This window comes from Panthera uncia (genome assembly GCF_023721935.1).
Source record: "Panthera uncia isolate 11264 chromosome A1 unlocalized genomic scaffold, Puncia_PCG_1.0 HiC_scaffold_16, whole genome shotgun sequence".
In the NCBI taxonomy this organism is placed as follows: Eukaryota; Metazoa; Chordata; class Mammalia; order Carnivora; family Felidae; genus Panthera; species Panthera uncia.
The window spans coordinates 49,514,382-49,767,119 of NW_026057576.1; the positions used below are offsets into that span (position 1 = coordinate 49,514,382).

At 37.9% G+C, this 252,738-nt stretch overlaps 1 protein-coding gene and 1 long non-coding RNA gene across 5 annotated transcripts; both read left to right on the forward strand.

Moving 5' to 3' along the window:
• Positions 1-23,213: 23,213 nt before the first annotated feature.
• LOC125933883 (uncharacterized) lies at positions 23,214-47,930 on the forward strand. The gene is made up of 3 exons (XR_007461137.1): positions 23,214-23,294; positions 28,356-28,522; positions 47,771-47,930. It is a non-coding gene; the product is annotated as an uncharacterized LOC125933883 (long non-coding RNA).
• Positions 47,931-59,003: 11,073 nt separating this feature from the next.
• On the forward strand, positions 59,004-228,160 carry SCEL (sciellin). 4 transcript variants are annotated; one of them, XM_049647099.1, is made up of 33 exons: positions 59,004-59,256; positions 125,300-125,361; positions 126,054-126,171; positions 129,389-129,448; positions 133,688-133,756; positions 144,911-144,979; positions 145,585-145,623; positions 146,926-147,006; positions 148,841-148,906; positions 166,121-166,201; positions 168,349-168,414; positions 171,283-171,342; positions 175,106-175,150; positions 176,486-176,545; positions 176,848-176,907; positions 177,546-177,605; positions 180,192-180,251; positions 181,249-181,308; positions 182,263-182,322; positions 187,207-187,266; positions 187,894-187,953; positions 194,102-194,161; positions 196,262-196,324; positions 200,472-200,531; positions 200,675-200,734; positions 200,878-200,934; positions 208,854-208,916; positions 214,549-214,641; positions 216,473-216,544; positions 218,522-218,596; positions 222,776-222,884; positions 224,863-224,965; positions 226,409-228,160. In XM_049647099.1, exons 1-33 carry the CDS (start codon positions 59,207-59,209, stop codon positions 226,423-226,425), a joined length of 2,178 nt encoding a protein of 725 aa, XP_049503056.1. In that variant the 5' UTR covers positions 59,004-59,206; the 3' UTR covers positions 226,426-228,160. The 4 variants fall into 4 exon arrangements, with proteins under 4 accessions (XP_049503056.1, XP_049503057.1, XP_049503059.1 ...); XM_049647100.1 differs by having other exon boundaries at positions 196,265-196,324; XM_049647101.1 differs by lacking the exon at positions 59,004-59,256 and adding an exon at positions 109,493-110,247.
• Positions 228,161-252,738: the final 24,578 nt, after the last annotated feature.

The window sequence follows — 252,738 nt, forward strand, 5'->3', positions numbered from 1 at the left end:
TTATATTAATTACTACTAATTTTAAGTTTAATATATGTCAGATATAATGCTGAGTATATTAGATGCATTATGTTAATTTAATTTGGATTTATATAATCATTGTTTACTATATGCATATATCGATAATTTGTTAAAGCCATGGACTTGCTTAAGGAAAGATGCAAATATATATATATATATATATATATATATATATATATATATACATGAACACAAATGTTTGTATATAATTTTGGGGATCATAGATCCCTATTCCTGAATTCTCACCTTAAGGATCCCTTAGAATAGTGCTTATAGAATTCAGTTTCAATAACATTGTTTCCAAACTGTAACCTGCTTATTTTTATCAGTATTTGACAGCATAGAACTTCAAGAATACAATTCCAGTGACCCTATTAGTAAGTTATATTGTATGAGCAGGAAATTCCTATAACTGGCAAACACAATATTTGCCAAGAGTACCAACTGAGGAATAATTTATATCAGGGCAAGATTGGAAACAATATCCAATATCCAGTAATAGAGTATAGGTTAAACAGATTATGACACAACAAAATGTCATGAAACCATTTGTAAGTAATATGCACATCAATATTTAATGCCTATAGCATATCACTGGGTCAAAAGCAGACTTTAAATAGCATATATATTATGTTTTGAAAAACATATATATACTTCTGAAAAAATCTAGGAAAACTCTTCATTTGTTCTTAAAATATTCAAGTTAGCCTAAGAAAAGAGATCTCATTGATGGGCTGCACAAGAAATTTTAAAGGAAATCTCCTGGGAACCCAGAAGTCCAAGCCATTCATTATATAGCTGATGTCATAAAGTCTGGAGCTAGAGGCAGTTCTGGGTTTAAGAAGACTGGGTGATCAGAGCTCAGAACCTTCCCTCCACTATTCCCCTTGAACTTGACTCAGCCACACTGTGCCTCCCAGTTTCTTTCTGTTCCACTTTCAACTGGCATAGTCATTATATTTGTTCTTTGTAAATTTAATTTGCTCATAGCACAGTATGGTTTGATTTCAGATCCTATTGCTAACTGTTTTTAGTTTAGATTCTCAAGATAGAGCCTATTCCTTGGCTTATTTTATTAGACTACATTTGTTTCTGGACAACCTGTTGATTATTTCCTTTAGGGAGACATCTACCTGCAGCTAGGGTGATGGACTGGGGTGGTAAGTTTCATTTGGTAGAAGGGTGTGGATAGGGTAATTTTATTTAGAATGACCTAGGGATATAGGATATAGGCAGCATAAAGTAATTCTCTTAAGGAAAGATTAGGCACCAGAAAATTAATAGTGGCTATTTCTGGGTAGCAGGATTACAAGGAAAAAAATACATATATATATATAATTTTTGTGTTTCTCTAATTTCTAATTTTAAATAATGATTACATGTGATTTGGAAAATAAGGAAATAATATCCCTAGAATGTGATTTGTACTTTTTCCTCTGTAGTTTTGTAGGTTTGGTTTAATTCCATTTGTTAGGGAATTTCCAAATTCTGTGATAACATGTTGCTTTAGAAAAGATGAAATGTACTGGTGAAAAAAAAAAGAAAAATAAAAGAAAAAAAAAGAAAAAGAAAAAAGAAAGAAAATTAAACATGTGTTTGGTATTTTAACCAATCAGAGCCAGTACTGGGTACCATTTTGAGTTGTTTGGCTTTATGCTGGGGCTGGAGAGATACAGAGATATGTATTCTAAGACAAGGCCTCTGGCTTCAAGTGCCATTCAGTAAATATTAATTGAGTATTATAATGTACAATAGGGATTCAGAGGTGACAAGATACAGTCACTGCCTCCTCAAACAGCTAGCAATCCAGTTAATTATAGGAACAGGAAAAAAATTAATATTGCAAGACAATGTATGTGAAGAGTCCAATGACTGATGTGAGAGTTCAGAGGATTGAGAAATCATTTCACGTTAGGATGAATAAAAGAGACCTCAATAGAGATGTGAGACCTCATGAGAAAGGGAGATTCGGTCTTATTGGATGGGGAATGCTTGGGTAAATGAGGGTATGTTAGAGGGCATTATTGGGTTGCCAGAAGAGCTAGCCAAACATGTACAGGTAGGAGGACACAAGGCTTGTTTGGGAGATGTGAGTGTAGTGGACTTGTGTTGTAGACTGGTGGCAGATAAGATTGAGTTAGGCAGAAACAATATTTTACTAAATGCTTTTTATTTTTATTACTATTTTTTTTAATGTTTGTTTATTTTTGAGAGAGAGAGACAGAATGTGAGCAGGGGAGGGCAGAGAGAGGTGGAGACACAGAATTCGAAGTAGGCTCCAGGCTGAGCTATCATTATGGAGCCTGATGTGGGACTTGAACTCATGAACCATGAGATCATGACCTGAGCCAAAGTCGGATTCTTAACCGACTGAGCCACCCAGGCACCCCTACTAAATGTTTTTTAAATGTGCTTTCATAAAATGCTTTGGAGCTAGTTTGTTGTTTTGTTTTGAACTTTCAAGTGCATTAACTATGTAGACTATTTCAGAGCTTACTAGCTAGCCTATGTTTGATAAGGGGATAGTATATCTGTTGTCCTGCACCTGCCTCTCAGCCATCTCTCACCTGGAATCCTTAGTCTTAGAATCCGTTGTAATTAATGAGAGTCCAAAGGCCTTCTTAATAGAACACTGGCATTAGTATGTTGTCCTGATATTCTGATCTAGAAATCATGTTGTTATAAATGCTTGCTTGGACTTTCACTCCATTTTAGGCTCTGAATCTACTTTTGCCTTTCCTAGCTATTTCCCTGTTAACACTCTTTTCATCCTGCTGGATATCCTGATTCAGGTTGCAGGCCTTGACGTTGGGTGTTTTACCATGATATTGATTTTTTATTCCTAATTCCAAAATCTTTGTTCCAAATCCTAGTTTATCGTACTCAGTTATGAGAGCACAAGCAGGGGAGAGGAGCAGAGGGAGAGAGAGAATCTTAAGCAGACTCTATGCTCAGTCCAGAGCTCAGTGTGAAGCTCAATTCCATGACCCTGGGATCACGATCTGAGCTAAAATCAAGAGTTGGACGCTCAACCGACTAAGCCACCCAGGCACCCCTCAAAATAAATATTTTTAAAACAGCATATTAGGATTGTGTTTACACAACACTAAGTTATTCTGAGAAGATGGTCACTGGGTATGAGTGTGATAGTACAGAGAGAACACTGGTCCATTAATAAATTGAATGTCTTGGTCCATTTCCACCTATTCCAGCTGTAGGTACAGAGGATCTTTTCTGTAGCAGGCTCCTCTCCTGACCAGTCTCTGAATGCATCCTGTCCAAGGCCCTGGTATATCACTGGGCTCAAACATAGCTGATAGTAGGGCCTGGTATGAGTCTAAATCGAGTAGCAAGCCCCTATGAAGCACCCCTTCAACCATCATCCTGACTCCCAAACCCCTTATTGTGTTTGCCCATGGCTTATGACAAAGTCTGTGCCAGGATTTCCTTTTCTGTATTGTAATTTCACCCACAGGACGGATGTTATGCTTCTAACTCAGCCCTTTTGTCTAGGACCCCATATTCTTTTTAAACCTTGTCAACCCCATTCCTGGGTATTCTCTCTAGAACCCTGTTAACAGTAAAGGGATGACTTGGAACCACAAAACTTGTCCCAAGGTGGGCCACCTGAATATCTATATCAGATTGATTGACCTGATTAATTTTTTCAATTGTCTTTGAACTGTTTGAGGTGTTGCTGCCTGCTCAATTCTGAGGAGCATTTAATGAAATATGCATAAGAACACATCTAATAAATATAGTAGCCATTTATTAAATCCTTAATATGTGGCAGAACTAGTAAGATAAGTGTTTAAGGAGTTAGATATGCATTTCCTTCTTTTGGCATGTAATGCAGGAGTTGTTCTCAATCCAAAAGAATATGAGACTTAACTGACTCACAATGTATGTCTACAAACTCTGTTTTTCTGAAAAGTGGTTTTTAAATATCTGATGGCTGTATCTTTAAACCTTACAGTGAATATTACATTTTCAAAGGAGTACTGACTTTTTCTATGAATCGTATTGGACCATGGGACCACCTAGATCATACTATTCTAGAAAATATTTGATGCTTCATATAATTCACACTTTATGTTTACTGAACACCTGCTATTTACAAGGCTGTGCATTATAAAGGATATCAAAAGGAGTATTGAACATGTGAGGGATATAAAAATGAGTAAAGCATAGTCCTGGCCTTTCCGTGGAGGGATTATGACAATTACATGTAGACATGAGCACAAAGCAGGATAGCCAACACAGTCCTAAAAGGACCAGAAAAACAATTTTAATAATAATGGCATGATTTTAGTCCTTGGCTAAGATAAAGAATAATTATATACTCAAGATGCAAATTATGCCTGGCTTAATTATCTCTATCAATTTGAAGAAGCAGATGCTCAGATGTGCAGACAGATACTAATAACTCACTTGGGAGTACTTAATCTGTATCTTTTTATGGGTGTGGAAGAGATGTTCACTGATTTTGACTGATGTTACGTTCTTTAAGAACAGTATGGCAGACATTTCCTCAAACTGTATTCTACTATGTATGACCTTTGCCTGTACATTCTTCAGTAGCTAAAATGGCAGCCTAGTCCAGTGACAAAATCTACATCTTCATGTCAAGCTAATTTAAGGAACGTTTTATCACTTCACAGTGTGAAGGACATTAATAATTCAGTGGTTTGTATACATTTCCATTCATTCTCCTTGTGAAGATGTTTATGCTGCATAACAACGGTGCAGGGATGGAGGAGTTGGAAAACCTCTTTGCCACCCTATCCCCATGCCTCCACTCCTCCTAGAATATCTGGCTTCAGCAACAGTGGAATGAACGGTCAGTGGAGCTGAAGAAGTGGTAGTGTTTGTTAGTACTTTGTGCCTTCTGTAGCTCCTCATTGATGATATCCTTCATGCTAGCCCTGTCTGGGTTATTAAGTACTATGTTTTTTACAAGTCTCTTTTCTATAATTTGGTGCTAATAAGAATAGACTTAGTATAAAAACATTTTCTTCTGTATTGAAACAAAGATTTTTAAAAATGCAGACTCTGAGGGAAGATTCCAGAGACTTGGTCTCTTGAGAACTACCCATCTGTGAAAAAATTCTATTTCTGTTGAACTAGAGACCTGGCAATGGCAAAATGGACTGCCACTGTGAGCCATTTATTCTGTTTCACTGGACAGAATAAATTGTTTCCTAATTGAAGCTATGTCATGACATGAACTGTAAAATGTAGTAGCAATAATTTATTCTCAGCTTAAAGAAATGTCAGAAAATTGTCTGCTCTTTAAAAAAGCATTTTTTTGACCAGATTCTGAGATAAAACTGAAAAAAAGGAATACTGTCTGCAATACTATTTTACACTTACACTTTAACTTAAACTGCATATTTTGCAATATTTTGAGAGAACTAATTAAAAAGCATTTTGTATATGTGTAATTTTTAATAGTGTCATTTTTTATAAGTAACTCAGAATTTTTTTTAATGTTTATTTATTTTTGAGAGAGAGAGAGAGAGAAGGAGAGGCAGATAGAGGGGGACAGAAAATCTGAAGTGGGTTCCGTGCTGACAGCATCACGTGAGCTTGTTGTGGGGCTTGGGCTCACGAACTGCAAGATCATGACCTGAGCTGAAGTTGGCCACTCAACTGATTGAGCCACCCTGGTGCCCCATAATTCAGAGTTTCTTGAGCATAATTATGCTTACCGTTTCATGCCCTATGGACATAGACATTTGCTACCTTTGGATGAGGTCTGTAAGGCAGGAAACTTGCCTACAGACATTAAATATACATATATATGTGTATATGTGTATATATATATGTATACATGTGTGTGTATATATATGTGTATATATGTGTATATGTGTATATATATTTATACGTGTGTGCGTGTGTGTATATATATATATATATATATATATAATTGGCAGCATATATACACACACTCACTATTTCTATATTAAAAGCATCCACTAACACACCTGGGAATTTACTATAATAACAATTGTGAAATTTCAGAAATGATAGGTAAAAGGATTATTTCAAATGATGTTAAAGTACTTGGCAATCTAGTGAGATATCTATACCATACCTTGCACAAAAGTAAATTCCAAGTAGATTAAAGATCTAGACATTAAAAAAAGAGACCCACAACTAAATGCTGGAATAAAAGGAATGAAACAGGCTTATAATTGTAGGATGAGGAAGGACTTTCTCAGCATGATATTAAACCTACAAATTGCAGAAAAAAGGCAATATATTAAAGGTAAAAAAAATACCCTTTTATTTGAAAGGATAAAAATAAAGTTAAAAGACAAATGAGAAACTAGGAGAAAAATATATGCAACATATGTAAAGACAAAAGATTAATGTCCAGAATATTTTACTAATATTCTACTAATAAATAGAAAAAGAAAAAGACAACTAGCCAAATAGAAAATTGACAAAGATTACAAACAGGAAATTAATGAAAGAGGAAATATAAATGTCCAATAAACTCATGGAAAAATGATCCATTTCAGTAATTATTAAACAAATAAAAATTAAACAATAACTAGCTATATTATTAGCCCAATTGATGGGCAACATCTCAAAAGATTCATAACATCCACCCTTGGTAAGAAAAAATTGCCACTCTTGTACCAAGAGTGGTGAATGTGGGTATAGCTTTTTGTAAGGCAAACTGATACTGTTTTTCAAAATAAAAATGTGTGACCTTTGACCCATCAATTTCATGAGGAATTCCACTGGTAGGGGGTCTAGTCCAGAGAAATACTTAATTATATATATAAATATGTATGTCCAAGTTTGCTCATTGCAGTATTGTTTACTAACCAAAAACTGGGGGAGAACTGTCAATCAATAGGAAAATGGGTGAATCAACTGCAGAATATTCATGAAAGGAAATTTATATAGCAGCTAAAAAGAGAGTAGTAGATTCATATGTACTGACTTGGAAAAGTACTTATTACAAGTAAAATAAAAAGCACATTGCAAAACCATATTCATAGCCTGGCTCTATATTCATTTGGGGAGAAAAATCAATAATAATATATGTCCCTACAATCATAAGATGAAGCCTGGAAGAATATAAAATGATCTCTTGATGGTGGCTATGGAGTTGGGAGCTGAAGAGACAGGAGAGAAGGAAAGGAGTGGTCTCACTTGTTATTTCATATCCGTTAAAAAATAAGTGAGATTATGAGTGATTTTGGCTTTTTGGCTTTTTTATATTTAACATCTTTTCTATTATAGATATGTATTGCTTTTGTATTAAAAGAATAAATGTAACCTTGAAAAACTAATTCCTGAAAGATGAGTTGAAAAGATGAGAGACTGGAGACAGGAAGATCACTTAGGAGGCTTGAAATGACCGTGGGAAGGATGGTGCATACATGGCCTAGGCAGGAACAAAGAGATTGAGGAGTGGCTGACAGGGACCCTGACAAGTGGAGACAACTAATGTGAGGCTGTGCTCCCAAATCCCAGTACACAGCTCTTTCCCAGAGTCTTCCCAAAGGCCCCGTGAAAAGTACCATTATCCCATCACATAAGCCCTAGCAGATAACAAAACTCAGGTTGTCTGGTTCCTATGCAGGCAACCGTTTCAGTTCTGATTCCACAGTTAATGTGTTTCCACATGAGACCAGATGAAAGCAACATCATCTTTGTCAAGGGCCCCTTGGGCTGTTCTCTGCAGTTCAGCAACTTGAAGGTTATAGCACCATTACATCAGCCTCCTCCTTGGGGACTGGCAAGCAGCTCTCAGGCTGTCTCCACGGAAGCCAGCTTTCCTTCCTCTACTGTGCTTGATCCTGATCATTGCACGTAGTCTGCTTAGCCTGTACTAAAATCTTTTGCTTCCTGTTTACCAAGTCATGCTCATACCTGCAGTCTGCTCTGAATACAGCATTGTCATTGCCCTAAACAGTCATTGTGATCATTGCACATCTAACCTTTGAGCTCCTTCAGGCCTATGAGCTTACCCTTCAACATGCGTAACGCAGTGCTCAACACAGAATAAGCAATGTCACATGATGGAAACTGATTTCACACGGGGCACCTCTCTGAAGGGCCTGCTCACTTTTTGCTTGTTTACTAAGAAACAGATGTTGAAACATCTGCTTAAATATTGTGAAATCTTTTCACAGATTGGACATTTAGTTCCTGCAGCATAACTGGGAAAGATCATGTTTACCAAACTGGAGGTGAATTGTATATTGAAAGGGGAATTTGGTAGAATAACTTGTGTAACATTTCAATGAGAGCAAGTGTAATATTAACATAAGCTTTCATGTGTTTAATAGGAAATAGCTTTGGTTGTTTCTAGCTTTAAATCTCATTAGTACATTATTACCTTGAATCTTTATTCATTTTATGGATATATTATATAGAATTGCTACACATAGAAATTTTATGGAAAACAATTTTGAACAAAGTTTAAAAGGTACCTGAGAGCTGAATTGATACGTTAGAGAAGATACATAGAAAACTTTGTCCCTTTTTTCTTCTCCAGCAAAGCATTGTAAACCTTTCTAATTTTAAAATTATTGCGTGTTCACATAATATCTCCAAGGAGCTGCATATTAGCCTATGAACATGCAGCTGCAACAATCCTATTTTGCTTCTGTACTGCAAGAGAAGAACATTTGTTTTAAACAATTAAGATAATCCAGTTACCTCACAGACCCAGTGCCTTATTTTGAGTTTGAGTGATTTCTGTCTGATGTCACATAGAAGAAAATATAATTGTGCTTGTCTTTTAGCAGCAGATAATTTGTAGATTTTGCAGCTTAGTGGCTTGTCTTTAGAGGGAATTTTGAAATTGCACCTTGTGACTTGTACCATTTTGCATAATGAGATGATTGATACGATGTACTGGTAGCTTTTTCAAGCAAAAGCATGTGACTGGTTGAAAGTGGAAAATTCAGTTTGTCGTTTACCCTCCCTGATCTCAATCACTGGTTTCAACAGAAGTGTCCAGTTGCTTAGACATCATGTAGAATAGTTCAAGAATGAAGAAATTACTTCTAATTAAATCTCTCTGTTACCTTGCTGGGCTCAATTTTCTCCAGTTACCACACACACACACACACACACACACACACACCACTGAAATAATAAAATAGAAGCATTTTCATCCGTTTTAGAGAAAAATAAAAAGTAATCAGAGTATTATTAGAACTTTCTCTTTTTTAAGTATTGTGCTGTGCTGAGAGTGATGCTTAACTGGTAGCTTTGGGGTGACCTCCACAATGACAATGCTTTATTGCTCCTTTATACAGATGTCTAGTGACTTTGAGTCCTAGTCCAGCTCTTTAGCACTCATAGAGGAAATTCACTATTTTAATTTAATTTAGAAGCCTATTGATCTGCCCTTAGTTGGAAGCATAGACTAGCCATATTCAAGTTGCCTACCAAAGTTTTAACCTTGAACACCCTGCTACTCAATCATTTTCAAAACCTTCATTTAGAGGAACAAAATTAATAAATGTGAATATCTAATATTTAAAACCAAATCTAAAGGAATAATATTCCCGTATATATGAGTATCTAATATTCATAGGTATGTGATTGCTTGAAGGAGATGCCATTTATCTCTCAGATATTATAAGCCTAACCACTGGGGCAAGCCAGGCCATGAGAGAGCTATATTGCATAGTTTTGACTACTCCACACTTGGGTATTAGGACATCAGCCTACCCTTTGAGACCTAATGCATCTTAGTGTTTGGGCAGCTTAGACTTTATAAGTCTTGCATCCAGTAGCTTCCCTGAAGCAGATTCTAAGGAACTATGTTCAGGACTGATTGCCTATGTTCTTTTGCTGGATGTTCTCTAGCTTCTCTTGTAACTAGCATGCCAGGTCTAATGGACACCTGACCGTTACTAACTATGCCAGACTTGTCCTTCAGGTCAGTGATGAGATGAAGCGTAACAAGTCAGAAAAATAAATAAATAAAGGAACCAGGAAGGACGTTTTCTGATTTTGAGCTTAGTAGAGAATGTGGTTTTTCCTGAAAAACTGCATGCCTTGTAATATACCTTAAGGGAAATTACCCAGTATCTGATTTGGAGAGGGAGAAAAAAGTAAATGTTGATGGTCTATTGTGTCTTTGATAAAAATAATCTGCTAATTGCTTAAACTTTGCTTTTGTTTTGTTTTATCTCTAAAACTATTATCTTCATAGGTGAAACTCTGTTTAGTGGTCAGGGGACTTTTTGTTTTTGAAAGCCTTTTGGTACCATCCATGACCAAGTTGGTTTTATTTTAGACTTTTTTTTTTTTTTTTTTTAGTGAAACTAAAATAACTTTCCCTCTCCCTAATCCCCAGTAACTCAGTTCATTAACTATTAAATCTAATGAAAGTCATTCACAGTTGGTAGCAGAAAACTGTAGATGTTCTACTCATTTACTGGCTTTTTATAATCAAAGAGACTGAAGCATGTTGTTTCCAGTTGTGTATGCAAAAGGTAAATGGTGATGTTTTGCTTTGTTTGAACAGAGTGGTTCCTTCAGTTCCTTTTCTAAAGCTTTCTGTGAGAACAAGTTAGTTCTTCTGGGAATAAAGAATTGCCTGCAGCCATATGCACTCATCTGTTCTCTACAAATGTGTTTGGTCTTTTTCACACCCAACTTGTGGGTGCTAGGGGTACCCAGTGCGAGTGGACAGGTCAGGCAGGCCTCAGGTAAGAAAGAATTTATAATTAAATGTGTAATTATAATAAAGCTATTACAAAAAGTGTTTTTTTTTTTTTTTTACAAAACATCTTTCTCTGTCCTTGCTAATGGAAGTCTTCTGCTGGCTCTGTACTCTGAATTGCTCCTTTATAAGTGTTTTTTCTTGGTCTTTGTCACACATTGTCAAAATAGCTTGTTTGTGTGCTGTTTGCATCATAGCTGTAAGATCACATTCCTATGTAGTTCTTGAATTCTTTTGTCAAGAATGTCAACTAACAAGCATTCCTCCATTTTTGCTTTCTTATCTCTCTTATATTTCAACAACTCCTACTAGGAAAATACACCTGAATTCACAGAGCCCCTATTATACAGGCAGCGTCCTGGGTTTGTTGGGTTGGGATCGAAGGGAAATGCTCTTTTCTTTTTAATTTAATTTTAATTTCATTTTTCTTGTCCTTCAATATATATCTCTTGTGGCCATTTCATCTCTAGGTTTTATGGGACCAATATGTGAATGCTAATATTGAATTCTTTTCTAGTATTTTATTTTGACTAAAAATTGTAAAGCTCGTATGCAATTCACCATAATGGAGTTTTACCACGTGGTTAACGTAGCAGGTTTAGACAGAAGGCTTAAGCAGTGGAGACCTGAGTAGGGTAAACAAGCCCACAGTGACCAGTGGGCTGAATGCAAACAGGCTCTTTAGGCAACCCACCTCAAAATATCCATAAGCTCTAGCTGACCAATGGGCTACTTATAACTGGTCGCAGTTACCAAAAAAGGAAAATTCCATATGTTCTCATGCATCGTCACTTCCCCCCTTAACTATGTGTGATTTGCCTATTGTTACACAGGTGGTATTGAATTAAAATTGGGAAAAGTACTCCTATTTGCTACTCTATCCAATCATATAGAATATTGAATTTGTCTATTTACTCCTATAATGATAGTGACTGTTTAAAAAATGTCTGCTGGCATTTGATGTAAATGTTATATTTTGAGGGTTTCAAAATTATTCAGATGCATTTGTAAGTTGTTAATATTTTTAAGGCATGACAAAAATGCATGTGTGTCTATGTATGTGTATGTATGAAACATGGCATAATTAAAAAATTTTTTTTATATTTAGTTTTGAGAGAGAGAGAGAGAGCATGAGCAGGGGAGGGGCAGAGAGAGACGGAGACAGAGGATCCAAAGTAGGCTCTATCAAAGAGCCCAATGCGGGGCTCAAACTCACAAACTGCAAAATCAAGACCTGAGCTGAAGTTGGTGGCTTAACCGACTGAGCCACCCAGGGGCCCCAGCATAATTTTAATAGGTTTAACATTTCCGGAATCATAAATATATAAGATCAGCTACTAGAAGCTACTAATGTATATACTTAAATAACTATTGCCAAGGTCACACACTGTATTAGTTTGCTGGGGCTGTCATAACAAGACTAGGGAGCTTAAACAACACAAATTTATTTTTCTAATAATTCTGAAGGCTTCAAGTCTGAGATCAAGTTAGCGACAGAGTAAGTTTCTTCTCTGGCCTATTGTCTTGACTTGCAGATGGCCACTATCTCCTTGGGTCTTCACATGGCCCTTCCTCTGTGCATGTCTATGACCTAATCTCCTCCTCTTCTTTTTTAGTTTTTAATTTTTAAAAAATTCTAGTATACAATTAATGAACAGTGTTATATTAGTTTCAGGTATACAATATAGTGATCCAACAATTCTGTATATTACTCAGTGCTCATCATAATAAGTGTACTCTTAATTCCTATCACCTATTTTACCCATTGCCCCATCCACCTCCCCTCTGGGAATCATCAGTTTGTTCTCTGTAATTAAGAGTATTTGTTTGTTTGTTTATGTCCTTTTTCTTTGTTCATTTGTTTTGTTTGTTAAATTCCACATATGAATGAAATCATATGGTATTTATTTTTCTCTGACTGACTTATTTTGTTTAGCGTTATATCCTCTAGATCCATCCATATTGTTGCAAATGCAAGATTTCATTCTTTTTTATGGGCGAGTAATATTCCATTCATATATACATATCTTATATCTTCTTCATCCATTTTTTTATCAATGGATGCTTGGATTGCTTCCATATCTTGGCTATTATAAATAATGCTGCAATAAGCATAGGCGTGCATATATCCTTTCAAATTAGTGTTTTTGTATTTTTTGAGTAAACAGCCAGTGAAGGAATTACTAGATCATATGGTAATTCTATTTTTCATTTTTTGAGGAACCTCCCTACTGTTTTTCACAGTGGCCGAGCCAGTTTGCATTCCTATGAACAGTGCACAAACGTTCCTTTGCCCACACTTGTTGTTTCCTGTATTTTTTATTTTAGCCATTCTGACAGGTATGAGGTGATATCCAATTGTGGTTTTGATTTGCATTTTCCTGATGATTAATGATGCTGAACATCTTTGCTGTGTCTCTGGCTATCTGGATGTCTTCTGCCCATTTTTAACTGGATTATTTGGTATTTTTGATATTGAGTTGTATCAATTCTTCATATTCTCTGCATACTAACTCTTTATCAGATATGTCATTTGCAAATAAATTCTCCCATTCAGTAGATTGTCTTTTAGTTTTGTTGATTGTTTCTTTTGCTTTGCAGAAGCTTTTTATTTTGATGTAGTCCCAATAATTTATTTTTTCTTTTGTTTCCCTTGCCTCAGGAGACATATCTAGAAAAATGTTGTTATAGCCAATGTCAGAGAAATTACTGTCTGTGCTCTCTTCTAGGATTTTTATAGTTTCAGATCTCACATTTAGGTATTTAATCCATTTTGAGTTTTATTTCTGTAAGTGGTCTAGTTTCATTGTTCAGAATGTAGTTGTCCGGTTTTCCTAACACCATTTTTTGAAGAGTCTATGTTTTTCCCCATTGCATATTCTTGCCTTCTTTGATGAAGATTAGTTGAGCATATAATTGTGGGTTTGTTTCTGAGTTCTCTATTGTGTTCCGTTGATCTATAGGTCTATTTTTGTGCCAGTACCATACTGCTTTGATTACTACAGCTTTGTAGTATAGTTTGATATCAGGAATTTTGATACCTCCAGTTTTGTTCTTCTTTTTCTTTTTTAAGTTTATTTATTTCCTTTGAGAGAGAGAGTATGTGTGTGAAAGAGCAAGCTGTGGAGGGACAGAGAGAGAATCCCAAGCAGTCTCTGCACTGATAGCAGGAGCCCGATGCGGGGCTTAAACTCATGAACTGAGAAATCATGACCTGAGCCAAAATCAGGAGTTGGACGCTTAACCAACTGAGCCATCCAGGAGCCCTGTTCTTTTTCAAGATTGCTTTGGCTATCCAGGGTCTTTTGTGGTTCCGTATAAATTTTAGGATTATTTGTTCTAGTTCTGTGAAAAATGCTTTTGATATTTTGATAGGGATTGCATTAAATCTGTAGATTGCTTTGGGTAGTATGGGCATTTTAACAATATTGATTTTCCCAATCCATGAATATGGAATATCTTTCCATTTGTTTGTGTCATCTTTCATCAATGTTTTATAGTTTTCAGAGTACAGGTCTTTCATCTCCTTGGTTAAGTTATTCCTAGATTTGGTGCAATTGTAAATGGGATTATTTTCTCAATTTCTCTTTCTGTTGCTTCATTATTAGGATATAAAAATGCAACAGATTTCTGCACATTGATTTTGTATCCTGTGGCTTTACTGAATTCATTTATCAGTTCTAGTAGATTTTTGGTGGAGTCATTAGGGTTTTCTATATATAGTATCATGTCATATGCAACTAGTGAAAACTTTACTTCTTCCTTACCAATTTGGATGCCTTTAATTTCCTTTGTTGTCTGATTGCTGTGGCTAGGACTTCCAGTACCATGTTGAATAAAAGTGGTGATAATGGACATCCTTGTCTTGTTCCTGACCTTAGGGGGAAAAGCTCTCAGTTTTTCACCATTGAGATGATGTTTTTTTGTGGGTTTTTCATGTATAGCCTTTATTATGTGGAGGTTCCCTTTAAACCTATTTTGTTGAGGTTTTTTTATCATGAATGGATCTTGTACTTCGTCAAATGCCTTTTCGTCATCTATTGAAATGATCATATGGCTTTTTATCCATTCTCTTGTTGATATGATGTATCACATTGATTGATTTTCAAATACTGAATCACCCTTGCATGCCAAAAATAAATCCCACTTGATCGTAGTAAATGATTTTTTTAATGTGTTGTTGGATATGGTGTGCTAATATTTGTTGAGGATTTTTACATCTATGTTCATCAGAGATATCAACCTATAGTTCTCTTTTTTCATAGTGTCTTTAATTCTTTTTTAATGTCTTATTTTTTATTTTTGAGAGAGACAGAATGTGAATGGGGCAGGGACAGAGAGAGAGGGTGACACAAAATGCTCTGAGCTGTCAGCACAGAGCCCAATGTGGGGCTCAAACTCACGAACTGTGAGATCATGACCAGGGCCAAAGTCAGAGGCTTAACTGACTGAGCCACCCAGGCAACCCTGTAGTGTCTCTATCTGGTTTGGTATCAGGATAATGCTGGCATCATAGAATGAATTTGGAAGCTTTCCTTCTACCTCTTCTATTTTTTGGAACAGTGTGAGAAGATTGTATATTAACTATTCTTTAAATATTCAGTGGAATTCATCTGTGAAGGCATCTAGTCCTGGAGTTTTGTTTGTTAGGAGTTTTTTGATTACTGACTCAACTTCATTACTTGTAATCAGGTCTGTTCAAATTGTCTATTTCTTTCTTATTCAGATTTGGGAGGTTGTATGTTCCCAGAAATTTATCCATTTCTTCTAGGTTGTTTGGTTTGTTGGCCTATAATTTTTCATAATATTCTCTTATAATTCTTCATATTTCTGTGGTGTTGTTATTTGTCCTCTTTCATTTCTGATTTTTGTTTATTTGAGTCCTTTCTCTGTTTGTTTTTGTTTTTGTTTTTTTTCTTTGGGGCTAATGGTGTATCAATTTTGTTGATCTTTTTAAAGAACCAGCTCCTGGTTTTATTGTTCTGTTCCATTGCATTTTTACTTTCTATTTCATTCTACCCTAATCTTTATTATTTCCTTCCTTCTGCTGTCTTTGGGTTTTGTTTGTCTTTCTTTTTCTAGTTCCTTTAGGTGTAGGGTTAGGTTGTTTATTTGAGATTTTTCTTGCTTCTTGAGGTAGACCTGTATTGCTATAAACTTTCATTCTAGAACAGCTTTTGCTGCATCCCAGAGATTTTGGACCATTGTGTTTTCATTTTCATTTGTCTCCATATGTTTTTTGATTTTCTCTCTGATTTCTTGGTTTACCTGTTCATTATTTAGTAGCATGTTATTTAACCTCCATGTATTTGTATTTGTGTTCTTTCCAGATCTTTTTTCATGTGGTTGATTTCTAGTTTCATACCATTGTAGTAGGATTCATGATATGATTTTGATCTTTTAAAAAAATTTTGTTTAATGTTTGTTTGTTTTTAAAAAAGAGTGAGAGAGAGAGCGAGCATAAGCAGGGGAGAGGCAGAGGGAGAGGGAGATACAGAATCTGAAGCAGGATCCAAGCTCTGAGCTGTCAGCACAGAGCCTGATGTGGGGTTTGAACTCACAAATCATGAGATCATGACCTGAGTGGAAGTTGTATGCTTAACCGACTGAGCCATCCAGGCTGAGCTATACGTACACATATATATTTATACACACACACACACACACACACACACACACACACACACCACATCTTCTTTATCCATTTATCTGTTGATGGATATTTGTACTCTTTCCATACTTTGGCTATTGTTGATAGCACTGCTATAAACATTGGGGTGCATGTGCCTTTTCAAAATAACACACTTGTATCCTTTGGGTAAATACCTATGGTGCAATTGCTGGGTTGTAGGGTAGTTCTATTTTTATTTTTTTATTATTTTTATTTATTTTTTTAATTTTATTTTTAATTTTTTTAAAATTTATATCCAAATTAGCATATAGTGAAACAATGATTTCAGGAGTAAATTCCTTAATGCCCCTTACCCATTTAGCCCATCCCCCCTCCCACAACCCCTCCAGCAACCCTCACTTTGTTCTCCATATTTATGAGTCTCTTCTGTTTTGTCCCCCTCCCTGTTTTTATATTATTTTTGTTTCCCTTACCTTACGTTCTTTTGTTTTGTATCTTAAAGTCCTCATATGAGTGAAGTCCTATGATTTTTGTCTTTCTCTGACTGACTAATTTCCTGCAGCATAATACCCTCCAGTTCCATCCACGTAGTTGCAAATGGCAGGATTTAATTCTTTTTGATTGCCGAACAACACTCCGTTGTATATATGTACCACATCTTCTTTATCCATTCATCCATCAATGGACATTTGGGCTCTTTCCATACTTTGGCTATTGTTGAAAGTGCTGCTATAAACATGAGGGTGCACATGTCCCTTTGAAACAGCACACCTGTATCCCTTGGATAAATGCCTAGTAGTGCTATTGCTGGGTTGTAGGGTAGTTCTGTTTTTAGTTTTTGAGGAACCTCCATACTGTTTTCCAGAGTGGCTGCACCAGATTGCATTGCCACCAACAATGCAAAAGAGATCCTCTTTCTCCACATCCTCGCCAACATCTATTGTTGCCTGAGTTGTTAATGTTAGCCATTCTGACAGGTGTGAGGTGGTATCTCATTGTGGTTTTGATTTGTATTTTCCTGATGATGAGTGATGTTGAGCATTTTTTCATGTGTTGGTTAGCCATCTGGATGTCTTGGAAAAATGTCTATTCATGTCTTTTGCCCATTTCTTCACTGGATTATTTGTTTTTTGGGTGTTGAGTTTGATAAGTTCTTAATAGATTTGGGATACTAACCCTTTATCTGATATGTCATTTGCAAATATCTTCTCCTGTTCTGTCAGTTCCCTTTTAGTTTTGCTGATTGTTTCCTTTGCTGTGCAGAGGCTTTTTATTTTGATGAGGTCCCAGTAGTTGACTTTTGCTTTGGTTTCCCTTGCCTCTGGAGACACGTTGAGTAAGAAGTTGCTGTGGGCAAGATCAAAGAGGTTTTTGCCTGCTTTCTCCTCGAGGATTTTGATGGCTTCCTGTCTTATATTGAAGTCTTTCATCCATTTTGAGTTTATTTTTGTGTATGGTGTAAGAAAGTGGTCCAGGTTCATTCTTCTGCATGTTGCTGTCCAGTTTTCCCAGCACCACTTGCTGAAAAGACTGTCTTTATTCCATTGGATATTCTTTCCTGCTTTGTCAAAGATTAGTTGGCCATATGTTTGTGGGTCCATTTCTGGGTTCTCTATTCTGTTCCATTGATCTGAGTGTCTGTTCCATACTGCTTGATGATTACAGCTTTGTAGTATAGCTTGAAGTCTGGGATTGTGAGGCCTCCTGCTTTGGTTTTCTTTTTCAAGATTGCTTTGGCTATTTGGGGTCTTTTCTGGTTCCATACAAATTTTAGGATTATTTGTTCTAGCTCTGTGAAGAATGCTGGTGTTACTTTGATAGGGATTGCATTGAGTATGTAGATTTATTTTTTTTGAGGAACCTCCATATTGTTTTCCAGACTGGCTGCACCAGTTTGCATTCCCATCAACAGTGCAAAAGGGTTCCTCTTTCTCTGCATCCTCACCAACATCTGTTGTTGCCTGAGTTGTTAATTTTAGCCATTCTGACAGGTGTGAGGTGGTATCTCATTGTGGTTTTGATCTGTATTTCCGTGATGATGAGTGATGTTGAGCATTTTTTCATGTGTCTATTCGCCTTCTGGATGTCTTCTTTGGAAAAGTGTCTATTCATGTCTCTTGCCTATTTATTCACTGGATATTTTGTTTTTTGGATGTTGAGTTTGATAAGTTCTTTATAAATTTTGGATACTAACCCTTTATCTGATATGCCATTTGCATATATCTTCTCCCATTCCATCAGTTGTCTTTTAGTTTTGTTGATTGTTTTTTTTGCCATTCAGAAGTAAACAGGTCCCTTCGTATGATACTTCAATTCTATTCCTGGGAGACAAACTAAGCCAGCAGCTAATGAGTCTTCTGGTGGATCTGCCCATTTGAAAACACCAAATTTGCTGTAATGAATTTTGTAGTGCTCTTAGGAACTGCTATGCCTAGCATACAGACATTAATGCATCCTTTTTAAGACAAAAACAAGGAAACAAACAAAGAAACAAAACCAAAAAAATCACAATACCGTATTTTGAAAAGCTTATTGTTCTCAAAACAGAATCTGTTCCATAGAAGGAATATGACATATTTTAAATGTGAAGTAAACAAAACATGCTACATTACATAGGGTCCTAGTTGGAATATTCTAGAAGAAAGACTTACCTTAAAGCAGAAGTCTAAAAACTGGAGCCAAAATTTAATCCTCTTATGAAAGCAGACAGTGTTCACAGCAATCCTGTCATTGCCTTATCAACAAAGATGAAACTGCTCAAGTTGGTGGGAACCCACTTCGGCTGGTAGTTAAATAAACCTAATTTGGTCCCTCATTATTCTAGTGATACAGGTGGAAATATATGGACCTATATATGAAATATATGAATATGAAATAAATGGATATATACGGAAAAATTCCTGATAAGAATTAGGAATTCTTAGGAATGTCACTCATTAGAAGACAGTGTAATGAAACATCATGTAGAGTCTGATGGAAGAATGGATAGAAGCTCCCTTGAATTTCCAGGTGTAGAAAAGAATCAAGAAATTTCACTTTTAGGTTATTCATCTGTTTGCATAAATATTTGATGATTTTATGCCTTATACATTTCCCACTATTCTTTACCATTTCAGACAAATTGTGCTACTAGAGAATTTTTAAAATAATTTAGTTTTCAAATCCCAAGTAGTAGCACTAGTAGGGCAAAATGAATGTTTTTATGCAAAGTAGAATGGGGGAATGCTTAGTGATGACAGTTAAAATGCTGTTTTTTTTCCTAACATAGTACTGTTTCAATTGTAAAGTCATTGAATTCAATTATCTATTAACAACATGCGAATTTATTTAATGATAGTGTACAATTTTAGTAGGAGTTACTGGAAGTTTTCTAAGAATGTTGATTCATCTCAAATCACATTGTTTTACAGATGTAGTCTGTTGAGTTTTAACAAAAACCCCACAGCTAATTACAGGTAGGAAATAATTATATCACATGACTATTTTCATTGCTGGTGTTGGTTTTTGTCTTATATCCAGCAAAACTATGTGCTGCTTAGCAACACACTTTCTGTAGTCAAGGAAACATTGTCACACACTTAGAAGAAGAGATAGAAATGAATAATTGAAGGCTATCCTTGAGGTACTGAGAAGATACTTACAGGAGGAAGTAACTGTCCTCTAGTTTAATTAAATTCAAAGCAGTTTCTATCACAGCTTAAATGATTAAGGTCGGAAAAACATTTTTTTGACTTCACTGATGCCTAAATTTGGTTAGAGAGAGATTTTATAGATGGAGATGTCACCTTGAGTTTCAAGGCTCAAATGTGTGTGTGTGTGTGTGTGTGTGTGTGTGTGTGTGTGTGTGTAGGGTTAAAGTCAATTCTAAGATTCTATGCCAGAGAGATAGAGAAGCTTTCTAAAGAGGCTCTTAAGGGAGGTTAAGAGATTTGGAAAGAAGAGAAGCCTGAAGGGCAAAGTTTCTTATTCCCTTACCCATGTGTGTCAGTAATCACATAAAGGGACCCAACAAATATTTGTGGATCTGCCTGCTCTGTCGCAAGCCAGTGGAAGAACATATAAGACAACACTGAGTGTGTTTATTTTTGATTTAAAAATTTTAAAAATTGTTTATTTATTTTTGAGAGAGAGAGACAAAGTACAAGCAGAGGAGGGGCAGAGAGAGAGAGGGTGATACAGAATCTGAAGCAGGCTCCAGGCTCTGAGCTCTCAGCATAGAGCCCTACATGGGGCTTGAGCCCACAAACTGTGAGATCATAACCTGAGCTGAAGTCAAATGCTTGACTGAGCCACCTAGGTGCCTCTGTGTGTGTTCATTTAATCGTGGAGGAGCTTCAAGGAAAGCAACTCAGTTCACATTTTTAAATATTTATTTTGCAGTATTCACTTTAAAGGTGTTTGCTGTTGTTGTTGATCTCAGTTTTAAGTAGTTTTACTATGAAGTACTTGGGTATTTTGTTGTTCTTGTTCTGCTTGAAATTCATAGAATTTCTTACATGTGTGACATGTTGTCTTTTAACAGTTTTGATCATTTCTCAGCCAGTTTCTCTTCATTATTATTTCTGCATCATTCCCCTCCCTTTTCCCTTCTTCTCATCCTCCCTCCCCTTCTCCCCCCACTCCCCCATTCTCTTGGCATTTTTTCTGGGATGCTTATAAATATGTTAGATTTTTTTTATCGTGTCCTATATGTTTATACTCTACTGGTTTTTTTTAACATATTTTTTTCCTCCATGCTTCAGTGGATCCATTCTATTGCCCTTTCTTCCAGTTCCCAATCCTTTCATTTGTTGTGTCTAATTTGTGTTAATCTCATCTACTGAATTTAAAGTTTTTATTATTATACTATCCATTTATAGAGTGTTTATTTAAATTTAATTATTTCTTGAATATTCCAGTTGTCCGGTGAAATCATCCATCCTGCCATGTGTTTCCTTGGATATATTTATGGTAATTTCAAAAACTATATATAATAACCCTAACATCTGGATCACCTGGAGCTCTGCCTCTATTGTCTATTCTTTCTTTTATTTGCCAGGTATTTGGTCCTCTCCAGGCATGCCTTGGAGTTTTTGATTGAGCACAAGACATTGTGGTGAAAAATTGTAGAAATAATTTGACACTTTCACAGACACTATCTTCTTCTAAGGACGATTCTGCCCCCCCACCCCCCACCCCCACTTTTTCTAATTGGCAATTAGATTAAGGGAAGATCACCTCACTCCTACCTGGGATTTATCTGATTCAAAGACAGGTTTCAGTCCTTGGTAAGGTTTTGTCTATTTTTGGTTCATATTTTTTCTTATCTTATAGTGCTGGATTCTTAATTGAAAGTATAAGAGATTTGCTAGGGATCCCCCTCCTTGTAGGGCCCCAATTTTTCAGTAGTAACACTATTGAAATCCCAGGCAGCCTTTATACACTGCTTTCTGCTTGGTTTCTTAGTCTCTCCTCCTGTGTAGCTCAGAAATCATCAAATTCCTCTGGGGGAAAGTGCTACAGAATGTTGGGTTCATATCAGTGAACTTCCTTTCTCTCTGAGATTCTGGCACTTTAAATATTGACTGCCTTGATAGCTTCCTGATTTCTCCAAAGAAATTTTCTTTTTAAATTTTGTCTAAATTTAGAATTATTGTCATATTCAAGTTAGAATGCAGTAAGTTCTTTACTATTATTGAAATGACCTAATTTTCTTTTATCAGAACAATGAATTTTTCTCTTTATGTTCATGATACTTTTTAGGTTACCTTTTGAAAAAAGCAACTTAACTCAAACATCAGTCCTCCCAGGCTCATTTCTTGGCGCTTTTTGCCACTTTCTATTGCCATCATTTTGTTTCTACCCTAACATTGATTACTTCTTGTATTTTTTTAAGTTCATTTTAAGTTCATCTGCTTCTCTCCAGCCACTTTTTATTTTTCCTTTTAATTTGCTGCCAAATTTTAGTATCTATTGCTGTATAAGAAACCACCTTAAAAGATAGTGGATTAAAGCAATGATTTATTATTTCTCTTATAGGTTGGTTGGCAGTTTTTCTGCTCCATGTAGTGTCTATCAGCTGGGGTCACATGGCTGTAATTAGTTGGTGGTTGGGCTGGGTCTGGAACATCCAAAACGGTCTTACTCACATGTTTGGTGCCTCAGCTGTGGTGGGCTAAGGGGCTAGAGTACCTTGATTCTCTTCCATGTATGTCCATTTCTCCAGCAGTTTAGACTGTATTTCCTAAAGCTTGACAACTGGTTTCCAGACAGAAGTAGATGCTGTCATGTTTCCTAAATTCTGAGCCCAGAACTGTCACATTGTATATTACTTCTTCCACATCCTCCAGGTCAAAATAAGTCACAAGTCCAGGCCAGAACCAAGATGAGGGGAAATAGATTCCCCTTCCTGAAGGGAAAAGGGGCATGTACATAAGAGGAATTGTTGGTGGTCATCTTTAAAAGCAATCTACCATAGTGCATATTTGTATAAAAGCCTATTCCTTTTTCAGTACAATCTACTGATAGTACACTGCTTGTTTGGCTTCTGCCCCAGATTTTTTTCTACCAGCAGCTAAATTCAGTTACTTGCCATCAGTAGGCTCAGGCAAAGCATAAGCACTGGGCTCAGTATCAATTTAAAACAGAAAATTTTACTTGTACCTTTTCTCATTACTTGTCCCAGTTTTAATAATTATATTTGTCTCTTTCTATCTCTCTCCTTTTTGAGCCAAACCTACCCAAGCTCTATTCTTATTACCTCTTTTTATATTTCCTGAACCTCAGTGCTTTCTGGGACTGCAACATCTTGCCTTTCTTGGCCCTCTGCAGGTTATTTTTTTCTTGATTAGATTTCTCTTTGTATCTTCAGAACATTGGCATCTTCTCAGCATTCTCTTCCTAGTATTGTGGAAAATACCTGCCCTGCTTCCAATGGGAGACTCTCTGTTCCAGGTATTGCTCTTACTGTTTTTGATAGAATTAATCTTTATTTCCAAAATTAATTGATAACTCCAGATCTATTTTTATATTTTATTTATTTATTTATTTATTTATTTAGAGACAGAGTGTGAGTGAGGGAGAGAGGCAGAGGGAGAGAGAGAGAGAATCCCAAGCAGGCTCCATGCTCAGCTCAGAGCCCAACCTGGGGCTGGAAACCACGACCTTGGGATCATGACCTGAGATGGAATCAAGAGTTGGGCACTCGACCAACTGAGCCACCCAGGTGCCCTGATTGATTGATTTGTTTTTAAGTAGGCTCCATATCTACTGCAGAGCCCAATGTGGGGCTTGAACTCATGACCCTGAGATCAAGACCTGAGCTGAGATCAAGAGTCAGATGCTCAACCGACTGAGCCACTCAGGTGCCCCTATGATTTTTTTTTTTAAACAGCATAAAACATGAATTCCTGGGATACAATGGAGTCCATAGGTTATAAAGGGGCTATGTGTATAGAAAGTTTTACTAATTTTGATAAGTTGCCATTATATCTTTTGAAAGTGAAAATTTGTTCTTGAGTAGAAACAAATTTGGCCAGATTTTCTCAGTTTGGCTATAATATTATGCTACTAGCATATGTGTTTTAATTTGTCACAGTTTTCATAAAATAGAGTAGGTATAGACTTAAAACAAATCTATAATTTATTCCAATAATTAAAAAAAATAATATATTATTCTGTGAAATGCTTAAGATACTGTAAGTCTCACCTAATGTTTAAGTAGCTAAGCAGTTATAAGACCATATTATATAATGTGAAATAAAAAGTAAACATTCACCTGTAAACAATATCACTGAGCACATAAAATTTGTCATAATTTAAAACTTTTCTGGCTAATGAAAAAAGTTTAAAATTAAATAATGCATTTATATTGTACAGGTCTTTGGGAAAAAAGTGTGTCATGATTGTATTACTTTATTGGGTAAAGAAAACATAAATATGTATTTTTTGGGAAGTCAGGACCTCTTTGAAAGAGCTTTGAAACTTTGATAGGTTTTTAGAATAGAAAAATCCCTGTTGGAACAACAAAGCACTAAGGAGGGGTCTTGGCAGCACGTAGCTCTTTGATAGTTGGCTCCATTTTAGCCCCTGGAGTGAAGATGTGTTTTTCCAGAATCATATATTAGTTTGTTTGTCAACAATGCTTATCTCTGATAAAGACTAAGTGGAAATTGTCCTTTTAAGATTTATCATGCTTTTCAATGAAACAAAACTCCCATAGCCAAAATGTCACTGATATCTGAGATACCGAATTCTTGTACTCTCTGCTTTGTCTGATTTGCTAGTTGCTCTCTGAAACTTGACAGATTTGAACAATTAAGTCAAGGTGATGAATCACTTGTATTTCTGATTCCATTCCTATTCACTTAAGTGGATGAAAAGTTCATTGTGAAGATGAAAGATTATTTTCAGTAGACTTATGCAAATTATTACCAGTTATTGCTTTGTGTAGTCTCATTAAAAGTAAAACTGAACAAAAAATTGAACTAGGAATTTTCTGGGATAGTCTTCAATTATGTGGGTACTAGCTTTTCTAAAATGCACTCTTGAATTTTAGTTTTGACAATTTCCATCACCGTATCTATAGCGCCACATGCTTTCCCCAAGTTTCAAAACAAATTAAAAAAAATTACTTAACAAATACTATATGAAAACAATGTTTAACAATCTACCACTATTTAGCATAGGAGCTCCAATGGTTGAAGAAAACGGAAGTTTTAAAACAATGATGATTTTGTTAATGGCAAGTCATAATCATGGTCTCCAAAATTTGTTTTAAAATTTATACTTTAAACTGACACAAAATATACATTATCAATGAAGTTAAGTTTTTGGTTTCAACCTAAATTTTGGTTTTCTATTATAATTTTCTTATTGTACTTTTTTTTTTTTTTGGTGGGGGAAGATTGTTCTAGTATTTTCATTAGCTTCCTTTTCCCTTTCTGATAGAATTCACGTTTATCTTTCATTTTAGGAAATTTTTTTCCACACTACGTCTCATTCATGTTGTCTAATCCTGGCCACATCTATTATTATCCCTTCCATTCCATTCATGCCTCCTTCTTTTATTCACTCTGACCTTCTGGCCTAGAGCTCCTGTGGGTATCTGTGTTTGTAGCAGTTTTTTTTTTTTTTTTTTGTAATATTAAGCAGACCTTCTGCTGATTTATCAAAGATTTATTAGCATCTCTTCTGTGCCAATTAGTGTGTTAGATTTTGAAGATAATGATGGTCCCTTTGAGCTCTTTGAAGTTAGGGGTTATGTCTTGTTCATTCTCGTATCTCTCTTGCTTGACACACACCTGACTCATGGCTGACCTTCCATAAAACTGTTATTAAAAGTATCCTGGGGGCCTGGGTGGCTCAGTCAGTTTAAGTGTCTGACTTCAGCTCAGATCATGATCTCATGGTTCATGGGTTCAAGCCCCGTGTCGGTCTCTGTGCTGACAGCTCAGAGACTGGAGCCTGCTTTGGATCCTGTGTCTCCCTCTTTCTGCCCCTCCACCACTTTTGCTTTGTCTCTCTGTCTCTCTCTCTCAAAATAAATAAACTTTAAAAAAATTAAAAAAAAAAGTATCCTCTGGGGGTGCCTGGATAGCTTAGTCAGTTGAGCGTCCGACTTTAGCTCAGGTCATGATCTCACAGTCTGTGAGTTCAAGCCCCATGTCAGGCTCTGTGCTGACAGCTCAGAGCCTGGAGCCTGCTTTGGATCCTGTGTCTCCCTCTCTGTCTGCCCCTCCCCTGCTCATGATCTGCCTCTCTCTGTCTCAAAAATAAATAAAAACATTTTAAAAAATTTTAAAAAAGTATCCCCTTTTAAAGTCCATCTGCCTATGAAGTATCCAATCTGTATTGATTCTTTCCTCTTAGTTCCAATAATGTTTATTCAAATTTTGGGGATATTCCATGTACCAGTCAGTAAAATATTGTTCTTAGAGTTTCAAATGAAATTCGCTACTGTGGTAGCAAATTGCCTAAGTATAAAGAACACACACTGCACAAACATTGCTTCAGGTACTTGATTGCTATATTAAGCTTTTTTAAAAAAATTTTTTAATGTTTATTTTTGAGAGAGAGTGCGAGCAGGGGAAGGGCAGAGAGAGGGAGACACAGAATCTGAAGCAGGCTCTAGGCTCTGCGCTGTCAGCCCAGAGCCCGACGCGGGGCTCGAACTCACGAACTGGGAGATCATGACCTGAGCTGAAGCAGGACACCTAACAGACTGAGCCACCCAGGTGCCCCAAGTTGGATTTTAATGCAACATTTGGTTGAACTGCTGACTTTCTGGATAGGATGTCTGTTGTGGATATGTTAGGGAAAAATCTGTTATACGTTGGCCGACAGGACTGATAAGGGAATTTCAGTCCCTGCCTGAAGACTTCCCAGCTGGGTTCTTATTCCCACCCTGCTTGCCTCAGGTGGCAAATTACTACTAATGAGGAATGCAGAAGTAACAGAATATAATTGTCCCCTTTGTTGATGCTCTGGGCTCAGACCTCTGGAGAATGATCTCCTCTGAGCCCACCCGTATAAAATAAACCTCCTGCCTTCCATGATCTCTGAGTGCCGCTTGGTTCTTCTGCTGGGTGATCCAGACTAGTTTCTGTAACAGATAAAGCAATCTGTGCAGCACTAGCTTCATGAAGCTACACCTGAAACATACCTTTTGTTTTGTGACTCAGAGACCAAGTTTGAGAAATATAGAACGTAAAATGAAATTAGGTTGTGTATTTAAAAATCATACAGTATAATTATTTATATTCATATCACAAGAGAATACTATGTGGCAAGATATGTAACATCAAGACAATTGTGAAATTAATTTGATTATTTCTGAGTAAAATAATATTTTTAAACTTCAGAAATGCATTCCAGAAAAATACAATAAATATTTCCTGACCCTTCTTCTGTCAGTAATCAAAATGAAATTGAACTGGGATGACATGTTCACATTCAGTTATTCACTTCCTGACCTTACAAACTTAGCTTAATAGAGTTTCTTTTTGGTCACACTAGTTCCCAGAACTATGAAACTATCAAATTTGTACTTGAAAAGCCAATTTGTATATTGTATGGTGTTGGGTTACAGTCCTTCCGAAATCTCTAAAATCTCATTCTTTGTTTCACCCAACTTTCTTGTGAAGAGTGAGTATTCATGCTAACTTTAATAACCCTCATTTGTTTTTCTGGATAATGCATGATTTAATCTTCATGCTTTGCAGAACTTTGCCTTTTTCAAGATCAGACTTGCTCGATGCCATTCCTTCCTTCCATTGTTTTATTTGTGAGGAAATTACCCCTTTCAAGGGCAAAGGAGTTGATAAAAGATAACTCACAGAAAAGTTTGTATTAGGTTGTTTACCAAAAGAGGATATGAGAGGAGTCTACATCCACAGTAAGCCTTAAGAAACTGAGAAGAGAAAGGAAGGAAAGGGAAATCTAACAAGCTAAGAAACAAAGACTTGGAATTTGACATTAAAAATACATACCTTATCTATCCATTCCTGACATATTCATCATAATTTCTATCAAACTTCATGATCCATAGAACTTCATATGAACTCAAAATATTATTAATTTTGACTTCCATTGAAAATAAATTTTGTGGGGCGCCTGGGTGGCGCAGTCGGTTAAGCGTCCGACTTCAGCCAGGCCACGATCTCGCGGTCCGTGAGTTCGAGCCCCGCGTCAGGCTCTGGGCTGATGGCTCGGAGCCTGGAGCCTGTTTCCGATTCTGTGTCTCCCTCTCTCTCTGCCCCTCCCCCGTTCATGCTCTGTCTCTCTCTGTCCCAAAAATAAATTAAAAACGTTGAAAAAAAAAAAATTAAAAAAAAAAAAAAAAGAAAATAAATTTTGTCAACCACCTTCTTATTAAAATGTTTTAGAACTAAACCCATAACAATTACATCTACAAAAATGTCATTAGATTTTCTAAAAGAACACCAATCTACTTAGAAGTATGAGCTCAACTTTTTAATGCATGTGTTTACATAGTTGCTTTTTTTTCCCCTACAGGCAGCATGATGTACTGGAAAGAATATGAGATTCTGGGATTAGGAGAACTGGGCATGAGTCCCAGACTCTGCGCTACCAGCTGTATGACCTTGGGGAAGTCACTTCATCCATCTGAGTCTTGTTTTTCTTGCCTGTCAAATGAAAAATAAAAGACCCCAAACTTTCAGGTTGAGTATGTAGATCAAATGAGTAATATATGTGAAAATGCTTTGTTAGTTGTAAACCATCATACAAATGATACTTACTTTTATTTCAGATGAACTCAAATATTGCTCTAAATTGGTAAGACACAAACAAAACAAATGACTGTTAATGTACATAGTAGCCTTGGTTCTATCTAAAAAATTTTTCTTTAGAAAACTAGGCTTTTAATTAGCAAATTGTCAATGGCTCTAGACTCTTTCAAAAAAGAGTCATTATGTATTTGAATCATTCAATTAGGAAAAAAAATATAATCCTCCTTTAAGAGAACCTTCTTGACACTGAATCATTTACTCTAAGCTCAAGTTTGATCTTATCCTGACATTCTCCAAGCTTGTCCTTTGGAGAAGCCCCTTTAAGCTGTGGATTGTATAAGTGAGGAAGATGTATAAATGAGAGCACATGTACACAGGGAAAACTTACTCATGAGACAGTGGACACAGTGCCAAGGATCCACTCTACTTTTAGGGGTCCACAAAAATGGTTTACTTTATTTTGTAACTGGAAGAAAGAAATGAACTTTTAGGTCAAATAAATGTTTTAGTGTATAATATTAATACCTTCATCTTTATGCCAATGAGTCATAAATATAATTTTTTAAGTTTAATTATTTATTTTGAGAGAGAGAGAGAAAGCACACACTAACTGGGGAGGGGCAGGGTGAGAGAGGGAGGGAGAGAGAGGGAGGGAGAGAGAGAGAATCCCAAGCAGGCTCTGCACCGTCAGTGTGGAGCCCAATGCAGGGCTCAAACTCATGAACGGTGAGATCATGATCTGAGCCGAAATCAAGAGTCTGACGAACTGATTGAGACACCCAGGCACCCCCAGAAATAAAATTTTTGTATTCGTTGTAGCTCTGGATAACTTAAGATGAATTCTTTGAGGAATCCAGTTATCTACTGTTCAAGGCACACCAGGACACTGTTCCAACAGAGGTGATGTTGCCAGGAATCACAGATGTGGAGTGATTAGTTCTAATCTGCAAAATAGGGAAGGCTTTGCAGAGTTGATATTTAAATCAGTATTTTGGGGGATAAATATGCTTTCTATAGGTGAATGTGGAAAGGGCATTTCTGAGAGAAAAAGCAGCATGAACCAAAGGATGAGGCTGTGGAGAGAGAGCACTGGAACTTGGCATTAGTCAATAACTGACAATGGCCTATTCAATATAAAGTCATGAGGGGAAAGTCCACTACTTACATGGCCGAACCTTACTGAGCCAGTGTTTGTCCATTATTTTTCATTGAAATATTTTACAGCTAAACTCAAAAAATTACATGAACACCAAATGAGTAAGCAGTTGGTTGTTCAAAGAGCTAGTGAGCTTAGATAGAATTAATAAGGATATTGTGTCAATAACAAGGCAGTATCTTATGTAATAGTTGTTCTCTGACTGCAAGCAATAAAAATGTTTTCTGCTAATTCAGACAGAAAAGGAACAAAAGGAGAAAAGAAAAATGGAAGCCAGCCTTGCTAACAAAAATGATATTCTTTTCAAAGTCAGAGTGTTTTTCTTCTTCCCCACAGCTGAACCATGTAATAATCTCCACCTAGAAGTTCAGTTTAACCCGAGACCATTGGACCAATTCCATCCTTTGTCAGGACCTCTAGGTCAATACTCAGGTTATCCAGTACCAAATATGAAAACATCTGATTCGTCCTCAGTCTTTCTAGCAAACTTGTACCTTGCTACAAGACTGATAAGGATTATGTGGGTGAATTCTGGAAATTGTCCTCTCTCCTTTTACATTATAGCCTCTTTCCTGTTATCAATCTCTCTGTTCCTCATCAACCATGTCTCTGCTCCTTATCTCCAAAGACCTATGAGCAGAGCTGACATTCATGCTCTACACTGTGCATTGAAATGCTTATTTACACTGATAGCTGTTCTGATGTATTGAGGCATCCTTTCGTTGGGCCATGGCATCTGTTTTGACTAGTTGGTATCTGTATATACCAGTGGTTAGATGTGTTCCATGTAATTCCTGCCCATAATCAACATTTAATGTGATATCTGAAATCATCATTGGAAAATCAGTATGAAGATAATAAATGTAGGTCTTTTGTGTGGTAAAACATTAGTTTTCCTCTTACTTTAACGATCAGTCTGGAATTTTTTGTCCACTAGAAAATGTTATTTTCAGAATTGGACTCCTTCTATTATTTGATAGGTAACCATACATGATTCTAATCTGAACTGTTGACTGATGAGACTTTCAGTACATACATGCCAAATGTGCTCAGAGTCCAGATATTAGGGATGAAAGGATATATGGGTCACAGACTGTGTCTGCAAAGAACTCAATATGTGGGGCTTCTCTTCCGGATCTGCCACTTATTACTTTATTCATTGAGTTTTAAATTTGTTAAATTTAAAATTATGGTAGATTACTTATTGGCTTTTTGAAATGTAGGTATTAATTAGATTTAGAAGTATATTTGAGGGTATCACAATAAGCTTGAAAGGTAATTGGGTAGACCCTCAGAAAAAACCATCCAAGTAATCTCCTCAATGCTTATCCATCCATCCATCCATCCATCCATCCATCCATCCTTCTGATATCTTTTTGGATTCATTCATCTGCGAGGAAATGTGCTTGCAAATAGAAAGACTCCCAAGACGCTTACAGATTGGTGTAAAAATAAACATACAAATAATTATAATGCCACTATGGAGATAAATTCACAGCTGGAGATGCTCACACAAATTCCAGGGAGTATAGTGAAAACAGTCCTAGAATCTGGAGGATTGTAAATCTGGATTTGAATTCTGGCTCTACTCTTATTAAAGTTATGGCTTTGAGTGAATTATTTAAATCTCTATGTCCCAAGTCTCCTCATCTATTACATGTGCACAATGTCACTTACCTGATACATAATAGGTACTCATCATGTTAGTTACCTTCTCTGTCTTGCCCCCTCTTTCATTCATCCAAACTTTGGCTTCCTTATCTCAAAAATAAAAGGCTTTAATTTGATATCTGAAATCTTTAAGAATCTAAAGTTCAGTGATTTAGGAATAATCCCCTCATCTTGGAAGAGATGCATTCATTACTTATGGTCAAATATACTTTTGTATTATAAACATAGTACAACATTATGAAGAGCATTGATGAGTCTCAAACACACCAGGCTCTTTCTTACCTTCAGGACTTGGCACATCCTGTTCCTCTTACTTGAAGATGTCTTCCCCAGTGCTTTCCCTATGCTTACCTGGGTAACTCCTGCTCATCCTCCAGTTTACATACTATAAGTCACTTCCCCAAAGATAATTTCCACAGGTGATTTCCAAGGGGGCGGATCTGTGAATTGTCTTTGGACTCTACTCATCCTTTCAAAATAGCCACCATACTACAGCAATTAGAGATCTAAATGTAGATCTCTAATATAAGATCCACTTACATGCAAAAGACAAAATTAGAGATCTCTAACCTTCTAGTGTGTTTTCCTTTAAAAAGGAAGCGAGGATGACTCTTGTTTCTATAGACCCTTCTGGGAATAAGTTTATGGTTTATTGAAAGAGGGCTTATTTATATTTCATCCTCTCAATACAAAACATGGATATAATTATTGATGGCTACCATATACAAATCATTTATTACATGCAGGCACTGTTCCAGGCACCATGTATGTATTATTTCATTTACTTATATCAACTTTAAGAAATAGGTTTATGGGTAAAATAGGTTTACAAATGAAGAAACAGCAACTTAAGGAGTTTAAATAAACTGTGTTTCCTAAATGTCAAGGTACCATAGTTCATAAAAATAAAATGAGGAAAAACAAAAGAACACCCAAACCTCAAAACACTACACCAAAATGCTATTAATTTAACAGTAGCTTTTCAGGGAGAGAAGGAAATGTGCCTTACACAAATTCTAAGATGATCATCTTGTCATATACATTTAGATTGGAGAGTGGCAGAGGCTGGTTTGAACTCAGGAGTGTATAGTTTCAGAACTAATATATTTACCATTATCCTATGCCCTTCAGATTCAGGAAATCAGCCCTAAAGTACCACAATACTTGTGAAAGCCTCATGAGATAAATAAAAAATTTATTGGAAATTGTGAAAATAAGTCAGGGGAAAATGGAAATGCAAAACAAAACAAAACAACCACCTATTAAATTCAAACTCACCAATAATATTAGATTTACAAACTTTAAAATAAAAGTAGAAAATAGAGAATATTTATTATGTACCAGTCACTTTATATTGATCTCATTTAACACTCATAGCAATTATAAAATAAACATTATTATGACCCATATTTAACAAATGAGAAACTTGGGAATAGAATCTGCCCAGTTTGTATACTAAAAAATTGTGGAGTTTGTGTTAGACTTATCCCGGAAATTGTGAAATTGGTAGGAGATTCTACAATTTCCTGGATCACAGGGATGCAACAGTGTATTCTGAATAATTGAATAAAATTAGTCAAGGGAAATATTTGTTGTTGGAACAGGTTTTAACATGGGGGTACCTGGTTTGTTGTGTAAGTGAGATCCTTTTTCAACTATTTCTGCTGGATCTTAATTTTTTCAGTTTCAGGTTTGATAGTCATGGTAATTTTAGGAACATGTCCACACAAGAGGCTGAAAGTAACTGTGTATTGTAATCTTTGGTTACTTGTCTTCATGTACCTAGATTGAAAGATCCTTATGGTCGGGTGCTATGGTTTTTGTATCAGTGGCTGGCACAACCAAGGGGCTCAATAACGACTTGTTGAATGAATGAAGCATGAAGAAATTGAGCACTAGCAATTTTAGATCGAAACCAAGAAAAGGTGTATCATGAAAAATGTCTTTTTTCATTCTACCACAGCCAGCCTCTTCAGGGCCTTTTATAAATTAGAAAAAGTGCTCTCCCGAGGTGTATAAATTAGGACTTAGGACAAGGAACCCACTGGGTAGATGTGCTCTCCCTGACTTGACCTAGCCCTGCAAAGAGATTCTTCCAGAGAGCAGTGGAGTCCAACTAGGCAAACAGCTTAGATTTCCAAGCCCACTTGCTCCCTTAGTCAGGGTTTACCTCACCATTCCCTTGATTTGGGGGGTGTGGTGGGGGTAGGGCAAGTGTCTTTTTGTCTTTCTTAATCAAGAAAACACTAGTCTGCCTAGTTTGAAAAGATGTAAAATGATTGCATTCTATTGATTTATACCTTATTAAATCTCCATGTCAGTCTTTATTATTCAAAGAAAGTGCATTAGCTAGATTAGTTCCTTCTCTCCTTATACTATAATCTAGAAGCAATTTTTATAGGATACTTTCAGATTTTGTAAACCAATAATATTGAGCCCTGAAACTGTGTATTTTAGTATTGGAACATTTTTTGAATTTTCTACTGATTTGCTTGTGACATTTTTCATATTTTGTTTTAGGTGAGCCACTAGAAAAAAATAGCTAAAACCAGTGTCTAAAAACATGAAATTATTTTTTCTCTTTCTGATGTAATGTACACACACACACACACACACACACACACACACATACACACAGCTTTTTTTCTGTGCTAAGTGGGAATTTAGGGGCAACCTGATTCATAGCAAGAGACACAGGAATTCTGTTGGGATCAGTGACTCTCTGAACAGCTCTGATTAATTGCAAATGATCATTGTAGTAATAGTTTATTAAGAGGAGTTTATTAAAACTTAAATCTTAAAACTTCAATTCATGTCACTTAGGCACACACTTCAAAAATTAAGAAATTAAAGCCAACATTCCTTTCTTGACCAATGGAAAGGCCAATTAAAAACCTCTTTTGCTTTGATTACAGCTCTGATATAATGTGCCTTTTAAGAATATTTGTATTTATTTTTAATAAGGACCACAGAACTGTTTTCAATTTTGAACATACGGGGAGTAGAGAATGCTTCAATTCAGCCTGTGAATCCTCAGGTTAGAACAATGGTTTCCAGTCCAGTCCCCTAATGCACTTGGAAATGTAGTCTCTGTGGATGGATCTCAGTATCTGTTGTAGCTCCCATTAATCCTCATCTTTCTGTTTTTTAAGTAGCCTCCATGCCCAACTTGGGGCTTGAACTCAGGACCCTGAGATTGAGAGTCACACGCTCTACTGACAGAGCCAGCCAGGCACCCCCTTCATCTTTTCTTTTATATTCAAGTTTGCCATTGTATTAAGCTGAAGCAACAAAGTGGAAGGAATTCTTATGATGGAGAAAAGAACTTATACCTTCAGTAGCTCTAAGGGTGACTGACTCTTTTGTGTGAGCAGTGTCCCTGAATAGGAGCAGGCTCTGCTGTCTCCATCAGTAAACAGGTACGAGGACAGCTGTGTCAGGAGACCCCTTGTGAACACTAGGGAAATACATAACAAAGTGTTTGGAAGAAGGCTAAACTTAGTGGAGGACTGCTCATGCTTAGTAATATTTATTGACCCCTGCCTTATTAGAAACATTAATTTGTAGCACCTTTAAAATGATGTGGTTTCCTGATATCAAGCCATTTTCTTTTCTGGTTCACATTGGTTTTACTATTGCCTTTACTGGTAAGTAGATAGAACCCTGGGTTGACCTCCAGGTGTAGCAAGAATAGAGAACAGAGGATTTGGGTCATCTGGAAAACAGTATTGAGCGTTTAAAGGGTAAGGGCTCAGTTAGTTAGGCATCCAACTCTTGATTTTGACTCAGGTCATGATCTCACAGATTATGATCTCACAGGTTTGTGAGTTCCAGCCTCACATTGGGCTCTGCCTGCAGAGTTTGCTCAGGATTCTGTCTCCCTCTCTCTCTGCTCCTCCCCCACTCACACGTGAGTGCACTCTCCCCCTCAAAAATAGGTACATACATTTTTTTAAAAAAAGAAAGTTTAAAGGGTAAGGGCTTTAGAAATGTGATTTTGAATCACAGCTTTGTATCTAACTGGATGAGCTTGGGCAAGTCCTTTAACCTCTCAAAGGCTTTGCTATCTTCTTTTGCAATAGCCCCTACCTCCAATGGTTATTGTAAGGATTAAGTTAGATAATTCATGTAAAGTATTTAGCACAGTGACTGGCACATGCTTAGTGCTTGGTAAGTGACTGCTTTTTCTACTGTTGACATGTGATCCCGGAGAATCATTCTTTGTCTGAAATTCCCTTCATCTAGGTTGATTTATAAGTCCTAGGAATACCTCCAATAAAGTAAAACTTTGGAGATTTTTGCATTTGTGCAAAGCAGAATATATTGCCAGAATAATTGCCATCAAATTAGCCTTAATATACCCTAAATTATTTCCAATGAACTGGACTATATGTATATTATATATAAAAATAATAATGATAATTCTTATAAAATGATATTAATGTTTTCTTTTTGTTCAATGCAAATTTTATCTCTCAGGAACTTTATATATGTAATTTTAAGTACTTATAACAATGGCACAAATTAAAGCAAATCAAAACCACAATGAGATATTACCTTACACCTGTCAAAATGGCTAGAATCAAATAGACAAGAAATAACAAATGTTGGTGAAGATGTGAAGAAAAAGGAACCCTGTAGACTGTTGGTGAGAAAGCAAACTGGTGAAGCCACTGCAGAAAACAGTACAGATTCTTCAAAAGATTAAAAATAGAATTACCATATGATCCAGCAACTCCACTACTGGATATTTACCCAAAGAAACCAAAAATACTAATTAAAAAAAGATGTATGCATCCCTATATTTATTGCAGCATTATTTACAATAGCCAAGATACGGAAGCAATACAAGTGTTCATCAATTAATGAATGGATAAAGATGTGTGGTGTATATACATGACGGAATATTACTCATCCATAAAAAAGAATGAGATCTTGCCATTTGCAACAATATGGATGGACCTAGAGGGTATAATGCTAAGTGAAGTAAGTCAGAGAAAGACAAATACCATATGCTTTCACTCGTATGTGGAATTTAAGAAACAAAACAAAGAAAAAAGGCAAATGAAAAAACAGACCCTTAAATACAGAGAACAAACTGGTGGTTACCAGCGAGGAGGTAGTTGGGGGCATGAGTGAAATAGATAAAAGGGATTAAGAGTACACTTAGTCATGATGAACGCAGAGTAATGTATAGAGTTGTTGAATCAATGTATTGCGCAACTGAAACCCCCATGTAACACTGAATATTAATTATACCTCAATAGAAAATAAATATATATATATAATTTTAAGTACTTAAAACAATTAAGTATCAATTTTCATGTTTTATAGATAAAGCAGAATCTCAGAGTGATTAAGAAACATCTCAAAGACTGCACAACTAGTAAACAGAAGATCTGGGATTCAGAACCAGGTTGTTTTGCTTCAGAGCCTTTGTTCTTTCTGATATACCTGCTGATGTTCAGCGACCATGCCAAGTGGTCTATTAAATTTATCCTTCTAGTTCAATGCAGTGAAAATCAGCAGGTGGTTTTATCTCCTTAGTGAATATCAAATTTTTTGCTGCCAAATTCACAACCTCTGAGAGAATCCTGCATTCTCTTCTTTGCTAGAATCCAGAATCCCTTTAGTTGATTAAATTATTTCCATTGATGTGGATTTCAATTCAATCTAATAACAACAAGGCACTGTCTTGACAAAGGATGTGCTGTTGTTAGGGGTTTTTCTGAGGCAATTCTTTCATAACTTTTTCAGTCAGATGAAGCCGAGAATAGCGTTATTAACATCTGTCCAGTCCATGGCAGAGAAAAGTTCTAATCTAGGGAATAGTTTTACCTCTAGTGGATCTTTTCATGAGATTTACAAAATGATTTATAAAAACGAATCAATACAGTTTTAGGAGAAAAAATCAGTGTTAGAATGATCAAGGATGAATGAGACATAGACAGCTAGGAGGGAGAGACACGGCTATCACCTAAAAGTAAGGTTAAGGGTACCAGGAGAGAGAAGTGTGCACAGTTCAAATCATTGAACTGAATACTGAATGTTGGGTGTGTGCTTCCAAATGATGGAGAGGAATGGAGTGTGCAGAGAAGTTAAAACTCATATGACAAAGTAAAGTGTCACACAACTTGGAGATAGACCAGTAGAAATTGTCCAAGAGGAACACAAAACAGAAAATTAGCAAAATGGTAGACCCATATCCAACCATATCAGCAATTACCTTAAAAATTAATAAACTAAACCTGCCTTGTGTAATATGACTGCCACTACCACATGAGGCTATTGAAATTTAAATTAATGAAAATGAAATATAATTAAAAATTCAGTTTCTTAGTTACACCAGTCATATTTCAAGTGCTTAATAGCCATGTGTGGCTATCATATTGGATTGTGCTGATATGGAACATTTCCACCATCACAGAAAGTTCTACTAGACAATAATGGACACAGAGAAGGTCAAATGGATTAAAAAGAAAAGCCAGATCCAATTGTGTATTGTCTACAAGAGATCCACTTTAACTATAAGGATATAGAAAGATACACATACAACTGTCATATAAAAGAGACTACAGGACAAAGAGTATTATGAGAGATAAATAGGAATACTTCATAATTAGAAAAAATTCAATTCAACAAGAAACCCTAACAATTATAGATATTTATATGCCTGTATAGTTTTTTCCCCTGACACCAACGAATTCTCCAATTCTCTGACACCAAGTAGGTGTCCTACAGTTCAACTCGATTGAATTCTGAGACTACCTGGACTTAGTGCAGACCCCACAAATTAAGGTCTGAGTCCCACAGTTTGCACTCACTTCAGACACCTGCCACAAATGGGGTCCCCAGGAGACCTACAGAAGCTGCCATACTGACCACAGGGTCTGGGGTTCGCACAGCCTTCCCTCAGATTCAGTAATTCACTCAAATGAATCCCAGTACTCAGGAAAGCAGTTTACAATTAAGGGTTCATTACATAGGATACAACTCTAGCACAGACAAATGGAAGCAATGTCTAGGGCAAGGTATAGGGGGAAGGTATGCAAAACTTACATGCCTCTCTGGGCACACCACCCTCCTAGCCCCCTGATGAAGCCACCAACCTAGAAGTTCCCCAAACCCAGTCTTTTAGAGTTTTTAAATGACAATTTTATTATGTAAGCATTATTGATTAAATCATTGGCCGTTGCTGATCAATCTCAATCTCCAGGTTCCCTGTCTGTCTCTAATCACTTGGGTGGCTTTTCTGGCGACCAGCCCTGATCCCAAAGCTATCTAGGTCCCTCTCACGGGTCATCTCATAAGCATAAACAAGATAGGGAATTCCAGAGGTTTTAGGAGTTCTGTGCCAGGAACCAAAGACAAAGCCCAAATATTTATATTCCACTATACCACAATGACTCATTATAGAGCCTCCAAACACATGAAGCAAAATTAATAGAATCAAAGGGAGAAGTAGACGATTCCACAATCAGATCTGGAGATTTCAGTACTTCTCTCTCACTAATTGAGAAAGCAACTAGACAACTCAGTAAGAACATAGATGATGTGAACAATCAGAATGTAACTGATGTTTATAGAACCCTATACCCAGCAGCTGCAAAGTATGTATTCTTTAAAAATGTACATGATGATAATGCTAGGCTATAAAACAAGCCTCAATAAATCTGAGAGAATTAAAACCATACAAAGTACGTTTTCTAAACCTAACAAACTGGAAATAAAAAAACCTCAAATTTTGGAAACTGAACAACTTTTAGTAATCTGTGGATCAAGGAAAGAATAAGATAAATGGGAAAATATTTCAAACTAAATGATAACAAAATGACAACATATCACAATTTGTGGGATGTAGCACAAGCAGCACTTAGAAATTTAATCCTTAAAATGCTTATTTAAGGAAAGAAGAAAGGTCTAAAATCAATGATCTAAGGTTCCATCTTAAGAAAGTTGAAAATAAGGGGTGCCTGGGTGGCTTAGTTGGTTAAGTGACTGACTGTTCATTTTGGCTCAGGTCATGATCTCATGGTTCATGAGATCAAGTCCCACGTCGGGCTCTGTGCTGACAGCATGAAGCCTGCTTGGGATTGTCTGTCTCCCTCTCTCGCTGCCCCTCCCTTGCTCTCTTTCTCTCTCTCTCTCTCTCTCTTGCTCTCTCAAAATAAATAAATAAATAGACAAAAAAAAAAAGAAGTTTGAAAACAAAAAGCAAAGGAAGGTTAAAATAGAGGGAAAGAATAATAAAGACTACAAATCAGTGGAATTAAAGAAAAATGATAGAGAAATTTAGCAAAGCCACAACTCAGAGTGGAAGAAGCTGAGTGGTCTGGGGATGCCAATGGAAGGATGATTGGTCCAAGGGACAGAATGTCATCAGGTCTTTGTAAAAAAAACACCTGGTCACTGTTGTTCTACCATAGTGTTGTGAGGCATGTGTTATTTTTTAACAGCATTTTGAAATTGAAAATATGAGTATAATCTTATCTTGCTCAAAATAAAGGAAGTGTCTGCCACTTTTCTATGCCTCCAATTTCTTTCTTTGCCATTCAGCACTCTTGACAAGGCCTCTTCCTGATTTCTCACTATTACCTTTGCTGGGTCACAGCAATATGTAAATTAATGTAGATTCCATTCAAGACAGGGAGCCCTCAGGGCTGGATTTGGTCTTATTACAGGGTCTCCAAGAGAGTACTGTCTAGAAGAGAGGGATACATATTCTCATTTCCACTTAACATGCTGTTAAAACTTACAAATGCCATGTACATTTTTCATGGTATTTGCGAATTTACATTTGTAAGAGTGTAAGTTACAATTTGGTCTATGGAAAATGACAATTTGATCAATGAATGGTGTTAGTTTCTATTTGAATTTGGATTTTTTGTTTAGTTTCTTTTCTTAAGTGACATTCATAAGACTCAATAAAAGTTGAATAGGTTATTCATGCATAAGCAATTGCATTTTATTATGTCATTTCACCATAACATTATTTTGCTTCATCATGTCCTCCCTCCCTCCCTCCCTCCCTCCTTTCTTTTCTTTCTTTCTTTCTTTCTTTCTTTCTTTCTTTCTTTCTTTGTCTTTCTTTCTTTCTTTGTCTTTCTTTCTTTCCTTTCTTTTTCTTTCTTTGCAAGTCAAAACAAACACCCCCGCCCAAAGTGTTTAAAGGAGATTTGTGACCTCTACTAAAAACTAGAAAACATAGAACATTGTTATCCAGAAACTTGTGACATATATGGATTTGGCTATGCCACAGTACTGATATTATTCTCTGAAGCATAACTACAGTCAGTAAAACAGCCTCACCTAAAATGATTTTTGTTCAATCCTCAAATACCGGCATTATTTAAGGGCTCCACTTTGTAGAGGTGGGATGGAGAGAGCTGAAAGAATATGTCTGACTCAGACAGATGTGGTTCAAATACTAGTATTTCTGTAATCTTGACTGTGTCCCTTGAGGGGTTTGAATGTCAATATTTTTAATGCCTACTCCACAAGGTTACAGTGTGCTTTAGAGGAAATAATGTATGTAAAGTGCTGGCACATAGAGACTGTCTGTGTTCTCCCCTCCTTGACCTGTAATACAATAAGCTGTGAGTGACTAGTAGTGTTTGCATATTCAGAGAGCCGGTGTGGCAGATGGGAGAGAGCAAGGCTTTTGAAGCATAGAACAAGACTTACTCTCTTTTGCCATTCATTGGCCATCTGACTTTAGGCTAATTATTTAACCTCTTTGAGTTTCTATTTCGCAATGTGTAAAAAAAGGAAAAGAAGATTGTATCTGTAGACATGTAATGATTAAATGAGTTATGTAAACATTTAGCACAGTGCATGGCATAATTAATGCTCAATTAAGAGTAGCTTCAGTTATATCACTTTTGTACTCTTAAGACTTTCTGTTATTAAGGTTTTCTTTCAAAGTGCCTTCTATTTTCACTGTATTCTAATTATCAAAACCCTCAGGGGGTGCCTGGCTGGCTTAGTCAGTAGAGCATATGACTCTTGATCTCCGGGTCATGAGTTCAAGCCCCACACTGGGTGTAGAGTTTACTTAAAAGAAAAAAAAGAAAAGAAAAAACAACCTCAGGATTGCAGTCAGCAATGTTAGAGCTCAGATCAATTTCTGGTTCAAATAGTGTGTATTTAATTTTATCTCTGCCGCTGTTTATGAGGGCTAGAGAAGCCAATCTCACTGTCCCATATGCTGCAGAGCAAAAAGATGCTCCTGAGCTCAATGGAGGTTATTTTTCATAGCTCTAAGAATCTAATCTTTATGACTGATGACTGTTGTCTTAGGATACATAAAAGTCCCATCCAAGGTATTCATATCTCAGATTATTGATTTCTATTCAACTTGCCTACTTTTCAGTGCAACAGAGTATGTGATCAGGGAGGTAAAGAGCAATATTTATTTGATTAAAATTTCTTCAGCTTGATCTGCTTGTTGCTAGTGGCAACCAACAAAAGAATAGATCTAAAATGACAGGTCACAACCACATTGATAACAGTCTGTATTTTTATCTTTCCCCAGTTGTGATTTTAAAATAGTCTTTCTAGTGCTTGTAGTCATAAAAATGATTACTATGTAACCACCTTAGATATATTGACAAACTAAACAACCCTATTTCACTAATGAACCTCTTCCCAGGGCTTGGAGAGTCAGCCTCAGACCACATGGGCCATTGCTATACTAATGGCTATAAGGAAGATGATACTGTTTATATTACAGGAATTATTACCCAAAGTGAATTTCCCATTAATTGGTATGTCTTGGATCAGCATAACATTATATGTTGCAGCAGCATTTACAAGTTTGTATCTTTTTGAAAACAGTATCACTTTCTAAAAACAAAACAAAACAGCAACAAGAAAATCTGCATGCACTCTATTAAGCGTTTGGTGGTTCTGTTGTAGAATATACTGAAGTCTCCAAAGGAGACTAAAAATAATATCCTTGGGAGATCTGTTCATAATCCAATGAAATTCAATTAGACTCCTTTCCAAGGACAAAAGAACATCTTTGCAAGCAGGGAAGTATTAACTTTACAAAAGCATGATGCACCTTTGGGTGCCTTTGTTGGATCTTCCAAAATTGAACCTTGTATACAGGAAAAAAAAAAAAAAAAACTAGAGCAGTTTGCACTTCCTCCAATCATCCTGTTAATTTGCAAGCCAATGGAGATAATCTTGGAGCACAGGATTTGATCTCTGCATGCTATGATTCTCTCTGTCTGGCTCTTGGAGTGTCACATTCAAGTGGACAGGACTTCCAGAGGAGTGGCCATTATCAAATTTACAATAAGACTTCAGCTGATTGGAAGCCTTTTGGGTGAAAATCTTGTGTGCTAAGTTGCATTTCTTGAGACCACAGAAAGGTCTCCATGCACTCCACATTAAAGGGCAGGATACCCTGAGGAGGAACATTTTAGGCTGTTAACAGTTACAGCACAGTGGGGGAGTTGGGGAGCAGAGCATTTCCAAACAGCTGGGAATTAACAGAGCCCTTACTCCTGAGGAGGGGCAACCTTTAGAATAAGATTTGACACAGGAAGCATAATGCAGGGAGAGCCTCTCTGAGCTGAGCAAGGCAAGAGGGCAGAAGACGCCAAGAAGTGGTGTGAGAGAATCAAAAACATTTTGTTCACTTCATAAAATTTCCTTAGCCTGCACTCAAAATAATCCCAATTTTTAAAAATGTGCTTAAAAAAAGTTTGGTCTAGCCAAAGTCACGAGATACAAGTAACAGTCCCCCATTTGTCTTTCTTCTAAGTCTGTACAGTGTTGCAACACTGCTTATCTCCTTGCTTGAATTTGCCACAGGGAATGAAGATCTGACTTTCCTGGCTCTGAGCCCCAAGTTGGCTCTGAGTGAGTGTTGCTAGGGTGAAGGTTGGAGTACTGAAGAAGCGCTGACTAAGCTATTAATCTTAACTCTGCTTGCCTTCTCTGTGCTCACTCAAACTGGAATGGACTGGAGCCCTCCTTGTCTCTAGGGCTCACCAGGGGGTACTATTTATTAGATCAGAAAACAGCTTTTGCCTCTGGGAGGAAGAATTTGGCCCCAGCCCTGAGCAGCAGGGCTTCATGCACTCAATGAGCAGGTGTGTTTCCCTTGTGCTCTCCACTGCCCAGGCAGTGCCCTGTGCACATAATGAGACTCCTCCATCAAAGGCACATGAGAATATGCTCTCTAGCTTGGTTTTTCCCATCCATGATGTTCAAAAACATCCAATCATGTTTTTTATTCATTAATTTGAAATTCTTTCCATTTTATCTTTGTCCTTGGGAAACCCAAGCTCATTGTCTTGCCTGGATTTTCTCAACTTGTCTGCTTCATAACATTTCTCCTCTCAGTACTACATTTCTACAAAATGCCCCAAATTTTGAGTTTTTGTGAAACCCTAGTGTTTTTTTGTGAACTTGGTGAAGTAGATCCTTCCTTCCTTCCTTCCTCCCTTCCTTCCTTCCTTCCTTCCTTCCTTCCTTCCTTCCTTCCTTCCATTCCACATTATCTTCCTTCAGGTATGAATTGTGCAGTAATTCTTTCCATGTGAAAATTGCAATGGGATTACTGAATATTAGGACCAGAGTTCTGAGGCCTTAGTGACCTTGTATTAGGTTCTTGTTGCTGCTATAACCACAAATTTAGTGACTTAAAGCAATATAATTTTATTGTCTATATTTCTGGAGGTCAGAAGGCTGGAATGGCCTCATTGGGCTAAAATCAATGTGTCATCAGGGCTGAGTTCCTGTGTTCCTTTTAGAGACTCTAGGAGAGAACTGCTCCTTGTCTTTCCCCACGTCTACAGGCCACCTTGCACTCCTTCTGTGGTGGCTTCTCACTGTCAAAGCCAGCAGTGGCCAGTCAGGTCTTTCATGCTCTTTACTCTGACTTTATTTCCCTCATCAAAGCCCCTTCTCTGACTCTTTCACTCTTGCCTCCCTCTTTTCACCTAGAAGGACCTTGTGATTACATTGGGCCCACCCAGATAGGCCAGGATGATCTCCCCAGCTCCAGATCCTTGATTTAATCCTGTCTTAGAAATCACTTTTGCCATGTGAAACAATATATTCCCACATTCCAGGGATTAAGATGTGAATATATTGGGTGGGGTTGGGGGAATGTTATTCTGCTTATTATAGACCTACTGGGCTCTTAAAAAACCAGGTTGAAATGGTAGCTGCATCTAACCTAGACTCTGAATCTCCAAATCTTGGCCCAAATTCTTGCTGACCTTCTCTGCCCTAAGTCCAGTAGAACAGTACCTGATGTAATATTTTCACAGAAGAGTATATTGCATTATAGGCCAGAATGAATTCTTAATGTGTGCATGTAGGCAGGTAATACACATCTTAGCTAAAAATGAGCTAGACTCTGCAAAATGTCACCTTATATTTTGTCACTTTTACAAATAGTTTCACACACTGGCTCATTTTAGTAATGACATATGAATACTGTTTTGTGTGCTATAATATTTCCCAACTTTTGTCCTTCTGTTTTTGTGCTTCATTTTCTTTTTTCCCCAAAAAAGATTAGAGGAAAGGTCTGTTATATTTTCTTGGAAATATTATATATTGGAAATATATATATTGGAAATATTTATATTGGAAATATTTCTTGGAAATACGAAAGCATGGCCTGTAATGACAGCAATGATATAATTATTATTCTACTGAGGTGATTTATAAGATACAGTAAAGCGTCAATAAACATCATATAGTCTGCCAGTCCCTGTGTGTTCATAGAAATAAAACGTCACTCCTGTCCTTGAAGAATCCATAGTTTACTAGGAGAAAGAGATCATGCACAGAAGAGAGAATTAGCAGCCTGTGGGAGCAAGATTCGTACTAGAAAATTAAATAATGGTGATTCAAATTTTGTTAGTAGAGGACATTCAGACTTTAAACATTGTAAGCAAAGGTATTTCATTGGGAAATGGAGGTAAATGTCACTTCCTTAAGTTTGTATATGGAACAAAGGAGGTTAGCAATTACAATACACGTTGAAATAGTTGATTGGAGTTTGGGTTTTGTTAAGATATACAGTTTCTCCTTTTAATTTTATTTTATTGGAGAAATCAGGATAATATTTGTTATGCCCAGAATTCGTGATCCCCAAAGACCACCAGGGAGCCGAGTCCGATGCAAAAGCAAAAGAGCCTTTATTCGAGCTAGCTCGAGCTCAATCCCCTACCTGCACTGACTCAGCGGTGAGATACTGGGGAGAGAGAGAGAGTTTCAAAAGGACAAAGGTTTTATTGGGGCCTAGGGGCAGTTGGTGAGGTAATGGCTGTGGCCTCAGCCGATTGGCTGGGGAAGGGTCTGAGTCCTGTTAGGCAGGTCACCGGTTGTGTTTTGATCGGGAAGTTACTCAAGGGGAGGAGGAGTGGTCAATGTGGAGGACAGAGAACAAGATGGAGTCAGCTGGCGTAGGTCCACCCTTTCATATTTACCTTGCAGATTTATTTTAGTAATGTTCACACACATATGTAAAGTTTCTGCTGCTCAATAAATGCTCAGGAAACTAACTAGGATGTATGTTCATCCAGGGAAATGTCTGAGGTTTTCCTTTGTTTCCCTTTAGTGTGGATATTCAAGAAATGTTGCCAAATAAGAAACTGCTTAGATGCTAACACAAGAGCACATGCTGAAACTGCCTTTTAAAATGCAAGCCAGCTGGCTGCTCTAGACCAACTCTTAGGAAGAAAGCCTTCTTCATCTAATTCGTAAATGGGAAATGGGATTGCCAGGCCTCACTGGCTTGTTTATTTATTTATTTTTTGTTTGTTTAAACTATGCATTGTTGGATAACTGTGACAACATTAAGAAGAGGGTGCACGAGTAAAGTAAGGAGTGACCTTTCATGAAGCAGTGTTATAACCATCTCCATGGAAGAGCGTAGAGATGATTCCATGCAGGAAGCATGGAATGGTGTGGCCTCTGGCAAGCACAGTTGATAAGCGGGAAGTGTGTCTGTGTATACCAACCTGGCAGATGCGTGTATGTGTCTTACACGAATGTGTTCTATATATGGTTCTCTCTCTCTCCATATATGCAGGGGAGAGCATGAAACAATGTGGAAATGGGCAGCCATAAGTTTGTTCTTTGCATTTATAGGATCTGATTCTGCTTTTATTTTATTAATGTGTTTTTAATTTTTATCTTTGTTATTGCCTTTTGTTTTTAAATTTTATTTTTATTTTTTAAATTTTTTAATTTAAGTCCGAGTTAGTTAACATATAGTGTAACAATGGTTTCAGAAGTAGAATTTACATATAACACCCAGTGCTCATCTCAGCAAGTGCCCTCCTTAATGCCCATCCCCCACCAACACCCCTCCAGCAACCCTCCATTTGTTCTCTACCTTTAAGAGTCTCTTATGGTTTGCCTCCTTCTCTGTTTTCTCTTAGTTTTGTTTCCCTTCCCCTATGTTCATCTGTTTTGTTTCTTAAATTCCACATATGATTGAAGTCATATGGTATTTGTCTTTGTCTGACTGACTAATTTCACTTAACATAATACACTCTAGTTCCAGCCATGTTGCTGCAAACAGTAAGATTTCATTCTTTTTGATCACCAAGTAATATATATATATATACACACACACACACACATACACACACACACACAAATAAGGGAAACAAAAATAAAAACAGAGAGGGTGGCAAACCATAAGAGACTCTTAAATACAGAGAACAAACTGAGGGTTGCTTGAGGAGTGTTGGTTTATATATAAATATATATATATATGTGTATATATACACACACACACACACACACACACACATATATATATATATATATATATCAAAATATCACATCTTCTTTATCCATTCATCAGTCGATAGACATTTGGGCTCTTTCCATAACCTGGCTATTATTGATAGCGCTGCTATAAATATGTGTTTTGTTTTTTAGATTCCACCTGAGTGAAGTCATATGATATTTGTCTTTCTCAGGGGAGGAGGATAGGGGAAATGGGCAAAATGGGTGCAAACAAGTGGGCCTCCAGTTATGGAATAAATATGTCATGGGAATAAAAGACACAGCACAGAGAATACAGTCAATGGTATTGTAATAGCATTGTATGGGTAGAAGTGGTACCTACACTTGCGGTGAGCATGGCATAACATCTAGAGAAGTTGAATCGCTGTGCTGTACATCTGAAACTAACGTGACACTGTGTCAACTATACGCAAATAAAAAATTCAAAAATAGAAAAAAAGGAAAAGAAAACAAAAAATGTGAAAATAAGTGCTGATTTCTCCCTATCTATCTATGTATCTATGTGTCTATCTATGTATCAGCAGCATTTATTTTCACTCTTTATGCTCTCCCCTGTGTTGCAGGACTGGAAGCTCTGAGAACCCTGTTTTTGAGATGCCTCTGCTTTTGGCTTTCTGGGCACAATTTATGTTCTGTCAATGAAATGAACTCATGCAAGATCCCGAAGGTAATGTATAGGCTCAATGAAACCATGTATGAAAAAAAAGAACTTGTTTGCAATTATAGATAATAATTTTCCCAATTTATTGGTTTTTTAAGTTTAGAATTGTAAAGAGAGAACTTTCTCCCCTTTAAAGCAAGAAATCGCTGTTCAGCTTTCACTGCAATGATTGAATCCTTTATTCGACAAAAAGGGAAATGAATTTTTTTCCCTGTAGCTGACTTTTTATGTGACATTGTTGGAGAGACTGAGCACAAAATTTTTAAACAGATGACAAGGCTGTCACCTTTGAGTGGCACAAATTTAGTAGCAACAGTGGAGTTTTTATTATGATTTCTTTTTAATATGAAACCCCAAAGTTATTCCTCTATTCCTTCACGATGAAATCGCATTGAGTGGCAACCTTAAGACAGTGATTAGGAGGAAAGGCGAATGTGAGAAAGGCAGTATAATTTTCATCTAAGAAACAGCGCTAGATTTGTGGGAAGGTAATTGTATGTATTACTGAGCTGTGTGATGATCCTCCCATTTGAAAAGTTCATCTCCAAGAAGCATTCAGTCAGGAGAGCTATCAACAGATCTGGCCTTTGATAAACACATCCACTTTAATAGCAGTCTCTGAGATGAAAGGTTTGGATTCTTTCAAGGAAACACAAATTCATGGTACTCCGGCTCTGCAGCCTGAAAATATGAAATTAAAACACTAGTATGCTGCCTTGAAAACCATCAAATTATGCTAGAATCTTACTTTTAGACACAAAAGGAAGACATTCATAACACACAGCATGTTACTAATTCGTCTCTCTTTATTCCTAAAATGATTTAAAGCAACTGGCAAGGATAGGAAAGTACTGTTTCTTGGCCTGATGTAAAATGAGGGATTGCCCAAGATAATCTGTAAGGTGTCTTCCATATTATACCTTTTATGAGAAATTTTGGGGAGTTTGTCTTTCAAAACTTCATTATAATAGACCATAAGGCGAAGTCTTCATGATAAACCTCCTTATGTGGTGGTTAAGATAGACCTAAATTCATCCTAGAATCTACCTAGTAGTTGGACTGTTGTGATTCTGAAGCTTACATGTATTCACAGAGTTATACATTTAACTCCTTGGAAAATTAGGAGATGAGGATTTATTCTCTGTTCTTGTTACTAACTTAGTGAATTTGGCCAATGATTGCCACTTTTCAATGGCACAAATCTGATAACAACAGGAGAGTGTTTTCTTACAATCTGTGTATTACATAAGCTCTAAAACTGAGCTTCGTGATTTGGAGGGAAGGTAGTTAAGAGGACCGTTTACTTTTCATCTACTGAAACAATGCTTAACTTTTGAAAGGTAATTGTAGTATCACTGAAAAAAGTGGAGTTTCTTCCCTGACTAAATGGACTTCTCTTAAAGAAAGAGTGTTGGTTTTATCTTGTTGGGAAATTTTTCTAGCCCATATTTTATGTGTTTTAAAAAAAGAGCTTAGGTGGCATAATTCACAATGGCCAAAAGGCAGAAGTAACGCAAATGTCCATCAACAGATGAATGAAGGAACAAATGTGATCTATACAAACGTGGAATATTATTCAGCCTTAAAAAGGAAAGAAACTGTGACACATGCTACAACATGGGTGAACCTTGAGGACATTATGCTAAGTGAAATAAGCCGGTCACAAAAGGACAGACGTTGTATGATTTCACTTAGGCAAAGTACCTAGGATAGTCCGATTCATAGAGACAGAAAGTAGAATGGTGGTTGTCAAGGGCTGGAGGAGTGGCGATTGGGGAGCTGGTGTTTAATGAGTACAGAGTGTCAATTTAGGAAGATGAACAAGTTCTGCAGATGGACGGTGGTGAGGGTTACACAACAATGTGAACATCCTGAAGCTATAGCACTGTAAACTTAAACGTGGTTAAAGTAGAAATGTTATGTTATGTCTCTTTTATCCCAGTCAAAAAATTGTTTAAGAAAAAGAATTTTTTAAATGACTTCAACTGCATTTTCATGTTTACCCCTTGTCCTAATTTAAGAGGGGCGTAAGTCCTATTTCTCCAAAATTCTGTGTCTCTGCTGCTTTAAGCGTGAATAAAATGTCGCCAATGGCTTTTTGACTCATTTTAGGATGTCTCTTTTGGTAGCCATCAGCTCTGAGACAATCTTTGTGGCTCTGAATTCAGATAAAATTAGAATTATATTTAAGTTGCATCTTCCATGTGTTTTACAACTACAAATATGGACAGTAAATGAAGAAAAATAATGCTACCATATTGGAAAGTTGCCTTTTGGAAAATTATACATATGACAGTTTATATAAAAGATGTGATATTACCATGTCTACTTAGTGAACACATTTTAAAATGGACATTTTGGCATCAAGTAAAAGATGCTTATAAAGTATTTTCTTATTTTAACTGGGAACCCCAGTTATTGATGATATGCTTCTTGTTCCCCTATGAATATTTGACCAAATCTTAATGTTCTTTTACCTTTTTATGGTGCTTAAAGTAAGCTAATAATGCCTGAAAAGTTGTTTATTTTTCTATTTTGTTATAATAACTCTCATGAATACCTTTATTTGTCAAAGTTTCACGCCAATAGTACAAAAGTGAGAATGATTTTTCCATTTTTTAAAAGTAAAGTTATAATAATCTATAAAGTGTTTTTTTTTAATTTTTTTTAACATTATTTATTTTTGAGACAGAGAGAGACAGAGCATGAACAGGGGAGGGTCAGAGAGAGAGGGAGACACAGAATCTGAAACAGGCTCCAGGCTCTGAGCTGTCAGCCCAGAGCCCGACGCGGGGCTCGAACTCACAGACGGCGAGATCATGACCTGAGCCGATGTCGGCCGCCCAACCGACCAAGCCACCCAGGCGCCCCTCTATAAAGTGTTTTAAAATTCAATTTCTCATCTAAAAACTTGCATGATATTTGTTTTAGAATAGGACTTACCCCCACCCTAGGCTGGTGGTGAAAGATAAAAGAGGACACCAAGCACCTACACATATTTTTGACCAAATATAAGCACCTTAAATAGGACCTTTTTTTTTTTTAAAAAAAAAAAGGTTTTTTTTTTTAACATTTATTTATTTTTGAGAGACAGAGCACAACTGGGGGGAGGGGCAGAGAGAAAATGAGACACAGAATCTGAAGCAGGCTCCAGGCTCTGAGCTATCTGCACAGAGCCTGATGTGGGGCTTGAACTCACAGGGCTTGAACTCGTGGGGCTTGAACTCACAAACCATGAGATCATGACCTGAGCTGAAGTTGGACGCTTAACTGACTGAGCCATGCAGGTGCCCCCCTAAATAAGACCTTTTTAATGTTGAGTTTGTTATTAAGTTTTGATAGAAATTTTTCATAAATTCTTTTTTTAATGTTTTTTTTAGAGTTTATTTTTTGAGAGTGAGAGAAAGTGCAAGTGGGGAAGGGGCAGAGAGCAAAAGAATGAGAGAATCCCAAGCAGGCTCCACACTTTCAGCATGGAGCCTTGATGTGGGGCTCGTGAGATGATCTGAGCCGAAGTCAGACGCTTAATCAACTGAGCCACCCAGGCGCGCCTTTCATAAATTCTTAATTCTTTTATAGACAAACTAATTTAGAGTAAAATAACCTTTACAAAGAATAACCAATAACCTGTAATTTTGTACTGAATTTAAAGGTGAAAGCATTTGTAATGTAAGCACAAACACACTTGGAAGTTTCAGGAAAGTTATTAGCAGAGAAGTCCTGTTAAGTCATGAGTGGCAGCAGGGGCAAGGACAGGTGAGGCAGAACTTTTATCGTTAAATGCATCTTGGGCAGCAGTGACCCTGGCTTTGGACAAGATTCCTTATAATTATCTTTTTCTCCCAAATCTATTGCAAAATGTAGAGTTTCAAGTGCTCCCAGGAGATGGTTATGTCAGTGACAATGAATTTCATGGTGGAAAGTCTGTGTGATTGGAGTCCATTCGGAGTCAGTTATTTCCTCATGAATGGTTTGAATTTATTTTGGGTCAGTCTGAGTAAATGTCAAGTGCTTTTTCACATGGCGAAAGTGAGCTCTTCTGTGGGCACTTCCTATGAAACCCAGATATCATGGCAAAGATAGTTCCTCAGTCTTTCATGGGCAATTCCCCAAATCCAAACTCTTCTGAAAACTCAGACTTTGTTTTTACAACTTCATTGATGATATTATTGGAGATGACCTGATGTAGCTAGAGTTTTAACTAGTTCTACTTATTATAAATATTTGTACGTTGAACGGTGGAAATATTAATGTTTGATTACACATGCTGCCCTAGAGCCTGCCAGGAGTGTTCCATAATGTGATATGTGCACAAAAATCAGAGCATTTCTGAATTCCCAAACACCTCTGACTATAAGGGACTCAGAAAAGGGATTTAGGTCTATACTATATAAATATTTGTGTTACTACTACTATGTAATGATATTCTTTCATGAAACAAATATTTATTGTATGCATACTGTGACAGGCACTGTGCTGGGGTGGGATATACAATAACAAGGAAAACATGTATAATCCCTGCTGTCTAGTTGGGGAAACAATCACATGCACAGCTATATAATTATAGACATATCTTTGTCTATCTGTGTATCTGCATGTTATATATATTTATATATATCAGATATATATATATTATATATTATTGTATACAATATATCATGTACATATTAAATATGTGCTTTATATAATTATAGATATATATTATAGATAATCACATGTACAGGTATGTAATTACAAATTGTGTTAGATGGTATGAAAGAAAAGAACAGAGTTCAGGAAAAAATGGGGGAGGGTCTAATTTAGGTTGGTGGATCAGGGAGTATTTGAATGAAAACCTGAAGAGTTACAAGGAGTAGCAGGTGAAGGGGATGGGGAAAATAGCCCATCTAGAGGAAACAGGTTGTGCATAGGTACAGGGGTAGGAAAAATCTTGGCAAACAGGAAGGGTAGGAAAAGACCATATGCCTAGGACATGGCAAGGGATAAGAAACTAAGATGAGATGAAGATTTAGAAGCAGCAGAGGCTAGATTATTCTGAATGGGCCATGGAAAAGACAAATGTATTTCTATTTGCTGAGGAGTGATATAATCAAATTTAATTTTTAAATTATTCTAGGATATAATACAAATTCTAAGAATGAATTGGAATTGTGCAAATTGGAAGAAAAAAACATTTCAGGTGAGAGATGAAAAGAAGGAAAGAACAGAGTGAAGGAAATGGAGATGGAAAGAAAGAGATGGAATCAAAAGGTAATCTAGAGAGAAGACTGGCAGGACTTAGTAATGGATTGGCCACAGCAGTTGAGGGAGAGGCTTGCTATTTTCTGGATGGATGGAGGTGTCATTTGCCAAGAAGAAGAAGATTGGAATAGGAGTGTGTTGGTTGGGGCCGGGGTGAGGGGAGAGCAAGAGTTATGTTTTAGACACGTTAAGTTTGTGATGTCTGTATGATATCCAAGTGGACATGTCAAGTAGACATTTGGATACACAGATCTGGAGCTGAGATATAAATATGGAGGCTATTAATTTGAGAGTTGTAATACAGATAGATTTATAGCATAGGAACAGATGAGGATACTTAAAGAATGAAGACAGAGAAGTTCAAAAACTGACCTTCAGCCTTGTTGAGGAATTTCAACATTTAAAAGTCAGGTGGAAGAGGAAAAGGCAACAATGGGGAGTGAGAAGGAGTGGCCAGACTGGTAGGAGAGGAACCTGGTGACTGTGGCATCAAAAAATCCAAGGGCTCCTGGGTGGCTCAGTCAGTTGGGCATCCAACTCTTGATTTCGGCTTAGGTCATGATCCCAGGGTCACAGGATCGAGCCCCATGTCGGGCTCCATGCTGAGCTTGGAGCCTGCTTGATTCCCCCCCCCCCCCCCGTCTCTCTCTTTCTCTATCCCTCTGTCCCTCCCCCAACTAAAATAAAAAATAAAAAAAAATGTAAAAATACAGGAGAACGGGATTTAAGAAGCAAGTGCTCAAGAATGTTGAATGCTGTGAAGAAGTAGGAGAGAAGGGATCTGAATGGCTCTTCGTTTTTGACAAGTGAGTTGTGCCTTTTGTGAGAGCAGTTTCCATAACCAAATTGTGGTAGGTCAATTGGTGATAGGGTGGGGTGAGTTTTTGTTTGTCTGTTTGTTTTTGTTTTTGTTTTTCTCCAGAAGGTTAGTTTTGAGGGAGACACAGAGAAACAGAGACAGATAGAGATAGATGCAAGGGCAAAGGGATTATTCAAAAGATAGGAGGTATGAGCGCATGCCTGAATATTGATGGGGACTAATGAGGAGAGAGAAAAAAATGCTGAAGATGCCTTGGAAAGAAGGGATTGAAGGAGTTGAGGCCAATGTTTACTCTGTATCAGGGTACCATGATACACTGGATACAGGATACAGACACACTGTGATGTTACATACATTAGCCCACTTTAAGCCTTACAACAGCACTACGAAAAAATATCACAGTTATAACAAACACGTCATTAGAATCTAAATGACTAGAAGTCCAGTGAGAATGACTCCAGGTTACTCACATCTACTAGAAATATACTCAGAGTTCAGAGGAAAGTGCAGATGTTTCTATACTGCTCCCCTTACTTGTCTTCCAGTCACTGCCAACTTTGTTCTCAGCAGGAGCTCATGGAATTCCTTCTTCCCTTGGTCTTCTCCTCATTCCCACATCATTCTCTGCCCTCTCCTTCAGTGCTGACTGTATCATTGTACTACTTTGACCTACACTGATGAGTTCTCTTTGCATTGTATCCCCCATTCTTGGGAAGCATCCATAAAGTCCAACAGAAGCTAATCTCGATCAGTTCACATAGTGCATCTTGGACTTACTCACTTAATGAAATGACTGTTGTGTGCTAGGTACTGTACTATATGGTGGTAAACAAACAGACATGGGGTTTATGGTCTAATGTGTGTGCATGGATGAGGGAGTGCAAAGGCTTAGTGAGTGAACCAGCAAATTATTTTAAAAAGATAATTTCAGGGGTGCCTGGGTGTCTCAGTCTGTTAAGCGTCCGACTCTTAATTTCAGCTCAGATCATGATCTCAGGGTTGTGAAATCAGCCCTGCATGGGGCTTGATGGGGAGTGAAGAGCTTCTCAGTGCCCCTCCCCCACATGCATGTGCTCTCTCTTGCTCTCTCTCAAATAAATGAATAAATAAAGAAATAAATAAGCTTAAATAAAGAAATAAGCTTAAAAAAAAGATAATTTCAGTTTATGATGAATCTATGGAGAAAATAAACCAGAGCAATGTGGTAGAGAACTGAATATTTTCTTCAGATTGGGAGGTCAGGAAAGTTCTGAATATTGTGCTGCAAGACCCCTCTCCACTGAGGGTGAGGATGGACACAAAGAGAACCCACCTTGACCTCCAGGGGAGAATGAGAAGAATCACAGGAGTTAAGGGGAAGGGGTCAAGGTCCAGTGCCCTACTGCCATTTCACAGATAAAGATGCTGAGGGCAGAGTTATCTGGCCTGCTCAAGGCCCTTTGACTCAAAAGGGATAACATTACAATTCCAGCCTCTGTCTAGTTATTTCCTGAACAAAAGCACCAGTTCTAAGCCTACAGTATTCCCTGGGAAGCCTTGAACAGGCTGATTTACCTGGGTCTACAAGTGAGGCTATTACCAAAATAAGCATCTTTGGGCAAAATGATTTATGTGCAAAAGTATTGTGACTCTTTTGGAGACAATGGGCAATGTCAAATCAAGATTTTCCCTGCCACACCATGTCATCATTGTAAAATGTCATTTTTTTAGACAGGTCTTAAAATTCTGCCAAAGGCCACTTAGTCTTTCCCTTCTCTTCTAGGAAGGAATGTGCCTAAATTTTCCCAGAAAAATGGGTGTTCCCTTCAGAGAAATAGATTGCTCAACCTTGCTCAGTGGCAGCCAACTACAGAGAATCACAACAATTAAGGCAGGATTTGTTTTTTTTTCATATCCTACCAAAAGTATTGCATAGAAATCCAGGGCTCTACATGGTGGTCTGTGCTTCACCATTTCAGGAAGGGGTGCAGGAATTGCTATTGCTTGATTGGTGTGGCAGTCCCTTCAAGATTCCCACCAGATACCTGGAGAGTGCCATGAGGTATAACTGTGGAGCATGGCCTGGGAAAATATGGAGAGGTGCTTCTTCTGGTTAGTCTTTTATCTTGAATACAGTTTAGGAGACTAAATGGAAATTGCCTATATAAAGCCAAGAAACAGCCTATCTGTTTTAAAAGAGAGAAAAGGGAATGCAATGATAATTACATGGTTAGAAAATAAGATTTATGAGGAAAGATTAGAGAAGATGGGGAAGGGTGAATAGAAGGCTGAAGGCATCAGATCCAAGATTGGTGCTTGTTTCTATTTCCTCCCCATCGCTGGGCAGGACCTCAGATTCCCCTGAAAATCCTCTGGAGTACTTCAAGGAATCTCTCTAAGCTCTGCTTCCTACCTTCTTCTGGTGTCCTCTTCCCTTTCTCCCCCATTTCTTCATGCCTGGTTTATTTCTCCCTACGGAAGCCTGTAGTTAATTGTCTTATTGAGCTGTGTTGTTTTCTGGCTCTCTACCCTTTTCATAAGAACCATTTGCCACTCCCATCTAGTGGTTAACTAAAAGAAGACTGTGTTGGTTTCTGGCACATAATTTTGCTTACTAAATGTTTTTTGAATTAAATATTCACAGTATCATTGCTTTGGCTATCTTGTTAGTCTGGTGCTTCATGAGTGAATGACACAGAAAGAGAGAAAACAGAAAGTCTCTGTATTCACACCAATTCTCAGTAGCTTGATTTTCCCATTCCAGCTCACATCCATGAAGATCTTTCATCAATTTTCTCAGACTGGTGTATTAGTGGGGACAGGCCAACTGTTACAACACAGAATGCCAAAATTTTAAAGTTGAGAATTTGGATTGAAAATCCAAAATAAAAATTTGTCACTCATATTACAACCTTAGCCTGGCTGGCTGGCTTTACTGGGCAGGTGTCCTCCAAATAGCAATGTAGGCTTTAGATCCTTTTCTTTTCTTTCTTTTTTTTTCTTTAAATTTTTTCTTTAAATTCTAGTTAGTTAACATACAGTGTGATATTGTTTTCAGGAGTAGAATTTAGTGATTCATCACTTACATATAGCACCCAGTGCTCAACATGACAAGTGCCCTCTTTAATGTCCATCATGCATTTAGCCCATGCCCCACCCACCGACCCTCCATCCACCCTCAGTTTGTTCTCTATGGTTAAAAGTCTCTTATGGTTTGTTTCCCTCTTTCTTTTTCCCCCTTTCCATATGTTCATCTGTTTTTATTTCTTAAATTCCACATATGAGTGAAATCATATGGTATTTGTCTTTCTCTGACTGGCTTATTTTGCTTAACATGATACACTCTAGCTCCAACTACATCATTGCAAATGGCAAAGTTTCATTCCTTTTGATGGCTGAATAATATTCCATATATATATGGATTATTCCATATATATATATTCCATATATATAATATTCCATATATATATATATATATATATATATGTATACCATATCTTCTGTATCCATTCATCAGTCAGTGGACATTTGGGCTCTTTCCATTGTTTGGCTATTGTTGATGCTGCTGCTATAAACATCCAGGTGCATGTACCCCTTCCAATCTGTATTTTTGTATCATTTGGGTAAATACCTAGTAGTGCAATTGCTGGGTTGTTGGGTAGTTCTATTTTTAACTTTCTGAGGAACCTCCCTACTATTTTCCAGAGTGGCTGCACCAGTTTGCATTCCAACCAATAGTGCAAGAGGGTTCCCCTTTCTCCACATTCAGAGCCTTTTCTTGATCCTTAGACTTCTCCATTCAATAGGTGCAGTGGGAAAAAAGAGAGAAAGTGTATATGAGGCTTGGAAATAGTATATGACTATTCATATACTGTTCATTCTATTCATATCCCATTTACCAACACCAGTCATCCATCCAATTGGAAAAGTGGCCATACCTTGACACCAAGAAGTGTACTTGGAAAGAAAGGAAAAATCATTTGGTGAACAACTAACTCATTGCTGGCACAGATGCCATGAGGGAGTGTCTGCTTCTATTAATCAAATGACTAACTAAAATATTAAGTTAAAATATGGCTACCATAAAGGGTATATACAAAGTTCGCAAAGAATCTTACTATTGGGAAATCATTACATTTTGTCATACAGAGTTAAGGAAATGAAATCAAACGTATGAAATTATATTGAAGATTAAAAACATACATGGTTGATATGCCAGAATTGTGACACTGCCAATATATTAAATGTTTCCATGACAAAACAATTAGGAATATTATAGTATCCACTGAAGACAATTCAGTCACATTTTTGCCATTTTTGCAGGATATTTGACCCCTTCCCATTTCTCTCATTTTTCATATCTTCAAAAGAAGAAAATCCCCCTTGTTTTATCTGCTTACATGTGTTATCATGAAAGAATGAATGAACAAATGAAAAATTGAAAAAGAAAGGAGGGATGGGGGAGGAAAAATCATACTTAATACATGAACACACGCACACTTACTTTTACATTTTAATGCTGTTTTGTTAAACAGTTGAGCCCAATAAATTTTGAGATTTTTCTCCCAAGTGTGAAAAAAAATAAACATGCAGAATTTTATTTCAGTATTCGCTTTGGCATCAGGCTTAATTATTTTTCTTTTCTTTTAGTTATACCAGCTTAACCCTCTGCCTATCAGCATTAGCTCCTGGTGCAGGAGTACTATGGGCTTCTGGTGGAGCACATGTTAAAAATAATGAAAGAACAAACAATTTCACAAACACCAATACCTGGAGGAGGTTTGGGGAGAAGAGCAGAGCCTGGAGTGAATAAGTAGAAACAGCTCCAAACCAGATTAAAGAACAAAGAGCCCAACTTCTTCCCCAAACAGTCAACCTTTATACGAGTTTTGTGACTCATTCAAATGGCATCACTGGGTGTGAGGATGGAAGGGACAGGAAGGGCTCAGAGCAGAGCAACAAGGGGCCTACACTAGCAGTCTGGCAGATTTGATTTTGAAAATTCTGTTGATATTCAGGAAACTAGAGCTTAATGTCTTTCCACATAATCATTCTTTCCTCCCTCTTGTACAGAGCAACTCCAATGTGAGAAATGCTATGTGAGACACTACCCAGTCAATACATCCTTTTGAGGTATATCAGTTAAGCTTGTCCAGCAGTTCAAGAACCTCAAGGTTGACTATCCTTCACAAAGGAGGCTAACCAGCTCCCGTGTCTGGAAGGCATGGCCTGAGGCAGCACTGACACCTGGGAACAAAGTGGAGAGCCATCTCTGGAAGCCCTGGGCCTTGCCTCTGGATGGAAGATTCTATTGCCTTAAAAGGGAAGTGCCCAGGGAGATGTGTTGGGTGAGTCGCATCTCTTTTACCTTCTACCTTGCTATCTCTTTCATCCCGTCAACATTTATTGAATTACAGATGTGCAAGACAATCTGGACAATTGAGTGATGTGTGAGACACAACCCTGCTTTTTAGGAATGGACAGCAACTATAATATAAGACAGACAGGGCTATCTGAAAGATATAGTTAGGAACTGTACGGTACACCTCTCTCCTGGTGAGACTGGGGAGGTTTCAGAGAGGAACCTGTATATTTGAACTAGGCTTAAAAATGTCAAACTTGCAGGCACTTTAGGTCCGACCATTTACCTTTGTATATGCCTAATTTATTTTACAATCTGTCCTGAAATTTACCTAGTTATAGGCTAGGTGTGCAGTGGAGCCAGATATATAAATCTGGTGCTCAAAACCACTGCAGTGTATGAAGGCTGTTCAGAATCTTAGAAATCACTAATTCAAACTCCCCTGTCTCTCGTGGTAAGTAGAATCACTCCAGTGAACCCAAGTAGCCAAATATTTAAGGCATGCCTGATTCTATTGCCCCTGTGTGAATCTGGTTCATGAGATGGAAAGGCAAACCCAGGAACACATAAATTATTAGAGGGGAGATTTGAATAAAACGTGGTCAGAAGACCCATTATAAGATGTCTTATGTTAGGCTAAATGACTTGTTTTTCAGTGCATTCGTATGAAAAATAAGTATTACCTACAAAAATGTAAGCCAAATTGTTCAATAAATTAATCACAGCTATATTTCAGACAAATGGTCGGAGGTCTAAGTATCTGAGACCTACGTATCACACGTGCTCCCTTTTACTGTCAACAAGTTAGGATTAGTCTCTCACTCTGAAGGAACAAGGATGTAGTTATTTCCCTTTGTGTCGGCTCAAAGTACCTAGAGCCTTTTCCTCCAAGGAACCAGGGTGATGTTCAAGGAAATCCCCATACTGGTTGGCCCAGCTCTGCTTCAGGAAATCAAAATGTGTTGACCCTGACTTCTGTCTATATTCATTTCTCTTATGCCTCCAAGATTCTTTAGTTCCCTTTGACAATTGCAGACTGAATCTATAGCCACATTTCCATGGGTAATTCAGCAGTAGCTGATTTGGAAAGCTTCTTGAATGTGACATCACAGTATACACATTCTTCTACTTTAAAATGGCTAAGAGAAAAATTATAGAGTGGAAATAATGGAAAATATTAGATGCCAAGGACCTTAAAACACCTTTTAGCTTTAAGGTCTGGGAATCTACATAATGCATAGGATTAACTTTTCTTCGTGTTTTCCTCACTCCTATCCCAATTCTCTTTTTGGGAAGATTTTTAAAGAATAAGAGCTGAGTGCTTCAGTGTCTGTCACCATTTTATCTGCATTTTCACGAGGTTTTAGCAATCTTGTGAGTCATCTCTTCTTCACCTCCCACAAATAGCGTGGGTTAAGTAGAGCCATGGGAATTTTTTTTTTAAAGTAATAATTCCAGCATTGGAATCTAAAACAACATCACTTATATTAAAAACACACACACGGTGAATGACCTACCATGTAGCTTACCTGCGAGTGTTCCATTAGGCAGATGCCAGCGATTTGTGTTTTGGGTAGTAAGTATCCTTGATCTTCTGCTGTTTTGGAGGCAGTGTTTGACAGCAGAGTGTGTTGGAGAATTGACCTCATTACATCATATGTGCTGAATCACCATCCTACAACTCTTGTCCCCAAGGCATGGGGCAGAAGGCACTGCTTGTCATCACACTGTTATGGAAATGTGTGCCAGTAAAAATCTTGGCAGGCTTGTGCCACATTTTTACTGTTGTTTCTCATTAACGTTACATTAATGTGATCAAGAGGTATTTTGTTCTCTGTCTCTCTGCCTCTGTCTCTCTCTAAACAATCAACTGCGTTTAAAATCTTTTCTTTTGAAGCTACTGATCTGTGGGCTTGCCTTGCAACATCCCAGTGGTTTGACTGTCCTCTAGTGGCTGTTTTGAATCATAGGTTTCAAAGAGAGAGTTTGTCGTTTTGTTTCTTTATCGTGTCTCAAATAAAAACCTGTGTGCTGGGAATTGTCCTTTAAGGATGTGATGCTTTCGTGTTTGAAAAAACAAGAGAATAATGATGAATTTTAATCTCTATTTTGCTTCATCTTTGCTACAGTTTGAAAACCCCAAACCATTGAAATGTTAAGTAAATTAACCCACGTCTGTGCAGCCTCCATCAATGAATGCAATAGTTTAAGAATACTCGCTTTTGAAGAGCAAACTGCTTTTGTCTGTGCCACTCGATTTAAGGGAAAACTACTTCTGGAATCCTTTCCAAGCTCTTCATACTCAGAATAATTTCTACTGCCACTCTAATTATCAGCCAGGACGCTTATTTGTAATCACCAGCTTTCAATAATTTAAATAGGTAGTTTTTCAGCCAACTATTTTTATTCAAAATGTGACAAAGGCTAAAATTACATGTTGAATTTTATCCAGATGCTGTCTTCTTTTAGGACATGCCAACTGATGCAGAGCGATTGTTCATTTTCTTATAACATGTCAGAAGCACATCTTTATTTCATGAATCTAACTAGCAATCCAAAACACAGTCTGCAATTTATGTATCAGTTCATTAGCTTATCAGAACCAGCAGGCAGGGCATTTTAAGATTTAATTCAGTGTGCTGAATCATCAAACATAACCACACCCAAGCTGTGTTATCCTTCAGATTTTGGAGATGAGCTTTTTACTGTCTAACTAAATTTCAGCAGGGATCATTTGGGTGCTTACATTTTTCTCCAATAATAATAATGGCCACTTTGAATAAATTTGCCAATATGGCTATCACTACTTAATATTTCTATAAAGACCCTTAAAGTCTCTTGTTTAAATTTTTTAAATTCCTTTTTGTATACAAAATGGACCAACTTTTTGACCTCAAAAAGAACTGAATAAGACAGAATCCAGATTCCTTAAGAAAAAATTTCTGCTGTTTCAAACTTTTTTTTTTAGTCTAATAATTACCATCTTCCACGCCGGCAAGGGGGTTCACTCAGAAAAGTCCCAAAGCTGCAAAATTGCAAAATTGAGAAGCTAGGTTAAAGGTTTTTCTGTTTTGTGAAATTTGTTAGATTTTGCCAAGTCCCTGGTTTTGCACTGAAAAAGTTTCAGGGTAAGCTTGTTGTTCTCCTTTGTCAGGGTCTTTGTTCAAATAGTGTCCATGGAGTGGGTAATTTCTATCAACGAATATGGATACAAAGAGTTGCTTCAGTGCCGCTCAGTGTCCTTCTGTCAGTCCCTTGTAGGTCCCCTCTCCCGGTTCTCATTGTGAGTTTTCCAAGCTTTCAACCCTCTCTTCCAATCCACCCCACAACCCCCTGTACTCAGGGTCACCAGATGACCTTCGCTCTTACCTCACAGAGGAAGTAGACTCTATTTACAAGAAGTCCTTCAAGTACTTTTCATTCGATAAACATACCTACATTTGCAATCTCAGGGGCAAGGAGACTCCTCTGATTTTCCAAAACCAGTCCCTCTATCTCACTCCTGTTTCCTCAGAGCCCTTGCTCCACCCTTGTCTCTTTTCTTGCATACATCTACAGTCTCTCACTGATCACTGACTCAGTTTGCTCAGCATGTAAACCTGATGTGATCTCTCCCAGAGGATTGCTTTAGGATCCATCAGAGTCCAAGTGACAGCTCCCAGCTCCTTCCTGAACACAGAGGCCACAGGTGGCTCCTTTGACAGAGCACCCATGTTTTCAGTTATGTGGCCTTGACACACTGGCTTCAAGGGATTATATTATGGATAGGAGCTGTAGCCAAAGACAGCAGATGTAAGTGCTTTAGCCAAAGACAGCTCAGATTTGAGAGCCAAAACTACATGGTGTCTGAGTCCTGGTTGGATTCCTGTTTGCAAGCAATAGAAAATGATTCTGGCTAATTTAACCTTAACAGACTATTTACTGGAAGGATGTCTGTGGCTCAGATATCTAGAGGGACTCGGAGGACCTGGCTTAGAAAAGAGGTGGGAACCAAGGTGGTCTGCAGTGGGGAGCACAGCAAAAGCTATGCAAGAAGAGTAGAGTATTCAGCCTGCTGCCTCCACTCCTGCTCCTTTGTTGGGCTGGTCTCCAGCTGTCCCTATACTTGTGTGACTGGCCTAGGCTGAGTGACATGCTTGCTCCACAGCCAGGCTGGGCAGGGAGAGAGAGCACTGGCTCTTGGTTACTGTGTAGGATGTGGGTTCCATGCCCATTTCTATACAGTAGGAGATACCCTAGAGAGGAGATTCTTAGAGTGTTAACAGGAGTTGGATGCTACAGAGTCCAAACCAACAAATGATGATTGTAGATGGTTCTCTAACACAAGGAGGGGCTCTCATGGAGAACGTGAATGTGAGGCAAGAGGAGATCAGTGGAAAGCAGTAGGAATAGAGAAGCAATAACAGAGAGAAGCAAAGATGAGCTAGACTCAGAGCAGGCGAGACACGCAGTTGTGTCATGAAAATGGTAGAGTCACAAGAGGAGAAGAGATGGATTGATGTCCACCCTCAGGGGTAGTGAGACAAATAGTGATTTTAGGTGCTGGATTGCTGGGGATACTTGAGCTGGCTCAATTCTGAAAGAGTAGATAGATAGTGTTATCTAGTTCACAGGCTTTGGAGTCAGAGAATCATGGGGGTCCCTGAGATTCATATCCCAGTTCAACACTCACCCACTCACCTTGGACATATTTTTTAGCCACCGTATCCTCACTTTCCTAATTTGCAAAAACTGTACCTACATCATTTTGTTGATGTAACAATAAAATGACAATACATTTAGGTTCTTAGCATAGTTCTTGGCATATTATATGTTAACTGTTATTATTACTCTTATTATTTCATATCTCCCATGACTTTACAAATGTTATTCTATTTCTTTATCTTCATAGAAAAGACCAACTCACCTTTAAGATATAGCTCAGATGTTACCTTCTCTGCAAATACACTCATGAATATTCCCCCTGCCCTAGGTAGAACTGCTAATTCAAGGCAACACTTACTGAGTGACTACAATATGCATGGTGCAGCATTTTTCTAGGTGCTGGAGATAGCAAAGATGTCAAAGACATAGTTTGGTTCCTCAGTAGTCTACAGCTAGAGGGAAAAACAGGGACATAAACACACAATTTTAATATCTTCCAGTAAGTACCGTGATAGAGCTAGGACAGAAGAGCACCCCGCTTTCCATTTTCTCCCACTTAAACCATGCCTCTATTGCAGCAGCCATGCCATTGTGAGTATACTTTTTGAGCACACAAATATATATCTTTTACATCTTTTTATCTCTAGGACATATTAAGCACTCGGTATCTTTGTTAGATAAAGTATGATTCCATTATATCTTCACTGAAAAACTTATTAATTTTTGGAGATATCATTCCCACTATGTATTACTATCTGAATAAAGTTTTATTTTGAACTTCCCTAAGTTACTTCCTTACCAAAAGTTAAGGTTCAGTCACTGCTCAATGTTATCACCTCTAATCTGGTTGAAATTTGATTGAAGCGAGGGGGACTTGTCTGGAGAATACCAGGTTGAAGCTTGAGGGAGTCCCACACACATAAGATAAAGCCCCACGTATGGGGAAAGCTGAGGCATGAGAGGAAGTAGGGCTAGGGGCGCAGGTAGAGATGGAGCTGGACTGACCCTTGAGTGGTGCAATTGGAGTCCTAGGGGGAGAAGGGGGAGGGAGCAGAGAACACATAGAGGCATCCACCGTGTGTGAGGAGGAAAGAGAGGCCAGTGGGACTGGAGCAAAACAAGGCAGAGAGCAGAGGCCAGAGAGGGGATAGGGATGAGGGAGAAAGAGTCCAGTTATTCATTTGCTTGGGGATTATGTGAAACATTGGCATGCACAACGCATGCTCAGGCAGGGTTGAATGAATTTCCTAGTTGTAATGAGGAGGGATGTAGGAGAGTGTCAGAATAGTGGTCCCTGGGTGTCAGGCGGGAGAATAACTGCCATCCTCACAGCTCCAGGTGAGCCAGGGTGAGTAGGACAGGGAGGGGATGAGGACCCAAGAGGTAGGGCTCAATCCACGTTGTGGCATCTTTCTCTGATTTGAGCATTATGTTATACAAACCTGTGACCGAAATGCATGTGCCTTGCTCAGTCACCTACGGGATCATTCACCCACATTTTTTTTTTCTTTTTTGAGAGAGTGCAAGGGAGGGGCAGGGGTTGAGACAGGGAGACAGAGGATCTGAAGCGGGCTGTGTGCTGACAGCAGCAAGCCTGATGTGGGGCTTGAACTAATCAACCACGAGGTCATGACCTGAGCCAAAGTCGGGCACAGCCAACTGAGCCAACCAGGTTATTTTTAAATAACCATAATTTTTAAATGTTACTTTTTCTGCTTTTGATTTTTTAAGGTAAAATTTGTCAATGATGATTTTCTTCATTTCTGGGTCTTTTATGTTTGCAACTATGACTTGTGTTGATTAATGGCTAAACACTGTATGAAAATATAATAAAGCGTTATGGAAATTCTGAGCAACTAGATTATTTTTTGCTTTTGTCACTCAGAATTGGCAACTTTGCAATTTGTGTTTTATCTCTTTTGGATGATTGCCTTGATCAATCAAACCGAATAGAAATAAAGCCTACTTTAGGTGGGAGTGGGGCATGGGCAAGTAGACTTTGGCCAAGTAGAGCTGACGATCTTTCAGGGCTGGAAAGGAGCTTGTCCAATTTCTTCATTTTGCAATGTGGAAACTGAACTTAGAAAGGCCAAATGACTTGCCAGGGCCGTCCTGGGGGAACAGAAATAAGAACCCATGTTTCCTCTCCTTAGTCGAATCATAGAATCATTAATATTTGGTACAGAGAGTAGAAAAACTCTAAACACTGGGTAAGTGGAGGTGGAACTTTTTAAACATTTAAATCAGGTTTTATTGACCTATTATTCATATATAATCTCCATTTCAAAGGTCTAGGGTCTATTTTGAGAATCCATGAAGAATTTGGGGAAGATAGTGAAATGGTCAGATTTATACTTTAGGAGTTACTCTATCAAGACTTACTCCTCAGTACTGCAAATAAATTTTAAAAACTATATGTATTTAAAAAATATTTCTCACTACGTTTTTATTGACAAATTAATTTTATTGGTGTGATTTCTTTTTTTGGCTGTATAAGAAATATATTACCTTTTTGCTACTATCATATTATTTCCAGATACTGCCGTTTGTTTTTCCTTGAATTGATTTGGTTCAGTGGAAATTTGTATTTGAGTTGCTTATAGTGGTCAATATCTCTTTGGTATCCTTCATGCTTAGTGGAGTCTTAGAGCCCAGTATAATGCAGAATAAGACACCTGTGACTGTGCACTGATCAGTCAGTAGAGGCCCTCTAGAAACTCACTTCAAAGTCAGTGTGATGTACCCTGTACTCATGTATTCTTTGATTCACTGCTATAGGATGAAGCATTGCTATCTCTCACTTGGACTTATGAGATCTGGGATATTAGTTGATTTAGTGTGTGTGTGTGTGTGTGTGTGTGTGTGTGTGTGTGTGATTCTGTGGGGAAATAAAAATAGTATAAAACATGGTCACTAATCTCATTATCTCCTGATTGTGTCACCTTAGCCCCTGCCATTTCTTATAAAGCATGAGTGGTGGACATTTATCAATCTTGTTTTTGTCCACCCAAACATCAGAACCCGTATTCCATGTTTGGGAAATGTTCTCCCTTATGATGCCTTGCCAGAGTTCTCTGTAGGAGTGCTGATGACAGTGACTCCATCTTCGGCCCTCCATCTTGTTCATGATCACTCAGTGACTTCTCTTGGGGTTGTATGTTTTTCCCTTGGAGATACCTTAGAAATGCCTTGGACATACCTGGGAAATGCCTCCCAAGGTTGGGGTGAGGAGAGCCGGCTCTGGCCTCCCACAAGTCTGTTAGAGTAACATAGTCTTTCCCTTTCCTGATGCACAGGTGGCTCCATGAGGTCTGATTAAAGGTTAGCTGTCAGTTAGATGCATGCAAACCCTTTCATCTTACTACAGGGCACTCCCCTCAGCCTCCATCCCCTTGCTGTATAAAATCTGTAGACTAAGGTCTGGCCTTTGCTGAGAACAGCTGTGCACCAGCTGGATCATAGCCTGCCCCGATCCCCCATCAGTAAGTTATTCTGAATAAAACTCTGTGTAAACTGTATGGAGTCACACACTCCCTTTTCCAGTCTCAAAGTGCTCTTTCAGTTTGTGGGATACTTTACTGTCCCTCCCCTACCTTTGAACACTCACCTTTCCAGGCTTCTTCCAGTTCAGGCATGGATCTAGGCTCTGCCAATCAGATCCACCTGCTCTCCAGACCGTGAATCAGTAACTAGTGACACCAAGAAGCAAGGGTCATCCGGAGTATATTTGGACAACATTTGGGTTTGGGGACAGCATACACAACCACGTTTGGTTTCTGAGGGGAGCAGTGGTAGCAGCTCCCCAGGCAGCATCCAGGGTCTGGTCACTGAGGCTGCTTGCATGTGCTGTGGTGTCTGTGGCTGGCAGGAGTTTCAGGATGTCTTTACCTGACAAGTCCTGTGGTTTGCTTTTGGAATTTTTTTTCTGGCTATAAAATCCCTAAGTTTGCTTCTTTAGCCCTTCCAGAGAGTATGTGAACTATCTAGCATCTTTTAAGTATACATTTCCATTTCTGCTTTAATTAACTGGCACTGGTTTCTTTTATTTGCATCCAAAAGCCCTATTACTGAAAGCTGTATGAGAGATATTGGAGCCCATACACCTTCAAAAAAATCGAAGGTAACCTGGAATTTATCAGCAGTCCTTGGAGGGGGTAAGAGAAAGCAGAAATCAAGTTGCTATTAAGAAAATGGACCTGAGCAGCCATTGAAATTAGTGGGGAAAAAAACCAGCTAATCAAATTACCATCTGTTGTCCCCTTGAATGACAGTCCCACTGAAGCTGAAGGCTGGGTTTGTGAGGCAAAGTAATTGCTCCAAGAGGGCAGTTGAGGAGTGTGAGGAATTCAAGGTCTGTGGAGCATAGCAGTGGACAGTTTATCAGAAGAAAATGACAAACTCAAAGTCCTTAGCTCTCAGCTCAAGGCACCAACTGCAAACCAGTCACTTTCTAAGATAGAAATGTATAATCTCTTTCAGCCACAAGGCTGAGACGATTGGAACCTATACGCGAAGATTTATCCTCCAGGTTGTTCATACTAGTTTATAGCTTTCCTTAGTCTCTTATATAGAAATTTACATTTTAATTGATAGGATACTAAGTAGAGGTCTTAACATGGGGTGGAGATGTGTGAGAGGCATTGAGTTGCTCAGTGTTCAGACCATCAAACCACTGCACTGTGCCCTATGCCCTTACTCCCAGAGTAAGCGTGCCCCTGGTCCTATTACAAAGTCAACCCAATGGAATCACAAGATTTTATTAACATATTTGCAAAACTCTGGGTGATACAATGAGAGAATGAATTCTGAGGATTTTTGAACAAGGATTGAAGAATGTGATTTAGATCAAGAAGATTATGCCAGTACCTGTATATGTACCTATATGCAATTCTGTATTCAACTGGAGGTGATTTTAATTATTTCTTACAGTCTGCTGATGAACTTGTACTCAACAGTGGCCCATACATGTCTTATATAAGATAGAGGAAGAAATTAAAAGACTTAGAGATGTAGGGAACCAAGAGGGAATTTTTTGTGTTTAATCCATTCCCTTAACTCTTGACTGTGGCCCCAAGACCTCCCTGAGCCATGCATTGAGAAATTCATTGGTGAGGTGAATGCCTGTAAGAAATTCCTGAATGAATTTTTAGGAAATGCCTGTAGAGTCTCTTCTTTGTGGACCTAGAATCCAGTGAGAGGAGACACAGTTGAAGTGAACTCTCTGATTTACTGTGGTACTACTAGAATCCCAGAGTGGCAGAAGCCACCCAGCAGGACATTAACATTGGAGACAATTAGGGTCTGGGTGGGTGGTGGGGAGGAAGAGGTGAGTGGTGGGCAATCACAATGGTCTGACCCCTAGAGATTTTTGGTATTTGCTGATCAGTCATGAGTACTCTAGTACGGTCATGAGTACCTGTACTCTAGTACAGCCCACCAAGAAAACATTTGATTTGTAAAACAATACCAACATCAACCAAACCCTCAAACTCTAGGTATGTCAATCAAAGACCTAATTTGAACCACCACTGAAGAAAGTCTTGGCCTTTTGTCCAATTTCCAAACTTAAATTTTAAACATGAAAAGGAAGGTTAGGTACTCTTGAAAAAGAATTCTGTGATAGATATCACCAGTGTGCATTTCTTCTAGCCTTCTGCCAACGGACTTTCAGCTGTGGAGATGGCCCTGCATTAGGGGAGGGAAATGCTTGGATCTTTCAGGTATAACACAACAGTTGCTCTGAGCTAACACCACTTCCTGAGGATCCAGATCGCCACTGCGACCAGTCAGTCAGAGTGAGGGCCTATGAGCATCAGGTAATAAGTTAAAAAATTTGAACTGAATTTACCTGGAAGGAATGCAGGCTCATCTCTATTAATTTACTCAGTTCCTGATTTTATGATTGGAATTAAAACTTCCAGCAACCACAAAATTCCTTTGTTGACTTTCTGACACATGGAGTAAAGGTAATTATGATAAGAATTGCCTAGTAGAAGCCTCTAGGTGTCCTAGTGGTTTTTAAAATATCATTCATTCATTCATTCACTTATCCAGACAACTTTTATAAATTGCCTACTACATGTCAGAACCTATGCATGGTAATTTGTTAATAAACAAAACAAAAATTTCTGCCTTAGTGGGGTAAAAATCTTAGAGGAAGAAGACAAATGAATAAGTGAAGTATATGGTATGCCAGGTAGTGGTTAGTGCCACAGAGAAACTAAATTAGGGATGGAGTGAGGTAGAGGATTGCCTCATTTCTCAGAGCCAACTGGAATTACAAGGGGATGGGGGCCAATGTGAGGGTCCTGGGTTTCTTTGGTGGCCAGTGTAAACAGTTTGAAGGAATAATGAAGTAACATATGACACCAAATGGATAAAATAAGAAACAAAAAACCAATTTCATGGTAGAAGGAATAAAAAGTCACCAGCAGGGGCTGAAAAGGTACAGGGGTGTTCATTCCCTATCTGATCTCCATTTAATGTGCCTGTGTGGCAGGTGCAGGAAGAGGAGGATGGATGCTGGGGAAAGAAGTGTTTGTGTTTTAATATTAGAATTTAAGCTGAGCGTGCAACAGAGAATCCATCTCATTGGGGGTGATCAGTAGATACCACGTTATAGCTTTGAGTCCTCATTCTGACACTGTGAACCTTAGCACTGACAATTCTGGCATTAATTCTAAAGCGTTTAGCAGCTCAGCTCGTCTCCATGGAGTGGTGCTAGAGAGTCAAGGACTATACAGAGTTAGAATATTATCAGCCCTAACGAAGCTTGATTGATTGTTATATTGTTTGTTTCATAAATGGCTTCTTTTTCCACTCAGTTTTATCATCATTAATCAGTGGAATAGCCTGCTGGATGTTGGTGTCTAAACTGAAATTAAAATCTGTTTGTTCAGAATGGTTTCGTGGAAGCTTAGTATAACAAAAGAAGAATGATTTATGCAAAGGTTTATCTTTCAACCCACTTGTTTTCAGAATCCACCCATTTGATTGTATAAAGTGAATTAGCTTTTGTCCTTGAGCTGAGTATCTTTGGATTTGATGCCAAGCATTAAACTGCAAAGGGAAGATCTCCTCCTATCAAATGTTGTTCTTTGCTAACAGTGTTAAGAAAAATGATGTCAGTTCACTGCTCCTCAAAATATGGCTTGGTTGACCTGACTTATCCACATTAATTAAAAAAAATTTTCTCTAGAAGGGTTTTCTTCTGTCATAAAACACACATATTTATTGATGAAAATCTGGAAAATTCAGAAAAGTGGAAAGGAAAAGTATTAGCTTTCTGAGTTGTCTGCCAGTTTGCTTATGCTATGTAAACACTGTATATACTAATGCTCCTCTGTAATTTTATGAATATTCATTTATCCATACAACCCTTCAGACTGTTTTCTTTTGTACTTGGAAACGGTTACCAAATATCAGAAGAGAATATAGCAATTATATGGCAGTTACTCTCAGATAATATATTTATGAATTGCTTTCTTTTCTTTTTCTGTTGCTGGTGTTTTTAGTTTGCATTTTTTTTTTTTTTTTTAGCATCATGGTTCCTTGAATCCAGCCCATGTGGCACTTCCAGGTGAGACAGGACTGGGATGCTATTTGGACTATGTGCAGACACAGCATTGCCAGCATTCTAGGGCAAAATCAATCTGCTCAAATAACTGAAAGTTTATATTTTAACTAATATGTTTGCAATCACAAAAACCTTATGACACAACATGATTAGATAGTCTGGTGGGGGTGCAGAAAGCAGGGAGACATGAGCAAAGAATTTTTGGTTTCATAAGACATAAATATAAATGATTTATCTAAAAAAACTTGTATGGGACTTTGAATTTTATAGATATGATCTCATGTTCGAGCAGAGAGATAACAGGAACATTTGGTTATTCAGTCTATTTGTGTTTATTGAGTGCCTGCTGTGTACTAGCACAAAGGACTTCAAGAAAGGTACCGTGTGGGCGCCTGGGTGGCTCCGTTGGTTAAGTCTCCGACTTTGGCTCAGGTCATGATCTCATGGTTCATGGGTTCAAGCCCTGCGTTGGGCTCTGTGCTGACAGCTTAGAGCCTGGAGCCTGCTTCAGCTTCTGTCTCCCGCTCTCTGCCCCTCCCCTGCTTGTCCTCTGTTTCTCTCTCTCTTTCTCAAAAATAAATAAACATTAAAAAAAAGAGAAAGGCACAGCATGGCTGGAAAAAAATGAGCAAGGAGGCATTTGCTTTCAGGATGCTTGATTATTTGATTAAATGTCATAAATGATAATTCAGTAATGCACCTATTATGATCATAAAATTTTGTTATTGTTTTAAGTGTTTTAACTAAGGCATCAGCCAAAAATATACCAGATTGTTATAAGACCAGAGAATTTAATCACCTTGGCCTGGTTCTTGTATAATTATTCAACACCTGACTTCATTTAAATTTTCTGCTTTATCTTTTTCTTTCCTTTACATTCCAAAAGCGTGTGCTCATATGCCACGCTTACACGCACACACATACACACAGATTTTACTATCCAACTCCCACAGTGCCTTTTCCTCTTCTTCACTGAAGCAAGAAGTATTCTACCCACCTTGGTTCAAGCGTGTATTCAACAAACATATCCCTGTTTGTGCCTTATTTCTTCAGGAAAGTTTTCATGATTCATTACCAACAGCTTTGAGTTTATTCACCTTATTTTAACTCCAATCTACATCATACTGTCATTGTACTATTAAAATTATAAATATTTCTCTTGTGTGTGTATATCTCTACCTTCTCTTCCATATCAGATCGTAAATCTGTAAGAGTGCCAGTCGTTACCTCAAACAAGGAATATACAGTGATATCACTTCTACTGCCTTTGAGCACTGTATTTACGAAGTCCTAAAAGGAGTCATATTATTTTACTTAGGGATCTCTCATTTACAAGGAACAGATGCACTAAGGTGTCCTATGTAAGCACATAATCAGGGATTTCACGAGAATCTGAGAAGGGGAACTAAAGCACATAGCTGGGAACTGGATACCTCTTGGGTATCGTGCACTGTCTCTCCGTCTGTTGCTGAGTCTTTCTCTCTTGTGACTTGTTGTTTCTCTTGCCATGTGTGTTGTTGCTTGTTTTCTTCTCTTGTCTGTGCACTAAGCTGCCTTTATGTGACATCAAATTTGGCAGCAAAGCCACATGGCCTGGATTTCCATCTTGCTCTCCCACTTGTAGCTTGTGGTGAGTTTCTTAATTCCTTTGTGCTTCAGTATTCTCGTCAGTAAAAGGGTGGTGGTGGTGGCGAGTTGTTAATACCAGTAATTACTTTGTAGGGTAAATGCATTAAGAAAGTGAAACACATAATAAGTACCATATAAATGGTGGCTATTATTATTTATACATTTTATTTTTATTTCCTTGTAACTTCAGTTGATTGTGCACCATCATTGTTGTCGTGATATGTCCTACAAGATAGGTTGGTGCTCCTCTTAACTCAGTCCCATACTCCCAAGATAGCAATCTCTTTGGCTCAGCATCTTTTTAGACTGGGCCCCATTGGTATTGGTTCCTGGCAGGCCAGTGGGCAGGCTGTAAGTGCCTTGCTTTGGTACAATCTTATATATAGGTGTTGAGGGTGGAATTTCTTGCATTCTTATGGCTGCTATCTCTCACCAGGCTAGTCAATTTCCCAGCTTCTAGTGGAAGAGAGGGTAGGCAACAGACACCATAAAATATGTACTGGCCAAAGATGTAAGTGAATATGTTTTTGCAAATATTGATTGGATTTTTAATGAGTTTTTAAAAATTGTATTGTAATTTTCATTGATTTTATAACATCAAAGATATAATTCATAGATTCTTACTATTACTAAGATGAACCCTTTAAATCTGGCAAATACATGACAGTGTTATGGAAGGAGTACAGACCTTGAAGTCTGGATCTGGAGGAGTTCTGGTTTCTGCCCTTACCCACTGGTTAATCCTGTGCAATGCACTCTCTGAGCATCAGTTTCTTCATCTGCAATTAGGGACACAAAATCCATTTCACAGAATGTGAAGTATCAGTTATTATTATAAATATACTACTTTATAGGGAGTAGTTTCCCTGGATAGTGCCTTTACTGAAAAACTCAGCATCAGATTCAGAAATAAAGAGTACATGATGATCACAATAGATAAAAAAAGTCTTTTTAATATCTGTATTTGCCAGATTCAAAAGGCCAGCAGCATAGAGAAAAAAAATCAATGATGGAATGAAGATAACAATGAAGCATAAGTGATATTGAAGAAGAACAGCTCAATAGTAAGCTGGAAATAATAAAATTCTAGCAGTTTCCTCAGATCAAGGACTTAAGTCTTATAAAAGAGAAAAGAGAACCATTTGGAATATTTGACTATTGTGCTCAGGTATATTAGGGCTCACTCTTACTAACCTCATTTTAAAAATTGCAAAATTAACCTAATTTCTAATGTTCATATTATCAGTAGCTCAAGCATAGTTATACATAGGATTCTGATGGATGACCAGCTTATACCAACTGGTTGAGTGTCTAAAGTGTGATTTGAGGAATACACAAGGCTCTCTTCCCAAAGTACTCTCCCAATAGATTGCTGATTCTTCTTGAGAAGACACAACTCACTTTGAGCCAGACTGCCTGCGCTTGGATTCTACCTCCAAAATTTACTAGCTTAGTGATTCACACTCTCATCTTTAAAATGGGACAATAAAGGTATCTCATAGTTGCATACTCCATAGGGTCGAATGAGCTATATTTAAAGACTGTACAAGTATCAACTCCTATTATGTTAATGAGACAAGAGGAAAAGTCCAGAGAAAGGAATCCTGTCTTAATGAGAGATGTGTGTGTGTAAGTGTGTGTATAGGGAGCGGCCAAAGAATATCACAAAGAATAGTAGGGGTAAAAACAGAGTGAGTGCTAGAAAATAATATGAAGAGCCCACCCAGAAGGGCAGTGGGCATCAGTTATTAGTTTCCCTTTTTTCATAGCTTTGCAGAGAATCACCTAGCCAACTACTGATAAAAGCACCTTTACTACTCTGGCTTCCAGAGTAAGATTTGTATACATCTTCTCTCTCACCATATAGCCCATTAACCCTTTTGTTTGTCAGTGGGAGAGTTTTCTGGTTCCCTATTCAGTTATTTTTTTCCCTCCAGTTCCATTTATTTTAAAAAAGCTTTTTTTTTTTTTTTTTTTTTGTACTAAGCAATAGGAGTACAAAGTTTGTTCAAGGTAAATCTTATATCTATGTAAGAAAGTTTGGTGACTGTGAAGATTTCTCAAGAAATTTTGATGGCAGTAAACATGTTTATTCTGGGAATGTTAATATCACTGCTCTATTGGCTGTTGCATTAAGTGGAATGTTAAATGATCTGAGAACTGATAATCCTCATTCTTACCACTTTGGATGTTGATAGCCAATACGACCACTTAGCCTTGATGTGACTTTTGCAAAGATGATGGTTCTGTGAATTATTTAGAATTGCATTTGTTTGTGACTTTCAATAAAACTCAGCGACAACACTTGAATCAACAACATTCATTTCTCTCCCATTAATGCCTGGATATAGGCATTCCGTGGCTCTAATGGCAGACAGTTCTGCTTCTTGAGGTGCTCAAAGACCCTGTCTTGGTACTCTTCCATCCCATGGCCTCCATTTCTAAAGTCAAGCCAGCATATCTCTATCCAGACATTGGGAATGAAAGAAGGAAGAAGGGCTTGTTCCCACCATTTTAGAACCCTTCCTCGTGTTTTAGACAACACTCTACTCACATTCTGTTGGCCAGAACTTAGTCACAGGGTTGTGCCTAGCTGTAAAGGAAACTGAGAGCTGTACTCTTTATTTTGTACAGCCATGTGCTTGGGAAGAAGGAAGACTAGCTGTCTTGCAACAAATAGCAGCCTTTGCCATCCTGGGTCCGGGTAACTATTAATCAACCTGTAAAATGAGATACAATGCAAAATGCAATGGAATATTCATCTAGGTATTTCAAAGCCATCTCTGATAGCTCAGTTTCTTAAAATATAGTACTTAATTATCACAAAGGAGCTCACTTATTTCCAGAAGTGAATTAGAAGTTCAGTAAGAGACGATGTAATTTTAGTGATCTGCTTGGCTTCCTAAACCCATATTTATTAACTTCCCATAGCAGATTCCCACAGGGTCAGGTGCATGCTTGTTGGAAGAGTAATTCCATTCTGACCTGGAAGAAATTTTAAAAATTTACATTTATGGCTTGAAGAGTCACATCCCATGGATTTCCCTCTCAGACACTTTACTTGTTTCTAAACTTTTTTTTTAATAAAATAAGTCCTTGCATTGAACTTCATTAATAGGTCCTTCAGGACCAAGGTTCTTTTCATTCCTCCAAAGGACAAGTGCTCATGCTTTCTCTGAGGTCCTGCATCATCTGCCTCTGATGTCAACCACATCCAACTTTACACTCTGTAGAGTCCCCTGTTGCCTTGTCCCTGATGCTGAGACGCCCATTTGCTACCTACTGCTGAGCCATTATGCCACTCTGGGATTCTGGGCACTGCCTGGAGCTTTCTGGAGTGCTCATTCCACTAAGGTGTTTTTATTCTCTGGGTTTCTGCTTCCCTATCCAGTCAATTCCAGAATACTATCACCTCATATGCCTGATGATCAGATGAGAAGTTTGGATTAGCATGATGTTAAAAAAGAAAACACAACAAAAACCTGTTTAGTTATATACTTATCACTGTAGAGACACAGTCAAGGGTGGAATAGTTGGCAGAGGGAGGACCCTGCTAATGGTAGCTGCAGTTACAAATTAAACTTGAAGCTGATAGATGCACAGTGCAGAAGGATTCCTCACAGAAACAAACCAAAGAACCCCTGGAGAACAAACATGCAATCTGTCAAAGTTTATCATCATGTAAACCAAAATCAGGCACACTGAGATTGTTGGTAATCCCTTGGCAAACCATTATGCCTTCTTGGTTTGAAAATGACCTGTAAAAAAGATCCTCGAACTTGATCTTTGCAAATATTCAAAAGAAAAAGTACTCCTTTCTTTCAGAAAAGGAACTATCAGGGTGGTGGATAAGAGATTGGGCTTTGGATTCTGGCAGATCTCAGGAAACCCGAACTTCCTCTTGTCAGCTCTGTAACCTTGGGGAAACTGCACCATCTACTTAAACCTCAGTTTGCTCATCTTTAAAATGGGTATAATAACAGTACTTATAAGAATATTGTAAAGAGAAAGGAAATAATTTATTTAAATACTTAGTATACTATCTACACATTGTGTGCCCTTCATAAGTACCATTGTAAAAAGCAAGAAAGATACTAATGTAATGTAACTTCCTTGCTATCTTTTAAAATGAGCAGGTGGGGAATCACGCACAAACTAAACAAAAACAACGACAACATAGTATGATCCTCCATAGTACTTTAAATGACATGGAAAACTCGTGATTCTTTTTCTCCCCCAGTTTCATTGAGATGTAATTGACATATAGTACTGTATAGATTTAAGGTATAGAGCATAATGACTTGACCTATAAATACCACAATAAATTTAGTTAACATCCATCATCTTAAATACAAAAAAGGAAAAAGAATAAAATGTCTGTGATGAGAACAGTTAAAACAGTTCTTGTGATGAGAAGTTAAAAACTTTCTTTTTTTAATTAAAAAATTTATTTATTTATTTATTTATTTGACAGAGAGAGAGAAAGTGTGTAAGGGGGGAGAGAAGCAGAGGGAGAAGAGAAAGAGAATCTTAAGCAGGCTCTGTGCCGAGTATGGAGCTCGTTCCCATGACCCTGGGATCATGACCTGAGCTGAAATCAAGAGTCAGACACTCAGTCGACTGAGGCCCCCATGCATTCTATTATCTAATTTCTTAACTTTTATATGTATCACACGGCAGTGTAAACTATAGTCGTCATGGAGTTCATTATATCTCTCGTACTTATTTCTTCTATAACTAGAAGTTTGTCCATTTTGACCACCTTCCTCCAATCCCTATTATCCCCACCCTTTGCTTCTGGTAATTGTAAATCTGATCTCTTGGAAAAATCATGATTCTTAGCATGTTCTACCATTATGCTGTACTAAACTCCATTAATGTGATGTTTATATTCTAGTTTTATGAGTGATGAGAAGTTCAGGGAAAACAACAGCTTTAATAAGGAAACCAAAAGGGAGGTGTCCTAGAATCTTTGCATAATTATGACTCCACCTAAACCCCACTTCTAATCTCCTAAATCTCACTATAAGTCTGTCGTGATTGCTATGATTTCTGGTACAACTAGCTATTACCGCACCTATTTCAAGCTGGTAGAACCTGAAAAGGTCTTGCTTCATTTGACAAAGCAGAGAGATGCAGTTCTCACCTCATAAATCAAACAGGTATCAGGAAAAACTTCTCCACCTACAGAGCTGTCTGTGGATCAGTAGATCAGCATCACCTGGGAGCCTGTTAGAAATTCAGAATCTCAGGCCCCACCTTGAATCAGCTAACTCAGAATCTGCTTTATGACAAGATGCCCAGAGAAGCATTCAGGTGAAGAATATTTCACATCCTGTATTTCATTTAAAATTTAGCAATAGTTATTATACTGGAGTGATAGATTTGTTAAAAATTTCGTGTTCCTTAACTCTGTCTTCTCTTCCATCTATCTTTGTTCTTGGCATGAAAAAGGAACATGGGCCATCACTATTTAAATTACTGTATCCTGTATTTTGTTCCTCACTTTGGTTTAAATGTTCTTGAGCTAGAAGAGTGGTAAAGCTCATCAGTTTTTATTTCAGAGAGACAGAGATTTTTCCATCTCTACCAGTTACCTAGAGTAAGTCAGTTTTCTCATCTATAAAATGGGTATAATAGTAATGGTTCTTTTCCCACATAATTTTTTAGTGGCTCCCACAGCTTATAGGGTCAAGTAAGAGGCTCTGTATGATCAGCCCATTTTCTTGGGAACTCTGATTAGTTAGCTGAGACTAGACTGTAAGTGAGTCAAAATATTTAGAATTTATGCAATTTGAACTCTCCCGTTGATTTTATTTAGTTGTCAGTGGTGGTTTCTGTTTTCAAGATGAGGACACATTTTTATTTCCCATTGCTCAAGGCTTACTTAAATGCACCCAAATAAGACTGAATGCCCTATCTGTGCTCAGCACTATCCAGTGATGTGGACATAATACTGAGCAAGGTAGAAAGGCTGCTTCTTTCATGGGGCTTACGTTCTAGTAATAACTGTACAAACTATAAATATGTTTACCATACCTTATTACAACATTTACTTTCCCTTTTTGTTTCAGACAAATTTGTTTTAGGGTAAGGCTTGCTGCATTTCTCTATTATTTGAGTGTCACAAACACAAAACCTAAAGGTGAAAGACAAAAAAAATGCTGCCATTATTATCATCATCATCCCTACTATAATTATTTTAATTCTAATAACCTATAGTTTTAGAACTTAGAAATAAGTAAAAGACAGGTTTTCAGACTCATTATAACTATATGAAAAATTTAGAGCCACAAAACAGCATTTAAGTTTTAACCCCCCAGATTTTAGGGACCAAGAAGAGGCCAAGGACTAAATTTATTCTCATTCACCCTTGCAAATGAAGACCAAATGTATACCAGCACTCAAAATACATGTATTTTCATTTTACAAAGATAATTCAAATAAGTAAAATTGGCATTTATCACTTTGCTAGTCTAACAACAACTGGCTCTTAATAAACATACACACACACACACACACACACACACACACGTTGCATGTATATATTTAAAATTTTTTTAAATCAGGTATTACTTCACCAAATACTTTGAGTAAACTTACTAGGACACAGTGGTTGTTGGTTTTTTCCCCTCTTGGTAAGAATAATTCATAAGTTTGAAGAATGGTTTTATGTGGCCAGCTATGAGTTCAAGTTCAGACATTATCATTATCATTTCAATATCAAGGTAACTCATATGTAAAATATGATTACAAACAATCATGGGGTAGCACTTGGAAGACAAGGTTTCCTTCACCTGAAATTTTGCTCCATTTAAAGGTGGAAATGGACAGCAGATGGAGGGTTAAAGACTAGGAACTCCCAGAATGGCTTACTGATGCTTGTTATTATCAACAGCAAAAAACCCCGACATATTTTCTTTATGGAAAGATGGTGATGAAGTGTGTGCACTACATTGTAACACTTCTTTTTTCTTGTACTTCTGAAAGCCATGAACTTCCTATTGGTGTCCTTTAAAAGGAAGCTGAAGTCAGAAATGGGTTGTTATTTCCTATTCATAATAACAGTGAAAAATGTGCTCCTGCCTGTAATTGGGAAAGTAATTTCCTAAAAAGAATTTAAGTAGGCCTTGAATAATAGTCAAGTGTAACCCAAACCCTTCTTGAACATGACTCACTGCTTCACTATTGTTTTCAGCCTCTGCGGGAGATGATGTTTTTCTGAATTTCCAGCTATAGATTTGTTCCTGAGAAGTGGGATTGAAGTATTGTGAAAAAAGATCCAAACTGGTATATTTTGAAACTGGCTACCATTTGAAAGACTCTGTCCCTATAAAGAAATAGAATACATTAATAAAATGAAAAGAAAAGTGTTCATCATTTTTCTTTCTTATTTTGTTTCCCTCTAGTGCCTCGGTATTTTATATGGAGACATGTCCAACTCAAAGGCATTTGTTCATTTAAAAAAACTTGGGAAGTTCACTCTTATGATCTCTTAGAACCTGGGCACTATCTCCCCTTTCAGGACCACGTGTGGACCATAGCTCTGAATCCCTTCTCCCCCTTGAATCCACGAGCACCGCTGAACACCTCTTTTCTGGATAATACTCAGATTTCAAGGGACGAAACACATGATTATGTTTGTTTCCATGTCTTCTGCCTAGACCTGGTATTTTCGTAAATTTAATAATTCTACAAATGTAATGAAGTAAAGGTTTTAGGCTTGAGTTGGAACCACTTTTAGCTAGTAGGTTAATACAATCAAATCAGCTTATAGGCTTAATACAAACATTAGCTTTACTATGCTGTAACATCGTGATTTTTAAAAAGGGGGAATTGGATTAATATTTGGATTTCTGGTGTCAAGTACTCTGTTTTGAGCCAGAGACATCATCCTGGTCATATTTGTGATCATTCTTGAGCATCTGAGGCAATACGTGTCTGTCTTTCCCCTGGTCTTCAAAAAGAGAACAATAATCAAACCTTGCTACCATAGTAAGAGTTATTAGTTTGGGAGAGAATTACTACCATGTTGATGTTCTAAATGATGAAGAATATGGTTTTTGGTCATTCTGGGCTGGTGCTCTGGAAGTGTGATTCAGAGCCACTTAAAATTCCCTTCTGCAGGAGGCAGAGTATGTGTGGTCAGATGATATTTTAAAGGCTTTTCTAGGGCTTGATGACCTCACAGTTCAGACTGGACAACTTCCCACAATGACAGGTCTATTAATCAGGAAATGTAGGTGTGACAACCAGTCAGAGATGCCTTTGCCCTCTTCTCAAAGAAGAAGGTCCTGGACAGGCCAACTGAGAAGCACTTGGATGCACTGTGAGCTTGTCCAACCCTGACATTTTGTGACCTCAAATATATGGCCAGACGCCTCAACTTCACACTCCTTCCTTGCCTATTCACCATCAGATGATAATCAGGCGACACAATAAAAGCATCGCTTGGATTTCACTCAGTTCCCTGATGTGTTTTTAAAGCTCCAGAGAAAACTGTTGAGCTGCAAGGGACATCCTGGGTATTTTGAATTAGAAAAGGGAAGGTTGAGATGAAGTAAACCTGGATGAGAAGTTTTCTTTGGCATTATTTTAAAGACAGTTGGCAGTAATCTTCAAAGGAGGGTGTGTGTTTATCTTTTTTGGCATGCCTTTTGTTTTACTCATTCTGGAGCCCCACCTTTTATTTGGGGTAATATTTTATCTGATATCCCTGGCAGCTGAGCTGAGACTGCTCACAGTTCCAAATTATCTGGTCAATTTAGGGGAAAACTCCAGTAATTTGAATTTTTGGCATCAATTAGAAAAATAACGTCCAAACAATTGCTCTGCAGTTCGGAATGTTGGTTGTTATGTTGAGACAACTGTAAATCAATCTGAACACTGCAAAATTCTGGCAACTCATTTAAATGGAACTCAGCGAAGTGAGACTATAAAAATAAAATATCAGTGAACATTTTACTTCACTTAAAAATTTATTTTAGTTCTCTTACCCATTATCAGCAGCTTCACTTTTTAATGGAAATAACAAGTAAGAAAGACAACATTTTAGGATCTTCAACTATCACTTGACTATAGACCCAAATTTTAAGATGGAAAGGTTCAAGAAGAGTTAATTCTTTTTTTTAAAGATTTTATTTTTGGGGCTCCTAGGTGGCTCAGTCACTTATGCATCCAACTTTGATTCAGGTCATGATCTCTCAGTTTATGAGTTTGAGCCCCGCATTGGGCTCTGTGCTAACAGCTCAGAGCCTGGAGCCTGCTTCAGATTCTGTGTCTCCCTCTCTCTCTGTCCCTCCCCCACTCATGCTCTGTCTCTTTTTCTCTCAATAATAAATAAACATTAAAAAAAATTAAGATTTTGTTTTTAAGTAATCTCTGCACCTAACATGGGGATCAAGCTCACAACCCTGAGATCAAGAGTCGCATGCTCTACTGACCTAACCAGCCAGGCACCCCAAGAAGAGTTAATTCTTTTTTTTTTTTTTTTTTGAGAGAGAGAGAGTGTGGGGAGGGGCAGTGGGAGAGGGAGAGAGAGAATCTTAACAGGCTCCATGAACAACTCGGAGCTGAACTTGGGGTTTAAGCTCACAACCATGAGATCCTGACCTGAGCCCAAATCAAGAGTTGGATGCTTAACCAACTGAGCCACTCACATGCCCCAAGAAGAGTTGACTCTTAATGTGAAAATATAGTGGCCAAGTGCATGGGTTTTGGAAGTATACAACCTTGAGGCTGAAAACATGTTCCACTGGGAGAACTCTCTGAGGCAAAAATTAAGTCTTCTTCCTTAAATGCCATTCTGTCTTTCATATCTAGCAAATTACCTGATGCATAGTAAAAGCTCAAATATATTTGGTGACTACATGAGTGATAAGGGCTTTTTTTTCTATGCATGATAATTCTTTTGAGTTAGTGTTTTTATATAAAAAGACTCCTCTGCTCTTTTTTTTTTTTTCTTTCAACGTTTTTTTTTATTTATTTTTGGGACAGAGAGAGACAGAGCATGAACGGGGGAGGGGCAGAGAGAGAGGGAGACACAGAATCGGAAACAGGCTCCAGGCTCCGAGCCATCAGCCCAGAGCCTGACGCGGGGCTCGAACTCACGGACCGCGAGATCGTGACCTGGCTGAAGTCGGACGCTTAACTGACTGCGCCACCCAGGCGCCCCTCCTCTGCTCTTTTCTAAGATCAGTTGGGTTCTGCAGCATGTCATATGCTTGAGAAGGCAAAACATCACTCAGCAATCTCACATTCCTTGCTTCCTATTTCCTATTATGTTGCTCATTGTTAAGCATGCTAACAAAATTGTTTCTAAACCTACTTCCTTTTTTTTTAAACCTACTTCCTCATTGACTGGTTAAATGAGGTCAGAAATACATCTAATATTAAATGTTTTTTAACATTTATATTTTAAAATATTTAATAAATGAAGGACCCCCAGCATTTGGAGTCTATAAAGGGACAAGTCATCGAAACTAAGGAAAAAGGATTGCATTTCACTGTTAAAACCTTCAGTTGATTACCATCTTCTATATTCTATGACCTGAAGCCACCAGCTAATTTTGTCAGCACTTGAGTTTTATAACCACATAAAACTTTACGAACTTTATCCTCAAGGTCTCTCCATAATGGCAGGGTAATCCTGTGGAATATCAAATATATATATCTTGAATATCTCAAATGGCTGCTTATCAACTCATTTACCTTCATGAACCTTACATGAGCAATTACTATGGGACTGGCTCTGAGCCAAGCACTGGGGCATTTAAAAGCCAACATAGATATTTCATATCCAAAAATTATATGCTATAGTTTAGGATAGTGACATAAACACAAACAAAATATAGTCTGACACAGGTAATAATAGAATATGTACAAAATAATGGCAAATTTCACAACAGGATGGTATTCAGAGACTGATAATTGCCTAACCAATATTAATTTTCCCCTCTTTCTTATAAAAGCCCTCCAATTTGTACCAGGTGGCAAAATGCCCAGCAAAACACTCAATTTTCTATCCTCCCTTGCAGGAGATGTGGCCATGGAACTAAGTTTTGGCTAATGTAATGCAAGTGGAAGTTTGGGATTGGACTTTGGGGAAGTCTCCTTGGCTTGGGGACAAAAGGCTAGGGCTTGCGGGCTGGATTGTGGTTGTGATGGCTGGAGCTCCAGGAGTAATATTGGAGGATAATGTGACCTCAATGATGAAAACAATATATAAAGGATGATAAGAAAGGCAGAGAGGAGTCTAATCACTGATGACACAGCAGAACCCTGGACTGCCTCTCCTTCAATTTTGGGGTAGAAATACATTTCTGTCTTGTTTAAGCAGCTGCTATTTTCACTGTGTTACCAGAATCTAAATGCAATTCCAGATGATATGGAATGTTCAGGTTGTTTTGCTTTGTTTTGTTTTGTTTTAAGACAAAGGTGTTGGGGAAGGTAACAGAGAGAAAGTAATGCCTTGGCAGATTATGTTAAAGGATGAATATGAGTTGCCCAGGTCATAGGAGATGAGGATTCCAGTAGAAGAATATCCATTGTCACTACTTACTTCATTAGATACTGTTTTCCTTAATGTTTGTGTTGTTTGGTTTGAAAATGATTTCAAACTTACAAAAAATTTGCAAGCAGAAGAATGATACAAAGAGTACCTCTATACCCTTTACTCAGATTTCTATGGTGAACATTTTTTTTGTCTTATTTGCTTATATTTGCTGCCTCCCTCTGTTTATGTATCTTATATTGCCAATATTCAATTGTATACATCATGACCCTTTAACCCATTACCACTTTTCTCCTAAGTATTTTATTGTATGTTTCCTAAGAGTATTCTCTCTCATAATCATAGTTCACTCATCAACTTTAGTAAATTTAACATTGATGCAATAGTTTCATCCAAGCGATTGTCCTTATTCAATTGCCCCAGTAATGCTCTTTATAGCATTTCCCTTTCCAATTTAGAATCCAGTCCAGGGTCGGATATTGCATTTAGTTGTCTTGTGTCTTTAACCTGGAATGTAGTAAAACAAATTGCCTTGCATTTTTAAAAATTGTTTTAAGTTTATTTATTTGTTTTGAGACAGACAGAGAGAGCAAGTGAGGGAGGGGCAAAGAGAGAGGGAGACAGAGAGAATCCCAGCAGGCCCTGCACTGTCATTGCAGAGCAGGATGTGGGGCTCAAACTTAAGAACCATGAGATCATGACCCCAGGTGAAACCCAGAGTTGGATGCTCAACCGACTGAGCCATCCAGGTGCCCCATCTTGCATTCTTAATCAGGCACATTTCCACAGATGTTTCTTGTGTTTTATGCCAATAATATATGTTTTATTTATTTTTGAGAGAGCACAGGTGGGCGAAGGGTACAAAGAGAGGAACAGAGGATCTGCAGTATGTTCCCTGCTGACAGCAGCTGGCCTGATGTGGGGCTTGAACTCACAAACCACGAGATCATGACCTCAGCTGAAGTCGGTTGCTCAACTGACTGAGCCACCCAGGTGCCCCTATGCTAACAATATTCTTAAACACTATCATCTTCCCCTCTTTTTAATAGGATATTCATCATTGGTTTGATGTTTCCTCATGATTAGAGTCCGGTTATACATTCTCAAACACATGCTTCATAGGTGACGTGTGTCTTTCTCAAGGTATATCATCTGGAGACACACAGTGACCATCTGTTCCTCACTGGTGACATTAATATTAATTGCCCAGTGAACATGTTGCCTAGCTTCTCCCCTGTATAATTACTTTATTTTTTCACTTGAAACTAATTGGTGGTTTGTGATAAGGCACTTTAAGTCCATTCAAATCTTCTTGTTTTCAGCCAAATTTCTCTCTGGATTTAGCTGGCATCCATTGATGATTCTTGCCTGATCTAGTCTTTACTATAATGCTGCAAATGATTCAACTCCAGCATCCCCTCTGCATTAACCAGCCAGCCCTCAGCATTCTGCCTTAAAAGCATGAGACCTCCTTTCTAATTTATTTATCTTTTCAAAAACTTATTTATTTATTTATTTATTTATTTGTCAAGTTAGCTAACATACAGTGTATATAGAGTGTGCTCTTGGCTTTGGGAGTAGATTCCTATGATTCATCACTTACATAAAACACCCAGTGCTCATCCCCTCAAGTGTCCTCCTCAATGCCCATCACCCATTTTCCCCCACCCCCTTCCACCCTCACCCCCTTCCGCTCTCAGTTTGTTCTCTATATTTAAAAGTTTCTTATGGTTTGCCTCCCTCTCTGTTTGTAACTCTTTTTTTTTCTTCCCTTCCTTTGAGGTCTTCTGTTAAGTTTCTCAACTTCCACATATGAGTGAAAATATGATACCTGTCTTTCTCTGACTGGCTTATTGCACTTAGCATAATACCCTTCGGTCCCATCCATGTTACTGCAAATGACAAGATTTCATTCTTTTTCATTGCCAAGTAGTATTCCATTGTATATATGTACCATATCTTCTTTATCCATACATCAGTTGATGGACATTTGGGCTCTTTCCATAATTTGGCTTTTGTTGATGATTCTGCTATAAACTTTGGGAGGTACATGTGCCTCTGTGAATCAGCACTCCTGTATCCTTTGGATAAATTCCTAGTAGTGCTATTTCTGGATCATAGGGTAATTCTATCTTTAATTTTTTGAAGAACCTCTACACTGTTTTCCAGAGTTGCTGCACTGATTTGCATTCCCACCAACAATGCAAGAGAGTTCCCCTTTATCCACATCCTTGCCAACATCTGTGGTTTCCTGGGTTTTAATTTTAGCCACTCTGACCAGTGTGTGGTGGTATCTCAATGTAGCATGAAATGCTATGTAGTATGAAATGCTACGAAATGCAATGTAGGATGAAAGACCTAAATGTGAGACAGGAAACCATCAAAATCCTAGAAGAGAAAACAGGCAACAATCTCTTTGACCTCAGCCGCAGCAACTTCTTGCTTGACATGTCTCCAAAGGCAAGGGAAAGAAAAGCAAAAATGAACTATTAGGACTTAAGATAAAAAGCTTCTGCACAGCAAAAGAAACAATCAACAAAACTAAAAGGCAACCAACAGAATGGGAGAAAGTATTTGCAAATGACATATCGGATAAAGGGTTAGTATCCAAAATCTATAAAGAACTTACCAAACTCAACACCCAAAAAGCAAATAGTCCAGTGAAGAAGTGGGCAGAATACATGAATAGACATTTTTCCAAAAGAGACATACAAATGGCTCACAGACACATGAAAAGATGCTCAACATTGCTCATCATCAGAAAAATACAAAACAAAACTATATGGAGATACCATATCTTTTTTTATTCAGTAACATACTCATTAGCTCATATTTTTCAATGGTTTATGATTCATTACTGTAATTAATAGTTTGGTGTTTATATTATCCCCAGTTTGACTTGGCAATCGAAGGCCCTTTTCCAGTTGGTTCCGTGTCCTGGTTGCAAGCCCCCATTCCTTTTTTTTTTAAGCTCTTCTTCATTTTCTGACATAACAATATATTCCTGACTAATCTTGTACTATAGAGAATCTAGTGGGTGATTAGTGAATAGCACATTATATCTTTGAACCCTCAGCCTAACTCATAGCAAGCATTTATGCAGATACGTTTGATATAAATTTTAAAGCATTTAGCTCAGCATAGCTCCATGAAGTACAGCCTTGTTTCCTTTAGTTGGAATGGTATTAAAGGCCGAATTTTGGGATTAGGTATGTTTCTGGTTACTGAGGTGTCTTTGCTTCTTGGCCCTTTAAGTATGCAAAGTTAGGAAGTATGCATGTATATGTATACATATGCACATGTAAACATATAGATACATATGCACACACGTGTATACAAACACATGCATATACACTTTCTGATATATTTTAGAAATTAAGAATCCACATCAATACTTCCAATTCCAGTCCATTCCCGTGAGGTTCTATCTTGCCATTCACTGTTGTATATTTCTGTGTCCCTTCTTCGTTAGTGAGAACTCTGGCTCTCAACAACACATTTACTCATTGCTTAATCCTATAAAATATCTCAGTTGTTTCAGAATCACTTCACTCATTCCACTACAATAAGTAAATCTACTAAAAAGGACTTTAGAACTTGTTTGCAAATTCTCTATCCCCACTTCCCACCCCATAAATATTATTTTAATGGAAGAACAAATTTTAAAGTCACTGAGAGACTTTCATCTATTATTGACACAAGACTGTCGATTGAATGTGGAAATAGTGTTTGCTCTAAAGTTCAGTGGTTCCTGTACTTGGCACATTCATACTGTTAAGTGTAAATCCTAAATGACTAGGATATGTGTGTGTGTGTGCCCTGCACACGCTAATGATTGGTAAAGCACCAAGAGTATTTCTTTTAAAATTGCTTGTGTTTGCTTTACCCTTTTCTCTTTTACACCACTCCCTACAGAAAAATAGCAAGTTGCACCTTAAATTCATACTGCTAGATGAAAGAATTCTGTTTGAAAAAGACTACATATTATGTGTCACTTGGAAGAGGCAAATCTATAGAGGCAGCAAAAAGATTTGTGGTTGCCAGGGACTTGGTGGAGAGAGGGAGAGGGAATACGTGGAGTACAGGGGATTTTTAGGGTAGTGAAACTGTTCTTTCTGAAGTTTAATGGTAGAGATATGATTTTATTCTCTTGTCAAAATCCATAGAATGGTACAACACAAAGAATGTACCATTCACTATGCACTTTAACAATAAAGTTAATAATAATCTGTCAATGTTGGCTCATTACAGAACAAATGTGTATACACTGTCTGGAGCTTTCAAAGGACACCCATGTGTCATTGCTCTATGTTGTTAATGGCACCTATCCAAGGAACAGACAGACCATTGGCAAACTGGCTTATAGGGAGACTAGTTCAGGTGTAGAGGAATCTTCCCTGGGAGTGTAACAAAATGTTAATCAAAAGAAAAAAATATTGGCTCATCAATTGTAAAAAATGTACCATGCTCATGAGAGAGGTTAATAATAGAGGAAACTAGAAGGATGGGATGGTCAAGGGGATATATGGGGTCTTTGTACTTCTACCTAATTTTTTCATAAACCTAAACCCTCTCTAGTAAATAGTCTTTCAATTAAAAAAAATAACAAATTTCAAATGTAGAAAAAACTCAACTAAAGAAACAGAGAGCTTTTATTTATTTTTTATTTTTTAATATAATTTATTGTCAAATTGGTTTCCATACAACACCCAGTGTTCATCCCAACAAGTGCCCTCCTCCCTGCGCATCACCCATTTTCCCCTCTCCCCCACCTCCCATCTACCCTTAGTTTGTTCTCAGCCCTTAAGAGTCTCTTCTGGTTTGCCTCCCTCCCACAGAGAGCTTTTAAAACAAACCCAGCACAGTCATTAATTAATGCATCATCTAAGAAGCTGAACTAAATATTGCCAAAGGCTTTTTGTTATTGTTGTTTTTATCAATTTTTTCTGTTTTAATAAATAGAAGTTATAATACATTTGGAAATTTTTAAAAGTAGAAATAATTATATATTTTTTGACTTTCAATGATCTTTAAACCATTTTTAAAATAAACTCTCATAACTCTACTAAGGCAAATCCTATTGGAATTATCCAGTTCCCTTCTGCACTGTGCAATTACAATGCTATGAAGACTTTCTGGGCTGTTCTCAGTGATCAGCCCACTGAATCTGAGTTCAGATTAGCAGACTCCTGAATTGTGCTTTCACAGTGGTGACTACTCTTTCTTGAGCTTCCTGGTTCTCTAACTGTGGAGAAGCAGGCTTGTTCCTGGGCCTGACTTCTGGGGAGACACACAGTTTTATTTTCTTTCTGCAGCCATGGGAGACACTGCTCAGGGAGCACTGACAGATGGGTTATGTTTTGTATCAGGGCCCATAGTAGTCGGGCAAAGGATTCTCTTTCTCTGCATCTTCAGGACAGTGACCTTGATCACCTACATTAAGTATAAGTCCATTTGCTCTAAGATCCTCAGCAAAATTTTTGTGCCAGTTACTTTATACTTGGAAAATGGCTTCCTCATTCTGAGCACAGCTATGCAGCTGTGCCCCGGGACTGTGTATCCTTGTTGGTTAACTGCCTTGATGTTCTGCTCTGTTAGTTTCTCTTGGCTTTGAATGGAAGAGAGAGTAGCAGTCTAAAGCGGGTTGGCTTTGATGAAAAGTGTGGTTTTCAGATCGGTTCCAATGTCTCTCCCAGTCTTATGATTCATGTCATCTCTCTGGTACCCATTTTTGGTAACAGCAGCATAACCTTTTCATGCCAGCCATCTGATAGATTTCATGAATATAAAGGGATATTATTTAGCTATTAATAATACAAGTGTGTTGGCTATTGTCAATATAATAAATGACAAATGTGATAATCACCAGAAAGAAGCAAAATGCAGAGTTGATACATACATTGGTGGCAATAGTATGAAATTTAATTTTATAATCATGGGTCAGAAGAAAATTTGGTGAGAGCATTTGGAATCTAAAAATGTTTATCAATTTCCTTTTCCTTGTGTAATGATGCCAGAGTAGCTACACAGAATTCATTTTGCAGAATGTGTTAGTGTGTTTCAGGCTTTGCTGTACTCTCTGGTAAACCTGAAAATATGGAGGAGGGGTGACTGTTAGAAATTCTGACTTGGAGTGCCTGGGTGGCTCAGTCAGTTAAGTGTCCGACTCTTGATTTTGGCTCAGGTCATGATCTCGCGGTTCGTGAGTTCAAGCTTCATGTCAGGCTCTGTGCCGACAGTGTGGAGCCTGCTTGGGATACTGTGTCTCTATCTCTCTCTCTCTGTGTCCATCGCCTTCTCGCTCTCTCTCTCTCTCTCTCTCTCAAAAATAAATAAAACTTAAAAAAATTAAAAATAGGGGCGCCTGGGTGGCGCAGTCGGTTAAGCGTCCGACTTCAGCCAGGTCACGATCTCGCGGTCTGTGAGTTCGAGCCCCACGTCAGGCTCTGGGCTGATGGCTCGGAGCCTGGAGCCTGTTTCTGATTCTGTGTCTCCCTCTCTCTCTGCCCCTCCCCCGTTCATGCTCTGTCTCTCTCTGTCCCAAAAATAAATAAAAAACGTTGAAAAAAAATTTAAAAAAAAATTAAAAATAAAAAAGAAATTCAGGCTTGGAGACTGTATTGGTTAGCTAGGGCTGCCATAACAAAGTGACATGGATTGGGTGGCTTAATACATACAACTCTGTCATATATCAAAGTTAAATATTTGTGTGAATTTCCTTCTGTGGTTATTGTCCAATTAATCAGCTAATCAATGTATCTATCCCTATAGACCACCACATTAATTACTACAGCTTTACAACAAGTTTTTATAGCTGGTGAGACAAGTTTTGCATCCTACCACTGCCTTCTTATTCAGAAAGTTCTTGGGTGTTCTCTCTTGTCTATGTAAACTTTAGAATCAATTTATGCATTTCCATGAAGAGCTCTATTTGAAACCTCATTAGGTCTGTGGATTATTTTGGGAAAAATTACTGTCTTTATAATATTAAATCTTCCTATCTAAGAACACAAGATCTGTTTGCATTTTATTCAGATATTATTTAATGACTTTCTAGAAATCTTCATAATTTTCTGCATATCATAATTTTCTTGTATATTGCAATTTAGTAAGCATAGCTAATGAGGTGTTTCTTCTATTTTAATCTATATATTTTTGTGAGATATCTCTTTTTAAGTTCTTATAGCTATTAAAGCTAAATATTGAAATAAAATGATTTTAGAACCAGATGTTTGAATTATATGCTAATTGAAAAGAATTAATTACAAACTAATATTTTTATTCAGAAAAAATTTACTTATCAACTAAAATAATTAAAATATTATTTATGTTATTTCTTTTTTATTTCTATTATGTATATTATGCTTTATAAGGAATATGTGTCAGTCAAATTTCTGCTAAGGAAATAGAAAGACCTAGAGGATGAAGGCTAAACAAAGCTGCTGATGGCTTTCAGGAAATCAGGATTTGTAGGAGTTGTAGGAAATGGCTATGACTCAGCTACCTGTTCACCACTGAAATGAAATAATTCACAGGAAGAATACCAGAAGCTTCTGGAAACATCTTACTTACTGTTTGCCAAAGAACATGACATGGGTACCAGTGGCAAGGAACAATATTATGGTTTCTGCATCTCTCCCACTGTCCAAAGCTTGTGTGAGTCTTCTCATAGGCAGAATGTAACACAAAACCCATTGGCAGGGATTCTGAGAAATGTAGGTCCTACTCTTCTAGCCTTTGTGAATAAGATATCTTTCAAGGTGGATAGAGCTGGGTTACCTGTGCATGATCTGCACAACACAAAATATACAAAAGTGCAAATAAGAAGTCAATGTACTAGATAATGGTAGGCGATCAAAATGCTTTTATGCTAGTAAGGATATGTAATCCATTGTTTTTTAGATAGTACTTCCCTAGTGCCCAGCGACTCTAGGGACTCTCTCACTTATCCCGTTACTGTCTCTCTAATTCACAACGCTCCTCTGTGTCACCTGGCTTTTTGATTACTTTCTCCTTCACCATGCAACAGACTTTTAAGACACATCAATTTCCTTCTCCTCTGTCTTGTGCAGAACCTATGGTGTGTCGTCATTCTTTGGCTCTGACTAGTTTCCTCCCGAAGACCCACCTGGGTAATACAGGCCTTAGAAGGTACAGTTGAGTGGGCAATTCTCAAATGCTCGAATAGGGGCCGGGGAGAGAATCTATAAACTGCCATTCATGAATCAATTTTGCTCCAGCACACAAAAACAGAAATGATCACAGACAGTACAGGTCTCTGTCCCTGAGGTAACTCTGGTCTAGTCCCAAAGGGTCTTGATAACATCCCACAGACATTTTGTATGACTTCTTTCTCCCAGCAACCCCTTGTCTTTCAGTTTTTGTCTTTCTGGCCTCCAGGAACTGGCCGATTATTTCATCTACCCCTACCGTGGATAAGTCAGAGTCTTCCTTAGTGCAAAAAACAAAATAACAACAAATCGCCTTCATTGCCCCACCCACTCAATGCTGGCATTCATGAGGGTCATGCCTAGTTCACAAGTGATTCATTCACAGGGCCACCACAATTGACTCCCACTGAGAATCAACATGAGACTCAGCTCTCACCCAGTCTGACAGCTCAGCTCACCTCTGCAGTCTCCGGGATTCTCTCACTCACTGTAAGACTCCTCCCCTCCAGTAGAGAGGTAGTTTTACCCCTTGTAGGCCAGCAGAGTAACAGCACTTTTATCACCCAATATTGCATTCTGTCCAAAGTAAGCAGAATCACACATCAAAAATAGAAAGATAGTGATGTCAGATTGGGTCTAGCAGGAATCCTTGAGATAAAAATGTGGGGGCTGGAACCAAATTCCTCTCAAGCCTTTGACTTTTCCCATGACTGATATGGCCTGTGGAAACAAGGTTATGGTTAAAAGTCATTAATACCTCTCTGCACACACAGTGGCTGTTAGGATTGAAAAATAACCCCATGGAAAAATAACCCCATTGAGAAAGAACCCCATGCCTGTTCTCAGTCTGAGGCCTACTGTTTCCTGAGATATAAGGAGTACCAGAGTCCTCCTTCCTGGATTGTCAGGAGCTGTTTCACCTGTGCTCATGGAGGGAAGGAGGGCAGAAAAGAGAGAAGTAGAAATGGTTTTTATGCAAAATGTCCTGTATGAGTTCCACTCTTTTCTTGGTTCATTACAAGTAATATTAGCCAAGCTGTTTTGTTTTGTAATGATCTTTTTAATGTTTTTTTAATTTCTTTTATTTTTGAGAGAGAGAGAGAGAGCACGAAGAGAGGAGGGGCTGAGAGAGAAGGAGCAGAGGATCTGAAGCAGGCTCTGTGCTCACAGCAGATAGTCCAACATGGGGCTCGAACTCACGAAATGAGAGGTCATGGCCTGAGCGTAAGTGCTCAGTTGAGCCACCCAAGCACCCCTGATTTTGTTTTAATATGTTAAGGATACCAGTAACAGAAGAAGGCTGCAGGCATTTTAAAATAAATGTGGATTTTTAGATAAAAACACTGTAATATTGACTTCCTCTAAAGAAGCTGTAGATAATCTTATGCCCCTGGCCAAGGAACTTGCTCTTAATGCCACACATGAGGAAGTCACAGCTGCCAAATTCCTCTGCACAATCCCTAAAGAATGTCTTTGCTTTTAAGAGTGTATTTGTTCAGGCCTTGTCAGATGGGGCTGTGAAGGGTGGGTCAGCCCACAGGCTGGGCTACATACCTTCCCTGGGACACCCAAGAAGCTACCCAGCCACTCACAGGGCACTGGGAACTTTAGGTGCCACATTAGAATTTTTGTGTGTGGTTAGGCATTTGCCCAGAGGTATCTGAAGTGCTTCATGAGGGCTTCTTGACGGTAATTTTTTGTTGTTATTTTTTAATAACTTTATTTAACTTCAGTTGTGTCTCGCTGATATAACTTTTACCATTTCTTGATTTGCCACTGCTATCAAGGCAAATCACAGTTATGTGAGTTATGTTGGCTTTCTTTCCTTCTAATCTTTGCAGGCAATTCAGGAAGCCCCTGAAGGAGCCCCACACTGTTTCACTGCTGTGGACTCTGCTGAGTGAATGAAAGAGAGAGGAAGGTGTTTAATGTTGCTATTTTTTTTAATGTTTATTTATTTTTGAGAGACAGAGACAGAGCACGGGGTGGGGGAGGGGCAGGAAGAGAGGGAGACACAGAATCTGAAGCAGGCTCCAGGCTCTGAGCTGCTGGCACAGAGCCCGATGTGGGGCTCAAACTGACGAACTCTGAGATTATGACCTAAGCCGAAGTAGGACACCCCACCGACCGAGCCACCCAGGCACCCCTAATGCTCCTATTTTATGATGTGACCCATTGCTTTGCTATCCCAGTCTCGTCTTACTAGGTGCTGCCTTACCCAATGTGACTCCAGGTTTTTTTCCTTACTGTTAGAGCAATAAGGATCTGGGTGAAAGAGTAAAGGACCATAGACCTTATCAAGTAGCTTCATTAGAAGCCCACTAGGAATTATTCTTGCTGCAAGACAGAAGTTTGCTCCCATTTAATTTTTTCATTTAATTTTAACAGAGGCAAAATAGGGCTTGGTTGGGAAAGGAGAGGCAGAGAGGAAATATATGCTTACAGGTTTCAGTAATATGGGGACAGTGCAGTTTATATATGCCTTTTTTCTAGAGTCTGAGATTAAAGTAAAAGTGTGCAGACAACCTTACCTCTTAAGTAAAGGACAAGAAACAGTGGCTTACATTTATGCATAGGATACATGAAGAATAGTATTTGATTCTGTAACATGAACACATCAACTTAGAAAACTTTTTTTCCAGCTCATAGCTTACCATTTAGCCTGTGATGAGTTTTTGTTTTAATAGTGGAAGGTTGAGGTATGACACAACAAACCTTCATAAGGAAATACATTTATCCAGAAAAGAAGTGGGAACTGAATGTGTCCTCCTCGCTGCCTACATTTTCTATAACTACTTGTTTTACAGGACTTATGGAGAAACAAAGCAGGTGAAGTGGGCAGATGCTAATGCAGTGCAGAGTGAAGGGTGCTGGGAAGGCCCAACTTTTTAAGAGTCACACATTTCAGCTGTGAAACGGGAGTGAATTCCAGTCCAGTTTTTTGTGGGGGCCTTCCCTGGACTCCCAGAGGCTGTGGACTCTGGAGCTGCTCCAGAAGTCTAACAGAGGGAGGGAGCCTGAGGTTGACTTTCCTCATGTGGGCCTCCTCGGGTTGGTGTTGTGCAAGCAAAGATCAAACACTTAACATTTCCCAGCCTTTCTAGACGGGGTTGGCCATGGGTGTGTGAAGTCAGGGTCCACTCCCTGTTTCTGTGTTGCAGAACTATAGTTAGACTGGATAGGCAAGTCAGGTTATAGGACTGCTTCTGAGGGGAGAAAATCCTAACCATGGCAGCTTAGATCACATGTGACAGTGGGAAATCTAGCGTCGGCTTCCAAGCACAGGAAACATGCGCACTGGCATGAAAAGACTTCTCCCTGGAGGACAGGGAATAGTGTGCAATGGAAAGTGGAAGGTAGGGCCTGTTGCAGCAGCAGCAGCAGCAGGAAGAATGGAAGCAAGTAGCAGGAGGTTAAAAGTCCTGGCTCTTCTCTGTACCACCTGCCTGCTGTGAAACCCTAGGCATATTGCTTAACCTCTCTGAATCTCAGTTTCTTCATCTATGAAATGAAGATTATAATAGTACTTTAGAAAGACGTTGCGAGGATGATGTCAGATAAGGTTTAAGTGCTTTGAAGCTTATCTGAGAGAGTAGGTGGTCAAGGAATGTTCCATAATTTTGAACGGACTTTGGTCTTGCTTCTCTACACAAATGAAATTGTTGGCAGTTTGGCAAAGTCACCTGACCATTCAGAACCTCAGTATTCTTTTCTAGAAAATGAGGTTTACAGTAGATGTTTATGATCTTTTTTTTTTTCTCATTTAGTGTTCCCCCTCCACAGGGAGGAGGAAAAGGAAGAGGCATGGTTTTTTCAGTAGGATTCAGTTAGCATCGGCCAGCAGTTGGCTCAGTACTGCCAGCTCCCGTTCCTGCAGAACATTCTGTCCATGCTCATTCCTTGACCATATTGTCTATGGCTGCCTCCTGCTGCAACAGCAGAGTTGAGTTTTGGGATATGGCCCACAAATCCTAAAATAAAGTATTTACCATCCTACCCTTTAAGAAAAAGATTGCTGACCTCTGGCCATAGAACAAAGAACAAAAAGAAGGATTGATTCTGAGTTGCATCAATTATGTTAATAGTGAAAGGTGTTAGGGGCACCTGGGTGGCTCAGCTGGTTAAGCATCCAACTCTTGATTTCAGCTCCGGTCATGATCTCACCCTTCATGAAATAGAGCTCTGCGTGCTGTGCACTGACAGTGCAGAGCCTGCTTGTGATTCTCTCTCCCCTTCTCTCTCTGCCTCCCCCCACCCACACTTGTGCACATGCGCGTCCTCTCTCTCTAAATAAATAAACAAAATTTAAAAAAAATAATGAAAACTGCTATAACATTTGTATTATGCTTGATGCTTTCACAACAACCTTTGTCTATCTGTACCAGAGCTAAGGGGTGTCATATTTTGTTTGCTAACGACAAATTTATGAAAAATGATCTTGATGGTTTCTTGGAAATTTTTTCTGATTGGGAAGAAATAGTCTATAAGATCCACTTTTGTAACTGTCATATTTTAAACATTGACTTTGGAACCATGGGTCATTATTGTGCCTTTTATGTATAAATATGAATTTAATCAAGTCTTTGGGTTACATGTTAGCTTGCCTTGGGAATTTGATTAGTTTGTTAGTTTTAATTGTTTTCACCTTCTTTACTCTTCTTTTTTAGGTATTAGTAGTAGAACTGGCAAAAGTCAAGATTTGTTTTCATGGAAGACATTTGAATGTATAAACATAGACAAGTTTTTTCTGCCTAAAAGAACTGAATATTACATAGGGAAAATGGAAAATAAAAAGCAAACCAACAGTAGAAAAAAAAGAAACATTAAAAACATACAAAATTTAAAAAGAGCCTGAGATGCATGAAAAAAAAGCAAATTACCTTGTAGTATTCTCAATGGCCTCAAGTCTTCTCTCTCTCTCTCTGTCTCACACACACACACACACACTACTCCCAAATTACTGAGGCCAACTATTTTTTAATAATTTTAAATGACTAGGTGAGGAGAGGAATTGTTGCAAAATTAAAGCAAATAATAAGGCATATCAATTCCAAAATATTTGCAGATCCCTCTTTTCTAGGGACATCATTAAAGTTATTCCAAATTTTGTCTCAGTAAACAAGTATCCATTGGTTTACAATGATGTTTGGAAATTAAAAGTTTTCTAGAATTCTCTGCTCTCTTCTGGAGAATTTATCTTTTGATTGTATAAAGTAAAGGACATGGAAGACAATCCAAAGATGAGTTGTGACAAGAAACACAAGAGGAGGAGGACGTGGGTGGAAGGAGTAAAGTCCTGGGTGAAAGTGAGTGGGAGAGGCTGAAAGTCGGGAAGTGGGGGCTTTTCAGATAAAGTGTGTGGAGAGCGAGCAAGGACACAATTTGGGAAAACCAAGTGGCTTGAGAGATTGAGTCAGAAAGTGTAGGAGGTGAAGGAAAATAGCAACAGAAAAGTAAGCATCAATGAGGGGAATTGTTTGAACCCAGTTCTTTGGTCTAATCTTTTGAAGGCTGAGATATTGGGAAGGAAGACACAGAAGGAAGGGTCTGAGGATTTCATTGTTTTGTCAGGCGGCTTCTATTCCATTTTCCTATGTGTCACATGGTAATGCAATATATTCAGTTAAGAAATAGTCACTGAGAGGGATGTCTGGGTGCCTTAGTCAGTTAAGTGCTGGACCTTGGCTCGGGTCATGATCTGAGTGAGCTCGAGCCCTGCATTAGGCTCCGTGGTAACAGCTCAGAGCCTGGAGCCTGCTTTGGATTGTGTGTGTGTGTGTGTGTGTGTGTGTGTGCCCCTCCCCCACTCATGCTCTGTCTCTCTTTTTCTCAAAAATAAATAAGCATTTAAAAATATTGAAAAAAAAGAAATAGTCACTGAGAATTGGTTAAGTCAGGCCTGGTGTAGACATTATGAATTTGAGGGCAAGTAAGCTTGGGTTCATGCCCGCGAGATGCTTACATTCTAATAGGGAAGACAAACACAGGTAGACCAATTGATGTGTGTGTGTTCATGTGTGTGATGTATAAATCTAATATATATATGCTATATATGTATTAATCTAATATATGAGATATGTGTATCAATATAATGAATGCATCATGTATGTATGTAAATGTGAACATACAGAGGTATACACGTGTGTTTGCATAAGTAATATACTCAGTGTAAGTATGCTTTCCCCCAAATTCAGCTGAGAATTGATTTCACATGATCACTGCAACTTGTCACTCGAGCATCCAGTGACCATCTGAAAACATGTGTGTTAATATTGTTTGTATTACTCATCAGTAGGACGGGGAGAATGACAATTTAAAATTTTGCATGTATTTCTAGCATTTGTTCACAAGATTTTTAAATATAGAACTTTAGATGCAATTCTAAAGATGTCAACTATTTTTTTTTAATATATGAAATTTATTGTCAAATTGGTTTCCATACAACACCCAGTGCTCATCCCAACAGGTGCCCTCCTCAATACCCATCACCCACCCTCCCCTCCCTCCCACCCCCCATCAGCCCTCAGTTTGTTCTCAGTTTTTAAAAGTCTCTTCTGCTTTGGCTCTCTCCCACTCTAACCTCTTGATGCCAACTAAGATGTCTCTCCCAAGAGGTTAGATGTCTCTCCCACTCTAACCTCTTGATGTCAACTAAGTTACTCTTAAATAACTATACTATTTAAGAGTATAGATTTTAAATGTATTTACTAAATCAAATAATTGTTTGCATTTTGTACATTTTCTCTACTAAGTTAAATGTTTAGTTTTTTAAATTATAAAAATAGATGAAATTAGAAAGAATGCTGTGAAATTGTAAAAAGCAATAGGTGCTCTTGGCTGAATAATGTTTCCCCAAAGATGTCAACCTCCTAATCCCCAGAACCTGAGAATATGTTGCCTTGCATGGCAAAAGAGACTTGGCAGATATGATCAAATTAAAGATTTTGAGATGAGGAGATTATCCTGGATTATCTGGGTGGGCCCAATGTAATCACAGGTGTCCTGAGACTAAGGATCAGAGTCAGAAGTAGGAGATGTAATGACATGGCAAGAGGTTGGGATGAGGCAAGGAAGGAGTGAAACAGGCAGCATCTAGAATCTGAAAAAGGCAGAAATGTATTTTTTTCTATGAACCTCTAAAAAGAGCCCACCCTGACACCACATTGACTTTAGCCCAATGAACCCTGACTTAGACTTCTGATCTCCAGAACTGTTAGATAATAAATTATATTGCTTTAAGCCACTAACTTGGTGATAATTGGATACAGCAGCAATAGGAAGCTATATAATAGTGAATTATTAGAGGAGAGGGAAAATAGATTTGAAGAAAGGAATGAAACTCTACCATGGTGGATGGATGTGGGAACACTGAGGAAGAGAAGAAAGATTGGGACTGAGAAGACAGAAGCATCCAGCCAATCAAAAAGAAGAGAATGTGCATAGTAACAAGCCATCATCAAAGAGAAAGAATTGTGGAACACTCTGGTGAACACCAGAACATACACAGGCACTTCTCAGTCTAGTGTTTGTAACTAATCCTTTCTTGCTCAAAAGACCCAAGTTTCCTGCATGAGAAGCCTTTTATAAATCCATCAATAATATATCCATAAGTTCCAGGACTGACTCTTGAGAGGATCATCATACACCTTCCAAAAGCTATGTTTAGTCATAGACAACTAATTATACTTGCTCATTAAAGACTTTGGCCTTTGGGCACAGTGAATGTGTCTAGAAGAGTAGGATTAATCACACTTACAATCCTTGTTCTTCTCAGATACAGTTTATTGATTTATTTATATTTATTTATTTTATTTTAAAGAGAGACAGCATGTGTGAGAGGGGGAGAGGGGCAGAGGGAGAGAGATTGAATCTTAAGCAGGCTCCACGATCAGTGCAGAGTACAACACTGGGCTCGATTCCACGACCCTGGGATAATAACATAAGCCAAAATCAAGAGTCTGACGCTTAACCGACTGAGCCCCCCAGGGTCCCCTCAGATATATTTTATATGTAAATAAGCAAAATGCATTAACACTTTACTAATAGCTTATTTTTAGTAGCATCCTAAGTTCCAGGCCCCATTCTAAGTGCTTGTGACTGTGAACACAATTGATCATCACTATGACCCTATGTGGGAAGTATTATTTTATTATCCCTGTTTCACAGATGAGAAAACTGAGACAAGGGTAGCACAAGGTTACACAACTCGGCACTGGCAGAGGCCATCAGGCACCTGAGTGTTAACTACTAGCCACACAGCCTCCACTATGCTGGGTACAACTAGGTTACCAAATAACATAGTTAAGTACTACAATATAGCTACATGCAGAGTTCCCTTGGAACAGAGAGAAAGGGGTACCTGCTTGTGTTCAGGGAGTTATGTGTCTGCAGGGCCTTATAAAAGTAAATAAGACATTGCCAGGTGCACAAGAGGCAAGCATATTTCAGGCCACAGATATGCTGTGAGAGCAAATATTAAAGGCCAAAAGTACATAGTACATTTGGACAGAGGTGAGGATTTTGATGAGAGCTTAGAGTGCAGGGGGGTAAATGGTGGGAGATGAGCCTGGAATAGTCGAAAGTGGCTTCAATAAAGCATCCAGACCAACTTCTTGTTCATCTTATCTGCCCTGTCCAATGTGGTATATGAAATGTGGCTAGTGCAACTAAGGAGGTGAATTTTTGAATTTATTTAATTTTGATTAAATTAAAGTAACCATACATTGCTAGTGGCTACCGTATTGGACAACACAGTCCTACATAAACGTAAGGTGTTTGAATTTTATGGGACCTAGGAACTTAGGATATGTTTGAAGCTGGGGAATGATATGATTGCATGTGTTTTGGAAAAACATGTTAGGGGGTGATGTGTCTTTACTGGGGAGAAAGTAATAATTTGATGTGTGCCTCTGAGCAGTTACAAGAACTTTGAACCATGCAGTCCTATTGCTTTGGTTACATCTGATTGAGATGGATTAGGTGTCTGAGCAAAGCTATCCTCTGTGGCTCACCAAAAGCCCAAGAGATGGACTGGTGCAAGGGCTCTACGTGTAGAAACTCAGGTGACTCATCAACTCAAAGCACTTGTCTCTCTGAGGAGTTACACTCATACATGTAGAGACTCTGATAAACTGGTAACATGGTAGAAAGAAGGAAGAAGAGAATCAGAGGGAGGGGAACTGAGTCATGGTAGAGAGATTCATGGATTTGCTATTGGGTACCAAAATAACCTGTGTTGTTTTTGCAAAGTAACCACCAGGAAATGTTATATAATTTCTAAGAAGCCTTCTGACAATGTCTGTCTTCCTTTCAGTCTGCTGAGTCTTTGCACCAAACCTTCTCTGCTGTGAGGGTTAATTTCAACGAATATGGGATTAGGTTGAGTTATTCTACTACAATAAGAAATAAACATGCACAGTTTTCGTCTGAAACATGTTAATAGCATTACTTTGTAACCATGTGCCCTAATAGTTTCAGGATGGTTTGTACCACTTAGGCAGCATTGTGGGTTTTTTTTTAAGTTTATTTATTTATTTTGAGAGAGCGCGAGGGCAAGCAGGGGAGGGGCACAGAGAGAAAGGAAGAGAGAGAGAATCCCAAGTAGGCTCCACACTGTCAGCACAGAGCCCAAGAAATTCATGAACCGTGAGATCATGACCTGAGCTGAAGTCGAGTTCAATGCTTAACTGACTGAACTATCCAGGCACCCCTAGATAGCATTGTTTATTGATAACAGTAAAACTGACGATTTGTACCTGGTGAGACCCCAGAAGGCCTGGTCACCTAGCAGGAATATGCCTACATGACCAGCAGAGTATAAACAATTCTAGCTGAGACTCCATTTGGGTAATTCATTCATAGTCAGTGGTTCTCTGTATGGGAGAGAAAGCAGATTCTGCAAAGACACTTTCAGAGGGGGAATGGCTGGAGCTAGCAAGTAGCTTCTTGGACCGTTTACTGTGAAACAGCCTTTACCTGTAATGCCAATCTTTACTTCAATGTGGTTGCTACATTTGATCTTGTTCCTGAATTAAACTGTAGATTTCTGAGTGTCATTATTTGGGGGTACTGTGGCTCTTCCCTATTTAATTGCCACTGTTAGTGTGATCCTGTTGACTGAGGCTTCTGGAGCTTATCTCTGATATTTACAACCTGAAAGAGCCTGAGTGACTCAAGAGGGGACAGATCAGAACAGAGAAGAGGCCAGTTAGCAAGTGATTGAAATAGTGTTCCCTCATGATAATGAGGGTCCCAACTCTAGCACAGGTGGTGGGAGTCAAGTGGAAGGAAAAGGTTAGAGTGAAGCAGGAGGTAGGCTTGACAGTGATGGGTCAGTGACCATTTAATTGGATGTGAATGTGGAGAGAGCAAGAGAGGAGACAAGGATCATGGAGGTTCTAACCTTGGGCAAGAAGTTCAGTTATGGTAATTATTGTTTGAGCAATCTCTATAAAATACTGAGAAATCTTTTCCTGTTTTAAGAGAACGGTGAGTACTACAAGTGAGTTGAAGAACTGATACTATAGTCTTTAGTTCAGCCTATTATAATCTATAGTTCAGGCTGGGATGGAAAAATCCGATAACAAAATCAGACTTATGAAACAGATAAACTAGATTTTTGGCAAATGGTGAACACCCCTCTTGTATGCCCACTTGTTTACCATCATTATTCTTTCATTAAATCAATAATTAGTGAGTGCTATTATGAGTCAGGAAAGGTGCTACATGTTTAGGATACAGACAATGTAAACCCTGCTCTCTGGTCTCAAGGGGCTTGTGATGTAATACCATGAGGTACTGGAGAGACTGGAGTAAAGTGGAAGCACTGACTGTGAATCGAAAACAAAAATCAGACATGAGGATCATGAAATTATGAACTCACAATCTGAAAGTAAGGACTTTAATTATAAAAATTGATTTGCCAAAAAAAAATAATAACAGCAGATTTGCCATTCTAAGTTTTTCAGTGAAAGGAAGAGCAATTCTTTAACCCCTACAAAATTGTTTATTTCAGCCTTAAGCAGGAGACTTGCACTGTTTGCAGCGTAGCTCACTTTTGTCTATAGGAAACTAGGAAAATGTGGACAGACATATACCACCCTGAGGAACTATCACTGCTGCTGCAAAAATGCTGGTTTAGGTGGTGCTGGAACGAGGAGGAAAGTAGCAGAAGTTTCAAGCAGGCTTTGTCAACTTTGGCACTATTGAGGAGAATCTGGCTGCAAGTCCTACTTACCCAACTATATCTCTGCTCCTACTTCCCTCATTAATTGGACCAGCCATGCCTCACACTGCCTTACACTGCCAGGTCCTGAATTATAGTCATAAGCAGGAATCTGAAAGACCTTAAGAAGCAAATCTAGGAAGGCAGAGTGGGTGGATGGCTTTTTTCCCCTTCAACCATCTAATCAACGTTCACGCAAACTTCAAAACTCAGTATCAACATCAGCCCCCAGGTCCAGGTAGAGTTCTTCAGTTTCTCTACCATGTAACTATGCTCATAAAATTGCTGTGTATTGCTTTATCCTGATGTATTATAGCTATTTAACTTAATGTCTGTCTCCCCCAACATGGTGAATTCCTGGAGAGCAAGCACTGGATCTCATTAAGTTTCCTGTCCTTTGAATTGAAACAGTACTAAAGCATATTAAGTACTTAATATTTGTTAAATGAGCAAATTATTGAAGAAGACAAGTGAGAATAAGAGGGATAAATTGATAAATCCATTATAGAGGACAATTTGGTATTATTTACCTACCAACATTACACGTATAAATTCCTGGATCCAGCAGTTATGTCTATAAGAATTTATCCTAGATATATATAGGTACATGTACCAAATATTTATGTACAGTGTTACTCACTGTAGCATTGTTTGTTAGCAGAAGTTTAGACATGATGGAAATGTCCATTTATAGTGGATTGATAAAATAGATTATGACATACCCATACAATGGAAGGTCAATCAGCTAATGAAAAACACAGTGTGGAAAGATTTTCAGGATATAATGTTAAAGCAAAAAATAAATAAATTAATAAGATTCAGAACAGTGTAATATGCAAACATTTGTATAAAAAATGGAGGAAATATCTGTATCTTACATTTTCTCGTACATGTATAAATGTCTTTGGAATGACCCAGAAGAAACTAAATAATTGCCCATTCCTCTTTTTTGGAGATCAAGGTTTGGGGAGTGAGGGAGACTTTTCACTGTCTTTCTTTCTATACTTTTAATTTCTGAAAAATGTAAATATATGGCTGATTCAAAATACATTGTGTAGGGGTGCCTGGGTGGCTAGGTTGGTTAAGTGTCAGACTCTTGATTTCAGCTCAGGTCATGATCTCATGGTTTGTGAGTTTGAGCCTAGCATTGGGCTCCATGCTCTCTCTCTTCCTGTCTCTGCTCCTTCCCTACTCGCTCACTCTCTCTCAAAATGAATAAAATAAACTTAGAAAAAAAGAAAAAGAAAAATATATTTGCGTAAATATTTTTTTAAAAAGAAAACTGCCTATGATGGTTATAACAAGTTTATTCATAATTGCCAAAAGTTGGAAGCAAATAAGACATTTTTCATTAGGCAAATGGAAAAATAAACTGGTATATCCAGACAATGGAATAGCTAAAAAGCGATGAGCTGTCAAGCAATGAAAACACATGGAAGAACCTTAAATGCATATTGCAAAATGAAAGAAGCCAATATGAAAAGGCTACCTAGTATATTATTCCAACAAGATGACATTTTGGAAAAGCAAAACTATGTAGACAGTAATGTCAGTGATTGCCAGAGATTGGGGGTAGGGAGGAATGACTAGGCAGAGCACAGAGGATTTTTAGGGCAGTGAAACTATTATGCAGAATACCATAATAATGGATACATGTCATTGTCCATTCATCCAAATCCATAGAATGTACAGCACCAAGAATGATGTCCTAATGTAAATTATGGACTTTGAGTAATAATGATGTGTCTGTGTAGATTCATCCATTCAACAAATGTACCAGTCTGGTGTGAAATGTTAACAGAGGAGGCTGTACATGTGTAGGGGGAGGGGGTGTATGGGATTCTCTGTACCTGACTCTCAATTTTGCTAAGAATCAAAAGTTGCTATAAAAATAGTCTTAAACAAAGAACTATTCCTTAAATAAAGAAAAAAAAGAAAACTGATGAGTTAGATTTACACTATAATTAAAGGACCCTAGATTCTGAAGCCACTCAAGGCCATTCTCTGGTTTAACATTGCAATCTAACACATGTGGGCTATGAGGATATAAGTGTATATGTATTTATACATGCATATACATATATATATATATATACACACACACATATATATATATATGCACACACATACATTAACTATTAAAAGCCATTGTACTTTCCTGCCACCTATTAGTTAGTGCTCAGGCCTGCTATAAGTTTAGCCCACCCTCTGATCTAGCCATAGTTTGGATCAAGTACTCATATTCCTTTCTGGCACTTTGGAGAGACGGTGGAGGTTCCCACCCAAGAAGGTGGACTCTGCAGTCAGTGTGCCTAGATTGGAATTCCAGACACATCTAATTCCTAGCTGTGTTAGCCTCAGTCTTTTGCTTTGTTATCTCTATCATGGATATAACAGCAGTTCCTATAGTGTAGGGTTTTTGTGAAGATCAAATGAAATAATACATGTGAAGCACTTAGCAGTAATCGGCACATATTTAAACTATTGGTGTTGCTATTTTTATTGTTATTTTTATCATCAGCATTACAATCATCATTAACCATGCCTAATCTCTGCCTGTTTGTAGCATGAAGAGTCAGAAAGGACTCTCAGCTGAGTCCTCCTGGTTCTTCCTGACATTTGCTATAAACCTAAGGTTTGAAGACCTGGTTAAAAAAATTGTGACATCTTCATTGTGACCTGCCAGTTGGTAAAGAAATAGATCTCATCAGTCTCACTATACCAGGAAAGACATGGGCATAAGGGTTAAGTGATTTGCCCACAGTGAAGAGTGGATCTGTAAGGAAAGAGAACCCAGGCCCCTGTGCGTTCTTCACTGTGCTCTCCATTAGTCTGCATTATGCTGGCACCATCAAAGTGCATTAAGCAATGCACCAGCTCTTGAGGTGCTGACAGTAATTCATTAATTCTGACATCTGTCTACTCCCAGCCAAAGGGAAAATGGCTTTGCAAGTATCATCCTAATGATATATCTTTGTTTTAGCATGCACATAACATTTTTTTCCATCTGGGAGGAAGAAGGGGAACCCTGTATGTTTCAACCCTCAGAGACCCTAGGTAATAGATGAGAGAACTTTGAGATGCTGATTTGTCCTATTTGCATTTTTTGCATTTTCACATCACTTTTGGAATCTCTCTGGGGTGAGGAGGTATCTTAGTCTGTTCAGGCTGCTATAACCATATCCCAGACTGGGCAGCTTATAAGCAACAGAAATTTAACTTCCACTGTTCTGGAGTCTGGGGGGTCTGAGATCAAGATGCCAGCATGGTTGGCTCCTCTTCCTGGTTCATAGCCTGTGCCTTCTCACTGTGTCCTCACATGAAGGAAGAAGCTAGAGAGTTCTGAAGGGTCTCTTTTATAAGAACATTATTCCCATTCATGAGGGTTCCACCCTCATAACCTAAGCACCCCCCAAAGGCCCCGCCTCCAATCCTATCCTTTTTGGGAGTTAGGATTCCAACATCTGAATTTCAGGGGGACACAAACATTCAGACCATAGTACGAGGAGACAATCATTTAATAACAATTATTAAGTTAATGTATGAAAAGTACTTAGAAATTCAATGCCTGACACATTAACAGTGCTATATAAGTATTTACTATCCTCATTATTATATAGTAATAAGTAATAAGTGCTCATTTTGGCTGATTTATTCATTGGATAGAAGACATAGCAAAAACACTGTTCTATTTTAGGAGATATACTCAGCCAAAAAGGTTTGCTTTACAAACTTCATCGTATCCATCCAGGCAGTAACCACGAAGCAATTGGCATTAGCATCTGCAATAAAACATTGGCCATCCCCAGGGTAGGAGCTATGTTCTAAAGAGACCTCAAGAACTCAGACATGCACAGTGAGATAGGCATGATGAATCAAAGTTATTCCAAGCATGCTCAAGGCTTCCCAGTTCAAGGCCAGAGTGAAACCAAGGCCGAACCCATTTGGCCACCTCCACACCCAGACGCATTCTTGATTGACCTCTTCAAGCTTTGAGAGCCACGAGGAGGTATGCATTTTCCTCAAGTGTTTAGAATTAGCCCCTTTTTAAATCAAATATTTCGTTCTAAATGAAAAGACACTGGTGTGGCTTAGTGGTACGGGCTCCTGGTATATAAAATAAGAGGAACCATCAGTTACGTGTAGGAATAATTGCTTGGGAGTTCAAAAGCCTAGGATGTATCTTGAGCAGTATATTTTACTTCATTAAAATTTAAAAACTTATTTTTCTGTTCTATATTTTATGAGGACAAAAACATACACTTAAACATTCTATAATATAAGTTACTACCTGTCCCTACAAGCTGGCTCTGAAACTGTTTTAGCCCTTCATTTGGCAAAATGAATGCTGAATCATGCTGAATATAACTTCTGATTTATTTTGCTGAATATAACGTCTTTATAATGCTGCATATAACTCCTGATTTATTTTTTGAATTGAGCCAAACATGTTTTTACAATTTTCTAATCTATAGTATTAAATCCAACCTAAATTCAACCAACATTTATGGGCAGCACAGAAATTTAGAACATATTTCTTTCTTAAAGTTTATTTATTTATTTATTTATTTATTTATTTATTTATTTTGAGACAGAGAGAGAGAGAGAGAGAGAGAGAGAGAAAGTAGGGAAGGGACAGAGAGAGAATCCCAAGCAGGCTCTGTACTGTCAGCACAGAGCCTGATGTGGGGCTCAAATCCACAAATCATGTGATCATGACCTGAGCCAAAACCAGATGCTCAAAGGACTGAGCCACCCAGGCACCCCTATTTCTAAAATATTTTGGGTTTATAAAATTCCATAGAAGGACCGAATAGACATGTATATGGATGTTTACTTTTAAAGAACATTTTTCCATTTTCCATTTTCAAATTCGTCAGCCCAGAGAGAGGACACATCAGAAAAGTGATGTCCTAGTTTATAATGACTGCATACTACAATTGCCTGTACCTTCTAACCTGAACATTTTTCTACTCTTGTTACAGTCACTTCTGTGCTATAGCTCAGCTGGACTGTAATTTTTAGGAGCTGTCTTGAAAATGGGAGCATTCGGTTAATTGTTGAAATGATAGATGCATAAAGATGACCCTGGGAGTTCTAATGACTTGACGTCTCTCAGTAATGTTCTCCAAGTTTGCTAAGCTTCTTGCAAAGCCTCCCAGGCTATTATGGAAGACGCATTTCAGAAGCTGTGGTAGGAACCCCCACCTGGCATGACTTTTGTGCATTGTTGCTTCCCCGCCAGACGCAGGTGTTGACGCTGGAATCTACTTCTGCCCTCAGATGTGAAAGAACTTTCAAGCATCTTCATCACATTTTTATCTATGTCAAAATAATAAAAGGATCAGAATTCTTATATTTCAGAATTTATTTTTCCTCTGATGGTTTTACAAAATATCCCATGTGCAGAACTTGTGTTGTTTCTTTAAAAAAATTTTTTTTAATGTTTATTTATTTATGAAAGAGAGAGAGAGCGTGAGCAGGGGAGGGGCAGAGAGAGAGGGAGACACAGAATCTGAAGCAGGCTCTAGGCTCTGAACTGTCAGCACAGAGCCTGATGTGGGGCTCAAACTCAGGAACCATGAGATCATGACCCCAGCTGAAGTCAGACACCCACTGACTAAGCCACCCAGGAGCCCCGAACTTGTGTTGTTTCATATTTCCTGAGCTCAGAGTTTCAGAGGACTTTTCTATCCTAAAGAATGTTGGTTCCCACAGTGGACTTCCCATCTTGTGCATCTGTGCCCCAGCCTTCCAGCCACTATGGGTAGAGAGAGAAAACAATCCTTCCTACCTTAAATTTTTGTTTTATTTTGAAGAGAATCCAAAATAGGTTGGGTACCATGCCTCCTTGTCCTTGATAGAGTTGTGTGTATTGTTGATGTCAATTAAAAGGGCGATAACAGGAGCACATTCTTTTTGGCATAACGAGGCCATAACTTACACAAAGAATTCACCAAACAAAGACAGTAGGTCCATGAGTGAGCCTGTTTTAATTGAATTGGTATTTATACAAGGTGACACCCTCTTTCACACCACCCACCTCCTCCCTGGGTGACTCAGCCACTGAGGGAGAAGCCTCTGAACTGTTCATTAACACAGTCAAGTAGAGGTGGAAACAACATTCATTAAAACTCCAGGTACACATTAGTTTCAGCAAGATCCACCTGAGGAACTGAAGGCAGTTCAGATACAAAGTCCCGGTTTTCTGCCCAAGAGAGGTAAGTTGAATTATATTTGCAAACAGAAACATATCTGCTTTATGTGTATAACTTTCCCTGTTTTCTTTGCAATTGATTAAAATCAGAACTTACTGTATTAACTTTGTCGTTTCTCCAGTTAAATTTCTACAGCTTCCAAGGGGACTGCTCTGCTTGTCAACAGCTCTGCTGCTCAGTGTGATTTTATATGGCATTGCCTTTTAACTTCTCTGCAACTTAACACATTTCCGGGCAGCAGAGAAATGAGAACCTCTTTGAGTTTCTGTGTGGGAGCTGTCAGCTGGTGAATCCTGTCACCCATAAGGATAGTAAATTCTTCAAGGCAATTCTATTGTCTCAAGTGACTATAAAAACATTTTTTAAAGGGACCTCCCTGTTTTCACAGATGATGCTTTTACTGAAATGGTGAACTCCATTGTTTCATAGATGTTTTTCTTGCCTGCTAAAAACACTGCAATCACCGAGCTGTGGGGGAGAGATGCCAAGCCCATATCCCCTGTATCCTATCTTCCCCTAGTAAGAAAAATCACATTTCTTGCATGAGTGTACCATGGGATAAAGCAAGGTGGGTGAATTGGCAGGAGTGTGGCATCCTCCAGGGATTCCTGTGCAATTGGCTAACTTTTCTATATTATATCCTGGGTTCTAATCTGAGAATTGATTAATGTAGATGGGGACCAATTTTCCACCTCTATTTATACCCTAGTCCTAAAAAATCAGTTTTAGAAACAGATTCTTTGATAGGAATAGAAAAGTTATTCTAAGCAGGCTTTCCTTTGTAATTGATAGCAAAGCCAACTTCTCTGACTGGTGTTTGTTTCTCCACATTTTCCATTCATGATACAGAGCTGTGGGAATCCAACCCACCATCACTTGTCGTCTGTAACAGGAGCTCTGTCCCCTCCAAAGGGGTGTTTCCCACAGCACACCTGGCTCTGCCTTACGTTCTAACGTTCTCATCACTTCCCATTGGTGACCAGGTCATGTGTGTCTCAGAGATTGAAAGGTCAATTCCCAAAGGTTTACTGAGGAACTTTATAACTTGGCTTTCAAACATCTATAGTAATCAGCATTTGTAGATTATAAGTTGAGTTTTCGTGAAATGAGATAAAATTTAACACTGGCTTTCACTTTCACAGTTGATATAACAGATACAGTCTTTCTGATATTTGTTGTACTCCAATTTTTATTGGAACAATCAATTTGAGAAAACTGAGATATGTTATCAGTAGAAATTTTAGTAAAACATTTGGTTGATTTTAAATATCATGTGACACAGGACACATGAACAAGCTAGGGTTTTTATTAAAATTTTAGCTTCATGTAAATCTTTAATCCAGTTGACATAAATTTGATTCGTACGGAGCATAGCCTTGTCTAGTCTAACCCATGAATTTTTTAGATGAGGACAACAAAAACATCAATGTTGAGCAACTTGCCAAGACATAGTTAACAGAACCAGAATGAGAAGACTGACCTTTGTCTTACTGAGTTTTTTCAATGATTTTTTCAAATTTCTTTCACATAAAATATATAGTAGCAATAAATGAGCTTCCCTCTGGCTTTATAAAAGGGCTAAAATGATATAGAAATAAGAATGTCTTTATCCAGTAATATACTTGTGTGTATAGTGTGACCATGACATAATGAGACATTTTTATTTGTGGTTTCTGGGCTCAGTCTTGTTATTCATTGTGTTCCCAGAGTTTCCATCCAAGGAGCGGTCAGCCCTCTGTAGGAAGGCAATGTAGCATGTGTGGAGGTTGTGGTGCACCTAATCAGTGACATCCTCAGCTCAGCCACCATTCTGTAGCTGCAGTACCATTCTGCTTTCCCAGTTGTCTTCTCCAACCACTGGAATTTTGACTGAAATACCTAAAACAATCATTTTTCTGTAAACAAAACAAAGAGAATATGCTCTGAATGGCTGAACTCATGCTGTGGAATGAGCTGCATATAATTCACTAACATGATTTAACTGAGGGTGTCCCTAAGTTTCAGGCATTAACTTGAAGCATTCTTTAAGAAGGAAGTAATAAAATCCTTGGCCAGCAGTCCAAAGGAAATCTCTGTTGTCCCACACAGTTTGTCTTCTGATACTATCTGCGTCTAGGCCATTTGTTGATCAAATTTCCTTTTCTCTTGCTGAGAACTTTGAAATAAGCGTTTTATGTATTAATATCTATGTACTGTTTTCAGTTGCTCAGAATTTACTTTTAATCAAAAGTCTTCATCGCATGTGTTTCTTAAGTGTTTCTAGTTTACTGTTGTAAAAATCCATGTGATTTTAGAATTTGGGAAAGGCCCTTCTTCAAATGGATGCTTTGTCAAATGACAGCTATATTTATCAGATTGCATTTTATGTTAGCTGCTAAACTTATTAAGGGTATAAGTCATCCTTTTATTGTGATTATTAATTGGAAGAGTGTATTTAATGGCTGTCCATTAAATGACAACTGGCTTACTTCTAGACATGAGAATTAATGTTGCTGAATCCTCATCATAGATGTGTATTGAGAGCTCTAAGCATCTAAATTATTTATTCTACATTTCTAGACCCAAGTTTCCCTGGCCTAAAATATGATTAAGTCCCCTTTATATGGAACCTCCTGGGGGAAAGTAATGTAGACCATAGTTTCAAACTGGAATATCAACATCCCAGGAGACTGGCGGTATTTGAGAAAATGTACAGATGCCTCATTGTACATCTGCACTGAGAGCTAATTTTAGTTAAAACGTTTTGTAGAAAAATGCTCTGCAACAATTCTTCCCTTTTCTCCATTCCTTGCCAGCATCCTCTCCTTTGTCATTAGGTAAAAGTTTGAAAGGAATTCATGTAAAAAAAACTGCAGGAGGTTAGAGTACAGAGAGACTTGGATTTAATCGTTATCCTACTTTGAACCAAGGGTAACTTGTACAATCATGCATATCTCGCAGCACCAGTACATAAAAAGAAATTTTAGAATTCTTAATGACATATGTATTGTATTACTATTTCTTTTAAAATAGCACAAAGAAAAGTAAAACATCAAAAAAAATCTCTGAAAAAAAAAATCTCCAAAAGAAAAATGTGGGACCCTGATTTTTAAAAAATCACAAAAATTTACTGTAAGAAACAAATAATTTTTTGAGTAAAACCTTCCTGGATGGACAGTTTGAATATCATAAATGTCACCTCTTCCCAAATCATTTTATAGGGTTCATGCAATTCTGATCAAAAGTTCCAAAAGAATATTTATTTTGGAAATAGATGAAATAATTTTAAAGTTTATCTGAAAGAAATAAATAGATGGGAATAGCTGATAGCATTTATACATAGGAAATTAATTAGGGGTGCTTGCACTGGCACTAAAATGTATTAAAAAGATAATTAAAGTTTGTTTCTATTGCAAGAAACTAAAAACAGATTTCTGGAACATACAGCCACATTCTAGAATATGTAAGAATTTTATATGTGACAAAGGAAAAATCATATGTCAACAGGAAAGGGATTCATTCCACCATTAGCCAAATAACTCCATATGTATTAGAGTTTCCATGTAACAATAAAGTATTTTCTTATTTGTTTATTTATTTATTATTTATTTACTTATAATTTTTTTAGGAAGAGGAAGAGCGCACACATGCAGGGGAGATGGGTAAAGGGAGAGAGAGAGAGAGAGAGAGAGAGAGAGAGAGAGAGAGAGAGAATATTAAGCAGGCTCCACACTCAGCATGGAGCCTCATGCAGGGCTCAATCCCATGACCCTGGGATCATGACCTGAACCAAAATCAAGAGTCAGACACTTAACTGAGTGAGCCAATCAGGCACCCCTAAAATATTTTTTAAAAAATTATAAGAAAACATGTGTAAACATTTAATTAATCTTATTTGTCCAACAAATATACCTCTAGAACTGATTATGTGCCACGTACTGTAATAAGTTCTGGAAACACAACTGTGGCAAAGGTGGTCTTGTTTCTCAATTTCTCAATTTTCTCAAGATTTACTCTGTGTGTACGTGTGTGTGCATGCATGTTGTGCCCTGGGGATAGAAGGATAGTCAGCCACATTAACAGGCAATATGTTTGGTAAATGTTTTTATGGAGAGATACTCTTTGCTATTTCAACACTTGGTAGGGCCATTAATTCAGCCTGGGGAGGTGGGGGGCCAGGTTGCAATGGTGTCACTGAATGCTTCTGGGAGGTTATGTGACCTGAAGAATGAATAGAAGTCTTTCCTGAAAAGAGAGTAAGGGGCAAGGAAAGCTCAGAATGAAGACTGTTTTAGGCATAGTGCAGAGAGTAAGCAACAGCCTAAAGGTGGTAAAATTGATGAAACCCTCAAGGAATTGGCATGACTTAGTGTGGCTGAAACTAGAGCTTGAGTGAGGAATGGAGAGTGGGGAGAGATGAGGCAGCATCTGTGGACCTGTGAGCCTTGTTAACAACTTGACTTTTATCCTGACGGAGATGGAGCACCACTGAAGAGGTTTAAGCAAGATGGTGGCTGCTTCGGTAGAGAATGGGTTAGAAGAGATTAAGTCTAGACACTTGGGAATACACCTAGGAAGCTGTTAAAATAGTAACAAAGAGATTATGGCAGTTTGAGTTGGTAGCTTGAATACAGAAAGAAATACAATCGAGAGATATGTAGGAATAGAATAGAATAGAATCTCTTTAAATTATTAAAGAGATTAATAAATGGTAATTCTAAGTGCTGGCAAATGTATGGACATTTATATGCTGCTGGTGCATTATAAACTGACAAGATTTAAGGAAGGAGATTTGACAATAGGGATCAAGAAAATTTCACAAGTTATATCCCTTAGCAAGTAATTTCACTTCTAGGGATCCATCCAAAGAAAATAATCAGACATGTGATCAAAGATTTTTGTATGGTTTTGTTGGAAACAACAGAGAAATTATGTTATAATAATAGATGGTCACATAAAATGAAATATATTTTAGTTGCAGAAGGAATAATCATTTAAATATTTTTAATGACATTGAAAAATGTGGATCAGTGAAATCTAATAGGCAAAGAGAACCTTTGAAGAAAATAATGATACATGAAAAGTGTCTCATTTTTTCTTTGTGCTTTCTTTGACTTTATGCATTTTCTACTAAGCATGTATTACTGATATAATGAAAAAGATGATACTGTGTAAAATTGGGATAAAGAATGACCTTATGACAGAGCCATTGTGAATGTGAAATATGGTAAAGTACTTACAGTAACTAATGGGGTTTTGGTTCATAGTCCGTGGTAAAAATTTGGGTTTTAATTCATTTAACAAATGCTTTCGGATAGAACTGAAAATAGCCCATGAGAGGCACTGGGTGGATCAGTCAGTTAAGCGTCTGACTCTTGATTTCAGCTCAGGTCATGATTTCACGGTTCATGAGACTGAGCCCCATGTCCGGCTCTAGGCTGGTGACTTGGAGCCTGCTTGGGATCCTCTTTCTCCCTCCCTCTCTCTCTCTGCCCCTTCCTTGCTCTCTTACCTCTCAAAATAAAGAAATAAACTTAAAAAAAAAGGAAATAGCCCATGAAGGGCTCAGGTGATAGATAATTTTTGTTAGTGTTTTTTACTAATGAATATTAGATCAGTGTCTTTAATAAAGTAAAACAGATCATTGTCCCAGACAGTAAGACTCTTCATGCTAGAACTTGATGCTGTCATTCCATGGAAAAGCTAGGTGGTAGCAACCCGGGCAGGTGGGGGCTCATAGTAAAAATAGAACAGTCAGAAAATTTTATGGTGGGTACCAAAGAACCAGTAGCATGTAGACATCTGGCTGGCTGAAAGCTTTCATCCACACTGCATTCCCAACTGTTTCACTGTCAGTAAGCAAGTTTCCCAGTGCTAAGCTCAGACTGTGAGGCTGTGTGACTAAAGAAATAGCAAATTTCTAACCATCCCAGCAAGCTAAATGAGTCCTTACCAGCCTGATAATTATTGGATTTCCTTCTACGCTGCATGTGAAGGCTAAACACTATCCATTAATTTAAATGGACTTGTTAATGTTTGCTCTTCATGAAGACCTGTTTGTTTTCTCCTTCCAGGATATTTCATGTTCTTTTAGGTGGTAATTGTTGTTTGGGGTTTGTTTTATTTATTTTCCAGAAACTAAGGCTTCTCTTTATTGGTTTGTAATTACCGGGCTCCTCTCATTCTTCTATAGAAAATAGTTTAGTAGCATTTGTCTTTTTCCAGTCTCTAGGGGGTTTTCCCAGTTACTAGTGATTTTTGGGAAGCAAGTCCTGGTGGGTATGGCACTATTATTGAGCCGTTAAACCCTCTAGACTTTCATACACAGAGGTGAATGTACATATGCCATTTTCTAGCCATTTTTGCTGTATTTATTTCCTTATTCTACATTAGCTTCTTAATACTTTCCATCACTACAGTGATTTCCCCTAGGCGACTCTTTGAGTTTTTTTCATAAAGATATAAGGTGTATTAGAAGTTTGAGGGGCGCCTGGGTGGCTCAGTCAGTTAAGCGTCCGACTTCGGCTCAGGTCATGATCTCACATTTTGTGGGTTCGAGCCCCGTATCGGGCTCTGTTCTGACAGCTCAGAGCCTGGAGCCTGTTTCAGATTCTGTCTCCCTCTCTCTCTGCCCCTCCCCCCACTCGCGCTCTGTCTCTCTCTGTCTCAAAAATAAACATTAAAAAAATAAAAAAAAAATTAAAAAAATAAAAAAGAAGTTTGATAAATTGGAAGATTTTGGAGTTAAAATAAAGAAATATCACTCAATGCAGATCTCTGGATACCTTGGTACAATGATGCAAGAAAGCCTACTCCAATCTTACTCTCGGTTGAGGTCCTTCAGCAATCTACAGTGGAGGAAAAGTCATTCTTCTCACCCTTTCTTTTAGCCTATCACTTTCCATCCATCAGTCCCTTTTGTTTCCTGGGCTTCTGGGACAGGAACTTCATTACCAGGTTGAATACCAGCTGTGCACTAGCTATGCAGCCTCAGGTAAGCTACTCATCCTAAAACCTCTTTCCAGAAACAACTACTTTCAGCCACTGCCCACATTTCCAACTCTTGCCCTACCTTCTGCAAAGAGTCTGACTTCATTGAAATCATTCATCATAAAGTTTCATTTAAGTGTGGAATGAGGATAATAACAGCATGAAACTTAAAGCATTGTGTAGGTCTTAAATGAGATAATACATGTAAAATCTGAACTCAATAGAGCTGACACTATCACATGACCAGTGGTCAGAATTGACTTTTTTCTTTTTTTTTCCCTTTCTTCTTTCATCCTCTAGTTTGTTAGCCTATATTCTGCTCTTTTCTGCCTCATTTTTCCTATTCCCTTTCCTCTATGCAACACCCATTCCGGTTTCTTTGCTCACCAGATCTTTCTGAATAGAAAGTTAGCAGAGAATAGTGAAGGCCTTATTAGGTAAGCCAAGAGTCATTTTGCCCTTGTGTGGGATGGGAAGACCGATTCACAGTCTTTTTTTCAAGAAGACCCAAATGATGAAGGAAAAGAGTGTAGCTTAGGAGGTGGCCCCGGAAATTTTTAGGGTTTGGACGGGTGGAGCTGGGACTGAGATTGGGTTTAACCTAACAGACCTAAGGGCTCTTGGGGAAATGCTCTTATTACAAATAGAAAACACTGAAGAAAATTGAGACAGACCATAAGGAGATGAAGAAAAACTGAGAAGACAAATCAAAGAAATAGGAGATGTTTGATAGTTTTAAATACATCCAAAGAGAACTAAGAAACTTAATTGCTTCTGTGATTCAGAGCTTAAGGAGAATGATTTCATCTAAAACCTAAGGACAGATGTCTTTGTGTGTAGGCTGTGAGCATCGGGTAAAAACCAGCTCTTTCTGCTGTTTGGCCACAAAGGGGAAATGAAAGATGATCCAGAAGCTGAAAAGTTTTTCTCTCTATCTTTATTGACTTGACGTCATGATTTCATACTAGAATTTTCAACTTAAGCATTTGATGCTTTAAAGGAAAACGTTTTTTTAAATTCCCAGTATAATAGAGACAAACAGCTTTCATACATCTTTTCCCATAAAATACCACATTAAAAATACAGTTGCTCGTGGGGTGCCTGGGTCGCTCAGTCAGTTAAGTGTCTGACTCTTGGTTTTGGCTCAGGTCATGATCTCATGGCTTGTGGGTCCAAGCCCCATATTGGGCTCTGCGCTGACAATGTGGAGCCTGCCTGGGATTCTCTCTTTCCTTCTCCCTCTGCCCCTCCCCCACTTGCATACACACACTCTCTCTCAAAAATACATAAATATTTTTAATAAAAAATAAAATAAAATAGAGCTACTGGTAATCTGCCATCAGTGAGGCATATGCACTGGTAACAGTGTTTTGAGGAGCCAACATTAGAGTCTCATCTTTCTCCTGAGAAGTTAAAAAACTTATTTGGAATGAAACTGAAGGACAGCACTTGGAAAAAAGTCAAATTGGCTGAACTGAGGCTACTAAGGCAGCATTATTAGATACCTTACAGACACATATAGACACAAAGGTGGGGCTGAAGGAGATTGTGTGAGGGGTATAAGAGGAACACATGCAGATTTAATGAGAAAAATTTATTTTCTCGCAATATTAGTTACGTTCATTAAAAAAACCCTCTGTATATTTATTAAACTATTACCACCTGAAAATAGAATATGTTACATGTTCCTTTCTCATTTACTTTGTGTCAGTGGACACAATAGGCTAGGGAAGAGTATAAAACATTATTAAGTTATCTAGCAGGGAGATCTATCCAGGAAAGGAGTCCAATCAGGAATAGTGCCAGGCCACTCATGACTTGAGTGTAGATTCAGGAGGGGTGAGGCTCGAGGCTGAGCTGTCCGGGGATACTGGAACAACCATTCATTACTACTGCTCCTCCCAGCTCCTCTTCCATTATCTTCCATCTTTTGGAACTCCAGGGCATTTCCCTGAGTGTCTGGTGTTGGCTATATCACACAGTACTTTGAGCAACATGTAGTATCATGTACTCAAAACAGCCTTGGCATTGCACTAGTGTGGACCTAATTATAATTCCTGGTTCCGCCACTTACCGTGTGACCTTGGGCAGGTTATTTAACCTCTCTGAGTTTTGGATTCCTATAATTAGAGGTGATAGTACTCATTTGGAAGGATTAAATAAAATAATATGCACAAAGCATGTGAAGCAATAGTAGGGACTCAACAAGGAATCCTTCTTGCTAGGAACATTAAACACATGGACATATTGTAAGAAATAGTGTTTTACTGATAAAAGAGTCACAGATATCTTATATTTTGTAGGCAATCATGGCTTTTTTACACCTTACACCTTCTACTTGCTCCACCATGGACTCATAATAGGCAGGAAGAACATTAAGCTTGAGTAATAAAAATATGGAGAAACAATCTTCTGAATGAACTAGTAGGTTTCTTTTTCTCTTCCAAGGAGAAGTCAAGAGATAGATAATCCAGGTCAATGGTGGCAGCTCTGTGATACTGTCAATGCACCAGGTTCCTTCAACTTCCCACTCTGCCCTTCTTAGTATGCGACCTTAGTCCTCATGGTTAGTCCATGGTCCCAAGATGGCAGCTCCTACCTTCTTCATGGCATCCTAGTTTGAGAGAAGAGGGAGAGTGAAGCACAAAAAGCTAAGTGCTTCCCAGGGACTTTCATTGGAAGAGGCAACAGGATAGAATCAAGTTTCTTAGAGCAAGTGGGATTGTTGGAACCTTTCCTAGAAAGTATTACAGAGACTCTGGGGTAGAGCCAGTGAGGTGTTTACAGGACACCCGAAGCTTGTCCGGGAGAAAGAGCTTAAGGGTCATGAGTTTCTTGGATGTCTTATCTCTTTTGACTCCATTTAACCAGGCCTTTTGGAGAATGCCTAGCTACAGAAGGCATGAAAATATCAGACCCTCTAGCAGAATGCTGGATCTGATTAGGGCCATTCTCTAAATATAAGGTAAAGAGGAGATACCTGCTTTTCTCTGTACAACTCTGCAGGAAGTGCTGAGGATGTGGGTATCTCTGGCATAGAGGAAATAATGATGAACCTCCAGCTAGAAAGCCCCAGGTCGAGTCCCAGCTTTGCCACTCATTAGCTATTCGAGCCAAGTCTCTGCTTCTGCCTCTGCAAAGAAGGGATTAGATCACTGTATTTTTTTTTTTTAATTTAAGTACAGTTGCCATGCAATGTTATATTTATTTCAGGTATACAATGTAGTGATTTTGACAATTCTTTATATTACTCAGTGCTCCCTACTGTAAATGCAGTTACCATCTATCACCACACAATGTTACTACAAAATTATTGAGTGTATTTCCCATGGTGAACCTTTCACTTCCATGACTTATTTATTTGATAGCTGGAAGTTCGTACTTCTTAATCCCTTTCACCTATTTTCCAATTCCCCCATCCCCATCCCCTCTGGCAACCACCAGTTTGTTCTCTGTATTTATGAGTCTGTTTCTGTTTTATTTGTTTGTTTGTTGTTGTTGTTGTTGTTGTTTTAGATTCCACATATAAGTGAAATCATATGGTATTTCTCTTTCTCTGTGTGACTTATTTCACTTAGCATAATACACTCTAGTTCCACCCATGTTGTTGTGGAATTATATCACTCTTAAATGTTGTGGAAACCAAATGAGATAAATTATAAAGTTCTATAAAGTTATGTAAAGTGTTATTGTTGTCTGAACTCTCCTCCTTACCCAGCAGAACTTAAAGGGGCAGCAGAAGCCTTGCTTGGGAGGAGAATTGAGGTGGGATGTGAGTAGAATACCAAAGAAAATCTAATAAATAACATCCATATAGAATCACACAAATGTGGTGTTTTATGTCTGGCTTCTTTCATTTAGCATGTTTTAAGCTTCATTCATGTTGTAGTATGTAGCCTAAGCAGGTTCCATACTGTCAGCACAGAGCCTGATGCGGGGCTCAATCTCAAGAACCGTGAGATCATGACCTGAGCCAAAATCAAGAGTTGGGTGCTTAATGTCCTGAGCCGCCCAGGTGCCCCAATACTTCAGCTTTTAACAATTGCTGAGTAATATGTATGAATATAGCATTTTCATATTATATGAATATACCATATGTTATGTACCCATTCATCCATTGATGGACATTTGTGTTGTTTCCACTTTGGGCTATTTTGAATAATGCTGCTATGACCATTCTTGCACAAGTTTTTTGTGTAGCCGTATGTTCATAACCAAGAGAATATCAAGGAGTGCACAGAGAAGCCTTCTCTGTGAGGGTTTGTTTGCTGCAGAGGCTGTCCTGGCGCTCCTACTGCCAAGCACTAGGGGCCAGAGCTCATGGACTTCCAAAGAGTGAAATGTCTAGAATCAGGTGGGCCGCTTCTGTCCCCCTTTCTTCTCACCCTAAAGTGAGGATACCGGTCTAGTCTTGCAATGATTCGTGATGAGCATTGCTGCTGGTTGATACGGAAAGAGTTGGCTTTGGTTTAGAAGACAGATTCTGCTTCTTCCCACCATAGGTATGTTACATACTCTCCCTGAGATTCAGTTGTCTCATCTGGGAGATGGAAGTAATAATAGCTAACTCACAGAGCTTATGCAAGGATGAGACAATGCCTTGTTGTTCAGAGCAGATGCTCTTGCTATTAGTAGTTGCCCTGTGCAGTAGGACAGTTGAAGACACAAAGGGCACAGGTCAGGGACAGGGTGACACAAAGCCCTTTGAATGACCTAACTATGTTAGAAATGTTTAAATCATGTTTCCCATAAGTACTCTATTTGTTTGCTAGTGCTGCCATAACAAAATACCACAGACTAGTTGACTTAAACAACAGAAGTTTATTCTTTCACAGTTCTGAAGGCTAGAAATCCAAGATCAAGGTGCTTTCAGGTTTGGTTTCTCTTGTGGACTCTCTCCTTGGCTTGCAGATGGCCACTTTCTATGTCCTCCCATGACCTTTTCTCTGCACATACACCCCTGGTGTCTCTTTGTGTGTCCCAAATTCCTCCTTTTATAAGATCACTAGACAGGTAGGATTAGGGCCCACCTAATGGCCTCACTTTAACTTAATCATCCCTTTAAAGGCTCTGTATTCAAATACAGTCACATCTTGAGGTACTGGGCGTTGGGCTTCAACATAGGAATTTTGGGAGAGACACAATACAGCCCATAATAGGCACCTGAGGAGCATCTACTCTGTCTGTCCCAGGCGCCAGAGATCTAGAAGGGAAAGACTCAGGTCTTGCCCACAGGACTGTCAGTCTTTTGAAAGAGACAGACAAATAGACAATTGTAAAATGCCTTTTCTCCATTTACCTTGGCCTGTATCTTACACTTAAATTTGCAGTGTTTATAAATATATCATCAAATATGCATTCAGTATTTTGACCACCTCAGAATCTCATTTCAGTCAGCTATGAACTCTCCACGTCTTTACCAGCTCAGGAAGAGAATTTATTGGAGCCCACTTAGAAACAGGAAAAGGCTAGCCAAGAACCCAGAGAAGCTGGGCCAAACTGAGGGGGAAATGAAGTAGCTGAGATTGAAGTGTGTCTTCACATGCCTCTTTTCCACCCAATTCTGCCAAATTTTAGTGAGCTTCAGAAACAGCCAGCCAGAGGTTGCCCACACTCCTTGCACACCCAGTGGCCCAAATTCAAGGCTGTTCCATCCCCTCCCCACACCCAACCACACCTGCCTTCTGTATTTGATCTCTTCTTTCCAAGATGATAGAGGCATGAGGTTAAAAACTGAGCACTTTCCATGTGTTGGGCAATAATTAGACACTTTACATATGTCATCTAATTTGACCTTCAAAGCAGCCGTATTTCACCTCATTTGATAGATGAGGGAGCAGAACTACAACACACCCTAAGTAACAATCAGTAAATAGCATCCTTTAAATGCACATCATTCTAACTTCACTAAGACCTTCAGCCTCTCAGCTATTAGTGATGTGAACAGCTGCTGATCTCTGTGAAGATAATGCCATGGCTGATTACATTGGTGGTTAGTGTTAGGATGGGTTCCTAGAAGCAGTGCTCAAGAATTTTGGTGCCTGTGACTTATTGAGGGTAGGCTCTCAGGAGAAAGGAGAAAGGAGGAAGAAGAGGCAGAGGAAGGGGCTGAGCAAGCATATGCTCTCTGTTAGTCTAGCTTCAGCCTGATCCCATAGTGAGCTCTGAAGCACAAATCACCTGCAGAATTGGCTCTACCTTGAGGCAAGAGACCCACATTTTACCCTTGGTAATTCAGCACTGCAGGTTGTAGTGTGTGGGGAGTGTGTGTAACCAGTCAGCCCCACTAGTTAAAGGCAATTCTCTAGAGCAGGTGTAGTCATGAGCCCATAGTGCCAAACACCAGACAGGTAGACCTGGTCTGGGCACCGGAACATTCCACTTCCCACCTACTCTAGGGCAAGGGTATGACTCTAAAAGAAGACCCCAAGGAAAACAATGATGTGATCCAAAGAAATGTGTCTTTGCCATTTCAGGTCCTATGGCCTGATAACATGGTCTTAAGTTGAAATAGTACTTAGAGTTGAACAGAGTGGTTTTTGTGCACATTATTCATTTAATCATCACAAACTTATTTTTTTAATGTTTATTTACTTTTGAAAGAGAGAGAGAGAAAGAGAGAGAGAGAGAGAGAGAGAGAAAGAGAGAGAGAGAGAGAGAGAGGGAGAGAACGAGGTAGGAAGGGGCAGAGAGATGGAGACTCAGAATCCAAAGCAGGCTCCAGGCTCTGAGCTGTTAGCACAGAGCCCCACGTGGGGCTCAAACTCACAAACCACGAGATCATGACCTGAGCCAAAGTCGGACACTCAACTGACCGAAGCACCCAGGCATGCCTAATCATCACAAGCTTATGATGGCAAGTTTCATTAGCCCACTTTACAGGGAGATTATGTGGTTCTGTTACATAACTTTGATGTGATAAAGCTGGGCCTATGACTTGCTTTTGACTTGAGATCTGATGTGCCTCCAACATTTCATACACTGTATGGTTGGATGGATTCTGCAAAAAACATAATATACCTCATAGGGGGACCAGGCATCCGCATCCTCATTTGCCCAGGACTTTTTCTGTTTTAAAACTGAAAATGTCACACTTCAGGAAAGCCCAGGGCCAACACAACTATTAAGCAGAAAAAAGCAGTGCCTACGGCCTAGTATACCTTTAGAAGCCTACAAAAAGGTTCTAATTTTAATTCTTTATAACAACAGAAGAAAAAATAAATATTATAATAATAATATATAATAATGAAGCCAACCTGGATTATTTTTCACTTTTGTACTAACAGTTGTAAAATATAATTTTTAACGGTGTGGGCATGTGCGTGCGTGTGTATGTGTGTGTGTGAGGGAAGAGGCCGATGAAAGCAAAAGTGTCTAGGACTCACAAAGTCATAATTCAGCCCTGTTACTCACTTTGGCTTCCCCAGGGGTCACTTCCTTTCTTAGGGCACTGTACATATTGTGCTGTGAATTCCATGTCACTATCTCCCTATTGACCTGAGCAAACATTTCTTTCACTCATCTTTTTGTCTCCAGCTCCTGGCTTAGTGCCAAGCATACTATAGGCATTCAATGCGTATTTATTGATTGAATAAATGAGTTAATTGATGACCTCATTCAGCCAATTGCTTGTTATATAATATAGGGGACACTAACTGCTCTTGGCCTCAATTTCGTTTTTTTTTTAGTTTATTTATTTCTTTTGAGAGAGAGAGGATGGGGGGCAGAGAGAGAGGGAGAGAGAGAGAGAACCCCAAGCAGGCTCTGCGCTGTCAGCCAGAGTTTGACATGGGGCTGGATCTCACGAACTGTGGGATCACAAACCGCCAAGACCAAGAGTTGGATGCTTAACTGACTGAGCCACCCAGGTGTCCCTTGGCCTTAATTTTTACATCTGTAAAATAAATACGTCGGAATCAACGAACTCTCTGGTTCTTAGGGGGCACTTTATGTCATGTATTTGTTGTACCAGATCATGTGACTTTCTTAATGTCATTGAAAAATGTGTTTTATTAGCAATGAAAGAGTCACTTGTAGATTCTTAGAGTCATTGTTGTGTATCTCCCTCTCTCTATTTTTCTTTTAGATCCTTCCTGGAAGGCAGCATGTCAAATTTTACCTTGAGAAAAATGTCTCCCACAGGAAATGGTAATGTAGATAATATTTTCCTTACTCAGAAAACTTAAGTATATGAGAAAAACAACTCATAGCTCCTAATTCTTTTATATAGATATTGAATGTTTAGAAGCAACAATCTAACTTAATTAGCATTGCCAAGTTAGGCTTCAGGAAAATGTAAGGGTACTATAGCTTTTACTCATGTAATTGCAATTCAAAGATTTTGTAAAAAATCAATACAAATGTTCTTTTGTGTGGGGGACATTCTGGGCTTCTGACTCCCCTGGGATTAAAGAATTCAGTTACTTATAATCAAAAGCACCAGACCTGCTTGACTTTTAGTTAGTAGGTACTTTAAAAAATCTTGTGTGTACTTCTGAAGCATATTTCTTTTTAAATAAAATGGCCAACCCACCAAACCCCGGCTTGGTTTATCTCAAGCCCATGGTTCTGTATTCCTGGGTGCCTCACGAGGCCTCCTGAATGCCACACTGTCAGTTTCAGTTGGCAGCTAAGCGATTTTATATGTTATCTTTGATGATGAGATATGGGATTTGTTCTTTCTTGCCAGCACATCCTACTTTGAAACAGTACCGGCCTTGTCAGTCTAGAAGATTGATGCTGGCCAATCAGATGTGCCTCTCGAGACATCGAGGTTAACAAACTCACTCTCAGCCCCATGCAATTACACTGCCCAGTTTCTTATTTTTTTCTGTTGACAGATATGAAGAGTACCACGCAGGGGACCACACTGAGGCAACAGGGTTTCCACGAGGTGAACAAAAGAAGGAATTTCTTGCAGGATAACAGCTGGATCAAAAACCGTCCTGAAGAAGAAAAGTAAGAGGGTGTGGAGAGGGTGGGTACGTGGACAAGTAGGGAGAGCCATTCTCCAGTTGGGAAGCTAGCGGCCATCTGGAAAGCAAGCACGTTCCTTAAAACACTGTTACATGACCTAATATATCGGCTTTCAGATTTTCAAGACTATCTCTACCATTTTTATTATCCACATACCAAAGAGGATGTGAGTCATCAGGGAGAAAAAGCAGAGTTTCATTGTTAGAACTGAATAGACATTTGTGTTTACTTGATAAACAGAAAAGAACATGACTTTCCAGTTTCCCAAAAGATAATATTCAATCCATGGTAGGGAGATTCCAGATGCATGTTAATTATGTCAGTTGAAACAGATAATAGTATGATTCCTAATTTGCAAATTTAATAATAATTTATCTAAAATTTTGATATGTGCAAACGAAGTCAATACATTCTCAATTCATTTTAGTCCCAATGGTCATATATATCTAGGTACTCAGTGGGTGGTAAATGTAATATTACTTTGTAAGGGAAAACATTTGCCACCAAGAAAGTTTTGTCTGTTTTGAGCATTGCTTCTACTAGGTGTATGTTATAGACCTAAAAACTACAACTGTAGGCATATCACCTCATTGCCAACATAGACATTTGTCCAGCCCAGATATATTTATTACAAATTATGTGACACATATACATATATTTTTTGTTTCCCTCTTATGTGTCATACTTGATACTAGGTACATACTTTACATATAAAGTACCACAAAATCTTGGGGCACCTGGGTGGCTCAGTCAGTTAAGCATCCGACTCTTGATCTTGGCTCAGGTCATGATCTCACAGCCCTGGGATTGAGCCCAGCATCCGGCTCCACACTGAGCATGGAGCCTGTTTGAGATTCTCCTCTCTCTCTCCCTCTCTCTCTCTCTCTCTCTCTCTCTCTCTCCTACTTGCATGCTCTCTCTTTCTCTCAAATTAAAAAAAAATCTCACAAATCACACAAGGTAGTTATTGCATCCTATATTTTATGGAAGAAGGATATGAGGCCCAGAAAGTTTAAGTAACTTGTCAAATCCCCACAACTATTAAGTGATGGAATTGAGATTTTAACATGACCCATTGTCTTTCTGTTACACTGATGGTCCTCATTCCGAGGCAGTTGTGTCCCCAGGGGATGTTTGCAAAGGTCTGGAGACATTTTCAGTTATCAAAATTGGGGAGTGCTCCTGACATCTAGTGGGTAGAGGTCACGGATGCCACTACACATCCTACGATGCACAGGGCTCTCCCCACAACACAAAATTATCCAGCCCGTAGTGTCATGGTGCTAAAGTCGAGAAGCTCTGCATTACAGGATATTTACTGTACGCTTTCTACTAAACTGCCCATATATAGTTATTTGCGGGACATACTTGTAACCATTAAATGAAGATGTCTATTAGTTTCTGTCATTAAATATTATTATTTTAAGGGAATATAGGTGTATTTAGAGACTCACACTGACTTTTGGAGTTAACATTCATGGACAACGATTATTTCCTTTAGTAACACATTTACTACTTCTGTCAGAGCCTAATATGGCATTTCTGTCTTCCCTAATTTCTGTCTTCTGACATCCCTAGAGTGATGTCAAACGTGAATCATAAATTCCGTGTTGCAAATATATGCACAGATGGGTGAAAACAGAGATGTCTAAGACAAATTGTAATTGGTAGGAATGACAGTTTTATGCCAGGCGTGCCTCCTTTATAAAGGCTCAGGGAAGCCGGCTTAGAGGATGTGCCAGCTGCTGAATGCAGGGGAAATTGGCTCTGATGCTTTGCCCACTCTTACTGGCCCACTTCTGGGCTGTGTGTTGTGATTCTTCTTCAGGTAAGGATGTGTCTGGTGTCTGATACTCTCTCATAAGCTTAAGAAAGGGGATACCAAGAGAGATGAAACAATTCTCTTGGGATTTTTGAGGGTATAAATTTGCTGGGATTGTTTCAACCTCACCGTTCATCTTTCTTTTTAATTATCCACCACAGTTTCTTGTAGAGCTTTATTACAAATTGTTCCAGAGTGTTGAGTAACATTAAGGGAGCAGACCCAGGAACAATGTGGTATTTCAGGTTTGGTTGAGTTGACATGAAAAAGGTTCAGGTACTTACTCTTTGGCTTTGGTTCAATGCCCAAAGCTCTTCTACATGTTTTGACAATTCCTAAAATTGCCTGTACTTTCAGGTCCACCGTACAAAGTAAGAAAGACATGGTTTGGGATTTTATGTATGAAGGTTTATGTATGTATGAAGGGCTATGTATGAAGGGTTAAGCAGTAGGAAAAAGCAGAGGTTTGAAATAAAAAGATCTGGGTCCTAGACCCACATCTGTCACTTACTAACCTTTTAGTCTTAGGGAAACCACAAAATCTCTGATCAATTTCTTCTTCTGTGAATTGGATGTGACAGAGTCTTCCTTGCCTAATTCATAGGATTATTATTTTTTTTTTTAATGTTTTTATTTATTTTTGAAGGAGAGAGAGAGACAGAGCATGAGCTAGGTAGGAACAGAGAGAGAGGGAGACACAGAATTCGAAGCAGGCTCCAGGCTCTGTCAGCACAGAGCCCGATGCGGGGCTCGAACCCACGAAGTGTGAGATCATGACCTGAACCGAAGTCGGACGCTTAACCGACTGAGCCACCCAGGCACCCCTCATAGGGTTATTTTAAGAACCAAAAAAAAGCAAACTATGTATTTTCATGGTTCAAAAATGGTTTAAATCTCCTGTGAATGAATGATCCACCTTCTTAGCCACAAATATTGGTACTTATTTTCCTACTTTTTGTCAAGGAAAACTATCAAGTCCATCCAATGAAAATGTCCAAGTATAAAGGACATAATTTAAAATATTTTTGTAGAAAGCTTTTGCCTTCCTGCAGAAAAGCACTCTTGTAATGTACACAAGGTAGATATGTACATGTTCCCACACTCTGATAAAAAAAATAATACTCATCCCATTATTGAATCATATGGAAACCTGATGGGATATATCAGAATAATGATTATTTGTACTGAGAAACTTGTTTCTTTTCATCATGCACTTTCAAAGGGAGACTAATAAAAATAAATGCATTATTGTGTTCTTATGCCTGAAATAAAATGAATTCATCTTGCCCTAAATTGTGAGCTCCTTCCCCTATCTCCCTTATTTACCAAATACTGTGGGAACTTTGCATGTGACTTAATTTTGTTCTTTCTCTGCAGAGATGAAAATTATGGTAGGGTGGTGCTCAGTCGACATAACTCCCATGATGCCTTGGACAGGTGGGTGTTTCAGACAAGTTACATCATTAGAAGAAACACAAAGACGATAGTTTTGAGAGAAGACTTGTTCAAGACAAACTGAATATTTGTGGCTTGCCTCAGGCTTTCCCTGGCATTCTGGAAGACTCTGTGATATCATCAGAAGTTTCCATAAGGCAAAGTCTGTGCTTCTGCAGCTCTATGCTTCCAGAACCACAGCTTGGAGGTGTAGAATAACCAATCCCCTGAGGTAGCCCACTTGATGGGGAAAGGAAAGGACCCTCTTGATGGGAAAATGGTTCACAGAAATGTGACCAGATAAGAGATCTCTGAACCTTAGGAAAAGGAACCCCTAAAATACAGAAATAACAGCCCTAGAGTCCACCTGCTTTATGAGCAGTACCTTCTTTTTAGAAACTTCTAGGCTTGTGGAAAACCATTAAATGATACTGAGTGTAAAAAGACTGACAGACATATTGTAGAAAGAATCAGGCAAAACTTGTAATCACAATAATGTAACTAATCTAAGATTGATCACATAAGCAGATAATATTCTTGTTAAAACACATTTATGCTCACACACATACAAACAGCCACACCCATCAAAAGAACCCAAGTATCAGACACAAGTTTTATCTGGTCCAGTAGACCGTGCCTGTGTGCCACCAAGACATACTTAGTAAAAGAGTGTGATTGTTTTTCATGGCGTGGACTTTAAAAAGTTAAGTAGACACCTTGTGGTGCCTGGGTGGCTCAGTCAGTTAGGCCTCTGATTCTTGATTTTGGCTCAGGTCATGACTTCACAGTTCATGGGATGGAGCTCTGAGTTGGGATCCTCACTGACAGCACAGAGCCTGTTTGGGATTCTCAATCTCTCTCCCTCTCTTTCTACCCCTCGCCCACTCATTCTCTTTCTCTCTTTCTCAAATAGATACACTTAAAAAAAAGAAAAAAGTTATGTAGACACCTTGAATATTTTATAAACTTTTATTCATGAATGTTTCTTTTTTTTAATTTTTTTTAATGTTTATTTATTTTTGAGACAGGGAGAGACAGAGCATGAACAGGGGAGGGTCAGAGAGAGAGGGAGACACAGAATCTGAAGCAGGCTCCAGGCTCTGAGCTGTTAGCTCAGAGCCCGACGTGGGCTAGAACTCACAGACCGCGAGATCATGGCCTGAGCCGAAGTCAGCCGCTTAACTGACTGAGCCACCCAGGCGCCCCGATTCATGAATGTTTCTAAACCCTTTTAAACCTGTTCATAATTTTGACCTGTTCTGAGGGTACCGAGCTTAGAATCTTCTACACAAAGTATCTGTTGGGTGTTCTGGTTCCCAGCCTTAGTTCATCTGATTGATCGTTCTGTGACTACTTCTGCCCTCTCCTTGGTCTTCATGACTTTGAAGATTTCAGCCTGGTTTCCTCTTGGCTCTCATCTCACCAAACAAAGGGAATCTGATTATTTCAGTCCAGCCACCAGTGGCAATTGTTGCCTCCATTTTATTCGTCTTTCTCTGGAACTATTCAGAACAAATATACTTGTTTTGGAGTATGGCAGTGAAAAGTAATCTTCATATTCTTAGTGTGTTTTAGGACAAGAGTTTAATGCTTTATGTGCTTATTTATATTTTAAACTATACTGGCTTCCTGAGCCCTTCCTATTGGTGAACAACATTCTGTCTAAAGCAGCACATTGAACTTATATCTTCAGTAACAAAAATGTGCGAGCCCATGATGTTTTCCTGTTGACTCATAACTAGTGTCTCAAAACATGTTCTAAGAAGGGAAATGCAGGTTATTTTTCTCCTTGCGCTTGCTCAGATAGATGCCCACTTGGCCCTTTTCTGCCATTTCACAGAGGCTGTACCCACTTTAAGTACTGAACACCATTTGGAACATCTACCTTGACATAGTATCAGGTGCTGGGAATACAGAGATGCATAAGACACCACCCTTGGCCTTAGTGTTCTGGAAACATATGGATCCATAGACTACAATACTAGAAATCTACCATGGAAGTGCTATTGGGGAAGTGTGTGACAGTGCCATGGGAATAGAGAAGAGAGAGCCCAAGTCTGTTTGAATTAATGATAGATGCCACCCAGAAAAAGGTCTTTGGTGTCAGCATTGCTGTTCAAAGAATGAGGAGGGGTTTCCGAGTAGGGAAGGGCAGCTGGTGGGCATGAGAAGTGCTTCCAGCAGAAGTGGCAACGTGTGCAAAAGCTTCCTGTGAGCAGACTGATAATAAAGGAAAGGGAAGATAAACAATATATTCTCCTTACCTTAGATAACAGCTTCACAGTATGCACAAACTAAGAAATTTTGCCATGTACTTCTGCGAGATTGTTTAAACCAGTTAAATAAGCCTGGTAGCACAAATACCTGCAGAGAGGTCAGTTGTCAACCAGGCACTGGCCTGAGGACTGGGAACAAAACAAAGTCCCTGCTTCCATAGAACCCACATCTTAGCTGAAGATGGAGGATGGGAGAGACTGAAAATAAATAAACACGATACAACGTGTTTGTATTGCCATAAGTGCTAGGAAGAATAAAGTCAGCTAATGAGACATAAAGGAGGCTGTTTGAGAAGGGGCTGTTTCACAGAAGGGGACCAGATGGCCCCGCAGTGCCCCTTTGCATTCATGCATTAAACACAGTGGTGGACTATACTGTGATTTCATTCTGAGGTTGCTTTAAAACTCAGGGAGTTGCAGGGCCCCTGGGTGGCTCAGTGGGTTAAGTGTCTGACTTGGCTCAGGTTGTGATCTTGTGGTCCGTGAGTTTGAGCTCTGTGTCAGGCTGTCTGCTGACAGCTCAGAGCCTGGAATCTACTTTGGATTCTGTTTCTCCCTCTCTCTCTCTGCCCTTCCCCAGCTTGCACCCTGTCTCTCTCTCTCTCTCAAAAATAAATAAAAACGTTAAAAAAAAATAAAAGGGAATTGCATTTGTCTTTACTTTTCTCTTTCATCAACAGACACTGTTCCCTCTGCTTCTGTTTGAAAATGTTCACATCTATTTATCCTCTGAAGCCCTGCTCAAACTGCACCCTATCCATAAGGCCCTCTCTGATTCTTTTATCGAGAACTAAACTGTCTCACCTTAGAACTTCCTTGCACTTTACCTGAACATTTTTTGACACAAGCCATTTTGTTCTTTTGTATGTACACATCTAACTTGTCTCTGCGAGGGTAGGGTCCGTAGTTTTTATTCTTGATTTCCTCATAGTCACCAACACGGTGCATAGTATATTATTTATCTTAAAAATTTTGTCTAATAAAAGTACACTATATCAAGTTTAAAATTAAATTTTAAGTGCATATACTGTTTTAGTACTTTTTCTGATTCAGTATCTTTGATCTGTCAGCTTCAAATGATACTTTGAAATGCAAACACAGTGAATCATGGCATAATTCCCCAAAGAGCTTGCTTTTTCTGTATCACAGAGCTATATAAGGCATTAAACAGCTTGTTTTTGCTGCAGTCTGATCAAGATATTCCCATTTGCTTTGATGATCTTGATTCCTATTTTGAAGCTCCTATCCTCTCTTCCCTTTTTGTCTTCTTTCCTCTTCCCTTTGTTCTGCTTTTCTGCTTACCTGTCTTCCTCAACTTTCTTTGCTTTCTGTCTCTCTTCTCCCTACTTCTCCTTATCTCCCTTTATTCACCTCTCCTCCTTGCATCTATCCTTCCTCTCTTCTCCCACTTGCTTTTCATTTTTTTCCAACTTTCCTGTTTCCTTCTTTTCCTTTCTTCCCTCTCCCTTCACTCAGCAAGTTCTTTTTTTTCAACCCTGTCCACGGTGCTGAAGTTTAAATAAAGCTATTTGTATTTAGCCTGTTGACCTGGCGTAGGGTGCTACTAAAATTCTGCAAACAAAACATAGCTGATTTTAAGTCTATTGTGTTTAAGTCCTATGATGTAAAAGTCAACAGTATTGACAAGAGTACATATTAGTTATTAACTATTTTGCATATCGTGTTGTTTGTTTTGCCTATCCTTATCTCCAATTTAAATATGTTACATTGAAGTTAGAAATAATTGGACCTAGAGAAGAATTCATTTATTAGCATAGGGAGTTGGGTTTGCCATAATTTATTCCATCCAAGTCAAAACCTTGGAAGATTTAGATACTCTGAAGCTGTCTTTCCTTGGTAACATGTACATCTCCTACTTGAATAGGCCAAAATTCTACCAAAGGCATGATAGGTTATAAACTTTTTGGTAATTTGTTTGATCTTCTGTAACTATTTTTTGCTACAGGAAGGCAAATGAGAGAGATGAGCCAAAAGCTACAATTAGTCGGTACAGATCTGATGACACTTTAGACAGGTAAGATGTTTTTTTAATCATGTAAGCAGAATGCATAATGTCTATTAAATCCCCTTTTTTTGTCAAGCATGAGGTATTTAAATGTTTGCAAAAGTAATTTTTGAACAAGATATTTTATATCCAGGGACATAAGGGCTATTCAGATCGAATTACCTTCTTCAAAATTCACAAAATCTTGACTCAATATTCTGTTTTCCTAAAATCTTGCCAATATTAGATTGATAAAAACAATTCTGAAGAAACTGGTTTGGGTATAAGTAGGGTGGACACTCCATGGAAACTGTTTGGTTTAAAATGGAGAATCTAGTTATTTTTGTGAATATGAGTAGTCAGTTCTCGTTCTGACTTTTGGCCTTTCCATCCCCCTGATGGAAAAACAGCAGTTTCTGTTTTTATGGAGAGACTGTAAATTATAATAATACAATCATTTTTATCCTCTCTGGTATAAAGCCATTAGCTCTTTACAAGGTGAAACTATTTTTGTGGTGGCAGTAGAGTCCCCATATGGCTTATAGAAGGGTCCATTGTGTTGTGCCTGTTGTTATTTCCTTCCTACACAGAGGGAAAGGGCTCATTTCTGTGGAGAAAATTGAGCAATATCTATTTAGATTGAAGTGTAAATGCTACAAATCACACTTTTATTTTATATTTGGTAGTGATGCTTAATAAGCATATAAAGAGTAAAGTTAACATCTTTAGTTGGAGTCTAGACAATGGACACCTGAGACCACTGACAGTTGAGGTCACTCTCTGTAGCTAAAGATATGCTGTCATTGTAGACAAAAATGCCACCTGCTGTATTTTAAGCAGATGTGCTGTAATTTATGGTATCTTATAGATTCTATACTCAGTATTTGCCAGTATTAATTCATGTAGGAAATGTATATACTTCTGCACTATTCATAGGTTTTCAAACCAGTTTCTCTAATAGAGGCTAATCCACACTGGTGTTCCTAAGAAGTTAATTTCTCTCTTGTAATTAATAGCCTCAACAAAAATGAGTGTGTAGAGTATTTGCGCAAGATCTCATCTCCATGGCACTGAGTGGAAAGAGGAGTCAAAATAACTGTCCATTCATGGTGGCCTTGAGGGCTGTCCTGTTGCACCATTAATTGAAGATGGAAACCCTATTTCTAGGAATGAATCTGGAAGTGAGATAATTATGCCTCAAGAAAGGGAAATAGGTGGGAAACTTTGTAAGCTGTGTATTTGAAGGTCTATATTAGGCCAGTCAAGACAGAGCCTAATTCATTCATTAGCAATGAATTAGACTAGACCTTACAGACTAATCAGTTGAGTTGTTCTCAGCCTCAGCTGCAATTTAGAATCACTGAGAGAGCTTTGAAACTTTACTGATAACTTGGTCCCACCACCCCTCACCCCCAAAACTCTGATTTAATTAGTCTGAGGTGAGAGTCGGGCATTTTTAAAGCTTATGAAGTGATTCTAATATGCAACCAAAATTCAGAACCACTAATCTAGCCCAAAAGTCCTTCATTTTATACACTAGAAAATGAGGCCAGAGATTACCCGGTTTATTTACCCAGAAGTTTAGTGGCATGTTTGGTCAGCTCATTCCCCAGGCAGTCCTGAGTTCCAGTAGTATGCTACATCCTCTAAGTGTGGAAATAGATATGATGGAGAGAACTCAGGAGTCAGTACAGAAAGGCAAGTCCTATTAGCAGGAGTCAGATTTTCATAATGCTGGCCACTCTAAATGTAAGACATGAAATAATTTTAGGAGGAAGATGACCAACCAACATCTGGTATACATGTGCGTATGCATTTCAAGAATGCATTTATTTTATTTGTTATTTAATTTTAATTTTTAAAAATATTTTGTTTTCAAGTAATCTATACACCCATCATGGGGCTCAAATCCACAACCCTGAGATCAAAAGTCACATGCTCCAAATAATGCATTTATTTTAAATGAATAGAAGAAAAGTACTTTGGAGTAGTATTTTTAAAAATATATATGTAGGTTAAAGTATGAGGTGTTCTAAAGAAACATAAGTAAATAACTACGTATGTAGCATGCAATATGGCCCAAATCCTAAAGGTGGTTTGACTAATTTGAAAAACCTAGGTTAGGGTGACCTCTAGTGTTCTCTTGTGGAAATGTAACTTTTCCTTTGGGTCTTTTGATCATGCTGCTAATTACCATATTTGGGTATTTACTGTTTCTAAGATTGACGCTTCTCAAAACAACCTATTCCATACACAAGTTGGAAAAAACTTAATTTTCAAGAGAAATACAAAGTAAAGTTAATCTTCCTAATAAGAAACTGACATATGTATTGGAATGGTGGTTTACAGTTCCCTCCACTATTACTCAAAGACTGATCCCCCTAGTGGCATAGAAGAGATCCTGGAGGTGAAGAACAGTAAGTGAAGGAAGACATGTTGACCCAACAGATGAGTGTTGAAACTATCACACTACAAAATTAGATGTAGGACATTGGGCTCTACTGGGACGATTTTGGAGACAAACCACTTCCTAGTTGGGTGACCAAGAAAAAGTCACTTACTTTCTCTGAGACTCCATTTCTTCATCTATAAAATGAAAATAATTATACCTCCCTTGTGAGGATGTTTTAAAGAGTAGAGACTAACATGTATACAGTAAGCAGCAAAGAGTAGGTAGCTATTTTTATTATTACATGCACTATTGCCTACATAGATTTACACCGTAGCATTTTGAGTAACTTCATTTAATTTTAACATCAGACTTTGCCTTTTTTTTTTAAATTTTTTTTCAACGTTTTTTATTTATTTTTGGGACAGAGAGAGACAGAGCATGAACAGGGGAGGGGTAGAGAGAGAGGGAGACACAGAATCGGAAACAGGCTCCAGGCTCCGAGCCATCAGCCCAGAGCCTGATGCGGGGCTCGAACTCACGGACCGCGAGATCGTGACCTGGCTGAAGTCGGACGCCTAACCGACTGTGCCACCCAGGCGCCCCGAGACTTTGCCTTTATTTAAACATTGAGAACGTTTGATATTAAGGATCTGTTTACTTTAGATAAATTGTTGTTTTCCATGTACCAGAGTAGCAATTTCCCAAGATTACTTTTGTCTCATGTTAGGGTCTCATAGATAGCTATAAAGTCTGAGTAGAGTTTCCAAGGAACATTTAATTCTTTTTAATTTAATTTTATTTTTAAAGTTTATTTATTTGTTTTTGAGAGAGCATGTGTGAGAGTGGGGGAGGGGCAGAGAGAGAGAGAGGGAGAGAGAGAATCTCACGAAGGCTCCACATTGTCAGCACTGAGCCCGATGTGGGCTCAATCTCATGAACCATGAGGTCATGACCTGAGCCAAAATTAATAGCTGGATGCTTAACTGACTGAGCCATCTAGGCACCCCTCCAAGGAACATTTAAGATTTAAGATTTACAGTCATCTGACATCTTACTTATGGTACCCACAGTGGTTTATTGCAGAGCCCTTTAAATATAAACATCCCAGAGGCTCAGTAGCAGTTAGTGAAAGGTGTATATTCATAGTTCTTTGCCTGACAATCACCTTAGATATGAGTTTTTTATACATGGGTTCTAGGAATACATGGGTTCTAGGAGCCTATACAAGTTAAAGCCTATATTGTGAATAGTCTGTTGAGAGTATGGAGCTCTGGAAGATTTCAACCTTCCTTCCTTTTTGCATTCAAGAGCTATCAATTTATGGCATTATGCACTATAAACAAAACCTTGTTTGGAGTTAACTCATAGCATTTTAATGTATTAGAGTTATTTACCCCATATTTTAGTTACACATATCAAGATGACATTATGAATTGAAATCATTTTAAATTTATGACAGTTAAGTCATATTTTCTCCCATATTAATTATTTTTTAGAATGAGGCAAAGTTAGTGCCCATCTTTCCAAGAGTAGCTTATATAAAGCCATGTACTAAAGTTGACAGTAAAATTAAAAGTTTAGAGAAAGTTATAGTAGATCCATAATGTCGGATCAACAGAAAAGTTTTGCTGACCTTTTGTTTTCCTGAACCTAATTTTTCTACATTCCTAGTTTTGTGCAAGCCTGCAGAATGCTCCCCAGGATAGCCCCGTGTCTCAGGAAGAAACTTCCTATCCTATCTGACGTGAGAGAAGAAAGGGAAGGAGGGTCTGCAGTATGGGATTCCTGATTTGTCTTTTCTGACACAAGGGACAGACACATCTAGGAGACCTGAGATTTAATGGCCAGTAGGGGCTATTAACTCAATGTGTTAGTTACAGTAAACTAATTCACCAGGGTAGAGTGACTCTTTTTTTTTCTAACCTCTTTTTTTTTTTTTTTTTTTCCTTCCCCTCCCCCATGGGTTTCTGTTATGTTTCTCAGGATCCACATAAGAGTGAAACCATATGGTATCTGTCTTTCTCTGTATGGCTTATTTCACTTAGCATCACACTCTCCAGTTCCATCCATGTTGCTACAAAAGGCCATATTTCATTTTTTCTCATTGCCACGTAGTATTCCATTGTGTATATAAACCACAATTTCTTTATCCATTCATCAGTTGATGGACATTTAGGCTCTTTCCATAATTTGGCTATTGTTGAGAGTGCTGCTATAAACATTGGGGTACAGGTGCCCCTATGCATCAGTACTCCTGTATCCCTTGGATAAATTCCTAGCAGTGCTATTGCTGGGTCATAGGGTAGGTCTATTTTTAATTTTCTGAGGAACCTCCACACTGCTTTCCAGAGCGGCTGCACCAATTTGCATTCCCACCAACAGTGCAAGAGGGTTCCTGTTTCTCCACATCCTCTCCAGCATCTATAGTCTCCTGATTTCTTCATTTTGGCCACTCTGACTGGCGTGAGGTGGTATCTGAGTGTGGTTTTGATTTGTATTTCCCTGATAAGGAGCGACATTGAGCATCTTTTCATGTGCCTGTTGGCCATCCGGATGTCTTCTTTAGAGAAGTGTCTATTCATGTTTTCTGCCCATTTCTTCACTGGGTTATTTGTTTTTCGGGTGTGGAGTTTGATGAGCTCTTTATAGATTTTGGATACTAGCCCTTTGTCCGATGTGTCATTTGCAAATATCTTTTCCCATTCCGTTGGTTGCCTTTTCGTTTTGTTGGTTGTTTCCTTTGCTGTGCAGAAGCTTTTTATCTTCATAAGGTCCCAGTAATTCACTTTTGCTTTTAATTCCCTTGCCTTTGGGGATGTGCCGAGTAAGAGATTGCTACGGCTGAGGTCAGAGAGGTCTTTTCCTGCTTTCTCCTCTAAGGTTTTGATGGTTTCCTGTCTCACATTCAGGTCCTTTATCCATTTTGAGTTTATTTTTGTGAATGGTGTGAGAAAGTGGTCTCGTTTCAACCTTCTGCATGTTGCTGTCCAGTTCTCCCAGCACCATTTGTTAAAGAGACTGTCTTTTTTCCATTGGATGTTCTTTCCTGCTTTGTCAAAGATGAGTTGGCCATACGTTTGTGGGTCTAGTTCTGGGGTTTCTATTCTATTCCATTGGTCTATGTGTCTGTTTTTGTGCCAATACCATGCTGTCTTGATGATGACAGCTTTGTAGTAGAGGCTAAAGTCTGGGATTGTGATGCCTCCTGCTTTGGTCTTCTTCTTCAAAATTACTTTGGCTATTCGGGGCCTTTTGTGGTTCCATATGAATTTTAGGATTGCTTGTTCTAGTTTCGAGAAGAATGCTGGTGCAATTTTGATTGGGATTGCATTGAATGTGTAGATAGCTTTGGGTAGTATTGACATTTTGACAATATTTATTCTTCCAATCCATGAGCAGGGAATGTCTTTCCATTTCTTTATATCTTCTTCAATTACCTGCATAAGCTTTCTATAGTTTTCAGCATACAGATCTTTTACATCTTTGGTTAGATTTATTCCTAGGTATTTTATGCTTCTTGGTGCAATTGTGAATGGGATCAGTTTCTTCATTTGTCTTTCTGTTGCTTCATTGTTAGTGTATAAGAATGCAACTGATTTCTGCACATTGATTTTGTATCCTGCGACTTTGCTGAATTCATGTATCAGTTCTAGCAGACTTTTGGTGGAGTCTATCGGATTTTCCATGTATAATATCATGTCATCTGCAAAAAGCGAAAGCTTGGCTTCATCTTTGCCAATTTTGATGCCTTTGATTTCCTTTTGTTGTCTGATTGCTGATGCTAGAACTTCCAGCACTATATTAAACAACAGCGGTGACAGTGGGCATCCCTGTCGTGTTCCTGATCTCAGGGAAAAAGCTCTCAGTTTTTCCCCGTTGAGGATGATGTTAGCTGTGGGCTTTTCATAAATGGCCTTTATGATCTTTAAGTATGTTCCTTCTATCCTGACTTTCTCAAGGGTTTTTATTAAGAAAGGGTGCTGGATTTTGTCAAAGGCCTTTTCTGCATCGATTGACAGGATCATATGGTTCTTCTCTTTTTTTTTGTTAATGTGATGTATCACGTTGATCGATTTGCGAATGTTGAACCAGCCCTGCATCCCAGGAATGAATCCCACTTGATCATGGTGAATAATTCTTTTTATATGCTGTTGAATTCGATTTGCTAGTATCTTATTAAGAATTTTTGCATCCATATTCATCAGGGATATTGGCCTGTAGTTCTCTTTTTTTACTGGGTCTCTGTCTGGTTTAGGAATCAAAGTAATACTGGCTTCATAGAATGAGTCTGGAAGTTTTCCTTCCCTTTCTATTTCTTGGAATAGCTTGAGAAGGATAGGTATTATCTCTGCTTTAAATGTCTGGTAGAACTCCCCTGGGAAGCCATCTGGTCCTGGACTCTTATTTGTTGGGAGATTTTTGATAACCGATTCAATTTCTTCGCTGGTTATGGGTCTGTTCAAGCTTTCTATTTCCTCCTGATTGAGTTTTGGAAGAGTGTGGGTGTTTAGAAATTTGTCCATTTCTTCCAGGTTGTCCAATTTGCTGGCATATAATTTTTCATAGTATTCCCTGATAATTGTTTGTATCTCTGAGGGATTGGTTGTAATCATTCCATTTTCATTCATGATTTTATCTATTTGGGTCATCTCCCTTTTCTTTTTGAGAAGCCTGGCTAGAGGTTTGTCAATTTTGTTTATTTTTTCAAAAAACCAACTCTTGGTTTCGTTGATCTGCTCTACAGTTTTTTTAGATTCTATATTGTTTATTTCTGCTCTGATCTTTATTATTTCTCTTCTTCTGCTGGGTTTAGGCTGCCTTTGCTGTTCTGCTTCTATTTCCTTTAGGTGTGCTGTTAGGTTTTGTATTTGGGATTTTTCTTGTTTCTTGAGATAGGCCTGGATTGCAATGTATTTTCCTCTCAGGACTGCCTTCGCTGCATCCCAAAGCGTTTGGATTGTTGTATTTTCATTTTCGTTTGTTTCCATATATATTTTAATTTCTTCTCTAATTGCCTGGTTGACCCACTCATTCGTTAGTAGGGTGTTCTTTAACCTCCATGCTTTTGGAGGTTTTCCAGACTTTTTCCTGTGGTTGATTTCAAGCTTCATAGCATTGTGGTCTGAAAGTATGCATGGTATAATTTCAATTCTTGTAAACTTATGAAGGGCTGTTTTGTGACCCAGTATGTGATCTATCTTGGAGAATGTTCCATGTGCACTCGAGAAGAAAGTATATTCTGTTGCTTTGGGATGCAGAGTTCTAAATATATCTGTCAAGTCCATCTGATCCAATGTATCATTCAGGGCCCTTGTTTCTTTATTGACTGTGTGTCTAGATGATCTATCCATTTCTGTAAGTGGGGTGTTAAAGTCCCCTGCAATGACCACATTCTTATCAATAAGGTTGCTTATGTTTATGAGTAATTGTTTTATATATCTGGGGGCTCGGGTATTTGGTGCATAGACATTTCTAATAGTTAGCTCTTCCTGGTGGATAGACCCTGTGATTATTATATAATGCCCTTCTTCATCTCTTGTTACAGCCTTTAATTTAAAGTCTAGTTTGTCTGATATAAGTATGGCTACTCCAGCTTTCTTTTGGCTTCCAGTAGCATGATAAATAGTTCTCCATCCCCTCACTCTCAATCTAAAGGTGTCCTCAGATTTAAAATGAGTCTCTTGTAGACAGCAAATAGATGGGTCTTTTTTTTTTATCCATTCTGATACCCTATGTCTTTTAGTTGGCGCATTTAATCGATTTACATTCAGTGTTATTATAGAAAGATATGGGTTTAGAGTCATTGTGATGTCTGTATGTTTTATGCTTGTAGTGATGTCTCTGGTACTTTGTCTCACAGGATCCCCCTTAGGATCTCTTGTAGGGCTGGTTTCGTGGTGACAAATTCCTTCAGTTTTTGTTTGTTTGGGAAGACCTTTATCTCTCCTTCTATTCTAAATGACAGACTTGCTGGATAAAGGAATCTCGGCTGCATATTTTTTCTGTTTAGCACACTGTAGATATCGTGCCAAGCCTTTCTGGCCTGCCAAGTTTCAAAGGAGAGATCAGTCACGAGTCTTATAGGTCTCCCTTTATATGTGAGGGCACGTTTATCCCTTGCTGCTTTCAGAATTTTCTCTTTATCCTTGTATTTTGCCAGTTTCACTATGATATGTCGTGCAGAAGATCGATTCAAGTTACGTCTGAAGGGAGTTCTCTGTGCCTCTTGGATTTCAATGCCTTTTTCCTTCCCCAGTTCAGGGAAGTTCTCAGCTATAATTTGTTCAAGTACCCCTTCAGCACCTTTCCCTCTCTCTTCCTCCTCTGGGATACCAATTATGCGTATATTATTTTTTTTTAGTGTATCACTTAGTTCTCTAATTTTCCCCTCATACTCCTGGATTTTTTTATCTCTCTTTCTTTCAGCTTCCTCTTTCTCCATAACTTTATCTTCTAGTTCACCTATTCTCTCCTCTGCCTCTTCAAGCCGAGCCATTGTGGTTTCCATTTTGTTTTGCATTTCGTTTAAAGCGTTTTTCAACTCCTCGTGACTGTTCCTTAGTCCCTCGATCTTTATGGCAAGAGATTCTCTGCTGTCCTGTATACTGTTTTCAAGCCCAGCGATTAATTTTATGACTATTATTCTAAATTCACTTTCTGTTATATTATTTAAATCCTTTTTGATCAGTTCATTAGCTGTTGTTATTTCCTGGAGATTCTTCTGAGGGGAATTCTTCCGTTTGGTCATTTTGGAGAGTCCCTGGCGTGGTGAGGACCTGCAGTGCACTTCCCCTGTGCTGTGGTGTATAACTGGAGTTAGTGGGCGGGGCCGCAGTCCGACCCGATGTCTGCCCCCAGCCCACCGCTGGGGCCACAGTCAGACTGGTGTGTGCCTTCTCTTCCCCTCTCCTAGGGGCGGGATTCACTGTGGGGTGGCGTGTCCCGTCTGGGCTACTTGCACACTGCCAGGCTTGTGTTGCTGGGGATCTGGCGTATTAGCTGGGGTGGGTAGGCAAGGTGCACGGGGGCTGGAGGGGCAGGCTTAGCTCGCTTCTCCTTAGGTGATCGACTTCAGGAGGAGCCCTGTGGCAGCAGGAGGGAGTCAGATCCGCTGCCGGAGGTTTGGCTCCGCAGAAGCACAGAGTTGGGTGTTTGCGCGGAGCGAGCAAGTTCCCTGGCAGGAACTGGTTCCCTTTGGGATTTTGGCTGGGGGATGGGCGGGGGAGATGGCGCTGGCGCCTTTGTTCCCCGCCAAGCTGAGCTCTGCCGTCCGGGGGCTCAGCAGCTCTCCCTCCCTTTGTCCTCCAGCCTTCCCGCTTTCCGAGCAGAGCTGTTAACTTATGACCTCCCAGACGCTAAGTCGCGCTTGCTGTCGGAACACAGTCTGTCCGGCCCCTCCGCTTTTGCCAGCCAGACTCGGGGGCTCTGCTTGGCCGGCGAGCCGCCCCTCCGCCCCGGCTCCCTCCCGCCAGTCCGTGGAGCGCGCACCGCCTTGCCGCCCTTCCTACCCTCTTCCGTGGGCCTCTAGTCTGCGCTTGACTCCTGAGACTCCCTTCTGCTAATCCTCTGGCGGTTTTCTGGGTTCTTTAGGCAGGTGTAGGTGGAATCTAAGTGATCGGCCGGACGCGCTGTGAGCCCCGCGTCCTCCTACGCCGCCATCTTCCGGAACCTCTCTAGAGTGACTCTTTTAACAAGTTCCCTCTATTGCCCCCAAATCTATTGTGGTTTAACACACCAGAAGATTACTGTTCATTCTCTTCAGAGTCCAGTGTGATAGGCTAGAAGCGTAGGGGATGTCTCAGCTCCATGAAGTCACTCAGAGACCTAAATTCTTTTCATGTTTTGATGCTGCCATCTTCAACACAGGGCAACCAAAAACTATAGTGGAAGAGAAAGAAAGAGCATAGATGATTACACAAGAGGTTTTAGGATGGGTCTGAAAGTGGCAAACAACATTTCTGCCCACATTCTTTAGTCTAGAACTCAATCACATGGCCCCAACTAATATCAATGAAGAATGGGAAATATGGTCTTCCTGTGTGCTCAGTAGGAAACGAAAATGAGTTTGGCAAACATATAGCATTGTCTATGCCACAAAATATTAAAAAAAAATACTTGTCTTCCATTGATGTGTTTTACAGACTTGGGAAGTACTGTCATTGGCTGGATATACGTTTGACAACACAGGGTTTAGGGGCATTGACCCCTGTGCAATCGAAAATCTACAGTTCTTGACTCCCAAAACTTAACTACTATACCCTGCTCTTGACCAGAAGCCTTTCTGATAACATAAACAGTTGAGTAACACATATTTTGTGTGTTATATTTATCCTATACTGAATTATTACAATAAAGTAAGCTAGAAACAAGAAAATGTTATTAAGGAAATCATAAGGAAGAGAAAATACATTTACAATACTGTACTGTATTTATCAAAAAATTCTGCATATAAGTGGACCCATGCCATTCAAATCCATGTGGTTCAAGGGTCACCTGTAGTATTAAACAATAATGAATATAACATAGTGAGTTAAATGCTCAGTGAATCAGAGAGGCTAGTAGAAAAGCATAAATTTAAAAAATTCCAAGCTGCATCAAAATAGCTTCATAAATAGATTTTGGTTTAAGTAGTTTTTATTTAATTGCAAAATATTCTAAAATGTAACACCTGAAAACAAACCTCTTTACTAGTGAAAGGTTATATTGTGAAGTTATTCTTTCGTGAAAGAGGTCTGAAAGGACTTTAATGATCTGAATGTTCATCCAAACTTTTGTCTTGTTTCTTTATAAAGGATCTCAGACAGAAATGATGCCACTAACACATATAAGGCCAATACCTTGGATAACCGACTAACCAATAGGTACCAGTATCTATTGACTTTGGGAAAGACCCAAGTACAATAGTTTTCTAAGCATTACTTATTTACTTACAATTCTTCTGTCCTACTTGATATCTTTCTGTAAATTCTTATCCTCCATTTTTTAAACACAAAAATTCTGGAGTGAAAACCATTGTTCCTCCTCATGGTTAGAGGAATAGAAAATCTTTGTTGCCTTGCTTAAAAATCAAGAGAGCCCTTTGCTTCAGGTCATTGTTCTTATGACATTCATGTTTTTGTTTTAAGTCATCCTGGTGGCAAGAGTGTGAAATACATGTAAATGCCAATTTTACATTCTTATTGCTAAAGAAAATTCCTGAACCCCACAAATAAAAGCATCGGGCTTAAACGATACTGAATTTTCTGATATAAAAAGATTTCCTTTAGAATCTAGCATAAGGCAAAAAGGTCACCTTATCAAATTTATTCAAATACTGATGCTTTCTTTTTCTTTCTCTCAAATAATGTCTAACTTAAATAACAATTTTAAATTCATGGACAGTTGCAAATTGATGCAAGTACTCATTCTTTGTGGCTGCTCAAATTTTTGTCCCCCCTTCCTTTTTTTTTTTTTTTTTTTTTACCAGAAACACGTCCACGTTTCGATCACCAGAAGCAGCAAAGACGTATGTACTGACTGAAGTTACATTTTAAGAATAAAGTGTATTTCTTTGTATGTGTTCAATATAAACCAGGTGTACCCTACTCAGGCCAAAGTTTCAACTATAACAAAATCACCCTCCTGTAGCTTATTCAGAGTTTAGGTAGAAAGAAGGAAATGGTCCATGAAGCTTTAAATATTTACTATTTGGACTTTAACAGTTAAGTTCCAGTTAGTTAACATACATGTAATGCTGGCTTCAGGTGTAGAATTTCGTGATTCATCACTTAATATACAACACCCAGTGCTCATTACAACAAGTACCCTCCTTAATTCCCATTGTATATTTTATTGCTTATTTTTCCCCCACAGAACTTTATTTTTCCTTGTTTTTATGACCACTATCACTTGTCTTTCAAAACACCCATCATGTTACAATTCATCTAAGTCATAAAATCATAGGTTTGCTAGCAATCTGTTTAGATGAAGTCCATTCTCTCTGGAACGTACTAGTGGTGATTATAAACAGCCAAACTAGGTGGATTTTTGAAAACAGAGTTGGCTTTTAAATCTTTGTTTAAAATTAAGGAATTCTCACGTTGGAGCACACCTGTCAGTAGTTGAAACAGGCCTGGGTCACTTCCATTTTTTTTTTTTTGAAGGTCTGTGTACATTAATAAATGCTAAATAGAGATTTAAAATGGTGTGATTTTTAAATGTTTTCTTAAACAACCTAGTGCTGTAAAATTTTTTGTTAATGTTTATTTATTTTTGAGAGAGACAGAGAGACAGAGCATGAGCAGGGGAGGGGGAGGGGCAGAGAGAGAGGGAGACACAGAATCTGAAGCAGGCTCCAGGCTCTGAGCTGTCAGCACAGTGCCTGACACGGGTCGAACTCACAAACTGTGAGACCATGACCTGAGCCGAAGTCAGACACTTAACCGACTGAGCCACCCAGGTGCCCCAACAGCCTAGTGCTTTTAATGCAAAAAATTGCAATATAATTCTGTTAGTCACAATATATACAATATTAAATATATATTATGAACCCAGAGCACATGAGAATTCGTTGGTCTGGATTTCAGACACACAATGTCATATGATGAATGACTTAATTCAGTTCCTTCAGTTCTAATTACTTAGATGAGGACCTGACGATTCATAAAATGGGTAAACTAAGGAAGAACTTGTTTTCTGTCCTTCCTTTGTCATTGAAACATTTTGTGGTGGTTAGAAAGCAGGTGGGAATATGAGTAGATTATAAGACCTTTCAAAGGTGGGACTGCATAAAAAAGTCTCAAGAATGTGGTTTGTTGTGATTACACAGGCAAACTGGAGGTTCGTTCAGTGGAAACACCACCAACCCCCCGGCTCCTGCCTCTGCTACAACTCCTGTAAAGAAAAAGAGGTATGATGGGCTTGTTGTATCTGCCTCCTGTCGATATTCTGGAGAGGGCTGTATTTTATTAATTTCTGAACCAAATCATCTACCAAGATCTGCAGGCAGCATTCAGAAGTTGCTCTCTCATCATTGTTTCTTCCTCCCTTTTGAGGGATCCAATGCCTACTGGATTCTGATGTCCTCAAACTTTGTTCCTTTTCCCCCTAATTTCCTTTTCAAAGATGCAGTCTTTTCTCCAGCTCCCTTGGGGTCTTGAATACCTAGGTAATATTTTCAATGACAGAGCTCACCAAAGGGTAAGCTACTTCAGGTAGCACTTTTAGTAGAGCCCTGAGACAGGGGATGCCTTACCCTGAAATAATGGCTGTGGCGTGGACAAATGTTGCCATGCTCCTGCGTTCAGCCTGCATTGCTGCTGCCTCCTCTGCAGATTGCGTTGACCCTATTTCCAAGTAGAGTCAAAGGCCCTATCTCGAGACATCAGTCTGTGTTTGTGTGTTTATTTCTTCCTTCTCTGAAATCCTCTGCCTGGCCTCCCACCTTCTGCTTGTGCTGACTTCGATTTATTTAGGTAGACCTGTGGTGGCAGAATATTCTTCATGAGACAGAGCGTGACGGTGGAAGCAATTTTTGCTTGCTGAAGAGAACACAGTGCTAGTGAATCATGATCCAATGGAAAACAAGTTCATGAACTTCAGTACTTCTAAAATGTTTTATTTTCTTTGCCTGCACCTAGGACCGTGCCTAGTGTAGGGTAGGTGTTCAATGTTTGTTGATAGACTGGATATTTGCCAAAAGTGCTCCTGTAGCTGGAATTCTGGTTGTGTCTGCAGAGTCTCAGAAAATGTGATCACCTTTCGCTTGGACCCAAGAGAAATATTATTTTCACATCTCCTACCCACTGCAAGAATCTTTCCTCTGGCAGGTTAGACATAATTCAGGATCATTGAAGCCAGCAATAAGACTCTTATTTTTGTGATATACATTTGACTAGCTCTTGTGAGTAGCATTGACTACTTACATTGAGCTGAAATCTGCTTTGATTTATGCCCATTTTTTAAATCTTAGTTCAGTCCTGTAGTGCCTCAGAGAATAGACCTGCTTCAGAAATTTAAAGCCAGCTCTCCTTCTCTCCTTATCCCAGACTTTCCTTCTCTGGGCTTTCCTCTGATATGTCACTCTCCTCTGAATGTCTTTATTTTTGGTCCATATCTAAGTCTTTTTGACAGAGCCCTTAGCTATCTCTATCAATTAAAATTACATCCTGGGAATGTGAAGACATCTTTCTAATTGGATATTCATGTGTTTATATTTATGCATATACACACATATATATTTATATACGTATATGTATATATAATTGAGGTTAATATTACTGTGACATTCATATATGTTTTCATTATTCTTACTTTCAGAGTTTTTTATCATGTAGCTTTTTAAAAACCATAGAGTAGATTATTTTTTATTATAAAATATTTCAGATATGCAGAAAAATAAAGAGAAAAAGAAGTATGTTGATGATAAACACTGATGAACCCACTAGCTAGATTTAACAAATATTATTTTCCAGATTCTTTTCATGTTTCTCTTTAAGAAATGTCCACATATTCGTGTCAGGAAAGCAGGGAAAGGAGCTTACTTGTGAGCAGAGAGCCTAGATTGTAGGCTAGTTACTTCCTATTGAGTTGATGAAATAGTTTTCATTTTATTTCCAAGGCTTATAGAAAAGTCATCTCAATGCCTTTTAACTGTCAAGTTATTTTCAGCTTTCCTGGTAGACATGTGGGTGGGATCAGGTCTTTCAAGCACCATGTTTATCAACGATGTCATTTCCTAACAGACAGTCCTGGTTTCCGCCACCTCCTCCTGGTTGCAGTGCCACTCCAAGCATGGGAGCGAGCAGAAGGTAAGGGAAAGGTGTCAGATGTAATTGCTGGGTAACTTGATGGAAGAATGTGTTGGAATTTGACAATGTATAATTGCAGAATCTTTGCAATAAATCGGAGGTGTCTTGTGAACTCTGAGTGCTGAATAAGACGGTGCCCAGTGGGAGTGAGGTCAGGGTACCAGTGCATCTGGTAGGAAATCTGCAAGGAGTATGTAGCTGTATTCGTTTGCTAAGGGCTGCTGTAACAAAGTCCTACAGACTGGGTGGCTTAACAAAAATGTTTGTCACAGTTCCAGAGGCTAGAAGTCCAAGACCGAGATTTCGGCAAGGTTGGTTCCCACTGAGCACTGAGAGGGAGAATCTATTCTACACTCTCTCCCAGTTTCTGGTGGTTTTCAGGCACCCTTTGGCATTTCTGAGTTGGTATAAGCATCATCCAGATCTCTCCCTCCATCTTTAGATGGTGTTCTCCCTGAGGGCATGTCTGTCCACATTTCCCCTTCTTAAGAGAACACCAGTCATATAACATATGTGGCCCTTTCTACTCCAGTATGACCTCCTCCTAACCTAACTAATTACATCTGCGTTGTCCCTATTTCCAAATAAAGTTGCATCTGAGGCACTGTGGGTTAGGGCTTCAACATATGAATTTTGGGGGCACACAATTCAACCCATACAAGCAGCAGAGGAGAGAACGGAGTCCAGCACCAGGCTGGGCTCTGCTATGGGCTCCCAGTGTACCACTGCCTCCAGGCTGTGATGAACCCGTATGACTGGGTGAGGATATGACTGACAAGTTCTCCGTAAACTTTAAGGGATAAAAGGGTTGTTTATACTTCAATGTTTTGTCGCTAGCAATAATTGTAACTAAAATTATAGACCGTGTGGAGGGCACCTTGTTCTACAAAATCCATGCTAGGAATGTCAACAATCATTTAACTTATTGGGTGATTATTGTGTGCCAGATATTGTTCTAGGATCTGGGGGTATGTCAGTGCACAAAAATGGAGCTTACCATGACCTTCAAAGAAGCAGACACATGTGGAGAACTCCTACAGTCTATGCCATCTCTACCACACAAAGAAAAATAAGTCTCCGATTTGGTTTTGCTTTAGGGGATCCAAAATTGTTTTTATGGAATCAGCCCCTAGAATATCTCCACCAAACATTTCCATGTTCCAATGGGTCTTACTTTTCCAATTCAACAATTGGAAACAAGAGTTTATTAAACAATGTGCGTGTTTAGTATTAGATTGTTTTATTTCCCAAAATTTTCATCTGCTGTGCAGAAAATATATTTACATATATTTTATATTATTCATATATGCATAACTATTAAACATGTTGAACAATCACAACTTGGAATTACATCTAACTTATCTGTTAAAATATTTTCTTTTTAAGCCTCCTCATCTATAGGTGACTTCCAATTATATGAACTGCCAAATATGGATTATGTTTCTAGTTTATAACCTTCTTTCCCCTCAGGCAGTTAGCTTTCTCTTTATGAGTGATACCTTTCATGGAGCTACCGAAGTGGGGGGATATTAACTAGGAGTTTTGGTAGTTACTATTGTTTCCTGAGTATTTTAAGACCCATCCAATTTTGTCTTAATAGATAATAACTGGTACTTAGAAATATTTATTATCTCCAAAAACTTATGTTCATCTTCTATGTATTATTCCAATATTAATGTAAATTATCATTACAATTAGAAACTGGTTATATAACTGTGTAAAAATACAGAAGGATTATTCATGAGTTACTATCTCATGCTTTCAATGCCCATTGAGCTTCTGGATCTCTGTTTGCATAGAACTGGTAGTGCTTGGCTATATGCCCTTACAATTTATGCATTGCTGGATGTAATTTACATGGAAGATAAAATGAGTCACAATGCTCCTATTTCTGGTTCCTGGATTAGGTCCATAGCACCAGAACTAAGGGAAAGAGAAGATTATTGGACTAGGTTGATCAATTTAGCTATCCATTCCTTTTTTTAGAGGCACAGATTATTAATATAATGGCTAAACTGAAAGATTTCTCTTTGAGGATCAGAGCTAATGTCATGCCAAGCTTTCAGGGGAAGGAGGGAATAATAACAATACAGCAATGTCTTTGATTTCTAAAATGCTTTTCTTTGGAAGAGCTCAGAGTAAGCTTCTGTTTCTCACCTTTAATGCCAGTGTATTCCTAGGGCTGAAAAAGAGCCTTTTTAGTGAAAGCTGAAAAATAGAAGCAATCATTAAATGATAAAAGAAGCAAAGGCTTAAAAAAGAAATCTTTGTCCCCAGAAGAACACAAAGAAAATGAAAATAGGTCAAAAATATAAAAATGGGGGACTATGGTTTTTAATACTAGCTAATAGCTCAGTGCTAACCTTATTTCCCTCATCCCTCACTTATACACTTGTCTCCTCCGCTCTTTTCCCTTTCTCATGTCTTCTGTAACAGAATTACCCCTTAATACTAACACTCTTACTCTCTTTTCTGTTCATTTTGTGAACCTTCATTTTTCCCATCACCAAATCTTTCCCAGAGATTTCATTTTCTCTCACACACCCCTGTCTTTGCAGCACATTTGAAAAGACCTCCAGACTTCCCAGCCATTGTGGAAGTGAGTCCTTTTCTTCAACCTTTTCCCCCCTTGACCTCTCCGTAGCCTTTGACACCATGGATCATTCCCATTCCCCCAGTTGTTCCTTTCTTGACTTACAGAATATGGAAAAATCAAACTTATTTGTGTTTAGATTAAAATTTGTGTTGGGATTGTATTTGGATTAAAATCTATTACAGGTTTGATGTAAGCTGCCTTAAGAAGGTAGTCAAGCTTTTTTGTCAGCAGAAGAACCCATGATATCACACCTTTATCTATATTTATATGTATACATCTATCGATAGCTAAGACTATATAAGACTGTGTTTATGTCTATATCTATTTCTGTATCTACACCTATAACTATAGCTGCATGTAATTCTGTATCAATTAGCATGAGACTGGTGAGTTCAATTAGAGATTAAATGAGAGAATTTAATTTTCTAAAATAACCATATATTATACCAAACAGAGAGAAAAAAGGAATTTTTTCAAACAGGTATCATTTTATGTATGATATACATTAGTTTTATGGTGAGAGGTTAAGATCTGGGGATCAAACAGAATTTTGGAGTTAAGAGTTAAATATCTTTGAAAGCCTCTTGCCTTTTTTAAAAAAAAATAAGATTAAAGAGAGAAGTTATAATTCATGATAATAAGACATAGCATGTAAATTTTGGAACTTAAGTCAAAACTTTTCTAGCTGGTTTCTAAGGCAGCTCCTTGGTCATTGGGATAAAAATATACTCTGACCTCCTCTACCTTCTTTTGTCAGAAGGGAAACAACCAGCATAGCATTTTGAATGACCAAGCTACATCAACAAGATTATTTCTTTTGAAATCTTCTTATCCAGTTCCCCCAGAACTTATAATTTCTTTTCATTTTAATTAAGACTGAATCAAGATTTTAGCTTTTATAATTGCTCTTCCCTGTTACTGTCATCTGTCTCTCCTCCTACCTCTGTGATCAAATCCCTGCTTCACTGGTTTCCTTCTCTTTCCATGTTCAAACCCCTTTCACCTTAAAATATAAACTTCTTAAAAATTAATAGCCTAATTACACAAATTCATTTGACAGGCACCTGATCTCTTCATCACAACCAAAATTTTCAGAAAAATTGATGATACTTGCCATCTTTATTTTCTGGTTCTCATCATCATTAGTTCACAGAAACAGCTCTCCTCAAGGTCACTAATGACCTTCTGATAAATTCTTGCTGACATATCAGCCTCTGTGACTACTTGACCTTTCAAAAGGCATCACTGGCTGTTTTTGCCTTTAGGATATTTCTCTTCTATCTTTTGAGAAACTTCTCCTCCCCCCCCATCCCCCATCCCAAATATACTCCTGGCTTTCATTTCTTTAACCATTCTTTCTCAGTCTCCTTTACTATCTCATCCTTTACCAATCCTTAATTGTTGATGCTCCTAAAACCTCAAAGTACTTCCTTTCCTCTCATTCTGTATTTTGCCCCTCCACAGGTCACCCATGCCCAAAGCTTCAATGGCCATGTGTGTGCTCTTAACTCCTTCATTTATATCCACTCCACACCTCTTCTCTGAGTTACTTTAGATAGCCAACTGCCTGCTCAACACCTTCATTTAACTTTTTCAAAAGCATTGCAAACCTAACAGGAAATTCATAATTTTTCACACTAACCTGATGCTCTATCTTAATTAATAACATTATCCTTCAGCCTGTTGACACTCTTGAAAACTTGAACTTATTTTTCACATTTTTCTTTGCTTAATCATCAATATCCAATCCATCTAGTAAATCTTATCAATTTAGCTCCAGAATGACTCTTGCATCCATATACCTCCTTCATTTTTTTCATCATATCTCCTTTGGACTCCAGTAGTAGCTACCTGGATATTCTCCCTTCATCCACCCTGATACCCACTGCCCTGATCTCTTCTCCACACAGCTGCCCAAGTGATATTTATAAAAGGTAATTGAAACATGTCACCCTCCTAAAGAAAAATATGACTTATCATTGTTCTTAAAATAAAGACTCCCATCCTTAGCACTGACCGCCTGCTATTCCCTGGCTTCCATCCCTCATAACTCCACTTTGCTCTCTGTTCTAGTAAGGTAATTGGTTTTAAATGCACCATACCTTCTATAGACCCTTAGCGTATAAGGTCATGTCTGCTTAGAATCCTATCTTCTCCGCCAGTTGGGGCCCTTATGTTCCTGTGGCCATATTTTCATTTAGTTTCTCTTCAGAATATCACTTCTGACTCATGTCTGTTCTGTTCTGTCTGCTTCACACTAACTCAGGTATAGGAGACGGCATCTTCCCGCCTTGATTTGTCCTAATACCACTTGTATAAGATTTTAATAAAAATGAACTGCTAACAGTCCATTGTAGAAGCCCAGACCAAACTAGGTCAAATGTGATTTTACAAATTCCTGTTCTTTAGTTCTTTGACCACACCTGTTATTGGTTATTTCTTCTTGGCTGACATTTCTCTACAGGCCTGATTCAGTTGCTCTTTTGCTCAGTAGCCTCTCATGCCTTCTTTCTTCCATCTCTCTTTTTCTCCCCCCACCCCCACATTCTCCTCTCCCCTCTTACCTCCACTCCTCAGTTTTATATTCATTATTTGTGTGGGTGGTCTAGTTCTCTCTTTGCTGTGCCAGGCTCTCCTCAGAGAATCTCATCCCCACCACCAAACTTGATGATATAGTTACTCTTTGAGAGGCACTTTATCCTACCTTTTATAACATAAAATTATTTTGTGTCACAATAATATAAACATTCAGTCATCCACACTTAAATCATCAAAACTGTCACTGGTCTATCTCCTGTATTTCTCTTATTCAATAGTCATCATAGTGATTTTGAGGGATCTGGATGCTGATCGAGAAAAAAAATATGACCACTGGGGGGCAGTTGCACACTCCGAGCCTTATTTGGATGGTGCTTTGACGGGTTTGCCTGGGGAGCCAGTCACTCTGGGCATAAAACTTTCCAAAACAACTGCACAGGAGCTGCCATTCAGAAGGGAAGGAGGGCAAGGGAACTCTGAAAGAAAAGGAGATTCACAGAGGGGGCTTTCCTGTCCAGGTGATGCCCTCAGCAGCATGGCCGCAGGGGTTTGGGGTCCTTTATGGCTCTCAAAGTTGGATAATATGGATGCACAAATAATCACAACACAAGATCAGCTATGGTATCATAAGAAAAGCATCAACATTCTCTGGGAGCTCTGATGTGGTGGGGAAAGCTTCTAGAAGGGGGTTCAGGGAAAAGGTCCTGAAAGAGGTGTGGCATTTGGGGGAAAGAGAGGAATTACATAATACTAAGTTTTCAAGCCCAGGGTGATATTTTAAGTGTAGTGATGCCACCGATCAGTACAGGAAGAAACAGGAGCAGAATGGGATACACAATTGGTCTTAAGAGGCTGTCATTGATTTGAGCAGGTACAGTCTGGGATACTGAAAGGATATATTTGTGGAGGTAATTACCGAACAGTGAGAAATGAGGGAGGTGCTCAGGTAAGAGGTTGGTTATATTTGTGGAGGTAATTACCGAACAGTGAGAAATGAGGGAGGTGCTCAGGTAAGAGGCTGGTGCCAGAGATCCAGGTTTGGGAATGATCCCAGAGATTTTAAATATGGTATCTTCCAAGTGAAGTTACCTATGGAGAAAATACTAAATTTGAAGACAATGAAAGTGGAACTTTGATGTGTGTCTACACATAAGGGGTTGAGGGAAGAACCAGAAAATGAGACTGTAACTAGTGCAATTACATGGTAAAGATGAAGTGTAATACGAGGTTGGTTGTGGCGAGGCAGAGTGAATGGATACATTCTACATCCAAAATCAATCATCCTTCAAAGTCTGGTATGAATCTTACTTCCACCACATACCCTTCTCAGCCCACGAGGTTGTTTTTGTCATCTGAATTCAGAAAGCTTATTGTCTGCAATTCTCACTTGGCAATTAATTGTGCATGACCTTAGAACATTACTTATTTTCATGGTGTACTTAGCTAGATGGCATCGTCTTATAATTTTTTGAGTCATCTGTATGACTTCATCCATAGTAACTTATCAATAAGTACATATTGATAAATGTATTGTAATGTTTCTCAGTAACTACAAAATAGGGGATTCCCTCAACCCATTATCATATTTATCTTTTTGTTGTTAGGCTTTATTCTATATGCTTAAATTATGAGGACTGTATATATGTGTGTGTGTGTTTATATATATATAATATATAGCTTATATTATATTAATTATATATATATAGTGTGTGTATATATATATATGTGTATATATATATATATATATATATATATATATATATATATATATAATACATATATAATCTCCCCTCACTTCCCCTGTCTGTATCTGTGTCTCTGTGTCTGTGTCTGTCTCTCTGTCTTTCCAAAACAATTGTTGATCTCTGACTAAATGCTAGGAGCTCACTTTGCTAAAAGCCAGGAATACAGAGATGTGTAAGACCTAGTCCCAATTTCAAGAAAGACAAAGTGTATAAGGAAGTCAGTTTGAGCCAGGAGTACTAAACATGAAGACTGGCCCTAGTTAAGAGTGAGTCCCTGAGGGTATGATAAACACAGAAGTTGCAATAGCCACAAAATATGTGGACCAAGGAGAGGGAGACAGTAGAGAATGTGTTCGAGGTATAGTAGGATTAAAAGAGATGCTTAAGGTAAACCTTAAAGAGTAACCAAGAGAAAGCTAGGTACAGAGATGAGGTAGGGGTGGAACCATTCCAAGAAGAAAGGAGAGGAGGGGTAAATGTTCTAATACCAGAGAGCATGGTGTGTGTGTCCGTGTGTGTATGTTTGTGTGTGTGTGTGTGTGTGTATAGAACTATGGGACTTCTATCCAAGAAGCATTCTCTGCATTCTTCTTTATCAGTTATGTTTAGTCATAGCAGGAAATCTAGTAATTACAAATTCAATGTCATTTCGAAAAATGTCTAGATAACCATTTATAGATATACATTTATAATTTGTGATAAGCTTAGGTACCTTTTCAGAATATCATGTTTCTTTTTTGTGTTAATGCTTTGCTATTGTGTAATTTGAGCTCTGGCTGTGCTTGAGATTGTGATATATATCATAGAAAGTACAAATGTCATCGCTGTGGATAATTATTAGGTAAGAGCCAGTGAAGTCTGCCTTTCCCACTTTCTGCTTTTTGAATATGAATCAGAAAGCAATTTGTTAGCAATCGCTAGTGTATGCCTTCAGTTTTCAAGTTGTTAAACTTTTCCTCATTTTTGAGTCCTTCACAAGATCGATGAGATAACCTTTGCCAGCCTTGAGCCAGGGCATGGATAATAGACTCCATTCATGGGAGATATTCAGTCACATCATAATGAAATATGGGCACAGCATTTCTAGGAAGTTGATGTTGAAGTTACTTCCAATTTCAGAACCAACTGTTCAATGTTTGTATTCTGTTTATGATACATTCAAGTGTTCCTATGTTTTTATGTGACTTAGAGAGCCCGTGGTTAAATGACATGTGGAGCTCATTTAAGAAACTTAGTGAAGCTGAATTAAGGTAGTTTCTGAACAGACAATAAGAATGTTTATGATGTTACCCATTATGGCGATTCAGGACCACCGATGAAGCCAATTCCACCACCACCACCACTACCAAAACACCAATCTGTTTTTTTCTGGAATTGTTTCAGAAGACAGAGAAGAAAATACATAGCTTCCGATAAAATTAAAATAGTGGAAACACACCTAAGAAATTTCCCTAGGAAATTACCACATAGTTAAATGCTTGCTATGTACTTTTATAATTTCTCATCTGTATTTGTTCAACCTCTTCTTCAGTGGCTTTTATTGTCAGTGAGTTGATTGGTAGAGTTGAAGGAGGAAAGAAAATCCTGATTGAGATGTGAGTTGCCATGGCAACTACAGTTATATTTTTCTGTGTGTAACTATAAATGGTAAAATGTAACCCTTCTAATTATACTGCTACATTTTTAACTCTATTGGTACCAGACCCTCTGCAAAGTTTGTTGTCATGGTAAATTAAATCTATATGTTTCATTTGTATCCCAACAAAAGTCTTTATTTTAATTAGAATCTGTTTTGCAAAAATTAAGATTCTAAAACTCTTAGTAAAATATCAAACTACAGTGATTTTAAAATCTAATCTGAATGCCTACAAATAGCCCTTCTGGACATTCAAAATAATGAAAATGTTAACCTGAATCAAGGTTTATTATTTTTGAAGTGTGTCATTTGAATAGAATGAAAAGAAAGCAAATTAAAAATGTGCCAGTGGAGGGCTTAAGCTTTATTTAGCAGAAAGTTGCTTTTTCCTCAGTCATATGAAGTCAACATAGACAGGCTCTGCTCTCCTAATGCTAGTTTTAAGTAACTCATGCATTCAAACAACAACCATCAAAGACATCCCTGCTCCCCACCCCCCATCAGATTCACCACCCCTGCTCCCTTGGAGCCCCTGTTGCCTCTATTGCTGCCCCAGGTTGCTCCTTGAACTATGATGAAGCGGCAAACCCTCAGACTCAGAAGCAGGAGCAAGGAAAAAGCTGTGAGAATCAGGGTATGGAGGGGCAAGTGTCCTGCCGAAACCATCACCCTCCAGGTTACAGCTCCCTCTGTCCCAGCCATAAAAACAGTTTGATTTTTTTAAAAAAGTGATTTCACCCTGTAGTAGTATTGTCTGAAGGTCTATCAAATAGAGATTGTAAATCTCACCTCTAAAAGCCATGAAAATTCTGAGAGATTAAAGGGGCTGTCTGTGGCGATTCAAATCTTAGTGTCAATTACATAAATCATGTTTTTTTCCTGGTAAAACTGAGCAGAATTGGGACAGGCTGAAGGATGGTGGCTTGAATTTCATGAATAGGGGATGGCTTTGGAGGAAGAAGACTGGGAGGGAGAGAGTCCTAGGTGTGGTATAGTGTAAGTGACAGGAGCATACTGTGGCATAGACTAGGCTTCCAAGAACGTAGGAGGAGGGTAGTGGGAAAAGTGGGTGAGGGGTGTGTGCAAGGGCCCACATTTTACTTAAGAGTGTCTGCACACTTGGGGGCACTGCTTTGTCCTCTGATCTTTCTTCTTCCTCTGTCAGAAATAGACGGAATATTAGATACATGGAATCACAGTATGTATAGCCTTTTGAATATGGCTCTTTCACTTAGCACAATGGATGTGGGGTTCATCCATGCTGTTCCGTGTATCAGTAGCTTATTCCTTTTCATTGCTGAGTAGTATTCCATTATTTCGAGCTATACAGTTCATTTACCCATTCAACTGGTGAAGGAAATTCAGGTTGTTTTCATAGGCTCTAAGAGTTCACATATGGGTTTTCGTGTGTACCTATTTCTTGGTGTGTGGGATTGCTAGGTCATATGGTAAGCATTTGTTTAACTTTATAAGAAACTTCTGAGCAGTTTTTATTTATTTATTTATTTATTTAAAAAAATTTTTTTTTAACGTTTATTTATTTTTGAGACAGAGAGAGACAGAGCATGAACGGGGGAGGGTCAGAGAGAGGGAGACACAGAATCTGAAACAAGCTCCAGGCTCTGAGCCATCAGCACAGAGCCCGACGCGGGGCTCGAACCCACGGACAGTGAGATCATGACCTGAGCCGAAGTCGGACACTTAGCCGACTGAGCCACCCAGGCGCCCCTGAGCAGTTTTTAAAGTGACTATTCTATTTTGCACCCCACCAGCAACACACTGGTTGTTTCACTTCCTTAATATTACTTAGAGTTCAAGTTGTTTCACTTCCTTAACATTACTTAGTACTGTCAGCTTTTAAAAGAATTATTTTAGCCATTCTGATATGTGTGGAGTGCATCTCATCCTGGCTGTAATTTGCATTTCCCTAAAGACAAGTGATGTCAAGAATCTTCTCATTCGTTTATTTGTCGTCTGTACATCTGGTTAAATATCTGTTCAAATCGTTGGCCTATTTTTTCAATGGGTGGTTTGTTTCCTTACCGTATATTTGCGAGTTTTAAAAACTTATGTACTGCTTACAAGTCCTAAGTCAGATATGTGATTTGCATGTATTTTTCTCCCAATGTGGCTTGGGAGAAAAATCCTTCTCTTAACAATGTATTTTTGAAGAGCAAAAGTTTTTATTTAATGAAGTCCGGTTTATCAAGTTATTGTTATTTTTTTAGTAAACTGTGCTGTTCGTGTCATATCTGAGAGCCCTCTGCCTAACCCACAGCCACAAAGATTTTTCTTCTAAGAGTTTTATACTTGTATGTTTTATACACAGGTCTATGATTCATTTTAAATAGATTTTTTTTTTGAGAGACAGTGAGAGTGAGAGCAAGAGAGCGAGAGAGCGAGAGAGCGTGCGCACGAGAGAGCATGCACAAGCAGGGGAAGGACAGAAGGAGAGGGAGAGAGAGAATCTTAAGCAAGCCCCATGCTCAGTGCAGAGCCCGACATGGGGCTTGATCTCACCACTGTGAGATCATGATCTGAGCCAAAATCAAGAGTCAGATGCTTAACTGACTGAACCACTCAGGGGGCCCCTGGAGTAGACTCTTTTTCAATGCTAAAAAATTTTAGAACTTCACCTGATAGTAATTGGACTGTTCTTATTATGTCTTTGAGAAAATATCTAGGGACCAAAAGTTGCTATGAATTTAACAATAGTTAAAATTTCTGTCTCTTTGTGTCTATTGGCTAGCTAAAGTTTACATATTTTCTTATAGAGCAATTAAATTATGTTAATTTAAATTGTATTAACCACAACCACATCTACATACATTTGGAAAGTGCAGTATATCAATGTGCAAGGTGCTTAGTCTATAGCAAGTACTTGGGGCTTGGTGGAATTAAGGATGCCTTGTAATAACTCTGCCTTCCCACAGTCATGTAGTGGTTTGCCAGCCACAGATCTGGACAGATCTTCTCCTTTTGTAGATAAAGAAGCAGAGGTTCAGAGAATCAGCCCTCTTTCTAGGGTCCAACTGAGTTAGTGGCAAAGCTAGTCTAAAACGTAGGTCTCTGGAATTTTGAGGAAGGTGCATGCTCTATTGCTGTGTTATGGTTTCTTGAAATGGCCCCTGGCCACTAGGAAGTGAGACTTCATTATAGTAATCATTCTTTTGAACATGTGCCTTACGTTCTATAAGCTCTTTGAGATCAGGGACCACATCTTTTCTAGCTTTTGAATGCCCAGTTTTGCTCATATGTTGCTATGTGTCCTAATATTAAAGCTGGGGCATTTGTGGAATAAATGCTTGTTGAGCTAATGACTCCTTCCTTGGGCAAGAAAGTAATGCATGACAACATATTGTTATTAGATTTTCACTGGGAATACTGGTGTATTGGTATTGGTCTGATCCAGTATGATCTAGAGAATAACACATGAGATTCAACATCAGAAAAACTAAGCTGAAACCCTGGCTGGCTGAACTACGTACTAGCACCGTGACGTAGGGCAGATTACTTAACCTTTGGGACTCATCGAAAGACAAAACAAAACAAAACAAAACAAAACAAAACAAAAAACAAAACATACTCCATGAGATAGATGTATGAATGGAATAAAATAATGCTTGTGAGAGCTTGACCAAGTTAGTATGGTACTGAAACTCAAAAACTAGAAGTTCCATCTCCTTTGTCACTTTGTGGGAATAAAAATTCAGTGTGTGAAAAACAAAGCCTAAGCATGATGGAAGTTGAAAACAAAACTCACAGTTAAATGTTAGAGTCGATTATTCTTGTTTCAATCTAGGCATGTGCTGTAGTAATGAAATGCTTTTCACGAGAGTGTGCAGACAGAAGTCCCAGAGCCAGGCATGTTTTGCAAAAAAGCCATGATGAAGAGAAGTGATTTTTGTAGCAGCACAAGAAAAAGAAGTAATATAAACTGCTTCATGATGTCATTTCTATTAGCTCTGGCCTTCGGGCTCATCTGCAAGTTTTCCCATTTCTTATGAAAGCTGTCTCTTTTATTCCCAGAAGTTATTCCTTACAATTATAGTCACTCATGTGGTGGCATGGATCCTGCAAAGGTCTTGTCGGCTTGAAGGAAAGACGGGGTAGAGCCAGGGGTCAACTTATCCAAGCTTAAATATTGCATCTCACAGTGGTATTCAAAGAGGATCGTTCCACATGCATGTCTCTTGTTTCCTTCTCTTCAAACATTCTGGGCCACAGCTTCCTGCCTCGCTCTTGCATTTTAATCCCCTGGCTTGGCATTACATCAAGCTCCTGGCATGGCATGAATGACTTCTCTCATTGCCCCTAAGGGCTTGGGTTCTGTCATCTGTGGCTGTCATTGCGGAGATGCAAATGAAAGCTTCTTTGAGGTGAATCGAAGTCAATGTGGCATTGCCTAGCCCCAGCCCAGCAGGGCTCTAAATGCAGCACCTTCCGAAATAAATATTCCCCTCTGTTTTTCTTGGCCTTCACAACTGCACACCCACCTTTTCTTTCCAGGGTAGTCCCCAAACCATATCTGTACCGTGTACTACTTCCGTATCCATACCTGCTTCCCAGATATACCCAGTCAATATCACCTGCCTCTTTGAGGGCTTAGCCATTCTAACATGGAGGAACTTTAGCTTTTCATCAGTGTGATTCTGGCATAGGCAAACTTTGGCACCATTCTATTTCTCCTTTTTGTAATTCTCCTTTTCATCTTTTTATCTCTCTCCTGCCTGTTCTCAGACATCCAGTGTCCTGTGCAGACTTACTATTTCCCAGGACTGACCACCTTCTTACCTCTTTCATCTACCCCTGGAAGAAAAGCATATAATCAGTGAATCCACCCAGGTACACTAAAGACACGTTATCACTTGTGATATCCCATTATCCCCAACACAGGGATATTTTTTGAAAAGAGAAGGTTATGGCATTTCATATAAAATAATATCTAATTATAAAATCTAACACTAAACCAGAATGGGGAGACTATTCTTTTAGGTAAATTGTTTTTCAGGTTTTAAAACCTAAACAGGTTTTAAACGTTTCAAGCTGCCCTTCAGTTCTCATTTCCTTCCTCAACAAATAGAAATGCATCCAATCATTCCCTCTTTCAGCACATCTGTATTGGGCACCTAAATCACACACAATCCTAGTATTTAGGATATAACTATACTTCTAAGAACTTTCAGCCCAGTATGGAGACAGAAAATTATGTGTAATCCAGATCAGTGTGGTATGGGCCTAAAGAGGGTATGCTGTGGGGAGACATAGGGATGTATCCAGCACAGGTTTGGGTGCCACAAGGGACAGTAATGACTAAGCCAAGTCTGAAGCTACAGGAAGAAGTATCCAGGGGAAAGGGAGAAGCAGGTAGTCCAGAGAACAGAGGGAATATGGTGATAGGGTGGTTAGGAGTGCAAGGGTTAGGAGTGCAACACCTACAGTGTTGGGTTTATGTGGGGTAACAAAAGCCACAGCACTAGGTGTATAGTGAGCACTTACAGTGAGCCAGGCAGTGCTCGAATTCTTTGCAGGCCCTTCTCCTGGGTTCAATGCCACCATCAATACAAGGAGCAGGCGACTGACCATACTCTGTGCACTGCCCATCACCCAGACAATCACTAACACATCACACTCTGCTGAGAAAGATTTAGGACTGATTGCATCACCTCCTCCATCTCTATGGCCACAGATCCCCATGAGAAGCTCGGTCTGATCATTTCTTGTCACCTTGAGTAGCCCCACAGAGCTCTGTCCATCACTGACCCTGACCCAAACTAGCAGCAGCCTAAGCACTCAACCTTCCACAGTACCTCCCTGGATGTGTCATCTATTACCATCAAAACTGGCTGCTCTGCAGTCTTGTCTTTGAATAGCACTCATCTGTTTGTTGAGCTCTTCCAGAAGACTCTGCTTCCATGGGGTCCAGAAGAAGAGGAGAGGTCCTGTCTGCTCTTCATTGCTACTTCCTATCAATGTTAGCTTTCTCCTCCCTAAAGATACCCCATCTTCCTTGAAATTATGGCATCATGAGCTTCTCTTCATCATTGCAGTCAATTGAAGGTCTCAGAGTCACTCACCACCCCTCTTTCAAGATTCTGGCACCAGGCTCATGGTCTCTGTCACACCTGCCTCCTGCCATAATGCTTGGTGATTTTCAAACCCATGTGGAGGATCCTTCCCCCAACTGGCCTCTCACTTTTTTGATCTCCTCTCCAATATTCTTGTCCTTTGCCCTACCTCAGCTATCCATATATCTTGCCTTTGTAAGTAACCATATGCATTTCAAAGTTTTTCCATTCTGCTTCTACTTTGTCTCTACTCCATTCAGCCCACTCTCTCCAGTCCTCTGATTCTAGAAATTTCTCAGCCTCAGCCCCACCAATCACCAATCCACTGATTTTTCACATTGCCTCTACCCTCATATCCTCTGTTCCCTCCATGTGCATCTCAGATCCCACAGTCCTTCCTTATAATCACTTCCTCATACCCCCCTTCCCTTCCTTTGCCCTCATTCTCTTTGTTGCACTCACTTGGCTGAATTATAAGCTTAGTTAAATCCACCTCTCTGTTTCACCTGTTTCTGCCCCCTAAGCAGCTGAATATGGCAAGAGAAAACAATGGCAGCTAGTTTTATTTTAATTCAATGGCCACGAACCTCCATTGAGCTACTGGTGTTGCCCAGAGATCCCTAGGATATCATGGGGGAGGGTTTATGGAGCCAAACTTCCTGGTTCAGATTCCTCCCTCTGCCACTTACCAGCTGTATCATTAGGGATATTTATCTTCACTTTCTGAGCCTCAGTCTTCTCATGTATAAGGTAGAAAGAAGAATGATACTTATCTCTGGGATCACAGTGAGGATTAAATGAGAGAGCTCTCTGTGTTTCCATCTATGACCAACCAATCATCTCACTTGTGTCTCAGGTACCCTTACTTCTCAAGTCTCATTGTTTTCTGCTCACTCTGCTGCACCATCAAATTTCACTCCTTCACTGGGTCATTCTCATCGCCCTGTATGCAAACTCTAGTAACCTTCCTTGACCTATCAACCTTCAGGAAGCCACCCATTTCTCTGCAAAACACCTCTGTCTCCTATTTTCTCTTAAATACACTCCTATAAAGTTGTTTTTCATTACTGCTCCATCAAAGCTGCTCTCATCAGCGTTACCAGTGAGCACAATCTTGCCAAAACCATGGAAACTTCCCCATCCTTGTTTTATTTGATCTGTCCATTGCATTTGGTATGGCCAGTTCCTCCCTGCTTGAGACTTCCCTCAGTTGACTTCTGGGGCACTACACCTTCCTATTTCTCTTCTTTTCTCTTTGGCCACTTCTCCTTGGACTCTTTTGCTGTTTCCTCCTCATACCCTTGACATCTAAATATTGCAGGGCTGAACCCTGAGCCCTCTCTGTTTCTTCATTTACACTGAGTCTCTTGGTGATCTCGTCCAGTTTCAAGTGTCAAATGGCATCTCTAAGTTGATGATGCCCATATTTATATGCTCTTCCTCCAATATCCTCATGGCTCATTTTATCATTTCCTTTAGGTCTTGGCTCAAATTTCACTTCACAGAGAGGCCTTCCCATTTTATATAAAATGGTGTTCTTGCACCATCAGTCTATATATTATATTCTCTTACTCTGTTTTATTTTCTTCATCTGTCATATATTTATTTATGCATTGAAAGCCTTTTGAGAAGAGAGAAATTATCACTTTGTAGAATGCCTTGTACATAGAAAGCTACCAATACATGTTTATTAAATAAAAGCATGATCTCATTCAGCCCTGACAACACCCCAGCAATCTTATGAGAAGGGTTATTATAGATGAAGAGATGGAATCAAGTTAGCCCATTACCATACAGCAGGCAGTTCAGACAGCTGGACTCCAGAGCCTACATGCTCACCTAGCATGCTACAGAAGCCAGAGGGGTACCTGGATTCTGGATCACAAGGGTACTTTTACTAGGTATGGAATTGATCTTGAGGATAATAGGGAGCTACTGGAGTGGTAGTGGTGGGGTTGGGGGGTGACATGCCCTGGGTAAGTTGCTGACTCCATCCAAAATATGTACATACTTGCCTGTCTGCAATTTCTGGGTCATCGAATCATGCTGGCTCAGAAGCCGCCTTGGCTCTGGGTTGGAAAGTTTAGGCTGACAGCATATGTATGCTTTGCTAGCAGCAAACTGGCCTGTGCTGCCAATATTTAAGCCAGATTTAGTTAAGAGCTTTGAGTCAACTTTTTCTTGATGTCTGTAAAACTGAAAACCTTTCTTGCTGTTTCCATAGCAGCCTGATGGTTGACATAATTCCTAAAGAAGATTATATGTTAATGCCCAAGAATGATTTACTACACTCATGGGCTGCTGACCCAAAATGCCACAACTTGAGCTAGATAGTCTAGGAAATATTAAGCTTTTAAAAGGACATTATATTTCAAACTATAGTAAAACAGGATGAGGTTTCCAAAAATCTGATTAAATGAACTTTTAAAATGCCTGTAATTTAAATATTTGACTCCTCTAAAGTTTAGTGTGGTATAGATTCTGGCCTTTCATCTACCTCATGCCAGGGGCGTGAGGCAGTTGTAAGATGCACAAGCTATTTCCATATAGGCAATAAATACATTTGGTTAATAGATGCTAAAATTTACAATGTTTCCATGGTGAAAGGAACTGCTGTTTTCTGTTTTAAAGGGAACCAACTGTTCGCCCTCCAATACCTCCAAAGCCCGTTTCTCCTGTTTCATCTCCTAACCAGCAGAGACGGGAGAATAGGTGAGACCTGGCATTCCAGAATTTCTTGGCCAAAATAAGCAGTTATAGAAATGAAAGCAAATGAATTGTGACCTGTTTTGTGCAAAGCATGGGTATGTTTTATGCACACATTCACTGAAGAAGCACTTGTAAAGCTTTTCTAGTTTTCTATTTGCCGACACAAATATGTATTTATGTTTGCCTTTGAATACTTATGGCCATTTCCCATCTTATGGAAATACACTTTCAAGATAGAAGCTGAAGTATTATACATGAATACATATATAAATACATATATAATGACATATATAAATACACAGAAACTATACATATTTTTTTACTGAAAACATATATATATATATAATCTATACATACAGTTTATATTTACTCCTAGTTAAGTTTCCCATTAAAAGCTACATTTTCTGATAAAAGATGTTCTTCAACTTTGTGTTACTACTCAAGCTCTCCCTTATGTTAGAAATATTTTTGGGTAGCTCCTTAGTCTTGTGTTAGCTAAGGAATTTGCAATTTATTTCAAACCAATTACATTTTTAAAAATGTTCTGATTAACCTGTCTCCAAATAAAAAAACAAAAACAGACTTGCTTTTCCATTTTGAATCTCTGACAGTCTATAATTAATACTTACAAACAAATTCAGAGATCTGAAAGTTTTCCCATGTGTTTATGTTAAACTGTTTAAAAGTCTCAGGCTGTTTTTTAAGTTGTGCATTGCACATTTCCGTTATTATTGTGAGATTTTAAAAAAATGTTATTTCACTGAAGACTGACTACATTAGATCCACTTGATTGCCTGCCTTTGATTCTTTTGTATTTTTGCATTTTGATGGTGATTTTTGTTGACAACATGAAAGAAAATTCTAGAACTATTCTTCAGAAAGCGGGTAACTTCAGATAGAAAATGCTGACTGGGCAGCAGGGCTAAGTAGCATTAGGTGTTCAGCCTATTGAGTTAAAAAACTATGTCTGAATTTCTGTTCAGTGAAACTTCACAAGATCTTTGAAATTTTGTCCTTAAGATGAGAAGATAATTTTTTCCCTTTTAATGAGCCAGGAGAATACCTTTTCATTGAATTAATTAAAAATATAGACCATTTATAACTTTTTATTTGTGCAATGGTTATAATTATACTCTTAAAACAACTTCTTAAGCTTTCTAACTTACATTATTTTTCCTTTTATAGTATTGACCAATTAAATCTGAATTTGAATAAGATTTTTTTACGGGACCTTAAATAAATTGCCTTTAGTACTATCTAAATTCTAATCTAAAATCAGCAACTCTAGAACAGTGAGCTTGTATAGATTCAAAAAAATCTAAATTTCACGGGAATTGGTCTAATCCATTTTTACTACTTTAATTTCTTTCTTCTCCCAATGATCTTAAAAATAAAATTAGGACAACTTGCATGTTTTAAACCCTCATTACTTTAATCACAGCAAGATGATTTTAATGAAAGAATATGAAAGGGAAGTGTTTCCTATGTAATTAACACATGTCCTCAGGAGTACAAAAAATAGTTGAATATAGTTTCTTGAGAACAAGCAAGAATGTTTAAGTAGGTCAATCAGATACTTAGGAAAATAACAGAGAAAAACCTTATATCATATCTTGCGACAGAACCTAACTTCATAAGCTTTTATTCTATCAACTCAATGTGATCATTCTCAATGTGGTGGGCCTGTTGGAAATTTAAAATATTTCCTATCTTATCTGAGCAAATATATTTCTCGATCGTATTCAAATGAGGTAAGTCTTTAAGAAAAAAAAAATCATTCCTTTGCTGCCTAATAATAAAAACGGTTCTTAAGAGATAAGTATGAAAATGCTTTATTGATGATTGGAGACTAAAATAAAATGAACATAAACATATTTAGAACAGATGTTTCTGGATATATCTAGTGGTTAAAAATGTATTAAAGGAGACAGACTAAATTGCAAAAGTATTATATTGGACCCCAGATTTTCACATAGGAAATGGTTGAGTTGTAGCCAAACAAAAGAGTAAGATAAAGTTTGTTATCTCAAGTAGTTATTGCTCCAACACACTGTGATATTTTTGAACATAAATGTTTTCTTAAAAATTTATATTTAACAGAGAAGTGTTTTCTTATCTAACAGACATTATCTTTAACTTTGAAAATATAGGCAGATATGTCCACATAAACCAGGTGTATATACAGAAGCCAACAGATCTGCTGAAAGAAATATAAGGTATAATGATCTCTATCTCTATCTATGTAATTGTAGAAATGATGAAGTTTGCTTTATTAGCATACTTAAAGTACAAGACAATTAATAATAAAATAGACAAAATCGGTTTTCCAGCTGGCTTTGAGATAGTGGTTAATAAATATTTTTATATGCACCTACAGAATTTTATTCTTTTTTTTTCTATCCCTAGCTTTACATTAGGGAAACAACCAAAGTTGTCTCAACATGATAACAGAATAAAATCAAACCCCTTAAGAAAGGAAAACACCTCTCTATTCCCAGCATTTGTCCCAAGGTCTGTGATACAGTTGTATTGATGTTTATTTATTTATTTATTTATTTATTTAAATTTATTTTTTATTTTTTAAAATTTACATCCAAATTAGTTAGCATATAGTGCAACAATGATTTCAGGAGTAGATTCCTTACTGCCCCTTACCCATTTAGCCCATCCCCCCTCCCACCACCCCTCCAGTAACCCTCTGTTTGTTCTCCATATTTATGAGTCTCTTCTGTTGTGTCCCCTCCCTGTTTTTATATTATTTTGTTTCCCTTCCCTTATGTTCATCTGTTTTGTCTCTTAAAGTCCTCATATGAGTGAGGTCCTATGATTTTTGTCTTTCTCTGACTAATTTCACTTAGCATAATACCCTCCAGTTCCATCCAAGTAATTGCAAATGGCAAGATTTCATTCTTTTTGATTGCCAAGTAATACTCCATTGTATATATATACCACTTCTTCCTTATCCATTCATCCGTGGATGGACATTTGGTCTCTTTCCATACTTTGGCCACTGTTGATAGTGCTGCTATAAACATGGGGGTGCATGTGTCCCTTCGAAACAGCACATCTGTATCCCTTGGATAAATGCCTAGTAGCGCAATTGCTGGGTCGTAGGGTAGTTCTATTTTTAGTTTTTTGAGGAACCTCCATACTGTTTTCCAGAGTGGCTGCACCAGCTTGCGTTCCCAGATGTTTATTTTTTTAAGTTGACTTATTTATTTTTGAGAGAAAGGGAGTGAGAGAGGGAAGGAGGGGGGAGAGGCAGAGAGAGAGAGGGAGAGAGATTCCCCAGCAGGCACTGTCAGCACAGATCCCAATGCAGGGCTTGAACCCACAGACTGTGAGATCATGACCCGAGCCAAAACCAAGTGTCAGAAGCTTAACCAACTAGGCCACCCAGGTGTCCCTAGTTGTGTTGTTTAAATGAATAGGTGGAAATATAGTCATTTGACTGAACTAGTTCTGCAAAGGCTTTGCTAGTATTGGCTGCAAAATAAGGCCATATCCAGCTCCACTCACATCATCAGGAAAAGACTCACAAATTGTATTGATCTTTGGGTAAGGTTTCCCCATGACAGTCCTGATTTATGCCTATTATCTTGCACATCCCATCTAGTTTAGTATTTATTGTGGTTATATTGTTTTTATATTTTTATTTTTTAGAAAAAACACTATTTTTGAAATTAGTTTTGAATGATGCTATTTTATAGATTTATCAATATGATAGACCATTTTTTTTATTATGGTAAAAAACATAATAGTAAGTTTACCATCTTATCCATTGTGACAACCAATGTTTCAAAGTTCAAAACTTACATACTTTTTTTTTTTATTATTATCTCCCTTGACTCTCAGAAGAGTCCCAGTTTGAAACATACGTTACATGGATACCTTACCTTTGGGGAGAATCACCTTTTCCTTCCACTTAGTAACTTAAGTATAACTGTATCTCAGCATTGCCCAAGCTGTGTCCCATGTACCACAAGACGTCAATGCATGTTCTGTGAAAGAAGGGTTTAATGGCCAACACATTTAGGAGACACAATTAAACAGTTCTCTACCACAGGATGGGGCGCCTGGGTGGCTTGGTCGGTTGAGTGTCCGACTTCGGCTCAGGTCATGATCTCACAGTCCGTGAGTTCGAGCCCCGCGTCGGGCTCTGTGCTGACAGCTCAGAGCCTGGAGCCTGTTTCAGATTCTGTGTCTCCCTCTCTCTGTGACCCTCCCCCGTTCATGCTCTGTCTCTCTCTGTCTCAAAAATAAATAAAAAAACGTTTAAAAAAAAACAGTTCTCTACCACAGGACTTCTCAGAAATTTTAATGTGTTTACACATATTCCGAATCTCTGAAAGTTGGTTATATTTCCCAAATTTACTTGACTGCAAAATTCTTTCTTCATAGAACCCTATTAACCTTCTATAAAACACTGTCTTGAAAATCTTAAATACAGGGACACCAGTAAGCATTTTCCCTTTTTATGATCTTTTTATGATCTAGGGACACCAGTGTGGATTCAAATACTCTATGTGTCAAGTGATTCCTCCTACCCTATAGTTTAAAATATACTTTCTTTCCCTTTGGAAGCCTAAGAAGACAGATACTTTGACTGCATGTGAGGGACTAATTAATCATCTGGACATCTTCCTTAATGCTCTTTGGCTGTAGTTGAAAAACCTCTGAACACACTTCTGTGTTCACTTGTGCAGTTAACCATACTTTCTTTTCCATTTCCTTTTTTAAAGGAAATGTGGGAGAAGCCAATGTGTTTAGGAGACACTGTAGTTATTTCAGTGAGCATTAGATGCCAGAGCCAATGTCCAGTGAAATGACTGGTGTTTTGTGTATGTGTGTGTGTGTGTGTGTGTGTGTGTGTGAGTGTGTGTGTGTGTGTGTGTGTGTGTGTATGATATCTATCATATCAGCCCTATATCATGAGCTGGTATGATAGAACAATTTCATTATGCAGTTAAAGTCAGTAACTCCTGAACACATGGACTATTGTTTACTGAAAAAATAAGAATTTCTAGCTACTTCAAATATAGCTCTACTGTCATTGACTTGTGTTTATTTTTCATCATTTGAAGGAGTCAGGATCTCGAGAACATAGTCAAAGTGGCCACTTCACTTCAGAAAACTAACAGGGGGTAAGAGCTCAGAGCTTTGAGCTTATGTTTTTCTTCTTTTTTAATGTTTCAAAAAAGGCTTAACCGGTTCCTTTAAAAGTTCCAAATATAAACAAAATTCCAATGCTATTTATATAATTTAAAAGAAGAAAGAGTCCGTCTCTCTAAGTAAGTGTCCCTGAAAAATGGGCAACACTGACATTTATGGATACTTTTCTTCTGCTTTGTCTTTTGGTGACTGTACTCATCCTTGTCACCTCTGCTGTCTGTGGTTTTGACCTTGTTCCAAGTCCTCATCCTGTATTTATGTTGCTGGCTCAGATCTCAACTTCTCTGCCTTCCCAGCACCCTCATTTAGAGTGTCCTAGGCCACATTTACCTTCCTTCCCAAATGCACTATTTCCTGACTTCTTTCTGTTCTTTCCTTCAGCCAAGCTCACCTCTCTGGAATCATTCTTCATTCTTCCATGTCTTTCCCCTTAATGTAGTGTCACGCATATATGCATTAAATGTCTAAAATTCTCTTCATGCTCACATGGCCTCACCCCAGTTCAAACCGTCATGGGCACCATCATAAGTTAGAGTAGCTACCCAGATTTACTTATGTTCCCTCAGTCTCTTCTCCCCTAAACCATCACTGCCACTTCTTAAAATTCTGCTTGAACAACTACTTCACTGGCTCCCCCTTGCCCGTTCAATTACATATAACCTTTGCTAACCTGGTTCCAACCTAATGTTCCAGAGTTATTTCTGACTTTGCCCTCACATTTACCCTACACGAAATAGAAAATTAAACCACTTGCTTTCTGAAGTTTCCAGACATTGTGCCTTTGTTTATGCCATCCCACCTACATAGCAGCCTTTCCCGGCCTCAAGGCCACCATATCAATCCATCCAAGTCCTACGTATTTTTCAAGATCTAGGTCAGATATCACTTCTTCTGTGAAGTCTTCACAGAATGATCCAGTGAGATCATTCCAGTGACTTCTATTTATCTAAGCTATTTGAACCCCCTATTTATGTGTTATAACAACTAATCATAATTGATGTTGTTTCATGGTATCTATGTCAGCATCTCACCCTCTCTGTCATCTCTTCAGTTTCTTAGAGCAGATGTTTTGTTTTATTCACCGTAAGTCATTTGCAGTGTCTAACAGGAATCTTTCGTGCAATGTAGGTACTTATATAATAGATTTTGGTAAATAATGAATGAAAAGTGAGAGACCTGGAGTATAAAAATTCCATATTTTAAATGCCATGCCTACAAAAATTCTCATTGCTTGGTGGAAGTCAGCAATGCAATGCTGAGTGTGATTGGGGACCATGGTCTCAGTCAAAAGAACTGAAGAGAAGAAACAGAGGTGACACATTGCTCTTCTGTGCACAAAACTAATTGGAGCTCTGCATCCAGGTGGGGACTCCAGAAAGTATCCTGAATGTTTCACTTCTACCTTCTCTTGTCTGAGTGCCTAGATCTCTAATTCTATTTACTTTACTTTTATGAGGTAATATTTTGTTTTTAAGAGAGATTGGACAGTGTTTTGGTGAGTGGTGGGGATGTTTGAGAGGGAGATATGTGAGTGATGCTGAAGGGAAGTTATGGTTTGGCACAAAGAGAAACACTGGGAACAACTGTCAGTCTTGTCCCCTCCCTAGTCACGATGCACGAAATCCGCAGAAAGATGTGTTCTTTGCAGGGAGAAGTTACTGCTCTGGAAGCATTCCTCCAAGGGGAATGTCTGTTGGATTGACATACCCAAGGACCATTACTATGGGCCATCTGTAGGGACTAGAATTAGCTTCATTCACCTGAGCTGCTCTTTGTGATATTCCTTCGTGAAGTGGACTGTCACTCCTATCTGATTAAGAGCATTTAATTTCTTGCACATGCAATGGTGAAATTTAATATTCAAAGCTTTTATCAATGTAAGGTCACTTTAAAAGCCCAACTTCTTTCTTCAGAATATTATCTCCATTTTATTTAATTTGCCACAGATTGTCTTCTCGTGATTTATGCCAATTTTTTTGTGATAAACGTGAGCAACCCCAGATTCTGATAATCACATTGTTGTGACTCACATTAGCCAGAAAGATCTGGGGCTACAATTTTATAGGATTCTTAGGTTTGTTCTTATCCTGGGAGATATGGAGAGAGTCATACCCTCAGAGGTAGAAGGTGGGATTTCCAACAAGAAACAACAGTGGGGCACTGTGTCAGGGATAGAATGTTAATTCTTGTCAGGGTCAGCAACTTTTGTATTTCAGTATTTATCCTCAGCCTTCAATCCTACCACTGAATATGTAACATTATTTGAAACGTTTCATTTATGTGATGGCTGCTAATGTAACATGTTTTAGGGTCACTGAGAGGACTTGCCCAGTGGCTATTCTGGCAGTGCGTGGTGCCAGGCACCTTCAAAGCACATGAATGACTCAGAACTATACTTCTCTAGCCTGAGCCAAAGTCTTGATGTCTCTGAAAGCTGTTTAAAAAATAAATATAGCAAGCATTTATTAAATGAAAAATTTAATAGACTGGGAACTGTTTGTTATAATGGCCAAAATTAATTGAAAGTTTATGACTTGCCAGACAGCATGCTACAAACTTTATACTCATTATTAGCTCATTGATTCTTTTCTCAGGTGAGTACAATTTGTATTGTTGGACAGATGGAAAAATTGAGTCAACAACAGATTAGGTAACACACCCAGAGTCATCAACCAGTAAGTGGTGAATCCTGGATTGGGATCCAGGTACCCCTGACATGGGACCCTGAGTATGTAACTACCGAGTTACTTGGCCCCATGGCTTCCTGGTCAGTACCAGTGATGACTCAAGAGGAACATTGAGAAATTGTGGAAAATGTGTGATTCTAGAGCAGGAAGAAGGAAAAACCACGATTTGTGATCTAAAACTGGAAGGCAAGAGAAATGGAGGCAAAGTGGTGACAGAAATATTGAAGAGAGACCATGCTGTGAGGAGCAAACAGGAACAAGAAACCCACTGAGGCTGCCTTCCTGGGGGAAAGACCTGAGCTCAGGTGGCTCTAAGGGATATTCTAGAACCTAGGGGCTTAGCTTAAAGAGGTTGTTTGTTCCTCAAGAAACAGCCAGAAAGTTGCAGTTCTCAAAAACAGAAACAAGATAGCAAATTTAGTGGACTTGAAATGAGATAGGAGCACAATTCAAGAAAGTAGCCAGACTTACCGATGAACAGGTGTTTTCCGATAGCTACTTTGTACAGGTACATTATGCAAATGTATAGAATCTGTAACTAGTCAATGTACATATATTTGTTGATTCAGTCGAAAACCTGTATTAAGTATTTATTGTATAAAGGACACGGTATTAAAGACTGAAGAGAATCCACTGTAAAATACAGTTCTAAATTTTAAGTGGAGCGTGTGTGTGTGTGTGTGTGTGTGTGTGAAAGAGAGAGAGATGTAGGAGCAGAAACATTATCATGAGACAAGTGTGCAGTTGTTACATTACAAAATATAGTAGTCTAAGTGTCATAAAGGAGATGAACAAAAACAAAATGCAGCAAAGTTTCCAAAAATGTAGAGGACTCTATTCCTTTGGAGGCCTGGGAAATATGTCTTGGAGAAAGGTATTTGAAAGAGCCTTGAAGGATAAACAAGATTTTCATAGAGGAAAAAGGTGGGGCCTGTGTTGTATTCCAGAGAACTAACCAAAACAGGGGTTTAAGGTGGACCGGCCCTTTGACTCTGAACAGGCTTTTACTGATGTGAGATTTTTTTTGTTTTGGTTTTTCTTCCAAAAGTGAAGAATTGGATAATATCATCAAAATGAACAAAAGCTTGAATAGGTAAGATTTGAAAACATCCAATTTTTGTTCTATTACTGAATTGCATATTGTGACTTCTTATGTCTCTTTAGTATTTGAGCACAAGGACCCACATATGGGGCTAATTAAAAGTGGCCTACAAATCTTGAATAAAAAGCTTGCGGGCGTCACTACCAATGAAAGGCTATTCCAATCTAAAGAGACTAATATTAAGGTGTCTTTGATTTTCATACTCTGTTTAGTGAGGCAGTTATATAAAACCACAGTTCTCTTCCTGAAATATTAGTATGCAGGCAGCATTTAGTTTGGTCACTCAGTGCTTTCAGTTTTATGCTTTACAAAAGCCACTTATTATCTTGGTTAACTTTATCTCCTTAATTTTAAATCATTTATAATTGCTCACTTTAAAAATTATAATAATTGAGGTTTGTGTTGGAAGTGAGTGTAGTTTTTGCTATCTCTCTGTTCCTTTGCCCACCAACATACTAAATGGGTAGGAATCAGAGAAAAAGAGAAACTAGGCAAATGTCAAAGGAGCTCATTGATCAGAGAGATGTGGTTTTCATACCCTGTTATGACAATATGATCTTATGATTGACTATCAACAACTCATTTAAGTTTGCTTCTATTCAGTTTATTCATTTATAAAAAGAGAGGGTATTAGATCAAGGATCACAGACTCCATGGCCTCCCAGGGCAGAAGGGACCTGACTGTATGAAACATAGGGCAATGCCCTGTCCAAGGACTCCAGCTGTTTCTCAGCTGCTGACAGGCCCAGTGTTGCAGACCATTCTCAGGATATTTTGAAAATCCAGGTTTCGATGTGTCATGGCCATCTTTGTAAACATTGGCTCACATTAAAAACAAAACGCTCTTGGGGCGCCTGGGTGGCTCAGTTGGTTGAGCGTCCGACTTCGGCTCAGGTCATGATCTCGCTGTGCTGACAGCTCAGAGCCTGGAGCCTGCTTCGGATTCTGTGTCTTCCTCTCTCTCTTCCCCTCCCCCACTCACACTGTCTCTCTCTCCTTCAAAAATAAATAAACATTAAAAAAAATTTTTTTTTAACAAAATGCTCTGAATCCAAACAACATGTCATGGATCTACTATGTGTGGATCCCCAGTTTGTATCTTCTATCTTATTTTTCCCTAAGGTCCACTGCAATTTAAATTTTGAGTCTTTGAAAATACCTATTTGGAATAAACCAATTTCAAGAATTGTGTCTCATCGTTTGCAACCAGCTACTATTTCCTGTCTATAACTGACCTCTATATAGGAATATAAACTGGTCTATATTTCTTTAGAGTTAAGTATGTATTATTATCACTGACAAGGTTTTTTATTAATACATTTAAAGAAATCAAGGTCTTGACGGTCTCTTCAGAGCAAATCCTAAGGCAGATCAAACAGAGAAAAGGTAAGTGCAGCTGTCCCTAACCTGAAAATATGGTCTCCCAGATTCCTTGCTGTGTTCTTTCAGACATTAGCTGGAAGGGAGTTGTATCCTCTGGCATGGAAATGTACTAGCAGATGGGGTAGTGCTCTCTGTGTTGTACATTAAGCTCAGACATAATTGCCCAGAAGGATTTCTGCTCTTCCATTCAATAAGAGTAAATGAGCAATTCGTGAAGAATGTTTATGGTATCCGACCTTTTAAGATACCACAAAATTTTATTTCAATATGTAGTCTTTTTTATTTGAGTTTCTTTGTGTTTACAGAGCCAAGAGCCTTGAAAATCTCATTTTTACGAGTGCCCGAACAGACAAAGATGACAAAGGGTAAGATTTGACTGAGACTCTTACAGGCCTCTTTGATTGAGTCCTAGACTATATACCATCCTGGGTTCAGCCTCTGGCCCAAGACAAGGCAGGCTGGTGGAACAGGCCCTCCCTGGATGGGGGTGAGGAGACAGGTGGATATCTTGGTGGTGGCTCTGCCACCAACATCCGTCTGGATGACCCTGGGCAAGTCACTTAACCTCTGGAACCACTGTGTCCTCCTCCCAAGATGAAGGGCATGACCTAGATGATCTCCAAGTTCCCTTTTGTATCTAAAAATGAAAAAAAAACTCTAGCTGGCTGTTACAACTAGTGGACTGGCTTATGAAATAAACATATTTACTATAAGATGTTTTGATGCTGGGAGCACAGCCTCTCATCACTGAAGTCTTTATGATGTTCTAAGGCACTTTTCAGTTGGAATCTTGGTTGAGTCACTTCATATGTATATCATGGATATATTTATAAATATCTCAAGATCAAGAGTCCTGCTTTTACTTATTTTATATTATAAAAAGGGTTAGGGAATGATTAGTAACTGCACTGATAGCATTTAAGAGGTTAATTTATAGTTCTACACTGATACTGATGTACTAGAAAATTGACTTACATTATGATACTATTTTTTATGTGAAAAGAAACCGAACTCCTGACAGTTTTATTAAAGAAAATCCCGCAATAGTCAAGAATGATGAAAGGTAAGAATTTATGAGATCTTTACTGTCTTTCCCCCAGACTGGATGTTTACCTTGTACTTGGTTAGTTCTTAGATTTACCTTCCTAACATGATAATTATTTCTATTGTCTCGATTATCTGTTAAAGCCAACTCTCTGTGCCAGTCTGTGCACAGAATGGTATTCTAGCTTTCCAAGTCAATCTTGCCAAATACATGCTGAAGCCTCTCTGATGTAGAACACTTGAAGTCTGTGTGATGAAAAGGGCTGGCAGTAAGAATTTCACAGATACAGAATCCTTATTAGCAATCTATTATTATAATGTAATTGTACAAGTATTATTACAGGTAATTTTTTTTTCACATGGAGAACAGATGAAATGGGAAAACAGTCAATTCTCTGTGAATGGTTATATGAGCTATATAGGAAAAGATGTGATTTCCGGTATTTAAAAAATGAAATTGGGAAGGGTCCATGAAAGTGGTGGAAAATAAGAAAATTAGGATGAGCATCTCAAGTAAATCATTTCTGGGCTGGTAAAGAGAAGAAAAGAGATGTGATTTATAATGTGGGATAACTAATAGGAACTGGCTTTTTGATGCAGGAATGACTGAGCTCACTGACCGGGAGAATCCATCCTTCCTTATTTTTCCTTCTTCCCGCCCTTCCTCCCTGCCTTCTTTCTTACACTGAAAGAAACTAAAATGTCAATAGTCTTATCACGGTGAAATCAGAGACAGATGAAAATAGCAAAGGAAAACACCTGGACAATTGGGGGGATTTAGAGGAATTAACTTTGATATCCCTTAATAGCTTTAAGCGATTTGCATGGAAAAGGTTTATTATTGTTTGTAGTCAATTTATATAAAGCACTGGAGACATCATAGAGTTATTTCTACTTTTCCAAGGGTACATGAGACCTGGGAACTTTTTACTAAAAATGACATGTCTAAATCTTCAAAGGGTTTAGATTTATTTATTTATTTATTTATTTCTCTTTTTTGTTTCTTAATTTTGTTTAGTGTTTATTTATTTTCGAGAGAGAGAGAGAGAGAGAGAGCGAGCAGGGAGGGGCAGATAGAGAGGGGAACAGAATCTGAAACAGGCTCCAAGCTCTGAGTTGTCAGCACAGAGCCCAATGCAGGACTCGAACCCATAAACTGTGAGATCATGACCTGAGCAGAAGTCGGATGCTTAACAGACTGAGCCACCCAGGGCTCCCAAAGGGTTTAGATTTAAAATGTTGACTGTCTCATTTCCACCCCTGATTTGAATGATTTTCATGTTTAAAGAAAGCAATATATCAACAAATATATTAAAGTTAGCTTCCCACCAGTCACCCCTCAAAGGAAAAAGAAAGCACAAACTGAGACCTGAAGGGAACTTTTGCTTTTAAAATTATTTAATGGTAAAGAAAATGTAGTGTACACACACACACACACACACACACACACACACTGGAATATTACTTAGCCATAAAAACAAATGAGATCTTGCCATTTGAGACAACGTGGATGGACCTAGAGGGAGTTATGCTAAGTAAAATAAGTCAGACAGAGAAAAATAAATACCATATTATTTTACTTATATGTGAAACCTAAAAAACAAACAAAGAAAAAGCAGAAATAGGCACATAAATACAGAGAATACATAAATACATAAATACATGAACTGATGGTTGCCAGAGGGTAGGGTAGTGGGGGGATGGACAAAATAGGTGAAGGAGAGTGGGAGATACAGGCTTCCAGTTATGGAATGAGTAAGTCATGAGGATGAAAGGTATGGTGTAGGGAATATGGTCAATGGTATGGTAATAGCATTGTATAATGTCGGATGGCAGCTACACTTGTGGTGAGCATTGTATCATGTATAGAGTTGTCAAATCACTATGTTGTACACCTGCAACTATTGTAAACATTGTGTGTCAACTCTATTTCAATTAAAAACATTTAGTTTACTTTAAAAATAAAAAATAAAGAGCTTGCAAAAGAAGTTAAAAAAAATAAAGAGCTTGCAATCACTTGGCTTCAACCCACAGGTCAGGCTCTTTGACCATTAGGTCTTTTGAGAATATGAAGAATAAAATATTAGAGTAAAAAAAATACCTGCAGATAGCATAGTCTAATTCCTTTACTTATAGTGAGGGAACTTGGTGCAGAAAAGTGAAATAACAGGGTTGCAATCTTGTTAAAATCAGAACTAGGCTTTGAATCCAGATCTCTTCCTTATACTGAAACTGGGCGCTGGGGCTATGATATATAGTAATAAAAGTAACCTGAAAATTGTAACATTGCATAAATGATCAACACAACAACTCAGTTCTAAATGGCAGGAATGTTTATTGTTTTATTAAAAATTATTCCCTGTTAGAATGATTTAATCATAACTGAGTAATGACTGGGACCTTACTATTAGAAAAGTTACCATATCTCTTCAGCATTTTGCATGAGAAGAGCCACTTGCATTAAACAGTTCTAAAGACTTCTGAGGCTTTAGGTACTGATAACATCTTACTCCTATTGTGAGAAATCTTCTGTTGCCATAAGAGACTGAATTCCTCTCTCTCCTCTCTGTTGCTCTGCCTTCCTCCCTGCTCCAATGTTATGAAGAAACCAAGGCCTTGGAAGTCTTATTAAAGTTAATCAGAGGACTGAAAAAAATGAGAAAGGGTAAGTGCAGGTCCTACTTTGCTGGGGCTCTCTTTTTTCAAGTTAGCTTTTCATAGGTCATTTGAAGTGGGAGTGTTATGCTTTCCTCCGTCACAGATGAAGTGTTGTACTTTAAGCCAATTAGAGAGTAAGCAAAGGAATATGACGAATCTGTTTCCATAGGACCACATGTTTGAGTTATACTGAACTAAGTACAGGAAATGTGCTACATAATCTCTTATTCTATACTTTCTTAAACAGTTAAAACATGAGCCAAGTTTTGTATTTAAATTAAGAAATATAAAGGACAAAATTGCAAAGTGAGAGGTATGCTAGGAAGCTTTTCTAAACTGATTTAAACTAAGTGCTGCTGTGGGAGTTAATAAAGATCAGCTAAGGATAATTACATCCAAGTTTTTTAGGTCATTTGGCCTGGAAATATCTGATACGCTTTCCGGGACACTCATTTATACAGATATCAGAGAAAATTGAACATAACCTAAGTGACACAAAATTTTCATGTGTTTTTCTTCCCCCCAGAGACATATATATATGTCTATAGGAAGACATATATTCTTGATAATGTTATCAAGATCTCCAAATGATTATCCAAGTGAATGCCAGGACAGATAAGACTAGGAGAGGATGAGACCTGTTTTGATTTCTGAATCTTGGTTGATTTCCCCCAAATTTCGCTGTGTGATCTTCTCAGTGACACTGAAGGGGTCACATATTTGAGTTTTCCCTCTGTCTTCTGTGTCTGATCCCTACCACCCTGATTTTCACTTTGGAGGGTCTGCAATGGATTCTATCTAAATTTACATTTGGTCAATATAAAATCCCAGAGATTAACTTAACTATATTATTGATAGGCAATTTTCATAATAAAATGAATTTAATACTTGTATAATAATTTTCTCCAAAAGTTTTCAATTAATCATCCAATAATATGGAATACTTAGTTATATGCAATACTGTGGGAATTCTTGGAAACTGATCTAAATGTTTTTTTTAAAAGAGGTAAAGACCTGGATAATGTTATCAAAGTGAATCCCAAAGGAAGGGAAAATGCCACTGGGTAAGAATTATTAGTGTCTTTAAGTTTGATTTCTGTAAGTGACAATCTTATGATAAAATTATTTTGCATTTTAGCTTCATAACCATATTTTATTAGCATGGAGTGAGACAGTAGCAGTGGGCCCCATGACCTTCCCTTCTTGTTCCTAATAAAATTACTTAATTTTTGAAGAACCGTCCTAATTTTTGATACTAAGTTGCCCTTTATCCCAGATTTTAGGGCTTTGATTTGGTTTATGGATGCATTACTGAATTGTTTCTTTGTATCCAAAGGAAGCATAGTCTTAACAACGTTTTCAAGGTAGATCTCCAAAATAGCAAAGCCAAAGTGGAGGCTTGACTAAAACCCTTGTAAATCAACTTCTCTAAGGATGATATGGTCTCTGAAGGCAACCCAGGGGAGGGACTGGCAGGTGTATCCACTGGAAATTCCACCACGGTTTCCCCTCTTCAGGGCTCTGTCAACATGGCAGCAGCACTGAGTCCCGTCACCTCTGCCATCCTCTGCCATCCCCGTGCAGTGTCATCCTTTTGGGTTCAAGTCATCCCCTTTTGATATCGTTCAATGTCAATGCTCTTCCATGAGGGTCACATGTGTACCCCTGAGAAATGATTCATTCATTTTCCTACCATGTGACGTGTTGTTTTTTTTTTTTCCTCTTTGTAACTCCTCATAACCTAATTATATTTTAAAAGGCTTGCATTGGGGAAATGGTTCAGTTTATAGGAAGACATATATTCTTCTCCTTATAACTTTTAAAATATTATTATTGATATTGTTCTCATTATTTAAAACCAGAATAAGCAATTATATCTGATTTGTTAAGTAGAAATCTATATCCTGTCTTGATCCAGTCTAGGACTTTATCTGACTTATATGACTTCTCCAATCATTGTTCACTTGACTAGTGTTTTACTTAATAACATGCATTAAAATTCATTTCTTTGTTCAAAGAAAACAAGACTTCAATGGATTTATTAAAGCAAATCCTGAAACAAATAAAAATATCAAGAGGTAAGACATGTAAAACTTCCTCCCCTTCCTTTGGCATTTATAAGCACATCGGAATCCTGACTGCTTGTCAGGAGACTGCATTGAAATTCAAACCAAGCTCTCTTTTTCCCCAAACAAATCATATTAAGCAGTTTTATACAAGTGATAGTCAGAAGTGATCTTTTGCATTTAATTTATGGGTAAAGTTTACTATCTGGCAGATTTTGCAAAATTAAATGGGAATTTGACTTTATTGAGTTAAATGATTCCTTTCTGTGTGTGTGTATGTGTGTGTGTGTTTAAGTGTGTATGTGTGTGTATGTGTAAGTACTGCATGTGTGTGTATAAATGTATTTGTGTGTATATAAGTAGTGTGTATGTATAATTGTGTGGGTATAAGAGTATTTCTGTGTACTCAAGGGGGTTCTCCAGAGAAACAAAAGCAATAGGATAAGGAATTGGCTCATGCTCTTATGGAAGCTGAAAAGTCCCAAGCTCTGTAGTTGGCAATCTGGATACCTAGAAGAGCCAGTGATTTATAGTTCCAGTCCAAACCCAAATGCCTAAGAATCAGGAGAGCTGATGGTTTAGCTTCCAATGCCAAGAGATGTCTGAGGCCAGTCAGTCAGGCAGAAAAACTCCATTCTAACTCAGTCTTTCTGTTCCATTCTAATCCTCAACTGATTGAGTCATGGCCCCTATGTTAGGGAGGACCATTTGCTTTACTCAGTCTACAGATTCAAATGTTTATCTCATCCCCGAACACCCTCACAGACATACCCAGAATAATGTTTGATCCAATATGTAGGCTTTCTGTGGCCCAGCCAACTTAACATATGAAATTAACCATCAAAATGTGTGTGTGTATATAGTATAACTACATGTAAATATATGTATGTGGTATGTGTGGATATAGGTAGATGTGTTTATGTGCAAACAATGTGTGCACATATATAGTGTTTTTGTGTGTAGCATGTATATATCTATGTAGTGTAGTGTATAAAAATGAAGAGCTTAACAAAGTGTACTTTGTTCTCCTAAGGCTGTGTGGGTTATTTCAGCTCAGGTCATGATCTCACAGTTCCATGAGTTTGAGCTCTGAGTTGGGCTCTCTCTCCTTCTCTCTCCCTGTCCCTCCCCCTCTCACACACTCTCTCTAAATATAAATAAATAAACTTAAAAAAGAGTTTTCCTACCCATTAACTTTCAAGTAAATCTGGAAAGCTTATATTCTCCTGCTTTTTATTTTTTAAAAAGCAGATGGAATATATTTGAAACTGAGCTTGTTGGTACGTTGCTGAAACCAGTGCACCAAATAATTCCATGTGGTTTCCTTTGAACTTCTTTCCATTCAGTTAACTCAGTACATGATATTATTAGTTGATTCTAAAATGTGTCACTGATGTCTGCAGGCCCAGTTAGCAGTGCAAGGACTTAGCTAGTTGAAAAGCTGGTGTGCTATTCTCAGCAACATGACATGGTCCAGCAACCCAGGGAGTTCGAGACTTGTATTTGCACCCAGTAGACTGAGAAGAAAGCATTGATTTCTTTGGCTACATGGGGGTTCAGGGAGGTAACTCAAGGTAATGAATGTGAGCAGGGAATCCTAAAGACCTGGGTTCAAATTCTGGCTTGGTCATTTGCTAGTTCTCATGCTTCAGTTTACTCATCCACAAAATAGGGATCATAACATTATCCTGCCTGGCCCATAGTAGCTGCAAGAAATTGTGAGCAAAGATAAAAAATCAGGTGAATTATGTTTTCTTAATGATTCAGATACTGTTCAAATATTTAATTTACTTTGATTTTCTAAGAAAAATCCATGACTTCCATGCTAATTTTTATTTAAAAGAGTATTTCAAATAGTCACCTCTTGTTTTTCATATGTTGGTGTGTGACTATGTGCATGCCTATATGTGTCTACAGGCAAATAAATGTTTTATGTGTGTGTGCTTGTGTTTGCATGAATGTGCATATATGTACAATTGCACCTTTGTATGTACACCAGTCCACATGCATATGAGTATGTGCATGTTTTTGCAAACGCAGCTGTGTGTGATTGCATAACAATGCACGCATGCTGTGTATACATGGATACCTGTATATCTATGCTTTTGTATGTATATGAGTACATATGTACATGGATGTGTATGTGTGTGCACCCATGTCCAATGCTTGGGAGTATGCACAGTGTGTGTTTGTGCTTGCTGAGAGCTTTTAGGGACAGTAGTTGTCTTTTTCTTTTACTACGCATAATTAAGTTCTGTAGATCTTTTATTTTCTTAATGTAAAAAAATCTTTTAATGTTTATTTATTTTTGAGAGACAGAGACAGAGTGTGAGTGGGGGAGGGGCAGAGAGAGAGGGAGACACAGAATCTGAAACAGGCTCCAGGCTCTGAGCTGTCAGCACAAAGCCTGATGCAGAGCTCAAACTCATGAACCGTGAGATCATGACCTGAACTGAAGTCAGATGCTCAACTGACTTAGCCACCAAGGCGCCCCTAACTTTTTTTTGTTTATTTGTTTTTGAGAGAGAGAGAGAGAGAGAGAGAAAGAGAGAGAGAAAGAGAGAGTGCTCAAGCAGGGGAGGGACAGAGAGAGAGGGAGACAGAGAATCCCAAAGCAGGCTCCAGGCTCTGAGCTGTCAGCACAGAGCCAGACACGGGGTTCGAACTCATGAACCACGAGATCATGACCTGAGCCAAAGTTGGACACTTAGCTGACTGAACCACCCAGGCACCACTGTATATCTGTTAAAAGTAAAGCCAAATCCTGCTCCCTCTCTTATTTAAAAAAGTACAATATTTGTCCATTTCAGGTAGAATACAATTCGAACCCTTAGCAATTGTCTTTCACTTGTTCAATAAAGTCCAGCCAAACTGATCTTTTTTGTATTCCTGGCTCATTCCCGCTTTAAGAATTCTGCATATGCTATTCCCATTTTGGGACTGCTCTACCCTCATATTGTCACTTTCTCAAAGAAGTCATTTCTGACCACCAATTGTAATTGTCACCACCCCCTCCTCCAACCCCAGTTGTGTTCTGTGCCAGAACACAGGCACCAGGCACTCTCTAATTTTCTTCAGAGCATGTATTGTTATTTAGAATTGTGACATTCATTTATATGTTTGATTGTATATTGCCTGCCTCCTCCTGAGTTAGAATGGAAGCTTCATGAGGGCTAAGCCTATGTCTGTATTATTCACAGGTGTCCATAACTATTTGTGGATTGAGGGGATGAATAAATACTGAGGATGCGTACACTATGGGGCATTGATTCACAGTTTAGCTCCAAATATTATTTTAAATTACTGCATTAATTAGAACACTCTTCTTTATTGATTTTATTTACTTTGAGATTTAAATAAGCCCTCATTGATATATGTTTTATTTAATATGTTTAAAGAGATCAAGTTCTTGGCAATATAATCAAAGCTATCTCCAAAATCAACACAAGTATTACAAGGGAGCGGTTGTAATGCTTACTGTTGTGTTATTTCTTTGAGTACTCAAATGTGAAAATAGAATCCTGGAATATTTTTTCTCTGACTCTGGAATTTAAATCTCACATACTTCATTTAGGCAAAAATCAACAAGAGGTAAAAAAAAAAACAACACATCAAAAAGGGGGTGTTCTAGGGTAGAATAGTTGGTTCTTTCAGGTTGTTTCATTTTGCATGAAAAAAAGTCCACACATTTTTTTTGTTGCTGCTTTTAGCCTGGGTATATACATTCTCAGATATCTGGATAAAAGTAAAATCTTAAGTCAACATCTAGTTGCTTCAAAATACCTGTATCTGTGATGTTGTTTAGATGTAACCTCAAAGACTTTGTGATACAATCTTAGTAGGGCCACAGAGCATGGAGAAACAGGGTATAAAAGTACCTTCTTTAGAGGAGCCTGGGTGGCTCAGTTTGTTAAACTCCCAACTCTTGATTTTGACTCAAGTCATGATCTCACAGTTCGTAGGATTGAGCCCCACATTGGGCTCTGCGCTGACAGCATGGACCCTGCTTGGGATTCTCTCCCTCTCTCTACCCTTCCTGTGCATATTCCCTCTTTCTCTCTCTCTCTCTTGAAATAAATAAATAAACATTTTTAAAAAGCACCTTCTGCGGATGTCCTTTACCCATGTGACATCCTCTGTAGGTCACAGGGCTATTGGCTTGTGCTGCGTATGTGGAAAACAGAAACAATAAGAAAAGCAAAATTCCATTAAGATTAGAAACAGAATGTTAAAAGATAACAACAAAATACTGACACGTTTTTAATGACTACATGGGGTTTTTTATTATAGTAAATATATCTTACATTTCAGAACTCTATAGATTTTAATCTTCCTATTGTTTGTTGCCAATACAACTACTCAAAATTTGTAGTTTTAACACATAGTTATAAATGCCAGATAGATACCAGGTTCTATATCACGGACTTTAACAAACTGGTATATTAATCTTCATCCAGTCTTGTGAATAGAAAACCTACTAATAAATGTCAATTTTTCAAAATATGGATTCTTCAAGGTTAATTTTAAATTCCCATAGCATATTGGAAGTTGATATTAAGAGGATGTGCCTTCTGGAATGTTCCATGAGATGCATATATAGACTATTAGAAAATGTTTAGCGCACCTGGCAAAGGTTAGGAGCATGACATTAAACAGATCACAATAGAGACAGAGTTCCAGTGCAGTATTTGTGATTGGCCTAAAGTCGCCAAGATTAAAATATTGTCTCACTGAATCTCAGAGATGTATAAATACCTACATAGTCAACTTTAACATTATTCCATTCTTTGGCATGATCTCAGTAAATGTTAATAAAGTTTCTGAGTTTTAATAAATAGTTTTCATCATTTGGTGTTAATCTATCACTAACCTCACCATTTCTTCAATGTTTTAAAGGGGCCAGAGCCTTGACAATCTCATCAACGTGACCCCTGAAGTAAACAGAAGTAATGCAGGGTGAAGATTATGTCTTATCTTTCTTCCTTCCCTGACTGCATCAATTTGTGGCCCTCATCAGAGAAGCTATGTGGAAAAATCTTTGCATTGGAATCAGCAAGTCTGAAATCCATTACTTCCCAGCTGGGTGCCTTTGAGCAAGTCCCTTGAACACTCTGAGCTAAGGCTTCTTTAGTCATAAAAGGAGGGTCATGTCTGTTCTACCTTTGTCATTTGATTGTTGAAGGATCAAATGACATAATGGATATAAAATCCCTTTAAAGCAAGAAAGCACCAAAAATGGAAATTATTACCAAAACATAGTTAAGTAACAGCTACAGTGTTGGATTAAATACTTAGGAGGTGTGTGAAAGTTTTTGCAAATCATTATATTGTTCCTGATTGATTTTTTAAAAACTCAATATTGCCCTGATATTATGGTTTTATTTTGGGGGTAAATAAGATTCTGAGCCAGTATATCAATGATCTATATAGAAGTCAAAATTGTACTTTTTAAAATTAAGGACATAGACTGGTATTGATTTCTCTTAAAACTTAATAGAAAAATTCATCTTGAGTACATATATCTTTTAAATAAATACTTAGTTGATTTAATTCCATTTTTACTTATCATTATTTTTGTTTAAGTTCCAAAGATCTTGATAACCTCATCAAAGTGGTTCCGAGAACAGGACAAAGTATGCAAGGGTAAGTTTTAATATGCTTTTTTTTTTTTTTGGTTTCACACATATCAATGCTTGAAAAGATAATTAAATTAATATTTTAAGAGACTGACACTGAGGTCAATGATAGTTTAAGAATGTGACCTCCCAGGGCGCCTGGGTGGCTCAGTCGGTTAAGCGTCCAACTTTGGCTCAGGTCATGATCTTATGGTCCGTGAGTTCGAGCCTCGCGTCGGGCTCTGTGCTGACAGCTCAGAGCCTGGAGCCTGCTTCAGATTCTGGAATTCTGTGTCTCCCTCTCTCTCTGACCCTCCCCCCGTTCATGCTCTGTCTCTCTCTGTCTCAAAAATAAATAAACATTAAAAAAAATTAAAAAAAAAAAAAAGAATGTGACCTCCCTGACCTCATGTCTAAAATGGTTAACTAGAGAATAGGTAAACTAGAAGATAAAATTATGGAAAAAGAAGAAGCTGAGAAAAAGAGAGATAAAAAATCCAGGAGTATGAGGGGAAAATTAGAGAACTAAGTGATGCACTAAAGAGAAATAATCTACGCAAAATTGGTATTCCAGAGGAGGAAGAGAGAGGGAAAGGTGCTGAAGGTGTACTTGAAGAAATAATAGCTGAGAACTTCCCTGAACTGGGGAAGGAAAAAGGCATTGAAATCCAAGAGGCACAGAGAACTCCCTTCAGACGTAACTTGAATCGATCTTCTGCACGACATACCATAGTGAAACTGGCAAAATACAAGGATAAAGAGAAAATTCTGAAAGCAGCTAGGGATAAACGTGCTCTAACATATAAAGGGAGACCGATAAGACTCGTGACGGATCTCTCTACTGAAACTTGGCAGGCCAGAAAGGAATGGCAGGAAATCTTCAATGTGTTGAACAGAAAAAAATATGCAGCCGAGAATCCTTTATCCAGCAAATCTGTCATTTAGAATAGAAGGAGAGATAAAGGTCTTCCCAAACAAACAAAAACTGAAGGAATCTGTCACCACTAAACCAGCCCTACGAGAGATCCTAAGGGGGATTCTGTGAGACAAAGTACCAGAGACATCGCTACAAGCATGAAACCTACAGACATCACAATGACTCTAAACCCATATCTTTCTATAATAACACTGAATGTAAATGGACTAAATGCACCAACCAAAAGACATAGGGTATCAGAATGGATAAAAAAAAACAAGACCCATCTATTTGCTGTCTACAAGAGACTCATTTTAGACCTGAGGGCACCTTCAGATTGAAAATGAGGGGATGGAGAACTATTTATCATGCTACTGGAAGTCAAAGGAGAGCTGGAGTAGCCATACTTATATCAGACAAACTAGACTTTAAATTAAAGGCTGTAACAAGAGATAAAGAAGGACATTATATAATAATTACAGGGTCTATCCATCAAGAACTAAATAAATGTCTACGTGCCGAATACGGGAGTCCCTAAATATATAAAACAATTACTCACAAACATAAGCAACCTTATTGACAAGAATGTGGTAATTGCAAGGAACTTTAATACCCCACTTACAACAATGGAAAGATCATCTAGACACATGGTCAATAAAGAAACAAGGGCCCTGAATGATACATTGGATCAGATGGACTTGACAGATATATTTAGAACTCTGCATCCCAAAGCAACAGAAGATACTTTCTTCTCGAGTGCACATGGAACATTCTCCAAGATAGATCACATACTGGGTCACAAAACAGCCCTTCATAAGTATACAAGAATTGAGATCATACCATGCATACTTTCAGACCACAATGCTATGAAGCTTGAAATCAACCACAGGAAAAAGTCTGGAAAACCTCCAAAAGCATGGAGGTTAAAAAACACCCTACTAAAGAATGAGTGGGTCAACCAGGCAATTAGAGAAGAAATTTAAAAATATATGGAAACAAATGAAAATGAAAATACAACAATCCAAACGCTTTGGGATGCAGCGAAGGCAGTCCTGAGAGGAAAATACATTGCAATCCAGGCCTATCGCCAGAAACAAGAAAAATCCCAAATACAAAATCTAACAGCACACCTAAAGGAAATAGAAGCAGAGCAGCAAAGACACCCTAAACCCAGCAGAAGAAGAGAAATAATAAAGATCAGAGCAGAAATAAACAATATAGAATCTAAAAAAAAAAAAACTGTAGAGCAGATCAATGAAACCAAGAGTTGTTTTTTTTTGAAAAAATAAACAAAATTGATAAACCTCTAGCCAGGCTTCTCAAAAAGAAAAGGGAGATGACCCAAATAGATAAAATCATGAATGAAAATGGAATTATTACAACCAATCCCTCAGAAATACAAGCAATGATCAGGGAATACTATGAAAAATTATATGCCAACAAACTGGACAACCTGGAAGAAATGGACAAATTCCCAAACACCCACACACTTCCAAAACTTAAACAGGAGGAAATAGAAAGCTTGAACAGACCCATAACCAGCAAAGAAATTGAATCAGTTATCAAAAATTTCCCAACAAATAAGAGTCCAGGACCAGGTGGCTTCCCTGGGGAATTCTACCGGCCATTTAAAGCGGAGATAATACCTATCCTTCTCAAGCTATTCCAAAAAATAGAAAGGGAAGGAAAACTTCCAGACTCATTCTATGAAGCCAGCATTACTTTGACTCCCAAACCAGACAGAGACCCAGTAAAAAAAGAGAACTACAGGCCAATATCCCTGATGAATATGGATGCCAAAATTCTCAACAATATACTAGCAAATCGAATTCAACAGCATATATAAAAAGAATTATTCACCATGATCAAGTGGGATTCATTCATGGGCTGCAGGGCTCATTCAACATTCGCAAATCAATCAACATGATACATCACATTAATAAAAGAAAAGATAAGAACCATATGATCCTGTCAATCGATGCAGAAAAAGCATTTGACAAAATTCAGCATCCTTTCTTAATAAAAACCCTCGAGAAAGTCGGGATAGAAGGAACATACTTAAACATCATAAAAGCCATTTATGAAAAGCCCACAGCTAATATCATCCTCAATGGGGAAAAACTGAGAGCTTTCCCCCTGAGATCAGGAATACGACGGGGATGTCCACTCTCACCGCTGTTGTTTAACATAGTGTTGGAAGTGCTAGCATCAGCAATCAGACAACAAAAGGAAATCAAAGGCATCAAAATTGGCAAAGATGAAGTCAAGCTTTCACTTTTTGCAGATACCATCATATTATACATGGAAAACCTGATAGACTCCACCAAAAGTCTGCTAGAACTGATACATGAATTCAGCAAAGTCGCAGGATAAAAAATTAATGTACAGAAATGAGTTGCATTCTTATACACTAATAATGAAGCAACAGAAAGACAAATAAAGAAACTGATCTCATTCACAATTGCACCAAGAAGCATAAAATACCTAGGAATAAATCTAACCAAAGATGTAAAAGATCTGTATGCTGAAAACTATAGGAAGCTTATGAAGGAAACTGAAGAAGATATAAAGAAATGGAAAAACATTCCGTGCTCATGGGTTGGAAGAATAAATATTGTTAAAATGTCAATACTACCCAAAGCTATCTACACATTCAATGCAATCCCAATCAAAATTGCACCAGCATTCTTCTTGAAGCTAGAACAAGCAATCTTAAAATTCATATGGAACCACAAAAGACCCCGAATAGCCAAAGTAATTTTGAAGAAGACCAAAGCAGGAGGCATCAAAATCCCAGACTTTAGCCTCTACTACAAAGCTGTAATCATCAAGACAGCATGGTATTGGCACAAAAACAGACACATAGACCAATGGAATAGAATAGAAACCCCAGAACTAGACCCACAAAAGTATGGGCAACTCATCTTTGACAAAGCAGGAAAGAATATCCAATGGAAAAAAGTCTCTTTAACAAATGGTGCTGGGAGAACTGGACAGCAATATGCAGAAGAATGAAACTAGACCACTTTCTTACACCATTCACAAAAATAAACTCAAAATGGATAAAGGACCTGAATGTGAGACAGGAAACCATCAAAACCCTAGAGGAGAAAGCAGGAAACGACCTCTCTGACCTCAGCTGCAGCAATTTCTTACTTGACACATCCCCAAAGGCAAGGGAATTAAAAGCAAAAATGAACTATTGGGACCTCATGAAGATAAAAAGCTTCTGCGCAGCAAAGGAAACAATCAACAAAACTAAAAGGCAACCAACAGAATGGGAAAAGATATCTTTAAATGACATATTGGACAAAGGACTAGTATCCAAAATCTATAAAGAGCTCACCAAACTCCACACCCGTAAAACAAATAATCCAGTGAAGAAATGGGCAGAAAACATGAATAGACACTTCTCTAAAGAAGACATCCGGATGGCCAACAGGCACATGAAAAGATGCTCAACGTCGCTCCTCATCAGGGAAATACAAATCAAAACTACACTGAGATATCACCTCACGCCAGTCAGAGTGGCCAAAATGAGCAAATCAGGAGACTATAGATGCAGGCGAGGATGTGGAGAAATGGGAACCCTCTTGCACTGTTGGTGGGAATGCAAACTGGTGCAGCCACTCTGGAAAGCAGTGTGGAGGTTCCTCAAAAAATTAAAAATAGACCTACCCTATGACCCAGCAATAGCACTGCTAGGAATTTACCCAAGGGATACAGGAGTACTGATGCATAGGAGCACTTGTACCCCAATGTTTATCACTCTCAAGAATAGCCAAATTTTGGAAAAAGCCTAAATGTCCATCAACTGATGAATGGATAAAGACATTGTGGTTTATATACACAATGGAGTACTACGTGGCAATGAGAAAGAATGAAATATGGCCCTTTGTAGCAACGTGGATGGAACTGGAGGGTGTGATGCTAAGTGAAATAATCCATACAGAGACAGACAGATACCATATGTTTTCACTCTTATGTGGATCCTGAGAAACTTAACAGAAACCCATGGGGGAGGGGAAGGAAAAAAAAATGAGGTTAGAGTGGGAGAGAGCCAAAGCATGAAAGACTCTTAAAAACTGAAAACAAACTGAGGGTTGATGGGGGGTGGGGGTGGGAGGGAGGGAAGGGTAGGTGATGGGCATTGAAGAGGGCATCTTTTGGGATGAGCACTGGGTGTTTTATGGAAACCAATTTGACAATAAATTTCATATATTAAAAAAAATAATAAAATGGTTAACTTTTAATGTTAAAATGGTTAAGTTTTAATATAATCGAGGTAACTTTGATTAGTTAGATGCACAGTTGATTTCCAAGAATGGACAAGACACTTTATTGTTTTATTTTTCTTTTCTTTTTTTTAAAGTTTATTTATTTTGAGAGAGAGAACATGTGTGTGTGTGCGCACGCGCACATGAGTGGGGGAGGGGCAGAGAGAGAGGGAAAGAGAGCATTCCAAGCAGGTTCCAAGCTGCCAGCGCAGAGCCTGACGTGGGGCTCAATCTCACGACCCACTGTGAGATCATGAACTGAGCCGAAATCAAGAGTTGGATGCTTAACTGACTTAGCTACCCAGGCGTCCCAATTTGTATATTTTTCTTAAGCAGAGGATGGCATAGAAGAGGTGAAATAGAACTAAATGGGAGACTATAGATTTGGATCTAGGTCTGGCTCTGCCCTCACTAACCGTGTGAAATGTAGTTGGTCACTTCTATTTGGGCTTCAGTTTTCTTGTCCTCACAGTAAGGAAATTGGACCAGGTGCTGTCTCGTCACTCCAATGCTAATTCAATTACTAAGTTCCAGTACAATGGTTGGTATCATGGAATCATGGTATCATGGAAAGTTGGTATCATGGAATCTGACTCTTGAGTTATATTACTTCACTTTCACTTAATCTTTCTGTGTCTGTGTCTCAGTTTTTCCCTTTGTGAACATGGGATGATAATACTTCCTATATTGGATGATTGATTAAATTATATAAATCCTGTGAATCACTTGAACAGTGCCTGGCATATCATGAATTTTCTAAAACCACTGATTATTTTTTATTACTTCTATGCAGCTGTAGTTATGTCCAAATATACATATTCATAAGACTGAAAATTCCAATCCTTTGAGATGAACTCTATATTTATAAATATTTTACAATAAAATATTTTTACAATATAAAATGGTTCTCAGTTTTAACAAATATTTGCAACCACATGATATAAATCAACCACTGATCTGATCACTTCTTCCATGTTTTAAAGGGGCCACAGTCTTGACAGTCTCATCAAAGTGGCTCCTGAAACAAACAGAACTAACCAAAGGTGAGGTTCATGGAACTCTTCTATACCTCTGTGTTTTTCTGTTTAACTTTAAAAAATGTAATAAAACTCATTGTCCCACCATGGAGGCAGCCAGTGATGGGACCAAAAATCAACAGCTGTGTTAGAAACCTGGTGTTCAGGTCCTTGCTCAGGGCTCCCAGGCCGTGAGCTTTAATGGAGGATAGAGAATTTCTTATAATGTCTCTTATCAGTATGCGATTGTGCTTGGGATTTCAACATAATTCTATTTCAGTATAATAGGTCCACATAATACGTTGCAATCATTTACATGAAAGGGCCTGTGTGTGATTAAATTAGTTTATGAGTTAATTGGAAAGATTAATTAAATGATACAAACATTTCTGGCCTTTTTTTCTCTTCAGGGTATATAGCATATTGTACAATAATAAGGTATACCACATTAAACTTCTTGTTTAGGCTTTTGGTGTTAATGTTGGTATGAAAGCCCATTGTTATAATAATGTGTCTTTAGAGCTATGATTATTCATTTGAGTGTTTAGAATAAAAGCAATTTATGTAATCTGAAGTCTTGCTTGTTCTGATTTAGCACTACATGAAGTGCAATTCTGAAGTGATTTAATTAATATCTTAGAGTAGCCTCAATGTTACAGATTCACGTTATATGTATTACCTGCATACCTTAAATCAGGAAGTAACTCTGTTTTTTAAAAGTCCTAGGTTATGTTGTTTTGCTTGCTTGCTTTCGTTTTTGTTGTTTTTGGAGGGGATGGAAATGGGGAACACATGGAAATGATAAATCTTATATGTTTATATTCTTCTTTTGTTTGTTACAACCTCCCAAAATATCCTAAATGCTAATTCTGCTACCAAATATAATGTGGAAAGTCAAAAGCTCAAGAGTAATTTAAATTTGGGGTTGTCTTGAAAGAAACAAGAATAAAACTAAATTAAGTTCTCATATGTACATAATTGTGTAAGAAATGAATTCATAGCCACCTGCTTTTACATAGGGCTAAAAAGAATTCAAGTAATGATTAAGTTTTAAATTGGCAACAATTATTTAATTTAATATTCAAGTTGAAAAAAATGTACACGTTATTATTGATTTTAGTTGATTTTACCACCTATTGCAACTTGCAACATTTTTTTAGGATCCAAACTCATTCCCTCAGCATACACAAGGTAGGTTTTACCAAGATTATTGAGACTTTTGAGCAAGTTTCCAATTTCTGCCGAAAAATAAGATTAATCATTTGGCTAAAGGCATTCTGAAAGAGGACATGAAAAAAAATGAGAACAAATTGATTTATTGATATGTAGTGGTGTTGGATAGGCTCTTCTTTTTTCATTGTTTCAATTTACTTTATTATAGTATTGAAGCAAATTCTTCATAATTACCATTTGAGAAATTTGTTTTGACACAATAATAGCATAACTAGATTACTGTAAATTCACAGTAAATTAATTGTAAATTCATAAAGCCGGATAAAACAAAGAATATTGGCTTTCTACTCTTTCACAAACCCAAAGATTGATTTTTAAATGACTCGAGAAAGTTGGTGGCATAACATTCCTATACTATTCTTATAATATTCTTATACTAGAATATTTTTGGATGACATTGAATATATTTCTGTCTTCTTGGGAAGTTAAGACTCATTGTATATGGGGTCAAAAGTCAAGAAGTGCATACCAGAATAAGTCCAAGCACCCTCTCAGGATTACTGTGATGATGTTGGTGAAGAGCATGGTGGAGATGTAAGCAGTTACTGTGGACAGAGAGAAAGGATGATAGTGGGAAGGAGCGTGAGGTTTGGGGTCCAGTTGCTATGGTTTAAAAACTGGTTCATTCTTAATCACTTCTTCCTACCTGCCCCCAAAGAGTGCCCTACCTTCCAGGAAGCTCGGTTTCTTTATTTGTAAAGGGAAGATGGTGATATCTACCTCAGTGGGTTGTTTTGAGGATTTTAAAAACTTTGGGAAGTAGAAACTCAGTAAACTTGTTACTTTTATCTAGGATCCCATTGTATGATTTACATGTGTCAAAAGAAAAAAATGTCAGTCATAAAATTTGCTGGTTTCCAGCTGAATTTGACCTTTTATTTTATTTTGTTTTAGCAGTAAAGCAAGTCTTGATGAACTTATTAATGTAGGCCCCAAAGCTGTCAAAAACATGACTGGGTAAGAGAAAGATGTTAATTTGTTTTGTTTTGTTTTGTTTTGTTTTGTTGTGTTTTGTTTTTCCTCTTAAAACACAATACAGATGTAAATAATTTGTAGTCATTCTGTGGGCAAACTGAATATAGGTCTTGAAAAACCATCATGATTTTGATATATTCCTGGAAATAAATATCTATTTGTTCCTAGCAAGAAAGAGAGGTAGCTGAAGAAAATAATATGCTGGTGTCTTTACTTCTTTCCACCTCAAGTGAAGCAGTTGAAGAGAACGATTGTGAGAACATAGCTGGTCTATGTGCTAATTTGTTGTTTTTTCCTTTATGATATTGATGTTAACACCTTTGTCTCTTGAACTGATGACAATTTGTTAATAATAGTTAATTCCTAAAAACACCTAGAACACTTTATTAGATGTAGTAGCAGCATTACCTTTACTTCATTTCATAGAACATTTTCTGGTAGTCGGTGGAAATTTTATGAGGTTTATTGTTTCTTAGATAGTTTGATGCTCCCAGCAAAGTTGTGGATATAAAATTTGGTATTTCTTTAGGCAGTGTCTGTAAGATAATAAAACTCGCTTTTTGTCTCTGGGTATATGAAGATTTTTAAACTATTGCACACTATATACATATATTGATTTCCCTTTTTGAGTTTAGTTGGTACATATAAAAACTGCAAAATTTTAGAGATCAAGGAAGGAATCCCAAAGAACTCCCAGCCCTGTTAGTCTGAACAATTTTGAAAACCCCTGTTTCAGTCAAACCTATTCAATTTCCAGAAGAGGAAACAGACTCACAAAGGTTAAGTGATCTGACCAGGGTCACGGAGAAAACTAGTGGAAGACTGATAGTTTTGTGATCTGTTAGGGAATGAATAATTATGAGGAACCTATTGGGTTTGAAGCTTGCAACTAGGTATCATTAGTTGCACATTAGGTATAATTATAGGCCATGGATGCCAAAAAGAGAATTCAGTAGACATACTCAGTCTTATTAACAGCAGGCAATTATCATAGATTAAAGCTAATTATGTACTGGGGGGCACAGAGATGTTACTCCAAGAGAAGAATAGGTTGTCAATTTAATATATTACATTTTGGAACACTCATGTACTGCTTGCTGAATATAGAATGCATTGTCAGTACATTGCATTTAAAAGGGAAAAGAAGCACTGAATAGCTCATTTAATAAACATGACAGGCAGTCAAGCCCATATCCATAGTTTCCTAGGAGTAGAAGATGTTGGAGACGGGCAGAGTCTTAGAGATGTTCCAGTCTCCTCATTTTACAGATGAGAATACTGAGGCCAGGAGCAAAAATCTCATAGTCTCCGTGAGTTCTTCTGACTCCCAGCCCAACTCCTGGGGGCTCCCAGCACACCAACTTTAATCTTAAAAGAAATGAAAGTTAATTAAACACCTCCAGAAATAGTGGAGGTTTATAGAGCTAGGATTGTTGCTCTTGCCATGGGACAGCCAGAAGGTGTCCTTTACTGCTCTACAGGGTCACTTGAAATATTATTTCATAGGTGACAATGGCACAAATGTGCAAATGGCTGCAAAACACTTTGCAGCTCTTAAACTACATGGAGTCAGTGATAGATAAATATTCTAACATACCCGTTTACTATATCCTTAAAGCAAAACAAATGAGAGCAGAAACTTGTTACAGAAAGAATGTCACATTTTTCCCAGATAAAGTTTAGATATAAGATTTCTGCATTTTCAGGGACCCAAGGCCTGAAAAAGGGGTCTATAAATTTGTTATTTTCAAGTCATTGAGATAAATCGCGTGATGCTATCAATCAAGGCAATTCAGAACTGATACTGAGATCCTCGTTTTGTTAAAACACTGTTGTCTTTTCAGTAGTGGTAGAACATAGCATACAATTATATATTTTCTAAGCCAGGATTTCTCAAACTATGGGTCAAAACCCACCAACGGGTCTTGTAATTAATACAGCAAGTAGCAATCAGCACTTTCCCTCAATTAAATAAAATTAATTAAATAGAGTGGAAAACATGAGAGTTATTATGTAGGAAGGGTATTATTTAATGAAATTTGTGTTTGCTTATGTGTGTGTGTGAGTGTGCATATCTCTATCTGAAGAGAGTATTGAGTTGTGATGTAAACCTTATTTCTTTTTTTTAAGTTTATTTATTTATTTTGAGAGAGAGAGCACAAATGCCTGCAAGTGTGAGTGGGTAAGGGGCAGAGAGAGTAGGAGAGAGAGACTCTCAAGCAGGCTCTGTGCTAATGGCAGGGGCTCAATCTCACGAACCTTGAGATCATGACCTGAGCCAAAATCAAGAGTTGGATGCTTAACTGACTGAGTCACCCAGGCGCCCCTAAAATGTATTTCTTAATGCGCTTTATGAAACAGTAGTTTGAATATCACTTTTCTAGGTTGTTGTATAAATGACATTTTCTGTGCTCATCAGAAGAGTGAAAATGGAAGTTCCCATGGTTGTGTGTGCAGTTTAATCATGTTGGCACATGAATGTTGTATGTAGTTACACTAAAAAATATTATGGCCTTTGAACACATTATCTTCTCTACAAAGTCTTATTCTTTGTATTTTTTATCCTAATATATGAAATTAACCTCACTTTATTTTATTTAAAAAATTTTTTAATTCCTGTACAGTTAACATACAGTGTTACAATAGTTTAAGGTGTAAAATAATCTCACTTTAGAGGTCATTGTCTTTTAGGCACAGTTGACTTTATACTAAATCTTGCAATCAATTTATACAAGGAAATTATATTTTGGATAGCTCTTATAGGATAATCCTTCCTTTAATAGTATTTGTAGAAACCAATTGGTTATCTTTAATTGCGAATACTATTCCTGAAGATAATTCAAAACAGTGAAAATTCAGTTAGCAGCTTTCTGTCTACCGTGGAAATCTGAGAACAATGATGGAAGCCAGGGGCTGGGAAGCACATTCAATGGAAATATTAGGTTTGGGGGAGGGAAATGCAGACTTTTTCTCAGAACTTTTCAGTGATGAAGTTCTAAAGGGCTCCCCTTCAGCTCTCAACATTGTTTTAATATTTTTGACAAGTAAAATGTCTCTTATTTTTATATAAGGAGAAAGGACTGTTTGGAGGGAAGGGTAGACAGGCAAGTTGGTGTCCAAGATGTACTGAAAGCAGGCATTCTCAGTCCTGTGATTTCTATTTTTTTTTTAATGTTTATTTATTTTTGAGAGAGAGAGAGAACACACATGCTCATGAGTGGGGGAGGGGCAGACAGAGAGGGAGACAGAGAATCTCAAGCAGGCTGTGTCCACTGTCAGCGCTGAGCCTGACATGGTGTTCGAACCCGCAGACTGTGAAATCATGACCCGAGCTGAAATGAAAAGTTGGACGCTTAACTGACTGAGTCATCCAGGCACCCCAGTCCTATGATTTCTTGCCATTACAGGCTGACACATTTCTCTGAATAAATATTAAAAAGGGGTTTACGGGAACAACTGAAAAATCACCACCTGCCAGCCCTTAAAACAAGGTATGACACGAAGGCAGTGAATGGCAGCAAACTATGTGGGAAGAAATACTGTTCTTGACTGAGGAAACGAACTGGTGTGGCTTCAGATAGGAAGCAGACAGTCTTCAGAGCATGTAACTAATTTGACCATGAACAGCTGAGTTCATTTCAGCTTTTTAGTCATTGTAAAGGAAAGAAATGTCATGGTTTTGAAGGATTTCTAGAACGCTCCTTGCCAAGTCTTATGCTAAGTATAATCCCAATTTTAGAGCTTATTTTAAAAAATATCTTCAGTTGGTGAATATGATTTAAAAACTAACAAGGACAAGGACATTAAAATCAGCTTGTATCTTCATAACGTTAAAACACTGCAGAGTGGAAAGTTGTTAATCCCAGATGTTTGCTGTGAACACCAGCCAGCGTGCCCTCGTAGATGTGCTCTGGCTATGAAGTATGTAAAGTCAGAGCAACTTCTCTTCAAATCCAGCATAGACTGTCCCCCCAAATTAGCTAGAAAACTTATTTGAAGGCTGTTCTATGCCAAACCAGTATGTCTCATGCTAAATGATAAGACGGCTAATCCTTTCTTCTAATTCCAACCAACTTGAACCTGCATTACCTCTAACCCAAGCTGCTTTAATTTTTTTTTTCACGTAAAGAAATCGAGATCTTGATAAGCTCATCAGAGTGAGTCCTGAAACTCTCACCAACAACCGAAGGTAATAGAACTATATTAATTTTTGTGCTTTGGGCAGGAAGAATATTTTAGTTTATTATTATTTCAAGCAGATTTATAACCTTAATGCTCCTGCCAAAAGAACTTTACCATTAACTTTCTCTCCTTTTATTTTTCTATTTAAAGAAACCAGGATCTGGATAACCTCATCAAAGTGAGTCCTGCAGTGACCAGAAGCAGTCAGAGGTAATCAAATAAAATAGTCATTTCATGTTTTCATCTGTCTGTTGCCCCTGGGTGCAGTGGATTTATAATGTGGCTTTATTGACCCAGCGCAACCAAAACCTATCACTAAGCTGAATTTATTTATTTTTTTCTCTTTTGAACAGTGAAGGCTTGGACAGTCTCATTAAAGTGAAATCTTCAGGTCTCAAAAACACTGAGCGGTAAATGACTTTGCCTATCTTGAGGTGTTCTCAAGGTTCTAGTTAGGAATTGTGTTTCTTTCTCTCTCTCTTAAAGAAGCCTTTTATTGGGGTGCCTGGGTGGCTCAGTTGGTTAAGCATCTGACTTCAGCTCAGGCCATGATCTCACAGATGGTGAGTTCGAGCCCCATGTCAGGCTCTGTGCTGACAGCTCAGAACCTGGACCCTGCTTCAGATTCTGTGTCTCCCTCTCTCTCTGCCCCTCCCCTGCTTGCTCTCTGTCTCTCTCTCTCTCTCTTAAAAATAAATAAACATAAAAAATTTTTTTAAAAAGAAGCCTTTTATTTTTCTTTAGTGTTCAAATGAAGACACAGTTCTAAGTCATGTGTCTCCTGTCAGCAAGGAAACATCTTGCACTCCTCTGGAATCACACTATTTGGGACTCGGTTCTGTACTTTTTATTTATTTACAGGAGTGCAACTTTGTTTGTTGTCTACAGCATGTTAGGACTGAAATGAAAACTGAATGCAATCAAATCAGAAGAAAACGTATTTCCAAGAAACTGAACCAAACTGGTGGCTTATATAGATGACTATAGAGCATCAGAAAGGATATTCAGGGTCCTCAAATTACAGATCCACAGTTTGTGTGGACTCACAGAATATTACAGCAGATTTTTAACCTTGAACTTCCATTTTGAGTTCTGCAAATATAGTATGATTTAGTATCTTTATGTGATATCTACATCTTTCACCTAAAGGGGCTTATTAATAGACAATAAGGTAATAATAGATAATGCACCCAAGTGCCTAATATCAGAAATTCAAATTGTCCTGCTGACCTGAAATGTTATCATTATAAACATAAAGCTGGGAACCATAGTGTCAATATTCTAAGATGAGGAAAGCAAGTTAACATACGGAAACGTGCTTCGAACCCACTGGGGAAAAGAAGGCAGTGTAGTACATTCATGGCTCAACTCTTGCGTCTCCTAGTTTGTTGTCTATGTTAGTATGTGATTTTGCTATTTCTGCTTATATGGTTTTATCACTGGGGTGATGGGGTCTTTGGAGGAGGGAGGCACTGGAAGAGCCACCATCACTGAGAGAAGTAGCATTTACTGAGCCCCTTTCATGTGACTGGCAATTTACATACATTCAATCCTTACAATGAGAAACATATTCATGAGAAATATATTCATATAACCTACTTTATAGAAGAGGGGAGTATAGCTCAAAGACATTAAATGACCTTCTGAAGAAAGAAAACATATCCTGGGTCTAAACTCACGTCCTTCTGATGCCACTGCCTAGAAGAAAAACAGACTCCCATCTTCTTTCCATCCTTTATACTCACCACAGTCCCTTCCCTTCTAAATCCCCCTTCCTGCAGCGAAAGAAGTACAATTACATATGCTTATTCTAGAAAATTATCACTTAAGTGACAGGGAAGAGAGAAAGTACTTACCTCATAGAGGTTTCCTACCAGCTGAAATAACAGATTTTGGTGTCAACCCTGCCACTGATGATTGTATGGAAATATCTCTGTTAAGTGGAAGCATTTCTTCATAGTGGTTTTGGTTGGGATGGAATTTTCTTTTTATTAGTAATAGTATTAGGATTGTTAGGAGGTCCCCAACTGTGCTGGAAGTGATTAGGTTTAATAACCACATACAGAATAACTAACAGTGGCTCCTATAGCCAACCCCTCCCTCAGTGTCTGATTCCACAAAATGTACTTCTCTCTGTCTCTCTGTCTCTGTCTCTGTCACACACACACACACACACACACACACTTTCCTCTTTTTCTCACTTTTCCTTCCTTCCCTCCTTCCCTCTGGCACATGTGCTATGTTGACAGACCATGGTAACTTTCTGGTAAGAGTTTTATCTTTTGTTTATTAGAAGATGCCAATTTTATAAAGAGGTAGTTTGTATTTCAGCAACTTCTAATAAAACATCTATAGAAAGAAGGCATTTTCCTTATATGGACGAGATTCCTATAAAAATAAAATTTTAAAATATTGGCCATCATGTGGCTTTCGGATGGAGGCTTGATCCATAAATCTAACCTAAGCAACGTCTGACTCTTCTTTACGAGTGACACCAGATTTAATGATAATCAGCCAGGTTATCAAGAATTAGAGCAGAACAGACAAACAGGAAAGCTGTTTACTTGAAAAAAGTGACTTCATTCAATTGGCTCAGCCACCTGTAACTATAATGTATCTACCCTGCCCACTTTATTTTAATGGGTAAAGAGAGGGGCATTTTAAAGCATCTCCCAGAGGGATAACAGCCACAGGCAATTTTACATCCAATTCAATGTGACATGGCCACTGATTATTTAATAGCAGAACAGCAGTGAATTAGAGTCCTTTTTATGTGACTTTGCTGACATTTCCAGCAGCTGTATATGTAATTCACACTTAGGGGTGGAATAAACTTTGGTCATTGATCAGAATATAAGCAGGTGTCCCTGAGCTCCTTCTAGGAACATAACAACATGAACAAATGCAAATGTGCACAGAATTTTCATTTATTCAGGGAGAAACTGCATGGCTTTTAGCAGTGACAGCCTCGCATTGTCATGAACCAACATAAAAAGGAGGCATTCAATTATCTGAGGCTACAAACTTCTGCTCCCAAATGAAGATTGAAAAGCAGCTAGTGCCATGGAGGCCTTTACAGTTAGAAAAGACATCCTTCATCTGAAGTAGAAAAAAGATTCTGAACTATTTGTATTATTATACTTCCATAATTTTAAGGGCTTCCTACTTCCTAAGACATATACCTCCAAGTTTTAGTATTCCAACAAGAGAAGAGTTTCTTCCTATCTTCCTATTGCAGATTTCTCATATTTCTGCTCAAGGAAGAAAGCTGGGGGAAGGGGTGACCTTGACTCTTTCCAGTGCTTCATTCCCCATAATTGGCAGGCCACTCTGCATGCCTCTATCTCAGGAACTAAGATACCTTATCTTTTCCGATACTACCAGGACCAGAATACAATTTGGCCTCCTAATTGGTCCCTCTGCTACCAGTTTCGCCTTCTGTCCTTTAGTCCATTAGCCACACTGTAGAGTGATCTTCCTGAAGCACAGATCTGATCACGTCATTCTGATTAAATCTTGTGGCTTCCCCTTGCCGTTGGACAATGGCCATACTCCTTAACCTGGTTTCCGAAGCCTAGCTGATCCTGCCTTCACAGGCTTTCCCCACCCCTACCCACCGTGATGCTCCCTCCACAGGCAAACCCCACCCATCTTTCATTCATATTGCATTGATAACTTCTACTTATTCTTTAGGTCTCAAATTAGGTGTCTCTCACTTAGCTCAGGGAGGCCCCTACCCCGGACCCACCACATCTGCATCAGATGCTTCTTTTAGATATTCTCAAGCTGTCTGACCTTCCTGTCCCAAGCTTTTGTCTCCTAGAGGGAATTATTATTTAATCACCTCTCCCCAACTATAAGATTTTTGAGGGTAAGGATTGGGTCTGTCTTGTTCACTTCTTTACTTACAATATAGGTAGAGCACAATGCCTGACACATTTTCGGTGCTTAACAAAAACTCTGTGAATTAGTCTAAAATCTCAAACTAATCAAGGACCTTTGGTCGTCCATCTAGATAAAGCTTATTGCTTTTCAGCTCTAACATTATGAGCCCCCACAAGTGAAACCAGATTGAAGGAATCTGATATGACTGGTCTGCTTGCTGAAGCCATTGGCTATCTCTTGCTCATGACATAACCTCAATCAACCATGGTGATGACTTAAAGCCACTAAAATTCTTGAGTACATCTTACATTTAAAATACCTACATTTTCCAATTACCTATGGACCTGTTAATTTCTTTAATATAAAATATTTAAGACTTTCTCATTGAAAAGACCTACAAAGATATATAAAACCAGGCCCATTTTGCCATGTCAACAGAGCTGAAGAATTATACCACTTATCTCTCTGTATTCTGTACTTCCTTTTGAAAGACAAATATTCCTTTTGAACTAAAGCTTAATGCCTAAGATTTAGTTCTTGGCATAGAAGAAGTGCCATAGTAAATTTTTTATATGGAGGCTCTTAATTTTGCAAATGTGTTTGATACTCTACAAAAGCAATTTAAGTAAGCTGTAGAGAGAGAAACATATTGCAGCTTTTAATAAATACCTCCCACGCCCTCATGAGAGTGGTGAGTGAGCTGTTAACTTTCTCTCATGCAGAGCGTATCTTGAGAAAAGTTGTATAAAAGCAGATATAGTAATACCTATTTTTTTCTTCATCTGCTCTGTAGTGGGACAGTGGAAAATAGATATTACTATAACAAAGATAAATGCTTATATCTAAGATTTGTGCTGTGACTTTACATAACAGGTAACTCATTCCCCCCCCACCCCACCCCCAATTTTGAAAGCTACATTTAAAAAAGCCTTTTTAGGTGCAAAGGTTAACAAAATTTCTTTTTAGCCTTCCTCACTGTATCCACAGAGAACTGGCAATTTTTCTTGGAGCTAATTCAAATTGCTCATAAATGTATACAGTTATAAAGTCTTTCTTCCACTGCAACTGTCATGGAAAGGGTTTGGAATCAAGCCTTTGCTCCACCCTGCTGCATGTAGCTGGGCTTCTATAAAAATCTGCTTGTCACACTTTGGCGCACAGCTTTTCCTTTTCTACCACAGTGTAAAAACACGACGCAATAGATGTGTTCTTACTGAGAGAGTGGGAATTTATTTTTGTATCCTTCAACTTGGGAAGTTTATGGGCAATCTGAACTTCTTTTATTGGATCTTCCAATCTAGCTGATGACGTCAATCAGAGTGAGCAACCAAAGCAAATACACATTTTGTGCTTCTCATACTCTGGAACTTTTCATTTTGCTTTGCATATTAGTATAGATTATTCAGAATAAAATATTATAATCCACTCTGTCAAATTTGATATGTGATGCTGTTTAATAAAAACAACAAAGATTCTATGAAACCACTAATGTGGTTTATTTGATGATTCACAATTATACCACTTTGGGCATACGCTTCTTTGAAGGCTTTTGCATAGGTTCCAATTTTGAGTTACCTACTTGTAGTTGTTGGATTTGTTAGATTCTGGCTTCTCCTTGTTTCTCAGGTCCAAGCCTATTCCTGCTCTCCCTCCTAGTAGCTGGGGTCCACAAAGGCTTGGGTCCTTGGGCGGGGATGGAGGATGTGCAAAGACCCAGTGTCCGCAGAAGCCAGGAACAGAAAGTGCCAGCAGAAGTGAGGATGTGCAGGATCAGGCTGAGAAACCGAGGGTAATCATGTTGTGAAGGCACAGGAGATCTCTATTAGTTTTCTAGGGGTGCCATAACAAGTACCACAGACTGAGGGGCTTAAAATAGAGATGTATTTCGCACAGTTCTACAAGCTAGAAGTCCAAGAATAAGGTGACTTGTCTGCAGGGTTGGTTCCCTCTGATGATTGAGAGAGGAGTCTATTCCAGGTCTCTCTCCTTGGCTTGTAGAAGGCTGCCTTCATCCTGTATCTTCACATTGTCTTCCATCTGTGTGTGTCTTAGTCCAAATTCCCTCTTCTTGTAAAGATACCAGTCATATTGGATTAGGGCCTACCCTAATGATCTCATTTGAATGTGATTACCTCTGTGAAGACCCTATCTTTAAGGAAAGTCACATTCTGACATACTAGCATTAGGACTTCAGCATGTGAATTTGGTGGGGGAAACACAATTCCATCCCTAACAATGTCCCAGAACAAGGATACAAAGCCAGATCTAAGACCTGCATAAAAAAAGAAATATATGCAATTGGTGACTGACACCAATGGAGATGAAATGTCCATCACTTCCTTCACTGATCTTTTTCTACAAGGTCATGGTGCACACTAAGCGTCTGGATGTGGGTGGAGCTGACTGCCTTAAAAGTTCGGGGTCTAATGTCTTCCCCTTGGGGACCCATTTAATATCTGTTCTCAGAGCTAGGTAAGGTAGTTAAAGGTCTCCCCTAGAGAAGTGGAAAAAGGGAATTTAAATTTAATCTCAGAAATCTTTGGGAGCAGTTTCTAAGTGCAAAGCCATGTAAGGCCATGGCAGTGAGACTCTACTCTCAAGTTATAGTGAAAACCATCAGTGTCCATCAGTGGCCCTCAGTTCATCCTAGGTTAGCAGTAGGAGAATCGTTTGCTGGGACAAAATTCTAATTCCCCCAAGATTCACATATCCTGGCGAAACTGGATATGTGACATCATGGTACTTCTCTTAATTTTATTTCATTATCCCCAAGTATGTAGTAAAGTATTATTTTAAAATTATCAAAGGAGGATTACTTAATGCCCAGATTATTAAAGTAGTACAGTGGCCCTTGAGGCCAAGAAGGTAGCTCTAATAATTAGCGAAGGGCCATCAGGGTTTAGCAAAAGTCTTCTGTCTCCCTTTCTAAATTTGAATGATGTGATCTGGGAAGTTTCCTTACATAGTTCATTGAGAGAGTCAGTTCTGAATTTTACATCATTCAGACTGCAGAATCAGATGATTGCAATACTTCTGAGCTACTCCTGAAATCTTGTGCTTTTTACTTGTGTTACTTAGCATATTTTCCCTACTGTAACTCCCATTAAAAAATAATCTAACTAATTTCTACATTTTCAAAATTATGCAGCTAGTATTTTAAATGTGAAGTTTAAATGTAGCTATGGAATGCTACCCAATTTGCAGATTTATCAATTATTGGTGGTTTGGATGTTATATGAAAGGAGTATTAAATCTCAATACACTACAAGAAATTTTTGTAGTATTGTTCATCCTTATCAATATTAATTTTGTGAGTGAGAGTCCATACTCTGATTCCATGTGAGTGAGAGTCCATACTCTGATTCCTTGTTTAAATCTACTATTCAAAATCATGAGCAGGGAGATTTATAAAAACTAGAGTTAATTCCAAAGATGAGAGAAATTAGAGCAGAAATACAAATGAAAAGGCAGTCCATCAAAATAGTGAAATCAATAGTGCCTCCTGCTGTGTCACTGAACTTCTGTTAGCTGTCATTTATTTGTGCTTATTCAGTTCACCCACAACGGAGGTCGCTGTGCCATGAATGTTACTTACATTAACTCATTCATTCTCACCACAACTTAATGAAATTAGATAGGGTTAGTCTAGTTTACAAAAGGAAGATTAAGAAGGTTGATTAACTTGTCCACAGAAATAGAAGAGATGGCCTCATTGTTCTGGCTTCTAAACAACTGTCCTAATCAATTGGGTTCATGACAAAGGCTTTTCCAAACTCATGGGGGAAAAAATAATCAAGAACCACCAGTGATATAGCCAATATATAAATAACTAATATTTGAAAAAAAAACATATCAGAGGACATTGTAGATCGTGAAAGCATATGAAAATCATTGCTGCAGCTCAAGATTCAAGAATCTAATTGTCCCATTTATCCTCCACATTATGTATTGTTTATTCAAATTTTGGGTTTCATGTTTCTGTGATCTACAAAGATGGAATGAAGTCTCTAATTAAATATCCAAGAATTGACATTGGATGGGCAGGTGGCTTGGCCTCAAATCTTGACTCTTTTACAAATTAGTTAATTGACCTTGGAAAATTCACTTAGCCTTCCTGAGCCCCAGATGCTGTCCTGCAGGGTTTTGTGAGATCTGAATGAGATAATCCATGTGAAAATACATAGTTAGTACTTTGTGACACAAAGTTAGTACTCATTAAATGTTAACTGAATGAGACTATAAATAATTGTTTATTTACAGACCAGATTTCTCAAATCTTCCAAAAGATTAGTTCTTTCTTTCTCACACATAACCTATGCTTTCATATTTGAGTTATAGATCAAATAGCTCAATGTCTGATTTCCAATGTTCTATATGATATATATATTTATTTATACATATTTATACTATACATAATAATTATGTGGGTTTTTTTCACCTATAGTGACCAAGACCTGAAAAATTTAATTGAAGCAAATTCTAATGTCTCTGAAAATAAAAATGGAAGGTAAGACTTATTATAATTTACTTTTTTTGTTATCAATTTCATATGAGCCTACACAAATTATATAACATTAGAAGATTTACTGAGGAGTTGAATTGTATTATGGTATTTAGATATAAATACGATTGAAATACAAAAATCAATATGCAGAGTACTTAATAGATAATATGGAAAAAAGTTAACAAAAGTCAAATTCTGTTGGAATTTCTGACTACGGGCCTTCTATTCAATTGCTTAGTGTAAAAGGCATCATGGAAATTCAAAGCTCTGCACTTGGCTGTGAAAATTTATTTTTACTTATTGTTGCTTGGTAGTTTTTCAGTGGTGCAGAAAGCACTCTGGGAATGTCTTTCTTGGATACCTAGTGCTAAAAGAATGCGCAAATTCATCACAGCTACAAAACAAGACCTAGTTTTGGAATTTCTTTACACTGCACAGTATAATGGCATTAAAACTGTTGTATTTTGTTTCTTATACAAGGAAAGTTGGGATAGAAGCTCTACTTCATTGTCGTTACAGACTGTTTAGGGAAGAATTAAATTGTTTTCCGTGTTTTGCAGTCTCCCCAGACCTATGGGGGACTCTAAAAACAATGGGTTCCTATTTTTTACCTTCATAAGGTACAGTTGTCTTTTCTGTTAAAAAATTTGTTATACAAAGAAATGATACTGTCAATGTTGTGTGTGGAGAGTGGAAAAGCAGAAAGAGATCTGGGTCCCCAAGATGTCTACAAAAGACTCTTGCATCTAATGTTAGTTTCTTTCTCTTCCATTAATTCCCTAAATCATCTTCTGCCTTCTTTTCTTGTGATCACACAAAAGGTTTTGATAAAACTAGGGAGGGTAAGTTTTCAATAGAATCTGTTTATCTTAGAAAAACATCCATTATTTTGGAAGTAGGACTGGTCTTACAGTTAGCCAGTCTCACTCAAGTATTATCTGGAAATGATTAAGGTAAAAAATTGCAAGTAAATGTTTATGTATGGTTAAGGAACTTCTCATTTAATATGATTTGACACATGCTCCAATTTCAGCGTGACTTGTTTATGAAGGATTAATGAAGAAATGGAATATTATGGAAATTTAAGAGCAGGAATGGTAGCATGGGCGGACCTCATAGAGGCCTGATCTGGAAGGTTATTTCTTCTTGGCCAGAGGACATTCCGTAAGGAATCCTTGGACATTAACCCTAGTTCTTTGTTATTACTATAACTTAGCTACTTCCTGAATATTGGCCACTTCCTATTTTTGTCTTGCTTTTCCTTCTGCGTATTGGCTTTCTTATTCTTTACCCTATATCTATTTGATAACCAAGAATCTTTGCTGCTTTGCAGTTTCTACCTCCTCATACCTTGAGCTTACTCATGGTAAGCTTTTTCATGGCCTGTCTGGCCTTCTAAAGCAACGCATTATGGATGTGGCCATCTGCACTGAAGATGGTGTATAGATGGAAAACACCATGGTTGACAATAAGATACACATATTCTCCTTTCCCTTCCTGCAGTTTTGTCTGTGTCTCCTGCCTGACATAATCCAACTGTGACATACATTCACAAATGTACCCACTCTCTCCCAGTGAGACAGGAATCATCACATTCAGTTACTATGTCAAGAAGCCTTAACTACCACCACTACAAAACCATTTTTTGATCCCTGACTTCTGTTTCCAGGTAGTGTTCATTCTCCTTCAGTTCGATCACAATCCTGAATATGTACAATGTTTCATGGTCTGCTCTCTAGAAATGAAATGGAAAATGTAAGCACCACCCTGGCACTGACACAAGAACTGTAATAAAAAATTTCCCCTGGAACAGAATGGAAAAAAGAAATCTCTGGGCCCAATTTTTGTGCCCATGTATTCTGGCTACAAAAAAGGACTTTCCAAATGGGTAAATGGGTAAATATTTAATAGGAAGAAAATTAAGAAAATTCACAGAGAGTAAGAGACTTGACTAAGTGTAGAAGTTTAGTAATTAGAGGGCTGGGATGAACCTGATTGTTCTGGCATCACGTCCTCTCTTTATTTTTTATAGTAGACTACTTTTTAAAACTATGTTTAAAATTTATAGTTTTTTACAAGAGCTCAAGACCTTGACATTTTATAGAAGTAAACCCCAACACATAGGATACAAAATAGTAAGCTCTTAATAAGATTTTATTCTTTATGCAAAAGAGATTTATAAAATTTGCAGTGGTATCGATGTTTATCAGTTGAAGTTGTTTTATGGTGTTTGAATCTTAGGTTGCTAATGTTAAGTTAGTAAGACAATGGAAATCTAAATAAGACTCCTGGGCCAATCTGCTAAACTGAGACTTGATTCACTTTATGAATGTATTCACTTTGTATAGTAATTGGATGTCCAAGTAAATATATTTTTATAATTAGCATATTCATAGAGTGTACAACCATCACCACAATCAATTTTAGAACATATGTATCACCTCAGAAATCAACTCCATACCCATGAACAGTCACACATCATTTTCCTCCCAACCCCTCATCCCTAGCCTGCTTTCTGTTTCGATGAATTGCCTATTCTGAACATTTCATATAAATGGACTCATATAATATGTGGTCCTTTATGACTGGCTTCTTTCAAGATTCATCCATTTAATAGCATGTATCAGTACTTTATTTCTTTTTATTGCCAAATAGTATTTGTCCATTGTATAGCTAAACAGCATTTTGTTTATTCATTAATTGATGGACATTTGAATTGTCTTTGAATTTTGGATTGTATTTAACTATTGTAAACAATGCTGCATATATGTTTTTGTGTGGGATATGTTTTCATTTTCTTGGGTGTATACTTAGGAGTGGAATGGCTGGATTGTACAGTAACTCTATGTTTAACCATCTAAGGAACCACCAAACTATTTTCAAATCAGCTGTACCATTTTATACTCTCACTAGCAATGTATGAAGGTTCCAGATAGGTGAATTTTCAAGCTGAATTTCCAGCACAGGAGACATTTTCTCAAGAGTAATCCCATTTGAAATTCTGTAAGATCCAACACAGTGTTTGAATTTATATTTTGTAGAGTTGTTATTTAATTAATTAAGACACGAAACTGTGACCATTAATTGGAAGTTATAATTCAACAATTTGTTTCAATGAATAATAACTTTTAAAGATAGAACTGTTAATTAACAAACATTGTGAGTCATGAGTTCTTCTTTATGAGGATTATTCAAGGCATCTGAGAGCAATACTTGGGCAGGGTTCCTCAATTGTACTGGTTCCCAAACTTTAGTGTATGTCACAACCACCGGCTGATAGAAAGACCACAGTTTGAGAACCAGTACTCTTCTGGGTAAGATGATGGGCTGCCCAGCCTCTTAGGTGGTGGTTCTCAACCTTAACTTGCATGTGAGACTCAGTGAAAAGGCTTAAAAGAATCCCAGTGCCCAAGCTGTAATCCAAGCTAATTAAATGAGAATATCTGGATGTGGGGCCAAGTAGCATTGTAAAAAGCACCACAGGTTATTTCACTGGTTGCCAAAGTATTTTTTAACTATTTCTATGGTTCTAAATAATTAAAAAAATATATTGTTACCACTTATTGGCATCAAGATAGAATTTCCTTTTTAACATCTATCACCATCTCTGGAAGAACAAAGAAAGACTTGGCAAGTATTACAGAGCCTAGGAGACTAAAGAGACATGATTATTATGTGGAAGATATATCCTGATTCTGATTCTGGAACTGAGAAAGGACATCAGAGGAAAAACTGATGAAATACAAATGAAGTGTGTAGATTAGTAAATAGTATTGTACCACGTTGATTCTTTAGTTTTGACAAATATACCATGGTTATGTATGATATTAGTATTAGGAGAAGCTGGGTGAAGGGTAGACAGATTCTCCACCTGTCTTTGTAATTTTCCCATACACTTAAAATTATTCCAAAATAAAAGGTCTTTTTTAAAAAAAATCTGTCATCTTCCAAACCTACTGGCATAGCAAAACCCATCAAAAAGTTTATTGTTCCACATTTCAAATTTGCTTACTAGTATTTAGTTTTCATTCACAATTATAAAAATTAAATCTTAGTGAAGCCATTATCATCATCTTATGATAAACACAGCTAGGAGATGCTACTTGTATTATTATTCTGTCTGGGCTTCCATAACAAAAGACCACAGACCAGGTGGCTTAAACAACAAAAATTTATTTTCTCACAATTCTGGAGGCTAGAAGTCCAAGATCAAGACCACAGACCAGGTGGCTTAAACAACAAAAATTTATTTTCTCACAATTCTGGAGGCTAGAAGTCCAAGATCAAGATGTTGTCAGGTTTGGCTTCTCCTGAGACATTTTTCCTTGGCTTACAGATGGCCACTTTCACACTGTGGCCTCGCATGGCCTTTTCTCTGTGTATGAACAAACATACACAAATCTCTGGTGTCACTTTTTTTTTATAAGGACACAAGTCCTGTGATATTAAAGCTTCACCCTTATGACCTCACTTAACCTTTTTTACCTTCTTATAGTCTCTGTCTCCAAATCACAATGAAGGTTAGAGTTTCAAAATGGGAATTTGGGGGGGGGGGAACAATTCAGTCCATTATAGTACTGTATGCAGTTTATTCCCCTTTCTTCTTTGAAGATTTTGCTAACTAGCTGGTGATATTTGATTTTATATTGCTGGGGATGGTGCAAACACATTCCAAACTCACTGACAACCTTCATTCCTTGAAGCTGTCTGTTAAAAATGGGTTTTTTATTGTATGTTATATGATTTGAATATTTTTAAGCAATTCCTAGCTAGGTTTATTATTTCTGGAATGACATATTCTAATAATTACGTTAGAAAGTTTTCTAATGTTCATTCTACTTTCTCATTACTTAGTATAATTTTAATGTAGCTATATGGTTTGTGAAACATCTGTCTTAAAAGTAGAAGATGATTGTATGCCAGAGATAATATGTGAACAATGTTTTCCTCTTCTTTAAGAGCTATCTGGAAATGGAAGGAAAGTGTGTTTAAAAATGATAAGGCTTGATTAAGATCTAACCTGCCCTCTTGTTTTTCACATCTCTTCTATATTGGAGTTTACTAACCTGGAGGGATGAAAAGTGGCTAAAATTTTTGCTATTCCTGCATTAAAATTTTCCTCTGTTTCAGAGGAAAAAAAATATGCCTGCACTTTGTTAAACGTTGTGACACTTTTTAATTAGCAGAAATCTGAGTCAGAGTTCTGTAATCTTCAAAATATTTTTTCTATTAAAAACAAGATGGAAGCGAATTTCCAAAAGCAACCACTGGATAATTTTCATAAATTGATACACTCACAAGTTTATCATATTGTACATGAGATGCTTTCTACCGTGGCACTGCTGGTATTACAAGGTTACTGGAACCAATTCCAGATGGTTTTTGCCCTTGATAAAAAGGTTATTCTAATGTTAGATAATATGACACATGCCTGTAGATTATTCTTTAAGGTAAGACAGTGGTCACTCTGGAGGTGTAAAATAGTACATGTATTCTATTTATGTATCTGCACAGAAGCCAGACAAACATAAAGAGGTTTGTTGTATGTAAACTTAATTGAATAGAATTTTAATAAAACAAAAAAACTTCTAGTGGCCTTCATTTAAGTGCCAAATATTTGTGTCTGCTTTCCCAGGCTAGACAGCCAAGTCGGTGGATCCACTGATGCTATAAACATCCAGTTTACTAGAACTCCTGCCCATTCTTATGAAGCCAGGAAGAATCACAGGTACCACGGCCAATTATATACAAGTGACAGGACTTTCTCCTTCTGTTTTTAAAACTCATCTTACTTTAAACCTCCCCTTGCTTTGAAATGCAGAAATTTCTAATTTTATCAGTGGCTTTATGTAAACAGCTCCACACAAAGGTGTTGCATTAGCAACTTGGTCGTTGGTAAGCTTTGATATCTGGGTAGGAAAGTGTAAATATTATTTTTTCCTGAAAATTTTACATTAAAAAAAACTGTGACACTGGTGTTGACGTTCTTTAGGCAGATTTTAAAGTTTCATTAAATTAGTTGTTAACATGTTCATTAAAGTTCATTAAAGTCAACTTTTTATTTTGCTTTCCAGATTTTTATTTAAATTCTAGTTAGTTAACATTCAGTGAAATATTGGTTTCAGTAGATTTCACTGATTCATCACTTACATACAACTCCCAGTGCTCATCACAAGTGCCCTCCTTAATACCCATCACTCATCTAGCCTATCCCTCCACCCACCTCCCTCCATACAACCCTCAGTTTGTACTCTATTGTTAAGAGTCTCTTAAGGTTTTTTCCCTCTCTCTCTCTTTTTCCCCTTTCCCATATGTTCATCTGTTTTGTTTCTTAAATTCCATATATGAATGAAACCATGTGGTATTTGTCTTTCTCTCACTTATTTTTCTTAGCATAATACACTCAAGCTTCATCCATGTTGTTGCAAAGGTCAAGATTTCATTTTATGGTTGAGTAATATTCCATTATGTATATGTGTACATACACACACACACACACACACACACACACACACACATTTTTCCATAGTTTGGCTATTGTTGATAATGCTGCTGTAAACATTCAGGTGCATGTACCTGTGCTTGAATGTGTATTTTTGTAACCTTTGTGTAAATACATAGTAGTGCAATTACTGGATCATATAGTAGTTCTATTTTTAACTTTTTGAGGAGCCTCCATACTGTTTTACAGATTGGCTGCAACAGTTTGCATTCCCACCAACAGTGCAAGAGGGTTCCCCTTTCTCCGCACCCTTGCCAACACCTCTTGTTTCTTATGTTGTTAATTTTAGCCATTTTCACAAATGTAGGCTTAGAGACCTCAGCAACTTCTTAAAATGGAGTCCCAGAAGATGAAGAAAGAGGAAAGGGGTCAGAAGGTTTAGTTGAGCAAATTATAGCTGAAAACTTCCTCAATCTGGGGAAGGGCACAGACATCAAAATCCAAAAAGCACAGAGAACTCCCATTAGATTCAACAAAAGTCAGCCACCACCAAGATGCATCATCGTCAAATTCACAAAATACACAGACAAGGAAAGAATCCTGAAAACAGCAAGGAAAAAATCCTTAACCTACTAGAGAAGACAGATCAGGTTTGCAGCAAATCTGTCCACAGAAATTTGGCAGACCAGAAGTGAATGACATGATATATTCAATGTCCTAATATATGGGAAAAATATGCAGCTAAGGTCAACCTTTTGAGGTTTGTGGGGATAGTTATGGTTTGAAAAATAGGAATGGGACACCAGGGAAACACATTAAAATGTATTATAAATATTCAAAATAGTCCTCATGCTCTACAACAGATATTCTGAGTGACCAATTTCCATAGCAGCGTTCTGGAAGTAGGCCAAAACAGTGGACACCAGGAACAAAATAGGAGATGTGAAGAAATTTTGCAGAAGTGGATTAGTATCACTTTAACAATTACATTTCAAAAGTTATAATTTAAAAGGAATATATAAACACTATTTTTTGCATTGAATTGGATAATAGCCTTGCTGTTTTTATTATCCTTGTAAATAAGCTTTAAACATTAAGTAAATGGTTCGTGTTACAGCTCCAATGCTGAAACCAGGCATGCAGGACCAAAGGATACTGTGGTATACACAAGGACCTATGTGGAGAACAGGTACTGGAAATTTATTTAAAATATTTTGCTACATTTACTCTAATTTTGAAATCATCTATGTTAGGAGAGATGCTATTATTTTGGAGTATGTTTGCTTTTCTCAAATAGAAGACCATTTAGGGGTATATTGAGTTCTAGGTATATGATTCTTTATAATGTTTCCAATATTAAGTAGTTGGCAAATAACCATTGTCATTGGATGAACCAAATGCTTGAATATAACAAGTATACACATAATAGGATAACCATGTGAAAGTTCTCACATGATCATATATAACTATACATTATAACAAGCCTACAAAATTACACAATGCAAAATTACACAAAGTTACTCAGATACTCTCATGCTAATTTTGAGTCACACTTTAATTAAATAGTTCTATACACTATTCTGGTTCTATCTAATCGAATCTATCTGTCTGTTTACCTTTCATCTGAAATAAGGGGTGTTACCTTTAGTAGATACACTCTGGCCCAAATGACAGAGAATGGATATCCAAAAAAATCTGCTACTTGGAGTGATGGATGTTGAGAAGAATGTCAACCAAGATCATGAATTCACAACCTATTTGATTTTCAGGGAGTATAAAAATAAGAATTAGCCTACCTGTGGAGTAATATACTGGTTAGGACTACAAATGTGATGTACGTGACATATGTGTTAACCAGAGCCCATTTCAAAGAGGGGAGACTATCTCTAGAGAGGGGTTCCTGAAAGGGCTCTGGGAAATTCAGTACATGTCAGAAAATGGACAATTTTCCAAAAAACCAAAAAAGGTTTCTCAAAACCACACCTAATTTACTTTGTAAAATGCAGGCTTAAGTTTGATTTTTCTGCTGAATCTAAATCTCCCTAAACTCCACACTGACGGTGTAGGATAGTGTAGAGGCCCTAGCATCAGATTTGGGATGGAGTCTGTCATTTACTAACCAAGTGGTTTTGGCAAAATCTACTTAACTTCTTCAAGTCTCAATTTCCTTATCAAGAAAATGGAAGTAATAATATATGTATCACGCACAAATGTGTGCAAAATCTTACTGAGCATTGTGGGTTATGTATTCCGAAGATACTCTATTTCTTTTCTTTTTTATATTCTTTTTTTAAAGTAAATATAATTTATTGTCAAACTGGTTTCCATACAGCACCCAGTGCTCTTTCTGACAATAGTCTGCCTGTAGACAATTGGAGGGAGAAAGATTTCTTATTTAAAAATCCCAGGTAAAGTCTGTGGAATTACCACTCACCCTATGAAATAATAGGAATGTATTGCTTCCAGCCCTAATATACTCACAGGTAGCATAAGTAGTTGGGAAGCAATTATGAGCTGCCAGCTGGTTAGTGCATTGCAAGTTTCATTTGTCTTACAGAAGGACTGACATTTACAAACTGGGGCAGTCTGAAAAATAGAACAAAGGGGACTTAAAATTACACTTTTTTGCTTTCATTCTAGACTCTTCTTTCTTGGATGTTTTCAAGTAAAAATAAACATTTCTACAGCTTTCTCTAAAAGTTTAAGAGTCTCTGTGTCTCTACACAGAGAATGTTGATGTTGTGAATGTTGACGTTTCTATGTGCTTACACTGGCCCATGCTTTGCATATTTCCTTTTCTGTGTTAGATTACATGTGGCTTTCCTATAGCAAATGAATGAGGGAGGGGCAAGTATGCATTTCATGAGAAATGATAACTTCTTTTCCTGCTCACGCTTTTTCCTGCGCTCCTTGTCTTATGCTCTATTTCCTTCAGTAGATATGTCAATTTATATCAACCTGGAGGTGGCTTGTGCATCAGCACTTTCCACATTAAAAAAAAAAAAAAAGAAAGAAAGAGGTTAGTACATGGTCCTAACTTGTAACATCATAGAGAAGAATGACAAAGCTGCATGAGTTGTGTGTGCTTTGTCACCTGTGTATGGGTGTGTACATCAACACTAGGGAAATAGCTCAGTCCTCACATGTCAATTTTGTTTGTTTCTAGTAAATTACTGAAGGATGGATATCAGGAGAATATCTCTGGAAAATACATACAAACTGTTTATTCAACTTCAGATAGGTGAGTTGGTCTACATTTCCATATCTAAAAGTATACACACACACACACACACACACACACACATATATATATATATACACACACATATACGTATGCATATATATACATACATACTTATATATACATATATTCGCATATATAGGTGTATATACTTATATGTATAACATTTTATATATTTTAGTGTATATGTATATACACGTGTGTGTATATATACTTTTACATGTAATATATATTTTATATTCATATTTGATATATTTTTATTATATATATAATACTGAAATACATGATTCTCATCCATTGAACTTAGAGATGCTAATTAAGTGATTGTTATACGTGTGTATGGATGGAACAATGTACAACAACCTCTGCATCCAGGAATTCATTCCGAGGCTTCCTGGCTCTTTCTGCTTTTTGATTGCTGTACTTTATTCCAGCAGCTTTCCATGCCCTACAGCTGCCTGCCAGACCAGCCCCTCTGCTGTTGCTGATTCCCAGGAGTCCCCAGTAATGCCACATATTTAGTGTCTAGGCTTCATTGCATCACTTGATTGTGCCCTCAGCCCTTTCTCCTTGTGGTTTTCCAGAGCCAGCTCACCTACAAACAGCTGCATAGAGATGCTGCTACGACCCAGTCTGGGCCCACAGTCAGTTCCGAGGACAGGGGTTGCAGTGATTATCAAGTTAGTGCTAGTATGTTGACCCCAGACTTTCACTGTTGGTGATCTTTTTTTTTTTTTTTTAATTTTTTTAATGTCTACTTTTTTTTTTGAGAGAGAGGGAGAGAGAGAGAGAGACAGAGACAGAGACAGCATGAGCAGGGGAGGGGAGAGAGAGAGGAAGACACAGAATCCAAAGCAGGCTCTAGGCTCCGAGGTGCCAGCACAGAGCTGGATGCGGGGCTCGAACCCATGAACCGTGAGATCATGGCCTGAGCTGAAGTTGGATGCTTAACTGACTGAGCCCCCCAGGTGCCCCTGGTAATCCTTTTTTACCATTTAATGTTCAGTGGGGTGCATAGATGATGCTCGTGAGAGTATGACCTGCAGATTTCCAGTGGAGAAAATTAAAATAATTAGCATTTCAACTCAACCACTGGAAATCAGCTGTAATGCAAATGTGTAACATTCTATTAGTGATGTTCCTTTATAGGAGAGGCTAGAAATATGACTTATCGAGGGTAAGGACATATCTTATTTTTATGCACAGCCTAAGCTTGTAATGCAGTGTTTGGCACCTAAGGCTACTCAGTAAATGTTTTCTGAAAAAAATAAACTAATGCTGTATTTGCGAAGGAAAACATGGATGGGCCAGGCACCAAAATTCTATCCTCTTTCTGTCACTCTTTTAAGATCTTGTATTACTAGTGATCTTCTGAGTGTCTTGCTTTTAAAGCACACTTCTTAGAAAAATAAAGTCATCTACACAAGCATTAGAATTACAAATGCTGCCTAAATAACCAGAAGCAAACAAATAAAAACAGCTTTTTTTCATAATGCTTTGAGAAGGTCTTTGGCTAACAATATGATCCTTTTTTTTAAAGTTTATTTTATTTCTTTTGTGTGTGAGAGAGAGAGGCAAAGAGGGTGAGAGAGAGAATCCCTGTTAACGTGGAACCCAACATGGGGCTGAAACTCGTGAACCATGAGATCATGACCTGAGCTAGTCAATAAAGTCGGTCGCTTAACCGACTGAGCCACCCAGGTGCCCCAACAGTATGATATTAATAAGGACAACACTATCATCCGAGCCTTCCCTGGGCTGATATTATCATTGTTAACTTAAGGAAGGAAAACATTCTTCACAAAAGTATTGCTCTTAATATGAAGAATTTCAATTCCGTTATTAAAGTGGTCCTTGAAATTTTCCTTAGTCATCAGAGCAAAAGTCAATTCTCTGTAAGACCAACCCATCAAGCAACTTTTTTCTGTTGATTATTGTGTGAAATTAGCTATGTCCCCAGAGTTCTTATCTAAGCATTTCAATCCCATTGAAAGTGGCTTCCCACTTAACAAGATAAAGTCTAATTCCTTTGCACAATTATTTATGGGCCTTTAGAACCTGCTCCTACTGAATATTGATGGCTGTTTAATCACTCCAGATACTTTATTTCTCTAGCACTTTGGTACGTCCTGTTTGTCCTGCTTGAAATTCCCCCATTATGCCCCTCCACACCTCACCCAACACACCTTGAGAGCCCCTTTGTCTTCAAGCTTTAACTCATGTGGCACTTTTTCCACAACGGCTTTCCTGACTCTACCCCAGGGAATAGTTGCTTCGTTAGCCGTGCTCTCCTAACTCTCTCCACGTATCCATAATATGCTATGATTATTGAATCACACACCTGGCTACCCTCGTGGAAAAAAGGAGACTGTCTTACTCTTCTTTATATTCCCAGCTCTTACCTCAGTGCCTCTGGGAATGGAAGAAGATTGGAGAGTGCCTGTTTTCTACTCTTGACAGGATTACAATATTACATGGGAAATTTAAGTATGTGTGCATATATGTGTATGTGTATGCATATGTATGAATTTCCCCATAGGGAAGTATTTGCCAGGAACATATAAGGAATTAGCTGTAGAGTTAGTTGAAAGGGGAAAATATTTATTAATATGCATAAGGACGAGGAAATTCTTAGAATGACTGAGAGTATAAAACCAGACACATTTCATCTACTTAAATCCCTTTCTTCTTTTACCTCCTCCTTCCACCCATTTTCCCTCCTCTCTGCTTGTAGTCCTGGGCTTGATCATAGGAACATGGCTCCTGGGCACGACTAGTTCACTTTCACACAGTGAGCCTGATAGTCCTCATGGGCAGGCCTAGAGGTGACACAGGGACTCTGGGGCCACACTGCCTTCATTCAAATCCTGCCACTGCCACTCAACTGGCTGCATGATGAGAGCAAATTTATTACCCTTCTGTGCTCAGTTTCTTCTTTTGTAAAAGGATGTAAAAATAACAGTACCAGCTTCTCAGCAATGTTGCGAGCAAGAAATGAGTTTATATAACCAAATGCATGGAAAGCACTCTGCATATATTATAAAGCATATTAGCACTATATAAATATTGGCTATTTTTATTTTACCCTTCTATTATGTACCCTACTCTGAAAATTTCAGGCCTGACTGCTAGTTCCCTGAAACTAGTAAATTCTGCAAGGTACTATTTAAGACAGTCCTAGTCCCTTCCAAAAGGAAAAAAAAATCACAGAGTTGTTGGCCTTTCTTAAGGTTCTGTGTGACCTGAGCTCTTTTGGACTTGCTGATCATATCTATGGTTCATTTGTTACTGAACACTCTCTTTCCAAAGTAAATAACAATACTCTCTTTTCCTCATCAAATTTGTGGTGGGGTTATATCTTGTTGGAGAATATAAATTTTGTCATGAAAGCTACACCAATATTCTGATTGTTACAATGACACCAAGAGACTTGTCATAGGAGAACATTTTGGGGACTCTAGACCCCAGAGTCTGGGGTCCTACAGACCCATCACTTGTGAATTTATGAAAATGATTTAAAAAATTTTTTTATATTTATTTATTTGAGAGAGAGAGAGAGGATGAGTGGGGGAGGGACAGAGAGAGAGGGAGACACAGAACCTGAAGCAGGCTCCAGGCTTTGAGATGAGCTGTCATCACAGAGCTTGATGTGGGGCTCAAACTCACAAACTGCAAGATCATGACCTGAACTGAAGTCGGACGCTTAACTGACTGAGGCACCCTGGAGCCTCAAATTTACCAAAACACTCTTGAACGGATTTGTACTTTTGTCCTATTGAATGTTTTGAGAGTTAAAATTTTATATTAATCTACAGCATAATTTTTCTATAATATATGCAAATTAATAATTCAAAACCCTCTTCTAGCTTCAAGGGGTACTCATGACCTAGTTCAATTAAGAAACTGTGAACATCTTTGCCTTGCCCAGCTGCACTCTTGATTGCTAATGAATTAATAACTTGAGATTTGTCTTCATCTTAATTCTTTGATATCATTTTGAGGTAGCTAGGAGAATCAATTCTATCGCTAGAACAAGTAAGTCCCCAACTTTCTTTGATTTTCACACAATTTCCTGAAGTATCAACAAAATTAAGCTATCATTTCCACATGTCTTTGTGGGGAATACATCCATCGTTTGCATGATGGCAAATTTACTTGTAATTGCTTATGTCTCTATAGGTCTGTCATCGAAAGAGAAATGTGCACTTACTGCCGGCAACCACTGGGCACAGACACTAAAATGATTTTAGATGAATTACAAATTTGCTGCCATTCTACTTGCTTCAAGGTAAGGGTATGTTTATTGCAGTTAATTAAACACAGCATTACATATGACTGGGATAAAAATAATTATTTAATGAAATACATGCAATGAAGTTAAAACTTTCAGAAATGTTCTCATCCACATTAATAATGCACTACTTAAATATTTCTAGGAGTTATGCAGCCTCAACCTCAAAGGTTTATAATTACTATCTTGGCTTTAGGCTTAGAGTTGATTACTGACACATTTATTACTCTTACCCTGGAGATTTAAATCTGTGAAAATATAAACACTTGTTCTCTTTATAAAAGTTTTTGCAACATTTTAATGAACCATGCATTACATAAAAAAATAATGAACTCCAGAAAGAAAAAGAAATTATTGAGAAGAAAGTTAGCAGCTTTTTATATGGTATATGTATTCAGGATGGATAGACCTGACAATAGTTGAAACTCAGTCTGCTTTTGAGAACGTGATTAATTCTAACTAATTGTGGCTTAGTATAATAATAATAAAGCTTATGTGGTACAATGCTTCAGTTTGTGGCTATATGCCATTTCTTTTACTTCTCACAGTAATATCGGGTAGGTCAACGTGACGGTTGTTGACGTAAACGGATGAGCACTGAACTGGAAGCCTGAAGGCCTGAGTTCGAGTTCTAACTTTCACTAACTATGGCTATAATTTTGGACAATCACCTAATTAGCTTGGCTTCAGTTCCTTTATCTGTAAAATGGGGTAGCTGGTTTGACTAGTGGTTCTTAATGCTGGCTGTATGTCATAATCATCTGGGGAAATTAGGAGAAAAACAGAATGGTTGGGGCCAGCCCCAATTAAATAAAAAATCTCAAAGATGCTTCCTTTTGGTATTTTTCAAAACTCCTTAGATAGAACTAAGGGCAGCCAATTGGAGAATCATTTGCTTAAATCCAAGGGTCCTTTTTGTGCTGACATTCTGTGGTTGATGCAAATTATCTAATTCAGTCAAGTAAATGTAATACTTTAACAACTGATTGCTTCTCCTTCAATTAGCTTCAGACAGTGACACATAGCAATCAGATATATGGTGTCTCATTTTGAGAAAAAGAATCCAATTTTAGGCCATAGTATATAGAATTCCACATAAAATAAAAGCTATTTTATTTATTTATTTGTTTGTTTATTTATTTATTATTTGCTTAAAGCTATTATACAGAAAACTTTTTAAAATAAAGAGTTCTCCTGATTATGACTTTTAGTAAAGAACAATAATGTCCATTTATTATATTTCAAATGATTTGTTTCGATTTTCAATTTAATTATAAAATACTACTAACTGAAAATAAAAATGTCCCCACACTCATAGGAAAAGATATATTATTCTATAGCCATGATAATAGAACTACCTGGACTAATTGATCAATGACAATTTGCTTTAGTGAACTCGCCTCTGAAAGCCAACAATCAGAGACAGGCTCATGCTTGAAAGTCAGCCAGTTGGCAGGTGAACTTGTTTCCAATGAGCACAGGTCTAAGGCAGATGTCAACCCTTTTCTATCTCCATAACGAACACAACACAAAACAAACTGTTCCCTAAACCCTATGTAAGATCAGAAGTTGTTTTGTCCAATGAGACTGTAACTGGACAGCATAACTTTTAGTAAGCAAACAAGTATGCTTTGTGTTTTTGTTTGAGATATTGAGTGGTGATTTTATCTTTGGCATAACCAACTTTTGAACATTTTTATCTATTTTATTGTGAGTTCAGCAGAAACTTCAGTGGTATATATACCCTGAAATGTACATTTTCAGAGTGGAGAGATGTTGTGAGCATTTATTTGAAAATTTCAGCAGTAGGATCATAAACAAGGGCATTCCCACTTTCCCTGTGGGTCCTCTTTCAAATCTGAGTGTTGCTATGAAGGATCGTACTGAATGAATTGAAAGGGCTTTTCTATCCTATTACAGTTAAGAGTCTACATATATAATGTGTGTAAATTTTACATATTGTTTTTTTCCTTAGTGTGAAATATGCAAACAGCCTTTGGAAAACCTACAAGCGGGTGACAGTATTTGGATTTATAGACAGACAATACACTGTGAGCCTTGTTACTCTAAAGTTATAGGTAAGTGTTAAGCTCTTTAAGGAATGATTGCTTTTACTAATATTAATGTGCACTTAATATTGTTGAAATGAAGGATTTCAATAAAGTAAAAAGTATTTTATCAATTCTACTTAGTTAAGAATTTAGCTGAAGATAGTTATACTATGGTAGTATTTTAGGGTATAAAATCAGCCAACATTTATTATTGTCTCCTGATATCAGACCAGACATAGTACAACTAGGCAAAGAGGATTTATTTTGGAAAATTTTCTATTTTTTTCTGAACAAAAATAGATCTTTTCTGCTCAAATAATTGTGTGAATTGAAGTCCATTTCTGTGAATGACCTTTCATATTTGTCCTGAAATATACGTTTGTACCTAATTTGATTATTCCACTAACTGCTTTTTAATGTTATTTTTAAACGGGAAGTTTAGAGCTAGTTCTATATACTTCTATATTAAATATAGCATCAAGTATTTTTTGTGAGTTTAAGACCAACTTTACTATAATTTGGGCTTTTAATTGGCATAAATGGTGTGAGAAGAAAACACTAAGGACTTGAGTTTTTAATTCATTTTCTTTAAACAGCATGAAAACTTTAAAAGTTGATTTAAAAGATATGCACAATGTACACTAAATTAGCAAAATAAAATGCTACAAAACTTGATCAGTTTTTAATAGCCAGTATTTTATTTTTAATTCAATGGTAAGTAGATAGAATAATCAGAATGATATTGGATAGCTGGTCAACAGCACAATGTGAAGGTGAGTTTTCTGATGCCTCATTGGTATGGTGAATGAAGGAGGAGAATGTGTGATTCTTACATGGGATCCAAAATATGGAATTTAACGACAAATGTGTGACATTAATGAGGTACTGGGAGGCTACATCTGGAAAATGCTCTGAGAAATATTCAGAAACCCACGTTCCATCAGGCTGCAGATCCAATTACAAGAACAAACCTAATTATATTCATACTTCGCCTTCTATTTTCTGCTTTCCCTAGCCAGTTCCCATATTCCATTTTCTTCCTAATTCAGCAGCCTTATCATGATACAATATTATATCAAGGGACTTGATGTGCATGGTGGCAGCTCTAAAACTTTCAGTCTTCCAGAAGTCCACGAAATGGTTTAGGAAATATGACTATCAAAAGACTCAGAAGTCTTTGTGCCTTCCTCCCTGACTATGTGCACCCCATAGGCATTGCTATTTTATCGGACACAGCAGTTGTCAAGATATGACTCTCAGGAATCTCCTGAATATGAGCGCCAGGCATTGGTACTTTGTGTTCATGGTATATGACCAAAAGCCAGAGTGATGAATGCAGCAGAAATAAAAAATAAAATGTTTAATCCACCACTACCCCCTTGATGAATGGCTATTTAAAAAACTTTCGTTACAGGCTTATTTTTGTGCTGAAGTTGTATTTCTAACTGGTACTTTCTTTAAATTTTTCAGCAAAGTGGATTCAATAATTCTGGCACATGGAAATCAAGATAAAAGCATTTATCAGGATGTTAAAATTTTATTTTAAGAATATGTAATCTAGAAAAGCTTTCACACTGAAGATTGACTCTTGTATACAACTAACAATTCTGCTATTGCATAAATAATCTGATTGCCTTCCATAAAGTCATATACATAAAGGAAACCATCTAATATCTGGCTAGAGTTAGCCATGAGAAATTCAAGTGGTTCCAGTTACCAATGTCAAAGGGATGATGCTTCTCATGGCAGCGAGCTCTGTCAACACTAACTTGGTCCGTCTCTGCTCTGTATGTGAGCTGTGCATCGTGGTGACCATAGTAGACAAGTTTCCCTTTTTGTCATCTTTGTTTCCCTACAGACTTGAATTTACAGATATTATTGACATCCTGATGAACTGTCAAAAAAGCAAGATATGCATGTATATCTTTCACATGCAAAAGAAATGTTGATAGAATTTTTTTTTTAAACAAAGTTTGGCGGAAAGGTGTTTCATATAAAGCTGTATGGACCTCAGAGAATCACTTGATCTTTCCAGAAAAAATTATTTCTAAGGTCCCTTTCTGCTCCTCAGATTATCTGATTCTAAAACACGTGTTGCTTGCTCTTTGAAAGTATCTTTGAATATGTGTCTGTTAAGTATATTGAACTAAATAGGGTATCTAAACAATTTAATGTTATCCTTCAATTTACCACAGAAATGATTTTTATAGAATATTTTAAAAACAAAAAACATGGATTTGTGGGTAATGGGTAAAATCTCATGACATGTATAGTTTACATATTATACCTTGTTAAATTTTCTTTGCATGCATTTCAAAATCTGGGTATATGAATAATTTCTGAGAAATAATGGTTATAGATTACAGAGACATGCTCTTTGGCATATCACATCTACTCATATTACATAGCACTTTACAATTACAGACAGCTTATAAATAAAAATAAAATGAACTACCAGTTACACAGGATCTTTTTGTGAAGTGTCTATAAATATCATTCACTGACATTGATTTTGTCAATTACAGAGATCACAATTTATTATAGACTATGCCATGCTAGTTAATTTAATTCTTTAGCTGCTTGAGCTATAGCTTTCAGTTTTAAAGAGCTTTTTTCTCGAGGAATTGAAAATTCAATAATCATATGTGAGGAATGAGTATTAGTGTTAAAATTGAGAAATTGAACTTATAAACTATTTTATATGCACATAGCAACTGCTTCTCAAAGGAAGGCACATAGAACACTGAGGGGAGGGTGGAATTTTAGGGAAGCTTAAGGTAGTTGTGAAACACTGCATCAACTAGGGAGAATAAATGATCATCATGTATTTTCCGAGTGTTGATAAATTTAAAGAATTATTCTTCTGTATAATGATTCCAAGCATCTGTTCCTCTTAGGGCCTGGTCCACAAAGTGTTAAACACAAAACGCTTATCAAAATGCAGCAGCGTATAATTGTTGTCCTATGGAGAAGAAGCCAGAAAAAAACAATTAATAATAATTTGATATTCATTAATTCATGCTTGATGAGAAGCAGTGGTAATTGAGCCATATGTTTTATTGTTCTTTTATTACATGCTATCAAAGTGGATCAAAAGAAATAATTTTCTTAGGGTTGAAATTAGTGACAGAAAAGGAAGGATGGAATAGTATCCCTGCCTTTTATATAAAGTGTATTAACATCTCAATGCCTTTGTAGTAATTAAAAATCATTTGAATATCATTTCAGAAGTATTCTACTTTTTAATGCTTCATTTAAAAAAACTTAAAAGGAACATATTTCTCACTTTTCTGTAGCTGTTTAATGGACCCTTTCTTCTATAATAATGTATTAAATTAAACCCAAAGCTGTTATAAAAATGGAATAAATATAGAGTGGAGAGATCAGGGCTTCCCATTCACAAAGACCACTTCATTTTGTCTGGGTTTATTTGCACCATCGGAATACAGATTTCTAAGACATTTGGAAGATCTCTTTTTTTTTTTTTTTTTTTTTTTTGCAGCCAATCAATTATGTTATTATTGGCATACTTTTCCTGGACACAATTGCCTAACTCTCAGAATACCAGGTCCTGAATTCTATTGCTAATTAAGAGATACCTCTAAAAAGAATGAACTGCTGCAGCATGACAATATCCTTCTAAAAAAGCAAAATGGAAGAAATATAATAATCTTGGAAATAGAATTTGTTAAGATAGTATTCTTTGTTTTAATAAGGCGAAGAAATAAAAATGTATTGGAGAAGTAATCTGTACACCCTAATTGTCTGATTGCAACCACTCCTCTACTTAGATATGAGTGACAACATATGGTCCAGCTCTGACTGTCAATGCAGAGTCGGACTTGTTTACTACCATAAAAACATCATGAGTGTTTGGAACGTTTTCCTACTCAGCTTGATTCAGAGCTCTACCAAAACAAGGGACTGTTTGGTCTACATTATGGCAAACTAACAATGATGATGTTGATTTTTATTCTTGTGTGTGTATACTACTGAATTTACTGGTTATTTTGTGACAATGTAAATAAGTTGCCTCCACCTATTCTTAAGTACTCAGCATTTCCCAGGGGCACCCATAAATATCTGTTAACTTGGGCATGCCCTTTCCCTCATGGGCCTATTCACTATTTAAAATGTGAGATTTAAAGGCGCCTGGCTGGCTCAGTCGGTGGATCATGAGATTCTTGATATCAGGGTTGTGAGTTCAAGTCCCATGTTGGGGGTAGAGTTTACTTAACTAAAAAAAATTTTTTTTAATAAAAATAAAATGTGAGATTTAGAACATTTAGAACTTGTAGCCACCAGCTCAAACATCGCACGAATCTGGGAATCTATTCCTGCTGCTTATCCCATTCTGAGATGATCTCTTTTGTTAGATGCCTAGGAGTTGTTGAATGTTTTATATGTATTTATTTTTTCTTTTTATCTTTTGGCCCTCTACACCCATTTCTCCTACCCCCAACCCTAACCCTTGCCTGTGGTAATCACCAATCTATTCTCTGTATCTATGATCTTGTTTTTGTTTTTTGCTGTTGTTGTTGTTGTTGCTTACGATTCCACATATAAGAGAGATCATAGTGTACTTGTTGTTCTCGATCTGACATACTTTAATTAGCACGGACCTTAAGGTCCATCATGTTGCTGCAATTCACATTTTCATTTTCTTTGGATAACCACCAAGAGGTGGAATGGCTGGATTATAGGATAGTTTTATTTTTAATATTTTGAGGAACCTCCATACTATCTTCCACAGTAGCTGCACCAATTTACATTCCCATCAGCAGGGGTTTCCTTTTCTCCACCAACCCTTGTTATTTCTTTTCTTTTTGATAATAGTCATTCTAACAGGTGTGAGATGATATCTTATTGTGGTTATCTGGCATATAGAAATGCAGAAGAGTTGTGTGTATTGATTCTGTATCCTGTAACTTTACTGAATGTGTTTATTAGTTCTAACAGGTTTTGTTTTGTTTTTAGTTCCAACATTTTTTTGATGGATTTCTATATATAATATGTCTTCTGCAAATAGTGATACTTTTACCTCTTCCATTCTAATTTGGATGACTGTTATTTCTTTTTCTTGCCTGATTGTTCTGGCTAGGACTTCCAGTACTATGTTGAATAAAATTAGTGAGTGTGGGCATCCTTGTCTTTTTCCCAGTCTTAGAGGAAAAGCTCTCAACTTTTCACTATTGAATATGGTGTTAGCTGTGCCCTTGTTATACATGACATTTATTACATTCCCTCTATACCCACTTTCTTGAGAGTTTTTATCATAAATGGGTGTTGAATGTGTCAAATGCTTACCTGCATCTGTTGAAATGATCATATAATTTTTATCTTTCATTTTGTTAAGGTGGTATTGACTGACCTATGGATGTCAAACCATCCTTGTATCCCACTTGATCATGGTAAAATCATGTATGATCCTTTCAATCCGTTGTTGGATTCAGTTTGCTAGTATTTTGTTAAGGATTTTTGCACCTAGGTTCATCAGGGATATTGGCTTATAATTTGTGGCATTTTTGTCTGGTTTGTTATCAGGATAATGCTGGCCTAATAAGTGAGTTTGGAAGAGTTCTCTCCTCTTCTATTTTTTTGGGGGAGACTTTGAGAAGGATTGGTATTAATTCTGCTTTGAATGTTTGGTAGAATCCACTAGCAAAGTCATCTGGTCCTGGACATTTGTTTGTCAGAAGGCTTTTGATTATGGATTTAATTTTCTTACTAGTAATCGGTCTGTTCAGATTTTTTACTTCTTCATGATTCAGTCTTGTTAGGTTGTATGTCTCCAGGAATTTATCCATTTCTTATAGGTTGTTCAATTTGTTGGTGTATTATTGTCCATAGCAGTCTCTTATGATTCTTGGTATTCCCGTGGTATCAGTGCAACAGTCTCTTTCATTTCTGATTTTATTTATTTGAGTCCTCTTTCTTTCTTCGTGAGTCTAACTAAAGGCTTGTCAATTTTGATTATCTTACAAAGAATCAGCTCTTAATTTTATTGATCTTTTTTTTTTCTATTTCATTTTTTAAAATCCCATTCCATTTATTTCTGCTCTAATCTTTGTTATTTCCTTTCTTCTTCTAACTTTGGGCTTTGTTCTTCTTTTTTATAGTTCCTTGAGGTGTAACTTTAGGTTGTTTACTTGACATTTTTCTTATTTCTTGAGGTGGGCATTTATCACTATGAGCTTCCCTTTTAGAACTGTTTTTGCTACATCCCACACATTTTGGTATGCTATATTTTCATTTTTGTTTTTCTCAAAGTATTTTTAAATTTCTTTTGATTTCTCTTTGACTCATTGATTATTCAGTAGCATGTTGTTTAATCTCCATCTATTTGTGAGTTTTCCAGTTTTCTTCATGTAATTAATTTTTAGTTTCATATTATTGTGCTTGGAAAAGATGATTTATTTGATTTTCATCCCCCCAAATTTTGTAAGACTTGTTTTGTGGCCTGATATATATTCTCTACTCGAAAATGTTTCATGTAGACTTTCAAAGAAGGTGTATTCTATTGCTTTTGAATGAAACGTTTTGTGTATATCTGTTAAGTCCTTCTGCTCTAACATGCCATTTAAGGCTGATGTTTCCTTATCAATGTTCTGTCTGGATGATCTATCCTTTGATTTAAGTGGGTATTAAAGTCCCATGCTATTATTTAATTGCTGTCTATTTCTCACTTTAGTTCTGTTAATATTTGCTATATATATTTTGGTGTTCCTATGCTGGTTGCATGAATATTTACCTGTGTTATATTTTCTCGTACTTCAGAATTGCATGTTGGCTTTATCACAATATAAATGTTTGGCACCATCTGAATCTTATTTCCTGGATCTTTGTCCCATCATTTGAGAAGTCTGGCTCCTGAGGGAGATTAGTGAAATGTTCAGATACATGGGTCAGGTAAAGGTTTCAGTTTTTCACTAGAAGAGAGGAAACTAAATATCATGATTGCCTTATGAATGGTATAAGAAGGACGTTTTAACATCATTGCCTCTGTAGTTTCTTTGATACATTCTTTTCCTAATAACATTGAATTGCTGGATTGTTCTAGGTGCTGTATAAAATAATGCATAGTTTATAATCTCCCAACATTCATTCATTTATTCATTCATTCATTCTATTATTCAATAACTTAAAAATCTTCATTTAGATCCTATGTTCCAGTCTTAGCAATGAACAAAACAGCCAAGGTTCCTGCCCTCATGGAACAGTTTTAAAGACAAAAAATAAACACAGTAATTTCTGAAAGTAAAAAGACCCGTGAAGGAAATAAAACACAGTAACTAGGTCCTAGTATTGGCCAAAGTCAGACATTTTCTCCTTTTAAACATAATAAGATGGAAGTTCAAAGATGCCAGGAGGTGGAGATCAGCCAAAAAATGTTAAGCTTCCTCTATTCCTCATGGAAAACAATATTCAAATACTACTCAGATAGCTTTCAAGTCTCTGCAGGGGGTGGATTATACCAAACAGCTCCTGAAATCCTGGGCCTCCAGCGGAAGTTCCTCACTTAGATAAAGGAGCCAACAGGCATGTTCTGGTGATTGTGCCAAAAAAGCTGGTGAAGGAAGAGAGAGACGTCTGAACCAGCCCTCAAACGGAGTGGAACCCATGGGTTAGGTATGACAGTTCCTCACTTCATTTGAGACACTAAGGATTAAGTCCCTTTCTGTTTTCCAAATGGAAACATGAAACAGCCAGCATCATTTCTGATCTTGGAGAGATGTCTCATAGGGATTTTATTTTATTTTATTTTATTTTGTTTTATTTTTATTTTTATTTTTAATATGAAATTTATTGTCAATTTGGTTTCCATACAACACCCAGTGCCCATCCAAACAGGTGCCCTCCTCAATGCCCATCACCCACTTTCCCCCCCCCTCCCCCCCCCCATCAACCCTCAGTTTATTCTCAGTTTTTAAGAGTCTCTTATGGTTTGGCTCCCTCCCTCTCTAACCTCTTTTTTTTTTTTCCTTCCCCTCCCCCATGGTCTTCTGTTAAGTTTCTCAGGATCCACATAGGAGTGAAAACATATGGTATCTGTCTTTCTCTGCCTGACTTATTTCACTTAGCATAACACTCTCCAGTTCCATCCACATTGCTACAAAAGGCTATATTTCAGTCTTTCTCATTGCCAAGTAGTATTCCATTCTGTATATAAACCACAATTTCTTTATCCGTTCATCAGTTGATGGACATTTAGGCTCTTTCCATAATTTGGCTATTGTTGAGAGTGCTGCTATAAACGTTGGGGTACAAGTGCCCCTATGCATCAGCACTCCTGTATCCCTTGGGTAAATTCCTAGCAGTGCTATTGCTGAGTCATAGGGTAGATCTATTTTTACTTTCTTGAGGAACCTCCACACTGTTTTCCAGAGTGGCTGCACCAGTTTGCATTCCCACCACAGTGCAAGAGGGTTCCCATTTCTCCACATCCTCTCCAGCATCTATAGTCTCCTGTGCGTTCATTTTAGCCACTCTGACTGGCATGAGGTGATATCTAAGTGTGGTTTTGATTTGTATTTCCCTGATGAGGAGCGATGTTGAGCATCTTTTCATGTGCCTGTTGGCCATCTGGATGTTTTCTTTAGAGAAGTGTCTATTCATGTTTTCTGCCCATTTCTTCACTGGATTATTTGTTTTTTGGGTGCGGAGTTTGGTGAGCTCTTTATAGATTTTGGATACTAGCCCTTTGTCCGATATGTCATTTGCAAATATCTTTTCCCATTCCATTGGTTGCCTTTTAGTTTTGTTGATTGTTTCCTTTGCTGTGCAGAAGCTTTTTATCTTCATGAGGTCCCAATAGTTCATTTTTGCTTTTGTTTCCCTTGCCTTTGGGGATGTGTCAAGTAAGAAATTGCTGCGGCTGAGGTCAGAGAGGTTTTTCCCTGCTTTCTCCTCTAGGGTTTTGATGGTTTCCTGTCTCACATTCAGGTCCTTCATCCATTTTGAGTTTGTTTTTGTGAATGGTGTAAGAAAGTGGTCTAGTTTCATTCTTCTGCATGTTGCTGTTCAGTTCTCCCAGCACCATTTGTTAAAGAGACTGTTTTTTTTTTCCATTGGATATTCTTTCCTGCTTTGTCAAAGATGAGTTGGCCATACTTTTGTGGGTCCAATTCTGGAGCCTCTATTCTATTCCATTGGTCTATGTGTCTGTTTTTGTACCAATATCATGCTGTCTTGATGATTAGAAGCATAACGGCAAAGACACCCAAACCAGCAGAAGAAGAGAGATAATAAAGATCAGAGCAGAAATAAACAATATAGAATCTAAAAAAACTGTACAGCAGATCAATGAAACCAAGAGTTGGTTTTTTGAAAAAATAAACAAAATTGATAAACCTCTAGCCAGGCTTCTCAAAAAGAAAAGGGAGATGACCTAAATAGATAAAATCACGAATGAAAATGGAATTATTACAACCAATCCCTCAGAAATACAAGCAATTATCAGGGAATACTATGAAAAATTATATGCCAACAAACTGGACAACCTGGAAGAAATCGACAAATTCCTAAGCACCCACACACTTCCAAAACTCAAACAGGAAGAAATAGAAAACTTGAACAGACCTATAAACAGCAAAGAAATTGAATCAGTTATCAATAATCTCCCAACAAATAAGAGTCCAGGACCAGATGGCTTCCCTGGGGAATTCTACCAGACATTTAAAGCAGAGATAATACCTATCCTTCTCAACCATTCGAAAAAAATAGAAAGGGAAGGAAAACTTCCAGACTCATTCTATGAAGCCAGCATTACTTTGATTCCCAAACCAGACAGAGACCCAGCAAAAAAAGAGAACTACAGGCCAATATCCTTGATGAATATGGATGCAAAAATTCTCAACAATATACTAGCAAATTGAATTCAACAGCATATAAAAAGAATTATTCACCATGATCAAGTGGGATTCATTCCTGGGCTGCAGGGCTGGTTCAACATTCACAAATCAATCAATGTGATACATCACATTAATAAAAGAAAAGAAAAAAACCGTATGATCCTGTCAATCGATGCAGAAAAAGCATTTGACAAAATTCAGCATCCTTTCTTAATAAAAACCCTTGAGAAAGTTGGGATAGAAAGAACATACTTAAAGATCATAAAAGCCATTTATGAAAAGCCCACAGCTAATATCATCCTCAACGGGGAAAAACTAAGAGCTTTCCCCCTGAGATCAGGAACATGACAGGGATGTCCACTCTCACCGCTGTTGTTTAACATAGTGTTGGAAGTTCTAGCATCAGCAATCAGACAACAAAAGGAAATCAAAGGTATCAAAATTGGCAAAGATGAAGTCAAGCTTTCACTTTTTGCAGATGACATGATATTATACATGGAAAACCCGACAGACTCCACCAAAAGTCTGCTAGAACTGATACATGAATTCAGCAAAATTCATGATTTTCCATAAAGAAATGGAAAAACATTCCGTGCTCATGGGTTGGAAGAATAAATATTGTCAAAATGTCAATACTACCCAAAGCTATCTACACATTCAATGCAACCCCAATCAAAATTGCACTAGCATTCTTCTCGAAGCTAGAACAAGCAATCCTAAAATTTGTATGGCACCATAAAGACCCCGAATAACCAAAGTAATTTTGAAGAAGAAGACCAAAGTGGGAGGCATCACAATCCCAGACTTTAGCCTCTACTACAAAGCTGTAATCATAGGAATTTTATAAACATTACATGTTCTCTTCCCTTGTTGCAATATGAATAATGTATCTGGTGAAAAGAAACATTCAGATCTTGGTATAACTTTCTTGGCAGTCACAATTTGTTAATTTTACCTCTTTTCCCAAGAGAAAAGGAATTCATAAGCTTCAAGGCCATTCAGGCTAGTGAAGGAATGAACTATCAAATCTGCAGAAACATGGATACTTCTTAAATGTCTACTGGTAAATTAATAAAGTCCATCTGACAAAGGCTCCATACTGTATTTTTCCACTTCTGTGACATTCTGGAAAAGACAAAACCATAGAAACAGTAAGCAGATCAGTGATTGCTGGTGGGGGCAGGGGGGTGGAGAGGTAAGGGAAAGTGGGTCTAGGAAGATGGAGAGTTGAATAAATGAAGCACAGGGAAGCAAACTGTTCTATATGATACTGCAACGGCAAGTAAATGACACTATGCATTTGTCAAAACCCGTAGAATTTTTCAGTACAAAAAATAAACTTTATTATGTGCAGATTCAAAATCTCATTTAGGTGGTCACGGGCAGGGGATCTCAAGATAGAATGCAGAATGTGCCAAAAGAATTTAACTGTATTACAAATACATGACACCATGTCACTGATGTTGACCTAAGTAACTTTGGAGATGAGTGGCCTCTGTAAGACTAATGACAAAAGTAACTGTACATAGACCCTATATTCTAGCTGATACAGTTGTTTTCTATGGGGTCCAGGTTAACAATTCTGAAATCACTATAGATAAATTCTGGAATTGAATAATTAAGTGCATAGTGGATAGTGGGGTCACATTTCCCACAGTTGGAGTAGGAGGTTACAGATAATAAGCAAGGGGAGGAGGCTAGAATGATCTGTGCAATAATGGCTATGTTGGTATGGATTCAGGTTTAGCTTAACATAGGTACAGATGGTTACATATAGAAATATCTCTAGATATGCACATACACATGGATTGCCGCACACACATATTTTCTTGCTTTGTCAGCTGAGAGGGCCGAGAAGCAATGAAACTCCAATAGCAATGAGTATGCTGATAGCTAGATCTTGATTTCTAATGTCATTTTCCGATGAAAGGGACTAAGGCTTCTTGGAAAAATGGCTGGTTTTAGGACTGCCATAGGATGTACATAAAATGAATCTGGAGCGTCTTATAGTGCTAGAAAATAAGGAAGTGTTCAAATGCACATGTGTACACACACACTCAAAATAATGTGGATATGTTAAAGGGACATAGGATTCAACAGAAGGAGTTTGCAATGGACAAAGTTGGAACAATCTGAGCAACTAAATAAATAATGTAATATTGAATTATAATGCAAAGTATAAAATGAAGGTCTGGAAGTCCATGCTGGTTGAAATGAATGATTGAGTAAATAAATTCAATAAATAAAGGAGACACAACTCTCCCATGCAGAAGAATTCCAAATAATTTGTATAACTACTCTGTCTTCAAGGAGGTAGAGTACAATTGTCCACTTCTTGTCCACTTCTTATGCGTGGGCTGCACATGGTGACTTCCTTCCACAGTACAGTGTGGGATGAGAGAAGGAGCAACTTGACAGTGGAGAGACCTGATTCACAGTACCTCAGACAGGTTATCAAGATTAACATCAATGATAATAAATTATATTGCTAACATGTATCCTTGATAGGATGTGATAAGAATGGCACAATATCCTTGTGATTTTCTTCCCCAAAATCCATAACCCCAGTCTAATCATGAGGAAAACAGGAGACACATCTTGATTAAAGAGCCAACACTCTTTAAAACTGTCAGTCATCAAATACAATAAAGTCTGAGAAACTGTCATAGCCGAGAAGACACCTGACAACTAAATGTAACGTGGTACATGGATGAGATTCTGGGGAAAAAAAAAAGGAACTTAAGTTAAAACTGAAGAATTCGGAATAAAATGTAGGCTTTAGTTTTAGGTTCTTTCTTTCTGGCTTTTTTCCATCTCTTCTTGAATCATGAGCGCCATAGCTAAGGTAAGTGAGAACTTTGCCAAATGTTTGGCCTTGGTGTAACAAGGGTTACCAGATCTCCATCCAGCCTGCAACATTTATTCCCTCATCGCCTAATACACGAAAAATAAGCTAACACCACATGTGTTAGGCTTTTGTTTGACAGCATACTGTTTCTAGCACCAGTTTCTAAACAAGTTAGGGCACAACTAAATGGCCGTAACAAAGAACTTCTGAAGTATAGTGGCTGAGATAAGACTGCTTTTTCTCCTTCTCAAACTGAAACAGAAATAGAGGCTCTGTCCATGAAATTGTCTAGAGCATACGTTGTACGGCCATAGCCTTGTATCTCCCAATCAAAGCTGGCTCACCAGCTGCATAACCGTGGCCCTGCCTGAGGGAAGAGAGAAAAAAAAGAATGTGATGAAAAGCTGCCCTATTCCTGCCACTCACATCCAATTGGCCACTCATGCCCCATTGGCCACACCTAACTGCAAGGTGACATATAGTTTCTAGCCATGTGTCTGCTAAGATAACTTGAGATTTCTACTACTAAAGGAAGATGGACAAATGGGCTGTTGGAGCAGGTAGAAGTCCTCATACAGAACCCTGTGACCTGGGGCTCCCCATCCATCCCCTGTGATAGCTTATCAGTGGATAGTAATACAGCGTCTCCTATAAAACACGTCTTTGTATACAAAGACATTGTGATCAGATTCCCCACAGTCATTGTTAATAAGGTTTTTTTTCCCTACAAACAAAGGATTTTAGATCTGTGTGGCCATTTGAGAATGATTCTGACCTGATGCTCTCAACTTATGGGATTTGCAGATGAAGAGAATTGGGGGCCTGAGTCTCTGAACGGTTCCATGATACAGCCAGTTTGTCAGCAGCAAAATTGGGTTTGGAAACCAGCACGCTGAAGTCTCTTTCACTAAATGTGGGGTTTAAAAATGAATACAATGATCTAAAAATGATCTCACCAGAATGGAACACATTGACAGACTAAGCCTCACATGCCATTCTCTTATTTAGGTAATTCAGTATTTTATTAACTTTTAGAATTACAGTGACACACTGCTAAGTCCTACTTATCTTGTGGTTTGTATGATTCTAAATCATCTTATGCCATACATTTGCAAAACAAGTTCTGTCCTAGCTTGCATTTGTATAGATTTCTTTTTTCATGAGCTGCTTTTGGTACTCTCTATGTGTCACTATTAAATTAGTTGGATCCTATTTAATGTCAAATGCTTTAAAGAGTCAAACCCTGGGACCAAATAAAAATTTTACTGAAGTTCATATGTGTTGTATCCATAATATGCCCCCAATTTACTATATTTATCATTATTGTAAAAAAATTAGATTAGGATTTGCTCCTTTATTTTCCATATTTTGCTACTTTGAATGTGTATTCGAATATTTCTTCTAGGAATACAGTTTATTGGTCTCTAATTCTAGACTTATTCCCTTCTAAATCTGGTTTTCTTTTTCACTTTAAGGTTTTCCATGAACACTTCACTTCTCATTTTGTGTAGAGATACATTTCATCATGCACTTCTGCTAAGTTTGTGGATGTCCAAGACCATCCTCACTTCTGACACCTACTGCAAGTTCAAGAGTTCTCCTGGACCACAGTTCAATAACTACAAAAAGACACCTAGAACTCAGAAAATCTATTATACACGTTACAGTTTATTACAGTGAAAAGGTACAGATTAACATCAGCCAGGGCAAGAGGCACATAGGGCAGTGTCCAAGAAGCACCAAACACAGAGCTTTAGTTGTCTTTCCCCCAGAGGATTTGTGTGGGCTTCTCCTGTTTCTTCCAGCAATGATATGTGACAATACACAATGAGCTGTGACAACCACGGAAGCTCATCCCAGCCTTGGTGTCCAGAGTTTTTACTGGGGTTCAGTCAGGTAAACTTGGTTGACTGCTGGCATAGTTGACCTTAATCTCTAACAGTGTGTAGCCCAAAACCCCACCATAAATCACTGAGATTTATCACTGTCAGCTGAGAATATCTGGAGTGGTCCAAGACCTCCAGGTAAACAAAGATACACACTTAGCAGGCAGAACATTTTAAAGACTCCCCCCCACCCCACCATTGCCTGCCCAGAGACTCAGGGAAAGGCCAAATCTCTCTTTAGGTTGATTTTTACTACATAACAATGTTCAAGTAAATAATAATATAAGCTTGTAAATCCAGACACACTCAGAGTTCAGTCCCATAACAGTGCTACATTTAAGAAGTGTAGTTCAATTCTTCAAGGGTAATTAAAAAGAATTCTCTTTTACTAGTGACTCTCAAAGGACATTCAATGGGCTCCGAATACATACTATACAACCACTTTTATTAAAATCTCCTTCCCTCATTCCCAACCCTTCTTCCCCACCAGAACTCTCTTAAACTCTCAGTTCTGAATATTGCCCTCCTCCTTTTCTCTCTCCTCTTTCTCATCACATTATTTAGCGGAGTTTAGTCCTAAATTCAGCATAAAATTATCCATCCCCTTTAGACACGGGGAAGAGGTGGAAAATTAGGCCTCCCAATGCAGATTTTCTTTGATAGGTAGGAAAATGGGGGAAAACCAAAGCATATGCCAGTGTTAATTTTTTTCTGATACAAATATAATAACTTCCACTCACCAGGTACCAACCATTTTTCTTTGCACACCCGGGTTTCTGGATCTAGTATCTCACTACTTTGGAGATGGCACAGCTTGGAAAAATTTTCAACAGTTGTTACATGGAGGCAAAATCACTTAAGAAATGCTATAGGTGTATACTGCTGAAGTGATTAACTCCATGATACTTTGATACAGAAAAGGAAATATGTGCCTCAGGAAGCAAAAATATGTAAGTATCAAAGTATTTGGCCTCAAGAATACTTTTTTCTTTATTATTTTTCACTCTTACGGTCGCCTTCTGGCTCAGTATTGGATGGTTAATTTAGGGAGAAGAGGGGGAAAAAATCTTACGGTTCTATCCACTTTTAACAAACACAGAATTTTAAACTGCAGGCATATATCTGTATCTTTAACTCTTTCATAAGGTGTTGACTTCTATTCTATAAATCCAATATATGTGGAGATGCTTGAATCTGTTACAAAATTTCAGGATACTCTTGTTTTTAGTAGAGAAAAATGAGCCAGAGAGAAAATTTTTCCACTATCTATGTGCTTTAAAAGCATCATCAATTCATTTGTTAAACTACTCATGTACATGCTTCAGGGTGAACCAAAACCAAACTTGAACCACATTTTATAGTTTATTCTTCTGGCAAAAGGAAGCAACAACTCTTCCTTTCTACCTCCATGACCCCCCAGTCTTCCATCCCTACCTACTCCCACTTATTCCAGCTTCAGGAGACTGGTTCAATGGTGGCTAAAATAGCGTGCTTGCTATATTACATTTACTATGCTTACACTTCTAAAACATGACACAATATCACCAATACCTCTCCCAAATCAGCTAGAATTCCTTAATCCCCTCAAATATCCAAACAGTGCTCACATTCCCCAAATTATGCTATAAAAGTTCTCTATTTGAGTTTCTTTGATCATGATTCAGAAAGTTCCATACACTGCCTTTTGGTTAACATGCTCTTGTCTCTTTTAATATACAGATTCTCTCTCCACCTGTTTTTCCCCACTTCAGAATTTTGTAGTTGTTGTAGAAGAAGAAGAAGGAGAAAGGGAAAGTGGAGGAGGATGGGGAGAAGGGAGAGAAAGAGAAGAAGGTAATTACTTGTCTCATAGAGTTTCCTGCAGTTTATATTTTTGTTTTGTTGTGTTTTACACACTTTTCTTGGCCCGTGTATTTCTATGTTTTGAGATATGGTCAAATTTAAGTTTGGCAGTGGTGGTGGTGGTGTGGTGTATGTATGTGAAGACTACTTAGGAAGTGGTATTGGGTACATTCGTCAGAAGAGCATAATGTCTTTCATTGTGGGGGGAAGGTATTAGCAATGTGTTAGAGATTGCAAAAAGCAATTTTCTCATTCTATTTTTCCTTTCTGATTTATTAGCCAAAACACAGCTATTAAGAGATACTTTCTCTCATTGATAATTTGGCTACCCATAATTTGTATAGAAAAGATAGAATAAAGGCTTTCTCCTTTATTTACCAGTTTTCAAAATAATAACTCAAAGCCTAGTATGCTCCAAAGATGATCCATGCATTTAAGTAGCATTTTGAACTTGTAGATTTAAACATATTTGATGTGTTTCAACTCATGGTAGTTATTGTCCTTATTGATACTTGAGTTGTGTGATCTTTGGACAGCGGGAGCTTATTGAAGTTGGTTTCTGGTTCCTTTCGACACAATCCTGCTAGCCTTTGACAAAAAGTTTCAGAATCATCTAGTACTTTTCCTACCTCAGACTTCCAACCAACTCCTTTTTTTCAAGAGCCCTGGTCTCTCTCTCTCTCTCTCTCTTTCAAATTTTTATTTGAACTCCAACTAGTTAACATACAGTGCAATAGAATTCAATGATTCATCCCTGACAGACAACACCCAGTGCCCCTCATAACAAGTGCCCTCCTTAATGCCCATCACCCATTTAGCTCATCCCCACCCACCTCTGTTCCAGCAACCCGGAGTTAGTTCTCTATAGTTAAGAGTCATTCATGGTTTGTTTCCCTCTCTCTTTTTATCCCCTCCCCACATGTTCATCTGTTTTATTTCTTAAATTCCACATATGAGTGAAATCATATTGTATTTGTCTTTCTCTGACTTACTTTGCACAGCATAACACACTCCAGCTCCCTCTATGTCATTACATCTGGTCTCTTTTGGTGAAAAATGGTACTTAAAGACCAAAATCTAGGCACTAGGGTAATTCATTGCTATTGTTTTGGTCAATATCTCTAGGCCATTTCACTGGATAGTGCTAAAAATAAATATTTTTTTTTTTTACTAAAAATGAGTGTGAACTGATATTCCAATTCAGTTCAGCTTAGAATCATAAAGTTAAACTCATGATCTTAGTGGAGATGTCTTTTCTCCCATGCTATTAACACCGGTTCTCAATGACACAAACATGACACTCTTTTACTTTGTACCACAGTGCACACATCACAGTCTCTAAATTACCATATCAACACCACTATCAACAATATATTTCCAGTAACTTCTTCAACTCAAATAAAAGTATCTCTAGGAAAGAGATGGAATCAGAAAACTGACAGTATGGATGATTCTTTCGGAAGCAAAGACTCATGGAATGGCTTAAACATATTTACGTGGTGTTGTTTAAGGTCAGTGGAAGTAGGATAGTATGCGTGGAAGTCCAGCTCGAGGCGATGGTAGAATTGTCTTGTTCTCAGAATTAGCACCTTGTAATTCAAATGATTCATAAGAATGTCTATAATTAATTCTTATCTCTGCTGTGCATTAACCAACTGCTAACATATTTGCAGAGAAACTCTCTTGAAATGTGACAAGACTCACAATGAGTTGGTCTCCCTCCATTAGAAAGGCACAGTAGGGGTCAAGCCATACCCGATTACACCATGGTTCTGTCTGGTATCCTTGAACAGTTACCATAGCCACTTTGAAGCACTGAAATAACAGATGGTAAATTTAAAAGAACAGCTTCTGAAAATTTAAAACAAATCCAAATGTAAACCTCTCTCAACTTCATCCCACTCTTTGCCAAGAAAGGGGAGAAAAACATCACAAGTATGATTCTGAGATGTTTATTTTATAAGTATCATTTATCCTAGATTTCAAAATCCATTACAACTCGTATTAAACAGTGGGTTTTTTGTGGTTTCTTTGGTGAGCCAATGCTTGATTTTTATCAGCTTTCCCTCGCTCGTGACCAAGAGACGGGAGCATCAGTGTGATGAGGTTCACAATTTCTAGGAGGCAGTAGTTGAAAGGAAGCCGCAGCCACTGCCCAGTTGCGTCTTCCAGGTTGACACAAGACATCCCATCACTATAGCTGAATGCATGTGAACATTTTTTACCTTTCTTCTTGTGAGAAAATGTTTAATGCAATTTACCTTTCAGTTTTTATAATAGAGAGAGGTTTAGAATCACTGTAGCTTCCCCTTGTTCTGTCATCAGGGATGATACGCTGTTTAAAGGATGTACCGTCCATGGTGTGCTACGGGCTAGTGGGGCTGTAGCCTGCAGAGAGAGGGAGCACACACTCAGACATCTCCTGTGGAGTGGGGTGTGCTGCCCTTGTTAGTTGTTTTTTAATAAGATAATGAAAGAGTGCAGACTTCTTTTTTTTTAAAATGTGTATTTGTTTATTTAAAAAAACTGTTTAATGTTTGTTTATTTATTTATTTTGAGAGAGAGAGAGAGAGAGAGAGAGAGAGACAGAGTGTGAGCGGGGGAGGGGCAGAGAGAGAGGGAGACACGGAATCCAAAGCAGGCTCCAGGCTCTGAGCTGTCAGCACAGAGCCCGATGCAGGGCTTGAACTCACACCTGAGCTGCCGTCAGATACTTAACCAACTGAGCCACCCAAGTGCCCCAAATGTTTATTTATTTATTTTGAGAAATAGAGAGAGAGCACAGAAGAGGGGTAGGGAGAGGAAGAGGGAGCATCCCAAGCAGGTTTCGCGCTGTCAGTACAGAGCCCAGCATGGGGCTCGATCCCACAAACCATGAGATCATGACCTGAGGCAAAATCAAGAGTCAGATGCTTAGCTGACTGAGCCACTGAGGTGCCACAGAGAGTGTAGATTTCAGATCAAAATGACATTCAAAGTTCGTACATTGATCTAACCACAGACTTCACACCCAAACAAATAAAACTGGAAGAAAAAAATCCTCTTTAGGCACCAGGAACTGAAGAGAAATGTGGGGGAGAAACCACAGGACTGCCATCCTCAGTACCAGGTGTGGCCAAGACAGGGAGGATACAAGTTGCCAGGACCATGGAGAAGTGAGGTGGCGATTGTTGCAATAATGCTGCAATAACCATGGGGGGGCATATATCCTTCTGAATTAGTGTTTTTATGTGCTTGGATAAATATCCAATAGTGTCATTACTGGATCATAGGGTAGTTCTATTTTTAATTTTTGGAGGAATCTCCGTACTGTTTTCCACAGTGGCTGCACCAGTTTGCAACAGTGTAGGAGCACTGCGTTTTTCCATATCCTTGCTCACACTTGTTGTTGCTCATATTTCTGATTTTAGCCTTTCTGACAGGCGTGAGGTGATATCTCCTTGTGTTTTTTTAATATAATTTATTGTCAAGTTAGCTAACATACAGTGTATACAGTATGCTTTTGGCTTCAGGAGTAGATTCCCATGAATCATCGCTTACGTACAACACCCAGAGCTCATCCCTACAAGTGCCCTCCTCAATGCCCATCACCCATTCCCCATCCCCATTATCAACCCTCAGTTTGTTCTCTCTTTTGTGGTTTAATTTGAATTTCCCTGATGTTGGGTGATGTTGAACATCTTTTCATGTGTGTGTTGGCCACATGGATGTCTTCTTTCGAGAAATATCTGTTCATGCCTTCTGCCCATTTTTAACTGGTTAAATCCATAATTTCTAAATCAGCAGAGGCAAAAAACACAAACCATAAAAATTGTATAAATCCAAGAAAAAGTAGAAGAAGAAAAAGTATGTTAAAAAACCCACAAAATATTATGATAGAAATAAGTCCAGAAATACCAATAAGCACAATAAATTAATTCACTTAATAATTAACAGAAGCCATCAGATTGAATGATAAAACAATATTTAGCTGTATGTGTCTCATAAAAATCACTTCTAAAACAAAGCAACATAGGAAGATGAGAAGATTAAAAATACTAAGGGAAAGAAAGCTATGATAGCAATATTAATATGATTATTTTTTTATTTTACTTTTTAGAGAGAATGCATGTACATTGGGAAGGGGCAGAGGGAGAATCTCAAACATGCTCCATGCTCAGCGCAGAGCCTGACATGGGGCTGGATCTCATGAGCCTGGGATCATGACCTAACTCGAAATCAACAGTTGGATGCTCAACTGACTGAGCCACCCAGGCGCCCCTAATATTAATATTATTAATGTTAACTGAATTGTATTTTAGGGTAATAAAGACATTAAAAAGGATGAGGGAAATATTACATAATAATAAATGGAGTTATCTACAAAGATATGAATCATGATCATGAATGCATAAAATACATACCACAACAAATATATGTCTATTTATGTATACCTTACCGGAGTAAGACATTTAAACACTTTTCTATCAGCAACTGATAAGGTAGTAAGACTATGGAAGATTTGAATAACATTAGCAACTTGATTTCAAATAAATATACATAAATTATATATGTTTATAAATATAAGTTTAAATGTTATATATTTATATTTATATAATTGTATATATGTGTGTATCATGCACCTAGCAAATTGAATGTATACATACTATTCAAACACACGTAGAATATTTTCACATATTGGCAGTGTATTGGGCACAAGGGAAGTCTCATCAAATTTCAATGAATCAGAGTGAAATAAGTCAGAGTAAAACAAATACCATAGGATCTCACTTATATGTGGATTCTAAAAACAAAACAGAACGAAGCAATGAACTCATAGATACAGAGAACAGATTGGTGGTTTCCAGAGCAGGGTTGGGAGGTAGGCAAAATGGATGAAGGGAATCAAAAGGTGCAAACTTCTACTTAGAAAATAAGTAAGTCATGGGGATGTAATGCACAGCATGAGGTACATGTTCATAATACTATATCATACATTTGAAAGTTTCTAAAAGAGTAGATCTTAAAAGTCCTCCTCACAAGAAAAACACATTTTTGTCACTATGTATGGTGATGGATGTTAACTAGGCTTATTGCAGGGATCATTTTGCAATATATACACATACGAATCATTATGTTTTATGCCTGAAACTAATCTATGTGGTATATCGATTATACCTCAAGAAAAAAATTTCAATGAATCAGATTTATATAGACCACAATCTCTAGTCTCAATGCCATTAAATTAGGAATAAATAGTAAAAGATGATGAAAACAGTTCATATACACAAATAAAAATTGTAATATGAAACTACAAATGAACCTAAGACATATCGCAATGAATTTCTAGCCCAACAGCCCCCAAAAAAGGAGATTCCAAAATTTATGGGAATTGGCCAAAATATTTAAGGTAAATCTTAGCCTTGAGTTGATTTAGTAGCAGGAAGCATTTACATAAGAGTGGATTGTAGTTCAGTGCTGTCCACTAAGTATTTCCAGTTTTCTAGTCCTATGTTCTGACTGCATCCCGTTGCTGCTCTGAAGCTCTGTGTAGCCATATGACTTGCTGAGGTCAATGGAACGTAAGCAGAAGGAATTTTTGCCACATTTAGGGAGGAGCTTTATGAACTTAAGTAGCATACAGTTGGCCAGACCCTTTGTTCTTCTGTTGGCGGTTAGAAAGCATGGAGATGAGGTCTCCCTTAGCCCAGACACCTGAGTGAGGCTGACAGTCTTCCGAGTCCCCCCCCCCCCCCCCCCCCTCTCTTCCTGTCTGTCTACATGTGTAAAGCATCAAATGGAAGATTGCCACCATCTCGTTTCCAAGTTAGGTTTCCAGTTACTCTCTGGATTTCTGTCTTCTACAAGCTGAATTTTTTAGATTTTCTTCTTTGGAGCAGCATTTGCAAACTGTTGGCCTAATCACCTAATCAGCCTGATCTTTTAAAATTATGTTTCATTGTTTGTTGTTTCCACTGTCTCCAGTTTTTTAGTGGCATCTGGGAACCTTCAGATACTGTTTTCCACAGACTAATAGAAAGTGTTTACTGTCTAAAAAAAAAATAAATGTTAAAAAAAATTAAAAAAAAAAAAAAAGAGGGGCGCCTGGGCGGCTCAGTCGGTTAAGCGGCCGACTTCGGCTCAGGTCATGATCTCACAGTCCGTGAGTTCAAGCCCCGTGTCGGGCTCTGTGCTGACAGCTCGGAGCCTGGAGCCTGTTTCGGATTCTGTGTCTCCCACTCTCTGACCCTCCCCCGTTCATGCTCTGTCTCTCTCTGTCTCAAAAATAAATAAACGTTAAAAAAATTTTTTTTAAAAAAAGAAAGTGCTTAAAATACCACCGAATAAAGCCCCCAAAGAGTCTGAAAACACAGGCTTTAAGCTGGTTATAAATCTGCAAAACAGTCCGGGGGTTAATTCCTCCCTAACCTACCCATTTGACTATTCTCTAGTTGCCAGAGTTGCATTCGTCTTTGAGCTCTTTTGTGTTCTGTGTTGGTGAAGGCAATCAAATCTTTAATAAAGTATTCCTGCTAATTGACATATCTTCCTTTCTGAAAACAAATAAAAAACAAACAATATTTCTAAAGCTGAAAAATAAGAACATATCTATAATCATACTGGCACAATCCTTCAGTGACATGATTATTACCATTGTCTTTGTGAAGGATCTAGGATGAGATTTTATAGTTGAAACACAGATCACCCCTTTCTGGCATAATTATTATTCTTTTCTGAAAATTAATTGTGTACAGACCATAATTAGATGCTCACTAATGATTTGTTTTGAGTAAACTTGCAGCAACTTAAAAATTTTTTTTTAATTAATTAATTATTTTGAGACAGAGTAAGAGGGGTAGGGGCAGAGAGAGGGGAGAGAGAGAATCCCAAACAGGCTCTGCACCATCAGCACAGAGCCGGATCCGGGGCTCGACCTCAAACCATGAGATCATGACCTGAGTTGAAACCAGGGGGCAGACACTTAACTGACTGAGTCACCCAGGTGCCCCTGCAGCAACTTTTTTCAGACTGGCTTATAACTTCTAGAATGTGATGATTTGCCCAAGAGAATACTGCACTATTTTCTGCCATTTCCTTAGATTCAGATAGTCACGTCCTTGAAGTTGTGCTGATCTCTTAAAGGACAAAGAAAGAATCCACTATCATGGGAGGGTTTGTTGCCCTACTGTGTCACACTGACTTTTAAATAATTTCCGACTTTGGTTTGCAACACTCCAGGGTGATTGCAATTTTTTGCAAGGGAGTTTTGCAAAACTCTGGAAATTATCAAAGAAAAATAACTCTTGAGTTAAAGAAAGAAAACTCCTCACCACATTGGCTTTTATGATGAGAGACATTTGAGGAAAGCAAGAAGATAGATTGTTCTAAATCAAAATACTTTCAAAACGGGAACCCTCTTGCACTGTTGGTGGGAATGCAAATTGGTGCAGCTGCTCTGGAAAGCAGTGTGGAGGTTCCTCAGAAAATTAAAAATAGACCTACCCTATGACCCAGCAATAGCACTGCTAGGAATTTACCCAAGGGATACAGGAGTACTGATGCATAGGGGCACTTGTACCCCAATGTTTATAGCAGCACTCTCAACAATAGCCAAATTATGGAAAGAGCCTAAATGTCCATCAACTGATGAATGGATAAAGAAATTGTGGTTTATATACACAATGGAGTACTATGTGGCAATGAGAAAGAATGAAATATGGCCCTTTGTAGCAACGTGGATGGAACTGGAGAGTGTGATGCTAAGTGAAATAAGCCATACAGAGAAAGACAGATACCATATGGTTTCACTCTTATGTGGATCCTGAGAAACTTAACAGAAACCCATGGGGGAGGGGAAGGAAAAAAAAAAGAGGTTAGAGTGGGAGAGAGCCAGAGCATAAGAGACTGTTAAAAACTGAGAACAAACTGAGGGTTGATGGGGGGTGGGAGGGAGGGGAGGGTGGGTGATGGGTATTGAGGAGGGCACCTTTTGGGATGAGCACTGGGTGTTGTATGGAAACCAATTTGACAATAAATTTCATATATTGAAAAAAAAAATACTTTCGAAAGCTCTAGAGCGGGTACCCAGTGTGATGGTAGCACAAGTAGCAATATTTGCCAGCGAGACTCGAGTCATGTGAGATTCATTTTTCTCTGATAAAGTTAACACATTTGAAAAAAAAAATTAAAGATGCTTTTAAGTATGATGTTATTCTTCAAGGTTTAAGTAATTTTACACACTCATTTTCAAGAAGACCAAGCCTTGTTTTGGGTAAAAAATGTTACAAATTTTGAAAAAAGTTTCTGAGCTTTTTTTTTTTGAACTTTAAAATTATCTCCTAAATCATCATGGGATCTGTTGAGGTTCAGCATAGGCTGTGACATTGTTTCTTTTGAGTATTCTTAGGAGTGGTATTGACATTTGAAGAATCTAAATGGCTGGAAACGCAAGACAATGCAGTGACAGTGAATGCCGTTTTGTCATCTGTGCAGAAATAAGCATTGAATGAATAGCAATTGCACTGTAAGAAATGTTGTACCAGCCCTGGCAACTTTGTTGATCTTGGAAACCTACTGTTTTCTAATCTGTGCTTGGTGACTTGTTAAGTTCCAGTATTATTTGCTTATTAACGAATCAGACTTTATTCAAGACATTCCTGGCTATTGATTTCGCCTTAGTCAATAGTTTTATTGATTAGCCACTGAGACCAGAGCAGGGTATTCTGGTAGGTGCTGCCTAAGACTGGAAGAGAAATACTGCATTTTATAAGCCTGGACCCTGAACCCATACTGCCTAGCTTCAAATCCTGGTTCTGCTGCTTACTGGCTGGTTCAGAGTGTTTGACCTCTCTGTGCTTCAGTTTCCTCATTTATAAAAGAGGAATAATAATAGAAAATAGCTCAAATAGTTTTTTGATGATTAAATGAGTCCATGTGATGTAAAGGATTTAGAACAGTTACTGGCATTTGGGAAGCACCAATTGCTACTGTTAAGATAAATTGTAAAAAATTTCATTTTAATGGCAAGGATAGATACGTGAGCTATTTACAAAAATAAAACAAAGTGACTACAGGGAAAACAATATTGACTATAAATTAGAGCTGGATGCTGTATCCTAGTCTATTGTTTCTTTGATACATCCTATATCCTGTCTGATAAATGAGTATCACACTACTTGCCCCCATGTCCCACCGTTTGATAAAGAGAACCAAATGGAATAATGCTCACTTGCCGCATGAGTCTTCCTAAAATTTTTAGCCCAAATTAACTGCCCCTTCTTGGGCACTCTCTATGCTGTTGACTCATATTTTCATCATGATACTTAACACACTAAGTCTTGTACTATAGTAAATTCTTGATGTGTTTCTTTCTCCAACTAGATAAAGTCTTGGTGGTGGAGACACTGTCTTACTCACTTTTAAAAATCATCTAGCATTGTGACTTGGACATAATAGACGTGTAATAAGTGTTTATTAAGAGGGTTCTGACAAACTTAGCTTGACAAATACATAGAATTATTATCATTATTACTATTATAACTACTACACTATGTGACTTTACAGGGTGTAATTATGTGGGCTGTTGGCATGAATTCTAGGGGTAGAGTTGGGTGGGGTTTGAATGGAGCAGACTGCACGGGGATTATTCACATAAATTGTGGCTTCATGTATTTTTGTTTTCTCTCTGCATTATACCCTTACATTAAAATGCACACATTAGACGCAGCAAGTATTTTTCTAGCTTTTAATTGGGTCAGATGTGAAATAATTAATTATTATGGGGTTGCAAAAAGCCTTCTAATCCTTCCATGTTGTTACCACATGATAAATGAGGCTTATGAAAATAACTACTTAGGTATTTGTCTAACTTCCAGCTGAAACTTGGAGGTTTATTTATTTATTCATTTATTCTTATAAAAAATTTCAATGTGTCTTTGCTACGTGCTAGACAGCGCACTGGGGCAGTGGGGACCCGCAGTACTCAAGTCCATTCTGTATGGATAAACAGGCATTTTCATTAAGAGGCAAACAAAATCAAACCCTGTACTCTGTCTGAATGAACTTGAAAACCCTGTTGGGGATCTTTGATCTTAGTTTAACACATTAGGTGGTTTTCTCTTCTTGCAGTAATTGGATCTATCAATTTGATAAACATAGTGCTCATATTAGGGTATGGAAATGTAGATGGAAAATCTACATTTAAAATATATGGGGCTTGCTCTTAGAGGACTTTTACTCTAAGGACAAGGGTATAAGGAGAAGAGTGGCTGGGCCACTAGAGACTGTGCTGAGAACTGTCATCATTTTCATGCCTGAATTTGGGCAAGTAGCCTAACCTTGTTAGGTCATCAGTAAAACTAGGATAATAGCAAGCTGTTCCTAGATTTCCTCAGAGAATTAGATTTACAAACTCAAGAAGAAACAATGCTGCCTTTGTAATTCTGTGGCTAGGTCAATTTGATGTCCATAAAAACTATTAGAAGTATATGTGAACATACATTTTCTCTCCTAAAATTCAGTAGAGTGACCCAGTGATCATGGTTCTGAAGTGTAAGGAATGGGAGGCACCAGAGAAATATGCCTTTATTCATCTCGTTTTGAATGTGTGACCTCTGGATGTTTCTCATCAGTTTATCGTATTTCAAATACATTCTTAATGCAAAGTTCTTAATGGGACGTGTTCTTTCATGTTTCATAAACCTCTGAAATCACATATTTCATTTAAAATAAAAATAATTTAAAATGGAGCCCTATGCATTCAATTTCTTTCAAAACACAAAGCTTTACAAATTTGCATCAAAATAAAAAAATCAAGACTGCTTAATTAAAACCTTGACACCATCAACCTCTTCAATTATGTGTTAAAGAGACAGGCATCCTGGGGATCCCAGTTAAAATCTGTGTACATCCCAATTGTCTCTGCTGTGTGCACATGAGTAGTTCACAGAGGGGGGAAAAGAGGTGCTTTAATAGAAAAAAAATTATTTAAAATTTCTCCAGACATGAATCATTTCACACTTTTTCAAACAGTTAGGAAGAGGGCAAGTCTGTCTTTTCAGAAGAAGAATGAAGAATAGAAATTTAGGGCAGAATGTGTCATCTCTGTTCTATGTCTAAATTTCAATGAATGCTTTCTTTCTGAACACTAAAATTTTTATCTGATAATTGTTACTTAGAAAACAATTTCTAAGACTTGACCACTGGTTGTTTGGATGTATTCCGTAGACCATATTGAGTAAATGGGGGAGGAGCAGGCTGTTTATTTCACTCCGCTAGGGTATATAAATTTTGTAGTGAAAGGACTGCTTTTCTTTACATCCTAATTCTTGTTGTCTTTACTATTATGTGCCTATTCTCAATTTCTTTGGCTAATGTGGAACCCAGCAGCTCTTT

Coding starts and splice junctions, on each gene's coding strand:
- SCEL (XM_049647099.1), top strand. CDS start 59,207: ATGGAAGATTCTATTGCCTTAAAAGGGAAGTGCCCAGGGAGATGTGTT. Junction 147,007..148,840: donor ACTCCTGTAAAGAAAAAGAG/GTATGATGGGCT, acceptor ATTTCCTAACAG/ACAGTCCTGGTTTCCGCCAC. Junction 166,202..168,348: donor CAGCAGAGACGGGAGAATAG/GTGAGACCTGGC, acceptor TTGAAAATATAG/GCAGATATGTCCACATAAAC.